At 41.7% G+C, this 288,358-nt stretch overlaps 5 protein-coding genes and 2 long non-coding RNA genes across 20 annotated transcripts; 4 read left to right on the plus strand and 3 right to left on the minus strand.

Annotated features, from left to right (window-relative positions):
* The first annotated feature begins 457 nt into the window (after positions 1-457).
* DIDO1 (death inducer-obliterator 1) lies at positions 458-96,560 on the plus strand. Of its 5 annotated transcripts, XM_037915842.2 has the most exons (23): positions 458-581; positions 1,459-1,646; positions 1,951-2,052; positions 2,948-3,090; positions 5,846-5,918; positions 7,221-7,900; positions 27,213-27,399; positions 29,598-29,796; positions 35,928-36,038; positions 43,483-44,365; positions 44,619-44,937; positions 50,928-51,134; positions 51,938-52,163; positions 69,216-69,681; positions 70,562-70,721; positions 71,463-71,579; positions 71,833-71,940; positions 72,612-72,747; positions 73,488-74,025; positions 74,942-75,095; positions 78,056-78,145; positions 79,664-79,859; positions 91,302-96,560. In XM_037915842.2, exons 7-23 carry the CDS (start codon positions 27,235-27,237, stop codon positions 94,760-94,762), a joined length of 7,536 nt encoding a protein of 2,511 aa, XP_037771770.1. In that variant the 5' UTR covers positions 458-581; positions 1,459-1,646; positions 1,951-2,052; positions 2,948-3,090; positions 5,846-5,918; positions 7,221-7,900; positions 27,213-27,234; the 3' UTR covers positions 94,763-96,560. The 5 variants fall into 5 exon arrangements, with proteins under 5 accessions (XP_037771770.1, XP_037771772.1, XP_043383421.1 ...); XM_037915844.2 differs by lacking the exon at positions 27,213-27,399; XM_043527486.1 differs by lacking the exons at positions 458-581; positions 1,459-1,646; positions 1,951-2,052; ... (1 more) ...; positions 5,846-5,918; positions 7,221-7,900 and adding an exon at positions 7,912-7,967.
* Positions 96,561-98,592: 2,032 nt separating this feature from the next.
* On the plus strand, positions 98,593-111,015 carry TCFL5 (transcription factor like 5). Of its 2 annotated transcripts, XM_043527507.1 has the most exons (7): positions 98,593-99,156; positions 99,585-100,322; positions 101,374-101,560; positions 102,260-102,422; positions 103,530-103,773; positions 106,698-106,839; positions 110,153-111,015. In XM_043527507.1, exons 2-7 carry the CDS (start codon positions 99,601-99,603, stop codon positions 110,273-110,275), a joined length of 1,581 nt encoding a protein of 526 aa, XP_043383442.1. In that variant the 5' UTR covers positions 98,593-99,156; positions 99,585-99,600; the 3' UTR covers positions 110,276-111,015. The 2 variants fall into 2 exon arrangements, with proteins under 2 accessions (XP_043383442.1, XP_037733102.1); XM_037877174.2 differs by lacking the exon at positions 98,593-99,156 and having other exon boundaries at positions 99,170-100,322; positions 103,533-103,773.
* Positions 111,016-111,328: 313 nt separating this feature from the next.
* COL9A3 (collagen type IX alpha 3 chain) lies at positions 111,329-183,375 on the minus strand. Its single transcript, XM_037877173.2, has 32 exons — positions 181,326-183,375; positions 179,874-179,942; positions 172,199-172,234; positions 170,983-171,054; positions 166,166-166,219; positions 156,841-156,876; positions 155,192-155,215; positions 154,561-154,614; positions 153,642-153,695; positions 151,692-151,733; positions 148,898-148,954; positions 146,418-146,471; positions 145,821-145,874; positions 144,615-144,668; positions 143,797-143,850; positions 142,387-142,440; positions 140,159-140,212; positions 139,014-139,067; positions 137,683-137,736; positions 136,512-136,556; positions 135,317-135,370; positions 134,553-134,606; positions 129,917-129,970; positions 128,486-128,557; positions 124,368-124,403; positions 122,539-122,583; positions 121,165-121,197; positions 120,071-120,217; positions 117,102-117,156; positions 116,051-116,233; positions 112,923-113,000; positions 111,329-112,234 (listed from the first exon to the last, which is right to left on the minus strand). Exons 1-32 carry the CDS (start codon positions 181,389-181,391, stop codon positions 112,041-112,043), a joined length of 2,046 nt encoding a protein of 681 aa, XP_037733101.1. The 5' UTR covers positions 181,392-183,375; the 3' UTR covers positions 111,329-112,040.
* Positions 183,376-184,892: 1,517 nt separating this feature from the next.
* Positions 184,893-199,446, minus strand: OGFR (opioid growth factor receptor). 6 transcript variants are annotated; one of them, XR_005222139.2, is made up of 10 exons: positions 199,014-199,297; positions 196,705-196,785; positions 193,863-193,910; positions 192,747-192,809; positions 192,320-192,407; positions 190,822-190,900; positions 190,205-190,271; positions 189,693-189,841; positions 186,767-188,440; positions 184,893-186,614 (listed from the first exon to the last, which is right to left on the minus strand). XR_005222139.2 is itself a non-coding variant. In XM_027822279.3 (9 exons), the coding sequence occupies exons 1-9, from the start codon at positions 199,215-199,217 to the stop codon at positions 187,006-187,008; spliced, it is 2,214 nt and encodes a 737-aa protein (XP_027678080.2). In that variant the 5' UTR covers positions 199,218-199,429; the 3' UTR covers positions 184,893-187,005. The 6 variants fall into 6 exon arrangements, 4 of the variants coding, with proteins under 4 accessions (XP_027678080.2, XP_043383445.1, XP_043383444.1 ...); XR_005222140.2 differs by lacking the exon at positions 196,705-196,785 and having other exon boundaries at positions 199,014-199,429; XM_027822279.3 differs by having other exon boundaries at positions 184,893-188,440; positions 199,014-199,429.
* LOC119567929 lies at positions 199,350-205,407 on the plus strand. 4 transcript variants are annotated; one of them, XR_006285601.1, is made up of 3 exons: positions 199,350-199,658; positions 200,007-200,429; positions 204,413-205,407. It is a non-coding gene; the product is annotated as an uncharacterized LOC119567929 (long non-coding RNA). The 4 variants fall into 4 exon arrangements; XR_006285599.1 differs by lacking the exon at positions 200,007-200,429; XR_006285600.1 differs by lacking the exon at positions 199,350-199,658 and having other exon boundaries at positions 199,665-200,429.
* Positions 202,674-208,681, minus strand: LOC102940955 (MRG domain binding protein). The gene is made up of 5 exons (XM_037915756.2): positions 208,500-208,681; positions 207,434-207,555; positions 206,817-206,898; positions 205,393-205,467; positions 202,674-204,130 (listed from the first exon to the last, which is right to left on the minus strand). Exons 1-5 carry the CDS (start codon positions 208,660-208,662, stop codon positions 203,940-203,942), a joined length of 633 nt encoding a protein of 210 aa, XP_037771684.1. The 5' UTR covers positions 208,663-208,681; the 3' UTR covers positions 202,674-203,939.
* Positions 208,111-217,279, plus strand: LOC119567930. Its single transcript, XR_005227860.1, has 3 exons — positions 208,111-208,172; positions 214,273-214,341; positions 215,638-217,279. It is a non-coding gene; the product is annotated as an uncharacterized LOC119567930 (long non-coding RNA).
* Positions 217,280-288,358: the final 71,079 nt, after the last annotated feature.

The raw sequence follows: 288,358 nt of genomic DNA on the forward strand, positions 1-288,358 counted from the left end.
AGTAATAAATACAACCAGTGTGAGATATAAGTAAAAAATAACATAAGCCCTGAGTCTGTAACTCCAGATATAGTGCAACACACATTAACTCTCTACACTTGTCCCTAATCACCTTATTCTTATCTTCTATGGTCCTCTCTGAAGGCATGATCTAAAGTCAATTTAATTCAATGGAAAGATTCCTATTTACTTTAGTGGGCTTTGCATCAGGCTTTTGGAATTAATCAGGAACAATGTAATGTGTAAACGAACCCTTAAAATGGAAACCCAGAAAGTTTCTGGCTCCCAACCAGTAAGTACATTTTAAGCATAGAACTCTATTTCCTACGCCTCTTTTGCTAATAAGATTGAAGAACATCTTTTATCCAAACACGCCCCAACACTTCAAATGATCTGTCTTTGCCAACTCCTCCCTAATAGGTGGAGTTTATCTGGAGACTTCTATATAGGTGGAGAGGATGGGGAGGTCCAGTCCCTATGACCACTTCCTGATTCTCCTATACAGAGAACCACACCTCAAACACAGGGAAAGGAGAGAAGGTTGTAGCACAGTGTAACTGATACCACAACTGCAACTACAGGTAAAAGGAACAAGAGTCACAAAAGCAGCTATAACAGCAGGAAAAATGAAAATTTCTTGATTAAAAAAAAACAAGGAAAAGTTTGACCGGGTGTGTGCAGAGCACCTGTCTACAGTATTGGTTCCTGGTTTTATTCATGGTTTCAGGCAAACAACAAATAGATTATTAATTTTCCCTTCATTGACTTATGTTTGCCAATATAAAAGGAAATTGAGACAAAAGTAGGTGCTGGACTACAGCTATTGCTGCCAGTGACACACTGCTGATCCACCCCACTATTTTGGGTTTGAAAATATAGAATGACATAAAATGAATATATAAATAATCATTTGGGGCACTAGTAATACACATGTTCAGAATTAATGTCTCCCCATATAGTTTTGGTAATGCCTAAAAGTTTCCTGTAGAGTTTAAGCTTTCATGGGGGGCGGGGGGAGTTTCTAGTAACTTTTGTTGCAAAGGAAATGTGTTGAAAGTTACCTGATCAAGTGTCTTTTTAATAAGTTTGCAAACAAAGAATACTTCTGAGAGGTGTTAATTTTCCTATTTGTTTTAATGGGGTGTTAATGCTGAACCCACATGTCTATATTAACTCTCACTTTCTTGGTAGAAATATCTAACTGTTGTATATAAGTTTTAAAGTAAGTTTTAAAGATGCACATAATTTATAAGTCTGTATTAGTCTTGATTTGTTTTTTCTGCATTGTCAACCCTTCTTCCCTCCTAACATCATAGTTTATGAAGAAAATCCTGGATATTTTAAAGGATCAGTGTCTGATTATAGTGACTCAAACTTTATCCTAGTTTCAATGTATTATAAATACATTATTGGATGGCCAGCCAACTAACTCATTTTCCTCTCTCTACCTTATACCAGGTGGAGTAAGTGTTGGATCATTCACTATGTAATGCCTGCTGGTCTGTCTAATTAACTGTGTGCACAGTGGGGCACTCAGACTCCTAGTACTGTGTGATCTGGAGCGCTAGAATTTAGAAGCACCAAGTCATATTGTACACAGGCTTCAAATGTGACGTGGGAAACAGGCCCTTAAATCCTTCATTAAGGTAGGTGCTCTCAATAGGGGAAGAGAGGAGTCTGGAAGTTAGGAAGCTGTGAGGGAAGGGTGTCTGGAAAGCAAATGGGAAACTTTCCCCACTGAATTTCTTTCTCCCCTCCCCAGATGCTAAGCCCCTTCCACTAACTTAGGACAAGTACCCCAGTGATGAACCCCTCATGTTTCCCCCACCCGACCTGCCAACACTTTGCTGAGCTGCATAGAAGTGGCAGCCTCCTAAAATGCCCTTCTGTGGCTTGAGGGCTGGATGAGATTGCTTAGAAACAAGCAGTTTTTAATGGTTATTATTTCAGAGTGACAATATCCTCCCAGCCTGGAAAGCAAGAGATTGGACCAAATAATAGTAGCAACATCTTCCATGTGCCAGTGTCCTGCAGAAACTAGAGAACAGCAAGGTCAGTCATTAATCTTTATTATTTTTTAATTTATATTTGAATTCCCCTCCCCCCCATAAGGGAAGAACAACAACAAAAAAAAAATAATGAAAAGTAAATGAATGGAAAGGGAGGAGAAAGAAAGAAAGGGGGGCACAGAGAGGAAAGGAGGAATGACATATCGGTTTCTGTTCACTAGGAACTAATCAAAGATTTATAGAAAGTCAGACCAAATCTTTTCAAAAATGTTTAAGGTCCCTCTTCTCAGGAATGTTACCAGGTATTTAGCAGCCAGGTCAGCCAATTCACTGTGCCAAGCTTCTATCTCTGGAGGCAGTCTGCTTTTCCATCTCAGCAGCATGACTTGTTTTGGCTACAACTAAGCAGGGCTCTAGAGAACCAAGCTTTCCATGAGTGGGAGAGTTTCCAAGATGATGGGATATATCTCAAAATACATTTCTGGGAAATCTTTATTAACTACAACTTTGTAAAGACTTTTAAAAGTAGGATAAAAGGGACTTCTACACTAGTTATAAAATGTTAGACTCATACAGGATGGCTTGGGAGAATTTTACTTTTTTTTTTTTTTTTTTTTGGTAAATTTGGTGCAGCAGCTGCAGTTAATTTTTAACTTTGTTAATAATTTTTGAAAAACCCTCCTTGGATATTACAATGATGACTGGTATTAAAAAGGTGGAATAGAATCCAGTAGAGCCAAAAACAAAGTGAGAAATCTCTGCAGAAATCCACCAGAATTTGGCTAAAATCTCAGTGAAAGACCAAACATGGGGAAAATTCTGCATAGATTTTCCAAAATTCCCCGTTGGTTGTAAACCATCTACTAAACATTTTGTTTTGCTTACATGAAAAGCATTTAAATAAGTGTTAAGTATTTTGTATCTCTGTGTGAATCAAGAGCTCAAGAGAGGTGGTGAATCAACACCCTTGGAGAATCTAGTGCTACAGAGACATGCCCGCGTGACAGCCCCATCTAGTGTTCGTGAGAGGTGCTGGATTGATTGCTTCTGGAAACAGAGAAGGCCTTTATCCGTAGAACAGGTATAGCATGAGCACAAGCAGCAGCAATGCAAGTTGCCTCATATTTAAAGTGTCTGGATTATCAGAATGAAGAAAGGCACTATCTGTCACTCCCCACTCCAGGGGAAGCTCATTCATGATTTATACTCCCTACCTTTGCCTTCTGAGGTAGTACCATCTTCAGCCTCTTTCTGGTTGCTGAAAATGGCTTTGAAGAGTCCGCTATAGTGCCCCTAGCGGAGAGGAGGAGTGTGCTGGGGTACAGAATGTAAAATTTTTTTCCAACTCTAGGGCTCCAAATTTTAAGGGCCATTGAAAAATGACTGTCTTGAAACAATGTGTATGTTGTTGTAGCCATGTCGGTCCTGGGATATTAGAAAGACGAGGTGGGTAAGATAATATCTTTTACTGGACCAACTTCTGTTTGTGAGAGAGACAAGCTTTCAAGAGCTCTTCAGTCCTGTCTCTTGAAAAAAATGAGTCATCTGATAACTTTACCATTTCCCTACAAATGCACCCAAACCCAGATTTGAAGGTACCATCTTTAAGGGGGATGAGAAGACAGTGAAGGTTCCATGCCTGTTGGGGGTAGTGGTAGTAGTAGTAGAGTAGCAGCGCGCCTAGATGCCAACATCCCATTGTGCTAAACCTTGCACAAAAATAATTAAGGGATGGTTCCTCCTCCCAAGAGTTTACAAGCTAACAAGTGGTTACAACAAACAAAGGAGCACAAGGAAGAAATGAGACAATCCTGATCAGCATAACCAGGGCTATCCAGAGGGGGGGGGCAAATGGAACAATAGGCCCCGGGCCTCCAGGAGAGTTTTCAGGGGCCCTCAGGAGAGTTTTCAGTGGCACTTCGGCGGCAGGGGGGTCCTTCCGCTCTGGGTCTTCGGCGAAGTGCGAAGGACTCCTGCCGCCGAAGACCCCAGGCCCCCTGAATCCTCTGGGCGGCCCTGAGCATAAGCAATGGTCACAATACACCAACTGCCTAACAATTGTTGTTTTTTGTAGGCATCACAGCAGAAGAGAGTTTTAAGGAGGGATATGAAGGAAGACAATGTGGTTTTGTGGATATTTATGGGAAGCTACTTCAGTGCATAAGGGGCAGCATAGGAGAAAGCATGAAGGTGTCTGTTGGAACATATTTTTAAATTGCCAGTCAGTCTTTAAGTCTCTTTGCTAGGACTTCCCAACAGTGTTCTCAATTAAGACAAATTGTGGTGGTGTTTTTTATCATATGAATCTGGGACTGAACGGAGACCAAACTCATTTCATGCAGACCACCAAACAAACAACTGTCAAATGGTTACTTTACTTCACTACCAATCTGGTCCGGAGTCACACTGTAACCTAGAAGAGGTCAGAGGCTCCATGGTCTGTTATCCAGTTTCCTGAGCTAGCCAGCCTACCATGATTTTCAGTTGTGCTGCCAAGCTGATACTAGTGCTGTGTGAAACTCCGCAGTTTAATTTTGTAAGAGTTTGTGGGAACCCTTTTCTTTGGTCATGGACTCGCATGCTATAACTTCTAGGTAAGAAGAAATTAAGTTCAAGCCCCACTCCCATCCAAAACACTCAACCCCCTAAGTCAGCCTAAGTTCATTCATAGAATCATAAGACTGGAAGGGACCTTGAGAAGTCATCTAGTCCAGTCCCCTGCATAATCAGCTTGGGCTCGCTCAAAAAGTTTGTGAGCCTCTACAAACTACTGGACTAGTTTAGAGTTTGTGACAAAACAGAAAAGCAAGCGTTTTTGTGTAGTTTCATAATGAATGTTCTGTAAAACTCTAGCTTACACATAGTTAAATGCCAAAAATTAAAAACAATTTCTCTCATGAAGAAAGATCCTTTAGAACGTGACTGTTGAAAAGGAAATCTATTTGTTTGCTGAGGGATGGTGCAGCAGTGGAAAAGGGAATTTCTGAGATACAAATTGAGCAGTTCTGAAATACAGATGAGATTATAGATTATTCCTAATAGGGTAAATAGGGTAGAAGAATCCCCTTTTTTGGACAACATATCTTGATAATACAGTATTGGAGATGCATCTCCAGTAAAGATGATGGTGGCAACTGATCACAGAAACTAGCTGGGCCAATTTTAGTGGTGGTGCAAGCATGGAATCCTCTAAGCCGAAAGAAGATATAAAGCATGAGGTATTTTTACATATTGGGCATAAATGTAACTTGCATCAGTTTAGCATTTGGGGGGATACAAAATTAATAACTTAATACATGGAGGGAACAATAGAGGGTGCATATAATAAAAAATACAACTGCAAGGACCTGTGTGGAAGATAGTGTGGTGCATGATTTTTTACACTTGTTTGGTAGTTACTTTCCTGGAACAGAGTAGCAGCCGTGTTAGTCTGTATACGCAAAAAGAAAAGGAGTACCTGTGGCACCTTAGAGACTAACAGATGCATCCGATGAAGTGAGCTGTAGCTCACGAAAGCTTATGCTCAAATAAATTTGTTAGTCTCTAAGGTGCCACAAGTACTCCTATTCTTTTTCCTGGAACACATTCACATTTTACTTGCGTGCTGTGTAAATTACTTGTTTTATCTATCCAACAAATGCCACAGTGCTAGCGTTTTCACTACATTCCCTATTATTCTAGAGATTATATCACAGCTGAATTTGGTCTGTTAAAACTTTGAAATATTTTTTTCAAAGAGGTCAAGGTATTCAGTTCACTGGAGCTCTGTAGTTGCAGAACAAAATTAAGGTGGTGGTGTCTACTTTTAATAATAATCATGTTTTGTATTTTTGTAGCACCTTTCATCAAGGGATCTCTGTGCTTTACAACCAATAATGAATTAAGCCTCACTACATCCTTACAAGTGAGGTAAGCATTACTACCCTCCTTTTATGGTTGAAGAAAAAGAGGCAAAGAGGCTGACTTAGCTAATGTCACAAAAGGAAGTTAATAGCACTGGGAATTGGAACCCAGATTATCTAACATCACATTCAATCCAGGGTTTTTACCGCTATACTCTCTCAATCATTTTTATATATTCAGCTTCAAAATATAAATTTATCAGAAATGAATAGTTTTACAGCATTAGTACTAAGCACATTTTTATTTTTACTATATTTTCTGATTATGTTCTTAGTCCTTATATTGCATGAAGTTCCACTGAAATCAATTAAATGAACGGGGCTCTGCGCAAGCACAAAGGTCCACCCCCAAAAGTAGCTTAGAGGATCACTGTTTTACAGAAAACAACTGCAAAAAATAGCACCTGTCTGGTTCTGTAATACATTGTATATTTACATGTGGCAAAGTACTTTTTTTGGAGAAAAATGGTCCTTGAGTGTCTATCAAACTTTAGAGTCATTGACACCAGCTCTCTACCCCCCAAGACAAATCCCAACTAGTCTGGTTTTGCAAACTCTATGATAACAGATTGAGTTTATCAGTATTTAGGGTTTTTTTTACAAAATATGTTAAATAGTAAATTATTTCAAAATAAAACAGAGTTTATTAGGCATCTTCAGTGTAGAGCAGTGGTTCTCAAAGCCGCTTGTTCAGGGAAAGCCCCTGGCAGGCCGGGCTGGTTTGTTTACCTTCTGCGTCCGCAAGTACGGCCAATCGCAGCTCCCATGGGCTCCCCAAAATTTAAATTTGTTAGTCTCTAAGGTGCCAAAAGGACTCCTTGTTGTTTTTGCTGATACAGACTAACATGGCTACCACTCTGAAACCTGAGTAGTGATTAAGTGATACTTCAAGTGCAATTACAGTTACAACAAAATGGAAAGGAGATAACAGTAAGGAAGATTAACATTGTCATTAAATAAACAGATACGAAAAATGTTGTTGGTATGGGCAGCTGGGTCTACCAAAGAGTGCTACTTCCTGATTTGCAATTTTAGTCATCCAACCAAATACAATAAATGCTTTTGAGGGAGGAGGGAATGGGGCCTGTCTTGGGTCTGGACAGTTGTTTCCAGGCAGATGCAGTTTCTCTGCCCTATTAAGTGTAAAATCACCATATGACAAAGCTATGTTTACTCCCCAGGATAAGTCACAGTAAAGATATTTAGTTTTGCTATAGTGCCTTTCAGCCTAGGATCTCAAAACACCTTGCCAACCATGAATTAAACTTCTTTAACTCCTGTGAGGTAAGAATTATCCCCCTTTTTACAGCTGGGAAAACTGAGGCACAGAGAGGTTAATTTGCCCCAAGTCACAGAGGAAGGCGGTGGAAGAGCTAAGAAGAGAACCCAGAAGTCCTGACTCCCACCACTGCATCAGAATAGGGCATGTGCCATAGTGGTGGTGCCAGCTGGTGTTTGCACTTCAGTAGGAAGAGAGGGGTTCCCCTAACTGCCCCCTGTGCATACGTCTCACTTCAGAGGTTACTGCGCTGGCTGTCTCCCCTACGAAACTGGCTGTCTCATCCCCCTTGGCAGCAGACCCCTGCCCTGCCGCCGTGGAGCCCTTTGCCCGCCCCTGCAGGGAGCTACCGACGTGATAGCTCGGCAGAGCGCGCTCCTGCCCCCGGGGAGTGCGCGCGGCACTTCCCCTCCTGCCCCCGAGCAGCGCAGTGCTGCGCAGGCGTCCCCCCTCCTCGCGCTCTATATTTGCCGAACAGTAGTTGCCCGCAACGCCCCAGAAGCCCTCACGGGAGCAGTGTGTAGAACAGAGAGGGGAGCGCCGGCCGGTTGACTCTCTGGGCCACGCCTCGCCGCCATGTCAGTCTCTATGGTAGCTGGGGAGGAGTGGTGCCCCGCGCCTAGCGCTGAGGAGCTGCTGCGAGGAGGAAATGGCGGCTCGACTCGGCTGAGGCGCCCGGCGGCGGCGAGATCTGTCCCCTCCTCCCGACGGTGAGTGAGAGAGGCGGCCTGAGGGGAATCCGGGACACCGGGCACACCGCCCGCACTGAGGCAGGGGGTGAGGAGAACGGGTGGCCGCCGCCTACGGCCTGGGGGCGCTGGGCCTGATTAGAAAATGGAGGAGGGCAGGCCCGGCAGGGCGGCGTCAGGGCCCCCGGAGGGTCAGCGAGCCCTGCTTTCAGGGGTAGTGTCGGCCCGACTCGGTTCTGCGGGCAAGTCGGCGGCCTGGCGCGGTACCAGAGGAGGCCGGCCGCTCGATGCAAGGCCCCTGAGGGAAGCGAAAGGAGCCTCCCTGTAAGCGGTGAGGGCTGTCGGGCCGGAGCGGAGGGGACGTCGCCCTCGCCGGACGGAGCAGGGTGTCGGGGGCGGGTTTCTCCGCTATGGAGGCGAAGTGACCGTTGAGATACAGGAGGATCGACATCATAATCGAGCTGAAGTCAGACCACTTCTCTGTGATGTCACGATCCGTTTGCCCCATTATTTCCCCCCGTCCCCGCATAGCGGATGAGAGGGGGCTCGGGTGGTGTGATGGCTGGGGGCCGGGGACCCGGAGTTGGGAGGTCGTTTGATGGGAGTGATGAAATGGGGGGAGACAGAGTCGTCCTGATGCGGGGGTCCTTTGGTGGGTGGGAATGAAATTCATCCGAGCTCGGGTGCTTTGTGTTTTTTTCCTGGGGGAGTTGGAAGTAAATTCAATCTCTGTTGGTGAGTTCCGTAGAAGAGGTGAATTTCACCTTGTTTTGGTGATTTAGTCTTAAGGTAGAAGCCAAGAAATTGAAACTCTTTTGGCTTCCTATAAAGTATTCAGTAACTTCCCAGCCTCTGCATTTTTCCTTTCTCCCGTTCTAATGGTGCTAGGTGCCATTTTTTGGATGCAATTACCGTTGTGATTACCTGGCACCGTTAAGGATCCTGTGCTACTTTTTGCAAGAATTTCCTTCCTAAATTGCCCCTGTAGATTCAATCCAATTAAAAAATAGCTAGAATAGGTTTCATGCTTCACCCCAGAGTTTGCTGCATTTCAGTGATGGGTGAAGTAATTCTTTTTTTGTAGTCTTTTAGTTTGAACTTGTGAAATGATTTGTGATCCTTTTGAGATGCAAATTGCCATATAAAATATGAAACAATATTTTAATTTTTCCTATAGTTTACATGATCACTTTTAAAACACAGTATAACACCCTGTTTACTTTGCTGTGTGGGTCTGGGATCTGCTTCCCTCTAGGAATTTCAGGAAAAAAATTGACCTATTTTATGTATCACATAAGGGTTTGATGTAATCCATAATTCTTCAGGGCTGTATTTTTCTTGATGGATAAACCTATCTTTCGTTTTTTCTCAGAACCAGTTATTTTTTAAATATTTAAACTTACACAATTCTATTGAATTTAGTGTTCATTTATAGGGCCCTACCAAATTCTCGGTCATGAAAAATGCATCACGGACCATGAAATCTGGGCTTCCAACATGAAATCTGGTCTTTTATCTGTTTTTACCGTATATTATAGAGAGCTGGGTGGCCAGAGAATGGCAGCTGCTGACTGAGGGCCCAGCTCTGAGGCAGCAGCGCAGAAAAAGGGGTGGAAATACCATACCATGCCATCCTTACTTCTGAGCTGGTGGTGGTGGTGGCGGCACTGCCTTCAAAGCTGGGCTCCCAGCCAGCAGCTGCCACCCTCCAGCTGCCCAGCTCTGAAGGCAGTGCCGCCACCAGCAGCAGCGCAAACAGTAAGAGTAGCACTACCACAACCTCCCCTACAAAACATTGTGACTCCCCCACCACTCCTTTTTGAGTCAGCACCCCTACAATTGCAACACTATGAAATTTCAGATTTAAATAGCTGAAATCATTAAATGTATGATTTTTAAAATCCTGTGACCATGAAATTGACCAAAATGAACGTGAATTTGGTAGGACCTTATTCGTTTAGCAGTTGGTCATCAGATGAACATTTTTTTTTTTTAAAGAATGTTTTCATTGTTGCTTATTTCAGTGACAGGTGGTATTTCTGTAAATGGTAATGTAAATTAATTTAGTCTCTAAGTATGTTTTTAGTTTCTAGCAATTTAATTAACCATGCAACCAACTGAATTGTTGGTTGAGGAGAAATAAATGAAATTCAGCTGAAAATGTGAAGTCTTATTTTATTAATTTAAAATTTCACAGTTGCAGGAAATGATGGCGGGGAGGGGGGCCACACAGTCATTTAATGACTGTAGATGTTGAGATTCCAAAAGTTTAAGCTTTATAACATTAAAACACAAATTGTGAACATCACAAGTCAAAATATTAAATGTAAATGTCTTTAAATCAAACTCTAATAGGTTCTCAAGCAGCATTTTTTTACTTTCCCTATCTGTAAATATCAATTATTATCAATGGAAATATTTTTTCCTGGCTTTGTATGTGTATGGTGAAATCTACATTTACTGACATTATTAATAAAAATAGAATCCTTCTGTGCCTAAATATGTATTCTAGATTGTGGTCAATTTTTTTAGCATATTAAAGACTGGAAATGGATAGCTGGCGTTTGGATCTTTCCATAAAAACAAATGTAGTAGTATCTTCCATGCACAAATTACCTTTTTAGAGTTAGCTAGGGGGTTTCAGAAACAGACTGCACTGAAAGTTTAGATCCACTCTACAGGAAGACCAAAGGATTATGTTAACTTTCAGCCTCCTTTGAAGCTGTGTGACTTCAGTCATTTGGGGCGCAATCCTGCAATTTGAAGTGAATGGGATATTTGCTGTTGATTTCTGTGAGAGCAGGATTAGAGTTTTGAATCATTAAAATAGTGTTTAAGGTTTTAAGATACAGTGAGACACTAAACTAGTTAAGTATTGTGTCTAGTTAAACAAACTTGTTTTGGATTATGGAGTTTAAATATTTCAGAATGTATGCAATGAGCTGTAGGTTTTTAAGGTGTTCAGTTAATATGCGAGGTCTGTTGACTAGAATACTACAATTAATAGTTTCTTCATACAGTGTTTTTAATCTTCAAAGTATTTTACGGACAGTTTAGCTGCAGTTGTGTGTTGTATTAGCAGTGTTGTATTTTTTTAAAAAAGTAATGCGAGTAGAACTAACTGATTTCAGAATATTACATAAAACTCTGAATTCCTAAGACCCAACTTTAATTAAATAACCAGGTGATAATGAGAGAGACTTACCCAGAAAAAAAAGTATTAGTCATTTTCAGAAAGTAAATTATATTTGGTTCTTCAACCAAAAAGCAGTCTGTGTTTTTTATGATTGTAAAACTGGATTCTGAACTTGTACTAACTCTTCAGTTCAGCCATGAACTTCAGCTAGGCTAGGTAGATGACTTCCCATTTTTACTGTGGTGCATTCTCACCCTCTTCTCCCCAGTTTTTTCCAGTTGAGCATTATAAGCTATTAGCCCAGCTTCTGCATTTCTCTTATTTTGGGACTTGCCTTCCTTTTGGTTGTCACTACTAGACTTTTTTCCCCCCTTCAAGTTTCCAACTGGTGCAACCAGTGCTGGCAAAACTAATGTAGATAGATCACTGGTGGCCTTTCTTAACTAAGGGTATGTCTATACTAGAGACCTTACAGCAGCGCAGGTGTACCGATGCAGCTGCATTGCTGTAAGATCTCTCGCGTAGCCTCTCTATGCCGACAGGAGAGTGCTGTCCTGTCGACATAATTAAACCACCCCGCAATGAGTGGCGGTAACTGTGTTGGCGGAAGAAGCTCTCCCACCGATGTAGCGCTGTGCACACTACCACTTATGCCGGCAAAACTTATTTCGCTCTGTGTTTTTTCACACCCCTGAGCAACATAAGTTTTGCTGACATAAGTGGTAGTGTAGATATGGCCTATGGCTATGTCTACACTACAGCCTGTGGGCAAAACTTTTGTTGCTTAGGGGGGTGAATATTTCACCCCCCTGCACGACATAAATTACATCGACATAAGCTTTCGTGTACGCAGCTCTATGTCCGCGGGAGAGCTTCTCCTGCTGACACAGCTTATGCCACTGGTGGAGGTGTTTTTTTTTAATGCTGAAAGAAGAGCTCTCTGCTGTTGTCATAAAATGTCTTCACCACACATGCTGCAGTGGTAGAGCTGCATGTACAGATAGACATGGCCTAATACTCCCAATGTTGCTAGGAATGCTGGTAGTAGCAATGGTGGGAAATTTAAAGAAAGGAATTTAGTGTAGACAAGGCCTGTCCCTCTCCCTATATAAGAATATCTGGGTAGCTACTTGAGTGTGCTTTGGAGGGTCTCTACTCTCACAAGTAGAGGCTGTAGTCTAGTACCAAATATGACATGAGGGGTACATATTTTACCTATCCAGGAACTTATGTAAACCCAGTCTCTGTAGTACTTGAATGCTTCACAGACATTAATGACTGTATTCTCATAAATACCATTATGAAATAGGGAAGCACTGTCCGCACTTTACTAATGGTGAACTGTCCAATGCCGCCCAGTAACACTGTGACAAAGCAGGACTTGAATCCAGAAATATAGCCAATATTCTGAGAGACAGATTTTGTTTGTGTACAGGTTATTTCACTCAATTGTGACTCCTAGCAGAGAGGTTAGTTTTTTGTTGTATTCAAATATTTCACTGTTTTCACTATTATATTTTTAAATAGCTAAGCACAGTGTGATGAGTCAAGAATGAAGTTGATAACTTTCATTTTGGACTTCCCTACTTTAGATAGTTTGTTACAAATACTACATTAATGCAGCTTTTTGTTTTTAAATGGTAACATAAAGGTTTAAAAATCAGCATTATTTCCATGCAAAACTTTGATGGGAACAGTATAATTCATATTAGTCTAAGACATTCCTGTAGAGCCAAGTATAATTTTATTAAAGACAGGAGCAAACTAAGTAAGATGTTCCACTTTAGAAACAATTGTAGTAGTGGGTGAAATCCTGGCTCCATTGAAGTCAATGGCCAAACTTCCATTGACTGTAATGAGGTCAGCATTTTCCCTTGTGTCTGTATATTTCATTATAAGATCAGAATAGCATCTCACGCTATAGTGATACTGTGTTGTGGAGATGGTTTTTTGTTTGTTTTTGTAACTGTTTTATATATTTGGAAAGTTTTAACAGGTTTACAAATCCTTGCCATGTATATTTCAGAGACAAAACAATAATTGCAGATTTTGTTTTGAGAAACATTGTACGTTGATATAATCAGAACTCTGTTTACCAGGCCAGGCTGTTGACACATTATAGAGATGTGCTCTGGAGGTTTAAAAATTAAAAATTAGTGTCTTATCAAAATGTTTCACACTAAGCATCCTGCCTGTTTTAAATACTTTAAATACACCTTTTTCTGGTTTCTTATGACAGCTGTGCTCCTGGACCCAGAAATTAAAAGTAGTGTTTAATGCACCTACCCTGAGGCCAGTTAGTTTTCTGGACATACTACAATTCTGCATATGTCAGTACCCAAACTTATCAGTTGGATGGTTATGGCACATGTCAATCTTTGAGCTATTAAGTTTTACGCTAACTATGCTGGCTTACCATTTTAGGACCCATTTCACTCGTTAATGATTTATACTGCCTTCTTTACTGTTTTTTTACAGTGTTGCTTAGTACATGAGTTGTAGGTAGGCAGAATTCAATTATCCAAATGGGAATTTGATCTAAATTCTGGGAATAAAACCCCTACCCTTGTGCAAAAAACGACAAAAACACCCATAGAGTCTTTAATGTCAGGACCACTGATTTGCCCCTATTCTAAAACAACCACTGTGCATTCAGTAGTGTAGTGTCCCCAAATGGCATAATGGAGAATTGGTTAATACTACTTCAAAGGGAAGAGTGCCAAGTTCTGTGAATCAGTATTGCTGAAACTCTTTGTTGACTGGGCACTTGCTGGAAATATATTTGGAACACTGCTAATGAGGAAGTTCAATAGCAGAACTCAACTATAGTGCAGGTAAGTAATTCAGATTTGAAAAATCGTGAACAAACTGTATTGCATAAGCAGTATACAAGCTCTCTTTTGCAGCATACTGGAGAAAGTATGCTAAACACTACAGTATATTAAAGAGACAAAATGGGTGAGGTAATATCTTTTATTGGACCAATTTCTGTTGGTGAAAGAGATAGCATTTTGAGTTTACACAGAGCTCTTCTTGAGGTCTGTAAGTTGTTCCAATAAAAGATATTACCTCACCCATCTTGTGTCTCTAATATTCTGAGACCAGCACGACTACAACAGGACTGCAAACTACAGTATTTTGACGATGTAATATTAATATCCAGTGACGGTTTGATATGAAGCTAGTAAATTATAGTTTTGTTTTACTATTCTTAAGGTCAGGACATGAAAAAGCTACTTGCCTGGGGCAAGTAGGACGTTTTCCTGGACAACTATCATTGACTTTTGCAGATTCAAAGGTTTTACCTAATGGGGAGAAAAATTTCACTTTTTTTCTTCTGTGTAAAGTGATGCAGTACTCTTTTCCAAAGTCTGCAGACAGATTATTCAGGAATGTCTGCTGCTGCTCAGGGTTTTACCAAATAGCAGACCAGTGAAAATTCTCTAGAGTCTTTATTAGTTTTACTTCTGCTGTTCAGAACCCTAGGAGCAGCAGCCAGACTAACGTAAATCAGGTCAGTTTCACCCTTCTGCTGCTTGGGAAATCTATGTGCCTCAGCGGAGGCAGACAGTAGAGCAGCTTTGGTAAAAGGGGTACTAGAATGGTGATAACCCAGTTTACCACAGCCAGGATTACCATTTAGATTGTCAAACAAAATTTAGGTTCTGATTCGGTAATCATTTACTGACAGTAACACTTAACATGAAAAACGCATTTGCTAATTTTATTTCTTTGCTTCTTTTTAATTAGCTTTTCATAAACATATTGTATCTATTAGAATAACATGTTTTTATTGGCAATTGAATCCATTTTTTCTGTTTATAATGATAATTTGTACATTAGTCCTTTCTTACTCACTGAGATTTAGACTGCTTTCCCACTCCTTTTCAGATGTTCATATTGTAAGGCAGGGATTGTCAACCTTTTTCTTTCTGAGCCCTTCTCCTGAGGGGGGCCCCCCCCCCCCCAATCTATAAAGACTCCATGGGCCACCTGTGCCACAACAACTGTTTTTCTCCATATCCAGTAGATTAAAAGCCAGGGCCGGCATTAGGCAGTAGCAGGCAGGGCAGTTGCCCGCGGGCCCGTGAAGTTAAGTTGCACGGGCTTCGGCTTCAGTCCCACACGGCGGGCCTCGGGCTTCAGCTTTCTGCCCTGGGCCCCAGTGAGTCTAATGCTGGCCCTGCTCGCTGGTTTATTTTGGCAGAGCCCCTGAAACCTGCTTGCAGCCACCCAGCGGCCCCGGACCCCTGGTTGAATCATAGAATATCAGGGTTGAAAGGGACCTCAGGAGGTCATCTTGTCCAACCTCCTGCTCAAAGTAGGACCAATCCCCAGTTTTTGGTTCAGATCCCTAAATGGCCCCCTCAAGGATTGAACTCACAACCCTGGGTTTAGCAGGCCAATGCTCAAACCACTGAGTTGAGAACTGCTGAGAACCTACTGAGTTGAGAACTGCTGTTGTGAGGAACATTTGATTGGAGCACATGAGGAAGAAACTTTCAGTTTGTGAGAAAAGCTTTAGAAAGAGCAAAGATGTATTTTATTATAATAAAAACCATTCCCCAGTACTGTATCACTTCGATCATGGAATTCCCAGTGCCAGAAGCAGTTTAATGTTTACCTCTATAACGGAAGTGGAGATATGGAAGACCTTGTCCTATCAAGGGTTCTGCTGAATATTTGTTAGCTCCAGCTAAGTCACTGGGGGGAGATCATGCTAAATGGTGCCATCATATACTTTTGAGTTATAAGAAGAGATGGTTTACAGTTCCTTAACTATGCTGTAACACATTCGCTCAGTCTGTATCGCTATTAATTATTTTTTGAGGGGCAACTTTTTTTAACTGCTAAAGGTTATTTCCTTTTTATCTAAATTATACTTTAAAGTAAACTACCACGTTGGCTTGGCTTTCATTTTGCTGTAAAATGTACTCATGTTTAATTTGACATGGAGTTAGCTGTTCGAAATAGAACACGAAAGCTTATGCTCAAATACATTTGTTAGTCTCTAAGGTGCCACAAGTACTCCTTTTCTTTTTGCAAATACAGACTAACATGGCTGCTGCTCTGAAACCTGAAATAGAACAGCTATTTAAATTTAAATAGACAGGCATTTTTAGTCCGAAATATTATTGATATCAGAATTGTACTGTTATATTTGATGCCTTATAAATGTATTTTAATCGGCTCCACTGTGCTAATACAGAACAGACTCTTGTAAATGTATTTGTGCATTTATTTGAAAAACTTTATCAGGTTGAAAAAATTCTTCATTGAAATGATACATCTCAATTTCCAGGGATATAAAGGATGTCCAGGAGTATGAAGATACTGATACACAGCCTAAAAACAATCACAGAGCACTATATTAGCATTCATGTGTGTCTCAGCTCTAACATGAAATAATTGGAAGTTGTTGGCACTTCTTTTTGGAAGAGAGGAAGTTTCAGAGAAAAATGGTTGTGTAACTCAGTTACGCATTGCCAAATCTACATTTATTCTTGCAAATTGTAAAGCATTTATTAGCATTTGAGAGTGTGACATTATTTCATGGGAAGTAGTTGTTGATTAGGTATAGTAGGACCTCAGAATTACCAACACCAGCGTTATGAGCTGACCAGTCAACCACACACCTCATTTGGAACTGAAAGTACGCAATCAGGCAGCAGCAGAGACCAAAAAGAAAAAAAAGAAAAAAGGCCAATACAGTAAGGTACTGTGTTAAATTAAACTACTAAAAAGATTAAGGGAAAGCAGCATTTTTTCTTCTACATAGTAAAGTTTCAAAGCTTGTATGAAGTCACTGTTCAGTTATAAACTTTTGAAAGAACAACCGTAACATTTTGTTCAGAGTTATGAGCACCCTGCATTCCCAAGGAGTTCGTAACTCTGAGGTTCTACTATATGGAAAATATGAAGGAATTTGACTGTGTGATTGATTGATTTATTTATTTTAAACCAGATAGTATTGCAAGTAAGTGATATGGTAGGCGTGTTTTCCTAAGTGTCCTAATGCTTAGAATTTATGTAGTATTTTCCATTTGTAGGTGTCAAAGCACTTTACAAAGGAAGTTACGGTATTACATTTTCTGTAGGAGCTTTCATGTTCGTCGACTTCACAATCCTTAGTTAATTACAAACATTGCAACATACTTTTATTATGTAAGTATTTATTTTAAGCATCAGATCTTTTAAAGATAACTACATGATGGACGAGCACACAAAATATCTTCATAGACCAAAATTACAAAGGAAGCCTTAGTGACTTAACATTGTGTGCATTTGTAATGACAGGTTTCAGAGTAACAGCCGTGTTAGTCTGTATTCGCAAAAAGAAAAGGAGTACTTGTGGCACCTTAGAGACTAACCAATTTATTTGAGCATAAGCTTTCGTGAAAGCTTATGCTCAAATAAATTGGTTAGTCTCTAAGGTGCCACAAGTACTCCTTTTCTTTTTGTAATGACATGCACTTTTTAGAATGATAAAGAACTGTTATTCTAACATGGAATATTTTTCACTACTTTATTCTTATTTGTGAATACAGTCACACTAATGCTGATAAGCATTAGCCCCATTTTACACTAAAACTAAGACACAGACAAGTTAGTTGACCAAGGACATTCAAGGTGTCAGTGGCAGACCTGAGGCTCCAACCCAGGTCTCCTGACTCCCAGTCAACGTCCCTATCGACTGGATGGTATGATTAAAATTTCAGGATATAAAATCCTATAACAGTAAAATGTAAAAGGTATGAAAAGAAAAAACAAAAAAGTCAGTCATGAAAAATATTTGTACAGCTATGTATTTCAATAAATATGAAGGCAATAGAGAAGAAGGAAGAGCAAGAAGAACAAAATAGAAAAAAGATATGGGTAAAAGAAGAAATGTAGGTCTGACTGCGGACACTGTTCTGTCTTAAGTTAATAAAGTATTTGTTTTCACACAGATTGTTCTTCATTAATTTGTAATCTATCTATTTCTTTTTCATCTAAAGCTGTTTCAATTAATGATGTGACCAGTTTCTGTTTGTGCAGGAATTCATGATATTTTTAATGCCTGGGTATTTATAGTAATCAATTCAGAGTACTACAGAATTATAGATAAATCTTAAAGTATTGCTAATTTGGGGTGAGGTCTGATATGAATTCAATTTTCTTGCCCTGAATTGAGATTGAAAATGATGAACCAGTCAGTATTTGTAATAAAGAGCGGTTATACTGGCTCCTTATCTTTTGATAATGGGATAAATGTATGGGGGTCTTTTTGTCATCACACTTTTGTCATTACTTAAATGCACGTTTAAACCTCCCCTCCCCCCCATGCATCTTACAAAAAGTTGTCTGTATTAGTGATAACTCAGCTTACCTTGATACTGATGTAGATGTCCCCATTTGAATATTTAGGTCTTAGTCCACTGTGTTGAAGGTGATTTGGAATAACTCTTTGAGACAGCCACATCAAACTGTATGAGTGGAAAATAAAAAAAAGCAAATGGTGTTGATTTATCATAGGGAAGTTGTAAAAGTGCCATTTAATGAGGCACCTGTGAGAAAGCTTGCTCCTGATACTACTTCCTCAGGTATGCTGCTTCTACAAGATAACTACTAGTAGCAGTTAAAGGAAAACTAAACTACACAATATGATATCAATAAGAGTAGTGAAACTTCTAGTTCTAACAAAGACTATATTACTACGTGTTTAAGTCTTATACATAAATCATTAGATCTTGGTGAAATTAAAGCCTTCTAACATAAACATCAAGAGAGGTAAACATTGATTACAGTGAGCTCCATGGCAGTATTTACATGTAGAGACAGTTATGAATGAAGATAATCATGGTGTTTATGTGTGTGTTAAATGCTGAAATTTCTCATCAGAGTATTTGAGTAGATTTTGTGTTTTCAGCAGCAAAAAGCTGCAGAAGCTTGTGGAAGAGTTCTACAGCCATCTCTGCAGGGCTTCAGGAGGGATTCCTTTTTCCAAGTTTGAAGCTGTTTTTTATGATACTCAACAACTGACAAAGTAATATTTTCAGGTATTTAAAATAGTTAAAACTTCCTTGAGATGGGGGAAGGATTGTTTGGAGTGGGAAGGGAGTGAAGACTTTTGCTTGCAGCTTCAGTGTCTTTCATGGACTATTTCAGTACAGTGACCTTCCAAATGCTGTTGACAAATAATGGAGTATAACAGTCATCCTTATGCTCAACAGATCAGGATTTCCTTGATCAACAGAGCCGTTTAGTGGGACCAAAAATGCAGGGTTTTTTGGCAGATCCAGATTTAACAGAAGCTGCATAAAAAAGCATCTAAGTATGTTTAGATAGTGGAAAGCGTCTGTAAAAAGTGCCATTTGGAGTTTTTATGTTCATTGTCTCCTACTCCAAATTTGTGAAGTTTGCAAGTAAGTGTATGTTTTTGTAACTTGTAAACTCCTTTTGGATTTGTAAGTCAAGCTGGGTTCTTTCTCTCTTTTAACATCACCACTCAATAATGATTCTACAGGTGGAATTCAGTTAGATTGCTGATAATGCATGAACCACAATAAAAGTCCATTTCACGGTTTGGAAGCTGTACTGACTGCAATACTAACAAAAATAAAATATTTTGTACTTACTATAAGATAATTTTCAGCACTTCTTACTTTGATTAATGAGTATTAGAATTTAAGAGCCTTTGGGGAAACAATGTGCTATATTTAATGTTCCTCCACAAGTTTTGGAAGAAAGGTTTCTAAATCTTCCATAGCAAGGCTGGTTAAATGCAGACTTCCAGAGGTAGGCAAGGCAAAAGGGATTGTCCCCTAATGATCAAGACACGGGTCCATTAGGGCCGTGCCTTCCACATACGTCTGTGCTTCATAGGATTACATATATACTACCATGACTTGGCCTAGGCCCTAAAATATCCATTTTGATTATACTAATAACTGCACCTCTTATTGTTGTCAAAAGTAGTAGACAATGGGAGACTGTAATAGGCTGCAGTAGAAATTTGACTTCTGCAAGAAAAGCCAATAAACGTATTACTCCATACATATTTTAAGGGATTTTTCTGTGTTCCACCCATCTTTAATCACTGACTGGACATACCGAAACAGTGACGAGTATTTCTAAAACTGTTGTGTTCTGAAAACTTAAACTTATTTTTTGGTAAATTTTTACTTCGCTGTTTGAACGTATTAGAATGAATTAATGGAATTTTCTTTTAAGCTCAGTATCATTATAGAAAGAACTGCACTCCGATTTTGAAATTTTTTCCCCAAGACTTACTGCCCAAGGAATAAGCCTACGAATGCTGCTATGTTCCCAAATAGCCACAGACTCTTAAAAAGTATGGTCTTGCAAATTAAAGGAATTGAAACAGTTTTGTACCATTTGTACTGTATCTAGCTGTAGCATTGGCAATCAATTTTTTATTGAATAAACTTAAAAATACCCAGAACAAACATAACTTTGTGCTTTTGTTATAATCACGTTTCCCCTTTTTGATTTAATTCCACTTTTTATTTTCTATTGTAGATTGTTCTGTATTTTCTGTATTGTTTTGAATATTCCCTCTTTCTTTTTCACCCCTTATATTCTTTTCCTATTTTTTACTATGTTCTCTCCTTTCACTTGTATGTTTTGACTCTTCCTTCTTTTCCTATAAACATCTTTGTTGTTCTTTAATTTATCCCATTTATTCTGTTTTTCACCTCCACAAGCCTGTTTATATTCACTGATGAATCTATACATATCAACTCACGCTCACATTTACACTTGCATGCGTCCGCATGCACCTACTTGTGAAAAGACCCACTTGCTCACATGCAGCCATCTGCTAACAGATTCACTCTTGACTCCTCCCATCTTCCAATGATTAAAAACAGTGGATCGCGGGGCTGCCTTTTTTTTGTTACTCCTAAAATCCTGGTAGTTGAAACACCTTTTTCTTCCTCTTAAGAGTCGTATAGTACCTCTTTAGGGCTAATAAATGGACTTTAATGGAATTACTCATGTTTAAAGTTAAATGCTTTGCAGGATCAGGGCCTTAGTGTAGCACTTCAAATTTAGCATTGAAAGTATGTAAATCCACCTATCCATAATGGTTACTTCATTCATGTAAGATGGTGACATTGCGAAGAGAAGTTTTACTAAGTCTTCACAAAGTTGGTATCCTGTGGATACAGAAATCTGCAGATTGACTTATTTGAATATTTGCCTGTGTGTGATGACGCCCCCCCCCCCCCCCCCCCCCCCCCCCCCCCCCAGGCACAAGACTGCGTCATTGGCATTTCAGTTACCGATTTTTTTGTCCATGTCTTGAGGATTGTAGCCCCAGACTTGATAGCTATATGTCTATGCTGTTTCACAGTTTAACATTTTTATATTGGAAGCTTTTCTGGGTTATTCCAAGTGATTGTCCTGAATATAGCAGCTTTTGTTGAAGAGATGTAACCTTATTGTGGTCTTAAAGAAGGCAGGCTATAATGGAATACTTAATGCACTTTGGTTTAAATATTATAGGAGCGTATTGTATATTTGCAGGAGGGAGCGTTGCTGTTAGATGGCTTCTTCGTTTCTTTGGAATCACTGATGTATAGGACTTGAAGATAGACCTGTCTATTTGTTTTTACCAAGGCAGAATTAAGAATGTTTATCTTAGATTAACTGTGTGGTCCCATACCTTTTAAGTGTAGTAATAATTTTGAAATTCCAAGCTTTAATGTGGGTTTTTTGACGTGTTTTTTAAAAAAAAAAAAAAGAAAGAAAGAAATTACAGCATTTTAAAGTGGTTTCCCCTTAAGTAATTGATAGCTATTCCAATTAGACATGATTTTTTTTTTTTTTGGCTTGTAAATATCCTTTGTTTTAAAGAATATTTTCAGAATTGCTCAGTGACAGGACTTTCTGTGGAGCTTGTCAGCTGTGCAAGAACTGTGTGAGAGGACCGTGCAGGGTATAGAAACTATCAGGCTCTATAACGTATATAGAAACATTAAAATGTTATTTTAAAATAACCACATAAAACTACCAATAGCTAATCATTGTCCAAAGAGCCAGTCTGACCTAACCCTTATGAATATGAAGATAATCATCCAAATGTGAACTGTGTACAAACTTGAGGTCATGATGTTTTCCTGAGCCTTTAGAGAAACCACTCCAGTGCTATGCTTTGCAGAGTGAAAAATGCCCAAATATTGTCCCTTTTCAGTGCTGTTTCTAAGTTCCCTGAGCAACTGTGAAACTGGTAAGAAGCAGGTCAATTTCATGCTGAAGCTATTTGGGAAATTTATTAGAGGTTCCCATTACAGCTGCTTGTGAATGTTTTCTTCTCCCTGTTAAAGCCAGAATGTTGAGAAGAGGAATCTTTGCTATCAACCTCTACTGGTTGAGATTCATTCCTAGTTGCATATTCGTGTGCATTGTAGCCTTGCCAGAGTTAATGAGTATGTCTTTGATTAGGTCAATAATAATATTAGTGATTCAAGATCTTCTGATTAGCAGAACAATCCATAATGAGGATCTGACAAGATTCTCTTTCAACCTTCTAGAAAACTAGAGAATTTGGAGGTCATTCTGTGATTGGCATGAGGAGGGAAAGATTGTCTTGCAATATTGCTGCCATTCTAGAATTTCTTCAAGCCAGGTAGACATGAGCCTGACTGCTACCAACATTAAAGTCCAGTTTGCAGCAGTTGTAGGCTAGTTTTCATGCTGTTGGGTGGACAGCTTAGATGTACTACGTGCCTCCATGATGCTCTGTCCTTAGCCAAATCTGGCGCACTACTGGGTAGAATGCCTATGAGGGACAGGTGTCTTACACCATCCAGCCATTGAAGCATTATATATTCTCAGCTTCATCTCTCTGCTTATCAGGGTGTTTGGTTGTGAAAGATGTTCTTAATGAGATGCATCATTACTGATGACAGTTTTGCTGTGAGGGCTTCAAGTTTTTCTTGATGCTGCCCATGTTATCGACAACAGAGCCAAGGTAGGTGATGTCACTAACAATATCAACTGAGTGGTCACCCACTAAGATGCTAGTACCCACAATATGTTCAAAATTGCTGACTGGAAGACTTTTGGTTTTACCGCAAATGGGAGAGTAGTTGTAGGGTTCAGAAGAATGGTTAAGTGGTTAACTCTGTTCCTGTGAGTAGGCACCCAGATGTTTCTGAAGGCTGTTGACAGCCTGAGATCAGTAAAGCAAGCTGTGATTCATGCTTGGAGCTTAAAATTGGTATGCTCTCACAACTCCCCTTTAGAGACCGTGAGGAGTGGGTTTCAGTATATTTATTGGTAAAGATTCTGTTTCTCATCACTGTAAACTGATTTGAAGGATAGGAGAGTGATATGTACTGTCTTGTAGAGAGTCTTCCATCATTTCTGCACCTGGCTACATTTGTTTTTAGACCCTTTCAGAATTCAGAACAAAGATTACATGTACCTTCCATTTGAAGCAGAAAATTGCTTTGCCCGCTTTCTGTCCAGAATTGCTAAAGCAGAGTAAAATTCAGTTGTTAGACATACATAGGGCACCACAGAATTACATAATGGATCTCAGCATGGAGTAAAGTGCCATTTAGAAAGTAGTATCTGAGCCAAGAAATTTTTAAGATGTTAAAGATTTGTAAGGCATGTAAAACTTCATCAGACATTATACATTAATGTACAGGTGCTTGCAGAAGTGGTTTTTGGCAGAAGGGTGCCTGTGAGATACTATGCTTCCCTAACTCAGGTGCTTGAAGTGTTTTGGGAGAAGTCAGGGGTCTGGACTGGTATAGAAGATCAAAAAGAAAAAAAAATTTTTTTCTTTCTTAGTGTGTACCAGTCCAGAAACCTTTTTGTTGTAGATTTTCTGTACTCTGTTTCCATTACAACGTACATGTTCATATTAAAGTTATTTTTTGTTGTTTGTCGGCAGAATTTGTGTGGTTCCAAGTATTGCTTTCAACTGAAGCATGAGGAACAACTAGACTTCTGATTTATAGAGATGTTCTAATGACATGGTAACCATGAGAATAAAACTAGAACACTTTGTGATGTAATAAGATAATCTAGAAATATTTATAATCTTATTTATGATATCCTGTGTTTTATATAGAAGTTTGTGATAAGAAAATACCTGCGCTATATACATTTTTTTATTTTTATTTTTTGGATATGATCACATTACCATTTTGAAAAAGCAAAACGAGGCATTGTAGGAGCAGTTATTTGTTGGAGGTACCTTCCAGTAAACTACAGATGTAGTGATACCATGCTTAATTGTTTAAAGGAGACTTTGTTCAGTGCATCAGTGTGAAATTGAGAAAGGATGAAAACCTTGTTAAGGCCCATTGCACTACTTAAACTTGCAGTGTGGTTGGTTAGGAGAAGCCAGGACAGGTCTGGAAGGGGATCCTTCTCCTGCATGTTACTGAGGGATGTCTCTGTATTAGTTCCTTCTATGCTGAGATGTAAATTGAGGTTCAGAAGTGGACCGGGGAAGGGCCGCAGACTTCATGGTTAAGTGGGTCTAGTGACTCTAAGAGCCCAAGTAACACAAAGGAGCTGTAATGTGCACTTCCCGACCATACACTGGAGTAGTGGCGGTGGAGGTGCTAAATTGCAGCTCTGTGTCTTTTGTCCCAATCCCTTCCATGCTCCACCTTCATATAGCCCAGTAATTTAGGATTTGTTTTGAAGTTATTTTCAACCCTGTGGAGAGATTTTTGCCTACATTTATTAAAACTGTGGCTTGTATTTCAAACACATTTTAATTACAGTTGGTCATTGAACTTTTTGACACTGTCACTTTTGTCATTGGTATCATGGGAGCTCTTTGCATTGAGCAAATCAGAAAAGCTTTTGAAGAAGCTTTTATACAGCTGTCTATCAATGAGATTCTGTACATTTATTTTTTTGTATATGTACTCAAAGAACCTCTAAAAGTGTTGTGACAATAAAGAGGAATAATGATGACGATAGGGGTTATCTAATATAGAAGGTGCTATAATTATAAGTGCCAATGGGAGCTTGACAATTCATTGGTTAGGGTAATGTATTGTTAAAAAGAGCAATTATAAAATGATTTAGTTTGATACTGCAAAAATATTCTTTAAGTTGCTGGTTTTTAATAAGTATTAATCTAAATAGGTCAGGGATGCAAGGATTTATGGCATCTACAAAAATGTTTTTTTACTCAGCTGAACTGCCGAGAGACCTATAGTAGACAAATCTTATAGCTGGACACGTTTTTATTACTGTGCTAATTCAGCTTGCTTTTTAGCAGGTTTAACTAACGTAAAAACGGGTCCAGTGCGGGAGCCTTGTTTACACTAGGTATGTCTACACTGGAAAAAAAAAAAACCCTCATGCAGTAATGAGTCTCAGAGTCCAGGTATACAGACTCAGGCTCACGCTACGGTGCTAAAAAGGGCCATGTAGAAGTTCTGGCTTGGGCTCTGAAGCCCGGGAAGGGAGATGGATTTCAGAGCTGGAGCTCCAGCCCAAGCCAGAACATCCTCTCATCTATTTTTCATGCTGTAGCATGAACCCCTTGAATCTGACTCTGTAGACCAGGGCTCTAAGGCTTGCTGCTGTAGGGATTTGTTTGCAGTATAGGTGTATATGCCAACACTCCCCGTAGGGTCAGCTACCAAATGATAGAACTGGTGGTAGGGTTTATTTTTGTAACACTGTCTAGTGTAGATGCAGCGTAGGTGACTTTGGTTTCCCATGACAGCTACATTTGGCTGATACAGTGGAATGGTTGATCTCGAAAGTGAGATTTACGTATGCAATAGACAGAGCTTTCTCTAACTAGTCCATGACTTTGGATCTCTCTTCTGGAAGAGATTTGATTGCCTATAATCTTCAGTGTATTCAAAATAAAATATAAAACTCACTTCTTCAACCTAGGTTTCCCACAAATCAAATATTTAAAAATAAATCAAAACCCAAATTCCTAACTATACAAACAAACAAATGCTACTCCCCTTCCCACCCTCTAACCCCCATATAGAATGGGAAGAGAAAAAGAGACATCATCTTGTGTTCACTTTAAAATGTATGTTGGTCAGGTATCATAGTGATTGGTACAGCATACAAATATATGTCCAGTAGAACCTCAGAGTTACGAACACTGGAGTTACAAACTGACCAGTCAACCACACACCTCATTTGGAACTGGAAGTATGCAATCAGGCAGCAGCAGAGACTGCCAAAAAAAAGAGGCAAATACAGTACAGTACTGTGTTAAATGTAAACTAAAAAAAATAAAGGGAAAGCAGCATTTTTCTTCTGCATAATAAAGTTTCAAAGCTGTATTAATTTAGTGTTCAGTTATAAACTTTTGAAAGAACAACCATAACATTTTGTTCAGAGTTATAAACAACCTCCCTTCCCAAGGTGTTTTGAAACTGTCACGTTAAATTAAAACTCCCTGTTCAAAATGCAGTTTGCAATCTTGCCACTGGGTTGAGTAAAATTATTAACAAATTGCAAAATATGATCTATTTCAGTGGTTCTCAACCAGGGGTCGGGGCCCCCTGAGGGGCCATGAGGAGGTTTCAGGGGGTCCTCCAAGCAGGGCCTGTGTTAGACTCGCTGGGGCCCAGGGCAGAAAGCCAAAGCCCCACTGCATGGGGCTGAAGCCCAGGACCCTGAGCCCCGCCACCTGGGGCTGAAGCCAAAGCCTGAGCAACTTAGCTTTGCAGTTTCCCCTTTGGCATGGCGCCCCAGATAATTGCCCTGCTTGTACCCCCTAATGCCGGCCCTGGCTTTTATATGCAGAAAACCAGTTGTTGTTTTTCTAGGCCATGGAGTTTTTATAGCATGGGGGGGGGCTCAGAAAGAGGTTGAGAACCCCATATCTATTCAACATCAGAATGTTCCCTAACCTGAGAAAATACTGACTGCAGTATTAGGTATGCATTAGTAATATCAGATCTGTGCCTCAAGATTAAATATATTGAAGATAATTTTCCATATATGGCCTTGACTCCGGTTGATGGCACAAAACTATTAAACTGGATTTATTTGCACAATCAGCAGAGGACATTCTGAAGTCAGTAGTATGTTACAAGCTGAAAGATTCAAATAAGATATGTTAGGGCACATATATTTAATTTTTAGTTTTCATTCAGTGGCATATGTTGTATAATAATAGTAGGGTATTTTATTAGAATTGAACAAGTAGTGATTAGCTGACTTTCCCTCTTCCTTCAGGTATATCTCTTAGAATTGCGTGATGTGTGATGAATTGGAGATTCTGAACAGGGAGATTGAGCGGTTATTACGGAGCAACATCGTGGAAGAAGGCACTTTAAATTCAGACTGTCTTCAGCCATCTACCACTAACTCCTTGGATATAGCCACTGATTCAGACAATGAAGCAAAGTACAAATTAGTGCAGGTACCCAATGCCTTTATAAACAGTAATAGGGTTCTTAAAATTAGGTTATACTACTATGGGTTTTTTATTTGTTTCTTTTTTGGAAGACTTGAAATGTACATAGGAAGTATTTAGAAAGGAGGGAACAACCTGAATTTGTCCACATGCAGCATTAGTTTATCTGTTGCTGTCAGTGATAGAACAATTGTTTGGATTGCTTTACTATTTCATGTACCAGCTGAGAAGAATGGCAAATTTCTGTTTTCATTTGGAAAATGTAATAGCACTGGAGATGATCATTTCCCAAGTAGTAATAAGTGGTTAAAAATAGCAAATATGCTGTAAGACTCTGGGGTTTGTGAACTTGGACAGTTTGATTTGAACAAATAAATTGTAGGGAGGTTGTGTTGGGGCCTGTAGGATTGTACATGTCCTTAATTTGTCCTTACATTTGCCTATCTCCACCTCTGGTACATTACAGTACCAGAATTCATCCTTTTCATCCTGAAATCCTTGTTACGTTTTAATCACTTTTTACCTTTACTGTTGCAGTTCCTCTTGCAATTGCTCCTAAATCATTGTTTGTTCTAAGAAATGGAATCATGTTATCTTTGTTCTCTGTCACTGGCTTATGTTCAAGTTCAATTCAAAACTGACTTTATTCGTTCTATCCTGCCTCCTGTTCCAAGCCTGATCGCTGTACTCCAATTGGGTTAGGCTTTTCTGTACTTTCCTCTGGACAACAGTTAGCTTTGTTCCTGTAGAAAAGTAAGTTCCTGATTCTGAAATAATCTTGAAAAAGTTTTTGCCAGCAGAATTAGCTCCTATGGTAGAGGGAGATCTCTTAACAAATGGTGGTTGTCAGCCCTTCTTTGGCCTAGTCTAGTTTTCATGAAACATTTTTAAAAAGTTTTGCCCCATTCACGCAGGCTGTACCTGCTGATAAAATCATATTTCTTGAAAAATATTCAAAGATAGATTTTGAAAACTGTTCCGGTTTGGGAGTCTTTGTAGTGTGGACATGAGCGTAGGGACAATTTCTCACTTGCGGAGCTTCATCTGGAACTCTTAATCTTCCCTACTTTTAAACCACTAATTAATTTCTAGTTTTTAAATCTTTGAAGCTATGGTCTTGTCCACACTTACAAATTTTGCCCCTCTAACTATGTTAGCATAGTTAAACTGTATAGCTTATTCTGGTTTGGCAAAGTGAAATAAATTATACCGGTAAAAAGTGACGTATATCAGTATAATTGCATCTGAACTAGGGTTTATAGGCGCATAACTGTGACCATGAAAAAAATCACACTCCTTGCCGATATAGTTATACTGGTAAAACTTTTTAAGTTTAGACCAAGCCTACTTTTTTGCTGTAAAATTGCATTTGACTTGTTTTAAAACACTTTATAGTGTAAAATATTTGATATAAATGACGGCACAAAAAAACACGGTCTTTTAGCAGTTAGGGTATGTTGGCTTGGTTCTTTAAACTCTGTCTTGAAAACACAGTACAAGACCAGGAGAAAGTGAAAGAATAGAGAATTTATCCTTCTGCTAACTGGGAACTCTCAATTAGATATCTGTATCTGGCTATAGGGAAAATTAGCTGGTGTTAATCAGATTTATCTAGGATTGTTAGCTTCAATTAGTGATGTTAAACTTGGCTAAAGTCTTTAAAATAGGATAATGGTTTTCTATATTTTCAGTACTGTTAGAAACATCTAAATATAGATTATATCTTTTAATTTCACTCTGGCTGAGCTATTAAATACTATTATTAGAGTTAACTTATTTTGTTAAATTCCTATTTAGGACGCTGTTGTGCTATGAAAATCTTAATGGCTTCCAAACAAATGTATCCGTATACAAGCTACATGCCTTATGGAGCTGAACAATCAGTCTTAACAGGGGAGTTTTGGTGGTAGTTTTTTCCCATTTACAATAATGCTACTTCCTGTTTCAGTCCATTTCCTGGGGAAAAACTGATGAAGAAACAAAATGTGAAGGTTGCTTTCAAGTGTTACAGATGCACGTTGCCTTTTATTTTATCTGTTTTCTTACCAAAACTATCTCAATTTACAGACTTATTTTTTAATAATGAGAACTTTGTAGCAATTTAAAGCAATACCAGGTTGTCTGACCTGTTGGAATTGTGTAATACAGAGTGGTAAATTAAATTAATAAAACTATATAAACTTTTAATTTTTTTTTCCTTTCAGGAGCCTACAACTGGAGGATTGATATCTGAGTCTTTGGATTGTCATCAAGATGAACCGTGCACTTCTGAATTATCAAATTCAGCATGTGCTTTAGGGATTATGCTGAATGACTCTGATCGACGACTGCTGCCCTCTTCTCGCTCTCCCTTTCATTTAGATCTACAGGGAGAAACCATCCCAACCTCTAATGCTGTGTCAGGTAAAGCATATAGAGGACATTGAAGAATCTTCCTATTTCTTTAAGTTTTATCTGGAATTTAAATCTCAGAATTTGGATTTCCTCTGCTGTACTCTTAACATTTCTTCATCTTCCAAGGTAAACAAATATATAAAATATTGTTTGATCTGTTGCATCAGAACAGCTTTAATTTTCAATTTCTTATTAATAGCCATTTAAAGTTTTCTAATATTTTAAAATTATAATCTTGTTGCTACATAAGATGCTTAAAACTAAAAAAGAAATATGTAATGTATTTTTAAACGTTATCTTCTAAAGAGCTTAACAAAATTCCATCAAGTTTAGAAATAATTTGTGAATGCTCCAATAGCTAGGCTAGAAAGGTGATTCATCATTTTTATTACCTTACTATTAGCTTAAAATTAATTATTCTTTTAATTCTACTGCAGCATTCTTATTAGCCATTTCCCACTTCAGTGATGCTCAAGCATGCACTAGCTTGATGGTTATATCAACAGTACAATCCCATTGAAGTTGTCTTATAGAGAATCTTGTAAGTGCTATGTTTACAAACACTGTTAAGTGGATTTGAAAAGTTCCCTATTTTAGCTTTATTAATTACTTTATAAATGGTAGCAAATTTTTTAAAAAAGAGAACTTCTCAGGCCATCAATTTTTAGTTTAAGTAGACAAATACATGGCACCATTTTGTCATGGGCTAACTCTAGAGGCGTTCGTGCCTGATATGTTACAAGTGTAGCATATGCTGGTACACTGCTTGAAACAGGAGCCATCTCATCAGGACTGCACATTGCAAGATGTAAAAATAGTGAGATTTAAAATAACATGCTAGCATGCTTAAGCCCCTCACATACTAGCTATTGGAATTGTGTGTATATATCTGAAGCTATTGGAAATTTGTTCAGTTTCTTCAGGAATCACCATAAAATGAAAATAGGATAAAGTGTATGATTCAGTTTTGTTATAATGCATTAGATACTTTTGAAAGAAATGCAAAATCGAATCATATGGAGCTGCTGCTCCCAGTGTAGAGACAATTGACTTAAGTTCCATGTATGGAACAGAGTTTGATAATGGTTTTAAAATTTAGTTGTGGCTCAGAGTGTTAATAGTGTAAAATTCATTAGTCAGACAGGATAAAATTCCATAATCTTTCCAAGGAAAGTGTATGAAAATAGTGTTTCATTTTACCAGTATGTGCAAGTAAATCCCTATTTATCCTGTGATGACGGTACAACAGTAACACACATACTACTGATCACAAAACTTATTTATTATTCCTTCTTAGCAAGGCACTTACATTGCATGAAACTTGTTTGAAATGCAGCAGCACATATGCTTACTGGCTTTAGTGATTGAGATAATCTTACGCCAAATTGTTCTTTATTTTGGATCCTCATAAAGTTGCCTCATGCTTGTATGTTGTTTCTGTCACTTGCTTCCTGCTGTTCTCTCAGACCTGGAGAGGGATTCTAAGAAGCTGTGTCCCTCACACCAACACTAGCTTTACCCTACAGTTCAGCTTGTACATTTCCAGGTTATTTGCCAGAACTCTTCTCTGGCACAACATACAATTTGGAAGCCTTGAGACAAAGACCACATCAAGGACCAGCCTTATTTGAGTTCCTTTCAATGTGTTGAGTTTTTTTTCAGAGAATTTCTTGATAAGGCTTTGAGAAATTCTTCTGACCTGAACAAGATTATACTTAACCAGTCCCGTTAGTGAGACTCCTCTAGAGGGAATGTGTAATACCTTTTGCTGAATTACTAACTACCAACATTACTAAAACAATCAGTCCTTTCAGTCCTTCACCCAGTCAGTTCCACTGGCGAATGAAAATACTTCCCAAACATCATCTAGAGAAGGCACCCCAGAAGTAACTAATCTAGTCCATTAGACCACTTTCTTCTCCTGGACTCTTAAAATTGTTCAGACTGATCTCCTCAGATTTTCAGAAATACCTTCCTCTTAACTTCTTTTCATTGCCTCCCTATTGGGATCACAAGACGTGACAGGCAGTTCTGGACAGCATGGTGAAACTTATCCAAGGGGCCATTGTTTTTTCCAGAAGAAAGATTACTTGCTTTTGATAGAGATTCTTCATGATGAAAAAGAAAATAGGATATTTCTGCCCCATCCTGGCCTTGTGTGGGCTGAATCCAGGTTCATGAAATCTCACTTTGTACAGAATCCTGGCATTCCTGATACAAGAGGCTTTCTATTAAGACTCCTTACATTTCATCTGATTTGGATCCAGAAGAATCCCAGGACCAGTAATAATAGTATGAAGTTACTTACGGACCTATGGTATTGAGGGAGATGTCCTAGCATCTGATAATGTCCTCAAATTATACCGGGGAGGGGAGGAAGAGAGTACAAATTGTCTGTTTTGAGGAATCTCTCGATAAAGGAATCTTAGAAACCGAGTACAAGGACAAGAAAATGTTGCTATTGGCCAAATGCCAGAAGATAATTAGATCTTCAGAGAGTAACTGTCCTCTCCAGGTTTCTTCTCATACAGATTCTGCAGATGAGACAGTGACTGAATTAGATGGCAGTTGAACAGATCATGAGGTGAAAGGTCTAGAAGCATCTTCTCTAGACAACCCTCTACCAACCACAATAATGTAGACTTGTCCTCTTCTTCCATCTGAGGAGATCGGACTCTTGAGCAGGCGTCTCTGATTCTCAGCCAGGAGGGATGACAAATGTTGGAAATATTCAGTCAGGCTCCCAGAGCTTAGTAAAGCATAGCCAGAAGATGGCAGATAATAAACTACTACAAAGCTATAGAGATGTATTCACCTTCCTACTCCCCGTATAAGGGGCTTAAAAATGATCCTTGTATTGAAGAATTTGCAGAAATCATTACAAGTATCAGAATTCAAAATAAAAACACTCAAGTCCATTTTGACAGCTGTTTTTCAGGTCAGTTTCCTAATCTCTATCAGTTTCAAGAAGATTTGCCTACATATCCTGATCAGACCATCACTCTGGCAAGACATGTTCTTATGTGGTCAGAAACATTTCCAATAGAGGGTCCTATGCTTTGACCTTAATTACTCTCTAACGTATTCACAGAAATGTACTACTTGTTTGAATGGAAACTCTTTAGGCCTGGACTTCACGCAGGTTTTGTACCAATATAACTATTTTGGGGGAGGGAGGGGCAATGTTGGTTGGTTTTACCTATCTGTATAAGCGCTAATGTGGATGAAGTCTTACTGGTAAAACGTATTGTCCTTCCCTTATGGGCATAATCTGTACTGGTATAAGACACCTTTACGCTGGTGTATCTGTGTCCATATTACAGGGGTTGTACAGTTTTAATTATGCTACTAGAATGTGTGTGTTTATACAAGCTGTTAGAAAAAGATTTGCATCCTGATAAGAGCATCCTTGAGACACAGGGCAGAACAGGACATCAGTTTTATGGTTCATTTCTACTAAGTAAGGGGACTCATGGTGAATTAAGAAAAAAAATCTGCTTAATCCAACTCAAACCGTTCAGAACTTTGAAGTCACTTTCAATACCAAACTTCAAAGGATGTTTCTTCCCAGGGGGAGAGAACAAAATAAAGGAAGTTATATGCCATGTCTGTGAACAGCCCCTAGCTTTCAAAATATTATTGAGTTTGCTAGGTAATCTGGTTTATTAGAACTGCTGAGCTGGCAACGTTTCTGATATATCCACTTCAAAGATTCGTGCTACCCTTTCCATCAGATGTTATTTACCCCCTTTGCAAATAGAATGCCCCTAAGGACATGTTCATCTAGCCTGGTGATTTGTGACTAGACCCCCAAATGATGAATTGGATAGAACTGTGTTTATTATGGATGGAAAGAACACTTTTTGCTGGGGGAGCACATCTTTCACATCACTTTGGGGAGATGGTCTCAGAAAGAAATGATGAGGAAGATCAACTGGCTAGAGATCTGAGACATTTGATTAGCTTTCCTTGTACTGCACAAATAAACGAAACTTCAACATGTCCTAATAATGACAGACAACACTATATGAGCAGAGGACCAGGTCAGCATATTTGCACCAAGAAGAAAGGCCCCTCTTGTTCTGGGGAATTAATAATATATAATTGATTTGGGCCCTGCATATCAAGTCGAATCTAAATACAGTATCTGATTGGCTAGGTAGGCAAGAAGCAGACCCAGCAGAATGGAGTCTCTACTGCTCTTTTTTTCTGTTGATAAGAAAGATTGGAGTCCAGGATGGGATCTCTCTGCAAACAAAATGCCAAGACAAGAAGATACTACTTCCAATTCTATGTCACCCAGCAATGCCCCTTGAAGCATTTCTCAGAATTGGCTATTAGGCCAATTCTGTGCTTCCTTGCCTGCTGCTTTGAGCAAAATTTTCCAGAAGAAAGCATCAGCCCCATTCTGAACTCTGAGACAATGTTTTTTCTACCTTTGAAATTGTCGTTCTCCCCTTTTCTATGACATGCCAAAAAGAACCACTAAGTTAAGGGTCAATAACTTACCCAGGGAAACTCCATTTGTCAACATGAGTTTCTGTTAGCCATGGTAATTTAAATTGGCTTTTAAAATAGCTAGTGGTAGCTGGTGACAGTTTCCCTTGTGGAGGGTTGCTCTCTGCTGGTAGAAAGATGTGAGGGAATATAATAGGGCATGTAATAGGCAAGGCAGGTGCATGGTGGAACTGAACTATGCCTGAGCCTTTTGCAGTGGCAGAAGTTAGAGAAACTAAGTAGCCCTTCTCTTGCTCTAATTCTGCTAAGAATGAACAACTGAGGGTCAGGGAGCCACAACTAGGTTGCAGCAGCCACCTCTCTCCTCTTTGTCAAAGTGGAGAATCTGTTCATGAATATTTTTTGTTTTCTGGTTTCTTGTTTTTTATTTTTTGTAATATGTTCCATATGTTGGCGTAGCTTGTAGGCAGTTCATCCTGATTTCAGAGTTCAAGAGAAAGTGATGGTTCTCTTGAGTAATAATTCATTTTAGAAAATAATGTTTTAAGTAAAACTTTTCATTTTGTGCGTATTTATGAACTCCATGAGGTATTGATAAAATTATAGGTGCTAGCCAGGGATGCTAGAAATAAATTACCATTCTGCATTTCCTCACCCCAAATCCGAATAATCTTCTGGGAGATGAATTTATTTTTCTTTTCAGCTGACATGGTTCCTACTTTTATATTTTAATTTAATAGGGTCTTCTAAAATATTCGTAGCTGCTTATGGACTAAGGTAGCTGGAGGCTTCTAGACAATCCACTTGCATTTTCACAACTCTGGATACTTATACGAGAGTCAGGTTTTGGTATGAAAAACAAGGAAATAAGTTTATAATTCAATATTCTGGTTCCACCGTTCACATATTTTTATACACAACTATTATTAGACAAGATTGTTGGAACAATAATTGGGATTTGATTGTAACTGGGGTAATAATTACATCCAGTGTATTGTCTTGCAAGGCCTACATGTCATCTTGTAAATTCTGCAGTCTTAACAACACTGAGAGTAACCATTCCATTATAACTTATTTGGTATGTATTTGTGGAAGTTTTCAAAGTGTCATGGTAATGATACTATAGTTAAAATGTACAGTGTCATTTAGTTTTACTCTTATTCTGGCACTTTTAACTTATTCAATAAATTACTTTTGCATTGAGACATATACTTTTCAAGTTCAGATCCATATATATATTTTTTAACTTTAAGTTCTAAAATCTTTAGTTTTGTAATATCTGAAGTTCAGGATTAAACACCATCAACTGTGTCCCTTTAAATGAAACATTTAAAATAGTTGATAGTATAGATTATTTTGAGTAGTTGAGTATATACCTCAGCTTTTATTATTCTTATTTTGTTGCTAAACAGTTTGCAAAAAGTCGGAACCAAGTTAGTAGTGAATGTGCGTGCTATATCCAAAAATGTGCAGTACAATTTAGCACTTTATGTTAGAGTAAATTTGAGATCTTTTAGTTTCCGGTATTCATTTACGGTCAAAAATTAGATTACTTACATGTTTGGATACCCATAATTTTACATTGTGATAGATTTTTCTACATTAAATCTCTTGTTATTAATAGGTGCAACAGAATCTCCAGGTCTAAGCAATTACATTCTGAGTCTTATGTTTATTTTTAGAGTTGCACTTGGGGAATGGTGGTGTTCCTATTATGGAACAAGTTGTAAATTCACGGTCTGTGGCATTTGAATCTGAATCCAGTCTTGGCAACATGGAAAACCGTTCTCCTGGTAAGTCCATTTTCTTTCTTTTCTTGAGCAGAAATCTTGCTAACACATCCAATTTGTGTGTTTCTTAACCAAAAGATAACTTGAGCAAATAGTGTAAAAACTATCTCTGAGGAGGAGTACAATATGTTAATGTGTAGATTCACTTTTAAGAATATAAAGAATATTTTTATTTAGGAGCCCCCTGTGATGGGTTCCCCCCCAGGGTGCCAGCTGCAACTGGGGTATCACTGAGCCCCCCTTACCCACCTACCTGGGCTCCCTCTCACACTGTGGTGCTGTGATAAGTTTCCAAGCTCTCCAAGCTTGCACTTTCACCAGCATACACACACCTAGCTGCAGAACTTACAGGCTGCTGTGATCAGTTCTGCATGGGGAGGCTTACAGCTAAGGAACTGCCCAGCTGCTCAAGACAACACCTCTGGAGTGTAAACCCAAAATTATACCGTCCTGCACTGCACAGTGATCTGTACAGTTTAAGCTCATGAAATTCGCCCCCTCCTTCAGTGTGAAGAGAGAATATACAACAGCTTTTCCCCCCAAGTTATAACTCCCACACACTGGTCTGTGATGAAGCAAAAGCAAATTTATTAAATACAAAAGATGGATTTTAAGTGATTATAAGTGATAGTAAACAAAGCAAATTACCGAGCAAAGATGAAAGCAAGTTACCGAGCAAATAAACAAAAACACAATCTAAGCTTAATATACTAAAGAGATTGGATATGAGTAGCAAACTCTCACCCTAAATGTTGATTTAAGCTGGCTGCAGGCTCTTATGGGGCAAGCTGCACTTGCTGGCAGCTTAAGAACCCCAGATATTCCTTTCACAGGCTAGAAACCCCTCTAGCCTGGGTCCAACACTTCTCCCTAGTTCAGTCATTGTTCCTCAGGTGTTTCCAAGAGTCTCCCCTTCATTGAAGAACCATGATGATGTTACTCCCCTGCCTTAAATAGCTTTTGTATATGGCGGGAACCCTTTGTCTCCAAGCTTGGTTCCCATGTCTTTCAGTGGAAAAACACTGGTATTCCAAGATGGAGTCCAGTACCAAGTGATCTGGTCACATGCCCCTGTAGTGTCATAGAAGCCATGACTCGAGGCTATTTGTACTATCCTCAGGAAGCCTTCCCAGGAAGGCTCTCTGGTGGGAGATTAGCTTCTTCTAAGACCTATTGTTCTTCTAATGGTCCATTGACTTGAATGGGCCATTTCCAGCCAGCCATCTAGACTGACAGTCTTTTGCCTAGTGGGTGTTCCCCAGGTATAAACACCTTTGTAATAGATACATAGACAATATTCCTAACTTCAGATACCAAAATGAAACATGCGTACAAATAGGATAATCATATTCAGTAAATTATAACCTCTACAATGATATCTCACATGACCTCTCTTGTATAAAATACATAATAGTTATACCATAATCCTATCATAATACTATCTCTAGGAAGGATATGGGATGCATCAAAGTGATGTTAACTATACAAAACAGAGAGAGAGAGAGACATGGTCACTGCCCTGAGGGATTTATAATGCTACTAGACAGACACATATAAGTACATCCAAATTGTAATTCACTGGTTGACTGGAGAGAGATTTGGTCATAACAGATGAGGTGTTTTGTTTTGTTTTTAAATGTTATTGACCTGTGGCTTGCATTTAATTGCTTGCGAAACTGCTTTTTTCCTCTGTAATACTGTAGCAATTGATTGGCTGACAGGCTTGAACCTAATAATCCCCTGGTTCAGACAGAGGATGGTTGGCAGCTGGGCCTTTGAGGAGTTCTTGACTTCAGCTTAATCATCTGTTGTTCTGCTAGACTCTGGATTTGGGGATCTGCAGAGCATTCTACTAGATGATACTGTTTTCTTAGGCTTGCCTAGATTTATAGCTTTTTTGTTTGTTTGTTTGTTTTGTTTCTTTAAGCTATTGTGTTTTGCTGGTTGTTTCTTGTAGAGTTCCCAGAACGTTAGTCGGGCACTTAAGAAAAAGTTGATGTTCTTTGGTGGATAGCCACTAAAAGGAATGATGCTATGTGAAGATAGGTGGGATGAAGAATTATCTGATCACTAGTTTCAGAGTAGCAGCCGTGTTAGTCTGTATCCGCAAAAAGAAAAGGAGGACTTGTGGCACTTTAGAGACTAACAAATTTATTTGAGCATAAGCTTTCGTGAGCTACAGCTCACTTCATCAGATGCATTCAGTGGAAAATACAGTGGGGAGATTTATATACACAGAGAACATGAAACAATGGGTGTTACCATACACACTGTAAGGAGAGTGATCAGGTAAGGTGAGCTATTACCAGCAAGGGTGGGGGAGGGAAGCTTTTGTAGTGACAATCAAGGTGGGCCATTTCCAGCAGTTGACAAGATCATGTGAGGAACAGCGGGGGAGGAAATGGGGAAATAGTTTTACTTTGCGTAATGACCCATCTACTTCCAGTCTTTATTCAAGCCTAAGTTAATTGTATCCAGTTTGCAAATTAATTCCAATTCAGCAGTCTCTTGTTGGAGTCTGTTTTTGAAGTTTTTTTGTTGAAGAATTGCCACTTTTAGGTCTGTAATCGAGTGACCAAAGAGACTGAAGTGTTCTCCGACTGGTTTTTGAATGTTTTAATTCTTGACGTCTGATTTGTGTCCATTTATTCTTTTACGTAGAGACTGTCCAGTTGGCCAATGTACATGGCAGAGGGGCAATTCTGGCGTATGATGGCGTATATCACATTGGTAGATGAGCAGGTGAACGAGCCTCTGATAGTGTGGCTGATGTGATTAGGCCCTATGATGGTGTCCCCTGAATAGATATGTGGACACAGTTGGCAACGGGCTTTGTTGCAAGGATAGGTTCCTGGGTTAGTGGTTCTGTTGTGTGGTGTGAGGTTGCTGGTGAGTATTTGCTTCAGGTTGGGGAGCTGTCTGTAAGCAAGGACTGGCCTGTCTCCCAAGATCTCTGAGAGTGATGGGTCGTTCTTCAGGATAGGTTGTAGATCCTTGATGATGCATTGGAGAGGTTTTAGTTGGGGGCTGAAGGTGATGGCTAGCGGCATTCTGTTATTTTCTTTGTTGGGCCTGTCCTGTAGTAGGTAACTTCTGGGTACTCTTCTGGCTCTGTAAATCTGTTTTTTCACTTCCGCAGGTGGGTATTGTAGTTGTAAGAACGCTTGATAGGGATCTTGGAGGTGTTTGTCTCTGTCTGAGGGGTTGGAGCAAATGCGGTTGTATTGTAGAGCTTGGCTGTAGACAGTGGATCGTGTGGTGTGGTCTGGATGAAAGCTGGAGGCATGTAGGTAGGCATAGCGGTCAGTAGGTTTCCGGTATAGGGTTGTATTTATGTGACCATCGCTTATTAGCACCGTAGTGTTCAGGAAGTGGATCTCTTGTGTGGACTGGTCCAGGCTGAGGTTGATGGTGGTATGGAAGTTGTTGAAATCATGGTGGAATTCCTCAAGGGCTTGTTTTCCATGGGTTCAGATGGTGAAGATGTCATCAATGTGGCACAAGTAGAGTAGGAGCATTAGGAGACGAGAGCTGAGTAAGCGTTGTTCTGAGTCAGCCATAAAAATCTTGGCACACTGTGGGGCCATGTGGGTACCCATAGCAGTGCCGCTGATTTGAAGGTATACATTGTCCCCAAATGTGAAATAGTTATGTGTGAGGACAAAGTCACAAAGTTCAGCCACCATGTTTGCCGTGACATTATCGGGGATACTGTTCCTGACGGCTTGTGTCCACATAACTATTCAGGGGACACCATCATAGGGCCTAATCACATCAGCCACACTATCAGAGGCTCGTTCACCTGCTCATCTACTAATGTGATATACGCCATCATATGCCAGCAATGCCCCTCTGCCATGTACACTGGCCAAACTGGGCAGTCTCTACGTAAAAGAATAAATGGACACAAATCAGACGTCAAGAATTATAACATTCAAAAACCAGTCGGAGAACACTTCCGTCTCTTTGGTCACTCGATTACAGACCTAAAAGTGGCAATTCTTCAAAAAAAAAAAAAAACTTCAAAAACAGACTCCAACAAGAGACTGCTGAATTGGAATTAATTTGCAAGCTGGATACAATTAACTTAGGCTTGAATAAAGACTGGGAGTAGGTGGGTCATTACGCAAAGTAAAACTATTTCCCCATTTCCCCCCCTCCCTCCCCCGCTGTTCCTCACATGATCTTTTTTATAAGATAAGCTGTTACCAGCAGGAGAGTGGGGTGGGAGGAAGTTTTGTTTCATGGTCTCTGTGTGTATATAATGTCTTCTGCAGTTTCCACGATATGCTATGCATCCGATGAAGTGAGCTGTAGCTCACGAAAGCTCATGCTCAAATAAACTGGTTAGTCTCTAAGGTGCCACAAGTACTCCTTTTCTTTTCACATGATCTTGTCAACTGCTGGAAATGGCCCATCTTGATTGTCACTACAAATTCCACCCCCCCCCCCCCCCCCCGCCCGCTCTCCCGCTGGTAATAGCTCACCTTACCTGATCACTCTCCTTACAGTGTGTATGGTAACACCCATTGTTTCATGTTCTCTGTGTATATAAATCTCCCCACTGTATTTTCCACTGAGTGCATCCGATGAAGTGAGCTGTAGCTCACGAAAGCTTATGCTCAAATAAATTTGTTAGTCTCTAAGGTGCCACAAGTCCTCCTTTTCTTTTTATCTGATCACTAGTTATTCATCTTTTATATTTAGGTTAATGGTGTTGTAAGTCTCCCTTCTGCGATGTCTTTAATTAATTTCACATGCACTAAAAAGCTAGATTGGAGCTGCTGTCACATTCATGAGTTTGGGTTTTTATCAAGGGTTTGGCTTTAGGTTTTCTGCTGCCTTAAGACATATTACTGTTTTTTTTATTATGGTAGCACCTAGAAGCCATAACCAAGATGGAGGTCTGTTGTGCTAGTCACTGTTCAAATGCATAGAAAGGGGGAGTTCCTGCTATGAAGAGCCGATACTGCCATCAAATGATTCCATGTATTTTACCTTTTCTAATTCATTTTAAAGTGTAATTTAAAAGTCTCAGAAACACCTGATATATTTTTCTCATTTTATTGTTGAAAATAAAAACGACTGATTCAAATTAAAATTAAATTAAAATGAAACCCTCTGTGTTTTAAAAGCAAAATGAATTAAAGTATTATTTTAGTCTTCTGGAGTGGCTTTAAGGCATGGTGGTGCAGCATCCTCCAGGCCTGTGGGAGACCTTTTGTGAAATCCTGACCCTATTGAAATCAATGGGAGTTTTTTCCCTTTACTTCAGTGGGGCCAGGACTTCACAAATTGTTTTTAAAAGATTTATGTTATAAAATCATAGAAATATAGGGCTGGTTTATTGAACAAGAAAATTGCTGCATTATAAATATTGCTAGACTAATAAATAATGGATTAATAAATAAATCGCTCCTTCTGGAAATGTATGCACATCCTTTAGCAAATGTTATTGTATGGGTTTGGGATAGAATAATTCTTTTCCCTCACCCGTGACACCCATTGCAAATATCCAGATTTTAACGCAAATCACCAACCAGAGAGCTTGAGAGATTGGGAGAGCCTTGCGACATACAGTTGGTCAGCTATTCAGAATTTTTCTAAGTTATTAGAGATCAAAACTAGCTTTAATTGGCCCACTCTCCCCTGGTACCAGCACTTAAAGTCAGAAATTATGTTTTTCATTTTTCTAGAAAACCTGTTTTATATAGAAAGCTAGCGTTAATATATGTGATGGCATGTGGTCAATTACAAAACTTTATAATTTATATCTATCTTTGCAGACAACTTTCCTAAGGAAAACATTTTTTGTATATGACACCCTGGGAAAAGGATCTGGGTTGACAAATTACGCCACAGTAAAAGAGGTCCAGCAACCTCAGTCTGTAGCACAATAGAAGAAAATTTCTGTAAGATACTGTTTCAGTAGTATCTGGCACCAGTTAGATTAGAAAATATATATAATACACATTGAGATGAAAGAGAACATTTTATGCATATATCATAGAAATATAGCACTGGAAGGGACCTTGGGAGGTCATCTAGTCCAGTCCCCTGCACTCAAGGCAGGACTAAGTAATAACTAGATCATTCCTGACTGGTGTTTGTCTAACCTGTACTTAAAAAAAACCTCAATGACTGAGATTCCACAACCTCCCTAGGCATATGTGGTGGTCATATCCAGTCAATAGAGAATATTGGGATGCAGTACGTAACTAAATACTATAGTTGGTTGGATATTTATGATCCCATTGTAATCCTGCTAGGGGGCTTCCTAGCAGAAATGGTCACGCAAGAAGAAATGAATTAATTTCTCATCTGCTAGTAGCTGCTCAAATATTGGTAGACTCTCACTGGAAAAAGAAAAATAGCCCAATCATAGAAGAATGGTTAAAAATAAATATGGAAGGTTGTGGTTATGAAAAAGTTAACACACCCATTACATGCCCAGGAAAGTAGAGGACAGATAAATATTTGCTTACCCTTTATTCATTACTCAGAGTACATTGACCTGCAAATAAACCAGCACACCTGTCCAGTTTTTTTTGAATATTAACATTTGATACACAAGCTTGGTGTGTTAAATGTGTGTATAGTGATTTCATTCAATTCTATAAAATCACTGGAAACAACAAATTATAGGTGGTGTAATGCTCTCTCTGTGATATGGTAACACTCTGTTAAATGGAAAGATCTGATAGCTATATTCCTGTATAATATCTCTCTAAACAAAAGCTAGCTTTTATAATAATTGGTTTTTTTTCCTGATACTTACATGGCACGGATTGGAAAGTTGTTAAAACAGCCTAAATAAATGGGGGGAGATGAGGAGAGAGTTCTTAAAGATAATTGCTAGCATTCCAAGCTTGCTACAGCTAGTTCCCGAAGTATTCTAGGACGAATTTCATCAGGTCCTGCCGACTTGAATACATCTAAATTATATTCTTTAACCTGTTCTTTCTCTATTTTGGCTTGTGTTATACCAGGCCAGCAAGAGCTTGGAATATTATAAGCATCTAGAAAAGAAGGAGATGCACTGCATGAGCAATTGCTAGCTCCTGGATTATGTTGACTTAGTGTTAGATGGGACAGTAAACTACCTCTGCTGTGAGGTGGAACACTGGAGTGCAGTTGTCATGTGAACAGGAAAGGTGGCTTAATATTCATCATGATCAAAAAATGAAGTGGGGAATCGCACATTGCTTAATTATACTGGCTATGACTTTAGTGATCCCTGTCAATAGGAACTTTGAGAAAAAGTGTGTTCTTTGTTGTGTTCAGAGCTATTAAGTAATCATCTAGCATACCACATTTAACATGTGTATATATCTACTTTCACAAAGAAAACGTGATGACATTTTGAAAGATTTGTTCCAAAAGAAAAGTGTCAGCTGTGATCCTAAATGAGGAAGTATCAGTTTCATAATTTTACTTTTATTTTTAGCATCAGTTTTGGATGATAAAGGTGAGCAAAGCAATGAGGAGGAACAAAAAGCTATTAAGCCCACAAGTAAGGAGTTCAAGAAAACATGGGGATTTCGAAGGACTACAATTGCCAAACGAGAAGGTGCCGGAGATGTTGATGTGGACACTAGTGAACAACAACCACAGCAGCAACAAAGCCTGTCTCTCCGGCGTAGCGGACGGCAACCCAAGCGTACTGAAAGAGTGGAAGAATTTCTTACAACAGTAAGACGTAGAGGTAGGAAGCATGTTCCTACTGCTCTTGAAGATTCAAGTGAACCAGCGTCCTGTCCAGTTACAGATGTGGAGACTGCTTCTGAAGGCAGTGTGGAGAGCACTCCAGATATAAAAACTGGCAATCGGAAGAGTGACTCTAAAGACAATAAGGATCAGCCAGTCTTAAAAAGCAAAGGTGCAAAAAATGATGATGATGATGATGATACCTCTGATAGTGATAGTGACGGATTGACGCTGAAAGAACTACAAAATCGTCTAAGAAACAAACGCATTGAACAAAAACCTGCAGAACTGACATTGAAAGAGATACAGAACCGCCTCAGGAAAAAACACCTAGAACAAAATCCTACAGAAACAGTTGATGTCCAGGCAGGAAATCAAGTTAAGACTGAACGGCCTGTCAAACAAGAACCTGAGTCTACCGATAGCACTGAGACTGGAAGTCAAGTAGTTGTGTCTGAGGAACATACTGAAGATCTTCAGGTTAAGAAGGAAATAAAGCCTGCCCTGGGAACAAAGGAGATCAAAGATGAAGAATCTGAAGAGTTCACAAAAAGCAAATCTGAGTCCGAGATTTATGACCCAAATACACTGTACTGTATCTGTCACCAGCCTCATAATAACAGGTGGGCTATATACATATGCAAAGTATTGTTTAAAGATTTCATTGCCAGGTGTATATAACTTTTTTTTTTTTCTGTTGCAACTTCATGGGGTTGTAAGTAATAGGGGTAAGCTAATAAATACTAAATTTGGATGCAGTTTGTAAAATTAATAAGTTATACAAAGCAACTGGCTTCCTGACAAAATTACAAGGACTTTTTTTGTTTTTGAATTTTTCAGTATTTTATTTTTTAACCACTTGTTCTTTATTTTCAGGTTTATGATTTGTTGTGATAGGTGTGAGGAATGGTTTCATGGTGACTGTGTGGGGATTTCTGAGGCTCGTGGGCGACTGTTGGAAAGGAATGGGGAGGACTATATCTGTCCAAATTGCACCATTCTGCAGGGGCAGGATGAGACAGTTTCGGAGACAGATTGGCAAGAAACTAAATCAAGACAACTAAACGTGGATGGCACAGAGCTCACAAGTGTAGGAACAGTCGAACAAAAGTCCAGTGAGGATCAAGGAATCAAGGGTAGGATTGAAAAAGCTGCAAATCCAAGTGGTAAGAAAAAACTGAAGATATTTCAACCTGTAAGTATTTTAGTTGTTGTCTGTTGTTCTATTGAATGTGTTGAGGCATTAGCTTATCTATGGGCTGCAACACACTTTTATATAAAACAAAGCTGCTAAATTTTTTTTTAGATATTTGCTGTTTGTATCTTTCTGATTTATAAGTAAAGATTTTGATCCAGAACTGAATGAGTGGAGTGTCACAATCATTAGCATATATTTTTTTAATTTTTGAAGGATTGCAATTTACAAAACATATACATCAGATAAGGAAAATACCCCAATAATGTATGTGCATCTGTTATTCTTTTATTTGGGTAATCAAGACACTGGCTGAATTCCTGTTCTTTCATAAAGATTCTTAAAATTCTGAAATTGGCATGTCTTTATTTTAAAATTGCCTTTCTAATAACTTATCAATTGTTTAATTTTCACTGTAGGTGTCCAGTTAGTATTGGCAAACTTGTGTGCCTGTACACATTCAAGCTGTGCTGTGCACTTCCAGCCAGTCTTTGACCTTGTGTTTTGACCTTACTTCTTGAAGCTCTTCATACACAGAAAAGGGGGATTGATAGACTTTATTTTTTAAAAATGGCTTTGAAAATATATTTAATTAAAAAAAAAATCCTTTCAAATTGTTGCCAGTTTCTACATACAATTATTACAGGAACTTTCTTTATATTAGCCAGTCTGTGTGCCATTCTAAATGCAGTCAAAAAGTCTCTTAACTTGAATTTAAACTAGAATCATAGAATATTAGGGTTGGAAGGGACCTCAGGAGGTCATCTAGTCCAACCCCTTGCTCAGAGCAGGACCAATCCCCAATTAAATCATCCCAGCCAGGGATTTGTCAAGCCTGACCTTAAAAACTTCTAAGGAAGGAGATTCTACCACCTCCCTAGGTAACGCATTCCAGTGTTTCACTCCTAGTGAAAAAGTTTTAAAACTAGTTTAAAACCTTTTAATGCCATAGTAATTGACCTTTCTGCTGCTGGTGCTATTTTAGTATTTGCAAGCACAGGCATCCTCCTTGACTGTTCTCTCTACTTTATTTCTCTTTAGCAGGTTTAAAAAAAAAAAATCCTACATACTTGCTGACAGCATACTGCAGTAATTTATTTTATGGGTTTGTGTGCATTTTAATGGTTGGACAGGAATACCATTTCCTAGCTAGCATCAGAGCTGTTGTATTGAAGCCTGCCATTGGCATGAGGCTTTTAGACTTGGGAATGAAATTTTTTAATCACGGACATTTTCAGCAGAATACTTGTAAATTTAAAAGAAAAACTTTTTCAGATATATTCTATAACTTTAAAACTACAGTTATCCTCAGTGTATGTATGCAGATTTAACATAAAAAACTAAAAAGTTTTTAATATATCCTTTCCCATATGTTGATGTTTAATTTTGTGTTGAGGATAAAAATTGGGAAACAGAGTGGCAGGTCCAACCAAATTTCGGCTTTAATCAATTTTTGCCTTTATTTGTACAATTCTAGATGGAATTATTGTCATTTATAGTGCCTGAACATACATTTATTCCAGACAAATAATAACAGACAAGAGGGAATTGTTTAATTGGCCCAAGTTACCACATTCCAGGGCACCAGGAAGTTCTTCCATGATACTTCTCTTCACCTTCTCTGATCTCCTGGTCTAGTCCTTCAGTCTCTTTTCCAGTGTGTCTCCTTTTTGGGGCCTGTGTTCACTTGGGTCTTCTATACATTTATACGTTACAGATTATTAAATCTTTATCCAATTTACTTTTTAACACACAAGCCCTTTGGGTTTTAGGTAGGGCTGTCAATTAATTGCAGTTAACACCTGCGATTAACTGAAAGCAAAATTAATGCTTTAATTTTTTTTAACATGTTAATTGTATACCTGTGGGCGGGTTAAGAGGCATCAGTAGTAGAGGGGCTGAAGCCTCAGTCCACAGCTTCCTAGGGGGAAGGTGCTGAAGCCCAGAGCAACAAGCCCTGACCCTATATTTGAAAATATAGAAACCCCCCAAAATATTTAAATAAATGGTATTCTGATATTGTTTAATGTGAAATTAAAACTGCGATTAATTGCAATTAATTTTTTTAATTTCAAGGTTAATCATGATTAATTTTTTTTAATCGCTTGACAGCCCCAGTTTTAGGTAACCTATACATTATGAATACACAGGCTTCAGTTACTCAACTTCTGCATTTTTTTCTGCTGGTTTTTCAGTTTCAATGTCATGATGGTTTTGTGTCACCTTGACTTGTCTCTTCCCAGAAAAATGGCTTGTTGTTGTGTATTTTCAGCCCAAAATCCTGTGTGACATGTTACTTTTGGTTCTGTCAGTAATAACATCACTTTAAGCAGATTAGCAAGTCTGTGTAAAAGAAGAATTAGCAAAACCACAAGTATGGCAGTAGGGCCTTGGTCTAAGTGTTACATCATTTGCACTCATTCACTATCCATAATTACAAATCATTAAAAATATAGCTAACACAGCTCTTAATCTTACCATTAAAAATTCTTCATTTTATATTTCATTGTTATAAATCAGTATATGTATGTTATCCTGTGCTGTCCTTTTAATCTATTAGAAAAATTGGGGTGAGTTATGGAAAACATGATGATTTTTTTAATGTCAGCATTTCGTATCTTCTTTAAACTTGGTTTTTTTAATTCAAAGTCTAGTTTTGTTTGTGAACCATGACAAAGAAAATTCAGTAGAAATTTTCCTGTGAATATATTTTGAGGGGTGCCTCAATTTTAGGACCATGATATTTAATTGCATTTAATGGCACCCCAACATTTTGTAAAATTTAGAAATCGTTTCACAGATAATTTTAGTGTAAATAGTGAACATAAGAACGGCCACACTGGGTCAGACCAAAGGTCCATATAGCCCAGTATTCTATCTTCTGACAGTGACCAATGCCAGGTGCCCCAGAGGGAATGAAGAGGTAATCATCAAGTGATTCATTCCCTGTCGCTCATTCCCAGCTTCTGGCAAACAGTAGAGCCAAGATTTCACCCACTAGCCTCTGAAGTAAATGGGAGTTTTGCCATTGACTTCAGTGGGGCCAGGATTTCACCCACCCACTAAGTTTTATATACTATTAAATGCTGGTTCTACACTTTCCCCAAACTTTCTTTAGGTTAGTCTCTACTCTAAAGGATAAGTATGCAAAAGTGGCACCTTCTTACTCAACAGACCTGATCCTTTTGTGCATTCAGTGTCAGATCTGTTAATTTTGATGACAAAATAAACCCTGTGTAATAAATTGCACAGGTTTCAGTGTGGGCATGATTTGAAAACAGTGGGGTTGTACTAAAAGTCTAATTTGGCATGTAAAGCTTTTAGTACTGTTGTTGATGCGTGAAGAGGAACGACTCCAATTTGACTTGAGTGAAGGTAGAGTTTATAAAACAAGCATTTGTCGGGGAGGAGGGGGAGGGAAATTTAATTGTATACTGAACACACTTGACACATAAATAATTGTAGGAAATAAACTTGGAACCTCACAATCACTTATAAGCACTCTTCAGAGTAGAATCATACTTTAAGGTTGAATTTTCAGAAAAACTGAAAAGATGTCAACAAGATGGTCATTACCACTTAAGAAGAGTAACATTCTATCAGTAGCATTTTTCATGCATGTATTTTGAGCTGTATTCTACAGATTGTTTATTTTAAATAATTCAAATTCTTGTAACAAACATCGCAGCTAATTAATACTTTAATCAGAATGTCATGGCATTCAGGAAAGTATGGTGCTTACACCCTGATCCTATACTATTGAAAAAATGGATTTTTTTACCACTGACTTCAGTGGTGCAGGATTGGGTCTTTAATAGTTATTTGTGACACACTACAACTGGACTTGTTAGATATTTAAAATGTAAGATGCTTTCTAGGAAACACTTATGTATTAATTCTTGTAATATTTTTCTCCTGCTGTTTGTGGAGATAATCAGATGTGAAAGTGGACATTTGTAAAGAATTATCCTGAAGAATAATATTTATTTCTACAAAATAAATTTTATGGTATTTGGGTTTTAGATAAGCAGCACTACTTGTGTCTCAGTAAATCTTAATTGAAAAATTAATTGAAATTGGCCTGTGTAGCAACACTGTCATTTGGATTGAAAATTGGTGAAATACTGTAAACAAATATTAATTATAAACTACAATATATTGAGTTGGGGAGAGCTGTCTAATGGAGAATTGCAATATTAGGTATTAGGCCAGTTCTTATTTATTATTCACTAATGACCAGGAAGAGGGAGCAACCATTTTGACAAACTGAGGAGAGGCAAGAAGAAACCAACAGAAATTAATAGTATAGTGTGTCAGCTCAGGGTAGCTGCACTGGTATTTTCCCTCTGGCCCAGCAAGGGCACCCATCTCAGGTTTCCAGCTCCCTAGCTGTTACCTCTCTTGAGGGGTGACTAGTCCCACTCCCTTCTGACCCCAGTGTATTTCCAGGTGCACAGTCCCCTGACTATACTGCGATATCCCAGCAAAAAGACTCTGCCTAAGCAGGCCTGCTTACTTTTCTTCAGAGACCAATAACTGAGTAATTGCCCACAGTTATAAGGCATCACACAGCACTTCCTATGCAAACCTATTGTATTCTTAAGGTAAAGACGCTACAGAAAAAATATTAAAAACAACAAATGAACCTATGGAGATAGTAGTAAGCTTATTCCAGAGATCTCCCCAACACTAATGTGGTCTCTGGCAGGAATAGTCCTTCAAAACCCCACTCAGGGTTTCCTTGTGGGTTCAAATTCATCACAGCTTCAGCTCAGAACAAGCACACAATCTTATGGGACTTCAGTAGATCCAGTTCTTCCAACCCTTACTTTGGGGCCCTCTGTGGACCAGGATCCTGTCTGTTTGCTGGATCAGGAAGGAGGCCCTGAGCCTGTTTAAACCCAGTCTGTTTAACAGACAAAGAAAGGATTTTTGGATAGTCACTGGAGAAACCATTTTGAACTAGTTTATGCAAAACCTATCTAGGGGATGTCTTCAAAAGGACCGATAACCAGAGGAATTATATTAGCATCTCCATCCCCCTAGAGGAGTTGCATACAATTTCATAATAACACATGCACAATTGCATTTTTAATATAGTGGATCCCAAAGATATTAAACCTAATTTAACAAGGTTTAATGTAATTTAGTAAAGTTTATATTAATTCCATGAGGTTTGTCCAGGATATTTCCATTTTGTCACATCATTTCTCATCTTTAGATACAAGACTGCTTTGCAAACATGGATAATTTATGTTATCCTAATTTTTACAAATGGGAAAACAGAGGAAGGAAAACTTAAATTCCTTGCCTCAGACCTCACAATGATCAAATATTTGTAGGCTTTTAAGGATGTTACTTGATCTGTCTATCATATTTCTGAGGCACCTGTTATTGGTATATGTTAACACTGAGGAGGAAGAGGATTTATTTACATGTAAGACACTATGGTGAAATGAAGAGAAAATTTAGACTAAGTATTGGGAAATTTCTGTCCTGACAGTGGGAAGTAAGTATTAGGCTGTGATGGAGTTTCCCTAGGGAAGTGGGAGTAGTCCTGTCACTTGGGATTTTTAAACGAGACTGGATAAAACTATGGAAAAATGTGCTGCAGAAAACAATTCTGCATTATCAGGGGAGACAGCCTGGTTAATGCAGTAGGTCTTTTCCATTTTAGATATCAATAACTCCAGGAGAAATAGGTGTTAAAGCCTGAGGTACTTTTCTGTTTAATAAATATAGATGAAATGGACCTTCTTATGGCTTATTTATATTTTAATGATTTTATAAATATTTTGGTTTTGTGTTGAATTTGCAAGCATGAACTCGTTAGGCCAGCAAAGTTGGATATGGGATAGCGTCAGTAAAGATTGAAAAATCATGTTATGCTTTTAAGACACACTAGTTATATTCAGTTACATAAGTCCTCACGACCGGTTATATACAGTTTTTTAGTTAAAAAATTGAACTTGCTGTGCTTCAATCTTTAGGTAATTGAAGCTCCTGGTGCATCAAAATGCATTGGTCCTGGCTGTTCTAATGTGGCTCAGCCTGATTCTGTGTACTGCAGTAACGACTGCATTCTCAAACATGCTGCAGCCACCATGAAATTTCTCAGTGCAGGAAAAGAACCAAAGCCAAAAGAGAAGATCAGATCAAAATCTGAGAGACCCACAATTCTAAAATCTCAACTACAGGTAAGATCATGTTCCTGAATAAAAAACGCAGCATTTTTCCTGAAGCACAATAGGTTGTTGCTGTACAGTTTTCAGACATAAATATATTTAGTTTGCAAGATTTAACGTTAGATATTCACTCTTTTGTTTGTTTTTGCCATTTTAGTGATCTAAAACTACATTTCAGAATAAGATAATTCATTTAAATCTTTATGATAAAAAAAGAAAACAGGAAAAGGTTGTTAAAATACAATATAGTCTCCTTTGCATAGGTGCTATTAAATTAAGTATCTGCACTTCAGTATATCTTTTCTGAAATTTCCCTAGTACTGAATATTTTAAAGCTAATTCATAAATTAAAATTATTAATATTTTCCTGGATTAAAAGTTTTTAGGTTTATTTTTTAATGGGGAGACAGGCTATGCAGATAAGGGGGATTTGTGTCACATGTAAGGAAATGAAAGAGAATTTCTTAAAAGCCCTTTTAAACCCATATTACCTAGCTCTCTGAAACCACTTTAATGTGGCAGGTACTGGATGTGCAGATTTACTTATATTTGATGATAAATACAACTGTGTTCAGTTTGCTGGCAGGGTCTGCTCATGAGTAGAGCACTCAACACTCTCTCCTGCTAGGCTAATGTATTTCTCCTAGCTTTATAGACTTGTCAGAAACCCATTTTGTATTGTAACTATGTAATTTGAAATGCATTTATAATTATTCACTATATATGAAGACACATTTTGTCACTAAATACATGCATCATGATAACTCTTTCTGTCATTACTATTATTAGTAATTAAGGATCTACTAATTATACAGGCAGGTACTAAGCCTTTGTCCACCCAGAAGAAACCAACTCCTGAGAAAAAAGAGATTAACATGAAGAAAAGTGTGGTGACAGCCCCTAAAACTGAAGCAAACACCCAACCAGTTGCTAAAGAGCCGGCATCAGACAACAGCACGCCATCCTGGGCAAGCGATCATAATTACAATGCAGTAAAGCCAGAAAAGACTGCTGCCATTTCATCTTCACTGTTATTCAAATGTATGTATCGCATAGGGATATTCCTGAGTAATCCATTTACATTTTATTTGAATACCCATCCATTCTTGGCTCTGTAAGATTAGGAAAATTGGTATCTTTTTCTTAATATGACACACAGTTTTTCTCTCCACCTTCAAAGATTCACACACACTCATATCAGGGAAATTTTATAAGGTTCATTTATAATTTTGATATCAGTCTGTACGCAACTGGTTTCTGAATGTAAACTTGCTGAGTAAGTTACCAAATGTTTTCCAAAGGCAATAACCATTTCTGTTCTCAGAGGAGGTAAGTATCAATATACACTTCTTAAATTCAAAATATTGTAAATTACACGAGGTGCCCCTGTTATCAACAATTCACTGTACTAACTTAAATTTTATTATAATACGTCTAGCCTTGGCACTTGCTTCTCAAGTTTTGCATTTGCATTGCTAGTGCCAAGACGGGATTTTTCAACAGGGTTTGTTACAGAGCTTTTATATTTTTGCAGACAGATATTAACTGTCAAATATATCGAAGTTCTCCTTCTTAGTCCTGCCATGAATGCAGGGGACTGGACTAGATGACTTCTTGAGGTCCCAGTCCTATGAGTCTGATTCCTGGTGTTTTATTTACTTAAGTTAAATATTTTAAGGATCATCTTTTACTTAAGTGAGGGGGTGGCCTTTGTTTCCTTGTTATCTCTGTGTTGTTCATATTTCACACATTATCCGCACACAAGGAAACATCTAAAGGGAAGTTAGGCAGAGATTTTGCCTTACATATTATAATTTTGCAGGTATTGAATAGCATCCATAACTTCTTGTTAGCTCATATAAAGGTAAGTAAATACTGATTTGTAATGTGAAATAGATTTTGTACTTTATCACATTTTTGATTGACTCCAGTGAAATAGTGTTATAATGAAATTGGAATTTAAGTGAAATCATAACATTCACATTTACAAAACACACGATAAATAGGTGTCTAGTGTCTGACATTTTCTCAATTTGAAATTTAATGAATGCAAATGTTACTTTTTCTCCCAGCTTTTATTAACCACCTTTTATCGGGGTTTAATTTTTATTTTCAGAAGTAGATCTGGTTATTAAAAACATTAATTATATATTAACTTGACAAATATACTTTTAGAACAAGTGAATACTTTTCATTTTGAAATTCCTCTCGAGACCTAGATTGTTCAGGTGAAAGAATTTTTGAACATAAAGGAAACAGAAGTATTTCCCCTGAAAAATTACTTTATTATTATACACAACTCTTTAGACTGTCTCAGGAATACTGTAGTATATTGCATTTAAATTTAAACTCCCCCTCTGTTTTACTGCACTTCTTTTAGAAATGCAGCCTTAGTACATGCTATTTATAGTGTTCTGGAGATTACTTTTTTCCCTACTTGATTTAAATTAATAGATTTTGGTACTTTATATCCCATAACAACTACAGAATTGCATTTTAAATTACCATTGTAGGTTTCAAAAAGCAGTATTTTTTTCTGTCTAAAATTAAAGGTAAAAAGGGGCCTGTTATGAACTCTTATGTCTTGTCTACACACAAAAATCTGCTTTAACGGTAATACAAATAATAATATACTACTATAATTGCGTGTGGTACAACTCCATTAATGCGGATGCAGTTACACTAGTATAAATTTGCTTGTATCAGTATAGCTTATTTCTGTAAGGCAAAAAAGCTGTATTGGTATAAGGTACCTTTATACATATATAACTGCATTCACACTAGGGGTTACACCGATTTAACTGTTTTGACAGAATAGCACACCCCTAACTGAAAGTTAAATCGGTAAAAAACGTGTATGTAGACCAGGCCTTATTAATGAATACAAAACAATTCAGTAAATACCAGATGAAGAGTTCTCTAATCAGCCAATAGGGATGGAATTTCAGATTGCTCTAATTAAGGTAAGTTCTACAAATGTCTTGGATTCTGTTTTTACCATTACTAAACTACCAAATATTTTTTTCTGTGGAAAAGATTCTTTCATTTTTGGTTGATAACTCTGGTAGTATAATTCGTGATTTAAGTGATCCATAGTGTCTCCTAAAAAACATCAATCACAACTTCTTTGCTTAGGGAACTTCTACAAATTGTTAAAATTTAAAAGTAAGGTAGTGTATTCTATTCAGTGTACATAGTTATATGTATATTTACATTGTACTGAACTGAAATGGAAATTGTCCTAAACAAGTGCTCTCTACCCTCAAGCTAAGGACCTAATCCTGCAAATCCTTATTCACGCAAAGAACCCTCAATTGCCCACATTGTCCCATAGGAGTCAAATGAGTAAATTTAGTGACTGAGGGTTGAAGGATCAGTCCCTGTTCAGACCCTAAATTAGTCTTTCCTCAGTCAATATAGCACATGCATAAAATGCAGCTATTCTGTATGCTAAATATTGTTGCACTAGCTGGTGGATGTAAGATTTCAGTACACTTTTACATGACAGTGATTTTATTGGGTGGCAGGACGGAGAGAGTCCAAACCCTTTTAGTCCTCTGTTAAATGTTGACAAATAATCTGGGTAGGAGTGCAATTCAGTACACTTGTATGATAAAAATGATCTCTTCCTTTGAAATTAGTCCATACACAGAAACGCTTGTAACATGGTTATTTGAAGCATGCAACACACCGTTCTAAAGATTTCTCCTCCTCCTTCCAATCCTCACTGCAATGGCTGCTTCAAGATTCCCTTGGATTTTCAGATTCATACTATTTTGTGGTGAGAAATTAGGCCCTACTTGCAAGTGGCTTTTTTTATTAAATCCATCAAAACATACAGGCTGAATATTGGTTTACACTGTCTAACATCTTAATAGTCTGAATGGAAATCATTGGCTTTATTGGTTCAGCTGTACTAATTAACTGGGAAGCATCATGCACATATGATGCCACATGAATAATAATACATTTTATTTATTTGTGTTGAAGATGTGGGCAGTATTTAGGCTGTACAGCTATGGGAAAGTAAATATACACATCATATTTTTTCTTTTTCAGAAATTAGGCCTGTTTATTTTAGTAGCTGATCTGCTTTTACTCATACAATCCAGTGCACCACATATATAGAAAATGTATTTCAAAAATAATTTTTAATTGCTACAAGGATAAGGGCAATTGAGATTGGGGAAGGTGAAACAAGGGCTTTCAAAGATGCAGGTTCGGAGTGGAGGAGAGAATCTGTAGTATTTTAATGCTTTTGCCAGGACATGTTTCTTGACTATACCTTTAACCTTCAGTTTATATCAAATGGGTGTTAAAGTCCTCAGGGCTTGTCAAAGTAGAAGTAAAATGAAATAGCAAAATAGACAGTATAAATGTCTATCCAGCAGATTATCTTTCAAGCAAGAAAAACACAGCCCCAACAAAATGATTTCTAAAATAACCTGATAAAGTTATGGCCTTTTAAAAATCATCTGCCATGTTTTATAATAACAGTGCATTTCTAAAAAGAGTTAATTTTTTAATGCATATGTTGAGGCAGGGAGTTTAGTCTACTAGCTTGATATTCATAAGGTTTTTATCAAAAATGTGGGACCGCAAAGGAAGATCATATTCATTGCTTACTTGGCTCTACAAAAGAGCTATTGTCCTTATTTTTTCTCATTTTTAATATGTCATGCATTGAGTTCATAAGAATTAATAGCGGGGCAAGGGGTGAGGCTCTTAGATATATGGAATAAGTCAATTGTCAGTGCACTTCATAAAAAAAACCTCTCCAGATGGAAGATGGAGCTCCGGATCATATGGCACTGATATATCTGGTTGTCATTCAACTTGAGTGAATTGTAAATTATATGTATATTTTTAAAGTGTGATCTGCCCCTTGTTTGCCCAGTGTATTTGAAAACTTGTACAAAATAGATGATCACAGTAAAATGAAAAATGACGGATCCCAGAAGAAACACATCTGAAAGATGTCTGGATCCAGATTTATATTTAATAAGGAAAGTCTGCATATTATGTTAAAGCTGTGGTCCTGTCAAATGTTCTAGACTACTTTTAAAGTCTACCACAAGGATTTAATACCGGTACTGAATTGATGGTTTTGTTTTTTTCTTTTAGTCATTTGAGCCTTTTGATATCCTCATATGTCAGGTGGGCTAGGAGTGCAGTTTTATTTTTCAGTTTTGCTTGTATAATATTTAGTCGAGCAACATTCTGAAAGGTTTATAAAGCCTTACTTTTTTTAGCTGAACAAGTTAATATCTACAACAAAAATTTCAGAGAAATACTGTCAAATGAAGATTTAAAGTAGAGAATGACTCAGAACGGATCTAAAGAATGTCAATGATAAATAGTAATTCTCTCATTATTGGTACTGTAGTAAATAAGAGGACAAATTATTCTGACAAATTAGCCAACTGTTATATTTTTAATTCAGTATATGAAGTGATAATTAACCCTTCCACTGGAGGGAAAAAAAATTAAATTGCTTCATTGGTATTTAACATCTTTTGTAAAGGTCACTAATTACAGAAGAAACCTCCTGTGTTTCTATGTGGGTAAAGGAAGACTTGAGGAAATATCAAATATTTTGGTTATAACAATGTGGGTAGTGGCTGGGCCACTTACTGATGCCAAAGTTCATTTAGTAGCATGTCAACATGCACATATCTAAAGACTTCAATGCAGATTCTTTGATAGTAGAAGAACATTTGGAAGAGAAAATGAATTTTTGCCATTTTTACTTAAGTGGAAATCGGCTGCAAATCTTTCGTCATTTTCAAGCTGGAAGATTGATCACAAGGAGGAGAAAATTGAAGGTAAAGGTCTGCCGTATCCTAATTTTAAAGTACCCAGACAGATCTAAATTGATATTCACAGACAGTTTTTTAATTTCTCATTTAAGCTTGTCAGGCTACTTTTATTAGGCATTAAAAGTTATTTGAGCTGATTAGTCACTTATCAACTGAGTCACAGCAAACATAAGTTATATAAAATCATAACTTATTTGGTAGTAAGAGGAGGAGAGCTTACAAGACATAGTAAATATATTTTATTAGATGAACCAGTGTGTGCACTAAACCTAAACTATTTTAAATTCATATGCTGGATCTTGCGATGTAAGTCACTGAGTTAAGTTTTCTATCACAAAGCCAATAAACTATTTATTGACTTAGCTTCAACTTAGCTATAACTACTAATTTAGTCTGAATTCATAGCCATTAATTGCAATACAGACGCTCCCCGGGTTACGCAAGACCAGACTTACACAAATTCACACTTTTGGAAAAAGTTCCATAAGCCAGAAATAGGATTTTTGAGTTGCTGAAATTTTTGCTTAACGTACGATATACATTTCCGACTTACGCAAAATTCAAGTTACGCAAGGCTTTCCAGAACGGAACGATTGTGTAAGTCGGGGGGGGAGGGGGCGGGTGCTTGTATTCTATTTGATAGTAGTATTTCTTATAAATTATTAATGAATTGGACTTTAAAGTGGAAATAGTTCATTGAAAGGGGCTCTGTCAGGCTAAAATTTGCCATACATCTCTCCTGCCATCCTACAACAGTGGATTAGGGGACAGACAACTTTATGGTGCCTCCTACCGGGAAGCAAGGGGACAACATTTGTGAAACTCTGCCCTTGCTTACATTAGCCTCCTTTTAACTACCTGCCTCCATTTTTCTTTGCCTCCTCTATGGCTTAGGTTAATCATTGCCTTTGTCTAGATCTGAGCCATATCCACGGGCTGAGTAGTGCTTACTCACATGAGTTGTCATCAAAGGATTCCAGATACAAAGGGCTTTTGGGTTGCTTCTGTTCCTACACAAAGTAACAAAGTGAAGAGACATTGTCAAAGGACAGCAGTGAGATGAGAGCCCAAAATCAAAAAGTCTGATGTGCATGTGATGATTGTTCTTCCGCAACATTCCCTTGTATTTTTATTTTATTATTTTTTAAATGTAGAAGGTAGCATGGGTATGGAGGGAAAGGAAAATATATCGTACAATGTAAAAAAGAGGGAAGGATGGAAGAGAGGAGCAATGTACACATAATGGGAGTGGAGGGTAATAAGGTGGAATGAAAGCCTGTAATACCCCTGCAGAGGGAAAAGAATAAGTCCTTATCTACACACAGACTTGTGCCATTTTAACTAAGAGCATGTCTACACACATAGTTGCACTAGTTCAACTTAAGATGTGATTTTTAAACAAATTTAGTTTAAACCAGTGCAGAAGGTTGTATGGACCCTTGTTTTGGCTTAGCTTAAACTATTAGGAACAGGTTTAAAGTAAACTGAAACAAGCTACTCTTAAACTGCTGTAGCAGTGTTCACAAAGGGATTTGCACCATGTAGTTAAACTAGCGTGAGTTTGTGTGTAGATGCTTATTTCAGTTTGAGTGGCTTAGTTTGGTTTAGCTTAATCTTGTTGTACAGGTTTAATTTAAACAAAAATAAGCCACAGTCAAACTGAAACAAGAATGTCTTTGTACAAACTTGCACTAGTTTAACTAAACCAGTTTTAAAACGTACCCTTCGTTAAATAAGTACAAGTTTGTATGTCACCAAGGCCTAAGAGCTAGTGGCAGAGGCATTTTGTCTAGGCAGATAGCGAAGATCCACCCTGTCATTATTTGTCCTCACAAGTGAATAATTCAGATTGTCCAGTCTCCTGATTCAGACCTATCTCATTCCATGGGATCTGTTATTACTTGTCCACCATGAGTCCCTAGCATTGTAGAATAGTGCCTAAGAAACAGAAGGTACAGTACAGGGCTATCACTGTGCAAATTGCCCATGATACATTATTGTTTGAGGACTAGGGCCCTTCATAAGTAAAAACCATTGAGGGAGGTTCAGAGGGCAAATCTTGCATCCAGAGTACCTGAGAGGACTCTGTCAGAACTTCGGGGAAATACATACTGGAGCTCTGCCATCTTTGGGGAGGAGGGTGCATGCATCCTACTCCCCCTTTCAAGCAGTTGTCACCCTGGGGGCTCTTGGAGGGCAGAAGGCCAGCGCTCCACAAACACACTGTGTGTCTGGCTCCTGCGTGAGGAGCCGCAAGAGTGAAGGAGGAGGCTTGACACAAGTGTTGGGCACAATCTGGCTCGTAGGGTGGTTCTTTTCTACTTGTTCGTCGATACCGATGGAAATTTGATTAAAAAACTCACCACCCTATATTGCTGTTTGCATTTTTTTTTTACTAATATTGTTCACTTGGTTGTATAACCAATGGGAAGTCCTCCCCCCCTTCCTCTCCTTCCCCTCCACCAAATAAAAGGGGCTCTTTGAGGTGGTCTCTTTTGTATTTCCACTGTTGGATTCTGATGATTGTGTTGATCTGGGTGCAGAAGGCTTTGGAGCTGAAGATGGCCTGTAAAGTCCTTTGAATACAGAAGTGGTTCTGAAAAACTAAGGCCTTGTCTACAGCAGGTATTGCCCTCATTTCAACTAGGGAGGCCAGTTGCACAGGTCTAATCCCCTAGTGTAAACAGGGTGAACTACTATAAGGTAATCTCAAGCAGGGAGCAAGTTGTAAGTGCACATGGTAGCTTTGCCTGTCTACAGTAGAGAATTGCATTCGTATAGCTGTGTTGGCTTGCAGCATGACAAATCATCAGTGTAGACACGGCCTAGCTCCAGTGTTTCCTCAATCAAGTGAGAATGGAGACTGTTACCTAGTCTTTCAGTACCTTGGTTGTAAAGGCCTGGCACACAGCACCAGTTTAGGCATTGACATCTTGCAGCAGACCAGACACCTGATACGGACATCCGACTTGAGAAAAATAGAGGGGCGAGAGGTGTACCTTTTAAATCTGGATTTATTAGGATCTGACTCAGTTTTGATAGTAGGAACTAGCCCAAATCCCCTAGTGCACAATGGCACATAAATACTAAAATTGCCTAAAAATGATAGCATATTGTACAATAAGTAAAAGCTAACTGTATACAACTATTTTTTGAGAGAAATGGCAAGAAGTCTGACAAAAGCTGACTTCAGGCATAGGAGTTGTTCCTCTGACCACGGAAAAGAAGGAATTGAGACGCTTGTTGGCTGCACCTTCTTTTATGGCCTTGGGCACTAAATGTTCAGTGCCCAGGAAGGTGGTTGAGTGGCACCTTACAGGCATGTCTCTTCTAGAAGTTTCTGAAGTTCTGAGGTGCCAGGTGTGCATCCTAACTGTGAGACTATGCACAGACAACACTTGAAGAACTACAGTTACTGGTAAGTAACTTCTCTTTGTGGAATGCTTTAGAACTGATCTCTAAAGCACCAGCTGAGCAACATATTTCAGTTTTCAGTTGTGTGTGAATGAATTGAAGGGTTTCACTTTTATTTTCTTTCTTTTTTTTTTTTTTTTAAAAAGCAAGCTTGCCTGAGAATTCAGTAGCCCTTGCTCTGCAAAGAGATGGCTTTTTAAAAAAGTATAATTTAGTTTGGACAGTTATTCCCATAATTAGTCATTCCTGCAAGAAGATGTGTGCACCACAGCTGCCTGAAACCTGGTTGGCTTACTGTCAGTCCAGATAAGATGTCGGTGATGCTGAGTGGCAAAGGAAAGTGGAAATGGCAAAATATAGGAACATTCAAAACTGAGGGAGCCTGCCCACCCATTGGTAAAGCAGTTAACAATCTCAGTTTTACTAGACTGATTGCTGCCCTGGATTCTCAGCTAAGTGGTCAGGGATGCCTTTTCCAACTCTGACTGAGAGAGCCTTTTCCTACCAGTTTAGGCTAGACTACTGCAGCACATAATAGTAAAGTTCATTTGGAAACTTATAATGCAGCTACCTGCCCCTGAGCAAGATGGATCAGCAAAAACACACTACACTTGTTCTCTGCATAGGATGCCAGTTAACCTTTGGGTGAAATCAAGGTACTGGGTACAATCTACATACCCCTATGTCGGCTTGGAGGTTGGTGCACCCTGTATGACCTGCCACGCTACTTGCACTCATCCAGAATCCTTAACCTACCGAGTCTAAGGGAGAGGCTAAAGGGAATTGGGCACATGGCATTTCCAATGTTAGGCCCTCTCCTTAGAAATTTACTTCTGCCAGAAATACATCTGCATTCCAGTCTGGCCATGTTCAAAAAGCACAGCTCCATCCAACCTGTTCACAAACTGCTGGCTGTGGTACCCAAAAGTAAACCTGCTGGCAAGGAATTTTCAATCTTTGTTCTTTAAAGTTGCTATGCGGCAATGGCATGCAGTGGTTTTACTTCCTATACTTGGGCAATGTCTAAATACAGAACCTATGCCGGCATAGTTTTTTGGGACAGCTAAGACAGCTTAAATTCCTACTGTAGTACATGCAGCTTGTGCTGCCAGAGAAGGTTTTCTGTCGGTGTAGGAATACCACCTTCCTGAACAACGTTAGCTATGTCGACAGCAGTACTCTTCCATTGATGTAGCTGTGTTAGTCAGGGGTGTGGATATTTTCATACCCCTGACCAATGTAGCTATGCTTATACAACTTTTAAGGGTAGACTATGCCTGGGACATTTCTTTTGCTTTTTAACTTGCTCCTGTAAAGTGATGACGTCCCTAAGTGTGATGGGTGTCATAACTAGTGAATAGATAAGATCAGCAGTAGAAAGTAATAGCGAGTTCTACATTCTGGGTTCTACATTCAGCAATATTACCCCATTCCAATGATTTTCCCCCAGCACTTCTCACAGTGAATAGTTACTAAACTTATCTTCCACAACCACAAAAAGATTATTTGTAAATATTCGTTCAAGTAATCTATTGTACTGTTATAGATCTGGGGGAGGGGTTAATACAAATTTTATGAAGACCTGCAAAAACCTCCCCATTTTCACAGAGATATATGCATGATAGACTCTTCACCACTGTATCTAAGTGTGTATTGTTATATGGCCACACAGTTTAAAACTGTCAGTGTGACCTATAGCAAGAAATTGAATATTTGATGGAACTATAATTCAGATAGCCCACCCCTCCGGTAAGCTGAAGTGAATTTTATTTTTTAGTGTTAAAATCTTGTAGTAACTAGATGGTTGCACACAGCTTACTAAACTAAAATCATAGGGATTATTAAATGAAAGACCATGAATGGTGATCACACAGACCTAAGTGACTAAACAGAAATGCAGAAAGATTTTCAGAAGATGTGGGTGTCTAAGGCCAGACTTCCATGGAAGGAAATGAAACAACAGTGGAAAAACTTGTCTGCAGTGTTGTGATAGCTGTGTTGGTCCCAGGATATTAGAGGCAAGGTGGGTGAGATAATATATTTGATGGGACCAGGCTCTGTTGGTGAGAGAGGCTTTCAAGCTCACACAAAGGTCTTTGTCAGGTCTGGGAATTGACTCAAGAGTGTAACAGATAAATACAAGGTGAAACAAACTGTTCCTTAAATAGTTAACACATTTCAAGGGACACAGTGGGTGAGGTAATATATTTTATTGTATCAGCTTTGTGTCTCTAATATCCTGGGATCAACACAGCTACAATTACACTGCATACAACATATTTCAAGGGCCTGTTCAAGGTGAAGTAGCCAGTCCTAGGAAGAAAAGGGAGGGAAGTAAGCGGGGGGGGGGGGGGGGGGGGGGGAGGAGGGGGCGGAGTTAGTGAGTGATTGTTGTAGTGAATCCCATTTTGATTAATATTTTTCTTTAAATGGTTTAGTGCAGTGTCCTTTAAATTAATAAGTATTTAAGGTAACATTCAGTAGGTATTTTTAAGTCACTGAGCGATCTATAAAATTGAATTAGAAAGTAAACACAAGTTTGTGCTTGAGAAATCCTGTTAACTTCCAAGTTCTATAATCAAGAAGTCCCCTTAGATAGAAATTTTTAGTTACCACAATTTAAGATGTAGACTGAATTGTTAAGTATTGTGAAATTTCTGAAGTTTATTTCCTCATTTTCTGGTGTCTGCTGATCTGGAGAATTATATCATTTGACTCAGGAAATTTTTATGACTTCAGTAGTAATGCCAGTGCCACAGAATAAAAGATGCTACAGCATCTTTTTCACAACAGTGCATCGGTTGAACAATTTCAGAAGCTGAAGTTTTATTTTTGACAATGTTTTACTTTAGGGTAGTTGGGGTTTGTTTTTGTTTTGTTTTGTTTTGTTTTTTGCATTGGCAGAATGCCAAGGCAGTCTGCAACGAACCACCCTAAGTAGCCTGATGTTAGACTAAATATGGGAAGCAAAGGATTGAGCACAGTATTAATTTTCAAGCTCTGTTTCCTTTTTTCTGTTAAAGTGCTGATGAACAAGTTTCAGAGTAGCAGCCGTGTTAGTCTGTATCCGCACAAGGAACAGGAGGACTTGTGACACCTTAGAGACTAACAAATTTATTAGAGCATAAGCTTTCCTGAGCTACAGCTCGCTTCATCGGCTGCATAGAATGAAACATATAGTAAGAAGATATATAGATGTACACACACACACACATACGTACACACACACACACACACACACATACATAGAGAAGGTGGAAGTTGCCATACAAACTGTCAGAGGCTAATTAAGATGAGCTATTATCAGCAGGAGAAAAAAACTTGTTTTTAGCTCCCTTCCTGTTAATATATAGGGTAGATGGAGATGCCTTCATTATCACTTCCACAATAATGGAGAAAGTCACCCATAGTGCAACACAGATGAGTGTGCGTGTGTGTAATTAATATATATATAATATTAATATATAATCTAGCCATACTGAATGCTGTTCAGAGAATAATTTTTAACATTAGTATGAAGTGTATTTTAAAAAGAATTTGATAGCATACTTACTTAAAATATGATAAACCATCACTGACTTCACTTATTATAACTTAAAACTGACTCCTTAATTCAGTTTGGCTCATTTTGAACCCGGTACATTTATAACACATCATGAATATTTTTTAGCTATAAGAGTAACCAACAAATGAATACTGCTAAATTTGCATATACATCTTATGTATGCATACAATCACTCCTAAATTTGCATAAATATTTTTGAGCTAAATGACAGTACTCGATGGAAAATTTGCAATAAGGTACATTTTTTTTCTGTTGAATGAACTGTCATAATTATTGCTGTGTAACTCTTTACAGTTTGATTATCTACCATTCAGTGTTAAATTCCTCCAGCACCAGCAGAAAAAAAATCCTTTGTTACTATCAGATACGAAATTCTTCCCAAACAAAGCAGCTGTCACTTAAATGGGAGAAATACAAAGTCATTGCAGCTTTACACCAGATCATGATTTTTATATCAAAATCATGATTCTTGATATCAGACTTGTAAAGTTTTCATAGTAGGGAAGGGGAAAACACTTCTAAGCTTCCAGAGATTAGTGTTTGAAATATTTACTTTGAAAAAAACAATTAAAACATTTCATTTAAAATTCTTCCATGAAAGCTAGGAAACATTTACTATTTATTAACCCTGAGTTTGATGTATAGATTGACAATATTTTGTGGGGGAGTGTGTGTGTTTAAATACCTGACTTTGATACACAAAAGCCAGGGAAGCTCAGATTTCTCAATCAGTTCTTTAATAGCGGTTGTGGCAAAATATTTGCGGTATATACATACACACACAATATCACATATTGCTTTCAGACCCCCCTGAAAATTCTAGTCAACATAGAGTTTTATATGGGATGATTAAATAGCTATGCTTTTGTGGATGTCGATTATAATAGGATTTTATTCAGTTTTGAGTCTGATCAGATATTTCAGTGGAATTACTATACTACGACCACTAGGTATCTGGACCGAAATAGGAATGTATGAGCCTACCTTATGGTGCACGTTGAGGCTTATCACATCTCACTTCGTTTGTCAAGCGCTATTACATAATTTAAAAAGTCTGTTGGGCAAAAGACTAACATTTTCAAAGCAGCTGCTGTGCTTAATTGTTGTGAATGTTATAACAACTAGGTCAAAAAGGCACTTCTTAAGGGAAATATGGATGGTTCTAGAATATCATCAATACCTAAAAATGTGTTATCTCCATTGTTCTGTGGAGGCAATATCTCCCTCAGCAAAAACAGATTTAAAAAAAAAAAAAAAAAAAGGTGAACCACAGAAAGGGCAAAATCTAGAAAAACAGCTAACCACGTCTGTCTTTGTAAGTAGAAGACAAAAATTTTAACACTTCTTAAGCTTTCAAAAATGTCCGAATGCTTGAACTGATGCAGTGGGGGATTTTGCCCTTTATTTTAATTGCTTTCTTTTACAACTAGAAGATTTCTCACCATTTTGAGCTAATTGCTGCAGTTACTTAATCTCTGCTTGGGCTGAAATTTGTAGGATTTCATTTCTGTGCAGATAGAGGCCATTTTTCTTTAAATGTAATGTCTTATTAATAAATACGTAATTTCCCATAAAATTGCCATTTTTCTGATACGATCAGGTTTTAGATTGTTCATTTTTTAAATGAAGTGTAAAAATAGGATCAACTGCAATATAAAATATTTTAAAGGGGGACGATAACTCTAGTTATACTACAGAATGATGATGCTTTCCTCCAGGTTTTCCCCTCGGATCCTAGAAAAACTGCAGTTGAAGATTTTGAGTTCAACTTCCTGCTTTGAGTTATGATTACGTGCATTTTTACCATGAATATCTAGGGCATTTCTATAAAATTAATCCCTTCAGCATTCATATGTCAGAATTGTTTCATTTGTTTTATAAAACTGGATAATTTGCATATCCCAATGTTTAGCCACATCACTTATCCCTACCTGAAGAAGTTTACAATCTAAGTTAGACATAAAGCAAAGCATGGTAAGCCAATGGTGCTAGAGGGGGTTGGGAGGATGATGGTGGCAAAAGTATTTGTGTATGTTTTATATTCATGAGGTCACGAGTATGTATTAAGCTACAACAGGATCAAAAGTCATATTTGAGATATAGAAGTATATAAAATCTTACATAATTTTCTGTTGGGTAAAATGCTTTTGGGCTGACACACGTAACTGAATTTCATATGTATTCTAAAAATCCTTACACAAATCAATGCGACCTTGGGAGACCTGCATAAAGTTGCTAAATATGAACCATTTATAACTGCATACAAAAGACTCCTGTTGGTAAATATGACTTCTTCCTTTTTTTAAATATTCTACACAACACTTACAAATATAACAAATACAAACAAACCTCTCTCCAGAATAGTCTTTTATTTTATTTCTACAACTCTAATATACTAGTCAGGAAGTGCTGAGTCATTCACTGTTACCACATGAGTAATATAGTAACACTGCTCAGATTTCCCAAAAGTCTTGGCACTGAGGAAGACTCAAGGTTTCACCCAGTTTGTTTTCAAATCCCAGATGTGCTCTGCCTTACTTTGTACTGACCAAAAAACCATGCTTCTGCCCCTTTTTACTGAAAGAAATAAGAAAAGATATGTACTCAAAATGAGTAGGAAATTCAATAAACCAAGAAAGAAGGGCTGGAAATGTTAGTTTCTGCAGCTACATCAATACATGGCTCTTGGGTATATTTGCCTCTCCTGTTCCCAACATTCCTGACCGTTGAATAAAGTATCTGGGCCTTCTGCCTCCAGTAATTCTGATGAACCTGTTTTGGCCAAACTGAAATGGTAGGAAACCCTTCTCTGTCTAGTTTCTAGGCTGGAGATATGTTTCGGTACTATTGAAGTGCTTATGTACCACAAAGAAGGTACTATGGAAACCTCTAAGATAGATAATCTTTACCAATGAAGGAACTAAATTTTGAGAGTTAGGCGCAAGCTTATTACATTGCAACATCAGTGAAGGCTCATCACATTAGACTGTTCGGCCCTTTTCCTCACCTCCCAGTCTATATAAGCATTATGTATTACTATTATTTCATAGTTCCTGTACATCCTCACTTTGGCTAATATTGTCCCAGTACACTGAAAGATGGGACAGCAATAGTTTCAGTGAATCATTTTCAGGACAAAAAATTACTCTAGTTCACTCAGTGAAGAAATTCACTCATTCATTCCACTTGATCACACTCAAGATGTCAAAAGGAAGTTGTTTCATCCTGGACTGGAAAGGGTTACATTTTGCCCCACAAGAGTCAGGAAGGAGTCACTTGGAATGTGAGTATTGACTGAGCAAGTGTAACTAATCTTCAAGATGCTTCAAGCGGATCTTCAAGATGCTTACATTCATGTGCCAATAGCTACTTCCAACTACAATATTGTGTCATCTGGTTCATTAGAACATCAGTTCCCTGAGTTCTGATGTTTTGTAATAACAGACCATCGAAAGAAGGTGTGGACCTGTCTCTGTGTCTCTAAAGATAATGGAACTTTTTCAACATAGTGTCAAACAAGTCCAAAAGTCTATCTCACCTAGGAGATTACACATCTCGGAGTCCATTTCAAAAGAGATGGAAACATATTTATCCTAAGAGTCTGAACTTCGCCACTGCTTTCTGATTCTATTGCGTTGGGTGTGAAGGGTGAAGAACAAAACGTGTTGGGTCTCCTGATAACTTGTCTTGAGGGCATTCTATGGGAGAGGTCCAGGAAGTGTACCAAATCCTCTATGGTAAACTTGACTTCTTTGATTAAATCTTATATTTAGAAGTCCTACTTGTTTAAAGTGTTCTGTGTCATTAAAAGGGTCTACGTTAACTAGTCTAGCTACTTCTAGTCTGAGAGGAGAAGCACAAAGCCACAACTTGGTCTTCCCAGCATTCCTTCAGAAGGAAGTAATAGAATGACATTTCAGGAGTTGTTCCTGAGTAATCTCCCACATCCTCAGTCCTTCACATAAGGGACTATTCAATGTATCATAAAAGATCCAGGATGGTGGTGTAGCTATTAGAATTGTTATCTGTAAATGTTTCTGTATGTAATACCCCAATGTGAAACCGTCCCTACCTGCTTTTGCTGATTTTACTGATCCTGCTATGCTGAATCATTCCCTAACAGGTCCAGGAATTATAGCATGGGCACCTTTCTCACCACCTTATGTTCCCAAGTGGAGTTGTAGCACAGTTGAGAATTGGGGCCTTCATTTGCATAATCTTATACCTTTTCCTGACATCAAGTTGCCTGTCTAATATCTTACAGCTTTGCAGTGGCAGAGGGAGAGGCTGGTAATTAGAAAAACTCAAAGTTAAATAAAAACTTACTAATAAATTCTTAGAGATGTCAGATTATTTCACTTACTTTCAACTGGAGCAATTAGAATGAGAGACTGTATGGAAGCTCAGTGCAGCAAACAGTGCACAACTCAGTCCTTAAATCATGTTCATGTAAAGGAAAAGTAATTGATTTTTTTAAAACAATGTTTAGTTTAGTAAAAGTCAGTCAAGCTCTTGGAAATGATTTCGCCACTGTGAATTCGTTCTCTCAAATTTACAAAATCTAGACAATAACTATATGTACTGGAATAAGCGTTAAGTAAATTGTTATAGCTTGATTATTTAATTCAAATAGTAATATGTGGTACATTAAATGTTCAGAAAACACCGGTGAAGTCTTTTCATTGTCATGCAAGTTGAATATTAATATCTGATTGTTAATGAAACCCATGTCTGGACTCTTTGAGGGTGGTGTAGCTTTTTAAATGTTTTGTATACATTGTGATGTGTCCTCATAATTTTTCTTTGAGAATCTTAAAGGAGTTTGTCTGAAATGAAGTAATCTCAATCTCCATATTAAGCCTCCTCTTTGTGTGGAATATATTCTGTCCAGTGTTTAAATACTCAATTTATTCCAAACCAAGCTAAGATATACCAATGCACATTTTTTCCTATTTTAATAAAGCCAGTGAAAGTTAAAGAAATTGTGAGCTTGTAATAGGTTGTATGACAAATTGAAGTTGATGCCTGTTTGAAAATTAGACTGGAGGCATTGTTTCCTGGAGACTGTTCTTTCTGAATGAATAACTGGTTTTCATTACTAGGAGGATGTCTCCCATCTAAATGAATGTCAAAAGTAATAATACAATTATCAAATCTGTTGCAGAATGAAGATACTAAGTGTAATATAATTTTTTTATATATATTTGTAAAGCTTCTTTGGTATAGTTAGGTATTACTGTACATAGCCATTATTTTATAGCCATATCTTTATTGTTTTTCTGTTTGTTTTAACAGCTCAGAAGGAAGAGAAGAAGAGTGAGGATAAACCAATAGAACCTACTACAGCATCAAAGAAAGGAGTTGCTTCAGCTTCTACAGTTGAGAAACAGATGTCTTCCGTGTCCAAAAACCTTGGTCCAAAGAAGTCCCCATCATTTACTAGCACTTCCCTAACTAAACACCCAACTAAATATTCTGCTGCGAGTTTCAAAGGTGTAATTCCTAAGAAATCTTGGCTTTCATCAGGCAACGTTTCCTCTTCAAAACAGTCACCTCTTTCCCACGGTTCACCATCAGTTTCCAAAAAATCAGTTGTGTCTTCCAGTTTACCTGGAGGGCTTAGAAAAACAGCAATGTCTTCCACTTCAGCTACGTCTACAATCACACAAGCAAAAGGAGCAGCTAACCCCACTCAATCACAACCCAACTCTCAAATTCGACAAAACATACGACGATCCCTCAAAGAAATTTTATGGAAAAGGTGGGAATTCAACACACTTACTTTGTAAAGGCATTAACAAACTTTGAAATAAATGTTTAGACTGCACTGCTCTTTAACAGTGATAAGGAGGCAGTGACTTCATTCTTCAAGTGAAACAGTTGACATAAGCTTAACATTAAAGTGAAGTAAAGAAAGTTTGGTAATATCTCACATTCAGAGGTAAAAATTCCAAATGCACAGAATCAGAGTTGAATGTTAATGTTCTTAAAGGGCAGGGAAAAAAACCTGAAGTATTATGATGGCAATTTTAATACGAAGTCTTAAATCACAACATAGAAACTTTTATAATGCAGTTGTTACTAAGTTAAAATCTAAAGAAAATATACAGAATATAGTATGGTTAATATACTTTTCTGTTGCCAAAGGATAGAAGTGCGTGATGGATAGGTTTACCCCTTTCCCTATCCCCCTCCAAGAAAAAAATATTCTGTGCCATAGTAGTAATCACATCATTTAAAAACAAATCAGTTATTGACAAACACTAAAGCACCACATAATTTCAAACGATTGCTAATTAGTTTTAAAGTAAAAAACAAAACGAAATCAGAGCAGGTTACACAAACAAGTACAATGTCATCTTAACTTTTCCTCTTTAGTGGTAGGGAAACTAACTTATTGTAGTTCCCTTCAAAAGTGAAAACAAAAATACTTGTGTGGAGAATATTGCCTCTAAGGCCTTGAACCAGCAAACATTTAAGTATGTGATTAACTTCATGCATGAGTAGCCTCACTGCATTCACAATTTTATTTATTTTATTTTTTTTTGAGATTTTACTCACAATTAAAATTGCCAAACTTATTTAATATCAATGCTGTTTTTAGAGGAAGTATAATAATTTATTTATTTTATTTTGTACAGAGTCAATGATAGTGATGATCTGGTCATGACAGAGAGTGAAGTGGGCAAGATAGCACTGAATATTGAAAAGGAAATGTTTAACTTGTTTCAAGTTACAGACAACCGATATAAGAGTAAATATCGCAGTATCATGTTCAATCTTAAGGACCCAAAAAATCAGGTTTGTGTTCTTAAACACTGGGTATATGCTAAAATATATGAAACCTCTTTGACACTAACAGTTTTAATTTCCATCTCCAAAACTCTACTAGCTCTAAATTTTGAGGCTGTAGAACTTACCCGAAGTTATTCCAAAATTATTCACATCTTGACTGAAAAGAAGTGATTTTATCATACAGTTATCCAAAATGTCTTTGTGTGTGGCTCATTAATTCCTAGAACACTTGGTTACTTTGATTCAGAATACAATATTGCTTATAATGATATACTGGGCAAAGGTGGCAAGAAATTCCAACTCTCTCTACCTTTCTGGCATTGTGTGACACGTTGGATGACTTCAGCCAGAGTGGATCCACAAATTCACTGGAGATGACCAGAGTGATGATTTTTTTAAAACATGAATTGAATGCTTGTGAAAATGTAGACTTGAGAGCAGAGTAAGCTGAGGTCCTTTTTATTCTCAGAACAGGTCTAGCATGGGCAGTGGTAGTGGAAATGCAGTTCACCTTACACTGGAGAACTACTTTTAGTGATCAGAAAATAGTTCATCTGTATGCCCATTCATCCTTAGTATCTGATCGTACTAAGCCTTTTCAATTTTGCTTATACCTAGTTAGTACCTTTTAATAGGGAGTTCATAAATTAAGGAATAAACTTCATTCTTCTGCAAGAATCTCCTTTACTAGTTATCTAACTCCATTAGTATTCTTCAACATGTCAGTAAAGTAGGTTTTTGTTTCAGGGACTTTTCCATCGTGTTCTTCGTGAAGAGATTTCTTTGTCAAAGCTAGTGAGAATGAAGCCAGAAGAACTTCTCTCCAAAGAGCTGTCTGTGTGGAAAGAGAAACCAATCAAATCAGTAAGTAATGTAATTCTGTTTACCATGTATTCACATAGGAATTATTGATGGGTTTGTGATGTTGTTAAACTACTTTCTAGAGTCATATGCACAAAAGTTTGTTTAACATTTGCTGAGGGTGAGAATTTTGGCAGACCAATACATTTTGTAGCCATCAGTGGTTACTGAAAGAATAGGTAATAGGGTATAAAGTAGTGATACAAGTACATATGTGGCTTTTTGATGTTAGAATATAATTTTATGCTTTTCTTAGATAACAGAGTCAAGAAGTAAATCTCATGAAAGCAAGAAGTCAGCCATAAAACAGGAAAATATACCAGATGTAAATATGGAAGATTCTCCACCAGTGTCTGACTCAGATGTAGGTATAAACAGTTGTTTAAGTGCTGAACCACTGAGGGAAATGTGTCAACTAGTTCTGCATACCATTCACCAAAAAATGAAAGTTTCTAAATATGTAAAATAACCATTTGTGTTTTACAAGGATTTGCGTTTTAATTTTAGGAGTGCACCAAGCTTAATGATGGGCATACTACTGCAGACGTTCTTTAAAATCAGACACTATATATTTATCTACCTTTTGATGCTCATTTTAAAAAGAGAGTAACTTTTAGAAGTGATCTTTGTTTTTGAAGGGTTAATCTATGCTTTCTGCTAACTTTCCATATGAAAACACAATCGATAATATCACAGTTTGGTTGCTGGGAAAACTTCTGATTTGATAGGACATATTTTTGATGTCAGATGGGGAACGAGAGCAGAATAACTCTTAAAAAAGAGAGCTCTTGATTTCCTGTGATATCTCCTTACTAAAGAGGGAGGGGGAAAAAAGAAACACAGGTAAAGTGATCATGTATGAAGAATGTTTTCAAAATACCATGCCTTTGCAAAGGTGCTAATGAGACCAAATGACTTTTTAAGGTTTTTGTTGTTAAAACAACTAAAATTCAAATTATGGATTCCAAAGGCTTTGATATATTTGAAATTAATGAACAACCAGTAATATTTGTTTTTACATTTGTTCATTTTTAGGAGCAGCAAGAATCAACCCGAGATGCACCAGAGAAAAGTAGTGCTCCCCTTCTGGATATTTTCAGTAGTATGTTAAAGGACACAACAAGTCAGCATCGAGCCCATCTTTTTGACCTGAACTGCAAAATCTGTACAGGTATACATAATGTTCAGTTTAGAGATAATGTCAAATTAGTTTCAGAGTAGCAGCCATGTTAGTCTGTATCCGCAAAAAGAAAAGGAGTACTTGTGGCACCTTAGAGACTAACAAATTTATTTGAGCATAAGCTTGCGTGAGTTACAGCTCACTTCATCGGATGCATTCAGTGGAAAATACAGTGGGGAGAGAACACATGTTCTCTGTGTATATAAATCTCCCCACTGTATTTTCTCTGTGTATATAAATCTCCCCACTGTATTTTCCACTGAATGCATCCAATGAAGTGAGCTGTAGCTCACGAAAGCTTATGCTCAAATAAATTTGTTAGTCTCTAAGGTGCCACAAGTACTTCTTTTCTTTTTGTCAAATTAGTGTTGCACATAAGATTTCTTATGTATAAAGGGCCAGTCCAACACTCACTGAAGTCAGTGGGAAGATGTCTATTGACTTCGGTAGGCTAGGACAAAGCCCACGTTGTTTGATAGTACTTGTTAATTGAATAAACTGGTCCTTTTTGTAGTTGTGTAGAGTTAATTGATATAATTATCTTTTTTTATTTAGACCACCTTAGCTCTATTTAGTTGTTTATTTAGTATAGGTAGTAAACTTTATTTTCTGTTTTGAGAGAGAGAAGAATGCTCCGCTGCAGATGTTATATAAATTATTTGGTGTTTCTTTCCAGCGTGATTTATTATATGAGTAACAATAAATAAAACTTTTATTTGTCTAATTTAAAGGTCAGATTTCAGCATCTGATGATGAACCAGCACCAAAGAAATCAAAATTGTCTATGACTTCTGCTAAAAAGATGGAGACACAATCAAAGCCAGAAGTAAAGCCAAAATATGAAAGTTCTACACCAACTGCAGCACCTGAAACAGAGGCAGTATCTGAAAACACAGCAGAAACTCTTGGCTCTGTAACAGAAACAGTCTCTCAGTCAGTCTTGGAAACAACATACTTTCCAACAGCACAGGGGCATAATGCAGAATCTACTTTGCCTGAAGAGGTCTCCATTTATCCTACCTCTTGCATTGCAGGAGTTGTCACAACAGTAACTGTATCTGGCAGGGACCCCAGAACGGCAATGAGCAGTTCATCTGGTACTGTGACCTCAGCATTGCATTCCAGCCCTGCACCTGACAAAGTTTCCATGGTGGAATCCAGACAGGAAACATCAAAATCTGTTTTAACAGCTCCTAAATCAATATTAACAAAACCATCATCCTCACCAGATCCAAGATATTTGACAGTTCCACCATCACCAAATATCAAGTGCGTACATTTTATAGTAAACCAATCTCCTGAGCCTTTGACATTACTATTTTCTACCAATAATATGTTTTTTTCTATATTAAGAAGAAAGGCAGTTCAGATTTTAAAATATGTCCTCACTCAGAAAATCTTTTGATTTATCATCCCCTCATTTTTCCTCTCCAAATGTCATACTCTGCCTACATTAAAAGTAAAGGGTGTTATGAATGTGGGATAATGGGTATATAAACTTTAGTATAAATAGAGAAAACCAGTGGAGTTACTCCAAATTTACATTGGTATAGCTAAGAGCAGAATTTCATCCTAAAATTAAAACGTTCTTAGACTTCATTTTGGGGGTGGTTTGAAATTGTCTCACTAATTGATCCATTTAGTAAAAGGACAAGGGTCACTTACATTCAATATGCATAACAGGGAAAACAAACATATCCTATAATTTGGATGAAATTGTTTTGTTTTTGTTTTTTTCAAAGTCAGTTATAATTTATAGTCATATTTAGTTCTTTACCATGAGGATGTTTTCATACATACAGTATCATTCACTCACTTAGTGGAAGATGCTTAAATTTACTATAGAGTCTGAGATAATATAATCACATTGCTAGCCTGACTCTACAAAATATGTCTCTCACAGTACCCTTCATTCCCTGTCTCTGCATATATGCTTTTATTTTCAGTAGCTCCTTGCATTCTTTCACCAGGATTCAGTTAATTTCCAAGCATAATTTAGATAATTTATAATACAGTCAATTTGTCACTTATTTGGATTCTGAGTAGCAATTAGATGTTTAAATTTTCTCAGAATATCTATTCACTTGTTTAAAATGCCTAAATATTTGAGGAGTGGGGGGAGGCAGAAGAAAGAAGGGAAAGTGTCATTTCTAACCTTCTTCTCTCCCCCGATTTTGTTTTGCAGCATCACAGAGTCACGATCCCCTCAGGATGGAGATACTTCCCTCTTTCTCTCTCGTCTCAGTACCATTTGGAAAGGATTTATTAACATGCAAAGTGTGGCCAAGTTTGTCACTAAAGCATATCCTGTCTCTGGGTGTTTTGAATATCTTAGTGAGGTTAGAACAGATGTTTGTATGTATAGAATATGTCTATATTTTTCGCTTGTTACAAAGGTTCAGGTCACTTGTTAAATATTGCTACACTGAAATTATAACAACACTAAATGGCATCACTTTACTCAAAGGAAAAACTATCTGTTGGCTCAGTATGCCAGTGTGAAAGTTTTGGAGGTAGGAAGCATTTTAACCACGAATAAAGTAGTTGATATTTTACAACACAACTGTCACTGCTGAGCATATGGTGGGTATCTATTTGGTATAAAACAAGCAGACAGTTCTGATACTGACTACAGATGGTCAAATAATATTTGCAAAAATTGTCAAAATTATTAAGCAATATTTTTGAACAGTTGATTCAACAATTTACTTTTAAATTATTCACCTCGCTCTAATACTGAACTTAACATTACAATATTGGCACTATGGGCACTTTGTGCAAAACCATTTCTGAGCTTTTTAAATACTGGTAGCAAGTATAAAAATAGCTTTATATTCGAATACATAAACAAAATACTTACATAATACTTTTAGAACAGCAATTATAATGTCAAGCAATGCATCTTTTACCTTTTAAAAATATTTCGTGTACTGCACTGAACAAAAACTAGCTGTTTTCTGTTAAGGAACCAATTTTTTTCCCCGCATTATAATCTCCCCTTTCTAGGGGACAACAAAAACTGTAAAGTTAAGACTGATGTCTTAAACCTGCTTTCTTTTGCACCTGTAATATCAAACCATATGGGTAGGATTTTCAAAAACACTTGGCATTGGCCTAACTCTGCTCCCATTGAAGTCAGTGGGAGTTTTACTATTGAATTCCTTGGGTCTTCTGCAGTTTCCACGATATGCTATGCATCCGATGAAGTGAGCTGTAGCTCACGAAAGCTCATGCTCAAATAAACTGGTTAGTCTCTAAGGTGCCACAAGTACTCCTTTTCTTTTTACGAATACAGACTAACACGGCTGTTACTCTGAAACTTGGGAACAGAGTTAGGCCAATTTTGGAAACTTTTGAAAATCCCACCCTGCACCTAGAAATCAGGCCACGGGGACTGGATCCAGTGCTCACTGAAGTCAACAGAAAGACACTCACTGACTTCAGTGAACATTGGGTTAAGTCTCAGCTGTCTATGTGGCTCCCACTAAAGTTGGAAAATTTCTGTTGTAGATCCAGTAAGTCTGTATTAAAAGTCCAGCTTTCAGTGTTGTTTTTTATCTTTCTGACTCTTGGCAGTCAAACTTTTAAATATATAATATATGTAGGGCTTCTGTTTTTCAGGGTTTAGAGATGTCATTTTGGGGAGTTATTTTTAACAATTCTTTAGTTTTATGTATCTGTCCAAAATCAGGGTTTTTTCCATGTTGTCTGTTGGATACACTGTATTGAGTAATGAATATATAAATTACTCATTACAATAACATATACTTTGGAATGTTTCCTAGTGTATTGTAAGGTAGTACTGTTTCAAATAGCACTATTTTAAAGTGCACGAGGGAAACTATAGTGCACATCCACAAGGTCTACATAGACCACTTAATGTGCAACACAGTGCACTTTAAAAATAATCCCCCCATAGTTCACATCACTGCTTTGAGTAGACAAGCCCTTAGTACTCAGTAATCCTATCCAGTGTTTTTCTGGTGTTTATTCGATAAACACTACTTTCATTTTTTTATTTATGTATAAGTTTGTTCTCTTTTGCATTGGATGCATTTTATTGGTTATCATCACCAAAAACCTCAAATCCGAAACCCTAAGTACATGGCAACGTGTGCATATGTTCAGACAAACTGTTGTTCCACTCAAAATAGAGACTTCACATTTAAAGAAAAATATAACATTTTTTTATGGTAATTCTTTTTGGAACAAGTTCTGTAGTTCTAAAACAAGAAGCCCATTTTAAAAACCTTAAGAATTACTTAGTTATTAAAAGGCTTCAGAATCCTTAGGGTCCTCCAAGAGCTAAAAATGGCCTTGTTTTGGCTTCAGTACCTGAATTGGGTATCTGTGACTGTCTTAAGACACTCTTGGCAAGAAAAAAGCAGCAGTTTAAAAAATGGACTCTGCTTAAAACTTTCTTAGAGACATAATTTAAAAAAAAATATTTTTCAGGCCAGGTTTGAGAAGTATGATCTTCTGGTGTGAGATTAGATGGACCACTGGGTCTGATCCTCTTTGGCAATTTATATGGGCCTCTGAGAAGTGGGATATTGCACTTTTTATTATTTTATATTGATTAAAAACAAATGGTAGAGGGATATTTTATTTCTGGGAGTATGCAGATTTGAGTGACCTGATGTTACAAAAAAGTGTGCATTTGTTAATATAAAAACAGATTGGAAACTTTCTCCCTTTTTAAAGCACATTTTATGAGGGTATTTATATTATATTTTATATATGAATATAAATGTGTGTTTTAGGTCATGACTTTATTATTTTTAGTTGTAATATGGAAGCCATAGTGGTAATCACTTACAGTATTTGTACTGATAAAATTTCCTGTAGCAGTCTGACTGAGAGAACCTAACTAGAACACACATGGCTCATATTCATGGGGCATAACATTCTGTTAAATTGCAAGTAAGGAAAATAATTTATACTGCTATACTGGGAATTAGGGTGTTAAAAAATTCACTTGTGTATAAAAATTGGTGCTTACCTGCCCAAAGCAAAGCAAATGAGCAGATTTAGCTAATGGTGCATATGGAAGTCCTTCAACTTTCACAGTCATTCTGGACTGCCTTTTTCCTTGTAATATACTGTCACCCTCCCAGTAATGTTCAATAACTACACTCACCTTGCAGTTAAGAAATAAATATTATAATGTTATAGCCTCCTCTTCCTGGAGTGTAGCCTCCAATAGGCTATTGGGATAGGGCAATCTGCATTGCTTTTTAACAACATATTGTGTGTTTATGATGCTTTCTCATATTACCGTGTAATACTTCTTGTTTAGGATTTACCAGATACAATTCATATTGGTGGGAGGATCTCACCGAAGACAGTCTGGGATTATGTTGGCAAACTCAAATCTTCCCTTTCTAAGGTACTCACTTAAAATCCTATGTATAGCAGTGAAGAAGAAAACTAATCTTATAAAACGTAATCCTAGAAATGTAGGTCTGGAAGAGACCTTAAGAAGTTATCAAGTCCATCCCCCTGTACTGAGGCAGAACCAAACTGATGTAGACCATACCTGACAGGTGTTTGCCCACCCTGTTTGTAAAAACCTCCAGTGATGGGGATTTTACAACCTCTCTTGGAAGCCTATTCTAGTGCTTAACTACCCTTATAAAGTTTTTTCTAATATCTAACCTAAATCTCCCATGCTGCAGATTAAGCCCATTACTTCTTACGTGGACCTGGAGAGTTGATCATCATCCTCTTTATAACAGCCAGTAACATATTTGAAGACCGTTATCAGGCCCCCCCCATGCCCATGTTTTTTAAGCTTTCACCATAGGTCCGGGGTTTCTAAACCTTTTATCATTTTTGTTGCTTTTCTCTGAAGTCTCTCCAATTTGTCCACATCTTTCCTAAAGAGTGGTGTCCAGAATTCAACACAGTACTCCAGCTGAGGCCTCAGCAGTGCTGACTAGAGCAGGACGGTTACCTCCCATGACGTGCTTCCGACAAGTCCTGTTAATACATGCCATAATTATAGTGGCCTTTTTCGCAACTGCATTACATTGTTGACTCCTATTCAATTTGTAATCCACTATATTCCCAGATCCTTTTTCAGCACTACTACCACCTAGTCAGTTATTCCCCATTGCATATTTGATTTTTCCTTCCTAAATGTAGTACTTTGCACTTGTCTTTATTGGCAATTCTGATATAGTTTTAATTGCTAAACCTCCAATATTATCTGAGATGATGCCCAGGAATCCAGTGGAAACATTTAAAAGTTAAAGTTTTTAAATTGGATTTATTGAAGAAAAATGTAAATTTGTGTATTTTGAGCATCTTAACCATTTTGATCCTCTACAATGTTAAATGGCTCAAATGCCTTACTTACTGCTCTTTTGTGAGTAAATGAGTGTACCAAGTGAACCAAGAGAATTTAATTCTTTAGTGTTAAATATTTATATACAATTTTAAAAGGGGACAAAGTGATTATGTAATGTAGGCAAGAGGCTTTACTATTAAAAACACTGATGGAAATGGAAAATCCATGCATTACAATATTAATATCTGTCATGATGCATCACAGTAAGAGTATTCCCTTCTTCAGTATTGCTGGAATGCTCAGACTACTGATTTGTTAAGAGGCAATATTTAGATGCAAGATACACAAGTAATGTTTGTTTTCAAAATTGTGTAGGGCTTAAAACTAATTCTATTTTTAATTTAAAATAATAGTTTTAGGCACAGTGATATTCCTTTCAATTATAGTATTGCCCTAATGTAGACAATTGGTGTTGATTATTGCCACAATTTATAGAATATTGGGTTTTTTAAATTAAAAGTGAAGAACTTTCCAATGTGGTAACATCCCATTTAGCACTTCATTTGCCAGTTTAGCACTAGATCAACAATTTCCCCTTGTACTTTTGTATTGTAGGAACTGTGCTTGATTCGTTTCCACCCTGCAACAGAAGAAGAGGAAGTTGCCTATATTTCTCTCTACTCCTATTTTAGCAGTCGTGGTCGTTTCGGTGTTGTAGCTAATAACAACAGACACGTCAAGGACCTCTACCTGATCCCGCTGAGTGCTAAGGACCCAATTCCATCCAAACTCTTGCCCTTTGAGGGACCAGGTAAGCACATACTTTGTGGGGGGCTAAATGGTACCCAAAATTAAATCATAATTTCAAACATTCTAACCAAGACAAATGATGTTACTGATTTTAGGTGTAATACATGCCCTCAAGTAAGTTCCAATGGAAAAATAGTTCATTATGTAAAAATAGTTGTAAAAATGAAACCTGTAATTTGGGAGTAGCAATAAGTAAACTCTTTGCCCCAAAGATTAAATAACCTGTAATCAATACAGTCCTTTCTGCAGTAGGGTTGGCTTACCCATTATTATGAGCATGAATTTATCCATAAAACTTGGTAGATAGATCAATCATTCTATAAAAACACCACTGCCAACACATCAGCACAAAGCCAGCAGGAAATTCCAACTTTGGAAAGCACAGGAATCAAGATATCTACTCAGATGAAAGGTAACGTTTGCTACAACTTCACAGCATCATCATCTCACTCTAACTATGACTTTTTTCCTGTGTGCTTGTGTTCTAATGGGTATAGGAAACTCCAGCTAAATCACAAAATGTCGAAGACTGGCTTGGTTTAAAAAAAAAAGCCATTTTCCCACTCCATAGGAATGTAGTCTAGCTGCACAATGGATAGCTATAATTGGGTGTAGGAAGATTACATTATCACAATCCTGATCATTTTCATATACATTTTCTTTCATTCCATTTTATAAAATAAAATGGGGGCGGAGGGGAGAGTAAAGTTCAGCTTCAGTTTGCTCCTCTGCCTGTGTGGTAGGCCTGATGACTGAGTGAAGAAGTAAGAATGAGGGGTGTGTGAATTCATCCTTCAGATAGCGCTTTTTATACTGACTTGAATTTGATGTCTTCTAAAACTGAGGATGAAGGAGGAGCATAAATTCAGTCTCTAAACAAAAATTTGTTTTTGACACAAGGTAGCAGATCAAGAGGCTAAAAGAGTGTGAGTTGAGATCCAGGCAACACTCAGTTGTTGTTCTGGTGTTTTTAAAAAATGCTTTAAAGAATGAGCATCAAGACCAGATCCTGCAGTGTGCTGAGCTCCTTTCTTGAGAAGCTGAATGTCCTCAACTTCCATATGCTCATAGGATTAGGACCCAACTAAACAATAAAATGTTCTCAGACAAACCTCATTAAACACAAATAATGGAGTATTTCATATTTGGGCGAGCTGTTTGTGCCAAGTGTAAAAAAAAAAAAAATTTTTTTTTGGTGTCACTCCCTTCCTGTCTCTCCCACACCATCTTAAGCCTGTTCTGAAGATTCCCAGCCTTAGAGAGTGGGGAAGAAATGCTAGCTGTGTAACCATCCATGAAGGGGACATACTGCTGGTCCCCATTCTTGGACTGCAACTGAAGGGGCACTGTCTGTTCCTACCTATCAGGTACTTATGTGGTTCCCGTTATTGTAGTATTTGAACACCGCACAACGTTTAATGTATTTATCCTCACTAGGCCTCTGTGAGGTAGGGGAAGCACTGTTGTCCCTATTTTACAGCTGGGGAACTGAGTAACAGAGGCACCAAGTCATGTGCCCAAGGTCACACACACAATCTCTGAATCAGGGAACTGAATCTGGATCTCTGGAGTCCCAGGCTGTCAACCTAACCATTTGACCATTCTTCTTAGCACAAAAAAAATTCCTACACTTCCATTGGGGACCATGATGAACAAGAGGAATAGGACTGGCCCATCAGTCAGCCCGAAGGAGCCCACAGTCTTTTGTAGTGCATTTAAACATATCTTAGGGGAGCACTTAAATAATCTACGCCTAGTACCTGCTTTGTTTGACTTTTGATTTTTGTCTAGCTTTGTAAGTTTCCTTTTTCAATTAATTTTAGTTAGTTGTCCCTGCTCTTGAGAATCTGGCAAATGTGGATAAATCAATGCTTTTAAATCTTCTTAGTAGGAACTTGCAGATATCACATATGGGCCTTGTGTTGGCCTTCTGCACTGGAGTGAATTATACCCAAGACAAGTTCACAAATTGATTAGGCTCTAGTCGGACAAAGGTTACATTTCTAAATTCTAAAATTAAATCTTTCTCAAATACTAGAATTAAGGGATACCGTGGATAAAATACATGGAAATTGCAACCAGCTATTGATTTTTAAAATCAACATTATTTTTCTAGAACATCTGTCCGTTCACAAATATTGTATTAAGAGGTTGGTTGGCTATTTTTTTTGTATGTGAGGGAGGGAAGAGTTGACCAAGATTTTCAAAAGTGATGAATGATTTGAGTACCTCAGTTTAGGTTTCTGAACTAGACACTCAAGGGGCCTAATTTTAACATCACTTTCTGAAAAGCAGGCCCCTTTAAGGTGTCTGATGTTGGGCATCCAAAATCACTAGTTACCTTTGAAAATCTGGGCCTTTTACTTTTGTTTATCATTTGAATTTTTTTATGGTACAGATGTGTCTGCTGATTTTTCCATGCCAGCAAAGGTTGGAGTGTTATAAAAAACAGTACACAGTTTCTTGAGGAAGGGGTGTACTTTTTGTGATTTCAAGTGTACGAATCTAACGTGATGGTGTTGGACTCCAGAGGGAATTGCATCTGCCACCAGCGCCTTCATTTGGTGGTGGTGAAGTAAAGGGTGAAATGAGGGAATCTTAGAATGACCTCTCTTCATTAAAAGAAATGTACTTGAAAATGGGCAAAGATAGTAACAGTAAGCAAAAGAATTCCATAGCCAATGATCCTGACTGCATATCACTACTGGCCAAAAGACTGTATCAGATTCTATACCGGGGAGCGTCCAAATGACCAGTATCAACTACTTTGAAAGGATTGGCTTTGTTTTCATAGCATACAACATATTACTGGTTAAAAGATTTTTTACTTGTATCTACGTATTTCTATTTCTTGCCCTGTATTTGCTTCTCTCTTGAAGTATATACAGTGACATGCATTTTCTTACTAATGGATGGTTATGCCTTAATTGGAAGTAATACAACAATTTTGCAAATGCAAACTATACTATTTCAGCCATTTTCCCTCTTTTAAATAGTCCATGATAACTGCATTGGAAGAGTTTTGACTTTCCCTTTTCTGCTTTAGTGGGCCAATATGCTTTGTGGCATCAGTTTATTAAAAAAGAAGTGTTAGGAAGGGAATTATATCAGTTTGACACTCACTAAGCTCTTACTCTACTAACCACCTAACTTCTGCAGGTCAGAAAGGATTTTCTAATTGTTTCTTTGAAGTATCATTGCTCTTCTACTTTATGTGTAAAATTAAAACTTTTTTGGGGGGTATCAGACTAAATTAATTGGCATTGCTAACTGTCAGTCCAACATTTTTAGCTAATTATTTACAGCATGGCTTTAAACCTAGAATTACCGTAATTAAAACTATAGATCGGGGTGGCTAAACTTACCCTCCAAGCCGCATACGACTATCTTCAGAAGTTCGAGAGCAAGGGTGCACCTGCTGGGGCTTGAGACTTCAGCTCTGAGGGAGGCACATGATGGGATCAGGGCGTCAGCCCTGCTCCTGCTAAAGCCCCGAGCCCCGGCAGGTGTTTCTCCTGGGCTGAAGTCCTGAGACCCCTCCCTCCGCACTGGGCAGAGGCCCCTACCCCACTGCCCCGCTGCAAGGTAAAGGTCCTGAGCTTCTCTCCTCCCCCAAGTCCGGTAGGTGGAGATTGGGTGTGGGGCAGGCCAGGGGCTCCGTGAGCAGCACTTTAATGGTAAAAGAGCCACAGGTGGCTCGCGAGCCACAGTTTGGCCACCTCTGCTATAGAGAATCTGAAAATATTATATGCTTTAGATGAAAAGAGATGTTAAGTGCAGATCCCACTTTTAGGTCTGAATGATGGGGAGGGCATATGGTTTAAATAAAAGACCCTCCAACTTAGACTTCTGCTACCAGACATCCCTAGCAAGTGTGATCTGATAGTTCAGTGTTTGTTTCATAACAGTGCTTAATTGCATTAATATTTTAAAACTAAAATACAGTAAAGGAATATTTAATTTTTTCAGGCAAGCACTTTTTCTCTGTTCTTCTATGTATGTGTATATGTATCAATACCACTGCATAAAACATTGTAATCCACATTTTCAAGTAATATCAGATGGAATTTACTGCTTTCTTTTTCTTCATAGTCAATAAAAGTATTTTATGGAAAGTGGTCATTGTCTCTTTAAATATAAGTGTTTTCGTAGATGTTGCGTAACAGTCTCACTGTACCTTCAATTACAGTTTAACAAGAAACCAGAACATATCAGAAATCTGTTAAGCAAAATACAAATATAAGTGAGCAAGCAATAAGTAGATGATATAGTAAACATAAAACCTTTTTCTGCCACCGTTTCAAAAATCCTAGCTAGAAGATATTAGAACTGTGCCGAAGAGTTTCATTATACAAGTAGAAATATACATTTCTCTTCTGTTTGTGGTGGACTGACAAAATGAAACTGATGACTTCTAAACTACAGTTGTACCTATTGCTTCATGAAAAACTTTCACATCCATTTTCTTGCATTTAATTGGGATTTAAAAATTGAGGGAAAATGGAGATATGTCCATTAGATATATTCATCAAAATACTATAGTATCTGAAGTATTATCAGCTGGCAGTTCCAGGTTATTCCAGTAGGAATTTACTGTCTTTCACTGTATCATCCCTAAATATAGTCTGAATGACTCTCGCACACAAATTAGCACTTTTCATCTGTAGATCTCAAAGCAGTTTTCCAAGTAGGGTAAGTACAATCATCCCTATTTTACAGATGGGAAAAGCACAAAGAAGATATGACTTATCTAAGGTCACACACTGAGTTTAGTGGCTGAGCTGGAATAGAGCCTAGGTCTCCTGACTCCTACACCCTATCTGCTGGACTATGCTGTCACATAACATGCTTCCTTTCCATTACATTTTAGTTCACCAGGTGCACAAATCTAAAGGAGGAAAACAAATCATCAATTAATAATGACATGTCAGAACACTGTGTTCAGTGGAGACACTTGCATTTTTTCTGTATGATTGTTCACTTTTTTGGTGACTTAGTCATGGATTTTTTTTGTTTGTTTTTTCTCTTTTTTGGAAAGAGGGACATCAGCTGGATCACTTAGTCCGTTCTGCTGCAGTGTGGCAGGATTGATTTAATTATCCTTGAATCATCCAAGACTGGTGACAAATTTGACCTGGAATCTGTAGTGACGGTGATTACACAATATTTTTAAAATTATTTTAGTGTCAAAGGGGCCCTACTCATGGACCAGGATCCCAGTGTGCTAGATGCTTATTTTATTGGTCTTTTTGAATTTATAAACATAAGTTTTGCTGCAACATAACCCCATTACTCCTTTTTTTTTTTTTGGTATCCTCAATTGATGGAGGGGAAAATTGCTCCTTGGCTTTGTCATATCACCCCTTTTACATACTTACGATACTATGTCTCCCTTCAGGTTTTTTTACATTTTACTGTGGACTGAATGTAGTTACTTTCTTCAAAAGTCTCACTTCAGTTGTTCTGTGTACTCTGTCCAATTTGTGGTTTTTTCTTAAAATCTAGTGTCTAAAGCTGACACAGGGCTCGTGCTGAGTTCTGAGTGGAACTGAAATGACTCTTCTGATTTTTTTTTTTTCCTATCTACATGCTAACGGCCACAATACAACCCTGTGTAGCAACTATGTTGTATTGACTTCATTATAATACTCCCCACAAATTCTTCTCTGTGCCCCTACGACTTGGCCTCAGTTTTCTCCCACCCTATATGTAATTTTGTTCTTGCCCCACTAAACTTGCTTCATTTTGATTTCTTTTGTAATATAGTATTTAACTCTCCTGTCTTTTTTTGTATTGTCTGTAAATATTAATGTATTCACACATCCATCTGTCATGTTGATAATGAAAACAGCAAATAGTAATGGAACCAGAATGAACATCAGTGGAACTCCACTCCGAACCTTCTCCAAACCTGACACTGAAACTCCTGCTATCAAAGGATGAATAATTGCTGATTGATACAGTTTTTATCCACTTCTACATCTCTGATTCAAAGTTCTATAGTTTTCCTGGGAGAATGTGACATGAAATCCTGTCAAATACCTTATTAATTTAAAGTAGATTCACTTTAATGAAAAAACAATGTATTCTGTCCCCGTAGAAAACACTGCATAAATGTTGGCATATCGATTTGATCAATTACAATGGTAAATATTTTTTCTGAAAATGTGGAAGAATACAGATAATTTCTCTGCTAAATCTTTCCACTTATAGTGCACTGAAATACCTGAATATCAGACTTCTAAAAAGATAAATCTTCACAATAGTTGGAATAATAACATTAGGTGTATCTTTATGTAGAAGTAGACTCTTTCATCCCAGCAGATATATTAAAGACAGTGGAGGAAGATGGCACAAATATTCATCATAGAAAAAGAAGACTATTCCATTCAGCAAGTATATTTTAACCTACTGCATCAGTGCGTACTTTAAAACCGAGAACAAAACTCCAGTAGCAGTTTTGAATTATCTAACGTGCTACAAGTGAGAGTTTAATTTGCAAGTAAGAGTAACATATCTTGTGGTCTATACAAATTTTAAAAAATGTGTTGTAAAAGATGTACGTAAGGAGTAGAAAGGCAAGCATATGGGGAAATGAGCATTTAGCATATCCTGTATTTCTGTGGCCACAGTTTAACAAAATCAGCAGCTGGGCTTCAAACATGTAGTGGGATAAACACCTTTTTATATATATATAAAACTAATTCATCATTAAAATATACCTACTAAATTCATTTTGTTACATTAGTTTACAGCACTTTTAAAATGCCTTACCACATGAAAACCAGTTGTTAGGGATTAGTTTAAGAATGGGGGGTCAACATTTTCAAAACTTGGTTCCTCAAATTAGACACTTAAAGCAATATTTGGACATCTACATAGAAGTTGTCTGATCTTTAGAAGTGCTGGTCACTCACAAATCCCTTTGAATTCAACAGTTGCTGTAAGTGCGTAGCACCTTTCAAAATCAGACCACTTCTGGATACAAGAGTAACTTTTTGGCCTGGGTTTATGAAAATTTATGTAAATGAGATGCTAGCATAGTTTTGATTACAAACTTTTAAAAAATTCCTATTTTGCTGAAATTTGGAATATATGATAATTGAAAGGCAAGGGTTATGTACAATTTGATATGAACTATTAAGTTACAATATCAAAGTAGATAATCATGGATTAGGACTATTATCAAGCTGTAGACAACTCTGATTTATTGAGGTAAATATTTTAAATACATTTTATGAAGTTTTTGAATGCTATTAGTTTTTTGACTAGAGCTGGTTGAAATATTTGTATCAAATATTTCATTACAATTTTTGACCCCTTTTTAGTTAATCACTAGTTTGCAAACAGATCTTAATTTCTGCTTCACCAAGAAGTTATACTGGATATTTTCAATCCTAGGAGGGTTTTTTTTTTTTTTTTTTTTTTTAAAAACGAGTAGATTATTCAGTGTTTTTAATTTGTGTTGTGACTGGTCACTTAAGTCACAAGGCATTGTCTCTGGTCCTGATTAGATAACTGAAACTTTAAAGACAAAAGAAGAGCAAACTCCTAATAAGGATTTTTGGACAAATAAAAGTTGGTGAAAGTTTCAGGATTTGTCAACATTTACATGACTACATAATGGTCATCCGAATACTTGCAAATAAGAAATTGACCCCTCAATTCATAGTGAACCAAACTCAACATTTATATCCACAGACATTCACAAATCAGGGGTATTTTCCTATTTCACTAGCTCTACTTTTGAATGATGCAGTTATAGGAGATAGTAAGATAGAGGGAATCCTTAACCAAGCAAATCCCTGAATTTATCTAATAAATTTTGTAATTAATTTTAAATGGGGCTAAAATGGTCTCTTGCTACATTCCTGATACCCAGACTCATCAGAACTGCTGCTGCTTAAAGTCAGCTGTTGAATGCAAGATAGGTTGTTTTTGGACAGACCAAAGATTTCTAAGATCTTTTCCCAAGAGAATGCTGTATGTTTAGTTTCTAACCTACCTGATCCCATCCCACCTCAATACCCATGTGATCTTTTTTTCAACTAGAAAATTCAGATTATCTGCAAGTCCCAGTGTCTTCCAGTGCAGCTTGCCTCTCCTTTCCTATGACTGATTTAAGTTTATTTTAAGTTTATCTCATTTAAAATAAATTTATGGAAGATGGGGAAGAAAACATAGTGTTTGTGAAACCCTAAATTTATGTCTGAGTAATATTCCTATGACACTGAATTCACATAAATGGAGCGCAGTATTTATTACAAAAATCAAAATAAAGGAATGTTTATAATAATATAATGGTTCAAACAAAATCCCCGGTTTAAAAAAAAAACAAAACATCTAAACTGTGGGACTTTAACTCTCCACATTTTACAAGCAATTGGGTTGATGTAGCTCATGCAAACTGGTATTGTGCCGAGCCATGTTCTCACAAAACAAGACGGGTTACATACCATACAAGCAGCAATACTTGAGAAAACTCGGTGAGTTCACGAATCAAGGCATGTAGGTTTGTCTGAATTCTATAAAACTTTCATTTAAATTCTATTAGAAGAGAACACTCTGTTTTTCAATACACTTAACCCTATGCTAAGAACCACTTCCAATAGCTAACCAATTCTTTTAAACAATCACTGTAGAGTAGCCTCAAGATTTTCATTACAATTTTTTTCTATAAAAACCACTTTTACTGCGCAACCAATTTTTGCAGGTTGCTTGGGTATTCACTTAAAACAGATTCACTGTATATTTACCAGTTGCCCTCAGAAGTATTCAGAGTTTTTAGATTAGTGCTGTTTCTCCCACAATTGACAGCAGACTCATGATAAGATTTTAAATTCTCTTGCTTTAATTTGTAAATTTTAGCAGTGATGTCCTTTTGAGGAATGCCTGCCTCCATACAGTTACGATAAGCACAAGAGCCTCAGTTGTTGCTGAAGGATGAATGTTTGACAAAATGGGTTGTTAGTCTGAAGCCTAGGAATATCACACAGGATAATTTTGAAAATACTGAAAGCAAAATATAAATTTTTCCATGTGTGGGTGTGATGTGGACAACAGTATCAGTTAACTGAAATATGCAACATCCACCTCAGTAGAAGACTTAAAGGAGACTCTCATCAGCCCAAGAAAAAGAGGCAAGAGTTTGAAGAAAACTGTTCCCCTGCTACATTTGAAGAACAAAATTAGAAATTTAAAACCGTAGTACCATCATAAAAAGCTGTTTTAAATATACTAGATTACATTAGTCCTCACAATGTGCTATTATACACGTTCACAAGTGTTCTAGAAAGACTTTAAATATTATCACAGAGCTTTCTAGATTTTTACGCCATTATGTTACTTAAGGAAGTACTTTTCAGTTTTACAGTACACACACAAAAATCTAAATGCTTGTATAGATTACATTTATAACCAGAGGCGTGTTAATGGGTTTTTTCATTGCCCTCTATCCTGTGTTCATTTGATTAACCTCCCCAAGTATCAATTGAAGTTGTGTGCATAGGGAGGGGAGAATAGAATTAAATAAGATAGTGTGAAGCAGAAGAAAAAGAAGTCTTTATATCATAAAATCTTGCTGTCAATTTAGCATGTGCTTTCCTAATGACCTGATCCTGAAGCCTTTACTTAGCTGAGTAATCCTATTAATTTAATGAGACTACTCACCTATGTAAGAGCTGGAGCACTGTGCCCTAAATGGTTAACGTTCAATTACGGAAGGGTTGTACATCACATTGTCCTCTGTTCTGCCAGACCCATACTCCTGTTTGTCCATTTATCTCACAAGCATCTTAAAGCTTTCTTCCATGTCACCCCATCTTGGAATGCCCTCTCCAAACTGATCCATATTGCCACTTATCCTCTCCTCAAGATCTGTTTTTACTATGAAGACTACAGGAAATTGCCCACAGGTAATGCTACAAAGAAGCCCATTGGAGTTTACTAATATTTACATATATTTATTAAAATTACTTGGAATCAAATTGTGCAATATCTAATTTATATACACACACAATTTTCTGATACTCTTTGTCCTGCCTCTCCTATCCCCTTTTTAGTGTGTTCTGCATTCACTTGTGTCTCTTAAATTAAATTGTAAACCCTTTGGGACAATGATTTTGTGTTGCGATGTGTTTGTACAACACCAGCATAATGGAATCCCAGTCCCAGTAGGTACTGTCATAATACAGCTAAAACAATAATAATCCAGACATTCATGACTGAAACACATATGTACAATGTATAGGCTCCAGATTATCCATACCTACCCTCTGTCTGAAAGTTTTCATCTAATAAACTGTGAACTTATGTTCCTGTCTAATTGTGTTCTAATTATTTAAACATATCTGGAGTTGGCTCAGTGATCCAGATAATTGGTGTCTTATTGTAAAATGTCCAAAGGGCTGTTCCACAGTACAGATCATATTTCTGGTAGAATTTTCAAATCAGTTTTTAAAGTATTTTCTTTTATACCTCCATGAATACCAAACTTCATCTCTACTTTACCCTTAACTTGCTTGGTAGGGCTTGGTATAATATACTAGTGAGCCTCCAGCTTCCTTGCTTTTATTACGCTTCTCTTTTTAAAAAATAGCTTCATCCTTAAAATGAGCTGATCTAATACCAGTACTCTGTTAACAAGAATAAACAGCTTTAAGCGTATGATTATCATTTAGAGTAAAAAAAAAAAAAGTGGACATATCTTAATATTTATATAGTCCCTCTTTCTCTTTGATAATTTACTATGCTAGTTATATGAGTCTTTTTATTAAGCATTTTCCTTTGAAGCTAAACACAATTTTGACCTCTTTTAAAAAATGTGCTGTTAAAGACAAAGTTACCATATTCTCAATGTACTATAGAAAACAGTTGGAAATATTCAAATGGCATGAGACTAATGTTTTAATAATAATTCTTTGCATTTTTTTATTGTTACTTAGATGTACTGAATGCATGTATTGTTGTAGCAGGCTTTCCCATTTTATCTCCATTAGTTACAGTATATTTACTGATAAATAATTTGATTTTTTTTATCAAAAGCATGTTAGCTTTGAGAAGTGAACAAGTGAAAAAAGAATATTTAATGAAGTATGTTTCCAATGCAGAGATCTGATCTGATTTTTTTATATTAATAAGGAAGTCACTATTTTAGTACCGCCACCTATTGCTAGTTTGTTCAGTTAAAAATATTTCACAAGAAAAGCATCAGAGAACATATTTTTAACTGAAATATCCTATAGTGTTGTTCCTTTTTTAAAAAAAAGGCTAGTGAAAAATCTGACATAATTACATATAGTGTAATTCAAACAGAAGGTGCACACTATCTGTATTGATCTTATGTATTTTCTCTGTTGTGTGCTTTCATTGCTGTTGCAGATCAATCGGTTACTGCTTTAAGGATAAATAACTGACTTATAACAAAGTCTTTTTTGTCTTCCAGGTCTTGAATCATCACGTCCAAATTTAATTCTTGGATTAGTGATTTGTCAAAAAGGTAAACGTCCTGCAACTGTTCTGGAGTCGGACAAGATGGAAGAAAAGCGAAGCAGAATTCAAATACAGGAAGAAACTGAGGTATCAGTGTACCCTAAAGGCCCTAATGCTTCCCAGCAAGAAAAGAAACCTTCAAAATACACACATTATTCTGGAGAAACAGCTGTAAGTACAACGCCACCTGTATCTCCTCCACCACCACCACCACCACCACCACCACTTCCCATTCAAGAACCATCTACAATAACACCATCAGTGTTAAAAATACTGTCATCGATTAAAACAGGAACCACAGCAACCATGACATTGCCAGTTCCAACTTCAGCAACAGCAACAGTCACTGGCACAACAAATTCATCTTCCACAACTTCGTGTTCTTCAAAAACAGCCACACCTCTTGAGCACATCCTGCAGACTCTTTTTGGAAAAAAGAAAGCTTTTGAGTCTGTTACTAAGGACTCTGAAACTGTTCAGTCTTCAAACCAGGAAGCTCAAGTAACAATAGATGGAGTGTCAGCTGCTCCTTTATTAGATCCAATTGTACAGCAGTTTGGGCAGATGTCCAAAGATAAAGTTATAGAAGAGGAGGAAGATGATAGACCATATGATCCTGAAGAAGAGTATGAGCCAGAGAGAGCTTTTGAAATACAGACTGGTGAAAGTGAAAAACTGTATGATCTTGAAAAGCCTTGTGAAACGTCTGAACTAGAGGATGAGGCCTATGATCCAGAAGATGAAACTATCTTAGAAGAAGCAAAAGTTACGGTTGATGATTTACCTAATAAAATGTATGTAGATGTGAAAAGCAATGCTGTGGAAACATCCGCCCCATATGTGCCTGATCTGTCTGCTCCCTCATCCTTGGTAGAACAGCAAAAAATGTTGGAAGAATTAAACAAACAAATAGAAGAACAGAAAAGACAACTGGAAGAACAAGAAGAAGCTCTCAGACAACAAAGAGCAGCTGTTGGCGTTTCAATGGCTCACTTTTCAGTGTCTGATGCTTTAATGTCACCGCCACCAAAGTCATCCATAACAAAGACTGACTTATTCCAGCAGGAACAACAAATTACAGAAAAATCTGATTTACCTTCATCCTCAAATCACCAAGCACAAGTGCTAAACCAGGGCTCTGATCTGAGGCAAAGTAGAGATCCTCGACAGGCTAGAAGAATGGTAACAGAGAATAATGATAGTGCTGATTCTCGGATAAAGCCACAAATAGTACACAATGAGATGCCTACAAAAGAAGTTTTTCCAGCCAATTATCCAGGTTCATTACAGACTTCACTTGACAAGGAAGATAAAACATTAATTTCTGCTACCTCGGCTGGGTATAGTGAGGAGAAGTGGGTTCCAGGTGAAAAAGTGGCTACACTATCTGAACAAGATGCACCTAATGTCAAGTTTGAAAACACTGCTAAACTTCATCCGGAAAGTGTGAATCAAACAGCTTCTGGAGAAACTTCCACATCCAAGCCTTTACGTAAAGTACTGCTTCCAACACCTCCCAGTACATCTTTTCAGCCCAATTTCCCTACACCAAATGATGGTCAGTCTTTGCAAGATTTGCATAAAGTACCTTGGTCAAATGAGTCACAGGATGCTAATTCTCCATCAGTAGGAAGGGATTCTTTTTCAAATCCAATCTTTACACCTCAGGAAAAGATAGCTGGTCACTTTGAACCAGAAAGAAATCTCTCTTCAGTACAGTATGAAGATCAAAGAAATTCTCAGTCCCGTCAGTTTGCAGAACAAACTGAATCTCCAGCTGTTCAAAGTGAGGGAGAAAAAGGACCTCTCCCTCAACACTTAGAAGAAAACCGAGGCGGGCCTCCATTTCCTTTGTCTGGGCAAAAAGGAGGGCTTCCACCACTGATGTTTGGTGCATCTGGGGGACCTCATGGACCCAATTTTCTTGGGCAGAGAGGACCAGCACCACAGTTTTCAGAAGAGCATGGTTCTTCTCCAAATAATGATGGAGAGAGAGGACCTCCACCTGGCAGATTTGGAGGACAAAAAGGACCTATTCCTTCATTATTTTCTACACAACATGGACCACCTCCTCTTTTTGGTGATAATAGGGGCCCTTCACCTTCCTATCTTGGTGGTCCAAGAGGAATGTCGCCATCTCAGTTTGAAGATCGTAGGGAACCTCACATGGAACAAAGAGACTTCCCAGATTCCCAATATAATGAAATGATTAGGCCTCCTGGACAATTTGAAGGACCAGAACCACCCCAGTTTATGGGAAATAGGGGGCCTTCACCTTTTCATTTTGGAGGTCAAAGAAGACCACCACCATCTCAGTTTAAAGGACAGAGAGGAGGCCCTCCACCACCTCAGTTTGGAGGGCCAAGATGTCCACCACCTTGTCATTTTGGAGGATCAAGAGGCCCTCATCCAAATCAATTTGAAGGGCAAAGAGGTCCAGCTCCAAGTCACATACCAGGGCCCAGGGGACTTTTGCCACCGCCTTTTGAAGAACGGAGAGGGAGTCCACCACCCAGATTTGCAAACCAGAGAGGGCCAGCACCACCTCATTTTGGAGGACCAAGAGGAACTACACCTGCATTATTTCCAGAACAAAATGAACCTCCCCCTTCTAGGTTTCATTTTCAAGGGCAACCTCCACAAGGTATGAAACCAAGCCCTAGACCACTCCTGGAACTTCCAAGTCATCCACCACCACACAGGAAGGAGATGTGGGATGAAGCAGGGCCATCTACCTCTCTTCCTAATCTTTCAGGGCAAGGACCTGAGTCAGAAGCGCAATGGCCGGTGTCTGATTTCCGAGAGGGCAAAAATATTGAATTTAGAGGTCAGACTTTTGAAGGGAGGCAGAGGGAGAGGTATGAAGGAGGAAATAAAGAAAAGGTACTAGATCAGCCAGAAGGTCAGCAGTCAGAGAATCGACAAGGCAGAGGGTTTGAAGAAAGACGAAGGGATCGGGAACATGGCAGACCTTGGGAAAGAGATCATGGCAGAAACTGGAATAGAGACAGGGAAAGGGACTGGGAGAGACACAGAGACAAAGACTGGGATAAAAACAGAGAGAGAAACCAAAACAAAGATAGGGAGAAAGATTTGGAGCGAGCAAAAGAATGGGAAAGAAACAGAGACCGAGAGAGAGCCAGAACCAGAGAGAGAGATTCCCACAGAAGACGTGATAGAGACAGATCAAGAAGCAGGGACAGGGATCGTGACAGAGATAAAGACAGAGATCGAAGCAGGGAGAAAGAAAGAGACCGAGAGAGGGACAGAGACCGGGACAGAGACAGAGGAAAAGATCGTAAAGCCCGAAGTAAAAGTAAGGAAAGTGGTAAAGATTTGAAGCCCGAACCACAGCAGGAAACTCAAAATCCAGCAGAAACAGAAGTTGCTTCATCTTCCACTAATCAGACATAGAAACAATTCATAATTAATTGTACCCAATAAATGATTAATTTTTCAAAAAAAAAAAGCAAGAACTCACTCAAGATCTCCTGTGTATATACTGTATATTCTCATCTTTACAAGAATGCCCTTGTAAAACAAGCCTTACAAAATGTGTTGACAAAACAGTTTTTTAACAACTGTGAATGAGAATATTCAAACAGATAAGAAGCAAGAACATACTGGACTTTAACTTGCAGAATTTTGTGCATAATGTTTTTCTTACAAAAATTCACAGCGTTAAGAGTTATGAGATTTTCTTTTTTTTCTACTTACACCTTTATCTTAAAATTTCCATTTACAATGAATACAGGAATGGAAAAAGTCTACAAAGAGCATATTGCTTTTTAAGATTACAAAGTTATGTTTTCCAGTAACTTGAATTGTAATTTTATAAGAGAATCTAATCAAGACCTTAGGAGCCATATCTTTACATCTCATTTATGTAGTATTTCGGTGTAAAAAGTTGTTTCTACAGCACATGCTTTACAAGAGGAGTCTGATATTGTTGTCTTGTGATCTTACAATGGATGGGTTGTGTGTATTTAAGAAATGGCTGCAAAAGAACAGTGTTATTCCTTATTTGTAACTGACAGAGTATTTGAATATGAAATGACAAGTTTAAAAGTGCACTATCTTCCTTTTTATATAAAGGTATTTTGAGTTATGGAATCTAGCTGCTGAGAGTTCAACCAAGAAACACAGGCTTCTACATAAATAACTTTTTTTTTCATGAGGCTGCAAGGTTTTAAATGTTGCATTTTTACAAAAATATAATTAAAGAAAATATAACACCTCTGTATCCAGCGGAACTCTGAAGTTTTAAAAATAACATACATTGGCAAATAATTAAAATTTATGAATGAATAAACTGGTAAACCAAAGGAATGGAAAATAAGCTGGTTAAATATACTACTAAAGCTATTTTTTTGGTTATGCTGATTCTTGCAAAGCATTTTGTTTGCAGAATGTTTCTATTTAGAGGTTTAAGGATTTTCTCCACTTTTTCTGTAATTTATTGACAAGAAGTATTTTGCTCCCAAACTAAAATGTCAGTGCTTTTTGGCAATCCATAATAATGCTGATGGTGTATTTAAATGTTGGCCACTGAAAATAAACATTTGCATAAAGCTTGAAATGGAAAAGGTGATATTAGTTTAATGCGGTAGCTTGAGGGAAAGTGTTTCACTGTGCAATACAGCATACTGCTACTTTTCATGTATTCTTCAAGTACATAATTCTGAAGTGTGAAACAGAGAAAACCCTGCTAATTTATTTGAACCTGTAAATTTACAGTTGGGTAAATATTTTGATATTTTTATCAAATAGTTTTGCAAATGTAAAATTAGATTCCTACTAACATTTGCATCTTGAAGTCTACATTATAAGTAGCACTATTCCATATACATCACTACAGATTTTACACTTTATATTGGTGCATCTTTGAACTCCTTAAATATCAAGGACTCGGCTGATTTAAATGATGGGCAGTATTCGAAACCGGTAGTCAAAATGATAAAATGCAGAAAGAGGTGGTATTAAATGCAAACGTCTACTATGATGTAAGATTTTTTTTCTTTTTCTTTTTACTGGGATGTTTCTAATTTAAAGACGTACATAAAAGTATGCAAAAATCAAGTGTGTTTGTTTAGGTTTACTTGATAGAAATTTCTGTAAATTGTATTTTATATTGCAAAATATATCACTGTACATTAAAATGTGGGACTTCACAGGTTTTTGTTACTGTAAGTAGAATAAACATCTACAGAGATTTGTTGTCTTTTTCTTAAATCCATGTACATATTTTAGTTATATCATTACTACTTTTTAACAAGACAAACAGTATTACAATTTGAGAGGCTTCAGAGGAGAAGAGTGGCATAAGAAACAGTTACTGAGCACTGGTGGATGTTTTGCCAATATGATTGCTCAGTTTCTCTACCATTCTGAACAAGGATGGTGCTTTCAAAACAAAACAAGTTATTTAACAACTGACATTAACTGTAACGGTTCTGAAAGGCAAGTGCTATCTTTGTTGGGCTTGTTTGATTTTTTTAAATTAGCCATTCAAAAACATTTTCTAGTATGTTCCAGATTTTTTATTTGAATTATGAGGTTGTCTTTTGCAGTGCATACATCAGCAGAACAAATGAGAAATTTCTTTGATGAACAGCTCAGCTGCTCTCAGCCTTTGCAAAGGTGGAAAGGGGAAAATTCATCCCATTGGTGAAGAACAAGGCCTTCTGTGATTTGGAAGCAGGTGGAGTGACTCTACAAGGGACTTGCGTGCTTCCCATGTGCTAGGATGATGGTCTCCATAGCAATGTCAAATAGGCTGCTGCAAATGTTCATGCTGGGATTTGGTGAAGCTAGGGTCTAGTAGGTCCGTACTTCCATAGAGCCAAGAGCTAGGAAACAGCATCAGTGGCATTGACATAATTGGTGGTGGTTCCATTTCATAAGCATGGCCTTGTTCACTCTGATGGTGAGCCAGACTTGAATTCTGCTGCAAGATATGTTGTCTAGATTTCAAAATCTGGGCCTGAAAGAATGACAATATTTAGCCTGTTTCAGATATACGATAAAAACTCAGTAGTGTTTTTAGAGTTTAACTGTAGGACTGGAAGCGACCTCAATAGGTACAATACTGAGGCAGAAAAGTATTATCTAGACCAGAGGTTCTCAAACTCTGGTCCATGGACCAGCAGTAGTCTGCAAGCTCCATTCAGGTAATCCATGGATAGTTCCCTCTAAGGTGCATTCCAGACCGGCTGCACCCAAGAGACTGAAGGGCTACCCACCTAATTAGTGGAACCTCACAGGCGTGGCTCCACTAATTAGGTGCTGGACCCTGAAGAAGGTGCACGTGGAAGGTGAGGTGATGGCCTTGGAGGGAATAGGGGGTAGGTGGGAGGCTGCAGTAGGGAGGAATTTGGGATGTACAGGGCTGCGGGGCGGGGGCCAGAGAAAGGTGACCTTCCCCAGTTCCAGGCCTCTGGCTGCTGGGGAGAGACGACCCTCTTTCCCAGCTTCAGCTCTGTGGCGGTGGAGAGGACCCCCCCACACACACTTCGGGGGCTATGGCGGGGGGGAGGGCTGAGGGAGAGAGACCCCCCCCCTTCCCAGCCCCAGGGCTACTGTGGGGGGGGGGGGGAGGAGAGGGCACATCCATCTCATTCCAAAGGTGAAACTACTGATATTGAAATGAGTTGTATGCTTTTATTTGTAGAACAAAAAAAGGTCTGTTTTCGAGGTAGTGTTTTTATCCAAAGCGCTAAGGGGCGGGAGGGGAGGTGGTCCCTGGCGGTGGGTGGGTGGCTCTGAGGGATCAGGGCCAAACTTCCAATCAGGCACGTGCCTAGGGCCGCCCGCGTCCTCAGGGCGCCCGGCACTTGGAAGTGGGTTAAAAGTTTCATGGTTTTAGGGAAAACACAAAGGGCAGCTGTAGGTGGGCGGAGGGGTGAAGACGCGGCGCACGGGGGCGCCTCCGGTGTAAATCCGGCGCTGGGAAGGGAGGTGGTCCCTGGTGGTGGTCCTGACGGGGGCGGGGAGACGGTTCGGGGCGCTGTGAGGTGGGTGTTCCTGGCCGGACTGGGGGAAGCCGATCGGGCGCTGTTGAGGGGTTCTGCGGGAGGGGGAACGGTAACGGTGTGTGGTGCGTTCCTGAGGAAACGTGTGTGTGTACTGGGAGGGGGGGGCGGTGTTGTGGGTACAGCGGAAGCGAAGCGGCTGGGCCGGTGGCGAAGGAAGGCGGCACACCCCAGCCTGCTGACGCGTGCGCAGCGCCCCTCTTTGCCCCCGCGCTAGTGCGCGCATGTCGGGGCGGACACGTGACCGTGCAGCCGCCTTCGGCGGGAATCACGGCCTGCCGCGTCTGCAGTTGCGGCGCGAGGCGAGGACACAGCGGGTGGCGTCCGCGCGCGAGCCGCCCTCGGCCACGGGGGGGAGGGGCGGGGAGAGGAAGGCTCGCGGCGGTTAAAAAGCGGCGGCGCACGCGCACGGGTAGGCCGTCCACCCTTCCCCCTAGGCGGAACTGTAGTTCGCAGACTCCCTCCCCACCCCCCATCTCCTGCCTGTTGCTAGGCAGACTTCGCACCTGGCCGATCCCTGTGGGGCAGGCTTTTGAGGGGTGGGGGCTACGGTTGCTCCTCACTGAGCACTAGGGAGGGGGCAGGCTGCTCTAGGGCCGAGTTTACCCCCTCCCCCACCCTATTTTGGGCTGTTAGTGGGATGGGCTGAACTTATTCCTTCCCCTGCTTGGTGTTATTGTCTTTTGGAGGTTCTGACCCCCCCTCCATTTTTTGTGGGGGTGGGATCCATTATCATCGGGCCGGGCCCTTCCCCCCTCTACTTGACAGCATCATTGGGTGGGTAGTGCCTTCTCTGGAGACATTATTGGGGGCTCCAGCCTCCATTCTGAGGGGGCCGGTGTTGGGGGATTACACCCTGTTTTGCAGGTGGTGTTTCTGGTGTGTTATTCCCTCTCTTTTTGGAGGGGACCATACTGGGGGTGGGGCGAGACACTCCTCTGTGGGGGCTCACCAGGTGGGGATGTGATGCCCTCTCTTTGGAAGAAATATTATTGACTGGAGTAGGGGTTGTACTCTCTCTCTTGGGTTGGATGTCTCATTTTTTTTACAGGGTGCTGTTCATTGCTCTCTTGGAGCTGTTGTTACAGGGGAGTACTACATTTACTTTTTTTTTTCTTTTCTTTTTTTTTTTTGAGGGAGTGGTTATGATAGCATTTGCTGGAAGCACACTTAGTTGTTGAAGGATTTATTAGTGATTGATTCAGTTTCTAGTTTGAAGTCATGTCAGGATCAACTCCAAAACAGACCTCCAGCCCGCAGACAGTTGCTGGTGTTCCGGAGCCTGCTCCTGCTGGACCTGAAGGCCCAACTGACAGCTCCTTTGGTGAGCAAAACCTTAGCTTCACCACCACAGACCTCAACCTGGTGGAAATGACGGAAATAGAGTACACCCAGCTTCAGCACATACTCTATTCACACATGGAGGCACAAGCAAACGAAGGCGAAATGGAAGCTAGGCTCAATTCTGCTTTCTTCTCAGCTAGTAATCCTGCAGATCAACCTCAGCAGCAGTCCTCAGTGAACACCAATCAAACTGGCTATTCATCGTACTCTGGGAACCAGTCAGTTTACCCAGTTATCTGTCAGTCAGGTCTGTCTTCTGACAGCAATTTAATGGTTTCAAACCAATGTCTGGGGCACATTGACTTTCAAGAGCTCAGAATGATGCTACTTAGTGAATCTAATCTCCCTTCTAATGAAGTAGATAAAACACCTAATAGTAACTCTGTAGAAGTCACAGGGCACAGTTTAGTAAGAGTTAAACATGGTGAAAATTTTGGTGGGACAAATAAAGAAACTGTACTTGTTGAAAATTCAGCACCAGCTCCTGAGCCTAGATCTAAATCTGCAGTTCGTGTTCGTTTGGAAGACAGATTCAACAGCATCCAGACAGAAAATCCCCGATGTCAAGAGCCCCAAGAATCTGGAGTGACTCTTAACAAGTGTGTTGTCATTAACTTTAGTTTAAAGTTTACTGTTAAATTATATATTTTCATGTAGTTCAGTGTTAATTTAGGCGGATTCAAATTTATGAACAGTGCTATGTTTTTTTTCAGAGTAACAGCCGTGTTAGTCTGTATTCGCAAAAAGAAAAGCAGTACTTGTGGCACCTTAGAGACTAACCAATTTATTTGAGCATAAGCTTTCGTGAGCTACAGCTGATGGATGCATCCGATGAAGTGAGCTGTAGCTCACGAAAGCTTATGCTCAAATAAATTGGTTAGTCTCTAAGGTGCCACAAGTACTCCTTTTCGTTTTGCTATGTTTTTAATACTCAAAATGACTAGCTGTGTGCTTTGGCACAAAATTAAGATCTTGAGGAAGTGAGGGCCCAATTACCATTAACTTCAAATTGTGCTTACTTACACTAGGTCTGAACTTCGTCAGTTATTAACACAATACACCATATAGTTGTGTAAATTTATTAATTTTCAACTTTATTTTGGACATCAACATCAAATGTAAGCAAAATATATAAACCAGAGCTTTATTTAGATGTTGCATCCTTCTTACTTCGCAAAAAGTAATGCAGATTTCACACCCTATTAACAGACTAATCAGAGGACTCTGTTTAATGTTGTAATGTGGAAGGAGCTCCATGATGGTGCAGGAGCTTGTCTACACAAATCCGCTTGCAGCAAGATATGAACCTAAGACTTGCACACGCTGCCATTTATCTGAATATTTTTGTTACTGAGCCTGTGGTTTTTATTATATATACTTTTTTAGTGACAAACTTAGCTGAAGGAAGTTACTTTTATGAAGTCCAACAGTGTAATTTCACTGTACAGAATAAAATAATGTATTAAACAGATCCTTTTTGCCATTGAAGTTAGTGAGGTAAATAGTTGGCCCGTAATGGCAATGTGTATTTAAAGTAAATGGACATGATTTTTTTTTAATGATTGTCACTAGAAGAGTAGATAGCTGAAAAGGTTTCTACAGTTGTCATTTTCAAGTAACTAGCCATGTTTTATTTTATGTTTTTTGTAGTTTAGTAACACTAATTCGTCAACCAGCAGAACTAATGGGTATGCCTCTTCACCAGCAGCAGAATAAATGTACTACATTAGTGAAAAATAAGACTGCTGCTGCAGCTACTGCTTTACAGTTCACATATCCATTATTTACGATGAATGCCTGTTCTGCTTCTGGAAGTGCTAACACTTCACAAACACAGGTAGATTTTTGGTTTTCTATTATTAGTTTTAGGCTTCTCCTTTGAAACTTTAACAATAGTCTAAATTTGTAAAAATGCTTCAAGATTTAACTGAAATACAATTTAACTTTAATTGATCACATTCAAAGTTATTTTATAGGGTTTTGTTTAAAATCAACTTACGTAGGCATGTTCAGAGGGATTTATAATTTATGTGTCTTTTTAATATTCTTAAAGATGAAATATAGTTCTCAGTCATTTTGATTAAGTCCTTATATCTCTTACATGAATATGTACCCAACGGCCAGGACCAACAGTCTATTAGATTTCTTTCCAGAAAGGTACTTTTGTTTAAGTCATTCAATTCACCGCTACATCAGTTTCATTCACAAAGACATAGCTAGCTGCAAGTAGATGTTTTCTCTTGGTTCCTTCTTTCCATTTTCTTTTGACAAAAACTCATGAAATTTCATTTTCTCACAGTTACTATAAGCCAAGAATAATAACCAAAACTGGCACGCAGAAACTGCCAGAGGTACAACAATAAAACTACACAAATGATCTGGATATTGAAATCACATGACTGTGGTACAGAAAAAAAATCACAATTGGCATTTGATTTATCAATACAACTCATTATAGGATGGGACTAACGTTAAAATACATATCAAAAGTATTATCCTCTTGTTTTCACTTAACACTCCCTAATTTCCTTTTCAGAACTCTGGCACATCATGTACTATTCTGGAAGCTGCCAAACATCAAGACCTTGGATTACCTAGAGCATTCTCTTTCTGTTATCATCAGGAAATTGAATCCACTAAACAAACAGTAGGCACTAGGAATAAAGCTTTACCTGAACAAGTTTGGATTAAAGTAGGAGGTAAATGATTTAGCTTCCGCTCACTTTGTTTTCTGTGCCACTCAACCTCAAATTATATTTCTTCTGACTTAGTTAGTCAGTTTGTTTGCAAGGATGAATGTGCTTTTACTGGTTCCATATATGCAATTTGAACTCTACAAATAATCTACAGAATCAGTAGGTATCTGACAGACTTTCAGAAATGATCAACATCCATGCTGGTTTCTGACGATAGTGTTTGCCCCTAAGTGCTGGTGTGGCAATCCACTTTATGAGGGAGCCAAAATAATCAGCACCCCAGCGCATCCATGGGAATTTCGAAACCTAAATTATCATTATTTCTTCAGGTTCCCCGCTTGTAGTAAGTCTCCACCTCAGGGGCATCAGGGGGATTTCAGAGCAGTGAGCACAGGGCAGGCCATGGCAGCAGGGCTCCTATAAAAATGTGTTGCTATAGTCAGTCTCATGTAGCAGTTTGTCAGGCACGGGCCTCCGTGTAGCTGCCCCTGCCCTCCCCAGCTGGACAGATCTGCAGGGCATCCTGGAAAATTGGTGCATGTGATGGTTCTCTCTCTCTTCCTCCTGCCCCACATAGCGACAATAGTTGTGCTACTGCAACAGGGAACAATTAGGAGGAAATATCACAAGCTGAAATTCACTGAGACCTATGATCCATATGCAGGACTTTCCCCTTTATGGGAGCATCTGATCCTTAATTATTAAATTGATATTGCTCATTTATTGATTGACATTTTTTCCTTTGAATAGTAGGGTGAAAAAGTTGATGGCGTCAACACTAGTTTACATTTAGTAGTGCAGCAGTAATTATCTTGAAAATGTGAATTTCATATGTATAATAAAAAAGTAATATATTTACAGCACTTTATATTTTCAAAGTGTTTTAGTGGAATTAACCACTTAATTTTCAGATGACAGAACGAAACTCATTTGAAAATAAGAAGAGTTACAATTACAAAGGTCTAACTTTTTTATATTAGTTACGGATTAGTCCATCAAAATGAAAACTTACAAAATCATAAAATTTCAGTGAAGCTTAATATTTATTAAATAATGATAGAGTGGGAGAATGAAAAATAAAGTACTGCTTTTTTCCCTTGTTTTGCAAAGAAGAAGCTTTATGTAAACAAGCAATAAACAAAAGAAGTCGCGGCAGAATACGCCAGTTGGATGCAAATGTAGACCGCAAACCTCTTAGTGAAATTCAAAATATATGTGATAGCCAAAATACTGCATCTGCACAAGGTACTTGGCAGTCAACACAGGTAAATTCAAGTATGCAGGCACAGATTGGAACTCAGGGAGGAATCTCTCAGCGCAGGGAGAGGCATAACCGCATGGAAAGAGACAGAAGGTAATTTCCATTGCTCTGTGAAGAGTTCCAGCAAAAAAACATTCTTAAAGCATAAATTAACTGCAGTATACTAATTATATAATTTAGAATAGATTATTGGACATGTTTTGCTTACTTTGTCAGCTGCAGAAAGCGGCGTTCTCATCAGGATAGATTTGATTTAAATCACTAGTCAGGAAGACTCGATTTAATCATGGATTTCTACATAAAAGTGCATTCTTGTTGGTTGTTATAATCTTAATACATAATTTTCACAGCTCAGAGATAGATGAGACCCAAACTGGGTCTCTCTTATGGCCTGCTGCCATTATAGGTTTTCCCTTCTAGTGAGAGAAGGGTATGGTAGATCTCAAATCAATGAAGGCTACACTTTGAAAGACCTCAAGACTTCTGGAATATGCTGCTCAAACAGTTTCACTTTTGTTTCTACTGCCTGTCCCTCCCTTCTCACATTTATCTCCAGACTTCTTCTCCTTGTCCAGATCTATTCCGCCCCCAATAATCTTCTAGTCATTAAACTTTTTGAAACTTTGCACTTTTAGAGAGAGATAAGGGATTAAATCTGTGTACACAAATTAACAGGGGGACCATAGGGTTGAGGTCTGTTATTTTTCACCTCTGTACAGGGGTGAAAGTAACTTAAAGGACTTACCAGTACGCTGGAATCCTGAGCAGTGGGGCAGGGCCTCAACCAGAAGAGGCGGGGCCTTTAAATCCCTGGGCCCTTTAAATCGCCGCCGGAGCTACCAGCTGCAGAGGTGGCCGGGAGCCCCAGGGATCCGATGGCAATTTAAAGGGCCTAGGGCTCTGGCCGCTGCTACTGCAGCGGAGCCCCAAGCCCTTTAAATTGCCTCTAGAGCCCCACTGCTTGAGCCTTGGGGTAGTGGCGGCAGCACAGGGCTCTGGAGGTGATTTAAAGGGCTCTTTAAATCGCTGGCCTGGGGAAGCTGGTACGGTCAGCAGTGTACCGGCTCTTGCCGGTATGCTGTACCGGCTTACTTTCACCTCTGCCTCTATATATTTATTTATTTTATTTTATTTTAAAACATTTTTGCGGGAGTCACAAATCCACAGTTTGAGAACTGCAAAAGTAAGCATCTCTGATGGTATTTTTCTAGACTTAGCACGGAGTCCCATTGGGTAGATAGAAAGATTAACCTAAATAATCTATACAGAATCCCCTGAAACTCCATAAAATCGGGACCCTAATCTATGAACTATTGGAACTCATTTACAAAACTTTTCGTAAACATTACATGAATATATTGTCTCATACTATAGAATTAGAATGTATAATCCCTATTCCATGATGAGATATCTTTGAGCTGTAATGTATATTAATTAAAACTATCTTTTTTTTCCCTCAAAAAGCATTTTATCCCTCAAAAAGCATTTTATCAAAAACTGATTTAAATTAAAAAAAATATTTTTTTAAAAATTTTTTTTTTTTTAAAAAAAATCAATGATTTTTTATCCACCCTGCTTCTCGTGTAGAAAAGGGAGTGGGAGTCTGCTGAAGGCAAATACAATTCTGGTTTAGGTGTTTAGGATTTTTTAAAATTATTATTGACTCTCTAAGATACACCAAAATGCTTTAACAGATTCTTTCAAAAAATAGTTATTTTATAATAACAGAGGAAGTATGCAAACTTTAGGTACATAGGTAACAAAAGATGAATAATCATGACTGACATATGACAGTGATTTCAAAGTAACTGTAACTGGCTCTTTCTCTTTTGCAGCTGATTAATGAAAATGAAAATACGATGTTTTCTAATTGTGATTGAAATATAGTTGGAATTATTCTAAGACTAGTACAACTATAAATAAATATACAATACTATAAATAAAGCTGACATAGTTGACTTGACTTCACCTACTCTCCCACCTCATTGGACATGAAGTGGCAGGTCCAGAACATAACGTGCTCTGGTGAACCTCAGCTAGCAGAGTGGTCGATTGAGAACCGCTCTGATCTAATTTAGCCTGTAGGCTGCTCCAAATTACAGTGGGGCCATTTCAGCTGTCAGCCATCTTCAGGATCAGGCAAGCAAAGAGGAGGCTTTAAGTCACCTTCCCACCACTCCCAAGGTTCTGTGCCAACTCACAGTGCTAACAGGGCACACTTGAACACCATGGAAAAAAATGTCATTTGCTTTTCACTCCTACGTTCACAGGTCTTTGCACAGGATATGACTGAGTATAGATCCTAATTTGATACAAGCTTTTTGTGTCTTAAAGGCAGTTTTAAGAAAGACTTACGCTAGTAGAAATGAATAATATTGAAATGAGTAATTGCTAATACTGTAGAGCAGCCATAAACTGAAAGGTCTTTGGGCAGGGATTGGCATTTATTATTATATATTCGTACAGTGCCAAGCACAATAGGGCTCAACCTGATGTGGTCTTTAGACACTATTGCACTGTAAATGTTAAAGAATGACCACGAAAGCAAAAATGCAACCAACTAAATAGAACTATTAAAATTTCTGTCTAAGGTTTAGCACCCATGTATTAGGCTGCAATGGATTCTCTCCATTGTGCAGTGATTCAGCACAGATCCTCAGAACTTGATGCCTCTGCTAGCAGTCAAGCCCCGGCTAAAAATTAAAGCTGGTGTCCTCTTCCCCGCCTCAATAAAAACTCGGAGGAAGGTTGCACTGGCAAAATTGTCTTAGGGTGACTGCAACTCTTTTGAATGGAGGCAAATTAGCTGGCACACAGCAATGTAATTTGCACTGATCTGGGCTAGCTTTGGTGCATGTTCCAAATATTTGTGTTTATTCCTATTCATATCTATCCAGTGTTGGTCCCCTCAAAATGCAAAACAAATATCAACATCTAAACAGCTATAAAACCATATATCTATGTCAGCTATCTGGGTTAATTGGCTGCTAAAAATTATTATTTTGCTTTGACTGTAGGCGCAGAATCCGGATTTGTTGTGATGAATTGAATCTTCTGGTTCCGTTCTGCACTGCTGATACTGATAAGGCAACAACATTACAGTGGACAACAGCATTCTTGAAATATATTCAGGAAAGGCACGGGGATTCCCTGAAAAAGGTTAATAAATTTCATACAATCCACTTTTTAAAATTTTTCTAATAATGATCTTAAAATGGTTAAACATTTGAACTAAATCTGTATTGCATCACGACAGACACATGAGACACCTGTGTTGAACATTTACTTTGTCTGTTAAAAGAACATCCAGTTCATTGGCTTTGTATCCTTCAGCCACATTTTTGATTAGAATGGTTTCAGTTGAGCTCATAGTCTGTGTTGCATCAGATCTCACAGGCTAAGTAAAGTTTAATTTGATCAATTAGAGCCACACTCAGGAATTAGGGGAACCAGAACAGGCTGTTGGTTTGAAGCCTTCTCTAAACATTCCACTTTTTATCCATACCTATCCTGCTCACTCATACACACGGAGCTGTTTTTCCCATTCCATCTTCTGCTTCCTATTCCAGTCTCCCTGGTTTTATAAGTGAATTTATTTGTCTTGTACTTTATTTTATTAGAGAGTTCAGTAACTATATATATATATATATATATATATATATATTAGGGCTGTTGATTAATCACAGTTAATTCAAATAATTAATCTCAAAATATTAATCGCAATTAATTGCAGTTTTAATTGTATTGTTAAACAATAGAATACCCATTGAAATTTACTAAATATTTTGGATTTTTTATATATATATAGTATTCTTTGTTGTGGTTGAAATCAAAGTGCATATTATTTTTTATGACAAATATTTGCACTGTAAAAATGATAAACTAAAGAAATAGTATTTTTCAATTCACCTCATACAAGTACTGTAGTGCAATCTCTTTATCCTGAAAGTGCAACTTACAAATGTAGATTTTTTTTGTTACATAACTGCACTCAAGAACAAAACAGTGTAAAACTTCAGAGCCTACAAGTCCACTCAGTCCTACTTCTTGTTCAGCCAATTGCTCAAACAAGTTTGTTTACATTTACAGGAGATAATGCTGCCTGCTTCTTGTTTGCAATGTCACCTGAAAGTGAGAACAGGTATTTGCATGGCACCTTTGTAGCCAGCATTGGAAGGTATTTACATGCCAGATATGCTAAACATTCGTATGCCCCTTCATGCTTTGGCCACCATTCCAGAGGACATGCTTCCATGCTGATGACACCCGTTAAAAAAAAAAAAGAGAGTTAATTAAATTTGTGATTGAACTTCTTGGGGGAGTATTGTATGTCCCATGCTCTGTTTTACCTGCCTTCTGCCATATATTTCATGTTATAGCAGTCTCGGATGATGATCCCAGCACATGTTGTTCATTTTAAGAACACTTTCACTGCAGATTTGACAAAATGCAAAGAAGGTACCAATGTGAGATTTCTAAGGATAGCTAGAGCACTCGATCCAAGATTTAAGAATCTGAAGTGCCTTCCAAAATCTGAGAAGGACAAGGTGTGGAGCATGCTTTCAGAAGTCTGAAAAGAGCAATACTCCAATGCAGAAACTACAGAACCCGAACCACCAAAAAAGAAAATCAGCCTTCTGCTGGTGGCATCTGACTCAGATAATGAAAATGAACATACGTCAGTCTGCACTGCTTTGGATAGTCATCGAGCAGAAACCATCATCAGCATGGACGCATGTCCCCTGGAATGGTGATTGAAGCATGAAGGGACATATCAATCTTTAGCGCATCTGGCACATAAATATCTTGCGACACTGACTACAACAGTGCCATGAGAACACCTGTTCTCACTTTCAGGTAACACTGTAAACCAGAAGCGGGCAGCATTATCTCCTGTAAATGTAAACAAACTTGTTTGTCTGAGCAATTGGCTGAACAAGAAGCAAGACTGAGTGGACTTGCAGAGTATAAAATTGTACATTGTTTAATTTTTGAATGCAGGGTTTGTTTGTTTTTATTAACATAATTCTACATTTTTAAGTTCAACTTTCATGATAAAGAGATTGCACTACATTACTTGTATTAGGTGAATTGAAAAAATACTATTTCTTTTGTTTTTTTTACAGGGCAAATACCAGTAATCAAAAATAAATATAAAGTGAGCACTGTACACTTTGTATTGTGTTGTAATTGAAATCAATATATTTGAAAATGTAGAAAACATCCAAAAATATTTAAAAATGGTATTCTATTATTAATTGTGTGATTAATCATGATTCATTTTTTTTAAGCATTTGACAGTCCATAATCTTTCTGTATGCATATTATTTTATCCTATGATGACTTCCAACTGAGGTGATTTTGACACCCATGCACAATGGCCATGTAGCAGTAGCCTTCAGTGGTGTCTTTTTTAGTATATGGTCCTTCCCTGGAGGTGGTGGCAGCATAAAGCCCTTCAAGAACTGATTTGTTCCTTAGTCTCTTTTCAAAATGACATCTTAGGGCAAGCACTATGAAAATTAGCATTGGTATGCAGAAGTCTTTGGGGTTGGAGCATTTGTGTCTCCAAAGTTAGCTGCCCAACTGGTCATAAAATTAAGTCTTACATTGCAGAAATGTAGTCAAAAATAAAAGTTCTGCCTTCAGATACATACAAGCAGTACCATTGACTAATGGTATGTATGTGACAAGTTGAAAGTAGATTTTCTCCTAAAATGTTAACTGATTTGACACACAAAAATTCATATAAATGGAGGAACAAATTCTGTCCTTCCCTAATAGTTGTGACAGGTTCTGATTGCAGCAAAACCAATAAGATTCCAAGCAGAAGGGAGTACTATGCTGGGAGCCAACTTAGAGATCCATGTTCATTTAATGCCACATTGCAGGGGTTCCTTATGTTCTACTATGAAGATGGGTTTTGGGGATGCAGTTGTGCTGGAGGCACAAGTGCAAACATTCATGATCAGAACTGTTGTGGGAGTTATAAAGGGTCACATTAGCTGGAAGGTGCTCCTACAGTATTTAGTCAGTAGTAACAGGCAAATTTTTTTTTCCTGCCCAGTTAAATTGTTTTCTAAACACTTCACAATTGTTAATGTATTTAGCCTCCCAGCATGCCTGTTAGGTAATGAAACATTATTATCCCAATTTTACCGATGGGGAACTGAGGCACAGAGTGGTTAAGGCCCAGATCCTTAAAGAATTTAGGCACTTAACTCTGCTTAGGTACCTTTGAGGAGTTGGGCCTAAGTGACTTGCCCAGGGTCAGTCAGGCAGTCTGAGGCAGAGCAGGACTTCGAAACCAGGTCTCTCATCGCCCAGGCTAGCATCCTAACCACTGGACCATCATTCCATCTAAGGTTTACCAGTTGCAGGATTTGCCCGCCCCTTAGTAGTTTAATAATATTTTACTTAAATATGTATTGCATTAAGCATGATGCTAATTACTTTGTATTTTTGATTTTAGGAATTTGAGACTGTGTTCTGTGGTAAAACAGGCAGGAGACTAAAACTAACAAGAGCCGACTCATTAGTAACATGTCCAATGCAGGAAAACATACAGAATAGCACACCAATGGAGATCAAGTAATTTGAACTAAATACCCAGCGTTTTATGGAAAGTACTGATACCTAATGATGCTCCATAGCAATTATTTTATGTCCACATACTGGACTTCATCTCCTGTGACTACTTTGAAATTGAAGGATCCAAGAGTGACTTGCAAAATATAATTTGTAAAAATACATAAATAGAATCGTAAAGAAAACATTCTTTATTCAAAATGAAAAGATAAATGAATTACCAACAATATTAATTGATCAGTGTCCTCTTAGAGAGCTTTGGGACCAGAGGCAACAAGAAAATGTCATGACAGCCACTAAATATCTCCCCCCCCCCCCCCCAACTCGCAATAGCTACCAAAATCCATTTTAACTTGATATAATATAGTTAGAAATTGTTATAGACAGTCAACCTGTCCTATTGTATTTAGTCAGTCATGAATGTACATTCCTATTAAATGTAAAATAAATAAATAAATAAAGATGCCATTATAGTGCCCATTTCGCAATTGGAACAGTGAGAAAATTAAATTGGTTAGTGCTTGTATAATAAGTACACATCTTACAAACAATATTATATGCATTGGAATTCAGATTTGAAGTTCATATTGAACCGTACATCCCCATAGGACTAAAGAATCATACAATGCTGTTGGCATTGCTTTTAAAATACAGTAGTATTTTAAATACTTTTTGCACAAACTGTCCAACAATTTTCCTGTATTGTTGCTTTAGTCCAAAAGTGGTATATTGTAAACAGTGAATTATTTAAATGCACAAAATATTTTCATATTAAAAGAGTAGTAATGTCTCTACTTATTAATAAGATGCAGTGTTCAGGACAGAAATAGTATATTTTATGAACTGAAAAAGTGGCTTTATTAATTTCTTAAAACAGATGATGCTGACAGGTTTTATAGTACAAAAAAGTCACCCCAAAATAAATACTGTTTTAAATCACGGATATTCACAATTTTGCAGCAGTTTATTTCGAAATAATTCTAATAAAAACAATTGGGGGAAGATGGAGTTTAGCAGAACAAGCTTTGATGTGTATAATGACAGTTACAACATCACAAAAAAAGGTTAAAAAAATCTCATTTTATTTTTACAATAGTTCATACAGTAATTTTGGCTGGTGTTGAGAAGAGCATCCTTTCTGACTTGGGATTTTTTTCACAAATTCTGTGCAAATAGCTGAAGTAGATGGCGTGAAGATGCTGTTATTGAATATCCTTTGTTATAACATGGAAATATACAAAAACTCTCCCCTGTAAATTATAATATATACATTACACCCTTTGCAGAGTTAGATTGCAAGAATGCAAAGGGTTTAACATTTACTAGCCATGGCAAATGTTTGAGGTACAGTCTGATAATTCACGGTGGACAACAAATATACATGGTCAATGATGTTCAATTAGTGCCTGAATCACTACTGAATTCAGTGAGCATAGAGTCAAGCCTTTATGCAAAATAGCCACAAGCTTTTGTACAGTTAGGGAGATGACAGTAAAAGGAGCAATTCCTCCTGTAGGTCTCTTCAACAAAGTGGGGAGGAAGGGAAAGTGAGACTGATTTGCAGTAAAAATTCTGGAAAATAAGAGGTGGGGAAACAATTTTAAGCATCTTTTTAGTAAAGGTTTTCGTCAGATGCTTTCCTGTGTCATGGAACTGAATTACTGTGTCAAAGTCTCCATTTTATTCATTTTAATTAAAGGAATATTTGTCCATTTATCACTAGGAGGATCCTGACTCTTTTCATACAATTCACTGTTTACTTAAATATTCAGTCACTTCTGCAGTTTCAGTGCTGATGATTTTTTGGATCCTCCTCCAACAGCACCCATGCAGGCTGACGTATCACAGATTCCTGGAGTTCCCTGAGCCCCTATTGCACCAGGTACACCAGGATCACCTGGCAGACCAGGTTCACCATGAGCACCATCTCGACCATCTTTACTAATTCCAGTTACACCTGGTGGACCTTAAAGAAGAGAAAAGAAAAATGGTTTAGGGTGAAATACTGGCTTTTATTTACATGTAAAATTTAAAATATTAGGTAGGTATTTGTAAGCTGTAAGAGGGTTATATATAGTGCTGTATTATGGCTCTCTGGAGTATAAGAGATCTGTAGTAAATATGGTAATGGTTTGAGCCACAAGCTAAAATCTGCTCTGTTATAATGGTCTAATCCTGGAATAACTGAACTGGATTTAGTGGAGTTACTTTGGATTTACACTGTTATAGCTGACAGCAGAAATTTGCCAATTCATAGTTGTTCCTACATATATGTCTGCTTGTTTTTGGGACTACCATACTTTGCTGTGGTTGCCCATTTCAAAACTGGCTTCTCAGTGAGAGTCATCTCTCTACTACCACATAACCCAGATCAGCATGGTAACTGTAGGGAGAAAGGAATTCAGTCATAGCACAAACCACATGCAGTGCAGGCCCTCTAACAGCCTTTATTCTAGCCTTGTGTCCCTCTACTGAATTTGTAGGTGCAGTAAAAATGTCCCCGTAAAATACATCGTCCCAATTATACTATGAAAAGGTCCATCTAAGAGGAGATTTATCATAAAAATAAAAGTATATTCCTGAACAAACAGTTATAGTCCATATTGCTGTCGTTTGGGTACTTTCCTATCATACTAAATACTGCATCAGCTTACCTTGAAGTCCTTGATCTCCATCAGGACCATCAATACCTATGCCAGTGGCTCCTTTGTCTCCCTTTTCACCTGTATCACCTGTAATGATGTAAAGACATTTAAATGTAAATAATAATTTACAGAGAACAGCCAAGTTAGCCCTTATATGTGGAGGGGAAAATCCTGTCAGCATAAAGGGAATGCAAAACTTAGAAGCTGCCTGCATGGATTCAGTTGCCAGATTGAGCCCCAGGTGTGCACATTTTGCAGTTTCTGCATTTCTTGGAATTTACTACTTTTATTTTTTTATTTAAAAGTTACATTTTTATTATAATTGGCTGCATATGAATATCACATACTCTCACTATTGGAACTTTTATTAGCCAATCAGATCTCTTTACTATTGTCCATCATTTTATATTAAGGATAAAGGGCCGGATTTTCAAAGGTGTTTAGGCACCTATATGGGATTTCCAAAAGCACCAAGATGTCTAACTTTAATTTAAATCAATGGGAGTTAGGGCCTAGACACATCTGAAAATCCCATTAGGCACTTACCTGCACCTTTGAAAATCTGGTCCAGAATCCATAAATTTGGCAGCACTAATCAACTACCCTAATTAGTATAGCTGAAACCGTGGGGCGTGGAGGAACATTTAGGGGGGCGTTGCTGCTAGCCCCGATGGGGAGGGAGTGCCACCCAGCTCTGCTCCCTGCCCCACGCCAGGGGCACTGCACCGTCCCTTGGGCTCCATGCCCAGTGCCCTGGCTGCCCCCAGGGCCCCAGCTGTGGCCCCAGCCTCGACCCCCTTACCCCTGTCCATGTCTCCCCCCCTCGGCCCTGGTTCGGGGGGCGGGGGAGCAGACGGGTTACGGGGGCATGAGGTAAAAAGTTTGGGGACTGCTGGTATAGCTGCTTGTATATGAAACCTTTCAAATTATAATGGTCATATCTGTGTACATTCCAAAATTACATCATAATGAGACTAGGGTTGTCAGGTGTCCAGTCGAAAAGGGATCCTGGTCGGTACCTCTGACCAGGCTGCTAAAAATCCGGTCGACAGCGCAGCAGGCTCCTGGCAGGCTCCCTGCCTGTCCTGGCTTGGCACGGCTCCTGGAAGGGGCTGGCTTGTTTGGCTGTTAGGTGCAGGGGCAGCCACAGGGGCTCTGTGTGCTACCCCTGCCCAGCACACTGGCGCCACAGCTCCCATTGGCCGGGAACCATGGCCAATGGGAGCTGTGGGGGCGGCGCCTGAAGGCAGTGCTTGCAGGCAGCGTGCAAAGCCCCCGGCCCCTCCTCCAAGAAGCTGGACATACCAGCCGCTTCCGGGAGCCACCTGAGGTAAGCCCGCACTGCAAATCCCCTCCTGCACCCCAACCCCTGCCCCAGGTCGGAACCCCCTCTTGCATACTAACTCCCTCCCAGAGCCTGCACTCTTCACCCTTTCCTGCACCACAACCCCCTGCTCCAGCCCTAAGCCCCTCCAGCACCCAAACTCCCTCCCAAAGCCCGCATCCCAACTCCAGCCCTGAGCCCCGCTGTACCCCAAACCCCTCATCCCCGGCCCCACCCCAGAACCTGCACCCACTCGCACTCCCCAACCCGCTGCCCCAGCTCTGAGCCCCCTCCCACGCTCCCAAAACCCTCATCCCCAGCCCCACCCCAGAGCCCACACCCCAACCCCCTGCCCCAGTCTGGTGAAAGTGAATGAGGGTAGGTGAGAGCGAGCAATGGAAGGAGGGGGAATGGAGTGAGTGGGGGCGGGGCCTCTGAGAATGGGTGGAACAAGAGCGTTTGGTTTTGTGAGATTGGAAAGCTGGCAACCCTAAATGAGACATTTACTAGTGGCTTCCCAAAAGCAAAAGTTAAATTTCTGCACAACCAAGTTCTTTAGTGTGCTGCCCCCTAGTGTTTTATCTCATGTATCACAGAGGATCTAAACTTTACATTTAGGAGTTTGAAAATCTTCAAATGCTGGATTTGCTTTCAGCAACTGTTACCAATTTGCAATGTTTGCACATTAATTGTAAGGTGTAAATAGCTAACAAAGTCCCAATCTTGCAGTATTTTCTCATGTGAGTAAGGTCTGTAGGCTCAAGTCTAAGTAGCCTTGAGATGCACCACACTCTGCCTTTGTCCGCCCCTCCCCAACTTTGTCTAAACTTGCCATCTTAATTAATTGTTTAAGGAAAACAACAAACACACTTGCTTCTAAGAAACACACAGTTATACTTAGTCTTAAAGGTATGTGTCACTTTGCAGTAGAAGTTAGGCTGGTGCTAAAGGTCTTTTGTCCTAAAAGTTTGCTATTTATGGGTAAAATTCAGGATTTCCCCTCAAACCCTAGGTGACTGGGTTTTTATGGATTTGAGAAACACGGGCAGACCTCAGTGCTGTAGTGAACCACCCTGCAGACTTGCACTGGCCATCATGGCTGGATGATTCTCACACTAGAGGCACAAGGAAAGTTTACGTTTAACACAGCACTGTACTGTATTTGCTTTTTTTTTTTAAAAAACTCTGCTGCTGCCTGACTGCGTACTTCCAGTTCCAAATGAGGGGTGGTTGACCTGTCAGTTCGTAACTCTGGTGTTCATAACTCTGAAGTTCTACTGTGTTACTGAGGAAGCTATTGCAGACAAATGCAATGGCATGGACGATGGCACAGGAACAGGAGGGGGAAATACTGGGAGGAGTTCAGGGGGACAGTGGTCATAAATCCCCAAGACAAGCCTCATTCCTCATTAGACCCCAATATATCACAGTGGTGAGGATTTACTTTGTTAATGGTGCGTATAACTGGGAGATAGCGGAATGGCTATCCAATTAATGGCTGGAGCTTCAGCAGCTGCACATGCTGCAGTGCATATCCATCCTGGATGATTTGATTCTTATAAGCAGTAGATTCTTACAAGTGGAGTATTTAGTATAGGAATGATTTTATCCCAGTGGCTTTGATCACTATATGCAGTTGATTCATATATCAGTGATTGTTATCAATGGAGTGCACTGTAATACAGAAAATCCTGACCCCTTCCTCTACTGTAACCTCCCAAGGGCCTGTTCTTGCACCACTGAAGTTTTCTCAGTGATTTCAAAGGGAGCAGGAACAGGTTCTTTAGGCTGCCTCTGATTTCATCTCACTCACCTCTGGGACCAGGGTCTCCAAGTTCTCCTGTTGGCCCTCTATATCCAGGTGGACCACGAGCACCGGGATGACCAACACTTCCCATTGCCCCAGGTGGACCTGGGGGACCCGCTGGGCCAGGTCGACCCGTCAGTCCAGGAGCCAAGGGCCTTCTCAAATTAGCAGCTAACTGTGCAATTTGTTCTGAGAAAAAAAATATAACAAAACCAAAACTAAGTTCTTTTAGCCTCTGCCTGTGTCTGAAGTTTGAAAACCTTTTTCTGATATGTGACACTTGCCATCAAGTGTATCCAATCAAAGGAGAAGATTATAGGCTCTGGATTTCCACCAATAAAAAAACTGATTGCACAGTGCAGATAGAATTATTTCAGATGCACATGCTCACAACACCAACTGGCCTCCGTGGAAGCTACATGCACATCTGAAGTTAGAATCTGTCCTGGTAACCCATAACCAGAGGGTGCCTTGAGCTGAACCAGGTGAATGCATTTTGATAAGATGACAAAAAATGGTTTTTCATTATAGTAAACCTCTGGACTTGTGTGGGGGTTTTTGCTCAGGAACTTCTAAACACTTTGCAAACTGATGAATTTTTTCTGCTTTCATGTTATTTCTAAACTAAATGAAAACACTTCAAATAATTTTGAAGCAAAGTTTAATGGAAATTAATACTCAAATAATTAAAACAGGTTTGCACGTTTTAGTTTCCACCACAAAAAATGAATGAAACACAATCTTCAAGATGCAAAACATACAAAAGACATAAAATAATTTATTTGAAGCAATACTTTATTGCTCTATCAGGACTGAAATCCCATGACCTTTGGCATCATAACACAGCAACTATATCAATGAGCCATTCAGTGAATGGAAACTGTACTTTGTAATTATTGGTTAGTAATACAAGTCCCATTGCAATGGAATTCCTAATGGCTCAGATTATTACATTCATAGTTAAACTAAATAGAAACAAGTGCTCTCTGACTATAAAGTGTAGCTATACTCTGATGTAGACAATAATTAAAGTTCAGTATCTCCCAGTTATACTCACCGTTTATCATTCCCCCACAGAGTTCTCTTATATGTTGTTCACTGGCCTCTTTGCCCTGCAATTAACAAAAGAACCCTGCTTTACATAAAATCATATTATTGATTGTCATCAAACTATTGATCCCTGAGAGGCACTTATTTCTAATGGACTGCAAAATAAAGCAGAAGAGATTTTATTAAGAAGAAACAGTAGTTTCTTCAGAAAATATTACCTTCAGCTTTAAAGGTCCTGGGGTGGTGGTAATATTAATGAAGTTGATTTTAAAGTTAGTGGGAATGTTGTGGTGCTAATGTTCCAAGTCATATATTTAATTTGTTGTTTATTTGGCCTTTATTGAAAGGTGAAACTCAAGCTTGGGGAAAATAATAAACCATAACCTAATGTGAGTAATACTATAATGACCCAACAGGAGACACGTTTGCATTTTAAAGTTATTGACTGCTATCAATTCACTTTCTTAGTGCTATCACAGTTATGGAGAACAAACATGACTTCACACATCACATCTAACCCCAATGAATGCAGGTAACTCCTAACACCACATCACATTGAGAGGAAACTAATCCTTAAAAGGTATACATTTTTGGAAATGGGTCTTAATTCTGTCCTCGCAAATTTTGTGTGTGCACCTGTTTGTACAAATAAACTGCTTCTGCAAATCTGCTCGTTAGATGTGCAGTTACCTGATTTGCATGCACAAATGCCAGTGGTGGAAGTGCAAAATTAGAAGCCGGTCTACTGCTGGTGACCTTTAATTTATTCATGTTTGTGCCCTCATTTGCAATTCTGGGCACAGTCATTTGCACCTGCAAAGCTGAAGTCCAGGTTAAAAGTCCCTTTAATCCTTGGCCCATAATGTTTAAATGTTAAAATCCACTGGACTAGGCCTTTTCTTTTCTGATCTGACCAAACAGTTGCCAACATTAACACACTGAAACCAATTGCCCTCTGAGAACACTTAGCAATTGAGACTTACAGAGTTTAGTGTTACCTTTAAGACAAATTATAGAAGGCATGCCAAGCTCCTATTATCCATTTACATTTTTTGTTACTTTAGTGCTGTATTGACAGCCTTGGAGATAGTCTATCTTTATTCACAGAACAGGAGTAACATAAGTAGTGTCAGTGCATTCTTCTTCAACACTATTTCAGTGTGACTCAACCCTACTCTGGAGGGACAAGCAGGTTGTTCAGTCTCCATACCCTATTAATTCTTTGGTCCTTCTGATGGGACTAGCCCAAGGAAACCCATTAATACCAGCTGTGATGTAGTTTTGGTGATGTGGACACTTGTCCATTGGAAACTGGCCTGAGAACACCAAACACATTGCACACAAGCCTCTGAGGGTATGTCAACACTGCAATGTAAGCCCAGGGTTAGCAGAACTCAAGTTAACAGACTCTGGGTTTGTTAATCTAGGACTTGAGGGTCTACACCAGGGGTGGTCAAACTTTTTGGCACAAGGGCCACATCTGGGTATGGAAATTGTATGGCGGGCCATGAATGCTCACAAAATTGGGGGTTGGGGTGCAGGAGGGCTCCGGCTGGGAGTGTGGGCTCTGGGGTGGGACTGGGGATGAGGAACTGGGAGTACAGGAGGGTGCTCCGGGCTGGAACCAAGGGGTTCGGAGGGCAGAAGGAGGATGGAGGTTGGGGCATGGGAGGGAGTTGGGGCAGGCTCCGGGCAGCGCTTACCTCAAGCAGCTCCCAGGAACAGCGGTATGTCCCCCCTTCGGCTCCTATGCAGAGGCACGGCCAGGCGGCTCTGTGTGCTGCCCTGTGTGCAAGAGCCTCCCCTACAGCTCCCATTGGCTGCAGTTCCCGGCTAATGGGAGCTGCGGGGGTGGCGCTTGGGGTGGGGGCAGCATGCAAAGCCACCTGGCTGCCCCTATGCATAGGAGCCGGAGTGGGGACATGCCATTGCTTCTGGGAGCCGTGCAGAGTGGGGCAAGACCCCAACCCTGCTCCCCGCCTGGAGCGTGGCAAGCCCCAGACCCCGCTTCCCGGCAGGAGCTTGAGGGCTGGATTAAAACATCTGGAGGGCGGATATGGTCCCCGGGCCGTAGTTTGCCCACTTCTGGTCTACACACATTTGTAATCCCAGGGTAGGAATTGTTGAACCTTGGATTTCATCTTGGGTCTGCTGCATTGGCGCTGCATTATCCGGGCTCACTTTCACCCATATCCCAGACTTCCTAGTGCCCTCCTAGAATGGGGCCACTCTCGCCATTTGTTCATGGTGTAGTGTGGGAAAACTGGACTGTCCACAAAACTTGACTACGTAGAGGACAAAGAAAATTGGCCTGTGGATTGTGGGATATTTTTGGCAGACTTCCAGAGCACAAGTCCAGCGGAGCTACATCACACTGCAAAGCAATAGGGCTTGAACCCTGGGTCCCAGCTTGACTCAAGTCAGACCCACTATCTCTGTGGGGTCCTGGGACCCTGGCTCTGAGCCCGGGGTTAATGTGATTTGTATGTAGACAGAATTGGGGTTAGGCTTAAGCCTGAGTTTGAACCCTGGGCTTATATTGCAGTGTAGACATACCTTGAATGTCCATGAGATGGTAATTTTCATTCACTTCTCTCCTGCACCAGATTTGAATAGCAACCTCGAGTTACAAAGTTACATATCCTATTACAAATTCCCTGACCATCCAGCCTCCCAGAGGCTGGCATTTTTATTTATTTCTGCCATTAAGGACCATTTCTTTACTGACTTATAGCAAAGGAGATCTTTCCTCTCAGCCCGTTAGCCTGATTTGCTTCATAATACCCATCACAGTTACCGATGCGGCAAGTACTGTAAGACTTGTCCATTAGTGAACAAAGGGGCAAAAACTTATTTTGTAAACTTATTCCAAACACAGTCAACCTTGCACCCAAAGTCCAGCGTAACTGGTACTGCCTATTACCCATTCATCCATGTCCAATGCAGGACGGTGCTCAAGGAACAGATGATACTTACTGGAGGGCCAGGTTTTCCAGTAATGCCAGGGATACCTTGCTCTCCCTGGTAGCCCATAGGTCCTGGATGACCTGGAATCCCTTGCACACCAGAAGTCCCGTTAGGTCCTTGTATACCTTTAGGACCCAGCTCGCCTCTTTTTCCGGACTAAGGAGGAAGAAAAAACAAACAGCTTAAAACTGGAGGCTCAGCATATTGTTATTCTTCCACAGTATTTCTTAGTTAAGCTTTTCTTCCAGCTTCCTTGTTTTCTCTCTTACTGACATAGCGGCTATGCTGACCATGTATGTTCCTCATCTCGCATTTACAGGTTCACATGTCGATCGTGATTAGTATGCGTGCTTTAGGCCATATCCATGCTGTAGTTCAAACAGTGCTAGCAGCAACAGTATCCAAGCCATTCTAGTGACATAAACAGGCCACACACTAGCAGATTTACAGCCTGGTTCTCAGAAGAGAAACCATGTCAGAACCAACAGCGCTGAGTCTCGCTTGCTTTCTACTGTAGCGTGGACAGGGCCTTTGATTTCAAGCGTGGAGACCTAACTGCTCCTGCCCTGTGGTATGTCAGCATTATAGCCAGAGCAATTAATACCTTCTCGAGGGTGCTGCTTATCTTAGCCTTCCCAGGGCCAAATTTCTGTCTCATCAAGAAGGGTTGGGAAACACAAAGTGACGTGCTAAGAATTCTGAATAAATGGTTTTCCACATTAGGCATTTTCAGCAATAATCAAGGGGACTACCCCTGTGGTTAAAGTTAAGCCTGTGCTTAAGTGCATTGCTGGACGGGGCTCATTACACACTCCCCCACTCTGCATTGCTGAGCTTGTACTCCCACTGACAGATGTGGGATTTACACACATAACTTCGGTACCCATCCTTGAAGACTGGCCCCAGAGTGTGCGTGAAAAATCAAAGGTCAACACCAAGGGTCACCTAATGGCTATATTAATGGACCAGAACCCCAAATAAAAGACAATGCCACCCTTGATGCTGCATAACCCAATGAGATCAGAAGCTACACAGGGATGTGACAAGCACATTTGTTTCCTTAACATTTCTGTGACTCTCAGTCTGAAATGGATGACACTTACCTCTCCCTTTTGTCCCGGGGGGCCAAAAGGACCCTACAAAAAAAAAAAAGGGGGAAGTTTGATTTTATTCTTCTCTAAAGAACAATAATCAGTTGCAAAGTAAACATCTAAAAAGAAGATCCTTAAGCTCTTGGAAGCAGGGACCACCGCTGTGTACCACACCTAATGTAACGGGATTCCTGAACAGGGTCCGTGGGTCCTACATCAATGCAAACAATACTGCAAACAGGGACATAGCCCAAGGAAGCCAAAGGGCACTGACAGGGGGTAGGATAACCCCATTGGTATCTTTCAACTTGGGGGGGTCGGGCCCCAAAATTGGTCACCAGAATGTTTCAAAGGGTCACGTGGCAGCTCCTGTCCCATGGGGCTGGCTGGGCTCACCTCCCTGCTCCGGGCACTGCAACCTCTGGGGTCCCAGTGCCACTCAGATTTGGCGCAGCTGTCATGACGACGGGAGTCCGAGTAGGCCAAATTTGAGTGAGTGACACGAGAACCCCGTGCGCCAGATCACAACTCCACTCGTACAACTGCAATGCTGAGAGCCAAGCGCAGCCAGCCCCACAGCACAGGAGCCGTCACTGCGGGGTGAGTGCCAGGCAGCACCCAACCCCCCCACACACTAGGGGGCAGGATCCGACTGAAACCACTCCAGCACCTCCACCCCCAGGTCACGGCAAGCCATAAACGTTTACAAATGGATCCTGAGCCCAGAAAGGTTGAGAAACACTGGACCCCTGAAGATCTGCAGAACAGTGGTGGGTTCATCTGCTCAGCAGTGCAATCCCTCTTACTGCTGGAGGGCAGGGTGCAGCAAGAGTGGTTGCAAGGGTAGGGCGGAGGGCTCAAGGTAAGGGGATAAAACAGGTTCAGGGGCGGACTGCACTTTAACGGATCGGTTTAGTTTTACTAGTAAAACTAGAGGATTCCTCACCTCTATAGACAGGGATTCATCGTTAGACCCACATATATCAGGGCTGAACTTAGCTCCCTGGCAGTGACAGCCTCCATTGAACCGAGGTGTGGAAAGCCTAAATACCCGAGAACAGAAGGGACTGTCGGCTTCTATGCACTGTGCAGTGCACCTGATCTCCCTGAGGGGCAGAAATAATGAATGATGAATCCCTGGCTATACACGTGAGAAATCCTCCTCTAGTTTTACTAGTAAAACTAAAATGGGCACAGTGCTGATGGTGAACGGAATACTTGGTTTGGTTTCACAGGACACAGTTTTCTTTTCACAGTCGATAGTGTAACTAGCCTTTGGAGCCCTCGTGTATTCGGCGCTGGCAGGTTTTAATAGTCACTGGTTCATTAATCTCTGGGCTCCCACTGTTTGATATGTTAATTTTGTTTTGTTTAAATGACACCTACCAGTTCTCCTTTGTCACCTGGCAGGCCATCTGCTCCAGCAGTGCCCTGAAAATGAGGCACAACACATGAGAACCTCACCAGTGGGTCTGCAATGGTTATTCACACACATGCGCTACGCTCTCCAAGTGGGATTTACTCTGTCAGGGCCCAGTCCTTTGAGCCCTGAGTTCCCTCGACTCCTACTGGGAGCAAAGAGAGAAAGACAAAGTCTCAAGTCCCATGTGGTATTTGGGATTTAGCTGGAGCCGGTGGAAGTGGCAGTGTTATTTGGGTTCCGTTTTTTGGCCTGGTTTGGTCAAGACAACTTTTAGGATTGGGATGAAGAAGGTCCAAGGTCCCAGGAGATGGTGGGGGTGGCAGCCAGGATGGTGAAGCTCACTCCAGTAGCCAATTTTTCTCTCCACATTCTCTTTCTTTAAAGACACCAAAAGGGAGTGATGGGTGGAACAGTCCACCCCCTCATTATTTTGCCCACCAATTAGGCCTAATTTCTGACACACCAATTTTGGTTCATTGACTTTTGGTCTCTCACTGTCCAATTTTCCAAGCATTATTTCAACACAATCCTTGAAGCTTTTTTGTTTGGACTAATTCAGTCTCTCTGTGCTTTTGTACCTTTCCCCATCAACATCTGTTATTAGGTTATTGTCACATCTTATGAACTTACACCTACTTTTCACAGTTAAGCTCACCATTTGGGTAAATTTGTAGGTCCAATTATCACAGCAAGCCTCTGAAATAAAGTGCATGCAAGGGAACTATTCACAAACCCTTACAAAAATAAAATCTAAACTTCAACAGTCAAACTTGGGGTCTATCCAAAATCGGGCCTGGGTGTTTCCGATGGTGTTTGAAACCAGGTGGCTAATTATTAAGTTACAGCTTTATTTCAGAGCTGGACTCATACAAGGACGAAAGTCTCCCAAGAGCCATTTCGGTGAATAGCCCTGTGTGGGCATGTTAAGCCACAATATATAATCCCTTTTCCTTTAAGCCAGCAGATGGCGCTTGTTATTCAGGTAGGAATAGAGACAATACAATACATACAGAGCTACCCGTTGGTATGTGCAGGGTTTACACGTTTCAGATGCCACTCAGAATAGCACTACAACATGGCTTGGGTATTGCACACAGTTACAGCCGATAATCATCATCATTGTGCTGATGGTACAGATTGGGACTAAAAGTCTTCCTTAGATTTAGGCTTCACAGACCCTGTTGAACTTAGACTGATCCCGCCCTTAGAAAGCAACAAAAGCGGATAGGAGGCATAACTGCAATTTATAAACCGTTGCTGGGAGTGCATTCCATTTTCTGCAGAGATAAATCACATTCCTCCACTGGTCTAAGTTATATATTTCAAGGAAGGTCATCAACTGCTTCAATTCAAACATGAACGTTTAGAAGCAAAAGTTTATTAAGGGCTAAATGTTCCTCGTCCCTACATAGTTAATCATTGGGAGCAAACCCTGCTTGACCACTCACGTGGGTAGCCCCCCTGAAGACTACAGGCCGACTTGTGTGAGTTAGGTGAGCAAGACGTGGCCCCAAGCAGTTTACTTGCCATGTCCTGTGACTGGAAGACGGACCCAAAGGATCTTGAGCATGGCATTTCAAGATACCTTTCTTGAAATAAAGTACATTGAGCACACACAAAAATGAAACAGAAGAAAAATGCATTGGCTGGGTCTGCTGCATAACCTGTTAATTCTAATTGGGAGGAAAGCTGGTAATGCTGTTGAATAGCTGTGATCAAGCTACAGTTAAATCATATTAGTTGAATAAAATGGGAAAATAACCAGAAAAGGAAAGACCAACCCTTGGCTCACCTGGTTACCTTTGGGGCCAGAAACTCCACCAGAACCCTGTTAACAAGAAAAAGGGAGAATGAGCAGGGAACTGTTCTTTCCCCATGCATTCCTAGCACAGTTGGATGCTCACTCGCACAGTGAGGGGTGGGAAAACTAATCCTGTAATTGCCAGCTAAGACAAAGAGGCTAGACAAGGATCAGAACTCATTTGTATTTCTTAGAATCAACAAGAGGTTTTAGCGTTCAGTTTGTTTTGCAGCAAGATTCTGCAGTCACTGTGGTCCGGATTTCTTTCTTGACAGCTACAGTACTCATAAGCCACAAGACGACACATCAGTCTCCTTCTCTGAATTGGCTCTCCCACCTCATCTCCCCCATAACTCATCCAACCTGCCAGCCATTAAAAATATGAAGCGGGTCTCAGTGTTTGAGGGCCCCTCCCCACCTGCCTTCTGTTCATTCCATGTGGCTGCTAACAGTAAATTGTGGTCATTGTAAGGCTTTTCTTTATGGGACACTCTGTTCATACTGTCCTTGTTAATTCACTGAACAAAACTAAAATGACGTGCATTTAATTCTGTCCATTTACATCAGACTCACCTTCCTCGCTCACCCCAGGGTAAGGTTCCTTTCCCTCCCTTCCCCCGGGCATGTAAAATATTCTTAGATTTTTTTTATCATCGTGGTATAGAGTAGGAGAGTGGATTTTTGTTCCAAGACTAGTTAATGTTCATAACAGTTTTGCAAGACCTCTATTACTATGTCAATTTTCACCAGGGTTTAGGGTTAGCTGTTCCTGACTTCAGCATCCACAGAGAAGCATGACTTGGGAACTTGCAGGTAAGGGACCCACCTTGTCTGGTATCCTGCTTTAAGTGGCAGGGTCAGATGTTCATAGGAATAAAAGGAGAATCAAACAGCTGTAATACTAAACCTAGGGGTAATTTAGCCAGTCTGAAGAAACATTCCAAGAACAACCATGCCTAGTTAGCATTCAAAAGGAGAATGAAGCAATACATTTGCAGCCCTGGCCTGTGACTTTGGATCCATCTAACACAGCCGGGAGCTAATTTGAGTTCTGAGGACCTTGGTCTTTTCTGCAATGCACTGTTGGATGGGTTCAATTATTGTAGTCTTAGAACAGCGGTTTTATGGCCCATTCATCAATTTGGCAATTGGGAAATGTGATTTTTTTTCATATCTGGCTCTAGAAACTTCCAGCAGAACAACGTGATAGAATTAGTGGGTGTCATTTCATTAAAGTCAAGCCCTGAAGATAAATTAAAAAACTGAAAGTTCTATAAAAAAAAATTTCCCTATTAAAATAATTCAGAGGTAACAAGCCAGAAGGTAGAAATGAATCTGGGTATTTATAACTTTCTTTTTAAATGAACCAGTGGCAAATGGAATATTATTCCCCAAACCCTGTGACAGGGCTGCTTCTTTTTTAACAGTTACTTGTTCTCGGTTCACTCATTTTTAACAGGGCCATGGTTTTAAAGGGATGCGTCCTCTCCAAAAATACATTTTTCATTGTGGAGATTCTCTGAACACGTGCAGCGATCCTTGTTTCTACTGTACACCTGCTGTTGTAGCATCCAGACTCCGAGCCCCTTGTGACTGAGAAGCATAAATCTCAACACACGAGTCTTCCAGGTCTAACACAGAGGTCCATTGTGAAATCCCTGGTGCCCAGGGGTGATTATTTACACAGAGACTTTACCTAAAAGCTGAAGTGAAGGAAGCCATGGAACACACGGCTACTGTTCTCCTGCAGTCCGTGGACAACTGACATTCATTTTTGCCCTCCTGGCTTCTTTTCAGTGAGGATAATTCTATTTAAATCCAACCGCTGAATATATTTTTAAGTTCTGGCCTTGCAGGACCCAGATATGTTTCCGTTTGTAAAGAAAAAAAAGATTTTTTTTAAAAAGTCCTAATTAAATATTCTAAATTACTAAAATGCAGCTCTTCTGTGAGCATGGAGATCTTGCACTTTGATGAAATCTGCATATAGAGCAGGTATAGTAAACCCACTTTGGCTCTGTGTCCATTGCAAACAAATAGTCCAATCTGGCTGGGATCTGGAAAATCTTGTTGAAATAAACTATTCAGTCTAAACATAATGGGACTTCGAGGAATGGAGATGCAGCACTGGAAATGCTGATTAGCTCATGATTTCCCTCCCTTTTCCAGCTCTAACTCCTATGATTGGGGGTAGTTTGTTTTTAACAATAGATTAGTAAAAGCCTGATTTGTCATGATCATCCTGCTGAGGCTGACATCAGGAAGCATAAAGGAATGGTTCAGTTTATTAATCAGTTGAACTTAAATATCAAGACGTAAGAACTTGGCCTATCCAGGTGGCTCTTTTATCTTTGATATTATGTGGCCCCTTATGCCATAGTATCTGTGTGCCTCACAATTTTTAATTTATCCTTATGAGGCAGTAAAGTGCTATTATCCCCATTTTACAGATGGGGAATGGAGGCACAGAGAGGGTAAGTGACTTGCCCAAGGTCACAGTCTGTGGTGGAGCAGGGAATTGAACCCAGGTCTCTGAAGCATTAGACCTTCTTATTCTCTTATTTATATGAGCTGAATGGCATTGTGTGCTTGATTTTCAGCTACAACGTCCCTAATTTTGCAGTAGAAGTTTTGCACTTGCAATGAACTGCAATTGCAAATGGTAAAATGTAGACATCCAATGACATTTACCCTTGCAAGCCAGCAAGTTAGGTATCTAACTGCTACCACTTGCAGTTTGTTGCAGGCCCAGTTATTTACCTGTATAAAACTGAAGTTTCAAAATGAGGCTCTAAAAATTGTAAGGGGCACTGCCAAGTCCACATGTGATGTTTGTTCGTTGTGTTCCACCAGCGGTCAGGCAGGGAGCACAAGCTAGTGCAGTTCTGCTGGGTTTACTTTTTGTCACTAGCATCATCCGATTTATGGGCAATAGTTGTACCTATTTGAAAGGTCTGTGGAAAATCTCAATGAGCAAACAGATTGCTTTCTTGCATAATCGACAATTAGGGAAAAAATTAATAAGTGCTAATACATTAAACCGAGCAGAGACAGGCAGACCCTGCGGACACAGACCCCGGTGGTGGGAAATCTTCTCTCTGTCAGACGGTCCCCATAAAGGGCCAATATATCACTCAAAGTGGAGGGAACTGGCCGGGAGGGGGTATAGTGAGGGCTGCTCTCATTCAGGCCATCCTCTCAGGAGGAAAGTAAAAAATGTTTTTCAACAAGAAAAAAAGGTCAAAATCGGAACAAAACTTTTCAATTGACTTGAACCAAAACAGTTTCCAGATTTTTGGTTCATGAACATTTTCAAGATTTTGACTTTTCACCATGTGTAGTGGGGTGAGCACCAGTTCCAGCCCTCAAGAGGTTGGAAAAGCCCTGTAGAGGGCTGGGGAGGGGAAGGGAGCAAAACCCCAGCTGATTGGGGGAAGTGGCGGCAGCTGGGGGCCATGGCCCAATCAGGGCCCAGCTGGCTCTATAAAGGCTTTGAGCCAGAAGTTCCAGCGGAGGCTCTCTTTAGCTAGAGAGAGAAGGGCCTGGCTGCAGGGACTTAACCAAGGACTTAGTCTGGAGCAGAGCTGGGGAAAGGCCAAGGGAGCCAGGGAACTCTGGCCTAGGAAAACCCCAGGCTACAGGCCTGGGAAGGCCTATTAGGTACGGGGGGTTGCAGGGACAGCCACGGGTAGGCAGAGGCAGCAGGTCCAAACCCCCTCCCCTGTGATGAGGGGCTTATACTGCAGTCTGCCCCAGGGAGCAGGGGCTAGCTGGTGACTAGCAGTAGCCTAAGACTGAGGCGAGGTGGGGATAGTGGGTGGGGGTTCCCCTGGGAGGAGGAGACCCAGAACTGTGCGGGTACTGCTAGGGGGCAGCACCCAAGATAAGGGCACCGGGGTCCGGGAGGGACCGGGCCCAGTGGTAAGGTGGATCACCAGACAGCAGAGGGCGCCCCAGAGGCTGACATGCTAATTCCCGTAGACGAGCAGCAGGAGGCGCCGCTAGGTGAGTCCTGCTCCATTACACCATGATTTGGTATGGGAACATTGTTTGAGACCCCAGAAGTTTTTGCAGGATGGTACAAATGTTTCCTGCCCAGCTCTGCTTACCCTGTCACCAAATTCACCACGAATCCCCGTAGGGCCAGGGAGTCCAGGTTCCCCACTGGCACCTTTGCGGCCCTGAAGGGAAAACAAAGGAAAGAAAAGTCCTTGCACCTGTTAACATCCCAAGAGTTCACCCGTCTCCATATTGATTTCCTGAACAAAGTAATTAATTCCAGATTCCCCTTTTCCTTCTTTACTCTCCCGAGTCCCAACCACTATCCCTGTCCTTCCAGACCCCAGTACCGCTCTTCTCCTTCCTCATGTCCTTGCTTGCTAGCCCTACCCTTCCCCTCTTACTGGGGGAAGGCATTTTGTGGTACACCAGCCCAATCTCTTGCAGATCATCAATGGTATTAGCATAGGTTGCTTAGCGGCCACGATAAGGCCATCTGAGTACACCAGCGGAACCAAATTTGGGAGTTAGGAAGCAATGAAGCTTCAGTACGACGAGTCTCCATGGGCCATGGATGATGGAGCCCTTACTGCTTTGTGTGATCAGTACACTGACAACTCTATGAAAACCTGCAGATCTTTTAATTCAAAGCAGCTTTATAAAAACACCCATGTAAAGCTGGCCTGTTGGCTTCTTCATGACATTTGCATAGCCATGTGAAAGGCTTGGGTCTGAGCTCTCCCTGACAACAGAGGCTGGATGCGCTGCAGATAAGGAAGCACTTAATGATGCTCCAGAGTGGGTCCTCTGGACAATTCAGGCGTTTTGCTGCTCAGGCTCTGTGCAGAATCCTTGGACAGGTCTACACTTGGAAGGCTTTGCTGACACAGCGATACCACTGTACTATATCAGCAAAGCTCTCCTACTGGGGATGCAGCTTACAGTGGCAAAAGTGCACTTTTGCCAGCATAGCTATCCAGCCCCACCCCGAGTGAAGTAAGTTATACTAGCAAAACCAGTATAACTGTGTCTCCACTTGCGCTTTGTTGGTTTGGGACCCCAGCTCATCACTGACATAACTATGCTGGCACAAGTTTGTAGTGTAGACCTGGCTCTAGCCACTTTGTGGCTGGAGAGGGGAAAGTAGCTGCAATGTAGTGTCTTGGGAGTGGGGGTGACGGGAGTAGAGGAGGGGTCTGCAGGACTAGCACAGAGGACACTCAAGACAAGTGGGTTGGGAATATCCACGTGAAGAAGGATATAAAATGATCAGATCTAAAAGACTTCCTCTGCATTTGTGAAATAAAGAGAGTGTTTGTTCTTGCAGTGGATATAGTAATATTTTGGCTACTACTCTTCCCTAGCTTCCCTTTTCACTGTGTTATGTTAATGAAGGCATTAAGTATGTTCTGATTAATTGATATCAGGTCCCTCCAATAATTTGTCACTATCACCCAATTTTCTTGGCCAGAAGTTTGCATGGACACCAAATGACTATAACCTGGTGTGTACTAAATTACCCAAATTTCTAGCTTACTGACCTGAAAGCCTCTTACACCTGGGGCTCCCAATGGGCCTTGAAGACCAAGTGCGCCCTGAGAAAGAGAAGAATAAGCATGATTAAGAAAGATCATTCACAACCCAATTGAGTCATGAACACAATTACATTGCCTTTGTTGTAACAACAAAAAGCAGCCAGTCCTGCGGTATAGAAGTCTTCCTAACAGCCATGCTGATGGATGGCCATTATAATGCAGCTCGCTGCTTATTGAACTTTATTCCCAGGATTACCATTAACAATCACGATTATTTCTATTTTACTTGATGCTTAGATTTATTTGGTTCTTATGAATGCCAGGGCCTAAGTGACCCTGGCTAGAGATAGGCACAGTGGGACACGTGCTGTGCAAATTTCTCCTAGACACACAGCCCTGAAAATAAGTCAGTACAGACTTGCCACTCCAGTTCAAAATGGATACAGTTAATTGGCCTGATTCAGCAAGGTAGGGAAGCAGGTGTGTAATTTTAAGCATGTGATTAATCCCACTGAAATCAATGGGTGCTTTCTGACCGTGACATGCTAAATGGTGCTTTTGTGAAGGATATAAATCCCCTTGCGATTTACGGGTTAATATGGGGGGCAGACCTTCAAATAAGTGGCCAAGGCTTTTTATACCCTAACAGGATCTTTATGAGATATAATTCTAAGTCACAGGAACTGAAAACACAAGACAATCCCTTTGCACCTTTTCCAATTCACAGATCATTTTGTTCTTAGTAGGTTGACACACATGCCTGCTGGGAAAGAGGTTGGGTTTTTTTTGTTTTTTTTTTGGGGGGGGGGCGCAACGGTAGATGGCGTTCCAAGCAACTGTAGCACTAACTATATATCACATATTTAATTGCATACAGGTTAAGCTAATTAATTCACTGAACCGGTTTTCAACTCTTACGGAACTGTCAGATGAAGTTAGGAAGAAGACTGGTAATTAAAGGAATAGACTGCGTGGGTTGGCAATTTAAAAACCTGGGGCCTGATTTCCAGACGAGTTGAGCGTCCACCACTACAAGTGAAGCAAATAGAAGCTGAAAGCATGCAGCCCCTCTGGAAGTCAGGAACTTGGGTGTCCAGCCTGCCCCCTTGAAATACACACATGCAAATACAAAAGCATGATCCAGTGCATGCCTTGGTCCATTCAAAACTGGCAATCACATCCATTGCAAAAACGTATGTTTGTGCAGGCGCATTTTGCACCAGCAACCTAGATCAGGAGTTTTGAAAATGCAGCCCTTTGTGTTTTCTGTTATTCCAGCTAAAAACATTTCTAATAGAAAATTAACAGCTGCATACAAGAGTCGACGCTGTATTCTACTGAGAAAATAAAACACACACAAATGATATTGGGTCAAATTTTGAAAGTGACTAAATGACTTAGGAGCCTAAAAAGACTAAGCAATAAGTCACTTTTGAAAATGGGATTTCGGCTCCAAGGTCACTGGGTACAACTTTCTCAACACCTAAGTTACTTAGGAGCCAAAATCCCATTGTAAAATTAAGGGGACTTACGCGAGTCTGAAGATGTTACCCCTTGTTTGCAGCTTTGGAAATATACAGAGAACTCGTTATGTTTGTTGTCAGACGCCAGCATGTTTTTTTGCCCCAAGCACATAAGATATTATACAAGTCATGATTGCACACTAGTGTTAAATCAATAAAAACTTAATTGATGTCACAGGCACTCTGGAGTAAAGCCACTATCAGTGAGATCAAAAATCAGACCCTTAGTTCAGTGAAGTACTTGGGCGCGTGCCCATCTTTAAGCATAGGAGCAGTTCCATGTAAAAATGGCACCATTTTATTTAGTAATATCTAAAGTCAATGGGACTCATGTGCATGCTTAAAGCTGGGCACATGCTTAGTACCTTCCTGAATCAGGGCCCCGAAGAATAGAATTTCACATATGCTATTAATTCTCTCTCATTTAAACAGTCTAACTTTTCTTTCTGAGTAATGATTTCCCAAGGTAGGTGCAGTGTATTTATCAGAAAAATACAAATCACAAGATAAACTGCTCCGAAAAGAAGCATTTGAATCACTGTTAACCCTCTCTTGCCATTATGCAATTGAAGCAAAGAGAGCAAAATTTATGTCGTAGGGGAAATTCTGCCATGAAAGTGACTGTTTGAAAATGGCATTGTGAGGGTCCTCACACATTATCTCTCAGTGACTCTCTATCAGATTTACTCAGTTTACAAGTTAAAGAAAAAGCCCGTTTTTCTAGCTGCCAGGCCTACACACTCACTCTGGAATCTAGATGCCCGGTTGGGGTCTTTCTGGTTTGTGCGTCATTAACAGAATCTCTATTACTGAGAGTCTGATTAAAATCTAGATCCATCTCCCATAGCTATGCTGGCTCTGCATGGCTCCCCAGCCTTAATCTTTTAAAGGAAGATGACACGATCTAGAATAAACCAATCAGTAGATCTAATTAAGTAAAATCGTGTCATTTTTATACAGCCACTCCACGGACTACAGTGACACTTTCATGGCTCATTTCTTCTTTCTGCTTTCATTTTCTCATTTAACTTTAGAACTGTGTTACTTACATCTCTACTAGAGTTTTCGGTAAGATGCTTTACAAAATGGTATGGTATTGAAAAGGACAACATGTTATGTGGCAACTCTTTTAAATAGTCTAAGCCAGATCCTGATCTCCACTGACGTGTGTGGAGTTATGCTGCAGTCACACAGGTATAAATAAATCCTTGTCTATATTTGAAAAGTGAACGGGTTTAACAAACCAATTTAGTTAAACCAGTACAAACTCCTAATGTAGACTCACTTACACCAGTTTAACCCTTTCTCATATAGATTTTGCATAAGTTACTTACTGACAAGTTCATAGAAATAAGCGTGGGTTAAGCTGATGTTAGTGTACCTGACTTAGAGGTTTGCACCAGTTTAACCTGATGTCATTAAACCAGGGGGCTTTTCTTGTATAGATGAGGCCTGAGATGAGAATCTGGCCCTTTCTCTTTCACAGTACATTCCTTCTTTTGGGTGCTTTTCCAACCAAATATCTATTTTTTTCCCTGCCCAATTTTACTTTGAAATTTTAGGACATAAATATTTTTTGTATCTCTAAGTTTATTTCCCTTTTCTTAGAAGTTTAAAGAGCAAGCTGTTCAGAACAATAACTTATTAAACTGCTCATTTTCTGTCCAAGTGGCACATACAAAAAAAAAAAAAATCTTAGACTTCCTGTAGGCTTCCTGATTTCAAAAATACTTAAAGAAGATCAAAACCCTCTGTAAGTTCAGGCCCAGCCACAAGAGAGCACTGGTTGGTGTAATAGGAAAATAAATGGTGTCCTGGAATTTTTAATATTGTGAACAAAGCCAGTTTTTTTTTAATCTTACACCATTCTGCAGGAACCCAATGGGCAGCAATGCAATTATTTGTAGACTTCCTTCATTACAGTGCTCATAGCTCTTTATTCCCTGTGCTCTGTGGCAATGCTGAGAATGGATATGAAGCATCCTGTTTTGGACCCAAGACTGGACGAGATGCTTCAAACCAGAAATTCTTTACAATTTACAGGTGAGGGGAAAAACCCAGGCGATTAGACCTGGGCAAAACCCCACTGATTCATTTCACACAAACATTAGCTTCCTTTTCAAAATCCCCACAGGTTTGTGCTGTCTCAGTGTCGGGATCTGAACGAACTCCCAAAATGAAATTTCGTCAAAAGCCTCAACAGTGACTTTCTTTTGCATCAAACTGTGCGGTCATGAGGTTTGTGCGATTTTAATGCTAACCATAAACGGGCAAAACTTTGCACAAAAGCGTGCAATGGGCTCCCTGCATGTTTGCAAACCTTTCGACACACCTCTTCCAAGTTTCAAGACTGTAACTAACCTAGGTGAGTTGTAGGATTTAAAATTTCATTGTAAACATTTTGTACAGCTATGAGATTTGATAATGGGCTCTTTAAATCTAGCAGACAACAGCCGGAAGTTGAAGGTAGACATAGAAACACAGCATACATTTTTAACAGTGAGGGTCATTAACCATGGGAAAAATTTACCAAGGGCTGTGGTGGATTCTCCATCACTGGCAATTTTAAAATCAAGATTGGATGTTTTTTCTAACAGATCTGCTCTAGTTCAAACAGGAATTATTTTGGGGCAGTTCTCTGGCCTGTGTTACGCAGGAGGTCAGACTAGATGATCACAGTGGTCCCTTCTGGCCCTAGAATCTCGGAATGACACCTAAAAGGGAAGGCTTTCCCGTTTAGAGTGCTGGAGGCCGGGCATTCCAGAATAACCCGTATTATTACCAAATCAAGGTGGTGCTGATTGTCCAAGCTGCTATCTTGTAAGGGCACCAGCCACATGAATCACATGGGACGAATTCTCCTCTCTGTTACCTCAATGTAAATGTGGAATAAGCACGGTGGCTTCAGTTTGGTTTCTCCACATTTACACTGGGGTAAAAGAGAGGAGACCTTGGCCCATTTACTTTGGGCTAAATTCTCTGCCGGTGTAAATCCACGGATGTTACGCCAGTAGAGGATGGAGCCTTTTATTTTAGCTTGATGGTGGCTCTGAAGATTGATAACGGAGCTGTGTTTTAACTGCAGAAAGGTTATACTTGAAGAGCAATGTTCTACTTACAGATGATCCTCGAGGTCCAGGCTCACCTCTCTCACCAGGGATACCAGCATCGCCCTACCAACAATATCAAAAAATCACCTGTGCTGTTCTTCAAGCGGGAACTCCACCCTTCCCAACCCACTGTAAAGCCATTACACAAATATATCGTTCATGTCTCACATCACTGTCAGTTCATGGGTAGCAGCTAGTTAATAAATTATAACAACAATACCTAGCTCTTATATAGCACTCATCATCCAGAGATCTCAAACTGCTTTAAAAAGGTCAGTATCATTAGCCCCATTTTACAGAATGGGAAACTGAGGGCCGTGAAGTGACTGCCCAGGTCACCCAGCAGACCAGTGGCAGAGCCAAGAATAGAACCTGCGTTTCCTGAGTCCCAGTCCAGTGTATTATCCACTAGGGCACACTGCCTCCCTAGACTGGCCTTTTTGACCCCACTGCAGCAGGGTAAGTAGTATTTGAGTTTCTAAAGAACTGACATGTGACTTACATCCAACTCCCCAGATAAAATCACACATAATGGTTCTACATCCTCAAGTGAAGGACTGTTTTGTCAGCCCTCATTACCACACTGTGTACACATACTTTTTAGATATCTTTGCATAAAAAACATGTGTGTGTGTGTGTGGTTCATATAATTTATTACCGATATGCCAAGCTCAGTTGTTCCAGAGAAGCAGCATATGAGCTCAAGCTTAGTGGTGGAATTTAAGAGACCCTGAATAGAGTTTGTGATATATGTAAAATGTGGAGATACCTACAGGGATACCAGGCTCTCCCGATGGACCTGCCTCTCCCATCTCTCCAGGACTACCCTGTAGTGGGAAAATAAACAGTCAACTGGGCGGAACTTTGCAGTCACTTCTGTAACTTCCCTACCAACCAGCTGGAAGGAAAAGGATGAAATTAAAGTCTTGCTGGGGAGATGAGATAACAAAACGTGCTAAAAGACAGCAATAAAACTCCAAGAAGAGAAGAATTCTTGTAGCATATAAAACTATAGAACAGTTATGCTAAAGTGCACATGCTGGGACTTCCAATATATTATGGAACACCATAAGTGGGAGGAATTTCCTCCTGACCTCAGCCCGTGATCAGTGTACATCCTGAAGCATGCGAATTAGTAGCCTTTGTATATAGTCAATAATAATGAGGCTGATGCTAGATAGAAGATTGAAAGGGAGGGAAAGTCAGAACAAATACACTTTAATGAGCAATTTTATGATGAGTTGCCTCAGTCTGTTTCAGATTTTCTTTCATCAAACATTGCTGAGAGCCAGCCTGGTGTCTCAAAGCGTAGGAATTAAATACATTGTTGTAAAGATTCCTTGTAACTTATCTTGAAGGGGACTGTTGATGCAGATTTACTGAGTGCGCCATTTTACACATATTGTGTGGCAGCCATGTCAAGTCTCGTGACTTCTGGGTGAAAGTTTGGCAGCAGAGAGGCAAATTCCAAAATTCTGCCACTGGTAGGATTATCAGAGGTCCGTTGGCGGTCTTTGGAACTGAAGCAGACTGTCTCAAGAAACTTGAGGGATCTTCCCATGATTAAACTCCCAGCACTGGATATTTACTCACTGGAGACTGAACTGTGTATTTTATACTTTTGCATTTCAATTTCCCGAAATACCAATCAAAGTGAGATCTTCAAAAGTCCTTTTGAGAAACACCTGGGAAGGTACAATGTGCACAGCGAGCAGAATATCCACATTGTGTCACCTCAACTGGTGACTCAAGCAGGTCAGTTTTTAAAAGAAATGCAGGCCCTGATCCCCAAAGACTCAATCCTGTAAATATTTATGCCCTTGTTTTCAGCCCTTTAAGTTCAGTGAGACCATTCTGGTGCTCAAAATTAAGCACGTGTGTAAGTGTTTGCCAGACTGGGCCTAAAACTGCAGTGCACTAAAATGACACACTTAATAGTTTCCCAGTGAAAACTCATCCTTCACTTACTAGTTCACCCTTTGGACCCTTGTGACCTGGTCTTCCAGGTAGCCCCTGGAAAAAAAAAAAAAAATCACAACAACAGAAATTTTGCAGTATGTAGAAAATAACATTTACCGTCTGATTACACATATATGGGCATTTAGAATCACAGGACATAAGTTTCTATTAGAGACATTTTTCCACGTGGAAACAATGGGAGAAATTACCCTCTAGTTCATTATCCAGCGTGCTACCCAGGCACCTCCCACTGACGATAATGGGAAAGAAAGACGAACATGAAAAACACAATAATAATAATAGCAGTTGAGACTGATCTAGCACCTTTCATTCAACAATACTCAACAAGCTTTACAAAGCACAGGAGGGGTAAGAATTTTGATCCCCATTTTACTGATGAAGAAATTAGAGACCAGAGATGTGAAATAATTTGGCCAACAACGTCTTAGAATAAGTCAGTGTTAGGAATACTGTAGCTATCTGGTCTCCCGACTTCCAATCCTTAGCCCTTAGGCTAAGGGATAAATGTCATTATGATGCTAAAATTTTTCCTCTGTGTTTTATTTCTGAAATATTAGACACTTGCTAACACCTTGCCGATTTGCCTAGGGGTTCAGCCACTCCACTGTGCTGGCAGTGGGGAAGGAGGTGTGCCATTTTCAATTGAGTCACATCACACTGACACAGCTGTGACTGACACTAGAATCTGGAGAGTTGCTAGTTGATTATCACCAACTGCAGGGGACAGAATCACTTTATCTTATCCTAAAGCCCCAACAAAGGTCTTTTGGCTGCAGCTGGATTGGATCAGATAATTTCTCTTTAACCATGTTTCTAGCTTTATTGCCATGGTTTACTGTGCAAATATCCCAGATTGTTTCCAGTCTGTATAATATACTGTGCACACACACCTGGCGTTCTCACATTGCACCATGGGGAGAAAGTCTTATTCATGGACTTAGAGGTTTGAGAGACACGGTGAGACAAGAGGCCAGATTTTGAAAGACATCTAGGAACCTCCCAGTGTGAGTTGGATGCCTCATAGCCTTCCAAAATCTGGCCCAAGGTGAGAAATAGCTGCTCGTGTGTCCTCCACCCCCATTAAATGACAGAGAAGTATCACTCCTACATTGGGCAAGATGTTCCGACTCTTTTATAGCAACGATACTGTGATACTCACAGGAAGTCCATTTGGCCCCTTCTCTCCCGGAGGACCGAAGCGAGCAGCGTCACCCTATAAACAGCAGTAGGTTAAGATGGACAATCAACTGATCCGATGCTATTCACATTAGTCAGGGGCAACTCTTCAGAAAACAGACATTTTACAGGTAGGGTTTATTTCCCATCCACCCAGTATTTGTAGAACCAAGACTCGCTTGTAATCTTGTGATTTTAGAAAAGCCCCTTGGAAAATCTGTGCTCATTTTTATTATTATACCACACAATGAGTCGCCTAAACCTTCCAGCATTTAAGTTCAATGTTCAAAGTTGGACTTTTTGGATCAGATTCTCTGTTCACTAGCCTGCTTCAAGCCAGTGCATCTCCACTGATTTCAGTGAATTACTCCTGATTTACATGGCTGTTAGCGAGATCAGAATCAGGCCTTAAACTTTTAGAGGGCCTACGAATGTTCTAAGTCATACTGGTGTAAATAAAGAAAAAAACTCCCCTGAAATCAATAAAGTTACATTGATGCAAAGTGAGTGTCAGCGAGATGAGAACCAGACCTTTGTGTTCATTCCTGAACAACACTAAGGGGAGTGCACCTGTCAAAATACGGGTACTCCTGTTGTGTCTGCAAAACCCACATGCAGGCACAAATTGGCATCTGACGGTGTAAAATGGGTAATTGCACAGAGTAATGCCTGTGTGCACACAAAGGATGAGATTCCAAAAGCACCTAGAGGAGGTAGGCACCCAACTCCCCATTGACTGTTTTAGGTGTTTTTGAAAACCCTACCCACAGCTGCTAATTTCTCACATGTGAAGGCTGTCTCTTTTCCCCAGGACCAATAGGTACAGTTCCATGAGATCACCTGCCAGGGTCTCCTTCAGAAATCTGAACTTCACAGTTACATGTCTAACTCTCTATCACTTAACAGCACTTTCCTTGTAAGTGATGAGAACAAAAGGATGTCTCCACCAACAGCTCTGAAAAGACATTAACCATTTATTGTAAGGAGACCCCTTATGCTGCAGGTTTCGCCACAAATAAGTGGCTTTAGAATTAGTCATTGTGTAATCAGGATCTGTCACTTAACCCTGGTAATATCAGTTAATTCTGTTCATTATGTCACACAATCTTTGGGTTTAATTTCTTGTTGGGATTTTCCCAGGGTGATCAGTGTGAACTATCTTCCGCTTCTGCCTCAGTGACACTACAGGAATTCTCTCTCTTGAGCCAAAGTCTTTCAAGCATTGCTTTTTCTCCAGGAAAGCCTATACCCGGGCACGGTGGATGACAGCAATTGAAATTTTTCTGTGTGGTGTTGAAATAGGATTTCACAAACCTTCTCACCATCGAGTCCAGGTGTTCCATCTCGTCCATCTTTGCCAGGCATGCCCTGAATAAGCACATGATGCAGAATAAGATTGTGACACAGGCACCATCGATTGCAAAGTCTCATGCAAAGGTTCAGAAACATATTAGGATTGGTCAGTCCTTTAGTGTTGAATTACAAAGTCCTCCAAAAGTATTAGGCTATGTCTACACTACCGCTGGATAGACCCTCTGGCAATCGATGCACCGGGGGTGGATTTAGCAGGTCTAATGAAGACCCGCTAAATCGATGGCAGAGCGCTCTCCGGTCGACCCCAGTACTCCACCCAGAACGAGAAGAGTAAGGTAAGTTGACGAGAGACAGTGCGGTACAGACACCGCAGTAAGTCGACCTAAGCTATGTCAACTGCGTAACTTAGGTTGATTTACCACAGTAATGTAGACATAGCCTTAATGAGCAATAAGTTCCACCATTGGTTATAGGTTTCACTAACTTTGGATATGATGTTGCAGGTCATCTATTCTTTACCACAATATAAATTCTAGATCATAAAAATACAGCCCAGAGATTCTAATTCCAGAGAACGCAGCACTAACAAATTTCACAAACACGTACACTTCAGTTACCCAATGTCATCATTACTGTCCATTATATTTTAAATTTTAAGCCGGAACCCGTAAGTGATTTGATTATATTAAATTTCAGGGTTACATTTTCAAATGCATCCTCTAAAATTTAGCCCTGTGAGGTTTTAAGTCTGCAGACCTTCCCATTTAGACAGCCGACTGTGGAAATGCTGCTTGGCCATTAAACTGTAACTGTACAGTCAGATTGTGCAGCCTTCACTCCTGTTAGGGAGCAGTCAGGCAAATAGTCCCACCAACTGCAATGGGCCAAATTAACCATTGGGCCAAACTTACTGAGGTCAAAGGGAAATTTGCCACTGAATTCAACAGAACCAGCTCTGGGCTTGAACATGAGTATGGGTTTCATAAACTGACCCTCAGTGATCAGATTCGGACGACTTTGAAAACGTAGCCCTTGATGTGGGGACTACATCAAACAGAAACAACATAAGCTCTTCTGACATTTGCTGTATTGTAAAGTCATGAACCAGGGAACAGAGAGACTTGTAATTTTAAAATCTGACTTACAGGTTCTCCTCTGGGTCCACCGGTCCCTGGCGATCCTTTTGGTCCAGGTCTACCCTAGAAACACACAAGTCATTTATCATCCAGTGCTGAAAATATCCAGAGAAACAGCCTTTAGGCAAAAGCGCTAAATAAATTCAACATTCAAATTTTAACAGTATAGGTTCATTTCATTCAGTTTGTGTTTGACCTTGAGCTATCCACAGATGGATAACTAGCTCATTTAGAGCACAAGACCAGCAGAAGGTGTGTGCTCATCACGTCTCAGCATCAGCAGCCTGACCCAAACGAGCCAACTCCCATTGACATCAATGGCTGCTGAATCAAGCCGCGAGCCCATAAGCCCACACTTTTACAGGTATTTATGTGTTACTTCACTTAGGGCTTGGCTACACTTGCGAGTTAGAGCTCATTAAAGCAGCCCTGGGCACACTAGCTCACTACCCGTCCACACTGGCAAGGCACAGAGCGCTGTGACTCCGCGGCTAGAGCGCTCCTGGTACTCCACCTCGGCGAGAAGATTAACACTTGTTGTGCCTTGGCTGAAATGCCAGGGTGCCAGTGTGAATGAAGCATTGCATTACTGCGCTCTGATCAGCCTCCGGAAATGTCCCATAATCCCCTTAAGTCAAGTGCCACTCTTCTCATTGTTTTGGAATCGCTGCAGGAAAACGGATATGCCTTTTGAAAGCTCCGTTTCTGACAGCCGGCTGCTTATCTGCTCCAAGACAAAGTAACCATTACTGTGGAATGCTGTGCATGAGAGAGAGAGGCGGGGGGGGGGTGTCTGCTGTTGTCTGAACTTACAAGACAGCATGCTGACATGCTCTCAGCACCCCCGAAAACCCACTCTCTCTCCCCCCACATACAATACCACACACTCCCTGTCACACTCCCTCCCCCCCGCGTTTGAAAAGCACGTTGCATCCACCTGCATGCTGGGATAGCTACCACAATTCACTGCTCTCTGTGGCTGTTGCAAGAGCTGCTAATGGGGCCATGCCGTGCGCTTGTAGCTGTCAGCGTGGACAGACTGCAGCGCTTTCCCTAGTGCGCTCTCCGAAGGCTGGTTTAACTCAAAGCGCTCTACATCTGCAAGTGTAGCCATGCCCTGAGTGTTCTAAGGCCTAAGTTTCTTAGATGGCTAGGCATTTAGGGGCCTACGTCCAATTGATTTTCAGTGAGATACGGGTTCCTTAATCACTTTTGAAAATGGGATGTAGCTGAGTAGGTCATTTAGACCTTGCAGTATTTGGCGGCAGAATGCCTAGACACCATCACAAATCTGAGCCTTAAAGCTCAGCTTTCCCAGAATGGCTGGGAAAATATCCCTGCTTTCCTCCCACTCACTTGAGCCCTGCTTGATGGGAAATATCAAGGATTAAATAACTAGTCTGACCAATGGAGCAGAGCAAGTAAAAGGATTAGGAGGAGTATAGAAATCTTGCTAAACTCTACTCTTCTTCCAACCTGAACTTCAGAAAAAAAAAGATATGACAAATGATTAAACTGTGTACGAGGAAACATCCTGTCGAAAGCTCTGACCTATGACTGGATATAATACATGCACAAGTGCACTATTTTCCATGAAGAAAAGTTTGTTTCTAAAGATCTTTTCTAGATTTGTTTTAGGAGCAGCAGTAATTTTTTAAACACTCTGATTCATAGAAATAATAGCTCCCACTACTTAGCATTTATCCAGCGATCTTCATTCACAGACCCGGAAGTGATTTATAAGGATTAATAGGGATCATCCTCCCCATTTTACATATTGGGAAACTGAGGCACAGAGCAATTCAGTAACTTGCCCAAGGCCACCCAGAGAATTGACAAAAGAACTGGAAACAGAACTATCTTCCATCTCCTGATCAGTAGCAGTTGCTACATAAAGACATTTCAGAAGGATTTCTTGCAATATTAAGTTGACATGGGACCTGAATCAGGGCCATAACATCTCACACTGGAAGGTAAATGCAGTACTTAGACCCCTTTGGAGCACAGGGTTGAGTTAAACAGATCCAAGGATTCTCCTTGAATCCATCTATCTGTCTCCCACCCAGAAGTGCCTCTCATCCAGAGGCATCAAGGTTGTCAGTTTCTAACCTACCTTGAGAATTTCTCCTTCTGCCAGCAAAGCAACACAAACAGAATGAAAGAGGCAAGCCTTAATACAAGTGTAAACTAGACTTCATGTGCAATGTTTTAGTAGGCAAGTGTTTTATTGTACTTACAGTATCACCTTTGGGCCCTCTGAACCCTTGAGGTCCTTTGTCTCCTCGGCCTCCCTGTAATGATAAAAGAAAACCCATTAACCATCTCCATTTTGATGACCAACACTCAGATGGTCTCCATGCTGTTCCCAGGAATTAGCCATGCCAGGCATGAGGGATGCCCACGTTTCCCTAGGAGTGCTGCTATGCTTTCACAGTTACAATCTCTAATACTGTGCACATGGATGGATTGCAATTGGGGCTCAGACTGTGATCCCACAGGGTAGGGATGCTCTTTCCCATGTTCATCTGAAGTGCCCTGTTTGTTAAATACGGTGGTGAGGCAGGAGGGAAACTTCAGCTGTTACGACTTGGATCCTGATTGCAGTAGTTCAATGCCTGCTGTGTGGGAAAGCAACAAGACCTGAATTTAGTTCACTTCGGGTGAATTTCCTCAGTGTAGTGGACCAGTGGACCTGCTGCAGTTCCACCATTAGAGGGGTGGGGGGTGGATCGTTGCAAAGCAAATGGGCTAAGGGACTCTGCATCCACCATACAACATAGAAGTGGGCTCCGTATAAACCACAGTGTAGGAGAGGCTTGGTGGCAGGGTGGATGGTGTGGTTACTGGGTCCACACTCCCATGGCTCAAGTGTCCCTAAGTCTTAAAACAGGGACCTATCATTGGGCGGTCTAGAGAGACTGGAGATCTGCCCACAGGTGGGTGTGTGGATTCTGTCTCCCCCCCAAGCCCATCACAGTTCTCCTGCACAAATCCCATTCACTTAGGATTTGTGCAAAAGGATGTGTAATTGCATCCTGGGCACAGAACAGAATATTTTACCTTGGGGAAAAATGGTCTTCTGGGCTGGGATCTAACCATGGATCTGTCCAAGAGGAGGGAACCGCAGGAGAGCAGATGTGGAGCTTGCTCAACCTCCTCTTACCAAGCGGAACATCTACCCATGTAGAAGGCGTGAACAAAGCACATAAAAGGGGAGCCCAAATCTGCTGAAGTGTGTGTGTGTGGGAAAGGTGGACAATGAAGAACTATGGGAGGTGTTGAACCTACGAGGGCCAGAATGAGAACTTGTAGGGGGTTGGGGGAGGAGAGCATGAAATCTGGGGCAGGGGAGATGATGTAGCTCTTAGTTGTGGGGATAAGGGGCTTAGGAAGATGGGAGAGGTACCAGTGGGAACCAGGAAGGTCTTTATGGAAATACAATTGTGTGTGCACATCTCACTCAGTGAGTACTGTGCTGATGCAACATGTGCATTACTTCTGGTGAGGGAACTGGGTGGGTTCTGTTGTTCACTGGCAATGGACGGTTTGGCCCTGTGAAAGCAAGCAGTAGGCATCAATAGTGACGTTAGAGGCCGTGGCCATGAGGATTCAAAGGAAACTCTACAAAAGTAAGAATGGATACATACTGCTTTCCCTGGAGGTCCTGGGAGTCCTGGTGGCCCTCTGAAACCAAAAGGTCCCTAAAAACCAATAAGACAGCATTAAAATGTGGACCCCACAGCCTAGCCACACCCCTAGCTGAATTATTATTACAAAGCAAGAAAGCACATACATGTCAATGGAAAGACAACATGTTCCTTAATAACTGTTAGGACCTTAATAGACTCCAGCAGAGGATCTTGGTCTAAAACAGCAGGGTTTTCACTCTGGGTCTCCTCGCTGTTATCTCCTCACCAGACTCATAACACTCACAGCTGTGAAGCCTTGGTAACATAATTGGCCCCTACAGAAGGGCACTGCATCCTCAAGCTCAGCTGTCAACCCCTGAGCTAATGTCCAGGCACACCTGAAGAAGACCATGCTGGTCAGTCACCATTGTTCAGTAAAGACTTGACCCTACTCTCACTGAAGTCAGTGGCACAGGATTGGACACTGTAGGACATCGGTGTTCATGATTTCCCCGCCCCCATGTTCTAAAAATCTTCACAGAACTCCCGCTGTCTTCAAGGTGAGTCCCCTGCATGGAGAGCTTGCAGGATTAGGCCAATAGTTTGCACCTTCATGGGGCTTCCCTTGTCCAGGGAATAGGGCAATGGGAAGTAATGCCACATGTAACTTTATTGACACAGTGTCTAATAGCTGCCAAGAGTGTTGCTCTTGCAGGACGTGGACAGGAAATTAACTAGAGGCAGTGATCTCTAACAGGGCCATTGGATTTTATTCTGCATGGGTTTAATGAGGGAAAAGTCCAGGGGAAAGTCTGGAGAAGATGATAGTTACTTACCCTGTCCCCGACTGAGCCCTCTGGCCCAATGAGGCCTCTTAACCCTCTTGGCCCCTAGATGAGAAAAACAACCCGTTAAAAGCCAATTGTTCACATATAAAACAGTGAAACAGAAAGAGATAAAGACGGGGAAGTGAAAACCTAAAAACCAAGGCAAAGAAGCCTTAAGAAACAGTGATGAACAGAGGGATTTGGCAGGAGGGAGGGGAGATGACAAACCCTGTCCCCAGGAACCTCTACCCAAAGCAGAGAGGTCTCAGACTGAGACAACAGAGTCTGGGTTCTTCTGTTTTGTTTTTGTTTTTTTTGGGGTGGGGGGGGGGGAATAGATTCAGAGAAGGGGTTTTAACGGGGAGCTGAGGGGCCCTTGGGCTGGGGAGCCTGAGACCAAGCCAACCCTGATTACAGAGGGGAACCAGGCAATTTTTTATTTATAGCAGACAGAGGCGGCAATATGGGGGATGCTCAGGAGGCTGTAGTGAGAGGCTCCTGCCAGGAAAACCCTGATACCAGGGGACTTCTTACAGCTAGGAAGTGCTGGGAGCAGCCTGCTAAGGCAGGAAGGACTCTGACCAGACCGGGGTGGGGTGGGGAGGGGGGTGTTGGGCTGTACCGAGCTGAAGGCTGGAGGGAAAACTTTTGTGTTTGGCTTTGAACTTTAAGTTAATAAATCAGACCCTAAGGAGAGCAGCTGTGATCACACTGGAAAAGCCCTGTGTGGGGTTCATTTGGGGATCCAAGGAGGGAAACTGAGCTGAGTGCTGTGTGCAGGGCTGCATTGAGGCCACCAGACAGCATTGTGAGGCAGCCATACTTTTACCATGGGGATCCATCCGACCTAGTGCAGAGCTCAGTCCCATTACCATTCAAACATGGCACGGGCTCTTCAGCCTCCACCTGGGCCCAGGAGATGGGTACTCACTGTAATGTTTCATCCACAGGATGGCCCCACTACCAGGCCCGTAGCAAGGCCCATGCAAGTCCAAGGGAGTCTTTTCATGGACGTCAGTGGCTTTGGATCAGGCCCTCAGTGCAGTCTGTTACCAGCAGCGCACTGCTGTGTCCACAATGGCTGAGAGGGGCTGGCATGGGGCTTAATCCCAGAGCCACATGGACAGACCCCAACCGTTCACATTTCACCCTGAAACGCTGCATGACTGGGGGGGAGCATCAGGGGACTGTTCTGGTTTGAGAGGCGGATTTTACCTGCAGGCCGACACTGCCTGGAATCCCCGGAGGACCTGGAGGGCCTGCGTCTCCCTGGGGATAGAAAACCAGAGTTAGACAAGATGCGATGATAAATCTCACCCTGGATCCTGGTAACCCTCTTCTCAAGAATCTTCTCCATGCTAGCCCTCTCCCCATTCTCCTCCCCGGACCCTCCCTCACCAAAACTATGGCCTCATGTTCTGCCTCTATGCAATTTCTTCCACACACAGATAGTGTCTGTGTCAATTAGTTAAAACAACTAACCAGCCAACTTGTGTGATCAATGCAGCTTTTGCATGAGCTGCAAAAGTAGGCACAGCAAAATTGAAGGTGCCAATTTAGAGTCCACTCTGGAAAAATTGCGATCATAACAAGGATTCTTTTTTTTTTAGATGAAATATTCTCTCTCACACACACAAAATGATGGAGGCTAATGATCTTCAGTCCACATGCCAAGTACAATCAAATAATGGGCTTCCCCTTGCTGTCCAACCAATTGTCTCATTCCGCCCTGGCATCATGCTGAGAGAAATCCCTTGGTCTTATGCTTTTTCAAAAAAAATCTAATTTTTTTTTCTTTAAACAGAGTTTTACCTTCTCACCATCTTTTCCTGTTTCCCCAGGTTCTCCTTTGTGGCCTGTGTGCCCCTAAAAATAAAACCAAGAATGATCTGAGAGCTTCATTATTGCCTTGTGGCAGGCTAAGCTATACAAGGGGTACACAGGATTTAAAGCAAGGTAGGTAATTGACTGAAGTTATTGGAGAGGAATTTACATATCTGCTGTGTAGCATCCTTCCTCATTTCCTGGATGGGCGTTGCATTTAGGATAGACAAGCAGCTGATCAAGACGTTTCCGTGTCTATTGGAATGTATTCTGAAGTTGTGAAGGATGGGTAACATTTTCAAAAATGCCCAAGTTCTATTTTCAAAGGCATCTTCCAATGAGACGTTAGGGTCCTGTAACAGGGTGACATACCCCAGGGGCTGGAGAGATAAGGGTTAAGCCAGCCCCGATTACAGCACTAGCCACACCTAGGTTTAATCAGGTGATCCTGGGATAAAAAATGGGCAGGAAGTTGCAATGGGGTGGGGAAGCCCAGGAGACTGCAGGGCCCTGAGTCAGCAGGGGAAATGCTGAAGAAGCAAGAGAGAGTGGGAGAAAGCTGTCAAGGCAGGGAGGTCTGGGAGAGACCTTGTGCATGCAGGGAAGAGACTGTAAAGGCCAGCTGGGATGAAGGCTGTGAGAGTGTGTGTTATTTGGGATTAGTCAGGCAAGACACACTGAACTGCTTGGTGCCAGTATGTACCAAAGGACTAAATAAATAGGAACGGCCTTTGAACTGTGAATTCTTAAAGGGCTCTGAAGAGGAGGAAACAGAGGCAGGGCACCACAGAGTGATCTCTGGCCATGAGGGGGCTGCCCATGTTACAGTTCCTAAATGCCTAAGGATAAAATTTTCAAAAGCATCTAAGTGACTGAGAACTAAAAGTCCTAGTCACGTTTGAAAAAGGGTCTTAAGTGCTTTTGAGAAGGTCACCCTCTGTCACTTTTGAAAATGGGACTTATTATTAATAAGCTGTAGCTTATTATTACAGCTACAGCAACCCCATCAGGCTGGCAATGAACCCATATACACTAGAATGATCTTGATATAAAATTCTGCCTTGCTTCATTCCCTTCCATCCCCACTACTATTGTGGCAAAAGACCACACGAATACTAGGTAGCAGGGGTGAAATTCCTCACTGTGCAGAGGATCAGCTCAGGACCTATCCGTTACTTAAACCCTATTCGGAGACTTTCTTATTTCACGGGCCTTGCATTTCACCCCTTACCAACAACAGTTGACTGTGTGGGTTTCTAATGATCTCTCAGTTCTCTGGGGAGCTGAGCATTTCCCACAGAGGGCTGAATTCAATGGGAGCTGAAGGACACCAGTATTTCCCCAGGCGACACTCAGCCTCCTGCAGGATTGGCCTGCTACATCTGCTAAATATTTCTGCAAGGATTAGAGAAACTGTGCTCCCCCAGCTCAGCACCAGAGCAGCTGGCCGAGAAGCTGAGCTGAGGTTTAGTCCCACCAGACAGATGAACTATATATTCGGTACCCAATCTGTGCAAGGTGCAGGATGGGAAGTGTGGGGTGTTGCCTTTCAGTGCGGCTGAACGCCCCCTGCAGCCTTGAATTTACATTGTAAACTGGGGAGCAGTTGGGTTCTACGGTAGGTGGGAAATAGGGTGAAATCGTATTTGGTCATGTGAGTTATGCCCTCCACAATACAATCCGTATCTCTGCATCACAGTGATAAGTGTACTTTAAAAACCCGGGATGTGTTTCTAAGGGCCTGTCTCCAGTGCAGCTGGGCACGGGTAGGCAGGCACGGGCAAGCTGTGCTCCAGCTAGCATGTTAAAAAGAGCAGGGTAGCAAGGGCAGCAGCTCGGGCTACTTGCCTGAGACATGCCCAGGGGGTCCGGGTGGGTTTGTTCTCAGGTAGCTACCCCGAGCCGCTGCCCTGGTTACCCCAGACACACGGCTATTCTTAGCACACTAATGGAACGGAGCAAGTACTTCTGTCTACGTGTGCTGGGGAGCACCCTCCCAGCTGCAGTGGAGACAGTCAAAATTACAGCTAACAAAGAGAGACTCTGGGCTCAATCCTGCAAGGAGCCAGAGCCCCGATTTAGCAAAGCACTTAACTTTAAGCACTGCAAATTCTCCCATTGCAATCAAGGACCGGGGGCAGGGGAGGGGGGGAGTTAAGGGCTTTGGTGGATCAGGGCACCTTACGGGATCATGCCCTGTGCATTTGGAACTCCCATGGATGTTCATGGGAATTCCATGTGCTGAGAGCGGGACGGGGCCTGTATCCTTCACCTGTCTCTTGAAAATAAAAGCTGGTGGCATTTTGTGTCTGGGTAACTTGGAATACCCAAGTCTCTCAGGCTCAGATAAAGGAGGACTGTTGTGTATTTTGTACAGCATGAACTTGAGTCCTGCTCTCAGCCACACGTCCTCCCGCCACACATTCTGGGACTCAACTCTTTGTGTTTACAGAGGATATTTTTCTTACCTTGAATCCTGGCATTCCTGGAGGACCCGGAGGGCCTGGGGGGCAGAGAGCTGGACACTGCACAAAACAAACGTTCGTGGGTTTAGCTAGCACAGACAATGGAGCAAGGTGGGTGTCACTATTACTGAAGGGGAAAATATGCTGGTCAATAATACTAACACTAATACCTAGCTCTTATTTATTGTTTGCAGGGTTGCTGTAGCCAGGTCGATTCCAGGACATGAGAGAGACAAGGAGGGGGAAGTAATATCTGTTATTGCACCAACTTCTCTTGGAGAGAGAGACAAGCTCTGGAGCTACAGAGCTCTTCTTCAGGTCTGGGAAAGGTACTTAGTGTGTTAACTGCCCAATTCATCTTGAATGTTCTGCTGTGTAACACTGAGGGCAAGTCTACACTTAAAACGCTGCGTGGGCACTCCTGTAATGCTTTCATGAAGACACTCTAAGATGAGGGGAGAGCGCTCTCCGGTCTGCATAGTTAATCCACCTCCCCGAGAAGATGAACTCTCCTGCTGACATAGTGCTGTCTACGTGGGGGGTTAGGTTGGTATGACTACATTGCTCAGGGGTGTGGATTTTTCACACCCCTGAGTGAAGTAGTTATACCGATATAGGTCTGTAGTGTAGACCAGACCCAAGTACCTTTCCCAGACTGGAAGAAGAGCTCTGTGTTGCCTGAAAGCTCATCTCTCTCTCACCAACAGAAGTTGGTCCCATAAAAGATATTAACGCCCCCACCTTGTAGCTCTTATAGCACTTTTCATCCATAGAACTCAAACACTTTACAGAGGAGGCCAGGATGACTATCCCATTTTACAGATGGGGCAACTGAGGCACAGGGAGTTGCCCTAGGTCACCCAGCAGGCCAGTGGCAGAGCTGGGAATAGAACCCAGATCTCCTGAGTCCCCGTCCAGTGCTCTATCCACTAGGCTACACTGCCTCCAAAAAAACTGAACATTTCATGAAAAAAAAAAATCTACATTTTCCAGCAAAATTTTAAAAATGTTCAGCCCAGTTCTAGTTGTTAACCTCCAGGTTTGCTTCCCGTGATGCTGGAATCTGTTCTGTGGCCTAATTAGCGGGTCTGATTAACACACGAAAGAGGTAACGGCTGTCACTTCATAGCTCTTTTCAACAACAGGAGAGTATTTTCTCAAGTCTAAACTTAGCAGGTGGCCTCGGGGGCTTGGGAGCAAAACATGAAACAAAACTGGGCACACGAATGGATTCTGTAATCCAGGCCGCAAAGCCCCAACTCAATTTTAGACATCTCCTATGAACATATAACTAGGAACTCAGGACTGGAAGGGACCTCCTGGGTCATGAGTCCAGCCTCCTGCTATCACAGGCAACTCCAGCACAGAATCCTGTTCATAAACTTACCAAGCTCCATCTCAAAACTAATTAGGTTATTTGACCTCACACCTCTGATGATTAGAAAACCTTCTTCTTTTGCATCACCCAAGCCAATCACCTACTGTACATGTCAATGGGAGTTGCATACCTGAATCTAGAGTAATATGGTCTCTTCTAGCTAGACTTCCTAATATTGTCTGTAACCCTGGCTGAGTCTGGAAAACATAGGGCCTATAGACATCAATACTCACTTCCATGGGCTTTGAATCAGGCCCCAAACCTCCTTATTCTAAACAGATCAAGGATATTTACTTACAGCAGACCATGGCCACTGATCTTGCTCTGCTGAAACCCTGGGGCTTAGTCATGCAAACAGTTAGGAATACACTTAGCTTTACACCCATTTGAAGTTGTATTGATCTCACCTGATCAAAGGAAAAGCTCACGCAGAAGAGTTTATAGGAATGGGAATTTCCTTAAAAACGAAGCAAACTATCAGATTCTCAAGCTGTGTCTGGCCCGCATAGGAGAGTCTTCTAGAATTTCACGGGGATTAAATCAAAAGCTGTATAAAAGTTTAAGGGGATTCTATAGCTAATACTTCAAAAATCTATAGAAAATAAAGAATAAGATCTTTCTATCGGGGTTTGTTTTTTTTTACCTTTGTATATAATTCTGTAGCAGGGAGATAATTTTCTATTAAATTCTATAGCATGGCCTAAAAAAATTACCAAAAAAACTTATTTTCTATTATATTCCATAAGTCTTTTCCATAAGGCAGTGTCAACAAGATAGAAGCTTTTTTGGTGTACTCTAATTAGGAAAGCAAAGAAGCTGTCATAACAACAGCTGTGAAATCTTGAAATGTCACTTATATTGCTCATTACCTTAATGTCTGTTTCATTCCTTTGAAATAAAGAAATCAAGACATTTGCTCAAAAAGGAAAGAACAAACAAGGCTTATGCCCATGGGAACAAGGTGCCGCTGCCCATGGAAATAAACAGCAAAACAAATTTGACCTTTTCTGTTTGAAACAGCTGCATGAAAAATTGTCTTCCCTTATGAAGTGCTAAAACTTGTTTTTATTAAACTGGCACGGGATCAAACATATGCAAAATCAACACTAGGGAAGCAAGGATCAAATTGAAGTAAAATGACAAGGAATATCCTGCAACAGCACTAAAATATCTGCATACTTGAAAGAGTCCAAGGCCCTGATACGGCAAATACTCATGCGCCTGGAAGACATTATCCACACAAACAGCCCCATTAATTTAATGGGATTACTCTCATAGATAAGACTACTCCCAGGCATGTTTGCACCATCTAGCCCTTGCATGTTAAAACAGACCTAAGTTTGCCCAGACCCATACATAAAAAAATTGTTTAAGGGGTTAAGTTAAAAAATTGTTTCTATGATATAAAGAAAAACTTACCTGAAGGTCCCCGCCGCCATCAGGAAGAACCCCAGGAAGACCCTATAACCCAGAACATTTGAACTTTTAAATATATCAACACAAAGCACCAAAAGAAATGTTATCTCCAGAAAACATATTTTATTGACACAGATATTTTCCACTTCTGTATTGCTCCTCAAAGCACTTCACAGACATTCATGAGTTAGCTAGGTCAATATATTTACACTCCTTTTACAGAGAGGTAAAATGGAAGCAGCACTAGGTTGAATGGCTTGCCTGAGTCACACAGGGGCAAGATGGCCAGGGCCAGGCCTATGAACCACTTACATCCTCCAGATAAGGATGAAGCAAGGTCACCCACCTCAAATCGGTGGCAGAGTTAGCAACAGAACTCCAGAATCCAAGAGCCCTGACAGCTAGTCGCGTGCTCTAACCACTAGACCATACAGCTGCCAACACAATAGCCGTGGCTTAAGCAGACCGACATAGAGATGTGGTTATATCTGCAGGATGTGGGGAGGAACCACGTTTTCCAAGGAGTAAATTTTCCAGAGGGAACCCCAATTCCATTTTCCCAAGATTGGTATCTTCATGAGAATTTCCCCTTATAGGGGTGGGACTTTCCACTCATTGTCCAATGCAGAAGTCTTTAAAAGGAGACCCATCTCCTCAGTTATATGTAATTACCAACAACCCTACCCGCACAATTACTCCACTATACACAAAAGCTAGTTTTAGGATATGTCTGATAGAAACATAACCCACGCTGACACAGCATGGCGTCCATCCTGCTCTTGGGGTGGCTGGTGGTGCACACAGTGGTGGGGAAGCCAGGTACAGCCATAGCTAACAGAGGTGGCTGTTTTAGCTCACACAGTAGAGGCTCATGCTTTTAGATGCACAAGTTAAATCCCAACAGCCAGCAACCCATACAAGGGCATGGCATTGCAGGAACACAGGGTCTGATATAGTGCATCAGACTGTCGCTCCATCTAATACAGGCTCTTGTCACTGTCAGGGTAAGCAATCCCTCCAGACAGGGAGCTAGACATCTTCACAGGATCATCTGAGGGTGTTCAGCACCTCACCCGATCAGGCCCCAAGACCAGCTGTTTTTGAGGAATGTGAAGAAAAATCCCGTAACAATATGGCCAATCACACCATGGTTACCCGGGAGGAAAAATCTTTCCATTGATCAGTGTATGCCCTGAAGCCACATGGCATTGTATCATGCCCCGTACCCTCAGCATCAGCAGGAATATTAAACACTCAAACACGGGAAACAAACAGTCATTGCTTTCCCTCCAATGCAGCACTTCTCAAACGAGGGTCCGGGAGGGTATCCCGGGGGGGTCTGCGGACCCTGCTGATCAACGCCTCCCCCTCCCTCCCATATCTCTCCCCCTCCCTCTCAGTGCCTCCTGCACGCTGGGGAACAGCTGTTCAGTGGCGTGTGGGAGGGAGGGGAAGGAGCAGGTGCGCTCGGGGCAGGGAGGCAGAATCATGTCCAGGGCCACTGGCCCCACTCAACTCAGAGGCCTGCAGGAGGTACTGGGAGGGAGAGGGAGAAGCGGGGATGGGGCGTGCTCGGGGGTGAAAAGAGGCGGGGAAGAGGAGGGGCAGGGGAGAAGCGGGACAGGAAGAGGTCGGGCGGGGGTGGGGCCTTGGGGGAAGGGGTGGAGTGGGGGCGGGGCCTGGGGCTGAGCAGCGGGTTTGGGGGTCTGCAAAATTTTTTAAATCAAAATAGGGGTCCTTGGATTCCTAAAGTTTGAGAACTGCTGCTCTAATGCATTGTTTTTAGCTTGCAGGGAACACTTCAACTTAAGGGGGGAGTTTGAACCTAAAACAGCAAAAAAAAAAATGCAACTGCCCTGTCAGCTGCTTCCATGGGCACAAGAAGATGATTCAAAAAACCACACCAAGTTTAGCTTTCTTTGTGTTTATTACATGGAAAAAATCGCAACTTACTGGAGGTCCTGGAGGTCCAGGCTGTCCTGGGAATCCTGGAAGACCTGATGGTCCCTAAAAGGAGTGAGAAATAATAAGAATTCCCATATAAACCCTCTATAGAATCTCTCAGGGGGGAGAGTTCACTGAAGGACCCAATCCTGTTCCCACTCAAAACAGACTTTTGCCGTTCAATCCAACGGGAGTGGGGCAGGCCCCAAATACTATATATGAGATGAATGAGGATAAGGTGGTTTTCTTGGGACAATTTCACCATATTAACAACCTGAATGAAAATCTGAAAAGAAATTAAAGTGATATCACGTTTATTAATGTGGCATAAGGGGACATGTCTAGAAGAGGACTGAGCCCCGGTGTCTCTTTCTGCAGATGCTTTTGTGCCCGCCAAAGGAATTGCAAGGACAAATCTGCGTATTTGCACCTGCATTCCTGCAGTCAGAGCATAAGTCCTCAGGACTTGCACTTCGAAATGTGAATGCAAATTTTGTGGGTGACTGCAAAAGGAAGATTTGACCCAATATATTAAATAGCTTCATGCCAGTGACACACTTGAGCTCCAAGTGTGAGAAATCCCCTGCCACAAAGAATGGACACCATTGTCACCAGCTAACCTGCACACATGTGGCATGAGAAACAAAGCCTTCATTTGCAGTTACAGCTTACACACTCTGTAGACTTCAGCCACTAGAGGGCAAGATGACTGAACACACTTGAGTAGCTCTGGCATGGCAGTTGACACGTACCCACTGCACTAGCCAGTGCAGGGAATGGCACCTCCTGCTGGCCTATTCACAGAGCAAGTGTGGTATCACACTCTCATTAACCTTCCCAAGTGCAGCAAGAGGCCAGAAATAGACCTTGTTCTTCTGTGGCTGCAGGATGGTCAATCAACGGGAATTAAACAGCAAAGGAAACTCACAGGTGGCCCCTGAAGTCCGTTTCCACCTGGGAGTCCACTGGCTCCTGGAGGCCCCTGTAAAATAGAGCCAGAACATTACACATGCTGCTACCCAGGAGACCTCTCACAGTACAAAAGCAAACGCTTTACACTCCTCACCCCTCCCACTCAGGGACTGGTCCAATCTTACACCCCGTTGGCCTGATGCTCCCTATACAAACACGGACACTGCCTGGCTACCTGTGCCAAGAAGGATCCCCTTTCAGGGGAAAGCAATGAAATGTTCTCACTAGTTACAAAGCTGCTGCACCCTGTGGCTGCTTTAATTCACATCAGTGGCCAAACCGGCCTCCAGCAGCGTAAAGGTCGCAGCAGGCCACCCTTAGCCATGGCTCCACACCCACTGGACTTAGCACAGCTCAGAGCACTCAAGGATCTGGGTCTGTGGGTGGGTTTTGGGGAAAATACCAAAGTAGAACACAAGCAATGTAATAATTTAGACCAGGCCTCAAAAAGGGGTTTTACTCTTAAAACTTAGGTCAACCTAGCTACGTTGCTCTGCAGTGTGAATTTTTCACACCCCTAAGCAATATAGCTAGGTTTTCCCAATGTTCTAGTGTAGACCAGCCATGGGAAAGAGGCTGCTACTTACCGGAGGGCCTGGCAGTCCCTTGCCCTGAAAACAAAATTTAAAACAAAGAAAGATCATTTGGAAACTGACCACACAAAGAGTGGATCATTGTATCAAAAAACCACTTCCCCCACCCCAACACTCCTCTAGCCCTTATTATTCTAATTTAGTCAGAAAGTGGAGCCAGAGACAGTTACTGAATCCTAGAGTTGTCGTCTGTATTTTCCGTTCACTTTTCCTCTTTGTTGCCCATGGGCTATTCTCTGCTCTAAGATTCAGCCAGGGACCCATCAACTGGTCATGGGCACATATGAGGGGAGAAGTATAGCCTCCCCACCATTTTTTCTAACCTAGTTTTCTCTACAAATCTTTTGCTGTTGAGAAGCCACTTCTCTTGGCACCTGGTAAAAGCTACATTAAAAGAAAACCACCTCTCTGGGGACATGAAGAAAAAAAAAATACCATCCCCGACAAAATAAGGACTATGACCGAGTTAATGTAATGTGACCGAGCTATGTGGCCGGCTGCTGGCCCGTAAACACAGAGTTTAAGATGATATTGAGACCTCATAGATTCCAAGGCCACAAGGGACAACTGTGATCACCTAGTCTGACCTGCAGTATAACATAGGCCATGTCACATGTGTGTGAGGTATGTTATCCCATCTCGACTGTTCTGACCTTGGGAGCGGACGGTCTATTGAAACTGACAAGCAACCGAAATGCTTGACTCTTGGTGCACATTAATATTCTGCCTCCTGGTCATAATAAGAGAGGACCAGCAGGACCAGCGGTGTCTGTAGCATGCACTAATAACGTTGCACACTGCAGTAGTCATGCCTGTTAGCTCCCTGGGCTGAGAAGCTGGATTTTTAATACCATAATAGTCACCACCTTGGAAAAGGCTATTTGATTTTTCAGCATGAAGGAGCCATGGTTTTTTAAATGCAATATTTCAGTGGAGAGGTTATATCCGGAATTAAACACACGTCCATCATTTAACTTCCTGGTAGGCTTTTTGCGGGGCTTTGTTACCAAGTCATCAGTACTGATCAATGTGGATTTAGCTCTAAATTTTTCCATACCATTTGTTCAAATAGCTACGGTTCAATGCGACTCCCTGGTAAATAAAGAGATCTTCTAACACAGCTGTGTGGATTTCAGAATTATTATAAAGTCTCTGAGGATGTTTAACCAGCCGGATGGTTCAACAGGCTGACTGTTCTGACAGCTCCTTTTTACAGGCTGGAAGAGACCTTATATTGCCCCGTGCAATGCTGATGAGTTAGCATATGTCCACTGTTGACAGGAACCACACTGGGTAATTTATAAATGTTGGGCCAAAGCCCACTGAAGCAATAGAAAGTCTCCCACTGACTTCAGTGGGCTTTGGATCAAGCCCTTGAAGGCTAAAAACTGGTTTTATGTATTTTAAATATATATATTTTATATAGCACCCTCCCCCGAACATCTCTACTTAGTACATTATCCCTTTTCATTTCTGAGCCCTTATGTTTGGTTCAAGACAAGACCCACATCTTTTCTTCCCCTGTGATCCGACCCTCACAATGAGATAGCTGTCATCAAAATGGGCTTTGCTGGTACTTTACTATGGGGAATTCTGCACCTTTATTACACTGCACAAGTCTGCGCATTCTCAGAGTTACTTACAGCTGGTCCAGACGGCCCTGCAGGTCCTAAAGCACCCTGTAGAATTAGAAACAACAGAATATGAGTTAGCAGGTCAGGCCTCTTCACAGAAGTAAAAAGGGAGTTTCCAATCCAGATGTCAGCCTCCTGGCTCATACCATCCAAAACTCACCAGATCATGGGATCACCTTCCCCTGGGGAAGTTCAATAGCATCTTACACCACACACATGGAAAAGTGAGACTCAGTTCACAGACCTGAGTAAAAGACCCTTTGACATGTCTGATTAGACATTCTTGATGCTCAAGACAGAGCCCCCAGGAACCTCTTCCCTACTCTCTTAGAAAATCTGTGAGCTGAGATTAAAACATGAGACTCCACTAAGTGAGACTAAATATGGGGAACCACAACAGGCCCCAGATTGGTCACTGGGAATCTTTAAAGTTTGCTACAGATATAGCAAATCTCACTGGCTCTCATTTGAAACATCCCGTTTCATACTTACTTCATGCTGTGGACGAGAGCTATATTTGAAATTGTTTACAGGATCGGGACCCAACTGTACTGCATTTTATTAATTCATACATTTCTCCTTCAAGCAAAGATGTTTAGATTTCATGTCCTGTCTGTTTTTGCCAGCTATTCTGGTGTTATTTCCTTCTTGCTTTTGCATTCCAAACCTTAAGCTTCATTTACAGTTTTCTGAGCATGTTTGCAATCTTAAATTTTACTCTAAAATCAAATCACTGAAGTTGCTAAATTCCTGCCTCATTACAGATAAGACAGACAGCTGGGCTTTTTAAATCCCTTTGTTGTGTTCTGAGGGTGCCAATTCTGGAAAAAGCATATGAAATTAGTCATTGGTTAATGCTCCGAAGCAGACTAAATGGAAATGGAAAATGAATGAAGAAAACACTGCTCCCTGCATGGTGATTCTACAGCCACTGAACACAACGAGTTACAGAATGGCAGGCCTCCTGTAACTTAATCCCTGCCCTTGTTGCCATGTGAAATGACAGGAAAGATTTGGGCTTATTCACATTGGTGTTGAGGGCAAACACATTCCCCTCCGAGTAAGGGACTGTGCTCAGTGGTGGGTGCTGAATCATACAATTCCCCAGACGTCTTCCCTACAAATATCTGGAGACTCAGAGGGCTTATCTATAAGCACAGTGCAGTACTGACTATAAATAAAACATCAGCCAGCAATACGATAAGTCTCATGGCATAGGTGATCATTCATACTAATGCCACGCCCAGCAGACTGTAATGTCAAACAGGGTTGTCATCCCCACCTTCTAAAAACTGGCAACAGGTTTGTATTTCTTTGAGAAGACTCCATGGCATCTTTAGTGACCCTGGAGTCTTCACTCCTGCAGGCCGGGTTTTGCAAAACTTTTTGGTGTGCCAATATGCCCAGGATCAGCCATTGGCCGGTGTAATTAACCTACCTTAAAATCTACACTGTACCCGAACAGTCAGCAACAAGCCTTAATGCAGTAACAGATCCTGGAGCTTGAGGGAATATTTGCACTGCACACTAAACCGAGGCTCCAAGTCAGGTTTGAGCCCAAGCCCCCCTTCCGTCCACACACACACACACCAATCTGACTCCAGTCCACAAGTATTCAGGACCCAGGTTGCAGGGGAAGGTGGGTCAGAGCCCAAATCACACTGTGACTCAGGTCCAAGTCCTGCCATTTTGCAGTGTGCACACAGGTCAAGCCACAGACCCAAGTCAGACGTTCTGCATAGTGCACTGTGGATGTTAGCATGGCTGTGAGACTCAAGTTCAGCAACTGCAAACCCAGGTTCACAATGCAGTGCGGAGGCTTAAGCGAGGGCTTGGAAACATCCAGCCTGGGTCCCATAGTCCCGGGCTTACAATGCAGTAAATGCACCCCTAGTTAGCTATTACCAGTCTATTATATCAAAAATGACCTTCACCAAGACATGCTTTTGACGACACCAGTAACAATGAAGAATTCCCAAGGAAATAGCATGGTATGCTCCTAGCAAATGAAGAATTCAGAGACATTTCTGCGTGGCATACTAATGCCTGAGTGGGACTTCTCCCATGCTTAGGCACGGATGTAAACCTTGCAAGATCGGGTCCTAAAATCCTAATTCAATTTCTAAAGGGCTAGATTGTGAGCCCCTAGTGTGGAGCAGCCATTGCTGTTGTAGAAGGAGGTAACTACAGGAACCAAAGGTTATCTTCCACCATGGAAGGTGGGGACAGATCAGGGAATCACATGCTTGATTGCGGCTGACAGCAGGTGCTGGTTACTACTGTGTCTGATGAGGTTTAAATACAACCTCTCTGTGCTTTAGATCACCCTGCCCCTGACAAGTAGCCCCACTGATATCAACACGGTTATTAATGTGAGCAAAGGGCCCGCAACCAGGCCCAAATGAACTGCCTAAGGGGTACTGCTGATCAGGACCAGTTAACAAAAATGGTATTAGCAATAACTGAATGTATAATCCGCCAACCCTGCCACCGGTGCTGAAGAAGCTGCACAGCAATGGAAGACCTCAACCCATTTCAGAACCATCATAAACCAACAATAATATTGAAAGGCAAACAACGTGTCACCATGAAAAAGGGGGTGGGTCCAATATACAATCCGATATACATTAAACCTGAAAAACACCCCAGTGGCAGCTTCTCCCTTGCCTTAAGGCTGCTTTGTGCCACTCTGTCTGCCCAAAGCAGCCCTACAGCGGCATCCTCCAGCAATACGGCTCCTACAAGACCCTCCTTGGAGACAGTGTAGGGGGCACGTTCAGGGAAACCAGAACTTGGCTGGGGCTTCCCTACATCTCAGCAATTCCCAGCTGCTGTATCAGCCCCGCAGGGTCATTGATGGCCACTCTAAGTTACACCCAAGGACCAGCCCTGTGCACAGCCAGACCAGGATCTGAGCAGCACAGAAGGGAGCTCAAAGCCTCAGTCAAAGATGTGGGTCAGTATTTTCAGGGGCCTTTGGGAAAATGGGAAGGGGAGAAGCTGAGGCAGACCTCCTGGGGGAGCGAGCTCCACTCCTTAAATGCGCCTGTATCTACCAGGGAAAATGGAACAGTTTACTTCTTATCTCAAATGACTGGCACACACAGGATCGATGTCTACAGAACATAATTTAGGAAACTGCGAGGTACCCAGGAACTAAGGGTTTATACAAATCCATGCATGGGAAATGCATGGGAGTTCCACAGAAACCTGCTTCAATGTGAATCTCTGGGTATTTGGGCAAAACCTCAGTAGCAGAGTCTTTTTAAAGTTTTCACCACGATTGTTAGTCTTAGAGAACAATTTATCGGTCCAAGTAACATGCCATCTGGCCTTCCCACGATATTGCTACCACCTGGGAAATGAAAGAGCATCAGGAGACCAGCTCTCGTGTTATTTCAGTGCCATCCATGGCTCCAGGAAGCTTGAAAAAGTCAATGAAATGTGTAAACACACAAATAGTAGACCCCACGCCCGACCCTCTTTTCTACTGAGAAGAGTTTCTGCTTGAGTTTAAGCTGACTGATGTTCTCAAAGTTCTTAGCCTATTCTTAACCAGAAAGGAAGGAGGTTTAGCTGTGACGGAGTGAGGAAAATACAGCCAGACAGCCGACAACAGCACGTTGACTTAATTATTCATTTTAACAAGCATGAGGGAGGAGGAGGAGGAGGAGGAGGAGGAGATGTGCCACTCTTATTCAACGTGAGTTATAGTGAGCTCATTTTTTGTTCAATGGCACCAACACAGGCCTCACACTGAATTTTTCTATGCTGCGTTGACGCTCACGACACGAGACAGAATGGCTTTGTTCTCCAGCGCCCACAGCTCTTTACCTGCGTCGCTACTATTGTTCTCAGTCGCTGCGATTCCAGGGAAAAGGCAGAACTCAGAACAGTAAACGGGGAGGTGACAGACTCAGACACACAACAAGCGACGTATTTATTTATAGGACATTTTAAACTTAATGCTCAGCCAGTAAAAATCACCATCCATTTACACAGAAAGCCCCATGTGAGTGGAGTGCTCGTCTGTTACATTCGTGGACCCTCACGATCTGATTGCCGCAGGTTCACAAAACGCTTGCCCAAAATCCATGCCCAATTTGCACGTGCAGTTCCCATGAGGGCATACACACACGGTCGATTCTGCCAGTGTGTATGTGTAATTGTGCATGGGGACTGCATGCACAAACTAGAACCACCGCACATGCCATTGTGAACTTAGCCCCCGGGTTTCCAGAATTTCATCCACATAATTGCATACGTAGGCCCAGATATTGAATCGGGCGGCATGCATAGAACCCCTGTGAAATTGTCAATAGAGCTCCCTTGACCTCCCAGCAACTCCCCAGGGAAAGAGCGTGAAGGTCAGGTTCCCACTTGAAGAGCAGTCTTCGCGGGATTTCCTCCTTGTCTTGGGGAGTGTGTCAGGCTGCCAGGGTGCCTTCGCACTCCAATTGCCTTGGCTGTTATGCTTTTTTGATTTGGGGGGGGTGGTATTTTTTTAAATGCACAGTTTAGAAATGGGTCGGGGGGAGGGAAGTGAAAGCAGAAGCATAGACAATAAATTGCAGATGTCTCTGAGACAACACTGGCACAAATGCACCCTAACAGCCCCATTACCTTCTACTGAGGAATTTTGTGTGTGTTTGGAGACCAGTCCGCCAAGAGATATAGCATCTTTCGGAGCCTGTCAAATTAGGTTGGGGTGAACCAGTTCTGATAAAACTCTCGCATGCCACCACCCAAAACTCATACTGAACCAGAAGTTATTTTTCTATGGGCTAGGATTTTTTAAGGGGCTTAAGGGTGCATAACTCCTCCTGGATCCTTTAAACATGCCAGTCTTACAGTTCAGAAGATTTATGATAACTTTCACTGCATGTTCTCTTTCATGCCTTCCACTCCTGACAGCAATCTGGACCAGGACATGGGAAGTACTTAAATGTTATGGCCACGTATTTGGGTTCCACAGAACATGCCTGGGAAATGGAAGGGACCTTTATTTTCAGAGGGATTTAAAAGGAAGCCAAAGGACCCTCACTCATGGTTAAAACTTGGCACCCAATCGCTCAGCCGGGAAGCCATTATTTTAATTCAGAACTATTTCGGGGGCATTTTCTGAGTTTGAAAAGAGTCTGAAATTGTATCCAATTCAGAGTGTGATAACAGGACAGATAGACAGAGCTGGAAAACAACTCAGTAACTGCTGGTCAGAATGTCTACTTGGTGATCCCAGGAAGCACTGCCATTCCACCCCAAGATCTCTGCATACCAACCCAGATTAGAAATGTTTTCCCTTATTAAATTTAAAGAGGATGGTTAAGCAAACAGATTTCTGAGGCACCAAGTGCCTCATTAAGAAGAGTCTTGCTAGGAACAGGCTGTAATCCGATAAAAATCAACTCTGTTGCAAATGTCAACTCCACCATTGTCCTACTGCATATTACTCAGGTTTTCTTCTGATCGCTTTCATCTTTAACCCTAAAACCTTTACAAGCACGGAGGACAAGGCTAGATACCTCTCCTGTAAAAAGAAAATGTTAAGTTCCTGACACCTACTGAGTTAAACCTGGATTCTGCTCCCACTGAAATCAATTGCATAACTCCCATTGACTTCAGCAAGGCAAGTTCAGGTCCTTAATACATAGCAATGAAGGTTCCTTCTACTTTTCAACGATTATAGGTCAATATGCAGTCCTGGAATCAGATGGTATGACACAGTTAAGTTCAGTGGAGGTGCATCAGTTAATAAAATGCATTTTCTGACTCAACTCATTCTCCTGATAACACTGTGCTTTCTTTTATGATTGGAAAATGATCTTACTGTAATTTTTTATAGTGGAGCAATATTATTTCTGAATATACATGGATACAGTATATAAAATGCATGCCTAATATGGCATTCTAAATTCAGACATAAATATGAATTATGAGTTCTAGAAAGTAGTTGAGTCTTGGTATTTGCTCAGAGATCCACTAATTTATTGATGCATTCTACATTGTAAAAAGAAAAGGAGTACTTGTGGCACCTTAGAGACGAACGAATTTATTTGAGCATAAGCTTTCGTGAGCTACAGCTCACTTCATCGGATGCATTCCACTGAATGCATCCGATGAAGTGAGCTGTAGCTCACGAAAGCTTATGCTCAAATAAATTCTCCTCACTGTATTTTCCACTGAATGCATCCGATGAAGTGAGCTGTAGCTCACGAAAGCTTATGCTCAAATAAATTCATTCGTCTCTAAGGTGCCACAAATACTCCTTTTCTTTTTGCGAATACAGACTAACACGGCTGCTACTCTGAAACCATTCTACATTGTGTACAGTATAAAACACTAAACTTCAAAACAGCCCTGTCATAAATATAAAGGGAAGGGTAAACACCTTTAAAATCCCTCCTGGCCAGAGGAAAAACCCTTTCACCTGTAAAGGGTTAAGAAGCTAGGATAACCTCGCTGGCACCTGACCAAAATGACCAATGAGGAGACAAGATACTTTCAAAAGCTGGGGGGAGGGAGCAACAAAGTCTCTCTCTCTCGCTCTGTGTGATGCTTTTGCTGTGGACAGAACAGGAATGGAGTCTTAGAACTTAGTAAGTAATCTAGCTAGTTATGCGTTAGATTCTGATTCTTTTAAATGGCTGAGAAAATAAGCTGTGCTGAATGGAATGTAGATTCCTGTTTTTGTGTCTTTTTGTAACTTAAGGTTTTGCCTAGAGGGATTCTCTATGTTTTGAATCTAATTACCCTGTAAGGTATTTACCATCCTGATTTTACAGAGGTGATTCTTTTTACTTTTTCTTCTATTAAAATTCTTCTTTTAAGAATCTGATTGCTTTTTCGTTGTTCTTAAGATCCAAGGGTTTGGGTCTGTGTTCACCTATGCAAATTGGTGAGGATTTTTATCAAGCCTTCCCCAGGAAAGGGGGTGTAAGGGTTGGGAGGATTTTGGGGGGAAAGACGTTTCCAAACGGGCTCTTTCCCAATTATATACTTGTTAGACGTTTGGTGGTGGCAGCGATAAAGTCCAAGGGCAAAAGGTAAAATAGTTTGTACCTTGGGGAAGTTTTAACCTAAGCTGGTAAAAGTAAGCTTAGGAGGTTTTCATACAAGTCCCCAAATCTGTACCCTAGAGTTCAGAGTGGGGAAGGAACCTTGACAAGCCCTTTTAAAATCTTCTGATCTTTTAAATCTTTAAAATCCTTTGGCATCAGCAATAAGGTGATAATCTCATAGCCAAAATTAATTGTTTTCTTGTTTAAAAACTTCTCAGGGATGACAATGCCATTGGTACAGGAACAGTCCTACTACTAAAGTCAATGGGAGTTGTGGACAGTGGGAGAACAGACCTAGAGTGTCAGAGTAACTGAACTATTTCATTAGGGTGCTTTAGAATCAATGTGCGAAACCAAGAGAGGCAGAGCCTTTATGGGAGAACAGAAACATTTATCAATAATATGGTAACAGAAGCTAAAAATCTCTTGTGAATACACTGCCATATGCCAAGCACACCTGTTCATAGTGACAGCCAGAAGAGCCTTTTTACACATAGAGGCCCAAGTTTAGGAAAACATCCTTATTCAGAAAAGTACTTAAGTATGTGCTTAACTTTAAGCACATGCTTACACCCATTGAAGACAGTATGCACATGCTTGTATTGCCTTGACTGCAACGGTTCTTATGTGCTTTCTTGAATAAGGGTCTGAGGAAACGAAGTTAGAGCTTTAGCACTGCAGCATTGCTATCCTGTTTTCAAATTCAACAATTTCTTCCCATGCTTTTATTACACTGACTATAAAAAGACTTCCTAGATGGATCGCTGACCTTAAAAAGATGCTTTAAATATCAACAGATCTAAAATTTGCACCCTGCTGACAAACCGGTTCTCAAGACGTGGGAACACGTCTCATCTGAGCTTACAGTTAGGTCGTTGTGTGTGCTAATCATGAATTTGCATGCTTCAGCTAAATGCTTAAAGTGTGAGTTACTTTGTGCATACATCAAATACTCAGGTACCCTGTTTGCACATGGATATCAGGTGTGTGTGCTCAAATGGGCACGTGCAAATATGGGTAACAGAACGTGCAAATGAGGCACAAACTCACTCCTGTTTGTGTGGCCCAGGCCTTCTGTGTATTGAAAATCAGGGCTAGATCCTAGGAGGTGCCAAGCATCCCCAACATTCCCCTTGAAGGGAAGTTGAGGGCACCCATAACTTCACAGGATCAGGCCCTTGGGCCCCGTGGGTGGGGATTTTCAAAAATGTTCAGCGTTGGCCTAGCTGTGCTCCCACTGAAGTCAAAGATAAAAACACTCACTGACTGCGATGGGAGTCCAGTTCAGCCAAAGGTGAGTGCATCAGAAAACCTCCCCCTAATCATCTCTTTGTGCACAACACCCTTTCACACCTTCTGTTTTTACTGAAGACGACTGCAACAGAGATGGCGTCTCAAGTGGAGAATGCCAACACAGATGGGAAGCAGCCAAGAGCACAGGTTTGCTCCATAACTGACCATGCTTGAGAACCTAACACAATGTAATACCTAAGGCAGACATCTCTCTTTCCCATAGTGCCCCTTGGCAGCGTTCCTATAAGCAGGTATTATATGAAATGGAAAAAAAGAAAATCAATCTTGCTTCTTGCTGTGAAGGCTGTGACACCCATGCTGATGCAACTAATGAGGTCACCATGTCAAGTGTGACCACGACCCAGGAATGAATGAAAGACACCAGTCCACACAACGGATAAAAAAAAAAGCAGCAGTAGAAAAAAAACAAAAAACAGGACCCTGTACTCAAACCAAAAATAAAGCCCTAATAACGGTATTTGGATAAACCTGGAAAGCCTGTTAATTAAATTTATGTTTTACACAGGCTCTCTGAATGCGTCAAGGAGCTAGTTATGCACCAAAAGCGTCACATGATCTGGTCTGCTAATGGTATTTCCTTATCCAGGACATCCAAGACCAGGTGCGTACAAGGCTCTCTGAGGCAATTAGAAACAAACCAGTGAAATATGTCAACACGCAAACACCTGAAATACAAACATTAGACCCAGTGCACAACCCTAGATCATAATTACATGGGGAAAAAAAAAAACAATTCTGGGAGATGAGAACAGCGGGTTGGTTTCAAGCATGCAAGGGGTGTACTGGGCCTAGCACAATGGAGAAATGATCCATGACTAGGGCTCCTAGGTACTCGGACTATACAAATAATAAATAATATCCTAAATGTCACCAAGTTACAAAAAGAGATTTGAAATCACCATTGAGCAGTACCGTGAGAATATAAACGTAAGCAGACTAAGGATTTAAGTTCTATTACTTACTCTTTCTCCTGGTGGCCCATTTGGGCCAGGCGGGCCATCAGGTCCTGTTAAACCCTGGGAGGGAAAGAAAGGCAGGGATAAGAGCAGAGAAGAAGACAGATCTAGAGCCTGTTGGAAACTCCAACCAATATCCCTATTACAGAAGAGCTAAGGGAGTTGGGTGCCCAAATCCCATGAAATCCTGACCACCATCCTCTTCATGAGAAACCAGGGACGGAGCTGAAAGTACATGCGTCTCTTCTGCTCGTTCAGCAAGTCTGGTGAAACATCCAAGTCAGTTACTGTTTAACCACAGTTAAAATTTGGGCCAAATTTCCAAAGGTAGGGCCAACGGGTGCCCATGCAGCCCAGGGTGTGCTCCTACAGTGGCCACAGAACCCTAGAGTTGTGCACGCAATTATCTGATGTGCCCATGCAAATGCCAGTTTTTGCTTACAGTGGGTGTATGTTGCACCTACTTTTGAACATTTTTGGCCCTTGAAGGTTTTGTCCTACTTTCATGGTTAGATCCCTAATTGGATATTAAAAATAAACGTCTTCATTTAATTTGCCCCTAAAGTAAATGTTCAAAACACATATGGCTGTTAAAAGAAAGTGTTATTCCATCAGTTATTCATTTTAAAATGGTTACAGTACTGATCATTTTAACTGTGATTTGGGGCCTACTGTTTAAAAACATGTCATGAATGTTAAGAAAAAAGAATCGATAGCCGTATGTTTCTGTGTCTTGAAACCTGTGAGGTTCCACATTCTGGGACTCCGTTTCAATGCTTAGCTTGGTTTAGGAACAGTGTTATAAGGCCTGATCCTGCAAAGACTCCAGTGGAACTGCTCACATGAACGAAGTTATTCAGGTGTGTAAGTCCTGGCAGGATCGGGCCAGCAAGCAATTAAAATCCCTTTTCTAGGATCACAATAAATGAGACAGCGCAATACCACCATACCTTTATACACAAACGTCTTCCATGTGCTGCAGTACCATGAAGGGATTCCCATACTCACTCTAAGTCAGGGGTGGGCAAACGTTTTGGCCTGAGGGCCGCATTGGGGTTGCAAAACCGTACGGAGGGCCGGGTAGGGAAGGCTGTGCCTCCCCAAACAGCCTGGCCCGCACCCCCTGTCCGCCCCCTCCCACTTCCCGCCCCTTGACTGCCCCCCCTCAGAACCCCCAACCCATCCAACTCCCCCTGCTCCTTGTCCCCTCACCACCCCCTCCCAGGACCCCTGCCCCTAACCGCCCCCTGGGACCCACCCCCATCCAACCCCGCCTTCTTCCTGTCCCCTGACTGCCCCACTCCCTATCCACACCCCCACCCCCGACAGCCCCCACTGGGATTCCCACCCCCTAGCCAACCCTCTGCTCTTCGTCCCCTGACCGCCCTCTCCCGGGACCCCCCCACCCCTAACTGCCCCCCAGGACTCCCACCCCCTATCCAACTGCCCTCTGCTCCCTGTCCCCTATCCACACCCCCGCCTCCTGACAGGCCCCCCCGGGACTAGGGACTCCCACTCCCAACACTCCCTGTTTCCAGTCCCCTGACTGCCTCCCAGATCCTCCGCCCCATCCAACCGCCCTCTGCTCCCTGACTGCCCCCCGGGACCCTCCGCCCCCTTACCATGCTGCTCAGAGCAGCAGGAGCGCCCCACCCGGCTGGAGCCAGCTGTGCTCCCGGCACTGCCCGGTAGGAGCGGCGGGCCAGAGCACGGCCCACGCGGTGGCGCCGCCGCCACTGCAGGGGAGGGTCCGGGGGCGAGCCTCCCCGGCTGGGAGCTCAGGGACTGGGCAGGATGGTCCTAAGGGCTGGATGTGGCCCGCGGGCCATAGTTTGCCCACCTCTACTCTAAGAGTACCCTACGCTTTGAGTGATCTATTTCTTGGAGTAAATTGCTCTTAATGGGCAGATGTGACTCAGTAGGACTCGAAATGCTTACGGTGTCCCTGTAAAAGCTACTAAAGAAAAGGAAAGTTTTAAGGTCAGAGTCAAATATAGGCAGGGGTTCAACATCTTAGAGGGAGGAAGGAAGTCACTGCCAGACAGATGAGGCAGTAGAAATGCAACATCGGGTCACAGATTGGGTCCACCATGGGGAATGGAAGGAAGAGCATGGCCGGAGCGGGAAGGGAGAGCATGGAGTGACTGAGCCGGAAGGGAAAGCATGGAGTGACTGAGCCGGAAGGGAGAGCATGGAGTGACTGAGCCGGAAGGGAGAGCATGGAGTGACTGAGCTTGGGACAAAGTTAGATGGAATGGAGTGAGTCCACAGAGATGTCAGGAAACCCGGAAGTCAAACATGAATTGGGTTTTGGAGACAGACCCAGGATTAAGTGGTGGAGGATGGGCTGCTACTGGTCACAATTCCTAGGCCAAGAGTGACCTGGCTGTAGCATTGACCTCTCTGAAGTATCAAGAATGGGAATTTAAGATCATAAAAGAGAACTGTAATGGACAGGGAGGAAAGTGATTAACACGTGAATAAGGGATTTCAGCAAAGTCAGGGTTGGTGTAAGGACCAATCCAGGGAGAGTTCCAGAGAGGGTGACAGACAGCATACAGAAACAGAAGAGGTGGTGTGAAGAAGACGGTTTGGGTTAAGGATGAATCCAGGTTTTCGGGCCTTGGAAGGAAAGTTAAGCAGAGTGCAGTGAAATCAGAGAGATGAGATAATGCAGGGTTTTGGTTGGTTTGTATTTTTACCTAGGAGAAGAACTTGAGTCTTTGAAAGATTTGGTACTAAGAAGTCACGGTCTAGCGAGGACATGATCGAGCCAGAGAGCAATGGGAGAGACGGGGCTCAGGCAGACGTCAACAGCTCTAGAGCTGGGCTGCCATCCCCCAGAAGCAATGTTTAAGCCAGCAACAAAACAACTCAGAGGAAGGAGACAAAAGGAAAACGGGAAGAGGCATGTGCTCCATAATGGAGGACAGCGAGCGTTAAACGTTTAGCCCAGCAAATATACAGAATAGTTAGGAAAACCATAAAAGGAGACTGACGAAGACACTGGGATAGATTCTCAGTGTGTATGAACAGTCATAGCTCTATGAAAATCAGTGAAGCTATGACAATTTATACCAGCTGAGGGACTACCCCACTGCCTTTTCTCAAAGCATTGGAAATTGTCTAGTGGAAAGATGGCTAGTATAACAAGCCTTATGAAGATCAGATATAGCGAGAGAGAGATGTGCTCAGAAGCAGGTGATTAACCACCCAGAAGGGCAAAGCTCACTAGTACATAAGGGTCAAAGATCAGAATGAAAGAGGTCGGCAGGTTGTGTAGGAGAGAAGACAATCTCCAGAACCTTGCTGAGGAAAGGGAATGTACAATAATTACAGAAGCAACTGTATAGATAAAGGGACACTGCCAGGGAGTTTAGAACCAAATTTAGGTTATCTTTAAAAAAAAAAATTACTAATAGTAACAAGACAAGTTTTTATAAGCCACTTCAAAAACAAATCAATTACATTTATGTTTAAAGATTTCCTCGTAGTGTTTGCAACCAAGCACCATAGCATTGCACTTGTCCAGATAATCTATTTTTAATTTTCCTTGTTTATGTAGTTTTTACCATCAGAATTTCACTCAGCTGGGAGAATGAAAGCAGACATGATGTATTTTGAGTCAGTTTCACTTCCAGGTTCTCATAATACAAAGCTACAGCATTTGGATCAAGTGATGGAGAGCTGTAAGTGATCTGGTTAGATGCTTGGTGGCAGGCAGTCGTAGTATGCTAGGCTCGGAGACCCACAATTCTCTGAATGCAGCTGCTGTGCTCTGAACAGGAAGGTAGATATGTGCTGATTTTAGGGCAGGACAATGCACAATGAGCTACAGGACAGCAAAGAATAATGCCGGGCTGCAAGAAGTCCATGGAAGACTGGCCAGTTATGGTTTCAGTGCTCTACCATTGCATTCAAACCACTAGATCTCATACTAGTAATTGGCTTTTGGTAGCACCTTTACAACCAGATCACAGCCTTCCCTCATTTGCACTTAAAGCCAGCTGTACATGGACTAATGAAGCACATTCATTAAGCCTTGAAGAGCCACTGAATCCAAAAATATTAATTGGTTTACATTCATGCATTTTCAAAGGATTTAACTGACCAAACTTTATTAGTTTGATGTTTTGCTTCCTCATTCCTGAATCAGAAATGTGTGTGTCTATTTTCATACTTGATTATACAGCAGCCGTATCAGTAATTTGGCATCTCAAGATGGAAAGGACCAAAAGACATCAAGCACCCATACAGGACTGAAGAGGTTTATTCTGAACCTACTGGGAACCTAGAATCCACTTGCAACAGAACCTGAAGAAAATCTGAACTCTTGTAGGTTTGTTTACTCTTGGCTCATGCCACTGATGCTTCAGGTGGGTGCAAACAGCCCAAATAAAAGGAAGATTTTGAGGCTTGCACAATAAACACCTGATGATTTAAAATGTTCTCTACACCTCAAATCTCCTGAACCTACAACAGCCAGAGGTGTTCTGGGCCACCAGGAGTAACCATGAAGAGAGACAGTGCTGATCATATACATCATCAAAACAGGTCACTGACAGCCAGTGCCTAGGACAGACCACCGATGCGCTACGTTTTGACTTCGCGCTGATCAAAACATGCTGCAAAACACAACTACTACTAAAATTTGCTGTTTCCATTGCTCTCTCATAAGATTTCCCCTGGTGCTTAAGACACAGATTCAGTTCAGCACCCACGTCTGCTGCTCCAGCAGAGTTAGTGCAAGTCGACAAGCTGCTTTGGGCTCATGCCAATGTAAAATATTTGATCAATCCAAGAGAATAAGCTGAAATACTCACATCCACTCCAGGAAGGCCAGGTAACCCTGCTTCACCTGCCTTTCCAGGCTTCCCTGGTGCACCTTTCGGCCCCTAAACCAGATTAATAGACAGTCACTCTTAATATAATTACAGAAGCATGCTAAGACCCAATACAAGCTAGATCATGATGAGCTCATTTCTTAAAGTGCTAATTTTATATCCCGCAATGCAGGAAAATGTCTTCAAAATAAATGGATTTGATAATTAATCTACAAGTATGTAAATCTCCAGACACTTATGTGCTTTGGTTCATTTTTCTATAAACCTGGTAATTGCTTGGCACATCTTTCTTCTCATGCAGTTCCATGTACATGTACTGATCCTCATTGCAGCCCTGAGAGCACAGTGGAGTCAGGGTGGGTTGCAGCTGGCACAGTTCTGAGGAGACCTAGGACGACTCTAAGATGCCTCGGGAGCTACAGAGGACCCTGGATGATCTCAGGAATGGGGGCGACCTAATGCTAGCATTGTCACACGCACCCTCTTCAGTTTTACAGAGCCAGAGTGGAGGACTGAGTCCCGCATGTTTTCCACCTATAGCAAAGTCTGTCACAATATTTCATTTTGTCACTGAAGCTGCTTTACTCCACATTTTTGTTTGCATATTTTTTCCACTATCGGCCAAATTTCCAAGCTTGATTTTACAGTCCACGTTTGCAGGTAAAACTAAAAGCAGTTGCAGAAGTGTCCTACGCTCATTTTCAAGGTGCAAAAGCTGCATTGGCGTGTGCAAACCAAGCAACCGGAAGGATGCACAAATGACTGTTTGGACACCCAGACAGTAGTGTGCAAACTGGAGGCTAGAGCCGAGCGTGCTGCGTAACAGTATAAAAACGCTGCATTTACCTAGCATTCTCCCTCATGTTGAAAGAGCTGTGAAAACAATGTCTGCAAAAAGTCAAACAACAGTACAAGCCCTTTAGCGCCACTATTCTCATGCTTTATCCCAGATCCTCGGCTCTCCTAACTATGAAACAGGAAAGCATGTTTCCTCTTAAGTCAGTGCGGACTCCATGCTGCCGGTTGCTCTCAGTTGGCATACCAAACATGCAAACAGGAGCTCTGCTGCAGACTGAGAGGAGAAAGGGCAGTTTGTGACCCTTGCTGCTGAAAAACTAGTGATTCCCATACATTATTCCTCATAGCAGATTTACAAGCGGGAGAGTAAATTAGTTGTTGATCAGTAAATACTTACTGGTGGGCCAGGTAAACCAGGTGGGCCAGGTTCTCCCTATAAGAATGAAAAAGACAATGAAACTGAAATCTCTGCCTGTCACAGTTTCTTTGCAGCAGCCACATAACACACTCATTAGAGGTCCATTTTTCTCCCCAGGCCCACTTGGAGAATTGCCATGACTTGGGATGACCTGCATGTTAAAGGGTCTGCCTGTGACTTTCTATAGGCTAAGCAATTGATCCTGCCATCCTCTAAAACAGTGGTTCCCAAACTTGGTTCGTGGCTTGTTCAGGGTAAGACCCTGGCGGGCCATGAGATGCTTTGTTTACCTGGAGTGTCTGCAGGTACGGCTGCTCGCAGCTCCCAGTGGCCGCGGTTCGCCATTCCCAGCCAATGCGAGCTGCGGGAAGCTCCCTGATCCAATCTTCCACGTCTATGAGGGTTGCCAATTTTGGTTTGACATAATCCTGGAGGTTTCATCACATGACATCTTTAATTAAAGATTAAGGAATGGTGTCCCTAGCCTCTGTTTGCCAGAAGATGGGTATGGGAGACAGAGGATGGATCACTTGATGATTACCTGTTCTGTTCATTCCCACTGAAGCACGTGGCACTGGCCACTGTCAGAAGACAGGATACTGGGCTAGATGGACCTTTGGTCTGACCCAGTGTGGCCGTTCTTATGTTCTGAAAGATTAATCTTTAATTCCTGGAGACTCCAGGACAATCCTGGAGGGTTGGCAATTCTATCTAGCAAAACCCACGTATTCTTCACCAGCAACCTCTGGAGAGAGAGGCGATTCAGTTAACAGTTTTAATTCATGATAAACAGTTTTCAAGTACATAGAAGGTTGTTATGAAGAGGAGGGAGGTAAATTATTCTCATTAACCTCTGAGGATAGGATAAGAAGCAATGGGCTTAAATTGCAGGAAGAGCAGTTTAGGTTGGACATTAGGAAAAACTCCCTAACTATCAGGGTGGTTAAGCACTGGAATAAATTGCCTAGGGAGGTTGTGGAATCTCCATCATTGGAGATTTTTAAGAGCAGGTTAGACAAACACCTGCCAGGGATGGTCTAGATAATGCTTAGTCCTGCCATGAGTGCAGAGGACTGAACTGGATGACTTGTTGAGGTCCCTTCCAGTCCTGTGAGTCTATGATTCCGAATTCTGCTCAAACAGCATAATTTATCCCAGACCCTTCCAGGAATAATTTACACTCTGAGCTTCCTCAGAGGTAAAGCAAAGAGGAAGCCGTCTGGCCACAGAAGCTTTTACACATCATTCTGTTGAGCTGGTGATCCAAATGCAAAACCGGACACAAGAGGACATCCTGAGGATTTGTGACACTCTCAGGGGAACATGTGACCATAAACCCGTGATGAGACAGACTACATGTGTCTGAATGGAATATATTCAAGGGCTCTGTTTTTAGGGTTAATCTTGGGAGGGAGCAGAAGGCACAAGCCAAAAACAACTGATTTCCATCCCTCCCAATTCAATTGCAAAAGTAAGGTAGCTGCCTACTGATAACATTGCACCGTGAGGCAATGCTGCTATTTTCAGTGTTGCTGGCGAGCCAGGTTAAAATTACGGCATTGACAACCAGGCACAAAGGTGACAAAAAATCTCCAAACTGGACTTTGAGTTACAGCCTGTACAAAAAAGGAGTCACCTCAACTCCTGTTGCTGGACCACGCCTCCCCACACCCAACAGTATGTTGCATATAAATATTGTTTAAAGATTAACGTAGGCCATGGACCAAGCAATATGAAGGAATGGGAACTGTCTGAGCTTTATTTCATTTCCTTGGGAGGAATGCTCATCTTCTCTACACACCATGAGGATACGATGGCCCAGTGGTTTGGGAATCCCAGGGCTCAATCCCCTGCTCTCCCACCATCTTCCTTGAGCAGACCCTTGGTCTTGCTGTGCCTCTGTCTGCAACATGGGGATAAAAGCACCTCCCTCTTATGAGGATAAATGCATTACAAATTGCGAGGTGCAATGGGGCCCATCTCAGTACCTAAAACAGAACGATCAACTGCTGCAGACAAGCCTAGCATTTAATTAATGTAGTTGAAATGAAGAGAAAAATAAGATTTTCTTTATCCTAAAAACCTGCTATTGCATTTCCTTCACCCCACTAGCTATTTTAACATAAAAAATTGCAAAGAAGATGGCCTAATTATAGTAATCTGTGCAGGAAGTGTTATGTATCTGTGACAGGAGATAATACAGTCTATATTGCAATGTTTCTTAATAATCTAAGAAAACGTGTTGCCTGTTATGCCCACGAGTTCAACGTGTCTCAGATCTCCTGAGCTGTGCTCTGGGGAGGGGGCATGGATGACTACCTGCCTCTTTTCTACTAGAAGAGCCAGCCATCCCGGCATAAAGTTAGAGCAGCCTTGTGGTCACTGGAGCACAGCATTTCTCGCGACAGTCCCACCTGCACCCACACTGGAGTGGGGGTCAGAAACGGGTGGCATAGAACCAGTTATGACACCACCCAGGAATTTTTCTTGTGGAAAGAGAATCCCCAGTCACCCGGAAGCAGCGAGAATATTAACCTTTTTCTCCCCCACTTTGCCTAGAAACCAGTGATGTCTACTTGGGAAAATTCTTCAGAAAACAATTTAAGGCAGGATTTACTTTTCCGACAAAGTTTCTGCTTCTATTTTTTAAACAACCTTTCAGTGACCATGATCAAAGAGACCTGTGGGTTATTCCCCTCCAGAAGGCTACCTAGAGATTGTTTCAGGATACTCCAGGTTTAAGAAGTACTAGGTGTATCCTGGGTAAAGTAAGTTCCAGGGCCAAGAGATGGCTGGGGAGGGGGCCTATGGCTGGAATGGAGCAGACATTAAATAAATAATAAACTTACATTGCCTTTTTAATTAATTTTTCTTGTTAATTACACTTGTGGGGGGAGGTGAGAGCTGCAATCTTCCTTAGGAAGAGATGTGGAGACACAGGAGTTGCTACTGAGTAGGGTTAGCGGTGGCCATCTTTACAGTGGGCATTTTGGGTGGGGGAAGTTGTGAAGACAGTAACCAAGGTGGAAGCATTTGAGAAACGACTCTATGTTTACTGTGTCTGCAACCATAAAGTTCCTATGCAAATCCCTATGCTTGGACCGGCTGCCCTGTGTCAGTCAGAGTGCAGGGATTTGCATGTTGCACGGTTGTTGCGAGAACACACAGCTTGGAGGGTCAGAAGATAGATGGAGTCATTGTGCTCTGACTTTCTGAGCAAAGGGCTGCAATGGAATGGCCTCAGCAATATGCCACAGATAGGGACCCTTAGCCAATCTGGGGAAGAGCTTTCATAATGAAAATGAGGGGGGAAGTTAAGTTGGGATGGCAGGTTTTGAATAACAGAATGAACAACGTTTTATACCCTCCCCTAGATTATCACCATCACCCTGCCCCCTTCCCTACAGGCCTCTGTGATAGTAATACGTGGCAGCAAGATAGATCATAGCATTAGAGAAAGCCACTCAGGAACAGTTCTCCTGTCTTATGACCTGATCACATGTTGGGATCTGCTACCGTGAACCCCTTTGGGGGTCCCCATTTGATTTCAGGGGGATTCTGCCTGAGCACTGAGGTCTGTGCTAGCACGACCCAGTCAGAATCAGAACCGTGATCAGCATTTATACCTCCGGGGGCAAATCGTGGTCATCCTTCTTAGTGAATTAGAATCAGTTGCTGTCAGTAACGGAATAGTTCTCCCCGGTTTTATAGGAGATGGAAGTCAGTTTACTTGGTCTCAGCCACTCTGTATTAAAGTCACACCAGAGGGGAAATGTCTGTTAGAGAACTGACAATGGCTTTGCAACAATTGCATGCTGGAAATAATTCAGAGCCACTCTTCGGTGACTGCTTCAATCACAACACACTCTTTGTATTCTTGGGAGCTAAGCAATTACCTTGTTACAGATCATGGAACATGCAGTGTTTTAAAGAAGATAATTATAGGAGACTTCGATGGGATTGAAAGTGAGAGGCAGAAGTGAAGCAAGGAGCTTTTGGAAAGGGTGCCAAGAGCGCAGGGTTCATTTGAGGTTTATACAGAGGTGGCCTGAATAATTTAGTTGCATGTTATGTACTGTTCATTGTTTGAGGCCTATATTAAGCAGTTGCTGCACACTTCTGCAGTGTACATCTGGCCACAAATGCTCTTTAGTAATTCTGCACAGTCATCTCTCTAAAGCCATCTATGCACTGAACGTGGCCAGGATGGTTTTAGAAAATAACAGGAAAAAAACAACATGAGGAAATCATAGTATCTTAAAATACTCAAGAAAAGTTCAGAGCATGCCTTTAAAAATGATCTCACTGGTATAAAAGAATAAGAAATTATTTCTTTACAGTATTGGCATTTACACAGCTACTCTTTCATGAAAGAAAAACCAGCCTAGATTTCGGACACACCTTCAATAGGTTCCTCTATATTCAAGGCTATAAAAAGGCACAGCCATGTGGGACTACACACCTCACAACGTCTTCTAAGAGAACCTTGGCAAGCGGTGCTCCTCCTTAAACCATGCTGGTGCACTCGATGCTAACCACAGAAATCTTGACCCTGATGCTCTGAGTCAATGGGATTCCTGGCAGATTCAATGGGTGGAATGGTATGAGGCTCTGACCCTGAATGACTGATGAGCATTTCTCATTTATTAATACATGACAGCTTGTTTCCCTTCTTTTTGCGCCTGCTGCATCCTTGTTTCATTCAGTTAAGGGCAGCCTATGAGGAAATCCTGCATTCCTTACATGGTCAAAACTCTCACCAACCTCCCTCTGCAAGCCATGAACTAGGACCGCAGGGTTTGGCTCCCCCTAGATTTAACTCAGTCTAATATTATGATCTATCAAGACTAATTACTCATTATTATTACCTGGCCTCATCCTGCAAGGTGCCAAGTGCCCTCCAAGTTTATTGCCTTCGACAAGCCCCTAAAAATGTGCAACCGGTGCTCAGAGCTTTGCCGGATCAGGCCCATGTTGGATAACGAGGGCCAAGTTTTCATGACTGGCCATTAGTTAGGGATGTCTCCATTTCTGGGTCTCCCACCTGAGACACACTGAGCCCGATGCCTCAGAAGTGCTGACCATCTGCAGCTCCCGCTGACTTTGGTCGGAGTTGTGAGCACTTGGGTCAGGGGCGTCTCAGGGTGGAGCCCAGAACAGAGGTTTCCTAGAATTACAGGCCACATTTGAAAGCATGGCCTTTGGTTCCTTGAAGGGAAACCCAGTCCATGTAGGGTGAGGAACGGCATTTTATTTCTTTCGTTTTAGAACAACTGACATCTTCAAAAACATCTATCTAAGCAGACTGCCGCACTTTGACGACACTGATTTGCCTGCATTGTGACATGATGTGGACAAATTGGAGAGCATCCAGAAAAGAGCCACAAAAATTACAAGACCTTAGAAAACAAAGGTTGAAAAAAATTGGGCATGTTTAGTCAAGAGAAAAGACGACGGAGGTCGGGGGACCTGATAACCCTCTTCAAATATGTAAAAGGCTGTTTTAAAGGTGGCTATCAGTTGTTCTCCACGTCAGCCAGCGGAAGGATAAGCAATAATTGGCTTAATCTTCAGCAAGGAAGATTTAGGTTAGCTATTAGAGAAAACTTTCTAATTATAATGACTTAAGCACTGAACAGGTTACCTAGGGAAGCTGGTTGTTTTTAAGAGCAGGTTGGAAACATATCTGTCAGGGATGGACTAGATCTACTGAATTCCTGCCTCAGCGTTGGGGGCCCAGACTAGATGACCTCCTGATGTTCCTTCCAGACCTATATTTCTATGATTCTGTGGTATCTTTGGATTATTAAAATCAAAGGACACTAACTTCTGTTTATGTGGGAAATTGTTTAGAGGGAACCCCCCTGTATTTGGAAAGTAGGAATTGCCATACTGGATCAGACCAGTCATCCATCTAGCCCAGTATCAGGTCTCTGACAGCAGCCAGTAACACCTGCTTCAGAGGAAGATGAAAGAAACCCAGCGGAAAGCAGTAACAGAACAGCCTGCTTCCAGGAAAAGTTTCTGTCTGAACCCCATTAGTTAGATGATGGTCTATGAACTGAAGCAGGAGGTTTATACCCCTCCTAAAATTCTTGGTCTTCTTTTAATCCTTATTATCGTCACTCTGGATTTTGTCATTACCCATAGAAATATCCAATCCTTTTCTGAATCCTGCTAAGCTCTGGCATGCAATGATAACTTGTGGCAATTGGTTCTGCAGGCTAATTGTGTGGAAAAGAACTTCCTTTGCTATCTTTCATTTTAAATTGCCTTGTTCTTCTATTACAAAACTTTAGATAGAAGTTCTACCGACCTACCTTCTCTAAACCATTCATTATTAAAAACTAGGATAAGATTATTTAGGAAAATGGTTTCCCTTAGTCTAGTGAACACTTGGAGGGAAATGGCTGCAAAACAATGAGGTTTTCACTGGGGCCAGCCTTGCAAAATGGTCATAAAAAATTACAATCATAGGCACAAAGTCTACTTGTTCACCCGTAACAGGATGCGAAGGAATAAACTTTTTTTTTAGCTCTCTCATCCAAAATAAACGGACTTGCACGGGGGGAATATAATTTTGAAAGGCTGCTTTTAAGGCCCCATGCTGACACTCTGACTCCAGTAGCAAAATTACACCACGAGTAGCTCAAAGAGTAAGATGCTAGTCAACATGAATGAAGGGATCAGAATCTGATCCTTAGTTTTTGAGATATTAATAGTCTCCTTGAGATCACCTGAAATGATTTTAATCCACTATGATAGGTGTGGAAGACAAGACTGTCTTTATCCAGTGGGTATAAATTTCATTTCATTTCAGCTAAAATTTCAACTAAAAGAAATAGGACAAGATTTTTTCCTTCACTAAATTCTGCAGTAGCTGAGATGCTGACCCTGCAGTCCTGGGGAAGGGTTAATAATAAGGAACCAACCACCACAGAAGTATTCCCATAGATTTAATTTGCCTCTTGCTACAAACTAGGGACATTTAAATTCCAAGTGGAATCAATAGGCCAGATTCTGATCTGCATCAGAGTGGTGTAAATCCGGGTTAATTCCATTGAAGACAGTGTAGCTATAGTGGTGTCAAGCCAGCGTGAGTGAGATCAGCATCCAGCATGATGTATTTAATTCAGCTTTCTAGGGCCTCTCCGGACAGCCAGGTGCTTGACACATTTTAAAACACAGAATTGTCTAACGGTATAAAATACACAGTATTGCACTGAGCGTGCAATAAGAACACCCGGTACAGTAACTGCTGCGCTAAACCCACCACTGTCCTCCACCCTTTAACCTGCATCCTATGCAGATCCCAGAGAGAAAGCGTTGCAGAATGCCCAGAAGATTAACAAATCCTTGTTGTACACACCAGCTTTGTCATAAACTCCCACTTGGCACTGAGGGCTTGATCCTGCAAGGCACTGAGCAAGTCCTAGGCACGCAGCACCTCCAGACATAACTCAGCCTCTGCAGTTTCCTTGCCTACGGCACATGGGCTGTTCGTTCGGTCCCTCTGAAGTGCTGCGCAAATGCCTGGAGCTTCTCTCTGGACAATAGGAGGACTAGAAGAATTCCTCTCTGAAATGTACCCTCCCCTTGCTCCACCCCATCTCCCTCCCCCAGCTCAGCCTGCCGCCTGCTGCTCAGCACTCACGTCTATGCCTTCCTTGCCAGGTGGTCCAGGGAGTCCTCGTGGTCCAGGAGGGCCTCGTGGTCCTGCTCTCTGGGAGGGATGGGGAGAGAGAACGGAAGAAAAAACACACAGTAAGTCACAGATCACAGCACGACTCCAGCTCCCTCTCGCTCTGCCACTTCTCTGTCCACGACAGGCTTAGAGGGAGCAAGGATCTTTCCAGGCTTATTTGCTAAGAATCTGAGCACATCCTTGGTGCTTACGTGAGACCCAATCCATCCCCGTTCAGAAGGAGCGGTTGATTGAATGGGAAGCTTACAGTGAATCATATCTGCCCATGCTTCACGAGTGGCTCTGAAACTGTTCCTAGTCACTTAGTTTAGAAACAGGCACAATCCCTCGGGGGAGTGAATTGAGTCATCTTAACAGGAGTTGGTCCCCCCCCAAACTCATCTTTCAGAGTAGACACAGAGAAAAGGAAAAGCTAAATTAGAATAATCTGTGCGTGCGGTTGCTATTAAAAGTGACATTCACATTCCGTATACTACCAGTCGGCAGAAGAGATGGAGGTACATAATGTCTTCAGGGGAAAGTATGAAGGAAGGCACAGCTAAAGGGGTGAGACTTGAGTAATTGCCCATCTGAGCTGCACAGTGTGTGGAGGTTTAGCTCTTAGGGGTGTGGGAGAAGTGGGGATCCTATAAAGGTCTGCTTTGTGGAAAGAGCTCCAGAGAGTACCTGCAATGCAGCTTCAGGGAACAAAGGTTTCATTGTGGAGCTAGTTCTGCTCACAGCAGTTGAGGGTCAGCTCAGAATTCCTGAGCCAAGCTGCAAAAATTCCTTCATTAATGCAATGAAAAATCCTCCCCCAGAGAACTTTCCAATGTGTATTGCTCAGGAAAATTAACACCACTACAGGGACATTTGCCACGAATACATGTAGCTTCACCTGAATGAATAAGGATTAAATGTGTTTGTTCCTAAACATGTCTCAAAAACAGATCAACTGGTGGGGGGAGGAGGAGGAAGAAAAACCCTGAATGGGATGAAGAGGTGGAGCATCGGGGATTTTTATTTAGTGGGCAACTTTGTCCTTTCTAGTAAAACAAAAATATTTTTTCCCAAATCACCGTTTTCTTCTCCTTTTCCTGAGGCTTTTCCAACATGGCTATAAACTAAACTATTAGGACAATTCTTTTACACAAAAGTTAGAGTGGCAATTTCCATAATCACAGGACGTGAACTAAACCCCTAACAGTAAACATTTCTGCTCTCACCGCTAGGCACCTAGCAAGGAATATACTCTCTCAGTTTTAGACATTAAACTTTCGATTTTAAATGAACAGCAATAATCTGGCCTGCTGTCATATGGTGCACATTTAATCCTGCTGCTATGAGACCCTCTGATCTTTATGTATTTTTTCCATCAGTAGCTGGGATTTTTGGCCATTACAAGTAAAGGCACAATCTTACCTGAGCTGAGGATGTGGCTAGTAGTTGAAAAAGAAAGAGCAGCCCAAGAGCTGAGAATCCAGCCATGGTCTCCACGCTCTGCCTCTCTTCAGCTCTTCAGTGAAACTAGCCCTTCTCTTCTCCTGGTTCCAATGGATCTCTCCTTCACCGCTCAGATCTCAGCTCCCAAATGAGCCCCTCCGTCTCCAGATAAACCTGAGTCTCCAGCTGGAGGGGGCAGAGCTCAGAAGCACAGGCAGGCGAGAGGGGCTGAGCTCAGAGAGAGACCAGGTTTCAGGGGGGGAAGGTGGGGAAAGGAGGAGGGGGGCCAAACTGCAGAGTGGCACATTCAGTTATGAAAGGAGGCACACATTCACCACACCGACAGACAGCTCAAGCCAACAGCAAACAGGGAGGGAACCTTTGTAAGAGAGGAAAGGCTGGACTTGCCTTAACTAAATTGCCACTCAGACAGAACCCTAAAGAGACAAAATTAAAATCCACCATCCCAAGACACAGACGTTACTTTGGTCTCGTCTAGGCCAGTGAAAAGTAGTTCACAATTCACTACCAACTTAGTACTTGATGGATGGAAGGTAACAAAAATGAAGACTTAGTTAATGTTTGTGGATTTTTATTTCTGTGGAATAAATGCAGAGATCCGTATAAAGGCACGAGGTCAGTGCAGAGAATAGGGCTAGTATCTTTGCTTCATGAAATGCTTTATCAGCTCCAGATTTGTGTTCACCACCTGTGCTTTTTCTTGGAGACTCAGAGCATCTGGTTGATTTTTGTGTGCGTGTGCACTGTATGTGACATTGAAGAGAGCCGGCATAGTGACGAGAAGAAGAGCAAAGAAGAGGAATGTAGGAGAAACCCTGAGAAAGCCACAGAAAGCTGAAAAGATTAAAATAAAACTTGCCTTTGAAATATTTTTACTACAGGCGCGTGACACTGAGAAGATGACAACAATCCAAAAGTAGATTATCTGAGATGTGAACACATTAGCAAGGCTTACAATTGGCTCCATGTTTCCCTTTATGTGTTAATTCAAGATGATTTCATCCAAAGAAGGGGACAGTCTGTGAAAGTCAGGAAGTAGAGATGCACTGGGGAAAGACACTCATTGCGATTGAGGGGTCAGGGTTGCTCATTATGATGCAACTGCACTCTAGCTCTTTCCCCTTTTGGAATGAGAAGAGTGTGTGTGTTCCTGGTGCAGAATGCAAGAGCCTGCCCACCTCTCCTTATTCCATCTGCCTACCAGAAAGTTGGTAGAAAGCACAGAGGAGGGAGCTGGGGACCTAGAGGTGGGGAAGGAGAAATGCAAACTTCTTCAAAAGCCGTGACCGTGCAGATCTCAGAAAGTGGATTCATGGCTTTTCTCTCTGCCCCTGCCCCCCACAAGAATGCACTAGTCTCCTAGAATGACTACTTGCTCTGTTACCCCAGAAAAGAAAGATACAAACATACAGTGACATTTGTCTCTAGTGCGGATGGTGGGGGGAAAAAAATCTGTGCTTATTATTACAAATAGAGATGGTGTCCCCCCCAACCCAACAAACTATAGAAAAAATGTTGTTTTCATTGTTCCATCAAACCATAATCTCCATTTGGGAACGAAGAGGCAGCAAGGGGCTGTGCTCCCAGTGAAATACACTGATTAGGTAAGCTGCCACGCTATACACCTGCTTCAGCATTTATTTAAGGTGTGGTTCATACACACCTTGCCATAACCCCATCTGGAGTTGTCAAGAGGCCACCTGGATGGTCACCTCTGTTGCACAGCTCCAAGGACTCTAACCTCTCCCCTTGCTCCATGGTGTTTGTGGGGGATAATGCTTAAGGTACAACTATGGGCTGAATGACCTTGTAGCTATGGAGGGAACCCACAGGGAGTTAATCCACCTCCAAGCTATACCAGCACCGATGCTGAACCACCTCCATAAGCAATTTATTCCAGGGCTTCACTACCTTGACAGGAAGTTTTTCCTAATGTCCAACCTAAACTGCCATTGCTGCAACTGAAGCCCATTGCTTCTTGTCCCAGCCTATGAAGTCAGAGAACAATTTTTCCCTCTTCCTTGTAACCTTTTATGTGCTTGAAAACACATGTCCCCCTCAGTCTTCTCTTCTCCAGACTAAACAAACCCCATTTTTTCATCCTTCCTTCATAGGAAGTTTTCTAGACCTTTAATAATTTTTGTTGCTCTTCTCTGGACTTCCACCAATTTGTCCACATCTTTCCTGAAATGTGGCACCCAGAATTGGACACAATACTCCAGTTGAGGTCCAATCAGCATGGGGTAAAGCGGAAGAATTACTTCTCATGTCTTGCTTACAATACTCCTGCTAATATATCCCAGAATGTCCCTTTTTTGCAGCAGTGTTACACTATTCACTTGTGTTTAGCTTGTGACAGTTTGCCATTCCCGACCACTGGGAGCTGCAGGTGGCCGGGCTTGCAGATGGTCAATGTAAACAAACTGTCTCACGGCCCACCAGTGGATTACCCTGATGGGCTGCAGCTTGCCCACCACCGATCTACGCTGTTATCTAAATCATTGATGAAGATATTGAACAGAACCAGAACTGATTTCTGCTTTTAAAATAGTTTCTCTGTGTGTGTGTGTGTGTGTGTGTGTGTGTGTGTGTGTGTAAAATATATATTCTATTATGCCCATTCCTGTAATAGCTGATGCTAATTACCATAAAGTCAATTGACAGGAATGGTACATTATAAAAATCTAGAGTGACACCCATAGAAAGTGGCATCTATCTAGGTATGGCTTCAGTTTCCACTATCATAAGTGAGCGCCTTCCAAACACAAACATTTATCTTCACAACAACCCAGGATGGAGGGAAGCATTATCCCCATTTTACAGGTGTGGAACGGAGGCACACAGAGAAAAGCAACCTGCCCCAAAAGCCTGTGATAGTCTGGGAAATGAAGCCAGGTCTTCCTGAACCAGAAGACAATCCTTCCTTTTCCCTTCCCATGTAGCAGTAAAGATTATTATGCAGCATCACAGTCAGCATCTGCATAAAAATTTTGTATACATTAATTACACACACTTATTTTGCAAGTTAAATTTACCATGCTACAAGTGAGAAGTAAAGAGATAATATTCCTGTCTTCATGGCAACTAGGAAAAAGAAATACTAATTTCAAGTCCATTAGAAAGAACACTTATAGAAGACAGGCATAGGTGCCAGGCTTCCTATCCTATAAACAGTTGCTTCTGGAGGATTCCTAGTTATGCACAGTTATGTTAGAGAGGACTGCTGATGCAGAAGTTGTATGCTTGGGAGAGCTGAATGAGAAATAGAGAGGGGTAAAGTTTGTGTGTGTTTATAAGGAAAGGAACTATGAAAAGGAATGAATTAGGACAGATCTCACTGGATCAGCGAGGCTAGAACCAAGTTTAAAATGCAGTAGATTACCCATAAAGAAGCTGCAGATCCCTCCCCATCAAGACTTTTTCAGATGTGCAACAGCCTGCAAGTTCCTCACAAGTGAGAACTTGGTAATACACTCTTCTTCCTCCTCCTCCTCTACATGTGAAAAACTAAACACCCACAACTGGTTTGCATTAAAATCATACTTTAATATACATTATACTGAGATCTCATTTAAAACTTGGTACATACATACAAGATACGCAAAGTGGGCCATGTATGAACACATCTAGTGAGAACTTTGTTACTTAAATAAAAAGACAGCTATAAAACTTTACAAAGACTTTCATAAAAAGCAACTTTTTCCCTGTGTTCTCTAAACACTGAAGGTCTTTAGTTAGTTTTACTGAATATTTAAACACAATTTGTTTTTCTTCTAGAGAAAAAATACTTTAACAAATGGGTTTTTAAGGCCTTTACTGTGTATTACTATAAGCATATAAGCCCTGACTTCAACAAGACTACATGCATGCTTAGAGTTACACATATGTGTAAATGCCAGGCTGGATCAGGGCATACAAGTTTTGAGCAGGCACAACACAGATTAAATTCCAGAACTGTTAAAGATTCTTTGCTTAACAGCTGGAGAGTGTTTTCCTCTACATGTTCTGATAGGATGGCTGACCTAACCTGCAGCAATGCTCTACAAAAACCAAATGGTATTTAAAAAACAAAAACAGAACCAGAGTTTAAGTGAACATCAAGTCCACTCTTTTCAGCAGCTGCCTTTCTTCCTTCTGCTTGGTGAAGCAGGCCCACTGCAGTAAATACCTTAATATTTTCTCCTACATATAGCATTACATTGTATGATGCTCCTTTATGCCAGCTGAATTCCGGCTGGTACAAGGCTGGTGTGCACATTATGAACATTAAGTGCAAGTTAGATGGTAGTAACAATAGATATTAAACACATTAGTGCTGGTCAGTAGGTGGCAGGGGCTGACCAGAGATTATGATGATGCCTCTGGTTAAAAAAATAAAATGAAACAAAAACCCTCAACAGTTTAACTGTTTCACAACTTAAAGACAGAGCTATGATCCCCGACAGTGCACATGACACGCTGCAGAACACACTTGGGACAGTCTGAGGCAGTCTGAGGCACACTTGCCCAAACTAGAAATTAAAATCATCAAGAGTGAAAATCCACACTAGGGACAAGGGAACAGTAGCCTGATGAAAAGTGCATTGACAGACCGTTAAAGGACTCAAAACCAATGAAAAAAGTAGCATCTGGAAAACCATCAGGGCTCCACAGAGCGAGGAAAAGGGACTCCCAGGAGGGCAGAATTCTCTTTAAGCAATGCCTGAGTTGTATTCCCTCCCCCCCCCCCCCCCACTTTTCTTTTAGAGACTGGTGGGTTTCCAGTCTCCCAGCAACCCTTGGAAGAAATGCATGAGTGGCTTGGACTAGGGCTAGATGGAATTAAGCCCTCAACAGCCCTGCACATAGATTGGAGAAAAGCCCCGTTAAGGTTAATATTTGTCAAACATTTTGACTGCGTAGTTTAATCAATGACTCTCATATTCCAAACTAAATGCTTAAAATTAAGCTTACCCATGGAAAGGCATTTGCATTTTCCCACACATGAAATTTCACTACCCTCACCCCTTTTGCAAGCAAATATCAGCAGAATGGGGGACCTTTGCCCTCAAGGAGCAGAAAAGCACCAGGCTTCAAGCAGAACAACCACTGCACAACCAAATTGGTGTCTCCTTACAAAACTGATTTCCACAGAGCCTCACCAAGATGAGCAACAGGGCCTCACACTGGCCTTTGCTAGGGAAACAGCAAATGTAAAAACTCCCCGTTGTTAGTGTGACAGTTTCCAAAGTGCCGAAGAGGAATTACCTGGTTAAAAAAAAAAAAAAAAAAAGAAAACTAGAAATCAGTTGGTTTATTCTACAAACATCTGTATTCCATGGATTAAAATCACTTATTAAATAAGAGCTTTACTCTTTCAAAGAGGAAAGCAGCTTTGTTTTCTTCTTTAATACACATACCAAAAAAGAGGTGAAGAGGGGAAATCCTTGCACATAGTCCAGCATGTCAGATACAAATGGGAACAGGAAGAGGTCAGGGGCTCTTCCCTACGCAGTTGACCGAGCAGATTTTTCCTAGTTAAGACAATCAGAGGGGAGGGGAGGGACTGAGTTTGTTCTGGATTGTTTTAAAAGAGACGTCTTTTTCCATCTGCCTTTGAAGTCTGAATCGCTGTTCCATGCTCTTTAAATTCAGGACGTCACTGTCCTTCCTCCTCCCCCAGCTCTGGTGCTATCGCAATGGTTTTTCCACGCTCTGCCATTGTCTGCTGATCATTCAGTTCTGCTGAATCCTCAAAGTGATCCATTTTTTGTGCTATGTCCCTAACACTGACTTTTTCAGGACAAGATGCCACCATGCTCTGCTGAAGACCCTCTTGGCTCTGGTTCTTGTCTGGGGTTTTTGTTTCCCCTCTTGCATTGACACCGTCTGCCCCTTCTTTCTGTTCTCTGTTATCTACCTGGCTTTCACTTACTGTTAGAGCTTCATTACATTGATGCCCCTCATTTTGTATTTCTGAATTTGCTTCACATAGGACTGAGCCACCACCTGCCAGAGAAGGCAAGCCAGACTCATTAGTCTCAGAACCAGGCAATGAATTCACATTTGCACCTTCAGCATCATTCTCAGTTTTAACATTAATTTCTTCCACAACCTTGTCTTCCTCACTAACTTCTCCTTTCTCAGCCCCACAGCCCATGGTCCCTGGCTTTGTTGCTTGGACGTTGCAGGTAGTGGTGTCAGTGTCCAGGTTTATTGCCACATTTACGGTACTGTTTTCTGGCATTGCCTCATCAACTTTCCTTCTTTTTACAGGTGCATCAGATGACTCAGACGCCTTTAAGTCTTCACTACTGACGTCGCCTTCTTCAGCTGTTACTTGGTCACCCTTTTCTGGCAATGCTGGATGAGTCTCCGTGGTCTCTTGATTGATAGCAAATTCCCCGAGGTTATAAGAGATCTTCTCAATATCAGTGGGACTTTTCAATAGCCCTGTGCACTTACCAGTTAATCTGCTCATCTCAAGCTTTCTTTTCTTGCTTTCCTTTAGGCATTCACTCTCTGCTCCACGCCCCATGCCCACAAGATCCTCACTCAGAACCTTCTCTTCTAGCTGGGGAAGTGAGGCTTCTTTCTCCTCTACGTTGTCTCCTCGCTCTGCAACGTACATGGCACCACACTTACTTTGCTCCTCTGAGGTACATTCATCAGTCACCTTGTTAGTTTTGGGGTATGCAGCATCTCCAACTTTCTCCTCCCTGTTTGGAGGATTGGTTTCATTCTTTACCACTGCTTCTTTATCTTGGATGGATTCCCTCTCTTCCTCAGCCTTTTGGCAGTGCTGAGACTTTAACGGAGGTTTATATTTCTGGAGTTTCTTATGAGGCCCCCATGCAAACCTATTCTGAGGTTTAAAGTGCATCCATGCATAGTGTATCAGTTCCCTTCGCTTCTGCTTGTTTCTGATGGTGAAGATGAAGTAATCCAAGGCACTTCTCTTAACGTTTGGGAGTGTTTGGTAAACAAGCGTCTCTGTTAGGAAAAACTTAACCAGGCATACTTGATAGCGTTCATACCCCATCTCTCCCAGACACTTCAAAATACGAGTTATCCGCAAATTGTTGTGACTAAACCTGAGACACAGAAAGGAAAAAAAAAAAAAAAAAAGAACTGAACTGAAGACAGTGAAACAGGAAAAGGACATGGTTACATGAAAGCAGTATAGTTCAGAGTCCCACCCGAACCCAGACAGATATCTTAAAAGTAGACATGCTGAATGCTGTTAACTACAAATAAGTCTTTACTGGAATCTTTAAGGGTAGATCACGTTTAAGCCAGCCTATTTTAAAAAGCACCTATTGCTGTAATATCTAGCCTATCTGTTCTGGCTTTCAATAGCATTATCCCATCCTTGTCTCGATGTTCCAGTTAACGCTGTAGCAGAGATTAAAGGATATCCGAATTCCAGAACAGGGGGTGGCTTCCCCACTGCCATCACTGATGTGTAGTTCAAACTACAAAGATACGGACTGGAAAAGGGATTTGATATCGCCAATCGATGTATGACAATAATACCTACAACCATACTTTGCTTTTAAGTAACACCTTTTATCCAAGGACCTGAAAGCATTTCGCAGGCATTGAGGCAGCCTTATAAACACTGTAGGAAGCATAGGAAATTATTCTTACTTTATAGCTATGTAAATGACAGAGGTTAAGTGGCTTGTCCAAGGTCACACATAGCAAGTCATGCTCACTGCCAACAACAGAACTTAGGAGTTCGGACTCCAAGTTCCCAGCTGTAACTAGGGATCTTCACTCTTCATTCCTGTGATCATTTTGTTTTCAAAACTGAACTTTAGACACTTCTCAGCATGTCTTAAAAGAAGTAATCCCTGCCGTATACTGAGCTATTGGTGAAAACTGTTCCAGTGGATTTCAGAGACTACAGCTGCTTGAGGCCTATTTCACTGAAGAGTAAACTTGGTGTGAGGCACAAACTCCAAGGCCGCAAATATCAGAGTCTCTAAGCCTGTATTACAGCCTTAGGGAGACTCAGATGGACACCCACCTTTTGGTTAGTAATGCCAAAGCAGTTAACACACAATACACACGTGGCTTACAGTGGGACAGCTGTGGCCTAAGCAGTCCAAGTAATTTAAAATATGAAAGATGCTGACAGGCCTCCCAAGCTATAGTCAGAGGCAAAGCCAAAATACGGACACCTAAACTCTTGGCTAGTTGGCTCCTAGTTCTGTGGTCAGATCACTACTTCTGTAACACAGAAAACCTTTGTATCTCAGTACGCAATTAATTCCTTTGGCTTCATTTGATTTTTCTTTCGCAAGAGTGAGGAATAAAAGCCAAAATGTAAATGGGACTCACCGATCAAGGTTGCGGAATCTCTGACACCAGTTTTCTGCTCTTTGCACTTCTCCTGTTCCTTGATCTATCAAGTTTATTCCATAAAAACCCAGCATGAGTTTGTAAGCTCTAATGAATCTTTGCATAACTTCCTCGGATTTCTTAAAGGCCTGAAATGCACAAAAGACTCCAAATTTGCACGTATGGCAACTCAAAAAGATTTTAAAACTATCTGCATCAGTTATTTAAGAGGTCTTTCAGTTACACCCAATGCATATAAATGGCTATTGTGTAAATTTGGGATTTTCACTGGTTATTTCTTGCTTATATCCACAAACCTATAATTTATTTCTGAGGACATTTGAGGAGCAAAAAGATCATCAAAAGCTGCATTTAACAGTCACTGGAGCTGGCTCCATTATGGTGGGGAAGGAAATGGAGCAACCTTACAAAGTATAGGACAAAAATTTACCTAGTTGAACCCCCAATGACTTTCAAGTATAAAAGGTTTGAAATAAAAAAAAAGGTCACACCTGAATTTCTTTACATGTGAGAGGCTTTGCACGCCAGTTCATCCCACGTTCACGCAAAGGAAACAACCTGAAGGGAAAGAAGATTTGACAATTAGATAAAGTAGAGATCACATTCAACCCAGCGCACATGTTCCTTAAAAATGTTAACAGAAAGGTCTCCAAGGCTGTAGATGCCAAATACAGCCCTCTTCAAGAGGACATAACATCATGGAACGCAGAAGGAGTTTAGTCTGTAACAGCCTAAGTCACACCGCGAAAAGTCACTATACATACTTGTACTATTAGCAGTCTTAATTGTTTATCTGTCTGGGTATTTCTAACTTAACCATCACCACAATATCTTTGCTCAGTACCTGGTTCCTAGACATAGTGCAGCTGGGGATTGAAAACTACTGACAGAGCTGCAAGGGAAATCTTTGCCTTCAATATACCCAACCCTCTTGTTACTTTCACAGGAAAGTAACTGACTAAAATAAATCTCACAAATTTAGAACACAAGAGGGGCTCAAGGTTTTCTGACAAGCCAGCCACAGCAGCTCTGAAGCAGCGAATTCTTCGAGACAGACATCAGAAGAGAATCATTCTAAGAGACATCTCCTTTTGTAATAATTATTTACCATTGTATATAAGAATGATTTTCTTCCAGAGTCTCGTAATCCTCCTGCCAAGCTTCAAGGAGCTCATCAATAAGTAAGCCTAGGTGAAAAAAGAGTGGGAGGTCAGAGAAGAAACTGTAGCAAATTAGCATGTGTAAAGTTAACCGATTGTCCAGGAGATGGGATATGGTTACAGAAAACAGGATCTGCCTCACTGTCTCCAAAAGAGGTCAGGGTAACCTACATAAAAAGAGCACTTTCAATAAAATGACAACCTACTGTCTTTTCCAAGGGGCCCTAACAGAGTTATGTTTTGAACAGCGTCGGTTTCTGCATACATTGGAGTGCAGGCTTTAAGGAAACGCTATTCCTGAGAAAGAGCCCAATCCTGCATTTCTTTGCATAGTCAAATACCTGCTTATTGACAGATTATTTTCTAACAAGCCAAGCACTGTAAAACCCAGAAAAAGTAAAAGCCAGGCTAGTGTTGTGATCTGCTATCACACAACAGATGAGGGACAGTCTCCCCAGAATGGATCTGCCACTACTTTAGGCCTGACCTTGCAATGACTCAAGTATGTCCTACAAGATAGTGAGCATCTTCAGCTTCTACTGAAGACACTGAAGCTCAGCACTTTTCAAGTTCAAGCCCTGTGAAGGGGACAGAAGCCCTCTAGTGCTGTTAGAGAGTCTCACAGTCTTGAACGAAGACCGATATCCCAGAGAGCACCATAGCTGGATCTGGAAGGACCCCAGAAAAACAGCATCCAGACTTTACAGATGCTTACGTCAGTTTAAACACTCATCTCATTTCCTAGTTTAAGATCAGTGATGGAATGTTACTTTTTCCCTTCGGATGGCAGCTCTCATCATTTCACTTTTGCATATGCCTTAAGTGAAGGCCCCTTGGAGTGAAAATTCAGCACACAGGGAATGGGCATGAGGGAGAGCTGGATGGCTAAACACTCATCTAGAGAGCTGAATGTTCACACCCACAGCTCAGCAACAGATTCTCATCCCAAGCTGTGAAGTTAGCATGAGTGTGGGTCTAAAGGCATTAATGTGCTGCAGTGGGAAAGTGCCAAGCGGAAAACATTTTTAACTGGGTTGCCAGAATGGCAAATATACTAAACTACTGCAGAGGGGCCCCACCAGGTATTCTGCCTGCCCCAATCAGTTAATCTTTTAAAAAGCAAAGAGCCTTTCAAACTGCAGTTACAAACTGAAAACTTTCAAGTGAATCAGGGTGAAGTACTACCACACATGCCACAGAGCGAAAGAAAGGAAAGAACAATGAGCCAGCAATCGGCCGCATTCTGCAATTTAAACGGGAAACCCTGATTTACATGTATTTGTGCATCATGGAGCTAAGACAGCACAAGGCAGAGCTCTGGCAGACTGAACACAGGACTGGAATCAGGAGAGCCGGATTCTGTTCCTTCCACTCACTCACCAGGACACCTTGCAAGCTCATGTGCATTACAACTGCACATACAGGAGGTCCAGGTCAGCTACGTACCGTGAGGCAAAAAGTGAATTTCGTTTTTGTAAAAACTTAAATTCCACATCTCCTCCTCTTCAGCATCAGGTTCCCTTTCTTTCAAACCCTTCAGAAGAGAAGCACATTAACAAGCAGCAATGAATTAAAACACGTACGTAATGATCTTCTCCATAGTTCTTAACTGTTGGTAGTAAGGCTACCGAGTCTGAGACCAGCAGTTGGGAGCTAACAGCTCGTTTCTGAGCCAGCAGGATGTAGTGAGTACATCCCAGTACCCACTACATTGGTTAGGAGAAGCGAATTACTTTATCATTATTTTAATATTCCTCATCAATCTACCAACTTAAGGGTGACCAAATGACATCAACCAAGCGCCCCTTGCGTCTAGCATGAAAAGAGGAAAAAACCACGAAAGACAGGAAGTTCATAAATCTCCAGCCTGTACCGGATAACAATGCCTGTATCTCTGCATATCTTTTGCGGCTGTCCAGTTGCGTCCAGTCGAGAACTGAAGGGAAGAGGAAAAAGACAAATCAGAGATCCAGAACAAAAGCTTCCCAACAGAAAACGCTGTTTTGCCACGTTTCTTCTTGAAGAGTTGGTGACTAATGATGCTGTAAATGCTGTTCTGACTAACGTGAGAAAGTCTGGCTAACCTCAGCCTCTCCTGCAAATATTTCCCCTTGCCCCCCATTAATATCATCCACAACGTTCTGAATTCTCATCTCCCCTGGCAGACCAGCTGAGGAGACACCTATGCTTCAGCACCCATTCTATTATTCTGATTGTTTCATTGCATCCCTGAAGGTACCTTCAGGCTAAGACAGCTTGACGTCATCTCCTTTATTAACTCAGCTTTTCCTTCCTTTGTGGCCTAATTAACCAGGGTCAGATGGTTTGATTGTATGAACTTCTGCAGAGTTTGTATTTGTCTTTTACCCTCGGGACTGGAATCTTCCTACCTGCCCTCGGGAGAGAAGTGATCAAACCCCAAAAATCTTACCCTTGGACAGTAGGAACGACAATGCTAACTGGAATGAGGCCCAAATATCAATTATCTTAGTCTACACTAAGATAAAAGGTGCGGGGTTTCTTAAAGACACGTTAGAGTCTGGTCTACACTAAGACTTTAAAAGGTATGTTGTATTTTTCCCCACATTAGATGGTCAAGGAAGCCCTACACAATAAAAAACAAATTTCCTTGTTAATGCTAATTTTTTAAAAGGCATAAGATCACTTTAAAAAAAAAAAAAGACACCTTTTATTGTACCCTAGACAGGGTCCACAACTGAAGTCCAGAACTCATCTCTGCACATTTTCCAGGAGCAAAAGGGATACTTAGACCCAACTGCAAAATATTTAGGTGGTCACTCCCTTAGATTACTACTAAACTGAACTCTTCCACAGCTTAGAGTGGAAGAGAAGAAGCCGTGCATCTAGCAAGCAGCAATGCTGGTTTATGTAAGATAACGTAGCCAGGAGTGAAGTGAGTTTTTTAAATATATTCCCCATCACGATCACCTATATCTTTCCAAACAGGCAAACATTGTTTTAATCCTACCTCAAAACCTCTATAACCAATCGATGAGGCAGCTGGTCTTCTTTGCTCCTAAAAAAATAAAATAAAATAAAATAATACTTTAACAAGACACTTAGGGCAACATTATTGAAACCAAACTTCAGTTATATTTTAAAAGAAAAATACCGTTCACTCATCATCATCAAGAACTAAGACACCCCAATAACGTTTTACTTCTTTCAAATCAGTCACTTCAGTGACAAGTTCTATTAGTTATGAAGTTACGTTATTTATACTTCACATCAGTATTAAAAAACCCACTGACAGTTGCCACCTGATTCTTTTCTCCGTTAAACTGATGCAAAATCAGGAGCAAATCTGCTGAAGTCAATGAAATTACACCCTGGGGTAAAGCAGCTGCAAGTGAAAGGAGAATCAGACCCTAGAAGTCTAAGATGTGTTTATGAATTTAATAGTGTTTAGACAGAAATCACTGGCTAAAGCTTCACTTTCTCCTTGCCAGCATCACATGGAAGTGGGAGTTAGGAGAGTGACATTAAATAACTGACTTTAAAAAAAAAAAAAAAAAAAAAAAAGGGGACAAATTATCCTTTATTTTTCAAACATGGATTGTGTTTATACAAACCTCATTGACAGAACTGCCATTAAAATATGTAAGAAGCAGAAAGATGCAGATAGGACTCATGCAGGGTGCTGGGCACTCTGGCCGCAATCCATCAAGACACTTCAGCACATGGTCTAACCTTAAGTGCCTGGAAAGTCCCACTGATTTCAACCAGACTACTTGTGCAGAAAGGGCCTGATCCAAAGATTTCTGAAGTTAATGGGAATCTTTTTCCACCAGCTTCAACAGATTTGGGACCAGGCCTCAAAGTGGGTGGGTGAGATTCTGTGGCCTGCATTGTGCAGGCGGTCAGACTAGAAGATCATAATGGTCCCTTCTGACCTTAATATCTATGAACCTATGCTTGGCTGGATCTGGCCCCTGGTGCTCAGCACTTTCAAGAAGCACAAACTCTCCCAATTTTTTTTGTAACTATCTGACCATTATAATTTCCTCCTCCTGTCTGGGAAACAGAGACTTTCCTGCGAATAGTTAAATATTGATCAGCATCCATTACATTATTTAGGGGGAATAAGACTATGTATCAAATGGTTTGTAGTCAAGAGATTTCTCTGTCCAGTCTCATTGATTTTTAATAATAAGAACAGTTAGCATCTATCTTCCAGGTGTTGTACACACTTCTGTCTTAGACACCTTTGGAGGAAGGGTTTTCCACAGAATAAAGCCATAAATAATTTAAAAAAAAAAATCTTGAACATTTACACAGCCTTCCCCATAATGCAAGGAGAAGGGGGCTAAATAAATATTTAAAATAAACAGATTGCAAATTAGATAAGCATTATTCCCATTTTACAGGCGATGAAACTGACAGACAAGTGAAGGGACTTGTCCAAGGCCAGTCAATGGAAGGATCAGGATAAGAACTCAAATTCCTGATGCTCACTCCAACTGGCCATCCTGGATAGCCAATACCAAGGTCTTAAGCCATGTAATGATGTATTGACTTATATACATACAATGATTTGGGTTTCATTTGTTTTTAAATCCTGTGAAGTTTTAATCTGAAGCATAAGTGGTTTTGCATATTGCAAGAGGCTCTGTTAGGAAGAGAAATGTGCATTTAGCTAGGGAGGTCAGTAAAGTTGTTTCTTAGGATGTAAACAGAGATTGGGATTTCGCCCTATGAAATCCATCTACAATCTTGACTATATGATGTTCGAAATCCAGGAGTGAAATCCTGACTCCTCTGAGGTCAATAGGAATTTTGCTATTGATTTCACTGCGACCAGGATTTCACCCCAACTGTCTTATTTGCGTTTCAGACTCTTCTGCTAGACCAATATCCCCTAACACAATCAGTTGCCATGAAATAAGAGAAGACCAGCTCCAATTATGGAAAAGGATTAGGTCTGCAAGAGACAAGATAGATATAATGCAAGTTTAAGGAAGCCAACTCATACAAAGCAGAAGTGCAGCAAGACTTGCTTAGAAAGCAGCTGGATCTGAGACAAGGGAGTCCTCGAACAGAGCATCATCAGACAGAGCAATGACAGGCAAGCAGGGCAGGCATATCCAATCCCCTGCCGTTGCGTTCCTGGAGTTTCCATTCAGATCACCAAGAAAAAAAAAAAGCGTCCATTTCCTTCCAGATTTAATTAAAAAAAGGGAGATGACAAAACTTTACAGGCGAAACAAAATCTGTATATTTTCATAACCTCCATTGGTAAGCAATTTTTGGCATGTGTGTCCATCCAACATCCCAACCCATTACACAATTGCATGAGGTGTGTGAGAAAAGCAGAGAACAAAGCTGGAGGAGGGTGGAGCGATGTGAACAAGAGCTAGCAACCAGTGGCAAGAAAGAAAGGAAGGTGCAGATAACAGCAAGACTCGTGTAAAGAGAATGTGGCCAGCATTCTAGGAAGAGCAGCCTAAGCAAACAGAGGTTTCATCCTCACAAAATTATCTGAGGATGGGACAATGCAAAGTCAGTTTTGTTGTTAGAGAGGGAAGTTGGTGCAACGGAACATGAAGCCTGCTATTCTACAGTAGAATAAGCAGGTGTTTAAAAAATTAGAACAAAACCCAAGATTTTTATTACAAAAAAATGCATATTATTTTATAGGGGAAGATAAATGTGATAAAAATTATCTGAAAACATGTCCACGGATATTTCCAGTTATGAACAAACAGCGTTTTTATAATGATGTACAAAAGACATATGCGATTTAGGATTTGGTTTCAGCCCGTTGTTCGAAAGTACTTATTTAAAATAAAATTAAAAAAAAAATCTCTAACCTGGGCATCTGAAAGATTAAGATGTGAAAGAACTTTCCTCAAAAACATATAGGTCGTCCTGATAAAACAATACCATCTAGACTGAAGAGAAAGGAATCTAAGTTAGTTTAATAGGAGCAAAAATAGGTACTTGTTTTGCAAACTGATCAGAGCTCTTTGCAGTTGTAGATGTGTGTAATAAATGAATGGTGAGAAAACTGGTTTCTTTTTTGTATAAGAGTTCTCCCACTCTCCTCAAAGACTATTGCAGACTTTACTTGAGAGCGATGGGAATACATTTATAAAGGAAGAGTTAACATTTTTAGAAGCAGGGTGCTGATATTTTGGGGGTAAGAAGCCTCAACATCCCTTTAAAGCAGGCCTTGAAAAATCCATTCATTGGTGCTGAAAACTGGTTGTCTTTGCCTCCGCTTCCATTTAAACTATATACTGTACAGCACCAGTTCAGCAAAGTTCTTCCATAAGGACACCCTTATCTCTGCACATGGCATTTCATGAAATACTACAGGCACCTGAGACTTAAAGTCCTGGAACTAGATTCTGCAAATGGATCTGCACAAGCAGAATCTCAGTGAAGTCAACAGAACTCCATTGTGCTGCTGGGGTAGGCATGGGCAGATTCATTTACAGGATCTAAATCTTAGTTTTGTTTGCAAACTTAGTAATAAGTCTGTGCCCTTGAAGAATCAAGCATTACTTTGTGCTTCAAAATAAATCAAAAAGCTGTTTTACTGAACATCCCCAATGAGCTTCTACACATAATTAAAAAATATAACCTCCCTTAAAAAAAGTGAACTAACTAAGTTGTGCAGCCTCCTAACCTTAAAATTGCGTTGTCCTGAGTCACCAAAGTGAAACTGAACCCAAGGATTAGTTTCCTTTTCCCCAAGATAGGAGGAGTTAGATTAAAAAAAACAAACTAATGAGCTTTAAAGATTTTCTCTTTCATAAAACAAAGACAAAAAGCAAAACAAAAGATCTGTTTAAGTAGTGTTCTGGGATTGTTATTAACACTCACTGATGAGGACAGTGAGAAACTTTACAAGAGACTTAAAGTACGGAGTTATCCAACACTAACATTTTACAGCGTCAGAGTTAAATAATCACATTTTGCAGCCCCATCAGGATTTTTTAAAGTGTTGTATGACATTCACAGGTGGTCTTTTTCAGGTTCACCGAGGAACCATAGCGCCGCTTCTTTAAGTAGCTTTGTAAAAAACCTAGTAAATTTTATTTCATTCTTAAAAGAGAAGAAACATTGCTTGATGGTACTTGATAATCTTAAGAGTAACATCCCTTAGGGATACCAATAAAAGGTCACCCCCCCAAAAAAGAAACTGGCTGGAGCATTTACAGCAACAGAAGATTCTCAGTGTCAACAATTCTGAGCTATGATGTTAAAAAACAGAATTCATCATCATAGACTCAGGGAATTGGAGTCAACTGAGTCTACAAGATGGAAAGTTGATTTATAACAAAATTATCCTGCTTACCAGGAATGCTGGGAAATATATTCAGAAACAGCACTTGGCAATTTCATGAAGCTTTAGTGGAACATAAAACCACAGATGTTTATTTTAATTTTTCCATTGAGCCGTAACCCCACCAGCACACCCCTGCCCCGAATACCCATCTATTGCAAAATGCATTAGCAGTGAGCTTGTGTCCCCTTTCTTTGAAGCATCTAGAAATATGGTTCATTAAGATCATGGCAAAATAATATGCTAGTGATCCCATTAGGCGGGGGACATGGAACTCTCTGAAGCTACTTCAAGCTGCTCCTGTCCTAGTTGCAAACAAAGAAACTCGACGGAAGAGGCTCCAAGACACTGTGGATCAGTCACCCATGTAACAACTTGTGTGTGACATTACACCATGTGGAAGCTGTAGCTTTGGAAGCAGCAGAATAAATTATGCAACCTCAGATCGTAACACATTTAACAAAACAGTAATGCAAAGTCGAGGAAAACTACTTAGCTGAAGAAAAACGTTTGCCTTGCAGTAGGGAGTTGGTGGAGATTTTGAAGTCAGAACATAGCTTGCTTAAAAGTGTGTGTGTGTGTGGGGGGGAGATTATTTACCACTAACCTTTCAGGGCCAGGAGAAAGGCAGTTTGGAAGGAGAGGCAAATTAATATTTCTCCCCCACATACACAGATCTTATACTGAGGGGCTCTCCCCTAACCCCAACTCCCCCGAGCACACTGGAGGAATAACACCTCTCCCACCGCCCTGCCGAAATAACCCCCAGCCTCCCAACCAGGTCCCCCCACCTCTTTCACATACAGAAAGCCCAGTCGGAGGAGTCACCTGTGCGCCGCTGGCCTGGTGGGAGACTCTCAACCACCCTGACAAGGACTCCTCCTCCTTTCTGTCGGCTCGGGCCTCCTGCGGCTCCTTCCCTTCTTCTTCCTCTTCCTCCTCCTCGCTTTCCCAGGTGGAGTCGTACTCCCAGGAGCACCACTCTTTCTTCTCGCCATCCTCCAGCCCCCCGAACCTCATCCACGCCGCCATCAGGGCCCCCCGGCTGACGGGAAAGGAAACCGAAAGAGGCGCGGCGTTAGCAGCGGGGAGGGGCAGGCTACAAAGCCAGCCACGTGAGTGGCCTTATCGACTTCCGGGAGGCGTGCGGCACAGCGGGCTCCGCCTCCCTGCTCTGCAGCCCGGCCCACCCCATTGGCCCAGGAGCGCCGCTGGAACGTCGGCGGTGTCTCAGCGTTCCATCCCTCGCGGGGCTCCCGGCGTGGGGCGCTTCTGCGGCGGGCCTTTTTCAGCGCGCAGCCCGGTCAGCCTGACCGCTCGGGGGGGGAGGGCGGGGGTCTCCCATAAAGATGCCTTGCAGGGGCCCTGGCAGAGAGCAGGCAGGCAGCCAGCCAGGAGGGCCCCAGCGCTCACCACCTTTTTGGGCCCCGCTGCCCGCGTCCATAGGAGGCTGTAAAATCCACTCCTGCAAAGGTTTGTTCGACTTTAATAGTGCGTAAGTGTAAGCACGTGAGTACCTCTCTGCGGGATCAGGGGTAAGGAGGTACCAGACCCCAGATTTGAATCTGATCAACTACTCATCGTCCTGTTTGGGGGGGGGGGGGGATAAAATTAAGGGACAATGTTGCAAAGAAGTCAGAGCTTCATGAAGATGGGGGGGAAGAATATTGCAGAATATTTTGGTATTTTTAAGGCAGATTTCCATTCTGAATTAACCTCAAAATGTGTAGTTTTCAGGATACTCTTAAATATCCATTCTACCAGCTCAAACAAGCAAAAATCAGAAAATCCAGCAAACCTTACACTTCCATCCACTCTTAGGTATTGCAGTGAAATGTTGCATCACCACGTGGTGATGTCCTGTCACAATCACGCAGCTTTGCAAAAACATAAGAGCTGGCAAACCCTGTGATCAACATAGCAAAAATACCTTTTTTTGGAAGGACAGGCTTGTGGTTAATGCACAGGACAACACCCCAAAGGGATTCTCCACAAGATTGCAAGATTTTGCCACCATCATCTTCCATCAGGGTTTTTGCGCTTCAGTGCATCCCCTGGTTGTCTTGACAACACCCACTCCCCTAAAAAGTAATGTAGACTTCTTTGGGCTGTGCATGCTACCTGGTGGAGGGGAAACCCTGCTTCTTTGTGCCATCACAATCTATGCACAGTTGAAGCCTGACCTTGAGGACTCTGCCATGTTCTGCATCAGGGCTGAAGCTGGTCTTGCGTGAGACACATCAGGTATTTCATTTAAATTGTGTTCCTGTTTCCCCACCTGAACAGTGACAATAATTATACTTTCCTACCTAACACTAATACATATTCATAGAGAGGTTTGAGATCCTCAGATGGAAAGCACTGTAGAAGTATGAATTATTATTCCTATTATACGACACTAGTGAGAGATCCCTCAAAGTTTGCATGGTTACCTGATCTATGAATACAGTAACTCCTCACTTAACATTGTAGTTATGTACCTGAAAAATGCAACTTTAAGTGAGATGATGTTAAATGAATCCAATTTTCCCATAAGATTTAATGTAAATGCGGGGGGTTAGGTTCCAAGGACATTTTTGGGGGGCAGACAAAAGGCATTATATACTATACAGTACTGTACTGTGGTTGGGAAGTGCCCCTGGCTTACCCCACACAGGCCCAGCCTGCTGCAGGCAAGGACATGAGGACGCACCTTTGCTGCAGCAGCAGCAGCTTCCCTGGAGAAGAACAGGCGCCAACTTTGCCAGGGGAATGCTTCAGGCCCACCTCTTCCCACCCCCACTCCACCTCCTCTCCGGAGCATGCCGCGTCCCCGCTCCTTCCCCTGCCCAGAAAGTCCTAAGCACCGCCAAACAGCTGTTTGGCAGCACTTAAGACTTTCTGGGAGGGAGGGTTAGGAGTGGAGACGCAGCGCTTCCCCGCTCCTCCCCATCCCTCCCAGAAAGTCCTAAGTGCCACCAAACAGCTGTTTGGCGGCGGGGGAAGTGCTGGGAAGGAGGTGGAGAAGAGGAACTTGTGCAATGCTCCCTTGTAGAGTCCCTGCTCTTCCACAAAATCTTACAAGCAGTGGACAGAGCAGCCAAACGACGTTATAAGGGAGCATTGCACTACTTTAAACGAGCATGTTCCCTAACTGAGCAACAGCGTAACTTTGAAACAACGTTAAGCAGGAGGACGTTAAGTGAGGAGTTACTGTACACCGACTAGGCCCTCTCCCACTCATCCCCCACCTTCCCTTAAATAGGTCCCAGTTTCCTGCAGCTTCTTTCTCATGGTGAAAACTAGCTGCCTGCTATATCTCATCTGGTTTGACTGGGGGCAACCAGTAGGCTTGTCAGGCATCATCCTGGGCCATATTTCCACTCTTCACCCCCGTCTCTATTGTCACTCCCTACTGTGGGAGTGCCCTTCCATTTTTTCTGTGCCAGATCCCTCTCCTGTCTCTTCAGGATGAGCTGAGGCTCTTCTTGCTGCGCTCTTGTCTGTGGAGGCCAGTGTGGGGAGTAGTGAAGGCCAGCAGAAGACAGGCCTCTAGCAAACCCTCTAGCACAGTGGTTCTTAACTGTGGTCCACTGCTTGTTCAGGGAAAGCCTCTGGTGTGCCAGGCTGGTTTGTTTACCTGCCACGTCTGCAGGTTCGGCCGATCGCGGCTCCCAGTGGCTGCGGTTCGCTGTTCCAGGCCAATGGGAGCTGCTGGAAGCAGCGGCCAGTACGTCCCTCAGCCCGCGCAGCTTCCAGCAGCTCCCATTGGCCTGGAGCAGCGAACTGCGGCCACTGGGAGCTGCGATCGGCCAAACCTGCGGACGCGGCAGGTAAACAAACCGGCGCGGCCCTCCAGGGGCTTTCTCTGAACAAGTGGTGGACCACAGTTGAGAACCACTGCTCTAGCAGGAAACTCTATTGACCTGGAGCAAGAAAAGCAGCAGGATTTGTTTTTTTCAGTCCAGCTGCCTGGGCTGGGCATAGGAATCTGAGACAGGAAGGCAGAAACTTGGGAGTAGAGATCTAGAAACTAAGAGATTAAAATAGCCTCATGAATAAGGCATGTGCTCTGGATTTTATATCTACCATGTAGTCACTTAAACACAAATGATGGGCAAAGCATGTGATGTGCTGTCTCTGCTGCCTGTTTAGCAGCAGTATACCAAATGAACACAGATTGCCAGAGCTCTGCAATTGGCTCATCCATGGATCTCAGTAAAGGCAAAGACGTTTTGATACAGGACCACATACCAGTTATTGGTGCCACTGTTTAACCAAAACAAGCCACTTCCATTTCTCCATTGTTTAAAACGGGAAAGGGAGGAGGATCCACAATTTCCAACATAAAGACACTTCTGAAAGTCCTCTAGGCACCTAAGTATATTTTAAATAAAGGTCCTAAGCTGTTTTTTTAATCTAGTTTTCACAATGATCAACTAATAAAACACGAGTCAAACTATGAGAGTCGCACTTCTTCAAGTAGATGACAATGCTGCATGACAAAAGTGTTGGGCTATTTTTTTATTTAACAGTAAAGTTCATACTGTGAAGATACAACCCAATAACATTTCAGACTGCTTCATTCAGCAGTTTAACATGCACTTGTTAAAATCAGTATGTCAGGAAGAGGGAAGGGAGAAAATGGGGGAATTGATCATTTTCTGACAATTCAAAAAATAGTAATTGCTACCAATTCTCAATACTCTAGCATATAAGACTGAAAATAAGTTTCAAAATACCAGTAGGAGTCTGAACTAAAACTACTCCAGGAAAGTATAACAACAGCACAAGATTAAGGTTTTACAATATTATGTCCATTTAACAGCTCTTTGTAAAAATAGCTTTTTAAAAAAAATCGACTTAAATAGTGAAATACAAAAACAACTGTTATGTACACTATTACAGTGCAACTGGATGAGGCAGTATCTCCAGGTTCTTGCATAGCGCAGTGGATCCCTTTCATACTGTGTGGCACTACTGGACATGTTAGTTTAAGCCACTTATGAGGACTTCTGTCTAGAAACATTTAACATCTTCCTTTATTTACAGTATGTACTTAAAGGCTGAAAAATAAATTATACCACACTAAGTCTCCAAGAGACAGGGGGTTTACTTTTCCTCTCAGTCAAACAGAACAGTAACAAAGAATGCTTCACTTTAGGGCGATATTTAATGTGCTAGCTTTTAGTTTTACTGGACCAACAAAGCCAGACATTTAATAGGAAAAGGTGTTCTTGCCATTACATGCTACCAGTAAAATGTCCTAAGAACAGTAACCCACCAAGGGGACATAACAGTCACCAAAGAAAGCAATACAAACAGGACAGGAAAGGGATCCAAACTTTAAATAAATGACCTAAGCTTTTCAAGAACTGAGGCTCCTTGTTCTGCCAAGAACTTATTTCACAAACTGTGTTAACACAGTGTGTGTGTGTGTGTGTGCACGCACATTACTAATATTTTACAATGCCACCACTTGACTTAAGTACACACATGCTGCTTGTAAAGCTGCCAACTCTCTCCTTCAGTATCCTGAGAATGTGGCCATCAATTAGCTATGCAATACTGACCAGCAAGCAACTCGTTATGAGAGAAGAGACGCAAACCCACGTCCACACACAATGACAATGTGCTGAAGCTTTTAATATCTGGGTCAAATACTTTTTTCTCCACCTAACAAATCTTTATAACAACTTTCTTTCTCTCCTATTCCATTCTACTGTTCCCTTCCCTGATTCTATAGTTAAAAGCACCTGTCTTTCACTATATTCTCTATGTTCTACGCCGTTTTGCAGCACTTGGACTGGAGGGATTGCTGTTTGCATTTAAGACCTTTTCAGTGACTCTGTTACGTTTCCTTTTATCAGCTCCTTCTTTGGACCCAGAATCTGATGAACTCCTTTCTTTCTCTTTGCTGCTTGGTTTTTCAGCTGCTTTTCCCAAGTTTCCTGAAGGTGCATAAACTGAAAAGGGATCAAAGGAATGACTCCAAATCGGGCTCATATGAACAATTTTTTTTATACTATATAGCAATTTTCAAACTGATTAAGCCTCACAACATCCTTGTAAGTATGCAAGTATTCTCTGCATTTTACGGAGAAAAAAGTTATGTAAAATGAATACCTTCCTTTCATGATTTGTCCTTAAAATGCTGCACACACTTTGATAAAAATAGTAGTATAATCCACTAACCTAGATTATATTGCAATAATTTTTGTTTATTCTGATGAACTTCTACTTTACAGGGCACCTGGTCAACCTATGAAATTCATTGTCATTGAAGGTCATTGAGGTAAATATTGTAGCTGGATTTTAAAATTAAACAATTATTTTATGATATAACTGCATAATTTCATGAGCACTAACAATGGGCTTGATCTTGCTCTTATTAACATGAACAGCAAAATCCTCAAAATCCTTGCAGTAATACAAAGTCCAATATAAAGTGATGAGAGAAATCACATCTCGGATGTCTGGGAGGAAGCTGGTCACCTTCAGAGATCAGAATGGAGTTCCCCTGCTTCAGCACTGTACGGCACTGCACAACTAAGGTGGGAGCAAAAAGTAATTCCTCTGAAATATCAGATACTGGCAACTGCTGCAAGCAGGATGCCAAAATAGGTGAACCAACTAATCTGGTACTGCAAGGATTCCTCCCATTGATGATGTAGTGCCTGCCATCTGTTTCAGTTTCACAAACTAGGGATACTGTTATATCCACAGCTACTGCTAGAGGATCATATAGCAGAAGACACAAGGAATATATTTTCCATCTGCACCTAGCCAGAAGATTGTGACCATTTCTTTTGAATGTGGACCTTGCAAGTGTGATCTATTTCTTTGTCATCTTGAGGCTGGATTACTGCAGTGGGAGTTTTACCTCTGGCTTCAATAGGAATCAGCTATGGCCCTTTATCCTCTCCCAGAGCTCAAATCAACTGTTTGCGGACTTTGGCACTGTTCAGTATAACTGCAGAACCAGTAGAGGAAATTCAAATTTGCTGATTTCCAGAAAGACAGTGGTTTCTGTGCATTTTAAAAGTATTTTAGTTCTTGGCAATGGACTGATGTTCTTTTGTTCTTTAATGATTCTGTACCATATCATGCCAATTTTAAGTTTAAGGTAAGTCAAATTTTGGGCCTACACCACTTGATGAAATCCATTCAGAACTGCTGTTGCCTTCCAGATAAGTGTAGCTGTGAAGTATAAAAATTACAGATGTACCTTCTTCTGGGCCTGCATGAGGTTCCAACTCTTCTTTTATTTCTTCTTTCACCTCTTCTTCAATCATTACTTTTCCTGTAAAAAGAGTTATTAAGCAGATGATGATTGTTGTTTGATAGAAGTATAATTGATCTTTTTCTGTGTTCGGCACCTCAGGATCAACTGTAAGTGCACAGTGTTCAAAACTGGTCACTGTAATAGTCAACACTGACTCAAGTAAAAATGTTGCTCATTGCCAAAAAACAGATGGATGGAAAGAACAATTGAGCCACAATCACTGCTGACATCAAATATAAGGTAGAGTTATGGAAACAATTAGCAGGGCAGATGTCACCAAAACACAGATTCCAATCAATTTTTTCTTAATAGGAACAAATATAATAGTAACTGGGCAAAATATGTTGCAATGGCTTGGACTGATGCTGCCTTTTATAAATACCGAGTGGAATATTTATTGCAGCTAGTAATTGAGAGGCATTCCGGTGTAGTTTAAAATCTCGTAAGCACTACTGTCCTTTTTCAGAGGTAGACATCTGAACTTCCAAGTTCCTATCTTGGATAACAGCACTGGGTACCTGATGACAAACTGGATTTTCCAAGTTTGACTGTCTTTTTTTGTCGGTGGGCTATGTATCAGTAGAGATTTCTGCTAGATCAGATTACACAGAGAGGAGCTCTAAGAATAAAGAAGTTTTGAAATTAGGCAGTCAAAGAATTATGGAGAAACATTAAATGAAGGATAGGATTAAAATTCAAAATGATCTGGACAAACTGGAGAAATGGTCTGAAGTAAATAGGATGAAATTCAATAAGGACAAATGCAAAGTACTCCACTTAGGAAGGAACAATCAGCTGCACACATACAAAATGGGAAATGACTGCCTAGGAAGGAATACTGCGGAAAGGGATCTGGGGGTCATAGTGGATCACAAGCTAAACATGTTTAACTGAGTGTAAACTCCATGACCATCATTTTAAACACAAAGGATCTATCCTGGCAAACACAGTCAGACATAGTGCTTACTACTAATGGTAGTCTTACTAAAGCATGCAACTTCGCCCCACCCCCAAAATGAATAAACCTTTAACCACCTGCATATGATTCCAAAGGGCCAAATTTTGACCTCCTTGCAACACACAGCAGCCCCCGCTCCCCTGCAGTAAGTGGGAGACCTGTGTACTCAATCAAAGGGAGAGTTGGATTTAAATAGTATTAATAGAATGTCTGTGTATCAAAGATCCCATCTATGTTAAACTTTCTACTGTTTTCCATGCCCCTGATTATTACCACAATCCAGTGATGTGAAACACTAGCATCAGGTCGGTACATCATTACTTCTTCCCTTCTTCTGGAGTTAAAGTTGGCTAATCATACCTACACTTGATTAGAGCATCCCAATGTAAAAGCTAGTATCAGATCTCACCTTCTTTCACTTCTTGGATAATTTCCTCAGGCAGGATGAAGTTTTTCTCTGAATTAGGGAAGGGCAGAATCTCAGATTCATGCTTTAAAAGAAAAGAAAAATTTATTTTGTACGATTTTGTTAGAACTATCAGCTCAGATTTTCTAAACAAACGCCTGAGTAATTTCATACACAGGAAAAGATCAAATAATTCATAATAGCATATCTGAGTCTGAGGTCAGGAGTTCCGTAAGGGTTATTGAAGGACAAGATACAGGATGTGAGGGTGACAATGCATTTCTCAGCCCTGATCTTGCAAACACTTGTGCATTCTTAACTTTATACATGTCAATAAGACTACTTGAATGTATAAAGTTAAGCATGTGCCTAAATATTTACTGGATCAGGGCCTACAGAACTAGAAATTTTATATCAAACCAAGAGCTTAGGATAGAAGAAATAATGGGCTTAATTTTCCTCTCTCCGATACTAGTTTTACACAGGTGAAACGCCACTGACCTCACAGGAGTCACCTAATTTACACCAATGTAAGAATCAGGCCCAACGAGTATGACATATCAAAGCTGCTGAAATCTACTGGAAATCAGGATTCCCCAATGCCAATCTTCTATACTCACTAGTGCTTGCATGTCGTACATGGTGCTCAAATGATCCCAAATCACTCTGGAGGAAATCTGACGTCCGATATTCTGACTGAATTTATCTCGGATACAGATCATGTGAAAGTGGCGATTCACACCTGAAGGAAGGCAGGAAAAAGTTAGCGCCATCAACAACATTCACTAGGATGTACGTGTATCATGCCACAGAATAAGTAACTGCGACAGATCTGTGCAGGTCTAGTTGTTAAAATCCAGGCTGTGTAGTATGGGTCTTCTCCCATGCTTAGGGCACAGACACAGGTAGGCCAGAGGCAAGGAACAGTGGAAGCTACAAACAAGTAATTTGGAAAGGACAGGTTGATAAACATAAGTAAACTTTTTTCTGGATTTTTCACTTGCACCTAACAACCCCCCCCCCAAGGCTACAGAGATGATGCCTCATTGCCTCTAGGTCCCCTTGACAAGGAACAACGAATGGGGAGAAGACCTGACCCCTTTCCCCCATGCTTCCTTGCACTCCCTTCTAGCCAAGGATAGGGAGGGAAAGGAAACCCCAGCAGTAGTCCCCTGCCTTGCTAAGTTTTCCCTGTGTTCATAATTCCTGCCCTACCCATGTTTTTGCATGTAAAAATCCCTACCCCCTGGGGGCAGGGCTTGTTTCAGGCCCCGCCTATGAAAGGACAAGGTTGGTACTTGTCCTCTGCTGCTGTAAGGGCAGATTTCCCTCCCCCCTGAAGACTGCTCATGGCTGGAGGTGGGTGCAGTGCCCCACGGGGCCAGCCGCAGGGGAGGCCCCCACCCCGTCCCCCCACCCACTTACAGGCCCCCCCCAAAGGAGGGGCGGTGGCCGGGGGAAAAGCGCCGTGGGGGGAGGATTGGGGCTCGGGGGCAGGCTCGGGAGTGGGAGCCGGGGGATGAACAGAACCATCCTCCCTTGGCGCTGCCCGCGGGAGGCCACTAGGGGCGGCACAGCAGCGCGGGGCCCTGAGCCTGGCCGGTCCCTGGCCTCCGCCAGCCCCGGTTCTCCTCCCCGGCCAGCGCCGCTACTCGAGGCCGGGGTCTGGCCGCGGCCTGCTCTCACCTACGGGCTTGTGGCCCAGCATGGCGTGGAAGAGGCAGACCTCCACCTCGGGACTCCACACCACCGCCTCCTCGGCCGGCGCGCCGGGCTCCGGGGCCGCCCCGCCCGCGGGCACGGGGGGCTTCTCCGCGCCGCCGGCCGAGCCGCCCTCCGCCTCGCCCATCGCCCCGCGCGGCCCCGGAAGCGCCGCCGCGGCCCGGCTGCACGGCGCCGCAGCGCCCCCTGGCGGCCGCCCCGATCCCTGCAATGGCGGGGCTGGGGGGGGTCAGCGGCTGCTCCCTGCCCTTCAGCCCTGGTGCCCCCTGGCGGCCGCCCCGAGCACTGCAATGGCGGGGCGGGGGGGGGTCAGCGGCTGCTCCCTGCCCTTCAGCCCTGGTGCCCCCTGGCGGCCACCTCGATCCCTGCAATGGGAGGGGGGTCAGCGGCTGCTCCGTGCTCTTCAGCCCTGGTGCCCCCTGGCGGCCGCCCTGAGCCCTGCAATGGGGGGGGGGGGGTCTGCGGCTGCTCCCTGCCCTTCAGCCCTGGTGGTCACCTCGAGCTCTGCAATGGGGGGGGGTCAGCAGCTGCTCTCTGCCCTTCAGCCCTGGTGCCCCCTGGCAGCCACCTCGAGCCCTGCAATGGGGTGGGGGTCTGCGGCTGCTCCCTGCCCTTCAGCCCTGGTGCCCCCTGGTGGCCACCTTGATCCCTGCAATGGGGGGGGGGGTCAGCGGTTGCTCCCTGCTCCTCAGATCTGGTGCCCCCTGGCAGCTGCCCCTATCCCTGCAATGGGGGGGCAGAGGTAGGGTCAGCAGCTGCTCCCTGCCCGTCAGCTCTGGTGCCCCCTGGCGGCCGCCTTGATCCCTGCAATGGGGGGGGGGGGTCAGCGGCTGCTCCCTGCTTCTCAGTCCTGGTGCCCCCAGGTGGCTGCCCCGATCCCTGCAATGGGGGCTCAGCGCTGCTTCCCCCTGGCATCTCTTCTTGCCCCTCATTTCTGGTGGCTGCCTTGGGCTCTCCACACCTGGGGTCTATAACTGGGCCTGAGTCCCAGCCAGGGAGCATAGATCCTCCAGGAGAGGGTGAGGGGGCCAGTCTGGCTGCCTTCTCAGAGCTAGTCCCCTCTTGGGGTGCAAGCCCTGGGGTTCCTGAGGCACTGGAGAGATTGGGGTGGGGGACATCCCTGTTCGATGCCCTCGGTGCACATCAGACCTATGGGATCTGGTTCAGGCCTGTCTTTTGAGCAAAGGTCTTGGGATTTCTGAAATCCAGCCCCAGGCTATGTCAAGTTGGGCACCAAAACCAAGCTCAGACCAGTGGGCACAGCTGACAATCTTGGTCTTTCGCCCTGTCTACAATACAGTAGCATGGCTGCACTCTGAATTCTTCCTCGACCTAGCTGCATCTACAGTGGGGGTTAGGTCGACCTAACTAGGTGCTCAGGAAGCAAAATTTTTCACAGCCCTAAGCAATGTAGCTAGGTCGATTTAATTTTACGCCTAGACCAGGCCTCAGTCTCTCTGTCTCTTTGCAAATCTTATTTTTTATTATTTTTTTTTATTTTTATCTTATTTTTATTGCAAATCTTATATCTAATTTTGCAAACTAAGATGGGGATAATTAATAGTTTAACTACCTCTGAGCCCACTTATGGGAAGTCCTAATGAATTTAATAGAAAATAACTTTCCTAGAGGTTTTTTGAACCAGCATAAAGATTTTACTATACAAAATTCTCTCTTCAATAGGCTGGTATAAAGATATCTATAGATGGGTTCTCATTCTCTATTAAATTCCACAATTTTTAGAGTAGTTTCTATAAAACCCTACAATGTTCATCCCTATTCATTTTTATCAGATGTTTCTATAAGGGGTACAATATTATCATTATTTGTATTCCAGTAGAACTGAGAGGCCCCAGTTGAAGGTGCTGGTGTCAGGTGCTGTGCACATACATAGTAAGAGACAGTCCCTTCACCAAAGAGCTTACATTTTAGATAGGCAAGACAGACAAAGGATGCAGGTGAAGCAGAGAACTGAAGTGACTACTCCAAGATCACAATGCAGGTTAGTGGCAGAGGTGGGAATAGATCCTAGTTCTCCAGAGTCACAGGTCGATGCTGTTTTAACTAGATCACACAGCTCCCCATATTGTGCAAGTTAATATTTCTAAAGCACTCAGATGTCTTTTGATACAAGATGCTAGTTAAATCCAAAGTTACACTAGGGATGGGTATAGTCTGTTAGCACTAGGTAAGGAATAAAGTATCAGAATAACAGTTCAAATAGAATTGAAGTGACACACCTGCAGCTGATACATTTTGAAATACACTTAAAATGAAGGAACTGCTTAGCTGCCGAGAATTCTGAAAGGGGAGGCCACTGTTGCCTCGTGAGACAGTTGTTACCCAAAACATTCCATTCAGGAAAATGTGATAATATATCATCCCTTCTGTGTTGTCTTTTCTCCTTTTTATTATTAGGTATACAGGCATGAAACAGCCTCTCTGTTGCTAAGGTGATCAGGTAGGTCTTCCTGCTGCTTATTTCTCTCTTGAAATCTTAATCCTCTTTGTGACATTAAAATAATTTCCACAGCAAATAACTGTGGTCACAAACACAGGATTACTATTTCATGTGAATAATAAACCGCAGGAGCAGATATTCACAAGCACAAAGGCCCTAGTAAATTACCCTAGTAATAAAAACTATGGAGAAAAAAACTTATGAGTTTATCACAAAAAGTATTCCACAATAGAAAGTTTCTGTTTCCATGAGTGCTCACTGTGTCTGATTGTCAAGAACTGTCCAGCTCAACTAACCTTTGTTATAATGGCGACTGATACTCTATACAAACCTAAAAAAGATTAAAGGATTAGATAAAACATTTAGAGGTGGGTCAAAACCAGAACCTCAAATCTACACTCTTTTGAATATTGGGTAGAAGGGATTTTTGGATTTGAACCCCTGGATCCAGTTCCTCATTTCAGTCTGGATTCTGGGTAGGATTTCAAGATGGAAGGGGCCTATTTTCCCAGTTGCAGATGCTATTGAAATCCCTCAAGAACACCTATTTCTGTGAGCTCTCAACCCAGAATGGCAGAAATCTTGCAAAAACAATTTTTCCCCATGAGATTTTCACTGTTTAATATGGTGAAAATCTCCTGAGATATCTAATCCGCCCATCACCCTCTCTGTATCAATATAGTTATTATAGTGCATCAACCACTGGAGAGCTGTGATTTCACAATGATTTCACCATTTTTATCTAAAATCATGCATCAACAGTTCACAAGATTTTGGTGTACTTGAACCCAACTTAGTACCCTTGTCCTGATCCAAACTCCACCCCTGATCTTGAGCCTTAAACTAATTTGGCTCCAGATCTGTTTTAATCTGTCGATTTGATCTTTGCTGCTGCCAAATCGTCGAGTGGAACTACAAAGAGGATTATGAATTCATGTGATGACTAAACAGCAGAAGCAAATAAGTTCCTGAGCAACAAAGTCTTGTTTTCACACATACGTTCCAAGGAGTAAAAAAATGAAGAAATAAAGGCAAATAAATTATAGAGTAACAGAATTGTTCCGCAACTGAATGTTTTTCAAAGTTTTCCAGGAGTTGGTTTGTTATTTTTAAAAATCTTCATGAAATACCTAGCTCAGTTAAGATACTATTCAGCTTTCTAAATGTGTCAAATTGTTCTTCTGCTTAAAGACTATTATGAAGCAGGAATCATTGTGTCAGTCTAGATAGCAATTTTTATGTCATTAAGTTCTGATGACATTTGAAACACAGAGCTGTGTGTACTTGAAAAATGTGTGGCTACCTCTGAAAGTATAACAACACAATTTTTTAAAAAAAATGTAATTTGAGAGAAAGGGTTTGTGTATTCAAGTCCTTACTTCTATTTTAATGGAAGATAATTCTATTTCTTTGTATTTGTATTTACACTTTCTGGGCTATTTCAAAGCTTCTGAGAAACATTTATGAGGCCATAACAACATTGTGCATAGCCATTTTATTGATTATGACCAGATTTAGAATTTCTAATTTTGGACAGTTTTTTTCCCTATTGACAGATGTGGCCCCCCTCCTTCCCCTGTGAGGTCTTGAATCTAATATTTTTAAACAGACATTGGCAATGTAGGACAACCATAATTCTCACAATTTCCCCCTACCTTTTTAGAGCCCAATCTTTCTCCTGATCAAATCGAAAGCAAAATTCCAATTGACTTTAGTGGGAGCTGAGGGTACTCCGCATTTTGCAGAAGTAGGTCAGATTCCTCAGGAGAAACAGGACAGTGCAGTTTGACATTTCATAAGAGTTCTCAGTTTGAACAACTCAGAAATATGCCTAGCATTTGGCATCCTCTTTAGAAGCATCAGCTTTCTGGGGTGAGCAATATGGCTACAACTATTTCTGTCACATGTTTAGAACACCATGTGCTTCATACTTTTAACAAAATAAGAGCTTCGTTTTTGAATACTGAAGAATTTTGTATGTGTTGCGAGAATGACTATTAAAGGCACGTCACATGCATCCTTTTGAACTAAAGCATGCCACTTGGGCCATATCTACGCTACAGGGACAATAGTGGGATAGCTATGGGTCCAGAGCTATGCTGGCATAACCCTGTAGTGTAGCTGCAGCCTACAGCAACAAGAAGGGGTTTTTCTGTCAGTGTAGGCACACAGCCACCCCAAGTGATGGTAGCTAGATCGACGGAAGCATTCTTCCATTGCCCTTGTTGCCTCTACACTGGAGGTTAGGTCAGTGTAGCTATGGTGCTCAGGGTGTGTGTTTTCACACCCCTCAGCAGTGTAGCTACGTCAACCTAAATTTTAAATGTAGATCAGCCTACAGCAACAAGAGGGTTTTTTCCATCAGTGGAGGAACACCATCTCCCCAAAATGCGGTAGCTAGATTGACAGACGCATTCTTTCATTGTCTACGCTGGGGGTTAGATCGGCATAGCTATGGCATTCAGGGTTCTGGATTTGTTACATCCCCTGAGCACAGTAGCTACACTGATCTACATTTTAAGTGTTGGCCTGGCCAGAGCAGTGTGGCTACAGCAAGGCCACTAGAGTACATACCCAGGGTCCCAGGTGGGCTTGATCAGTGTGTGTTGCTGACCCTGCTGCCGCAGGTTTGTAACTATTGTTCTTTGAGTTAGCTAGATCAAAGCTGCTCAGGTATGTATACACATGCTTCGGTCACACCTCTGATCTCAGTGTAGACATACCGTATGTCCACACTCTATCGCCCCCTTGTGTGGATGCAGCATATGCTGACAGAAGGAGTTCTGACAGTATCGGAACATCACCTCCCTGAATGACATTAGCTATGCGGACAGAAGGCCTTTTTTGCTGGCCTTGCTATGTTGCTAGCGTATGTGTTTCTTTCACTCACCTGACCAAGAGAGCTATGCTGGTGGTGTACGTTTTAAGTGTAGACCAGGCCATATCCTCAGTGTTTTAAAGAATCAGGCCATTTTAAGTGTGCAAAAAATGGAAGCTACTGCAAAGAGAAGCTTTCAGTTCTTCAAATTTTGCCACTGTATTTTTAAGTTCTGATCTCTCTAACTTGAAAACTACAACAGATGCCATTCAAAGGAGAATGTCTGGAAACCATTTTAGCATTTTCAGAAAATGAATGTATCCAAAGCTTGAAACCTGTTATTTCTCCCAATCCCCCAGCAGAAGCCTGACAGTCTGGGTACATCAGAGATGAGTGTGACTAAGAATGAATCAAATAAATGCTACTGAATTTTAATTGCGAATTGTGATATCTTGCAGCTGTCCTGATTATCTCACCATGGGGTCTCTTCAGAGGGAATTATGTCTCTGCAGGTGTTGGTCACACAGGTACTATAGCTCTGGTCAGTTTTCTCATATATTGTCTCTCCATTAACAAAAAAGCATAAAGAAAGGAGAAACATTATCTCACTCCGTTGGAAAGGCTCTCATAGGGCATTATTCAAAGCTCAGTGAAAGCGCTGGAAAAATTCCTCTTGACTACAATGGGATTTGGTTCAGGTTCATAGAGGAAGCAGCTAGATAATCAGTGTATGCCAGCTTTGTTAGCCAGGGAAGAACACTTGGCTGGGTGGAGAGCAAAGAGCAGGAGGGCCCAGATCCTCAAAGATTATTAATAAAGGATAGTTAGGCAACTAAATACTTTTGAACTTGGGGCCAAGAAGACTGTCTCAGTGAATTCAGAGCTCTGTTTGAAATCTACTGCTTTTGCCCACAAAAAAGAATAATGAAAAAAGGGTCAGAGCATTTGGGTTGATCTAGTTAAAGGAGGACAAGAGAAATGTGTTGTTTCACTACAGTAATTCCTGGGAGCGCCTAAATCAAGGCCCTGAGACTTGGTGGTTCTGAGCTTTATTGATGATCATCATTATTGATCAAATCTGCACTGCATGAATATCTGTATAGCCCAGTCTACCCAAGAGGCGCCACATAAAACTGGCAGTGGAATCTCTGGAGGCCAATCTTATTTGGTTGTTCCAACGTTCCGGTCAGGAATCTGGTGTGGATGTCCCCAGAACATTATCTTTATTACTCACCCTAAAAAACCAAACCAAAATCACAAACTACAGGAGAACAAGAAGCAGGCACTAAACCTGAAGTAGGTGACAGCAAAATGACAGCCAGCACCTCACACACTAACCCTCGTTGTAAAAAGTGGGGCAGATTTCTTACAAATGCATGAACCTCGTTTAGGCACTTGCAAACCTTGATACAGAGTGTGTGCAGATCAGGGTAGGTGTGAGCCTATGCTGGATGTGCTTAAAAGTGAATGCACACATTTGCATGGCTGCTTTTGAATAGCTGGCTACATAGGTACAGCAAAGCTGGTTACTTCCTGGGATGGAGTAGGGCCCTGCTTTGTCAAACGGTGATGCATCAGAGACAAACACCTGGAGCAGCAAGGCCAGTGTTGTTGTGGCTGCAGAAGGTTGTGGTGGTGATGCCAATAACAGTACTGAGAATCTGGCATTCTAAATATCATTTAGTGGGCAATGAAGATAATTCAGTAGACTCATTCATTTGGACCTGAGGAAGAGCTCTGTGTGGCTCAAAAGCTTGTCTCTCTCACCAACATTAGTTGGTCCAATAAAAGATATTACCTGCCCCACCTTGTGTCTCTTTCAGATAGAAGATGATGACTCATCTGTCACTTAACCATCAGATCATCCTAGTTAACAGACCAATGAAAAGCTTGATCCAGGCTGAAATGGAGCACCATGTCTGCAGCCTGAATGACTCTATAGAAGGGAAAACACCAATGAAGAGTATTGAGAATGTTTTGGGCTCTACTTCCTAGTGGTCATGGGGAATATTTCTGTCATGATGTCCATTTTCTTTTTCATATGCTTCTATTTTGGCTCCAGTCATCAGCCAGTGCTTGACTTGGAGAACCAAGCCAGAGCCACACATTTCTCGGCTTGCCCAACTGTATAACTATCATAATGCCCTATCACAGGTAAGACCTGATGAACTACAGATGGAATCCCATCACCTGAGTTCTTGGGTGTAAAGCCACTTGTCGCATTGGCCTTACAGTCACGTTTTGAGGTATCCCTATTTCAGGTGAACCAATCATCATGAAGAAGTTATACCAGGCTGTCACAGATCTAGCTGAGCTTCCCCTCTTGGACACTCAGTGTGCTGTGAGGAGATCCCCACGCTCAATCCCCATGTGCTTTAAGCCTCAGAGTCTGAACACAGTCCTGACACTGCCCCCGGCTTGGGGCCTCTAGGCAGCTCCTCTGTCTAGCACTCCCTCCTAAGAACTGAGACCTTGCAGTCCAACTGCTGAGCCCCCGTGACAAGTGATGAACCCCCTATCTTAAACCCATCCTCTCCCAGAACTCCAGTGTGTGGATGTTCTGCGTTTCTAGTCTACCTCTTCAGGGACATGTGATAGGTGAAACACATAAAGCACAGCCATACTTCGGACAGGATTCTAAAACGCCATTGCTCTTAGTAGCATGAGAAATATGCAGATCTAGACTAAAATACTAAACTCCACCCACATTTCCCTGCCTCAGTATACTCACCACTCTGGAGTATTCTTTGAATTGGGGACAGAGTCATCTGGCTTATCCAAGATCCTTGTCTTGCAGCACATGGCTTGTCTTCTGAACTATGGAGCCTCCTTCTCCCTCCAAGTTGGGTTGCTTTGACTTTGGTCCCACAGCTAAACCAGCCCCCACCCCACTGCTGCAAAAGTATGCTCACCCCTTCTCCTCTCCTGCCCAAAGTTTGCTGTCCCTCATAAAGCCTTCCTCCTGTGGGTCCCTTTTAAAGCTCTTGCTTTCTCACTTCTGTCTTTGCCCGTTTGGGACTTTTCCACTCTCTCCACTTCACCAGCCCCTTGCAGAGACACTTGGTCGACCTGGTTTCTCAACTTGGACACCCTCCTTAGCATACCCATTGTTCAGTGCAGAGCACAGTTGTTAAATTTCATGACTCTCCATTGTCCCTAGTCTAGTGAGTATGAGCTAGAGACTGTGTCACTTAGACACATTTCAGAACAACTTCATAAACATCATCCAGAATTCATAAGCTGTGCAGATTCTCTAAATCATCACAACCAATTATCATGCAGAAGCTATACAAGCCCAAACACCAATTCAGTTATAAGTCTCAAGTCATGGGAGCAGAAATATCCCCGAAAATTTTGCATTCGTTAAATGAAAATAATCAGCAAATGGGTTATAATTGAACTATTATGTTTAATGAGAGAGGTGAAGTAGTTGGAGCATGGCAGAGTGATAAAATAAACTATCAAAACGAGTGTGCTGTTTTTAGGTTCAAGCCAGTAAAATAAATTGCTTCCTAAGAAGTTATTAGCTTTGCCTAATCATTGTAGTATTGAGATATAATAGTTGTGAGAACCGATACATTCATCATCTATTACAGCACTATAATTAATGACTGCTGGGTAAATGCTGAAAACTGTTGTAAATAATTACTTTACTGTTCTAGTGTGCTTGGGAGTTGTGTGTGGAATACGGGTGTTAAGAGTTAGCATATCAGCAGTTTTACTGAAATGTGCCAGGGATAAGGATGCCACATTCATTATAGAAGAAAGCGGATAGATGGGAATATATAGGAATCAGCAGCTCATGGAAAATATGAAGAAGACATGTGTTTACTTCTTTTAATTATGTTTTTAATTTCCAGGGTTGAGTTCAGTTCACCAGACCAGATGAAAAACACAGCAGAGTACAATCCCCCAAACAAACCCAAATCACTGTTTCCTTAGTGAATTTTGATGCTCATGAAAATGAGAAGCTGAAAATATCACAACCCAGTAGTTCAGACTTAATGTAAATAATCTTTCGCAGAGCTCTTCAAAAGAATATCAACCCTGTCTTGTTGTGTCCATTGCTATGTCATCCCTGGGCTTCCCACATATGCAGTTTATCAGTTAGGCTGACTTTATAGGTTATTTTTAAAGGAAATATCTACTAAGGAAAAGCATGAAACCACAAAACATGTTTTCATTTGTAACCATAATGACATTAGAACTCATGTCTCTAAAGGTGAACATGGGGAAGAAGTAAACCATTGTGCCACCAAGCTCCTGGCTGGGATTGGAAAGTCATTGGTGCAAATCTTTTCAATGAGAGTGTTATTAAGATAAAATGCACCAGACAAAAAAACCGAACCAAACACAGAAAAAGAAAGAAGGCTACCCAAACTGATTTTAAAAGACATCATGATGGATAGCATCTTGAGCTGGGTGAATAATGGATTTTTTGGTTCACTGGCAATTCCAACAAATTGAAAAAAAATTCGTTTCAGGTTGAACAAAATGTTTCAGTTGACCTGAATTGAAGCATTTCATTTAGATTTTGACCTTTTAAACATTTTTTTAAAAAATTTAAAAATAAATGTAAAGAAAATTTTGAAACACAAAGTCATTTCACATCAAAAATTATAAATGTTTCATTTCAAAAATGTTGAAATGAAATTTTTTTTTTTTGGATTTTTTTTTCCTCCCAAAACAATTCAGCTAATCTGACACCAATCCATGAAATGTTTTGGTGTTGCCCAATCTGTTTTTTTCACCCCCCACAAAAAGGTTTCACCCAGCTCTAATGGTATCCAATACTGTACTGTTAGCTACAAGAACAAGATGTCTTCGAAAGAGAGAAAAGGTGTTCACCGAAGGTAAGTTATTTGTTCTCTCTGATGAGAAAACTGCCTTCCTTTTCTGTGACTGTGGAGGACCCCGAATGAAGTGGAATTGATATCACTCCACTGAATGAGAACTCAGTGAGTCATCATCACACATTCTGTGCACTGCAGAACACAACTCTGTACGGCGTATGCTGCACTCTGGCATACAGGAGGTTTTGGTGGTGAGCTGGTGGAGGAGCAAATTGGAGCTGGTGATCCTGCTGCTGCATGGCTGGAATGGCCTCTGCCTCCCTCCCTTCTGAGCTTTGCCACTCTGAATGTGAAGTTGGTCCTACTTCTGTGGAGAATTTTGGTAAGGCACTTAGGGCAAGATTTGCAAATGTGGACTGCAGTTCTACAAGGACTTATGCACGTGCTTAGCTTGACACACTATGAGTGAAATCCTAGCTCCACTGAAGTCAATAGCAAAACTCCCTTTGCCTACAATAGGGCCAGGATTTCTCCTTTTCAGTAGTCCTATTGAAGTGAAAGGAATGACGTACAGTGTGTAACATTAAGCATGTACATAAGTCTTTGCAGGATCAGGGCCCGGGGTGGCTAAAGATACGTAGCTAAATAAGGATGCCCTGATTTTGGACTGTGAAACACCTACAGTTCCCATTCACTACACTGGGAGTGGTGGATGCTCAGTATCTTTGAAAATCAGGCCACATTAATTTTAGGCTCCCAGATCTGAAAATAGTAGCCTATTTACTTGTGGGGGGAAATGGGCCAGTTTTTGAACAAAATGTCTCTCCTTTCCAAGCAAAAACAGATTTTTTTTTCCCCCGAGACAAAATGGCCTTTTGCATCCAAAACAATGAACAAAGTAGTCCTAAGAACTATTTATCAGTCAAAGGTCTGGTAGACAGAGAAAAATCTCATTAGGAGTAACTGAGCTAGACTATCTATGAATCTGCAGCCTTGAAACAAACAACTTCATTAGTTTCTTGTCTCACATAGTCTAAAAGATCAGCAATAAAGCAATCCCTTCCTTAGAATAGCCAAATACTCAGAGATCAGTGATTTTTAACTGAAAGTATCTCATCTATGCAAGTCAGGGAATACAAAACCAATAAACTGCTACAAGCTTTTTAGTAATAGGTGTCAAATGACATTGATTGTGATCTGAGATGAAATAAACAAGTCAATCAAGTGGTGATGAGACACATTAAAGATACTTGTACCTAGCAGGCAGAGAAAATGTTAATCACAAGTGTAGGTATAGAACAACAGAAAAACACAGGAGGAGAATTTCAAAATAACCCAAGGGTTTTAGGAGCACAAATCTCATTGGAAGTCTCCCCTATTATTTTAAAAAACCCTACTACGTTCCCAGCACTTTCACTATCCCTGGGTTTCTGGGGCCTGATTCTGATCTGGTCCAAACCAGCATAAATCAAAAGTCATTCCCACTGAAGCCAGTGGAGTCACACATGGGAGTAAATACCTTGTAAGACAGAGGAGAATCATGCTCTTGGACTCAGCAACTGATCATTTCTCTAGTTTTGGCTAGTGCCACACTAATTGTAGTGGAATGCTTATTCTTCATATTTCACTCATGTATCTCCTTTAAAGTACATATTTTGTTTTCTGTTTGTTTGAAGTATAAAAGAAATAGCATTAACAACATTAAATATGGACAAAGTCAGCCCTGGTTCATCTCCACTGAACTCAATGCAGTTACATCTGGGCTGAATTTAACACATAATTTCTATGAAAAACTAATCCCCTGATCCTGCAAACACCTATACACATGAGAAGTTCCTCTGAGTTCAGTGGGCCCACTCACATGCATAAGTCTTTACAGGATTGGAGACAAAAACACTTAGGCCTGATCTACACTAGAAAATTAGGTCTGTTTAACTACATAAGTCAGGGGTGTAAAAAAATCCACACCCCTGAGAGATGTAATTGAGCTGACCTAAGTCCCCATGTAGACAGTGTTATGTTGACAGAAGAAGTCTTCCATCAGCCGAGCTACCGCCTCTCAGGGAGAGGGATTACCAACCCCAAGTGGAGACTTCCTCCCTTTGGTGAAGGTAGCATCTACACTGAAGGGCTACAGTGGTGCAGCAGTGTCGCGGTAGCATTTTAAGTGTAGACAAGCCCTGAACATGTGGGGCCTTCACCTCTCACTTTGGCTGGTTTTACACTGATATAACTCCATGCAGTTACACCTAATTTACACCATTGTTAGTGAGAGAAGAATCAATGCTGTATTCTGGTTTTTGCTGTAGTTTAGAACCATAGAACAAGGAAATCATACCAGATACACTGAGTACAAATTTACTTCCTTGTAAAAAAACAAAAAACAGAAACAAACAAATAAAAAAAAATGGTTACTTACCATCAGTCAAGTCACTGAGCAGTTTCAGATTTAGCTCCATACAGAACAGTATACTAATAAATATGACCAAGATAGCAGTAAATAATAGCAGCTTCTTAGCAACCTCTCTAACGCTCATTTATTTATGATGATAGGATCCTACAATATCTTTTGGAGCATTTGTTGACCATTAATCTTGATTGCTCGGAGAGGACAGCTTCAAAAACATTTGGTGATGTCCCACTGACATTTATTTAATAGCATTTTTCAAGGTAGAAATATAGTCAGTCCCTGAGGCCCAAGGTCTGGGTGGAATGTGCATTGCTCTGCTTAATTGGGGATGGGTGAGAAACAAGATGTTGGAATCTTTCCCCCCACCTGTCTCTTCCAGACCATAGAGCAGTTCAGAGCTGCAGTTTTCAGAGCTCAATAGCTCCCATGTGCTGCTTCTGTGGGAAAAGGAAGGAAAACTGCATAGCAGTGGATGTCTACCTTCAGTCCACCTATGACCCACTCTATGACTCACTGCCGGCAAACAGACAGGTATGTGGCACCCATTGAGCTGAGCTCCACACAGCACAGGGAGCAAACAACGACACTCCTACAGTATCCCTGGGAATTATGCTCCCTCTGTGAACAGCACAACCACACTGATTCTGATGTCAAGAGAGCCACTGTAGCCGTGGGTCAGGATTTGCCCTTAAGGGTGAAATCCTACAGTCCTTAGTCAGGAATGGCTTCACTGGCAGTTCCGGCTAAGGGCTACATGATTTGCTCCCAAGTAATTTTTAATCCATTTCCTAAAATAATCCTAAATCAATCCTAAAACAGACAGGGTCTAGGGAATAATCTACTGATAATTAGGCCTAGACTATACTACCAGGGCCATCCCTAGCTATTCTGGAGCCCTATGCAGCCCCCCTGTGGGGGGGAGGGGCAGGCCTCTGCGGGGGCAGTGGGGGCTAGCTTGGGGGGCAGTGGGGAACCACCACCCCCCAGCGCTCACCGGCGGCAAGGCTGGGGCTAGGTCACTGCACTTCGCGCCACCAGTGAGTGCAAGCCTGGCCCTGCTGCAGTACTCAGGGGAGTGGGGGCGGGGCTGGGGTGGAGGCTTTGGGGAAGGGGTGGAATGGGGGCGGGGGCCATGGGGAAGAGGCAGGGCAGGGGCTGGAGCAGCATGCAGCTGCGCAGGGCACCGGGAAACGGGACCCTACGCAGCTGTGTACTTTGCGTATGGATCGGGGCGGCCCTGTACACTACAAAGGTAGGTCGATGTACACCGCCTTGTGTCAACATAGTTGTACATGTGTCTGCGTTAAAATTTGTTTCCCACAGATGTAAGCTCTTCATTACGCTGACATAGTAACACCACATCACCAAGCGGCACTGAGTCACGGTCGACGTACTGAGATTGACTCAGTGTGAGGGTAGATACTGAGTTGCCTATAAAATGAACAGGAGGACTTGTGGCACCTTAGAGACTAACAAATTTATTTGAGCATAAGCTTTCATGAGCTACAGCTCACTTCATATTGACCCTAACAGTCCTCCAGCCACTGTCCCACAATGCCCAGCACTGACTGCTCTGGTCTTAATTGTTAACTCCACTGTCCAGGGGTCACATACAGTTGAAACCTCTTCCCCCATGAATTTCTGAAATGCCTTTTCCTGATGGTGCATCTTGGTGAGGACACTGCTAGAGCTCTCCATTGCTGTGCATAACTGCCTAGCTGATCATGCTGGCTACACAATCCAGACACACTCCAGCCTAGAGTAGACAGGACATATTGGATCTCCTGGGCCTGTGGGTAGAAAAAGCGGTGCAGGCCACAGTTACAGACCAGCCGTAGAAATGGTGACATCTACGAGCAGATTGCATGGGGTGCAGGAGAAGGGGTATGACAGGGACCAGCATGTCCATGAAAGATTTAGAGAAGGTGCCACACCCATTGTGTTTATAATCTAAGACAGACTGGAACTGAGGACTTCGCAGACTCATTTTTCATACGCCCCTTTTCTCATCTCATCCTTTATTCTTAATACCTCTGCATTCATCAAGAATTTGCATCTAGAAGAATTGCTAGATTTGGTGGCAATGTGGGAAAGATGAATCTGAATGATCATAGAAGCAGGGATAGTAAACACATGGGCTTTAATTGCATCCGTAACATTAGACAATCACATAAAAACACCTTCATTGTGAATGGCTATAAACTTTGTTATTATCTGTTTTCTGATTCAGCACAACATGCCTTTGCACAGACAGAATATCTTATGTTCCATGACCCAGCCATATTACAAACTCTACAAAGGTGATATAAATTGTTTTCAAAGCTAGTGCTACTAATAACCAAGAAAGCAATCGCTTAAGAACCTGGCAAATGATGCACATTATCTTCATTAGGGACTTAATTGCATAAACCTGCATAGTGGATCAGTATCTCTTTGCTGCACTCTGAAGATTTTAATTATCTCATGCATTGCCTCCTGCTAGAAGCACTCCCTCAGTGTGCAGTTATAATGGTGAGGGAACAGCTTGGGCAGGATGTGTGCAGACTGCAGAAGGACTTGGCCAATACACTCCACTACTTTGCTAATACCAGTGCCCATCTTAAAATTATCAGGACATCTCACTCTGTTCAAGGTCCTTTATCCAAAAGTTGCTTATTTAAAAAAAAAACAAACTAACTATAAATGGGCTTTGAAGTTCACACCCAGATTGGTGCTGGGGTAGGTTTTTGCAGGATCAGGCTACTAAACAAAGTTATGTGCATCTTATAGTTCCCATGTAAGCACATAACATATAGCGTCCCAAGGTCAGCTGTGACTTACACACCTGTTCTTTTTGGATAGGCTCACTCTCGACTCTTCAATAATCTGCATTCTCTTTGCAGAACGCATGCCTCCCCTAACCCCTTCTGTAACTTCCCAATTTATCATTTACTTAGAAAAATAATTTAATTTTCACATGAAGTACATGGCAAGGCAGTATGATGTGCCTCAGTCCTATGGAAATTATGCACAATTGAAAGAACACAGAGGCCATTGTAAGAGATGGCAGGACAGAACTATTACTTTATTCCATTTTGCATAATCACATTAGCCACAATAGCCACTTAGCACATTTCATTTAATTTCCCAGCAAACTGTGACTCTATCAATGCTATATAGAAGGAGAAAGAGCTTTTTGTTCCATACAATATTTCTCAACTGCTGCAGTCATTCGTGCTGATTTTGTGCTTGCTGGCTTAGCAAGACTCTTTGCCACAATATCAGAGGTAAAGTATCAAATTCAAACAATTTTCTAAATGGTAGGAATGCCCCGATCTCTTTCATAATTTGGCTACAAAGGTAACTTTAAAAAAAGTATCCCCATGACTTTTAGAACATATTGTGTATAATAATATATATTAATATTACTATACTACAATAACAATAATTTACCATAATTATATAACGTATAAGTATCAACATTATATTAATATATAATACAGTATATATTTATTGAATATATTGCGTAGCCAGGTGTTTTTTAAAGCCCACTGGATAACTCTCTGTGGATCAGTACAAGAGATGAAAGAGACAAGGCCAGAACCTCACCTGTACTTTAGGCAGTTGATGGAATAGGTGGCTTTTCACCAGCTTTCAGCCCCAGAAACCTGGTGGTTCAACCCTCAACATAATATAGAACAGCCAGCAGTAATGGCCAGTGAGGGGACATGGTGCTAGTCCAGGGTCACTGGAGCACAGCACACTTTGCTCACCCCCACTGGCCCCCGACATGCGCTCAGAATCCTCGCTGTGCTGCTGGAGATGGCATAAAGCCAGCTCCACCGGCTTTACATATCCTGCGTAAAGAGAATCCTCATCTGATCATTAGGGATCCAGAGCCCAGTGATGTTACGAGGAGTCTTTTTATTGACTTCCAGGGGCTTTGGATTAGACCTTTGTGTGTGCGCGTGTTGGGAGGGGAGGGGGGACAGGTTTTCCTCAGATTGTTCTGTAGGAATGGGGAGGAACAACTTACGCTTTTCCCTCTGAATGGGCATGGATTCATTAGAGGCCTTGCACAGGCTCTCAGTCCCTATGCTCTCCTCTATGGCCCCCTGGCAATGGGGAGTCCTTAGTGCAGGGGGATGCCACTACTGGCTGCAGGGGCGGGTGGAGAGAGATGATATACCGCCTCTTCCATCCAATCTCTCCTCATGTGCTAGTCCCCAGATCTTCAGAGGCCTCCCTTCATGTTTGGGAGCTGGGGTGGGATGGTACCAGGGTGGCTGTTGACCCACTTTCCCTCTACACATTGATCTCAGGGACACAATTGGGCCCTGGATTCTTCCAAAGCTGATATTATTATCTGATATTTTCACTTCCTAAAAGATGTCTCTCTGCTGAGGGAGATGCTATATGACATTCCTTGAAAGTTATGGAGCCACACAGCTGTATTTCTAAAACAAAACTGTACTAAGGCCAGAATGTTGCATCTATTTAACACATATTTACGGTTTATTAGAATTGACTCTGGTTGCCCCACCTCAAAAAAAATATATTGGAATTAGAAAAGGTACAGAGAAGTGCAGCAAAAATGATTAGGGGTATGGAACAGCTTCTATATGAGGAGAGATTAAAAAGACGGGGACTGTTTAGCTTAGAAAAGAGACAACTAATTGGGGATATGATGGAGGTCTATGAAATCATGAAAGGTACAGAGAAAGTGACTAGGGAAGAGTTATTTGTCCCTTTATGTAACCCAAGAACTAGGGGTCACCCAAGGAAATCAATGGGCAGCATGTTTAAAATGCACAAGGAAGCATTTCTTCACACAACACACAGTCTACCTGTGGAGCTTGTTGCCAGGAAATGTTGTGAAGGCCAAAAGTATAACTGGGGTTCCAAAAAGAATTAGACAAGTTCCTGGAGGGTAGGTCCATCAATGGCTATTAGCTAAGGCAGTGATTCCCAAACTTGTTCCGCTGCTTGTGTTCCCTCGGCCCGGGCCGCTTCCAGCAGCAACCATTGGCCTGGAGCAGCGAACCGCGGCCGCTGGGAGCCGCGATTGGCCGAACGTGCGGACGCAGCAGGTAAACAAACCGGCCCGGCCCGCCAGGGGCTTTCCCTGCACAAGGGGCCGAACGAGTTTGGGAACCACTGAGCTAAGGTGATCAGGGACTCAACCCTATACTCTGGGTGTCCCTAAATCTCTGATTGCCAGAAGCTCGGACTGGATGACAGGGGATGGATCACTCAATAATTGCCCTGCTCTGTTCATTCCCTCTGAAACATCTGCACTGGCTACTGTCAGAAGAGAGGACCATTGGGCTAGATGGACCATTGGTCTGACCCAGTGTGGCTATTCTTATGTTATCTTCTTATTCCATAGTCTTCAACAGCACACATTCCTATTCCCAGCTGCCTGTGGTGCTGGAGCAATGCAAGGGATTGCAAAACCGATCTGTTGTTTTCAGTTCTTTGTACATAGACTCTCGAGTTAAAAAAATCAATAGCACAACCACAGCAGTCCCCGAGGCTGCCAGATCTAACCACAGAAAAGTGCCGCCAGATATTAGCAAAGCATATAAGTTGCATTCTGCTTGTTTACCTCTTCTTTCAAATGGTTACCATGGGCTTGATCCAATGCTCATTAAAGTCAATGGAAATTTTCCCTTGACTTCAGTGTTGAAGTGTTGAATCAGGCCCTAGGTTTGTCGACTATTCAGAGAGAAGAATTACTCTGCAACAATATGTCTCTGGCTTTCAGAATATTTTTCTGCTCAGTCACGTTCAGACACTGATGAAAGCTTATCAGCTTTCCCCTATGCAGCTTGCCATTTAATAAGGTATAATGCATTCCTAGATAAATAAAATGAAAAAAGGATTTCTCTGTTACTTCAACAGTTGGAAATGTTGGACTCTAGTAGAATATAATAGCTCTTATTAGAGTTGCACACCAGAATTCTGAGTTGCTCATCTAATGATAAATATTTAAGACATGAAAGGATGGCAGATTTTTGCTTTATTTCTTATCTCTTATTTACCTTAACTGGAAGCCATTATCTTGACTGTACTCATGTGTGTGCGTATATGTGTGTGCGAGAGAGATGTGAAACATAATTACTGCTATTTTCCAATTGAATGATTTAATCTCCATGAGAAAATATTTACAATCCGAGTAAGTTTAGAAAATAACATTCAACTTCATTTTTTAAGGGAACAGTCAGATGTTCTTCGAAAAGTCATGTGGCCCTTTCCTCATGAAACTGGTAAATAGTAGGCACTATAGCTAAGCTCCTGAGAAATATGAGCCTAGTTTCGCTGACAACCACCTTTCCTTTCACTATGGCCTGTTGGTTACCCTTAGAGAAATTTGCATGAGACAAATTGACATCGCTCCATGAAGGTTTTTAGAAAAACAAGAGAAGACAAAATAGTGCAGCTAACCTTGCCTTAGTAATCCTGAGAACCTTCCTCCACATCTAGTTAGTAGCTGCATCTTCTCTCAGAAATTCTGCTGCTCCCTCTGACACTGGTCACTCTGTGGCTGTCTGAGAGTTTTTCCTGTCGCTTGCCGCTCTTCTTCTCCCTTGTATAATAAAATGCTTCTCTCTCACCGCTCAAGCCTCCAAGGCACAAATGGGATAAGGACCCAAAATGAGGGGCACCAAAAATTATTCATGCGAGGAATGTAGAATGAAGTGGGATTTATTCCTTCAGTGTAAATAACTCTCTGTGAGCCTCAGTTCCATGATTACTTATTTTTGATAATAATTTCCAGGAATGAAAGCGATGGAGCAATAAATTTGGGTTGAATGTAGGTAGCATTGGACTAAAATGAGGGACATCCCTCTAAGGGAAGGGCATTTGGATGCCTCTAAGGGACGCATTTGGATGCCTCTAAGGAATGCATCATTCAGATAAGTTTCTCCCCTACTTAATTTTCGTCCCCACAAATGGTTTGGATTTAACGATCATCTCATGACCTCTAGCTCTGTGCCATCCAAGGCAAAGGCAATTCTCTTTCTGGGTTTATACCACTCGTGGACATTCATTCTTAGTTGTCTGTGATGGCTTTTCCGATATGGACACCTGCAAAAGCTGTGAGAGTCGCTCCCTGTCTTATGCATGTCACTTTTAACAGCTCCTTTCTACTGGATTTATGGCATGGTGTTGTATTGGGAGAAAGCCTACCTGACATCCTCTGAAGAATCTATTTGGTCCAAGGGCATGTCTGGCGGAATGATAGGGAGGCCTTCCCACTTTTATTATCAACTTGTTTCTAATGAAGTGTGTGTTGCTTTTTGCATATATTCACGTAGGAATGTGCATTATCTTCAATACAGACATGAAGGTGCCACTGCACTTAGGGACTCTGAACATCAAGTACATCCTCCTTAACATCTCAAGTTAAGTATGGAAGTGGAACCCAAGAACAGAAAGGTTTTATCTTCTATTTCTGCCACTTTGGATCTTTTATATCACTCTTCCTGGGTCATAAAAACTTAGCTGAATTGTTACAGAAAAGATCCTTAATCATTTTTCATTTTATTTTTTTATCATCTCCATTCTCTTTTACGTTTTACATTATCTTCTATTCCCTAATGGGAATGTGTTCCAATTTGCTCAATGAATTGAGAACATTGTCCCTTTGCTCTCTCCAGGATCAAGGTAGATTCATTCAAAGCAGGGATATTCTAATCAGCTTCATTAGTGACAGGCTTGCTTACTTACACTCTTTGTAGTTACCTTCTAAATGAGGATTTATAAAACTAACTCTGCCAATGACTGATTGAATTTCTTGATTGTTATATTATGCTCCTGGTAGACCTGAATTATTTCTTCAGTTTTTAGGTGTTTCTTTCACTCTCTTTAAAAGGCCCTTCAAGTTCATTATAACGAAGGCAATTGATACAAAAAAAATTCTAGTGAAGAAGAATTCAAAGTTAATGGAACACTGAGTATAATGTTGCCATTTCCTTTTGGTCTTTAAGTGGTAGGATCCAGTTCTATGAATAAAATACTGTGAGATAGCTTCTGATCTCACACTGTTTTTACATTGGTGTCATTGCATTAGCTTCACTGGGGTTACTCCTGATTTGTGCTGGTGTAAATGGCAACAGAATCAGTTACTATATCCATAGGCGCCTACAGCCCAACCTTCAACACCTAAAAAGTAAATACTTTTTTTATGTTACATTTCAGTGTATTTTTATTGTATACAATTAGAGATGGGTCTAATCCAAATCTCCAGACCTAAACACTCCTGTTCTTTAGGGCAGTTTGAAATCCTGATCCAATATGAATTTTGCAAAGGAACCCAACCTTTGTAAAAAGCAGAATGAAAAGCTCTCACTTGTACCAGTCTGACACCAGTGTTAAACTCCATTGATTTCAACAGAGATTTACATCAGCACAATAATCAGGCCTCACATGGCTATCTCTGAGACTTTGAAACTGCCCGCAGGCCATGTCACTAGGCTGAAGTCTTAGTTTTTCAGCTCCTTATAAATCAAAGGAGATCAGATAATAAAAAGGTTTGAATATGGAATCCTTTTAAAGATATGATATTAACAGCTGTGACTGGTGTTTGACATGTACTATTGTAAATGACTCCTTCTGTCACAAACCCCCAAATTAGCTTTTCATTTTAATTTTCAGTGCACAAAACAATTGCTGTACAATGCATAAAGTCACAGATTGCTATTTAAGGGAATATGATTTTTAAAGTTTTTGTGGCCTGTTATAACTAGATAGCAGCTGAAGGGGAAAGCTTTTCATTATGACTATTATTGCATTTTGTTCCTTGATTTTTTTTCAATTTGCTGGTGAATTCATGTCTTCTGCTGGGATCGCCTATTTTATAATTGCTTTTCTGCAGATGACTAATGAAAGGTTATAATTAAGACAAGTGAGATCAAGCATCAGATTGCTAACTGATATTGTTTGGAGGAAGCAACTGTCTTTTTGCTACTTCTTAAACTCAGTGGGTATCAACAATTGGAAACTCATGTGTTCTTCCAAATGACTGTTTGCCTTATGTGCATTTCAATGCAGCCTCTAAATGAACATTCTCAGAATAATCTCACATCCTGACCTGGCTATCAAATGTGGTTTTAGAGCCCAGGTGACCTAGAGCATTAACTCCTCTGGGTAACTGAATGAGCATGTCAGCATGTGAGACATCCATTCTGAGAGCCAAAGCAATTGGGACCATGTCCAAGCACCCTTCTCTTGCTGACTAGCAAATAACGACCAGAGGAGTTTCACTGGGATGCCCCATGGAGTAAGGTATTAGCCAGTGTGAGAGAGGATGGGAGAATTTGGGCCTTGAAGTTGAAATTCTGATATGTCTATTACAGTTCATTTTTTATTTTTAATCAATATTTCCCCCTCTTACCTCCCCTTTCCCTTTCATTTCCCCCCTTTAATTTCTTCTCTACTCTTTGTTTTACTGTTTATAAGTTGTTAAATGAAAGCAATCCCTGAAAATGGCTACTATTCTCTTGGCATAAAGACTGGGTGGCTTCCCTGAGGCGGGTGAAGACATTGGGGTGAAATCCTGGCCCCACTGAAGACACGGGGAGTTTTCCCGTTACCAGGTTCTAAGGATTTAGTGTCTAGCAGAAACTGCAGTCTTGGGCAGTGGCAACTGTAGGTGCTTTTTTAAAATATACATGGCGAGTGCTTGATGAATATCCAAAGGCACGTGTGGTAACTGCATGATGTGGAATGAGCAGAGGAAGTTTCATTTCCTCTGTAAGCAGCAACGTTAGCCCTGAGCAGCCTTTGTGCTTGATGAAAGTCTCATTAAAGTCCATGGACTGACCCCCAGTGATTTCAATGGGAGTTGGGCGAACCCTGTTCTTGACCCCAGTGGACCTGCAGAAGCGGGAAGCAGAGCTCCTTCTATGCTTCCTGCTTTGTGCATCCACACAGGGATGGGTACAATTGAGATCTTAATGTTAAAGGCTTATTTTGTTTCTTTACGTGCTCAGGCAAGGATATTCTTCTGCCAAAGCTGTAGATAACATTGGAAGGAATCAAATGTATGCTGATTTCAGTGATACAAGAATGGCTTCCCTCTAAAAGTAGTCAAGTGATGATAGAATGGGGCCCAGACTACTTTAGTAGATGATGGACATGCAGGAGCTGGCTTTCTGAAACTCCCAGTGCACGGTAAAGTTCCTACAATAGGTTTTGCTATAGCTTTGAATGCTTTGCTTTCCTCTCAGTCAATTTGTTCTGGTTTGGATGCGCCTCTAAATTTGATCATGTACATCTGAACTTATTTTTCTTTTGGCGCCTCATTCACTCTGCACTGACTTGGAGTCATTGGTTCAGAGTTAATGTTGTTTCTTGTTCTTTTTCTTTATTCTCTCTTCTGCCTCTCCCTCTCCCTATACTAATTATAAACTGAAAAGTTAATCCTTAGTGAAGATTTGTTCTTGGCATATTTTGATACATTGTAGTCATTTATCTCTATTATGTACCTTGCATGCTTTCTTTGCCATTAAATGTTGTTGTGCGTTGACTTGCAGATATAAGACTAAGATAGGAAATGTGGATCCAGAATCAGATCCAAACCCAGACCTCAAGTCAGTTCAGTTCCAGTTTGCTGCATCAGAGGTTGACAGGGATGGATTTCAGCTATGATTTTTGGATCTGTATCCAAACCTCTCTTAAAATCTGAAGGGATTTGGTTCCAGTGTTTCCATCTGAATTCATCTCTAATGACTAGCAAAATAAAAAAAGTGTCTGGCATGGGAATGCCCATACTGTATAACTGAACAGTATTTGGAATAAGTCATATGGACACCTGTATGTACCAATCAATACTCTGAAAATCATTCATCCGAATTTGTTTAAGATTAACCATTTTTAAAGGCACCTCCACACTGGGACTTGACTTGTAAACATTTTTATTCTTCTTCTTCTCAAACTAAAAGAGCCACAATGGCAAATTAGAGGCAATTTTTTTGGAAAGTGCAATAATGGTCACCTTAACATACAGTAGCGGGTGACCTATGAGAAGTTGTTCATGGGCCAGATAATATGTGCTACAGAGCATCTGGAGACAGAGGCTGTGGTGGTGGAGTTATAGTGACCTAATAATCGATGCAGTGCAGAAAAAAGTAATGAATACCTATGAAACATGACAACTGTGATTCATAATCCTTTGCCTGGTTGTCTGGGGATTTCTTTCTACCTTCAGGCCCTGTTCCTACAAACACTTATGCATATGCCTAACTCTTCATATATAAGTAGTCCCAATAATGCCAACGGGACTACCCATCTTCTTAAAGTTAAGCACAGGTGTAAGTTTTGCAGGATCTGGGCCTAAATACTCTTGTGTTATTCTGAACTATTTGGCAAGGAATACTGTAGGAGCAAGAAAAGAGGCAAAAAGAGACTCTAGTCTGATGCCTTGTTGCTACAGACCATTTGCAGAATTGTATCAAGCCAGAATACCAATCACTGGTCGTAGGGCAGCCTCCACTGTGACTTGTCCCACCCACTTCTAGTCTTTGTCATCAACTCCCAGTGAGAGCCATTAGGAAGTGTAATTATGGACTGAAAACCATAAGTGGAAATTATTCAGTTTCACAACACTTAACATGCACTGCCTTTAATTGCTGTTTTATATGGAATTGTTGCATTAGTGTTCATTTGAAAACAGAACCGGGTAGCACCATTGTTTACATTCCAGCAGATCTTTCATTCTCTCTGTCACACCTGCCACAGGAATTACTCTTCACAGCTGTTAGTGAGATATGCCCTGCTTTTCAGGGGCTGATTGCTAATTATGGCTTGGAAATTTGGAGGTGACGGTTCAGACCTCTGACAGGCGTCTTCCTACCTTCTCTGAAATATGCTGAACGGAACAGGGGAATGAGGGAGAGTTGCGGTGTTATTCCTAAAAGAGCTGCTATTATAGGACACTGCTTCCTAGATGGACGTCGTAGGGTCAGCTGACTGATGTCTCTCTGGGCTGCAAAGTCTTTCCCCAAATGCATGGCTTCATGTGCATTGCTTCCTGAACTGGTGACAAAATTCATGGTCGTTCCTATGCTATTGGGAAGAGTCATTGGTTTGAAAAATACCTGCGCTGGGGGGAAAGGCATAATTTTATCTACTGGAGCTGTTGGGCTGGGTGGACAACACCATGAATCCTGGCGGCAGAAAACCTCAATGCTGCCTGTTCTCATGCAGCTAGGCCAGCATATCCCATATCCACAGAACTAGTCCTTCTCACTAGGTTTCCGTACTTCTGGATATTAAACAAACATCACCCATTAACAAACAGCACTGGGCGCGTATCTGAGGAGCTTGAAGCATTTTACAAATATTAAGCCTCACAACTGTCCCTGAGGCAAATTTTATTATCCCAGTTTTACAGATGAGGAAAAAGATTAAATGACTTCCCTAAAGTCTCACAGAAAATCAGTGTCAAAGCCAGGAACACAAGCCAGAGCTCTCTACTCCCACCTTAATTCTTCTATCTTCTCTTACTCTGCTGAGAACATGGTCTCTCTATAAAAAGAAAAGGAGGACTTGTGGCACCTTAGAGACTAACAAATTTAGCTCACGAAAGCTTATGCTCAAATAAACGTGTTAGTCTCTAAGGTGCCACAAGTCCTCCTTTTCTTTTTGCGAATACAGACTACCACGGCTGCTACTCTGAAACCGGTCTCTCTATAGGCTCTAAAGCCTCAATAGACAGTAGTCTTGCATGTCCCATCCCATTGGATGGTGGATTATGGATAGGCATTAATCTGAATCAGACAGATCAAACCAGAGGAGAGCACTGAAATAACAATAGTTTAATATTCATAGAATGATTCATATATAGAGAAGATGCTTCAGGAAAATAAAAGATTTCAATAGAAATGCTTTCTACTGGATTCAGCCTAATAGACAAATCTAAAGGCATGTCATTGTCAATAGAAACTTGCTGTCATCCCACTGCATTTCTTCCAGAATGTCACATGCCTCCTCTATTATCTAAATACTGTATCTGTATGTTAATTCTGCAGCTTCCACCATCCCTAGGGATCCAAGGATGTAATAATCAGACCTCAGGTTTTTCAAGCACACAGTATAAAACTGCACGAGTGACACTTGCACTCCTATCCCCTCTACAAGTCACAGTTGTTCATTTATCCCATGAAACCATCTGTCCATTAACAAAGTCGTTTACAAAGGGTCTGAATAGGATTGCCCATAGGGTTCATGGGCCAGATCTTAAACGGGTGTAATTCAGTTTTTATATCCATTGTCTTCAGTGCACTTGATTTCCATCATTTGAGGACTAGGCCTAATGTTTCTAAATGGATCTTACTGAGGAGCGAGACTGATGAGCTGCAAGCTCATACAGTCTCCAGCACCCCTGCCTCGGTATAAATCTTCTGAAAGCAATTCATATAAGCAGCTCTGTATGCCTCACCCAATCTTCCCACCCAGCCTCTCTGCACAGCATGCTTCGAATGAATGCAGCCAGACAGAAACAATGGCAGTAAATCGGTGACAAGTGTGTGTGGGTGGGAGGGGAGCAGTAGGAAGGGATGCTTCCGATCCAAGGGATCAGAAATAAACATGAGCAGGAGGCTGCTTACAGACCTGGCACACTGGCCCTGAGAGCAGTAACAGTTGTTAAGCTCACATAAAAGGACTGCATTTGGCAGGAGACCTACACCAAGCTATCAAACCCAAACATAGTTAATTGTTGCCTTAATTAAGAAAGATGAGTGCCTCTCATCAAGCTTTTTGGGAAGTTAATGTCAATTAGGTTTATTTTCTAGCCTGATTTTCATCTGCGTTTACTCTCCCATCATGGCTGTGCACTAAAGCAGAGAAGGCAGCAAATGTTGCCTATTAAAGAGACACTCCAAGCGAATAAACAGCAAACAAATGTTTTAGAGTAGTTGGCAATAACTTGTTTTAGAGGAGCTGGCAGTCTCTAAATGATGCTCGTTGTCATGGGTAATAGCACAGCCTGCCTTAGGAAGAAGGCCAAGCTTTAGAGCAACGTACAACCTGATTCAAAACCCATTGAAGTCCATGAGAATCTTTCTACTGACTTCAGTGGGTTTTGGATCAGGCTCCTACAGAGGGAGCTGCAGAGCTGGTGATGTCAGTGGTCAGATGTCCTTATTCATTCTTACATACCCTTTAGAGAGCAGTCACGGAATAACATCCGCTGAGCCATAGGAAGGAGACACCACTAACAGCTTCCAAGAGGCAACAAGGCAGACCTCCTATTGGCTCATCCAGAGAGTCACAGATGTGGCATTAAGCAAGAAGCACCACAGCTAATCCAGACAATGGGCAGGTGGGTCTGTAAATCGGTGGAAGGCATCTTTTTGTCTGGCCCTCCAGCTGGCAGAAAGTTTCTAGGCTGCAGAGCAGGGCCCATTCAACCCACCTTGTTGAGTTGCTGCCTGATTTCTGGAGAGGAATGATTACTGACCAGACTGCTGGGGAGCATGTGTTTGTGTGGTGAAGGTCACACGTTCTGTAAATTCAATCCTGTCCATACTACTGCTATGTTTCTAAGGCACAGGCCCACAAACCCTCCTTCCAGATTAGATGGAATAAAGTGCTTTTAATAGTGTCAGAGGGGGAAATCCGTCACTGGCAGGGAGATTGCTTAGACACTCAAGGTCTTTTCGATCTCTGAAGTTTATGAAAAGCAAATTTGATTATATTGCTGCATCCTGCTAGATGGTTTGTGCTTAGCTGGGAAACCCAAAAGGTCTCTATTTGGGCAACCTTAGATCAACACTTTCTCCCCTCCCCCCCAATTCCAGAAGTAATATGTCACCTTCAAAGCGGGTACTTCCCACCACTGTAAATGCTGGAGTTGCACTCGCCTGCTTATCCCCAAGTCTGGATTTGTTCTAGAGGACAGATAGGTAGTAGTGGAGTATTATTATCAGTGATACTGACATGTAAGCTCTGGGAAATAAAAAAATAAGACGATTTTTAATATCACAAAAGAAGAAAATTTCTCAAAACAGACACCACTAATCACCATCAAAGTTCCAAACAGTGAAGCAAGGCCTGTCTGCTTTTGCAGTTGGTTTATAGTTACATATTCAAGTGAGCTCTTGAATCACTGTATACAGCAGAGGGAAGCAGAATATATGTTCAAAACTGAATTAAACAGACTAATAATATCTGGCAAGATGCTTTGGCTGGAGCAGGGAGGTTGGGTGTAGCATGTGACTATCTTCAGGAAATACTGCCAAACCTTCCTCTTCAGAAAAGTTTTTCCTCCAAAAGAATGACAATCACAATGCTGGCACGCCCTTCTACCAATAACCCCCCACAAACCAACCCCCCAAAAGGAGGATATTAATCAAAACCAAAAACCCTACTCATCCCTGAAAAGGAAGACGTGTCAGAGACTCCATGAAGTATGCTAAGGGCTTGGCTATTGCTAATGATTTTATGTGGAAGGTGCTCAGATACTATGGGGATGTGTGGCAGTATAAAACTCTAAGATAAAGTAAGATGATAAGGGTGTGCAAGGCTTAGTTCCCAATTCCTTCAAGAACAAGCAGTTACAATTACCCTCAGCTGTCCAGGGGATAATCTCGTGCCAGCATTTCCTCTTTTCCCATCTGCCTCCCATCGTGGATATATAAATCCAGTATTGCCAACTCCAGGAGTTCAAAACTAATGAGTCAGCATCCCAGAATCATGAGATTTACTATTTCTTTTAAATCTCATGATTTTTAAGCCAATCTGGGGTTCCTTTTCTTTGCCTTCTGGATTTTGAACTTTTAGGTTACACTCAAATCACATTTGCAAGCTTTTCTCTGCAACCAGAGGGGCGAGGAATTTACTTTAAAAATTATGAAAGCAAAGATTCTCATGTCATCGCCTGACTCTGTGAATGGAGGTTGGAGGACAAAACATCAAAAGACTCCCAATAAAAATTGCCAGATCTGGCAACAATGAAATCCGTATTGAAGCTCCTAAATAGAAGTGGACTGATTTTCCGAGGCATTGTTCGCCCAGAGCTCCAGTTGCATTCAGTGGGAACTGTGGGTGATCAGCACCTATGATAACCAGCCCAGTGAGCTAGGTGCTGGATCTCAGACACATTATTGGGACTGATTTTCAGAGGGCCATACCACCTGCAGTACCCATTGATTTCAGCACCTCTAAGGATATGTCCACACTGCAAAAAAGACCCATGGCACGGCGGCAGCTGGTCTGGATCAGCTTGAGGGGCTATAAAATTGCAGTGTAGACATTTGGGCTTGGGCTGGAGCCCGGGCTTTGAGATCCCGCCTGGGGCTTGGGATTCAGAGTGCAGCCCGAGCCTGAGCATCTGCGCTGCTATTTTTACCCCCACAGCCCGGGGCCCATGAGCCCAAGTCAGCTGATCCAGGCTCTGAAATTCAGTGCCGCTGGTTTGTTTTAATCATAGTGTAGACATATGCTAAGAAGCAGATTCCCAAGATTTGAAGCGGTGGCCTAAGCTCTCAAGACAACATCATATTTGCATAACACTGCAGCCCCATGGCTTTGTTTGTGATATGCAGAAAGGTATTGCTAATCAGCATATTTCATACAAAACCATTGCAGGCTGTGAGTTCATAATGTGAGCTAATTTCGTGGGGTGTTTTCAACCCTCCTCCCCCTCCATCTTGCTCCCAACCTTCCACTCAGTTGTCAGGAGGTTTAGTTCATGCAGAGAGATTAGTTTTTGTACAGGCACTTTAATCGGTGGTAATAAAAATTTCATAAAGGATTTTGTACCAGGTGTCTTTTGATGATATTTGCAGCTAGGTGAGCCGAACCTCCCTGTTTATGCGTGGAATTTCCCCACCGTTTTTTGCGTCTGCAGAATGAATTGTGAGTGCAAATATGAATAGTAGGACCTCTGACCATAGGCCTTTGTGCCTTTAGTCAGAGGCTCAGCAGTTGGATTGTGGATACAAATATACAGGTACAAATTTTGTAGGTGTAAATTTGGCTGGCAAACAGGCTCAGCCTGTCTGGTGACATAACCCTTGATCTTTCTCCGTGCATTGGGAATATGCCTCCCACATTGAAATCAAAGAGTTTTTCTTTATCTTCACAGGAAGCAGGATCAGGCATCTCTTTTTCTTCTGGCTTAGTGATTTAGACTGATTTGCAGCCCCAAGTGTTAGCCAGCCCCTGTTTGCCAGAAACACTGAGACTGTCTATGAGATATATGGTTCCCAGCCGCCTTTGTCAATACCCTGCCAGGACTTGCTACTCTCCTGGTTTGGAACTACAGTAAAAATAAATTAAAATCAACCTTTTCCTGGGGAGACAAAGATTCTATTTTAGCTCAGTGTCTGATTCCTACACTTGGGGTAGAGTCCGTAACATCCCTCGGTGCCTCGCATCACTCATGCCAATATTCCTTCCAGCTGTTCATTGTGTATTTCTACTCTGCCTGTTTCTGCCAGGCTGTCATTGATCTTTGCAATGAATTTTATGTAGTGCTAAAAATTCCCTTTTTGCAGCATGCTGCTTTTGTCCAACTCTGCAAAACACCCGAATGTTTCTTCCTTCTCTTTTGCCATTAACAATTGTGTTTCATGACAAGAGCTTTTGTATGTGTATTCAGCATGCAGAATTATGCTGTTATTTTAAATAACCATCTGCTGTCTCCGCTGTCTGCTAGCTCGTCCTTAATATTTTTGTAGATGTTTATTTTGATTGGCTTTGTCAAATGCTGTAATAAAGGAAAGCCCAGTTCTCTTCACACGTCAGACATGTGGCTGCCATGTCCGTAGAGCAAACTGGTTCTCAGCTGAAAGCCGTCATTTTTCCAACTCTTTTTTTTCCTCCTCAGAATAAATTTTATGTAAGGAAGAGTTGTGCATGTCTTAGAACAGCAGACAGCATATCAAGACTTCTGGGCTCTTTCAGATTCTGCCACTAACTCACTGTGTCATGTTGAGCAAGGCTCTTAGACTCAGATTTCCAAGTGTCCAGATTCTTATAGTTAGTAATATTAGTTAAATGTTGCCACTGAAGTCAATGGGGTTAATCCAGATTCACACCAGTGTAACTAAGATTAGAATATAACCCAGTGTGAACAGGTATTCAGCCCCCCACCCCTTATGTAGCCCTCAGGATCCATATGAGCCTATGAAAATCTGATGTGTTACTACTGTAGGACACCTTTGTTTTAAATCAGATTGTTACCTTCTAATACACTTGTACACATAGGCACAGAAATGAAGAAATGAGCTCACATTTGCATGCCTAACTGGCATGTACACTATAAAAAGGCATGCACAGCTATCATGTCAGAAGTGTGACTGGCCTCTTGGGCACAAGAGTATGTAACTGTGCATGCAAATTATGTGCAACCAATGTGGGCACAGTGTGGAAATCAGGGCCACTATAATACGTGCCTTTTTGGGGAACAGAAATGAGTATCAAGAAGCTTTTTGCAAAAGCACCTTGGACTAGTCTGGGCTGAATAAATAAATATAATTAGGCTCCCCTGTGGCAAATATTTTTGATGCAAGGAAATATAACAGCTCTCCCATGGAGTACTTTGCTTACAGCATGATCCTTGCATATCTGTAGGGAGAAGAACCAAAAGGTGGCAGTATTAGGACTTGTCCTGCACTGCATCTCTACAGGACTGAATCCCTGTAGATTCTTTGGGCCTGTTTCTGATATCATCTATACTGGTGTAAGTCTGAAGTACTTCACTGAAGCCAGTGGAGTTATACTGGTGTAAAACCAAGGGAGTGAGATCAGAATCAGGCCCTTTGTGATACACTGCAATCACCCTAGTGAGTCTTGGCTAGAGCTGCCACGCCAGCTATAATGATTAATTCTGATCTCATTCACTGGTGTAAACTGTTGGCAGTGCTACTGGAGTTAATGCAGTTACACCACTGAAAAGCTGGTATAGCCGAGAGGAGAATCAGGCCTCTTGAGTCTATACAGGATCTTGGTTGTTTAGTGGTGATTTTTAGTTTCCATGTAAGGGTCGGTCCTCGGGCCGGTTTTGTTCAATATCTTCATAAATGATCTGGAGGATGGTGTGGATTGGACCCTCAGCAAGTTTGCAGATGACACTAAACTGGGAGGAAAGGTAGATATGCTGGAGGGTAGGGATAGGAGACAGAGGGACCAAGACAAATTAGAGAATTGGGCCAAAAGAAATCTGATGAGGTTCAGCAAGGACAAGTGCAGAGTCCTGCACTTAGGACGGAAGAATCCCATGCACCGCTACAGACTAGGGACTGAATGGCTAGGCAGCAGTCCTGCAGAAAAGGACCTAGGGGTGACAGTGGACGAGAAGCTGGATATGAGTCAACAGTGTGCCATTGTTGCCAAGAAGGCCAATGGCATTTCGGGATGTATAAGTAGGGGCATTGCCAGCAGATCGAGGAACGTGATTGTTCCCCTCTATTCGACATTGGTGAGGCCTCATCTGGAGTATTGTGTCCAGTTTTGGGCCCCACAGTACAAGAAGGATGTGGAAAAATTGGAAAACGTCCAGCGGAGGGCAACAAAAATGATTAGGGGACTGGAACACATGACTTATGAGGAGAGGCTGAGGGAACTGGGATTGTTTAGTCTGCGGAAGAGAAGAATGCGGGGGGATTTGATAGCTGCTTTCAACTAGCTGAAAGGGAGTTCCAAAGAGGATGGATCTAGACTGTTCTCAGTGGTAGCAGATGACAGAACAAGGAGTAATGGTCTCAACTTGCAGTGGGGGAGGTTTAGGTTGGATATTAGGAAAAAAGTTTTTCACTAGGAGGGTGGTGAAGCACTGGAATAGATTACTTAGGGAGGTGGTGGAATCTCCTTCCTTAGAGGTTTTTAAGGTCAGGCTTGACAAAGCCCTGGCTGGGATGATTTAGTTGGGGATTGGTCCTGCTTTGAGCTAGATGAGCTCCTGAGGTCCCTTCCACCCTGATAGTCTATGATTCTATGAAACGCAAAGGATCCTTCCATAAACTTTAAAATACGCTTTGCTGCTGTTAATGCCACAAGCTGCTCTTCTACATGTCCACAGGATCTGATTTTCCTCTTACTTACACTGGTGTAAGTCAGAAGTAACTCCGCTAAAGGCAACGGCATTACGCCATGTAAAACTGTATGACAATGCCCGCTAGTCTTAGGTCTTTCAGTAAACTTTTTGGAACACTCTCCAAGTGTTAGCATTCAAAGTTGGAAAGTGGAGGTCAGGGTAGTTCCAGAATACTAGAGATGAATCTGTATAGTATATACCCAGCACTCTGCTCGGCCTTTACTTCATTCGATATTGGCTTAATCCAAAAGCATCCAGCTGTCATTTTGTCCACTCCTTTAGCCGCATTTTCATGGTACAGGTTTGAGCACGGCCGGGCTGTTGTAAGACTCTGGCTAGGTGAGTATGTACACCTCTCCACTACAGATATTGGCCTATGGAAAATTAAAGCTCCACCACTAGTGACAGCTAAATAAGTTAATGAGCATGTTGTCTGCACAGTAAAGCCATGGATTCAATACAGGGTGTATATGGGTGTCTATACAACGCTCCTTCCTCTGGACCTGTGTTGAATGTCCCTGGGTACTCATGGGGTTCATTGGATTTATGTGGTGAATGAACACCGTAGAGGACTAGGAAGTACATCATCTCTTATAGCACAAGGCTACACACTGAAGCTGCTCACGTTACTCAGCAAGCAGCTATACTAAATAATCAGAAGAGGCTCATCTGTCTGAGGCAAGTTAAATCTACATACATCATGTTGACATGGAGCTGCTCACTTGAACGATGAAATCACTAGTCCACAAAGTAGGAACAAGTGGGGTAAAAGTTCCTGGAACGCTTTGTCAGAAGTGGCTGTGATGGGCAGCTAATTACAAGTGGTTCCAAATAACTCGTGTGCCATCAGAAAATACCGACTTTCCAAAATCTTTTACTGATTTTGTTTTTTAAATACGAGAGGCTGGCAAACAAAATCTTTGTTTGGTTGTTTGGGGGGTGGGGCAGGAAATGGAAAGACTAAGGCCTTGTCTACATTACAAATGATTTGTCAGGATAACCATACCTCCTTGTATAGACGTATCATACACCAGCAGAAGGCATTTTTCTATCAGCATAGTAGCATCACCTCCCGGAATGACGTCAGCTTTGCCAACGGAAGCGTTCTTCTGTTGACATAGCTGCATCTACACTGGGATTTTTGCCACCATAGATATGCTGGTTGGAGATGTGTTTTTTTCACATCCCTCATTGACACAGCTATGCTGACAAATCTTTGTAGTGTACACCCGGCGTAATTATAACTCCTCACTTCATCCAAAACAACCTGTAGCCTTCCCCTTTGGGTGGAAGGCCATGGAGTTTGGCTCAGCAGCCAAATGATGTTAGGGATAGCCTTGAATAGAGGCCCCAGTCACGGCCCAGTAATGCCAGGCACTGTACACACATGTGGTAAAAGGCAGTCCCTGTCCCAAAGAGCTTATTCTGAATATATAATGAGACAAACACAGTGGGACTAAAATAAGTGTGGGGTAGGACAAGGTAAACAGTGCAGCAATCCCAATAAGCTTAATGTTTGGGGTTCTCAAAGGAGTCTAAGAGAGTTAGAGACCCATCTCTCACTCACTTTCAATGGGATTCAGGTGTCTAACTTCTTGTGGCTTTTTTGGAACATCCCAGCAAATAGGCACAAGTGCCCACAGACCAACTGACTAGCCATGGCCAAGTGATTTGTAGCATGGTAAGTTTAAGGAGGGATTTGGAGGACGGTAACACAGTGGCTTTTTATGGTGAGCTGCTCCCAGGAACAGTGGAGTCCAGGAGACAGACAGATGCTTTCTTTTGGTTTCTGGCTAGCTTTGTAGCATTGGTTGACACAAGAGAGAGCTGAGGAAGGCAGGGATGGCACAGACTTCATACAGATGAGCATTTCCACCCTCTTACAGGCTTTCCAATGGCAGTATACTGGACTGCTCCACTTTTTTACAGGCTGTTTGTAAAATCTGAAATGTAATGTTCCCTGCTGTGGAAGCATCTAATTTCCAGGCAGCTGCCAACATGGTGCCGGCAAAGTGCCAGTCCTTTTCATTTGGATCTTGTTAGCTAGGATCGTTCTGTCTGATCAAGAGCAATATAGAAATTCCCTTTTTCCTGAACTAGATAAATTCATGGAGGATAGGTCCATCAATGGCTATTAGCCAGGATGGGCAGGGATGGTGTCCCTGGCCTCTGTTTGCCAGAAGCTGAGAATGGGTGACGGGGGATGGATCCCTTGATGATTACCTGTTCTGTTCATTGCCTCTGGGGCACCTGGCATTGGCGGAAGACAGGATACTGGGCTAGGTGGACCTTTGGTCTGACCCAGTATGGTTGTTCTTATATTCTTATGTTTTTTATGTTCTCCCCCTTCTCCAGTGGCTTCTGGAGGCTAAGCTGAGCTCTGTGGATCTCCCCGTTGTCCTCACGCCACAGCTGTAACTACAAACTTTCTATCTCATTTAGCATTTTTTCAGGTCCAAGAGGGCTGGGTAGAACCATCCGCAGAGCCTCTCAGCACCACTTCTGAGTCAGAGAGGCAGCTGTTAAGTGATGTGAATTAAACCCTCGCTTCTGGGGTTGATCACATGTCCTTGAGCCCTCCCGGCACCTACTGGCCAAGACAGCAAGATGCTAGTACTGTCAATCGCAGCTAGGTCACCTGAATGGCAATGCAGAAAATTCTCACTGGACCAATTACAGGTGAGTATATGCCAAACTGCAAGTAATGTGGGAATGCTAACTAGTTCATGGGCTCTCCTTCTTTTCCATATCAGGGCACTTCCCGGCCGTTTGAGACCCCCCTCCGACTTAGAAATATATTAAGGGCAGGGTGCAGAACCCATGACCTAATAATCTAAGGCAAGACAAGACAGATTTTAAGAGTGACCATTGTACTAACTAGTGTATGACATTTTAGATCACAGCAGAAATTAATGTATAATGCAGACCAAAATAAAAGCCAATGGAAGTGAGATTAAAAGAATGAGAATCAGTGCACACCACCCTTGTCTTACTCAGAATGGGTTTAACCAGGAAATCCATTTAATTGGGAAACTTTCCAAATCATACTTTCCAAGCACTGCTGCTCAATTCTGTGTCTGTCTACATATCTGTCTCTCTTCTATCAGTGTATTTATAATTCCCAATCAGTGTACGATCTGGGCACCGAGCGAGACCATAATTCGGATTAACAGGACTGCCCGCAAGGACTGTCACTCCAACAGGGCTATCCAGCTTTAGTGGTTCAGGGTGTGTTTACATGGCTGTTGAAGGTTTGACTGCAATGCAAGTATGTACACCCACACTGGCTTTAATCTAGCTAATGCAGATAACAACAATGAAGACAGTGGCTGAGACCCCAGTGGAGGCTGGAAACCCGAATATATACTCCAGGTCCCCAGTGTGCTTGTATTAGGGGTGGCAAGCCCATGCTTAACCCTGAGCCACCTTGTCCTCATGACTAATGTTGCTCATGCCAGCTAGATGAAAGCTAGCATGGGCATGACTGCCTGCACTGCAATCACACCTTCTTTCATTTGTGGTGTAGATGTGCCCTCAGTCACAGGCTTAGTCTTCCCTCAAAATGAGCAAGAACCTCCCAGCCCTTTCAGACACTGTTTAAGTGAACTCTCGTCAGGCTGCCGATATCACAAAGTTTCTCAGGACATTGGAGGCACAGAGGTTCTCCAGATCAATGGCATTTCATTTCCAGGAAGGGAGGAATAAATCCCCTGTGAGGCATTTGTCAGTGGCCAACCTGCTGCAGCATTTATTTTATAGTGAGATGGCAAGTTGGATGCAAGGGAAGTAGTTTGCGAAAACCTTTTAGGGGCAAAACTGGCATCTATCCTCACTGGAAAATCCAACTAACAGGGAGGATGGGTCATTGGCTCGGTTTTCCCAGTTTGAAGGCTTTTAATAGACAGAAGCATACAAAGCCAGGATTTGCTACAACATTCCACAGCCTTGGAAATGCAAAACCATCATGTCAGTACAACAAGGGGAGAAAATACAATGAACCAGTGCTGGGTAGCTGTGATTTCATCCAATTCCGCAATCCACAGGGATGATAAAATATACAAAAATATTCAGGGGATCCTCAGGGCTGGCTGAGCTGAGCACAGCACTGGGGGCTGGGCGGGGCAAGGTGCCTTTATGGTCCCCTTGATACGGGGGTTGTGAAGGCTGCTGTAGCATATACCTGGCTGCCTACGTCTGGCAGATGGGGATTGCTGACCTGTAGAGATGCTCTGGCCACACTGACTTTTCTTTGACCACGTCCCTTTACTTGGAACAGCAAGAAAGGGATGGCCTTATGATCTGTTATGGGATGCTGACACCACTGGAGGATTCGCCTATGTCAGTGGTTCTCAACTGTGGTCCACCGCTTCTTCAGGGAAAGCCCCTGGTGGGCCGGGCTGGTTTGTTTACCTGACGCGTTCTCAGGTTTGGCCAGTCGCGGCTCCCACTGGCTGTGGTTCACTGCTCCAGGCCAATGGGGGCTGCGGGACACAGCGGACAGCACATCCCTTGACCCGCACCACGTCCCGCAGCCCCCATTGGCCTGGAGCGGCAAACTGCAGCCAGGGGGAGCCGCGACCGGCCGAACCTGCGGACACGGCAGGTAAACACACCGGCCCGGCCTGCCAGGGGCTTTCCCTGAAGAAGCGGTGGACCACAGTTGAAAACCACTGCCCTATGTAGAGGATAAGACAGCTTTTGAGGTGCTTTGCTCTGTCTGGAGTAGCACAAGGCAGTCAAGCTCCACCAGAGGATTTGACCCATTGCTTTCTCACTAGCAGCTTCATTTTAGAGGCCTCCCCCACCCCTTTTTGTTGTGCTGGAATAAGATTTTAAATAGGGGGCACTTGCAGTTCAGCCAGAGTATTCCACTTCCTCTAACAGCTTGATACATTTATCTGCTGCTGTTGTTTATGATCACATCACTTTAGCATTTAATACCATTAATCCTACACTGTTGTTTGACTGGATAGAAAAGGAAGATGTTTAGATGCATTGAGTTTACAACCTGGCTGGAATCTGTACTGGCTTCCCCCCTGTGCTTTAGTGGACTTACATAGGTTGTAAGTTAGCGCAGAAAGGGGTTAGCATCAGTCATGTTCCTTCCTGATTTCTGGTGAAAATTAGAAAAAAAAATTGGGAACTTCAGCAAGAAATGGGAATTTGAATGCCAACAGAATAAACATCTTCAGAACAAGCCCTTTTTCTTATGAACTATATCTACAGTGGTTGCCCTGGATAAATAGTTACGGTTATTTCAATATTTGTAAGTTTCCTTCTGCTTCCCTTACTACAGAGAACACTTAGCAAACACTGCAAATAATGGGGTAATATTATTTCATTACCTAAGGCAACTGGCAAGTTTTTAAGGCTGATCAATTTATAATAAGCATTTATAGGGGCATCATAAAACTGTGACAGTGTGAATCATTAGAGCTATTCTTTTGTCAGCGGCTAGCACATTTATAATATGATTGCCTTTTTGTAAAGAAAACAGCAAAAGTCATTTTGTTACTTTACCAGATTGTGAAACTGGACTCCATTTAATTCTGACAAATGAAAATATATCGCTTCACATGCATTTTAGGCTCAGTCCTGCAATGTACTGAGCAAAGCCTAATGGCATTGAGTGCCTTCAGATTCACTCATAGGAATCTTCCTATGTTTCGCACCTCCGGGAGTTGCTCAGGTCTGTGCAGGATTGAGCCCTCTGTGATAAAAGATGGAACAAATAACTAAACACATCAGTAAAAATGTGTAACCAAAGCATGTGGAAATGGACATCTCACCCTTAACATTTGTGCTAATAGTTTATTCTAATAGACCCAAAGCGTAGTTTTTCATTATCATTTAGGCAGGCTGCTATGCAATAATAATTTAATAAATTGGTTAGTGTGTATGTGGACCAGTGCTTTCTAATGGATGCATTCAGAACTGCTCACCAGTTTGTGATATATGCCATCATGTGCCAGCAATGCCCCTCTGCCACGTACATTGGCCAAATCGGACAGTCCCTACATAAAAGAATAAATGGACACAAATCAGACATCAGGAATGGTAACATACAAAAGCCAGTAGGAGAACACTTCAATCTCCCTGGACATTCTATAACAGATTTAAAAGTAGCCATCCTTCAACAAAAAAACTTCAAAAAGAAACTGCTGAGCTACAATTCATTTGCAAATTTAACACCATTAATTTGGGTTTGAATAGGGACTGGGAGTGGCGGGCTCACAACAAAAGCAATTTTCCCACTCTTGGTATTGACACCTCCTCATCAGTTATTGGGAGTGGACCACATCCACCTGGATTGAATTGGCCCTGTCAACACTGCTTCTCCACTTGTAAGGTAACTCCCTTCTCTTCCTGTGTCAGTATATTTATGCCTGCATCTGTAATTTTCACTCCATGCATCTGAAGAAGTGGGTTTTTTACCCACGAAAGCTTATGCCTAAATGAGTCTGTTAGTCTTTAAGGTGCCACCGGACTCCTCGTTGTTTTTGTGGATATAGAGTAACTCGGCTACCCCTCTGATACTTGACAGTTTGTTACAGGTTCTGTACTGCTGACAGCTAAGGAAGACCAGATAGTATGATGACAGGGCCCATGTAAGAACATAGGTATATTGATTGATTTTCCTTTAGCTCTGGCAGTACGGGTTTGATTTTGGAGTAAGAGGATCTGGGTTTTACCTTTCTGTTGATGTGAAATTCAAAGCTGCCCTGTTGTGGTATATACTGCAGTGACAAAGGGTTCATAACTCTGTTACACTCTAACTGTGCTATACTCTAAGAGTGTGTTTTGTGTCAAGGAACTCTATTACATGTGTAAAGAGCAAAATTCTAATCTCATTTGTCTGGTGCTCTTAAGTGGTACACTGTAAAAAAAATCCATTACAGAGCCTACCCCACACACTTGAAATTCACATCTGAATGGCAGAATTATACTGGAGTGTTTTGGCTATTGCTTTTGATTACAGCACAACTCGTTTGGGTTTTTTATTGGTTTGTTTGTTTTTAACAGAATGCTGACCAAGCTTCACTGGGAAGCTGTTATTCACCATTGTGAAATGATGTCCTAATCCATCGTGACATCAGAACTGCTCATGCATTTTCACTGAGGGAATAAAAAAGAGTCTTGAAATTGTGAAGAGGCCTAAGGCCTTCCAGTGAGGAAATGTGGCATCCGAGAAATAGTCTGGCTTCCTAGTTCTGTCAAATGAAGTTTCAGTATGTTTCTTTTATTCTCTGGGTTACATGTTTGCACTCACCAAAAGCTACATCTGTTATTTTTGATTTATCTAGAAGAAAATAAAAAATAAATAAATCACTGAACAGGAACAAACATATAACAGCTGAATTTCAAGCTGGAAGGACTAAAGCCTTTAGTACAGTACTGAAAAAAACAACTTTGGGCTCAGTTGTGGCATTAAACTAAAACCCTGGTCTAGGACTGGCGCAGAACTGCAATACCTAGATTCATAGAGTTTAAAGTCAGAAGTGACCATTAGATCATCTAGTCGGACCAACTGTATACCACAGGTCATTAATCTTCACCCCATGACCCATGTACTTAGTCCAGTAACTTGTGTTTGAGGAAAGCATTTCTTCCAGAAAGGCATCCTGTCTTGATCTGAAGACATCAAGAGATGGAGAATCTACCACTTCCCTTGGTAGCTTGTTCTAAGGGTTTAATCACCCTCACTTTTAAATATGCTTGCCTTGTCTTTAATTGGAATTTGTTGGGCTTCAGCTTCCAGCCATTGGTTCTTGTTATGCCTCTGGCAGGCAGTGTGCCTCGGGAACATACAATCTGTCTTGTAGAGGCCAGGGGACAGGATGGCTGGGCCATCCCCAAAGAACATTCCACTTTGCACCTGGTCAGAAACATGGATCTGACCCACTGTACATGTTTTCTGACTCAGACTTCCCCGTCCCTCCATACTAAATTGCAACTATCTGTCTATGGACCCCATCACTGTGGTATCTGAGTGCCTCACAAAATCATGTATTTATCCTCACAACACTTCTGTAAGGCAGGGCAGTGCTGTTATCCCCATTGTACAGATGGGAAACGGAGGCACAGAGTGGCTTAAGTGAGTTGTCCAAGATCTCAGATGCAAGAGCAGGAAATGATCCTAGATCTACTGGCTCTACCTCCTGACAGGTGGAGATGACCATAACATTTTAGCCACAAATCACTGGAATTTACAAAAAGTTTTGCATTGATCGGTGCAGGTTTTATAACACCCCCCACTCCCTGAAGTAGGAGTGAAAGGGCCCTGAGTTCCTGTCTGGACGAATAAGCATCCCTTCTGTCAGCTGCCAGCAAGAACAAAAAAGATCTGTTTTCTAGCCATCAGAAGTAAATGCACGAATCCAAGGATGGGACTGGTCATGCTTGAATCTTGTAGTTTGTCGTGCTCTGATTGTCAATCCAAAGTGGTCATAGCCTGTGTTTGAACGCCGAGTGTGCAGCCAGATATGAGCAGGCGCACTGCGAAGCCCTACGCAAATTAACATGTCCTCCCTGTTGCTGAGCACCCCTGTGTTTGCTAGGACGTCTGGAGGCATCTCCCATGGTTCTTTATATGGCAGTCAGATGAGTTGCTCTATGATTCTTTTGCAGTGAATTGTGAGAGAACATGTCATTTCTTCTGAGCATATGGGGGGGAATGTCGGAAGGTCTTTGAGGACTACCAGCACTTGAGCAGTTTAGCCTGTGTCCTCACTGCAAAGTGGCTAGGTTACTAGCCTGAGTAAAAGACTCACATAGATTTTAACCTATAGCCTTTAACCAGATGGGTCAGATAGTCTGGATTGAAAGCACCATTTAACACAGGTGAGAGGTTTTTATATGGGGCCAGGAGGGGGACTGGAGGCAACACGTGAGTAAGAGTCTGGGTTAACGCTGCAGGGAAGACATAGCCTAAGACACCCCATGTGTTTCAGTTTCTGCAGTTTCCACGATATGCTATGCATCCGATGAAGTGAGCTGTAGCTCACGAAAGCTCATGCTCAAATAAACTGGTTAGTCTCTAAGGTGCCACAAGTACTCCTTTTCTTTTTAGTGTGTGGAAAGAAACCGGTCATTAGTGGAAAAACTATGAGTTATTGTATCCCATCAGAGACTCCTTCCTCATCTTCTGAGAAAGAAATAACAGTAAATCTTGAGCAAAACTTACACACTGTGGTTAATGTCACTAATTGTTAATAGATCTTGGAAATTGCATTGCATATGGCCTTGCATTCGCACAAACTTGTACCGGGCAAATATGAATGTTGCCAGTGCAATCAATGGATTCATTTTACTATGATAACAGCCCTGTCTGTTGAGCAAATTTAAAAGGGGATAGGGTGGGGTGGACGAAGAGCTATTGGAGATTAAGCCCTAAATGTCAATGGGGTTCAAAATAGGTGAGCTCATTGCAGGATCAGGGCAATAGGAATCAGCAATATTAAAAAAAGGGTCTGAATTTAAGAAAAAAATATAAAATGTATAACCATTTTCCCCAACTAATAAGGTTAAAATTACAAATTACTATTATAGGGCTGGATTATGAGACCCATATTCATTTCCAGTACTTCCTTGTTTCTCTGGTAGGGTAAACAATTTCAATGGGGCTAGAAGTGTAGTAAGTTACTATTCCACATAAGTAAGGGTATCGAAATCTGGCCTGTAAGATACCAAGATCAAATACCATGGTGATAGGGATTACATAAGTTCCTAGCTAGCTGGCTGGCTAGCATAACACTTGCCCCTTGTTTTATTTATGCTTGCCCTCTGTGTTTTTCAGAGTGCCTTTGAAATGATGAGGGCATAAATCAAGTGAAAGCTGTGTTACATTATTCCTTCCTTTCCCCAGGGTTAAAGAAAGATTATAACTGCGAGCACTTATATGACACTTTGGCATATAAGAATAACTGCATTCTAAGGAAAAGTGACTTCTGAAGGGATTTTGACTGCTCTCTGTTGCAGGCTGCGGTAAATTCACCAATAATTAATACAGTGCAATTTAAGTACTAGCTTGAATAGGGAGAAAATCTCTAGACATTCAAACTTGTCAGTTTTCCATGTCAGAGCTGACAGATTATTCCATATGATTTTCTTTTCTTTCTTTATATATCCAAGAGAATGACTTTCCTGCCACTTTGAAATGTGGGATTGAGATATTAGGAATGAAATATAAAACTACGCAGAAACTGTGGTTTTTACTTTTCATTATGATCTGTCAAACAGGCACGGTTCTGGGGGGAAACCAGGTCAGGCACAGGTAACTTTTGAGTGTGAATAGACCTGTTTTCAAGGGAAAATGAGCACAGGCTGAAACAAAATTATGCCTCAGAATCATGTAGAAGTTTCTAGTTTTTGCACATGTTAAATGCTAAAATAGCCACGTCATCAACATTTTACATAACAAGAAATGGGAGACAGAGGGTGGGGAACTTGTGTATGAACAAACAACTATAATGTAGCAAAAAAGAAGGGTTTTGAATATCACTGTTCTACATGGAAATAGTTCCATGGTAGATCTAGTGTGAAAGGAGTTTGACAGAAACATAAATTGTTACAGCCATTTTATTCTGCTTTTTACTTTGGTGCATGGGAATAGAAGTTGATGATGGTTACGGTCCCTCACACATTATTTCATAACATAGCATGCAGCTTCTCAAGTGTCCAATATCAGCTTGGTTCTTCAAATGCCAAAAATTGTTCAGTTAAAACTTTCTTGTTGCCATCAGAGCAGTGAAATGTCAATGGGCTGGCACACACCATCCTGCAGAATATCCTGTGTGAGGGATTTTGGGGGATGGAAAGTCTATGAAGATTTCTTGGTTGATTTTCCTCCAAATCACTCCATTCCACACCCATGGAATGAGCCACAGTTCTACCTCCAGATGACCCCTACAATCTGATTAAGATATGTCTACACACATAGGGGTTCTCTACATGGGGACATCCAGGAAAATTAATCAGATTGGTGAATTAATTAAACCCCATTAAACCCTTATGTGAATGGCATCATTCAGAATTAAAGTTGGCCTTCATTCATTTTCATTTAATTCACTTCCAAAGTGAATTAAGCTAAACTGTAAGGCAACTTTAACTCTGAATAACAGCATTCACACAGGGATTTAATGGGGTTTGACTAATCCACTTTAAATTCACACCTTTAATTCAGATTAATTTTCCTGGATGTCTCCGTGTTGACAAGCCCAAAGCTGCACTACTTTAACTAAAAATGTGATTTTTAAATGGACTTAGGCCTGGTCTACACTAGGAATTTATTTTGGTATAGCTACATCTCTCAGGACTGTGAAAAATCCACAGCTGCTATATCCCCCTAACCCCAGCGTAGACCAGCGCTAGGCTGATGGAAGACTTCTTGGGGAGAAGCCCTCCCGTTGATGTAGGTGGTATCTACACTGAAGCCCTACAGTGGTGCACATGTGCTGCTGCAACATTTTAAGCGTAGACAAGCCCTTAGTTAAACAAGGGCAATTTTGCATGTGGACATTTGTACAAACCTGGCTTATTGGTTTGGTTTGTTCCTGTAATTTAAATTGATATAAACCAGAGTAAAAACAATCTAAATGTCTCCACACAGGGGTTTGCACTGATTTGACTAAAACAGTTTTTAAGGTGATTTAAGCCAAACTGGAGCAACTTCAGTGTGTAGACAAGACCTAAGGCACAGGGCCAGCTGCACTGATACCTTATGCCTCTGCACTGGGTTCAGGACACGCATACCGGCTCACTTCCTTATAGTTTGGCTCCAGGGGGTCATCATTGTTATCCGAGTCCCCCCTGGCTGTGTTTCTGCCCTGAGGACCTCCCTTGAATGGAAACTGCTTAGCATGGGTGGGTTCCACATATGATGTAATAGAGCATGGAGATGTATTACATTTTCCCAGGTTAATTTTCATATGGCTCTTGGTGGGAACAAAGTTAACTCTCCTCGTCCTGTTCCCTCACTCCCACCCCAGCCGTGCACATTCCCTTCTCCCACTCCCAATTCTCCACCCCCCTTTCTGCTGCAGAGTACTTAACCCCTCCAGAGAGCTCGGGGGGGGGGGTAGGGAGACTAACTTCTTTACCCACCTCCGCGTGAGACCTACCGTGAATGTAGGGCCCAACATTAGAAAATGGAAACTGACAGGCTTGTTTTTAACCATCTTTCAGAAGGTCACATTATGCTAATAATTTGTATTTCCTAATTAAATAGGATTGTTCCCTCAGTCCTTGGGAATGGTGCTGCTTATTCAAATTAAAAAAGTTAATGCACTGATATGTCATGGTAAAACAATCACTCGCTTCATAGAAGTGCACCATTTTTCTCTGCCAGCTCAGGCAATGTCTGTGTTTAAACCTGTGGTTTCTTTTTGCTTTCATCAGTTGGCTTTACTTCTTAACCATAGCATTTCATTCCAAACACAGTCTTGCACCAGCATCCTTCTTCACGTCCTTTCACAAACATCAATTTATGTACCAAGGTCCTGATGGTTTGCAGTTCTTGGAATCTCACTGCTTCCTTTGTCCCTTGCTATCTGAAGCAGGTTAGATGCAGAGCTACTCTGTGCGGGCAACTAGTGCATCGATCAAGTGGATTATCGTGTGGTTTCTGTGTTCCAAAAGCATTATGAAAAATACATGCCTTCTTTGGGAGACAAATTGTACTTTGAATGGGAGCCCCAGCAAAGATGAGTTTGTGGGGAGTTGGTGGTTTTATATAGTTTAATAAGTTTCTACCTAATTTTGCTGGCACCACAGACAACTTATAACTCTGATGAGGAGAAATTGTTTCCTTTTAACAATCTTAATTTCCCATGAATTAGAAAGAAGCACTAAACATCAAAAGGAGAGTCCATCTTCACTCATTATTATTCTATAAACCTTTCCATTCCAAGGGACTCTTTAAAATACTAATTAACGAAATAACAGTGGCTAATGCATTCACTCAGTACAATGCACATTGATACTCTATTTTCAACAACACCACCAAGATTCATTAACATTGTACATTAAGCCGATGAATTCAGTGTGGGATAATGCCATCTGATTAAATATTCCAACCCACTTACCTCGTGCCTTGGTGAGCATATGACAGACACTTTAAACTCCCTGGAGATTTTATTTTTCCATTTTTCATTCCATCCGCAGAAGGGCCAGATTCTGCCACTTTTCTCAGGTTAAGTAACAACTGAGTCTGGGAGAAGCCTGATTTAAATGGGACAGCTTGCAGAGTAAGGTGCACTTCAGGGTGGCTAAGGATGACAGAACTGGACTCAGTGATGAAGTTAGCAAGAACAGTCAGAATTTTTCTATCCTATTCCTGCCACCACAGTGAAGAACAGTGGTCGTGTAAGGCACTGGACAGGACTCAGGGGATCTGGGTTTAAACCTGGTCGCTGTCACAGATTTACAGAGTGATCTTGGACAAATTACTCAATCTCTATCTGTAGAATGGGGATAATTATTCTTCCTTCCTCCCAGCCTTTGCTGGTCTTGTGTCTTTAAACTATAAACACTTCTGAACTGGGACTCTCTCAGTGCCAATTGTACAGGGCTTAGCACAGTCAGGGTCCAATCTCAGTTGGAGCTTGTAGATGCTATTATAGTACAAATAATTAATAATAATAACCACCCCGGCTGCGAAAGGTTATGATCAGTTACTTTTGCTGCCTTTTCGATTATCACATATGCTCAAGTACCATTTATGCAATCTAAAAGTGGCCAAAGACACTTTGTTTTCATTGCCATTTTGATTCATCAATGGATCAGATTCTGATCCCCTTTGCACCAGTGGAATACCAGACTAATTCTGCAGAAGTGAATTAAGTTACTCTGGAAGCACAGTGATATAAACGGAATCAGAATCTAGCCCAGTCTTGTGTTCTAGTGCCTGGAAACATGTCACAGAAACACTGGCAAAGGGCATTTTCTTAAAAGTGTTACATTTGTTACAGAGGCAACTTGTCCTGTGGACAATGAAGAGGTTCTTCAAACAGTGATGGAAAAGAAGATTCAGCATCTATCAGAAGTGCTTATGGAGAGTTTCATCTAGGTTCAGTGTCCTTGACTCCCTTCCACAATCCATTACAAGCCAGAAGGTCAAGATGAATGCGGTGTGCAGAATCTTCAGACTTCTTTCTCTTATACTCAAAGAAATATTTCAGAACCTTTCACCAGGACATTGCTGCATATCAGGGATAATGGATGGAGTCCAGAATTGGAAAGATTTCAGTGGTATATCTACACACACTGTGGTGTTATGTATGAAGGGAGAGGTTAGTTAACTCGATTGATTCTCTTTGGTTAGCATCCAGAATGGCTCATAGAGTCTTTGTAAGAGAGGAACGTGTCAGAAATGTGCATGGAGCAAGGAAACTCACAAAGTTAGCCCCAAAACTGGCAGAAAGGTGAGAAATGAATACTAGGAACACTCCCTCAGGACAATGAGCAGTATTGAGTCTGAAGACCAGATCCTGGTGAGAAATATGTTAGAAAAGAAAAGGCCTGGAGAGATGTAAACAAATGGAATAAAACAAATCTCCACTGTCATGGTCCAATAAAAAAACATAACTTCACCCACCTGGTGTCTCTAATAAACAGAGTGGAGAGCTGAGTCTTGGAGTCCAAGTCAAATGGTAATGGCATGATGAGAAAGTCCTCATATCCTAGGGATCACAAACTATGAAAACTCAACCAAACCACAAGCTGAGACATCTGTAGATAAAGCTGCCATATCTATCAGCTGGTGGGTACAGAGAACACGGGCATAACAAATTAAGAGAGTCTCCCATTCTGCTAGATGGGCTCCCTATTCTGTGTATTACCACAGCAGAGACATAACCAGGGACCTTAATTGTTTGTGGGCAGCAGCTCTGCCAATTAAAAATGAGTCTCAATCAAATGTACAAACAGGACAGCGGTTGCCAGTACACTCTAGTGTTTACTGTGCTGCTGTATTTCCACTTTATCATGGTATTTTGCTACATTTCCAGAGAGTACAATAATGGAGGAAAAGCTGGTTTGTGTAATAGCATTTATTGCATCTGCTAATATTAGTTTTTTGGCCTGAGTGGTTAAGCCAATATTTGGGGCCTTGCAGAGTTGTTTCCATTAAGATGAGAAATTGATGATGTGGGGCTGGTATATTCTTTGGTGTTATCTTGTTTGTTTACAAAAATATGTATACAAAGTTCCCCTGAATACAGTAGAAACAAACGACAGGCAGTTTCCTTGCTGAGAAATCCCCAAATCTGCCACTGCACCAAGGTCTATGCCCAAGAAATCCTGCTCCTCTGTTTCCTCCTGCAGAGTCATGCTTATAACTGCTTCTCTAAGCTGTCTGCCTCCAACACACACAGCCTATAAGACAGTGTCCTAGCCCCTGCATTTGCAATCACAGAAACCCCTCAGGCCACAGAGCTGATCTCTGCCTTGCCATATGCCTTGGGCAGTCTCTCTTTTCTTTATAGCTGTCTCTACTATATAAAGGGGCTTAATTGCACCATCTATTAAAATGAAACAGTGCTTGGCACACCCATTGACTTTAATGAGGTGTATGATTGTCTTTGGATCACAGACTCACCTTACGGTACGCTCTAATTGTGTACCATCACCACGGTATCTGGGCACTAACAAAGGGCCTAAGCATGGAACAATGCATAAGTTGCACCAAACCAGCCAGAGTAGCCACTGGAAGAAGCAAAGAGACGGTTCTGCTATTGTTAAGGTTAAAATCACTTTTCTGTGTATTTTCTTCATTTTTCACTGCCCATGAATGGACTGAAATAAAAGTTTTCACTTTTCAGGTCTCCTTATTTTAGACTGAGTATTTTGCCCATAGATTAGTATCTGCTCTTTCTGGCTCAGAGGTAATGTAGTCATGGTTCTTCTGAGCTATGCATGCATGTGCTTGTGAATTCCTTTGGACAGAAGCAGCTCAGATGGCAAAAATCCTTGACTTATCATTGCTGGGAAACCTAAAATGTGCTGCTCTGGAGATCTGTCAACACGAGAGTAAAAGAGGGTTGCCCAGTCAACTAGAAGATGAGATTGTGCTTGTTATGACAACTGCTGGAAAATGCAATGTCAGTACAGAGCCTTATGAACCCTCGAGCTCCTTGAGAATTACATACTTCAAGATCATGTTTATTTTAAAGTACTGGCCTATCCAGGAATCTGCAGATAATGGAGCATTGCTTTGATACTGATAGGACTGACTGTACATAGCAGATAAGACATGTAGTCCTCTGCAAACGAAGTTTTGTCTCTGACAGCCTGACTTCCTGAGCCTTCGGCACACAAAGCTATACGTACAATTAGAAACAAAAATCATGAGAAAGGAGGAGAAGAAATATTGAGAGATGCATATACTGCAAACAAATGAACAAACAAAAACGTGTATAATGAAGTCATTGGGACTACTTATGTTCTTTAAATGAAGCATGTAATAGGTACGCTGTCCTGCCTCAGCACAGGGAGTAGAAGTAGGTGGCTTCTCCAGTTCAGTTCCTGCCCTACATTTCTGTGATTCTGTGTAAGCATTTGCAGGATCAGGGCTGCAGCACCCAATATATACTAGGTGCTTTACAAAATCCTTGCCCTGAGGAATTAAAATCTAATATTAACTGACTAGTATCTAGAAGTGGATCCACATTGCAAAATTTCAGTGGTGTTCCTCATCTGGATATTTTATTCAATGCTTCATAGGCCCATGTCTCACTGAATCCTGAACTTCCTCTAAGCATCACCAGTGTCCTGTCTTTGATCAAAAAGTGAATCCATGACTGCTTTCCCTTTTGGGATAATCTAGGTAACATTTTCTACATCATGCAAACAGTGTCACTTGTTAAAACCTACACCGTGTTTCCTTATTGATATTAATTAAGATCTCAAATTGCCTTTTAAAGGACTGAGTTATCATTGGTTTCAGAGTAACAGCCGTGTTAGTCTGTATTCGTAAAAAGAAAAGGAGTACTTGTGGCACCTTAGAGACTAACCAGTTTATTTGAGCATGAGCTTTCGTGAGCTACAGCTCACTTCATCGGATGCATAGCATATCGTGGAAACTGCAGAAGACATTATATACACACAGAGACCATGAAACAAAACTTCCTCCCACCCCACTCCCCCGCTGGCAACAGCTTATCTAAAGTGATCATCAAGTAGAGCCATTTCCAGCACAAATCCAGGTTTTCTCACCCTTCCCCCCCCCCCACACACATACAAATTCACTCTCCTGCTGGCAACAGCCCATCCCCCTTTGAAACCCCTCTTTATAATGCGCATGATAATCAAGGTGGGTCACCTCCAGCACTAATCCAGGTTTTCTCATCCCCCCCCACCTCCCCCGCTTTTTTCCAAAAACCACACACACAAACTCATTCTCCTGCTGGCAACAGCTCATCTTACAATGTGCACAGCAATAATCCAAGTTTAACCAGAACGTCTTGGGGGGGGGGTTTGCAGGAAAAAAACAAGGGGAGACAGGCTACCTTGCATAATGACTTAGCCACTCCCAGTCTCTATTCAAGCCCAAATTAATAGTATCCAATTTGCAAATGAATTCCAATTCAGCAGTTTCTCGCTGGAGTCTGGATTTGAAGTTTTTTTGCTTTAAGATAGCGACCCTCATGTCTGTGATTGCGTGACCAGAGAGATTGAAGTGTTCTCCGACTGGTTTATGAATGTTATAATTCTTGACATCTGATTTGTGTCCATTTATTCTTTTACGTAGAGACTGTCCAGTTTGCCCAATGTACATGGCAGAGGGGCATTGCTGGCACATGATGGCATATATCACATTGGTGGATGTGCAGGTGAACGAGCCTCTGATAGTGTGGCTGATGTTGTTAGGCCCTGTGATGGTGTCCCCTGAATAGATATGTGGGCACAGTTGGCAACGGGCTTTGTTGCAAGGATAGGTTCCTGGGCTAGTGGTTCTGTTGTGTGGTATGTGGTTGTTGGTGAGTATTCGCTTCAGGTTGGGGGGCTGTCTGTAGGCAAGGACTGGCCTTTCTCCCAAGATTTGTGAGAGTGTTGGGTCATCCTTCAGGATAGGTTGTAGATCCTTAATAATGCGTTGGAGGGGTTTTAGTTGGGGGCTGAAGGTGACGGCTAGTGGCGTTCTGTTATTTTCTTTGTTAGGCCTGTCCTGTAGTAGGTGACTTCTGGGAACTCTTCTGGCTCTATCAATCTGTTTCTTCACTTCCGCAGGTGGGTATTGTAGTTGTAAGAATGCTTGATAGAGATCTTGTAGGTGTTTGTCTCTGTCTGAGGGGTTGGAGCAAATGCGGTTGTATCGCAGAGCTTGGCTGTAGACGATGGATCGTGTGGTGTGGTCAGGGTGAAAGCTGGAGGCATGTAGGTAGGAATAGCGGTCAGTAGGTTTCCGGTATAGGGTGGTGTTGATGTGACCATCGTTTATTAGCACTGTAGTGTCCAGGAAGTGGATCTCTTGTGTGGACTGGACCAGGCTGAGGTTGATGGTGGGATGGAAATTGCTGAAATCATGGTGGAATTCCTCAAGGGCTTCTTTTCCATGGGTCCAGATGATGAAGATGTCATCAATATAGCGCAAGTAAAGTAGGGGCGTTAGGGGACGAGAGCTGAGGAAGCGTTGTTCTAAATCAGCCATAAAAATGTTGGCATACTGTGGGGCCATGCGGGTACCCATAGCAGTGCCGCTGATCTGAAGGTATACATTGTCCCCAAATGTAAAATAGTTATGGGTAAGGACAAAGTCACAAAGTTCAGCCACCAGGTTAGCCGTGACATTATCGGGGATAGTGTTCTTGATGGCTTGTAGTCCATCTTTGTGTGGAATGTTGGTGTAGAGGGCTTCTACATCCATAGTGGCCAGGATGGTGTTATCAGGAAGATCACCAATGGATTGTAGTTTCCTCAGGAAGTCAGTGGTGTCTCGAAGGTAGCTGGGAGTGCTGGTAGCGTAGGGCCTGAGGAGTGAGTCTACATAGCCGGACAATCCTGCTGTCAGGGTGCCAATGCCTGAGATGATGGGGCGCCCAGGATTTCCAGGTTTATGGATCTTGGGTAGTAGATAGAATATCCCAGGTCGGGGTTCCAGGGGTGTGTCTGTGCGGATTTGATCTTGTGCTTTTTCAGGAAGTTTGTTGGTCGGGGTTCCAGGGGTGTGTCTGTGCGGATTTGATCTTGTGCTTTTTCAGGAAGTTTGTTGAGCAAATGCTGTAGATGCTTTTGGTAACTCTCAGTGGGATCAGAGGGTAATGGCTTGTAGAAAGTGGTGTTGGAGAGCTGCCGAGCAGCCTCTTGTTCATATTCCGACCTATTCATGATGACAACAGCACCTCCTTTGTCAGCCTTTTTGATTATGATGTCAGAGTTGTTTCTGAGGCTGTGGATGGCATTGTGTTCTGCACGGCTGAGGTTATGGGGCAAGTGATGCTGCTTTTCCACAATTTCAGCCCGTGCACGTCGGCGGAAGCACTCTATGTAGAAGTCCAGTCTGCTGTTTCGACCTTCAGGAGGAGTCCACCTAGAATCCTTCTTTTTGTAATGTTGGTAGGCAGGCCTCTGTGGATCATTATGTTGTTCAGAGGTATTTTGGAAATATTCCTTGAGTCGGAGACGTCGAAAATAGGATTCTAGGTCACCACAGAACTGTATCATGTTCGAGGGGGTGGAGGGGCAGAAGGAGAGACCCCGAGATAGGACAGCAGCTTCTGCTGGGCTGAGAGTATAGTTGGATAGATTAACAATATTGCTGGGTGGGTTGAGGGAACCATTGCTGTGGCCCCTTGTAGCCTGTAGTAGTTTAGAAAGTTTAGTGTCCTTTTTCTTTTGTAGAGAAGTAAAGTGTGCGTTGTAAATGGCTTGTCTAGTTTTAGTAAAATCCAGCCACGAGGAAGTTTGTGTGGAAGGTTGGTTTTTTATGAGAGTATCCATTTTTGAGAGCTCATTCTTAATCTTCCCCTGTTTGCTGTAGAGGATGTTGATCAGGTGATTCCGCAGTTTCTTTGAGAGCGTGTGGCACAAGCTGTCAGCATAGTCTGTGTGATATGTAGATTGTAATGGATTTTTTACCTTCAGTCCTTTTGGTACGATGTCCATCTGTTTGCATTTGGAAAGGAAGATGATGTCTGTCTGTATCTGTACAAGTTTTTTCATGCAGTTGATAGATTTCCACTCCATGCGGCTAAATGCAGTGCCTTGCATAATGACAGGTTTCAGAGTAACAGCCGTGTTAGTCTGTATTCGTAAAAAGAAAAGGAGTACTTGTGGCACCTTAGAGACTAACCAGTTTATTTGAGCATGAGCTTTCGTGAGCTACAGCTCACTTCATCGGATGCATAGCATATCGTGGAAACTGCAGAAGACATTATATACACACAGAGACCATGAAACAAAACTTCCTCCCACCTCACTCCCCCGCTGGCAACAGCTTATCTAAAGTGATCCTCAAGTAGAGCCATTTCCAGCACAAATCCAGGTTTTCTCACCCTTCCCCCCCCCCCCCCCCCACACACATACAAATTCACTCTCCTGCTGGCAACAGCCCATCCCCCTTTGAAACCCCTCTTTATAATGCGCATGATAATCAAGGTGGGTCACCTCCAGCACTAATCCAGGTTTTCTCACCCCCCCCACACACCCCCCTTTTTTCCAAAAACCACACACACAAACTCATTCTCCTGCTGGCAACAGCTCATCTTACAATGTGCACAGCAATAATCCAAGTTTAACCAGAACGTCTTGGGGGGGGTTTTGCAGGAAAAAAACAAGGGAAGACAGGCTACCTTGCATAATGACTTAGCCACTCCCAGTCTCTATTCAAGCCCAAATTAATAGTATCCAATTTGCAAATGAATTCCAATTCAGCAGTTTCTCGCTGGAGTCTGGATTTGAAGTTTTTTTGCTTTAAGATAGCGACCCTCATGTCTGTGATTGCGTGACCAGAGAGATTGAAGTGTTCTCCGACTGGTTTATGAATGTTATAATTCTTGACATCTGATTTGTGTCCATTTATTCTTTTACGTAGAGACTGTCCAGTTTGCCCAATGTACATGGCAGAGGGGCATTGCTGGCACATGATGGCATATATCACATTGGTGGATGTGCAGGTGAACGAGCCTCTGATAGTGTGGCTGATGTTGTTAGGCCCTGTGTCTCTCTAATTATAATCCAAAATTCTATTTCCTGCGCAGTGCATAAGTGCTACAGCGTGCAAGGAAAATATTTAGCACAAAGTTTTCTTTCTTCTGTTTATGTCTCGCCTTGATTAATTAAGGACACCATAGATATTGACAGCACTGCCAAGGGTAGCATTGCGGACATGACGCTTGCTGCAAATGTCCGATGGCAGGGAGCGAGCCTAGGCAGGTTTTTGTGCTGTGTTCTTCCATTTGAATGAATGCCATTTCTTTCTAGAACTATTACATGTTCCCTACATGTATTGGTAATGTGTGGTAAGTTAGTCTCTGACATTGAAAATAAAATTGTTGCTAGGTGTAGAGTTTTAATTTTAATGTTCTTAGTCACAAACCAATAGCTCAGTGGTTCTCAAACTGTGGGTCGGGACCCCAAAGTGGGTCGCGACCCTGTTTTAATGATGTCGCCAGGGCTAGCTTAGATTTGCTGGGGTCTGGGGCCAAAGCCCAAGCCCAGGTGCTTCAGCCCTGGGTGGCGGGGCTCAGGTTACAGGCCCTCTGCTTGGGCTTTGGCCCCCTGGCCTGGGGAGGTGGGGCTTTGGCTTTCCTTTCCTCCCTCCCCCCACCCCCACCCCGGGGTGGCGGGGCTTGGGCGGGCTCAGGCTTCGGTCCCCCTCACCCACATCCCGGGGTCCTGTAGTAATTTTTGTTGTCAGAAGGGGGTCGCAGTATAATGAATTTTGAGAACCCCTGAAGATGGACTTAAATAAAAGAATGGAGATGCTTGCCCTCCCAGTATGTTCAGAGATATGACTCAAATCAAATCAGAACATTTTGTCAAACTTTCACAAAGCTGGTTCATAAATATTTCCTGTCAAAATTGAGATTCGGTTGTCAAAAGACAGCAAGTTGAGGCTACCCCGGGGTTTGGAATGATAGAATAGATGGATCAGTGACCAGAGGGCAGGTGAAGTAGTCAAAGGGACATAACCAACCCATTTATTCCAACAGGTCTGCAATTTACCACACGAATGTCACTTCCACTTTTGTGTGCCCTTATAGCATGGTAACATGTGTGTGGTTTTTGGAGAGGGGGCTGTGTGGGGGGGGGTGAGAAAACCTGGATTAGTGCTGGAGGTGACCCACCTTGATTATCATGCGCATTATAAAGAGGGGTTTCAAAGGGGGATGGGCTGTTGCCAGCAGGAGAGTGAGTTTGTATGTGTGTGTGTGGGGGGGGGGGGGAAGGGTGAGAAAACCTGGATTTGTGCTGGAAATGGCTCTACTTGATGATCACTTTAGATAAGCTGTTGCCAGCGGGGGAGTGGGGTGGGAGGAAGTTTTGTTTCATGGTCTCTGTGTGTATATAATGTCTTCTGCAGTTTCCACGATATGCTATGCATCCGATGAAGTGAGCTGTAGCTCACGAAAGCTCATGCTCAAATAAACTGGTTAGTCTCTAAGGTGCCACAAGTACTCCTTTTCTTTTTACGAATACAGACTAACACGGCTGTTACTCTGAAACCATGCATCTACCTAGCTGCCAGTGTGGCTTCCCCACTGCAGTATCTACGTGCCTCACAAACATTAATACATTTATCTTCACCACACCCCTGTGAGGTCAGGAAATATTATTATCCTGATTATTAGTATTATTTATGCTGATGGCGGATTGTATAGGATCCAGAAAGGGGAGGCCAAAACCAAACTAACAAAAAACTCCAAAAAACCCCTTTATGGCCTCCAAACCAACTCCGGCCAGCAGAGTTCCTAGTTCTCTTATTGTTCCAGGAGACGAGCAGGCTTTCTCCCTTTTACTGTAAGTAGCAGGTCACGTGAAGACATGCTTAATCCAGTTCATAAGGCTCTTACCTCAGAGCCTGAGTCAGAGCAACCAAAGTTAGAATCAGCAACACAGAGTCTCTAGGGGCCAGGCCAGTGACCTGGTGCACTGCAACCTGTGGCAGCCAGAATGACTCTGGCCCCCTTGCTTAGTTTCCTTTTCCTGTTTATATGGCTGAGCCCCAAGGGCAGGGCAGGGTGCTCCTTGATTGAATCCAGGCTGTCTTGGCTGTAAGCTGCAGACTGCCCCTTAAAGGGGTAGCACAGAGAGAATAAAAGATTTGCTAATGGTCACACTGAAAGTTTCTTGCAGAGCCGGGATCTGAAGCCTGCTCTTCTGACTCTCAGTCCAGTGTCTTAACCACAAGACCAGCCTTCCTCCCTACGTGTTGGATGCATGCCCTGCCTGGTGAGGTTTTAATGTATTCCGTGCTGTCTTTGCAATTCCTCCCTTGATCTTCCATAGTACTGACCACCTAGGTGACTGTTGATGCGGCTGTGTGTAGACTACGCACCTTTTAGGGACACAGGCATGCCACTACAGGCCTAAAAGGCGCGCAATGTAGCCGCTGTTTGTCGATGGGAGAGAGCTCTCCCGGCAACAAAAAGGTTCCATTCCTAACGAGTGGCAGTAGCTTTGTGAGCAGGAGAGCTCTCCTGCCGGCAAGCGCTGTTCATACCAGTGCTTTTTGTTGGCAAAACTTTTGTCGTTTGGGGTGTGTGTGTTTTTTCACACCCATTCAGGTTCCAGTGTAGACACAGCCTAAGTCAGCATTTTGTCTATGGTATATGGAGGTCATGCCTTGACCTACCTACCTCATCTTTGTCTAGTTTTCAAAGCTATAGAGCACACTGTGTGATAGGAAACTGTTGACTGTACCATGGCTGTCTGTTCTACTCAATCCATCTATGCTTTAACTCCTAAAATAGTGATGGGTAAATAGCAGATCATTCAGAGAATGGGATCCAGTGATCATCCAGATGTCTTTGTTCTGGAAGGAAGGTTGAGAAACACATTGACATTGGCTGAAACTTTAATTCCTTGCCCTAATAAATGGCATGTTCTTCCCTGTCATAAAATAAACCTGTTGTTACTGAGATAGAGCACCTAAATGAGGCTATTTCCAAAGTGTACCTCCATGAGTATTTATTTAGGGTATTTATAATTTAAGAGAGAAAATTGATCCATCCAGTCTAAAAAATGCAAAATGTTGCCCATAAAATCTGGAAATTTTTAGAGAGAATTCTCTTTCCCCCATTCTGAAATTCCTTTTTTGCTCCTTTTCTGCCATGCTTAGCAAGTGGAAGCCACTGCCTGAGCCCCAGTGGATCTGTAACGAAAACCAGGAAATTCAATTATTTCCACGTTCTCCTTTTTCATTATGTCTGGATTAATAGCCTTCCTCTTTCAAACAACCTTTGCTGACAGCAACCCATTATTGTAAGATGCACATACACTAAGTACAAATTCAAGTTAATAGGCTGTGATACTGTATAAATGCGTTCAACTTAATCTAATCTGATGTGATGTAGGTGGCACCAGGACACAACTCGATACTTTATAGTAGGATGCATTATATTGTACTCAGAGGATTCACTTAAAGAGCCAGATTCTCCAGTGAGTTAGGGCCCCTCTGTGCCTCCCAAACAGTATAAAGGGGACATAATCTGGCTGCAGATGGCCAGAAGAAAACTCGCCCAATGTGTATACCTGCTGGTGTAACTGTGCTCCTGCTGGATCCTGTGCTATCAGCTGGCACCCTCCAATGTAGAGGGTGTGTCAGGGGAAGGGAACAGAGCAGTGTTCCATTATTCCAATCTTCCACAGATGAGCTCCAGAGGTAGCTGCGTCTACCCCCTTCAAAGCAAAATAGGCCGCCCTCACTCGAGGCGACTTAAGAACAAGGAGGACATAAAAAGGAGATGAAGAAAAATGGGAGATCCTAGAGGACACTGGGCACTTGCAAAATATTACATTAGAGGTGGGCGTTGGGATGACCAAGGACAGTCAGAGCCCCAGAGCTACTGGGTACCTTGGAAATGCTGCATGAACTCCCCAGGCCCATGTCCACTGCATATGCTTTGCTAATGAAGAGGAACTCCATTGGCCTTCAGTTCTTTGTGAAAGTACAGGAAGGGGAATTATCACTCACAGCCCTTAAAAGAACCCCAGTGGCAGAGGATATTACAGAATGTTAAAAATGCTTTGGTGGCTCTCAGGCTACCCCGATACAGCAAACGATTTTATTCAAAATGTATTGGACACCACAGAGGTTGCGCGAGATGGTGGCCCTTGTCTTCTGATGTTGGTGCTGATGAAGAACAAGGAACCCTGATACATACGCTGTGGGACTCTCCAGCAGTCAGGCAGCTGTGGAAGGAGGTGGACACAAGACTGAAACTAGCACTTGACTTCAGCAACTGCACCTCAGCTGAAAATTGTATCCTAGGTTATGTACCTACCAGGCTGGGTTTAACGCCACCACCAAGGCTTTGGTTCCTGAGGCTGCAATGATCACCCAGTGCATGATTTTCCAAAAATGGAAGAGTAGGCTTACTCCCAGACTGGAGCAGCAGTGCTTGGACCTGTCTGAGTTCGCAGCGAAAGAAAGACTAGCTTATTGACGTAAAGAACCATTATATGAATTCAAAGACATTTGGAGCCTGTTTCTCGATACATTTGGATAAAGAATGCTGAGATAGCTCAGATAATGCCAGACTTCCATTGCACCTGACCTCTTTGCTTTTTCCTTCCCTCTGCCCATCACCCCAGTCCCCTTCCCCTTTTTGCCTATTTGTATAGGTCTTTTATTATTATTACTGTTACCCCCAGCCTAACGTGTTATATTGTCTGGTTTTGTATTGCCTGGTCTTGCAGCTGTGACACATTGTAAAGCTGTGTAACTGCATAATTCTATTGGATATCCTATAAAACGCGTGGTATTTGGTACAAGCTGTAGTCATTTACCTTGTTGTATTTTTTAGTGTTTCTTTATGAAAATTAATTTTAAAAAAATCACAGAAAAATCAAAGATGTGAGAACGGGGGAAAAAAAAAATCTCTAGCAAGCAACATCCTCACATTTGCCATGGTTGCAGCTGAGAACTTAATTAAAGCCATTTGCTGTTGAAGTGCGACCCACTTTCATCTCACAGCTATCACATCTGATGTGATGCTTTCTGAGCAATCAGAATGGGCCATAACAGCATTTTTCCCCCCAGAGGAAACAATAAATCCACATATCCAAGCACATATGGGAAAATACACTGTCCTTGTTCCAATCTTGTTAATAGCATTCATTATGTTTTCCCATTTTCCTTTGAAGGGGGTAGACATAGGCCCAGCCCCAGTGCTCTGTCCTTTGGATTCTGTCTCCCATTCTCAAATTCCTTTGAGAAGCCTCTGCTTTCCCTGACGATAGATTTTAGGCACTGGAGGGGACCATATGTGAAAAATATGGATGGCTACTATAGCCTCACCTCTGTCTCTAGTCCTTAAACAAACCATTTCAGTTAGAACACAAGAGACCAGATTCACAGCCACTGCTCCACCTCCTTTGTGGGGCTCTTGCATACTGAGTTAGATCTCGGACAGCAGTGATCCTGGCCTGGTGAAATGGCCCAGAGCGGGATATTCCAATGGGAACAATTCAGAGCTGCTCCAATCAGCTGCCCTCTGGATTGGGGTGTCAGGGGAAGCTGACAGGATGTCACCTATCCTCCCTCTCTTTTCTCAGTTGTGCCCCTGAGACTATGCTTAGGATTGAGATGGCCTGTCACTAAAATATTCTCGGATCCCCTCTGCAGTGCTATCTTGTTGAGAGTCCTGTGCTTCTGAGACCAATGCAGCAGCAAACTTGTTCTTCAAGCTGGAGCGGGTATAATTGAAATTGAGATCCTAAGCTCCCCTCGGAGTTCTAAATTAAATAATTTTTTTAGACACCTGGACCTTTATATTTACAATGGCACAAAGTCATCAGCATTTTCTCAGTTAAACTATCTCCATAAAGTCTCCCAACTTCTTCCTGCTTCAGAATCCAATTGAGGTTGACTAAAAATAATACATGTCTGAGGTTCACCTGATCTCATGCATACTTCTTCAAATAATTAAAAACGCTGTCCTACCCACGAGTGACTCCAGAGCAGGTTCAATGCACATGATCACCCATATGCTGCAGAGAAGAAGAATGGCCAACCTTCAGGACACAGATGGTAGAAAGAAACAGCTGTAGAATACTGCAGATCCAGTAAACAAACAAACGAAAATTTACATCCAGTGTCATATCTCAAATCCCACAAGTAATAAATCCTTTAAATTCATCTGATCAATCTAGTGATTTCATGCAGCAGGAGAACGCATCTAAAGGGCACTTTGCCCTTATATTTCTGCCACACTAGCTGTGTAACTTCCTTTTATGAAACCGGAAGCAATGGTTTTGGCACTGGGACCATGTCACAAATGGTTTGCAGGAAAGCTCGTTTTTCTCCTCATTAGCTTCTCATTTCACTTTAACCATCAGGCTAGTTTTCTGTGACTAATTGCCAAATTGTGCAATTACTTGCCCAAGTTTTAGCTTCCCGGAGACTCCAAAGTATTGCTCTTCCCTCAGGTGTGGAAGACCTTCTCCTCCAAGGCTTTCAAGTCGGTAATGAGACAGAAAAAATGTTTTTTAAATGGTAGCACTGAAGAAAGAAGTATTTAAAGAGCCCCAGGAACTTAATTACCCACCACAAACCAAATAATATCTCCCAAGTGTTTCCCTTTCAGTTAAACCTCTGATAAAGCTCAAGGAAATCGCACAGATTCATTTAATAAGGAAAAAAAGCAACAAAAGCATTTCTGCTGCTTCGGTGCAGCAGTGGCTGGTTTCTTGCACACAATAATGCCTGTATTATTATCCAGAAAGCTGAACAAAGCTTTCTGTTCCACTGAAAGGTTCCTGTCCTTTATGCATGTGTAATCCTAGATCAAGGTGCAGAAGCAGATATTGGATAGGGTGGGCGGGAATCCCCTGGTAAGTATCTATAAAGAAGGGTTAGCCTGCTAGCCCCAGCAAGAATCTTTTGAGAAATGAACCACTGCAACAGACAGGCTGGACTTCTAGTGTAGCTATTAACCTTTGGATGTACAGAACCTTCTTTTGATACCAGAATTCATTGCAATAACCCCCCTGCTCATAGATAAGGCATTATATTATATTATTATTATTTTATTATGATCAATTATTGATTTGACTCCAAATACCTATCTTCCCCAGAAGTCTGTTGGTCACCCCCTGTTTGGAGATATATGAATGTTTACTGGTGCCCATGAAACCATGAAGTGATGGGTCTTTAATATGGATGAAGTTTTGCTCCCCCAGTCATTCTTATTACTCTCCCTTCCTATTAACATGTTGCTGGTCACAGACCTTTATTAATTTTTTCTCTGTATCCAACTCTACATTCCTTACAGCTTCCCTTTTATCCTCTTGGGCCACTTATGGCTGATTAACAAAGCAGCTCTTCTTTATTACACAGACAAGACATGTAAATGTTGCAAGTGTGAACCATAGCGCATAAATCCAGAGGATGCGCAGACTGAAAGAAGACATTCTGTTGCACGGGCTTCAAAGCAAAGGGCAAGGTACCGATCACTGTTGATCACGGGCCAGATTTTCTGGTCTGGCTGAGCTCTGCTTGGCATAGGACTTGGGGATAGGCAAGCCAAGTAGCTGCTCTATGGTACATCCAGCTCCCTGTGGCCTAAGCATGCTGTTCTGACAGTGAAGGATAAGCAGGTCGCAGCAGCTTCCTGGATGCAGCTGTCTCCATAGCTTATCCACATCCGCTGCATTGTGTGTGTGGTGGGGGGCGGGGGTGTCTGAAAAAGCCATTATGTCACCAATGGATTCCCCTACATGAGGGGAATCTCTTGCTGCCTGGATCTGCTTGAGGGCAGACCAGTGAAAAATAGCTGCATCGTGGCCAGGAAATTGTGAGGAACTCATGCAGCCTGTGCAGGGCTTGTAAGTGAATTAGCATAGCTTACCCCCTATTGGTCATTGCCCACCAGAGGCTGCCCACGCCAGCTATATAAGAACTCAGTTGAGCGCCAGTCAGAGCCTGCTCAGTGCAATGGCCGCCTGTCTCCTTACCCACTAGGTGCTGTCTTGCGTTCTTGGAATAAAGCCTGACGTTGCTTCAACTGGACCTGAGTCCATTGTCTTGTTCCATACCACAATTGCTCTCCCCGAGTTTTGTGGTCCCCCCATCTCCCTATTTTTACCAGGGCATAGGGCAGAAGAAACAGTAAAGCAGACCTCTCAACTTGCTGTTTTTGGAACGCAAATAGAAGGCCTGGTTCCCCTCTCTCTTACACCGGTTTTAAAGTGGTGTAACGCCATTGATTTCAGTGCAGTCACTCTTGATTTCCACTGTTGTTGCGCCCAGACTCAGCTACAGTTGAATAGCAAACTCCTCCTTTAACAGGTCACTTTTGCAGAGAGAGGGATTGATGATAGCTGCTGCCATCCCTTCATTTTTAAAGCAGATTGTTAATTTAGACTATTCATTCCATTCAGAGCCAGACAGAATGGCAATGCGTAGCAGAGATGACAATCATTCCTCTTTTAGAGACAGACCATGAGGCTGACTAAACAATAGACACCTACTCATGAAGTTTCAATAAAAATTATGGTGACAGTTGCTAAGAAAACCTTCTATTGAGACAATGGAAAAAGGAAGCTCGCCTGCCTGTCACGACGCTCACCCAAAGTGAAGCTTCTGATCATGCTGGAATTTTGGTGGTTTGGGAAAAGTGGGACCCAAATATAAGCCACCCCTTGACTTTACTGAACCAGACTCCCCTAGTTTTTCCTCTTTCCATTGCACGGTGGCTGTTACCATTATCCACTACGGCAGCTGCTGAAAAAAGTGTCAAAGAATTGAAGGTGAAAGGCAGCATAGCCTAATGGACAGGTCATTCTCCTGGGGGTCAGGAGCTCAGGGTTCTGCTCCTGGTCCAGCTGTGTGACCAAGGCCACATCACTTTTCATCTCTACCTGTTTCCATTCCTTTGTCTGTCTTGTCTACTTAGACTGGAAGCTCTTGGGGCAGGAACTGCCTTTTATTATGGGTTAGTCCATCACCTGGTGCCCTAATCTTTGTGTGTGGGAGGATGTATCTAGGTGCTACTATAACATGAATAATAAAGTACGGAGCTATGGTCTCCCTGCCACCCAGCTGGTGGGGATCCTTAGCTCCCATTATATTTTCCCCTTTTCTTATTAGCCTGGCCTGAAAAGAGAGAGGAGCTCATTCTCCCCAGCTCATTCCATCCTTGGCGCCTCTGCTGGAACTGCCTCAAGAAGGATCAATTTGTGATGACTGTTGTGTGTATTTGTCATGTGGACACCTTTCCCCCGGGAACCGGATGGCTATGAACAGTAGAAGAACACCGAGAGGAGGAGCATCCTGTGATGGCGACACATTTGAAGTATTTTTGCTTTGCCAGTTCTGCTGCTTTGACTGAAAGACCTGGCTGCTTTGGATAGGGTTAAAAGAAAATACTTGCCAGAGAAACGCCAAGGCCCTGGCTAGATGCGGACTCAGATTATGGTGATGACGAGGGGAAGATGCTGAGACAGATAAGGAAGGGATACACTGTGTAGAGATTTTGTTTTTCCAGGTGATATATTGGATTCCCACACTCTCCCCATAGGGTGACCAGATAGCATGTGTGAAAAATCAGGACAGGGAGTGGGGGGTAATAGGCACCTATATGAGAAAAAGCCCCAAATATCAGGACTCTCCCTATAAAATCAGGACATCTGGTCACCCTACCCCATATTGATCCTGCGTGGTCTTGGGCTCATCTATGCAATATTTCGAGCAATCGCTGCTGCTGACTGAGAAAAGGAGGAGGGGGAAATGGAAGAAAAGATGGATGGAAGGAGGAGAGGAAAGCATCATCTCCCCCTTTGCTCCCCTCTATAAGCACTGTTCTGGTTAAGAACATAAAGCAGTGATCTCAGTCAACATAGTGTTAATTCCAACCACTTCCATTAAAGCTGCAAAACGGTAAAAGGCTTTATCATCTTGGAGAGTCAAATGCTAATGTTTTGTTTTCCTCCAGGGTTGCCTAATGTATCCAATTCATGTCGAATGAGCCAAGTGAATGGCAGAAAGCTCCAGGGTTCAGCGACTCTTGCTGAGAATGTCACTAGGAATCTGAGAAAGGCAACAATGCAGAAAGACAGGCTGATAGATGATAGAAATTTTAAAGGGCAACACATTCCACTAATGCAACCTGTCCATTCTGGACCCACCTTGATCTCTGTACTTGAATCCGGAGACTTCACATCATAAAGCCAGATGTTTTTATTATGCTTAGTGATTAACTTTGGTTGCTTTGTACTTGTGGTGTTTTAATCTGTGTAATTAGCACGTAAAGCTGCAGCAGAAACAGGCATTGTAGAAATAATAATAATCACACAGGCCAACCCCAAGATATATTTAGTGGAGTAAATAATTGTGAATTAGGTTGGATTTAATAGACATGGACTTGACATTTGCGTATCATATGAAACCTGATCTGAGGCCCATTGAAGTCAATGGGAGTATTGACTTCAAAGGATCTTGAAATAGCCCTTGGTGAATGGGTTTTAGACAGAGTTATATTAGCAGTACATGTTTTAAAAGGAGTTATTAATAATGCTAAGAGAGGTTTTAGTGCAGCAACATTACTGAATCGGTACATGGCAGAAACTATTTGGGACACCAAAGGTGAGGAGGCAGCTGGAGCCAAAGATATGCCCAGCAAACACTTTATATTGGGACAAAGTTTCAAAACTGGGGCATTTGTTTGTTTCCACACCCCTTTGCACATGGAATACTGTCCCTGTACAAATCCAAACCCAATGGAAATCAAGTGCCAACGGGTTTTGTGCATATATTTGCTGTCATTTGCATGAATGGAGTGTGCAAAAATTGTAGGTGGAAGTAAGTGATACTGAGTTGTGTAGTCACAGAAGCTGAGATAAGCCCCTTTGACAATTTGGTCTTGATCCCGCCTCCACATAAATCTGTGCAATTTTGGACCCGATAGCCTAATACAATGTCTGTAAATTGAGGAACTGTTAGAGCACATGATGTGCTGAAGGATTTAAATAATCAATCGCTGACCTTGTGTAGTGTAGGCATAGTATTGCCTAGCAGAGTAGAGCTTGGAGGACCTTGTCAGGATCATCACAGTGCTGATATGATGGCAATGTTGATTGTCAAATCAGTCAATAACACGTAAATTACAGCATATTGAACAATCTTCTCAATTTCTCTGTCCAGCTAGATGGACAACCTGTCTGTGTCACCAAGGTCATGGAAACCTGCTTGGTCTGTTTTTCAAGGACAGAACTGAAATCAGATCTCAACCAACTACAGACATAGATCATTAACAGGATATTTCTGTGAGTAAAATGCTACAAGCCATGTCATGCTCCTTTCCCTTTTTGGCCTCTAGAAGTAAGTCATGTTGACTAAAAATCAAGCATCTTCTTTTCTCGCTCCCCTTGACTTTTGATATTTCTAAATCTATCCAGCCTGATAGAAAATGAGCAGAAGCTTTTGCAAGAGACTAAAAAAACAGTAAGAGCCACAGTGACACACACAGAGAGAGTGTCTAAAATGCAATTTTTCCACAGGAGCACAGTTGAGAACAATAAATTTTCATCCTGAGAAAATGCTACAGACAGTGAAGAATATCAGGTGAGAACCCTCTCTAGATACAAAATATAATGATGGTCTGACTGGAAAAAGTTTTGGGCTGCTGTCCTAATTAGCAAGCAAATCCTAACTGAAACTACACACTGAGTAGCCATTTTGTTCTGTAATTTGCCAAATGCCAGATACCTGACTTAATGCAAAGTGGGCCTGATCTAAAGCCCACTGAAGTTAGTGGAAAGACTAACTAGCCAATTGACTCCAATGGGCTTTGGATCAAACCCTTCAGAAGAAGGTCTTTTGGAAGGATACGAATTGCACTATTTTGGAGAGCACCATTCAAGGCTATATGTTGTGTCCTGACATACTGGCTCCAAGTCTGATTCTGTACTTGCTAATATTTTTGAGAACACACAGAGGACTCATTATACATTTGGCCACAGTTAGGAATATGATCTAAATAATCACTGATATAACTATCATGAGGCTGCCACTTCAGGATTATTATGCTTGAAAAGATACAAGAAAGAGAGCCTCATCAGGCAATTCTGTATTAGAGTGCTATCAGTGGTTATGGGAGCTTCAGAAAGCAGGTTAAGTGGTTGGATGGAGAAAGTGAGCGAATCAGCTAGAAGATAGGCAGAAAGACACAGAGCCTGAGGAGAGGATATAATAATACCTAACTCTTATATAGCTCTTTTCATCAAAGTGCTTCACAATCTTTACTATATTTACCCCCGACACTACTGTGAGGTAGCACAGTGCTATAATCCCCTTTTTAGGGTGGAGAACTGAGGCTAAGGGTATGTTTACACAGTAAAAGAAGACCCACAGCCGGGAGTCTCAGAGCCTGGGTCAGATGACTCAGGCTAAAAATAGCAGGCTGGAGCCAGAGGTCTGAAACCCAGCCAGGGGGAAGGGTCTCAGAGCCCAGGCTCTGAATGTCTTCACTGCTAGTTTTAGTCCTGTAGCACGGACCCTGTGAGCTGGAGTCAGTCGACCTGGGCTCTGAGACTCGCTGCCGTAGGATTTGTTTTGCTGTGTAGACGCACCCTCAAAGTGACTCAGAGAGACCAAGAGAAGACTGTGGCAGAGCAGGGAACTGAATCCGGCCTCCAAGCCCTAACCTAATGCCCTGACCACTGGACCATCCTTCCTCTTCAATGAAACAGACTTAGAGAAATAAGCAAAACTGAATGTCTTTGGGTCAGACCGTCTAGCCACAGCGAGTGGTGGTTTTATGAGCAGAGCTTTCTACATCTCCAGTATACTGCATCCTGATGTACGGAAATATCATTTTTTCAACCGTGATAAAAGGTTATTTGAGTAAGATGCAGCTTGAATTTTTGACTGACTGGTAGAACCAATGTGGCATTTTAGTGGCCTCACCCCAGCGTTGCTCTGGCATTCCAGCATCCCTTTCAATGGCACTGGAAATAGCTACAATCTAAAGGATAGTCAAGGTAGCAGAGAAAATAAGATGGTGAGTTTGTGTGTGTGTGTGTGTGTGTGTATCTAGGATAGGACGGGGAGAGTGAACCAAGCTGATAAAGGATGCAGTTAATTAGATCCAGGGCATGTAATAAAATCAGGTAAAGAACAGACCTTGGCCCTGAAGCCTTCAGTCTTATTGGAAAAGAGAAGAGAGATTTGATGTAATTCAATGTACTGCTACATTTCACTGCTACATTTCACTTTTGCTACATAGTCACTTTTCTGCTCTTCACCAACAAATACACAAGTGCCAGCTGTTTCAGCTGAAATAGGAACATGCTAGCTGCATTTGTTATGCACACCAAAAGTCAAAATTCTAGCATTTGTGTAACGGAAAGAATCAAAAATGTCTGTTCCCCTTCTGCATAATTAAATTCTAAGTTTAGAAAGTTGACTTTTTCTCAGAATTTCCCCCAGGGTTGCCTCCAGTTGGTTGTTATGGCAGTGCATGCATCTCAGATAAATCCTATCACTGTGACAGAAGTTAATTAATTTCCCCCCACCTTGTCCATGAAAGAATAAAGCTACAAAGCAGTGGGCTTGTCACTCATACTGTATCTGATCCTGTGCCACTGGTATCCATGGGAATTTGGCCTCCTGGATCAGGTCTGTTAAAAGGTTGTTGCTTCAAACTGGGCCAAGAAAATCAGTGATTCTCTGTGGAAGGATAATGAACTATTTTGCTATCAGTTCATGAGCTCGTGTCTTGCTGACGGTCTGAGAAGTCACCACACAATCAATGCACCAATAGTAACAGAGCTTGCACTGCTTCAAAATAGATATACAGGCAGTCCTTGCCTTTACGACATTCGAGTTACGATGAGCGGCATTTGGAACGTTTATAAATTGACATCCTGTTTCGACTTTCTGACGTCGGTTCCGACTTTCGATCCAAGATGCCGCCATGCCAGAGAGTGCACAGTTCTGAGAATTTTCCATTTCATTTGCTGAGGTATATTCTATTGTCAGGGGAAAGCGGGAAGCCATAATAAGAATCTGCATGCTTTTGCAGATCAAGGTGAGATCACACCACCCTTAGCAAAGAATTATAAGTCAGGTAGCATAAAAAGGTTGTAATTAACGACCAAACCCATGGTAAAAACTATGCTCCACCCATCACGATGCAAAAACAATTTGCACGCATAAACTCTTCAGTGTCCACGTACATACACTGACATGTGCATGTAATCCCTCATTAGTGTGTGCATCTACAGTGCATATACAAACCACATTGGGTACATACAATGGAGTTTGCATCCAAACACTTTTGCATGCACATGTCTGATAATCTGCCCCTTAATTGGAAGCACACAGACGTAGGAATGATGTCTTTTCTTCTCTCACTTATGTAACAAATTTATTCTTTCAATTGTTGAGTATTGTCTGCACTAAGACAGTGAATTCAAAACCATTCAGTGGATTCCTTAATCATTTCTTGCTTTTTGAATGAAACCAACAAACATCCTATCAGTGGTGGATTAGCCGCTGGGCCAAAGGGGCCTGTGCCCAGGGACCCCCAGCCAATTGGGGGACGCTGGAATAATGGGCACGCCCCCACAACCTTGACCATCTCTGCCTGGTGCTCCTGCTGCGGAGTGGGGTCGGGGCACACGGGGTTGCCCCACTCTGCCCACCCAGCGCTCCTGCCAGGGAGCAGGGGGAAGTCCCCGCACTCCAACCCCACTCCCAGGCAGGAGCGCCGGGTGGGTGGGGGAAGCCTCTGCACCAGCTCCCCAGCAGCAGTGCTGGGCAAGGGGGTGGGGCGGAGCAAGCCCCCATGCTCCAACCCCAATTTCCAGACAGAAGCGCCGGGGGAGGGGGCAGAGGGGACTGCAGGTGGAAGGGGTGGGGAGGGGCCCCCACTTGCTCTGGTCCAGGGCCCCACAAACCCCTCATCTGCCTCTGCTTCCTATATAAGTCACCCCCAGGAATATTTAAAATATGCAGCAACATGCTGGGTGGAGCAAATCGCTTGTAATTAAGATTTTCATTTTTAGGGGAATCCATAATATTATTTCCATTATCCCTTTTCATGAACTGAGCCCAGATACTCATCAAAAGAGATTTGGGGATTTGGTGGGGAAGAGAGAATTTGGAGGGAAAAGGAGGGTTTGGGATAGTATATTAATGCTCCCACATCTAGAACACAACGTTTATATGACTGCTGCCCAGCTCACAACTGGCACTGCTTTTCATCTTGGGTATAATCTAGACAAGGGCGAATCGTCATGAGCTGGGCAAGAGAAATGATCACCTGCACAGGCAAAGGGCTGAGACGTGGCTTTTCTTTTTGTGGGTGCTATTTGCTCCTTACAACATTGGCACCCACCTTTTGGTGCCTGCCAAATGAATGATGGGTACAAATTGGAGCTCTTGTACGTCTAAGTGCTGGATTTCCTTATGCAATCTTGGTAACTGTAAACACAAATTAAGTGCATATGGAACTTATGTCCCTGCTACTGTGTCCCTAGATATTTTTCTCCCACACGCCCGCTCCTTCTTCTGGGCCTTTGAGTGTCTTATGACATCTGTCCACCACACAGGAGCAGTCTGAGTTAAGACACGCTCTTCATTGACCCACAGTTTCCTTGGAAAGCAGGCCGTTCTTTTCCTTGGCTATCCAGAGCAGACTCCCTGGGAAAGGTGTGAATAGCTGGCATGAGACACTAGTTCAGAGTCTGCCTTCAAGAATAACTTAGAGCAACCAGCAAGATTTGGCATCTCACTTCATGCTCTTCAACAGGACATACCCTGTACAGAGGAGTATTATGGTCCATATTCCTACTCTTTACCCTAAACCTCCTTCATTGTCTAAAAGGACTATAACTGGGGTTTAAGAAGCCTCGTGTTTGACTGATGATAACCTCCTAATTCATCCCCTTTACATAGGTTGTTATGCATGTCAGTAGATGGAAGGTTAGCTCCCGACTTCACAGCCTGTGACTTACATCTGAATCCCTTTCTTCATTGAGGCATTTCAAGGTTGATACATTATTATGTAGTTTACAAGATGGAAAAACAAATCAGTTGTTACGAGACATTTATCTGCTGTCACATTCAATATAATCAGACTGGCTTCCTGGAATCCCTGAGAGGAGGGGAATGGGATAAAAATTCATGAGTACAGGCTCTGAGACATTGATGAATAAGACCTCCTCCTGTCAGTCATTATTCAACAGATCCTTTTTCAGAAGGCGATGGGCAGGGTGGGCATGGGAGACCTGGCAGTGTGACTTGCAAAGAATCTGGAAACGTCAGTGGTGTGATGCAATGACAAGTGATAAATGGGAGCTGTATTAATGAGCTTTGTGCTCTAGCAAAGGACAGGAATGGCAACAATGAAATGTTGTTTGCCAAGATGACGGAGATAGATTCCATTCGACAAAGCACCTGTGCAGGCTCAAGTACTCAGAAGGCGCGAGTAGGGAATGTTCAGAGCTCTTCATTACAGAACAACTATAGGGTAATGGTTTCAGAATCAATAACTTGGCATCTCGAACGGACTTGTGAGTGAGCATGGATCGTCTGGTAGCATGCTCGAGTCTGGCGGGAACGCCTGAATCCTAAGTAAAACACAAAGGCTGGCAAACCGAGTGGGGAGAAAAGAATGTCTTTGGGTCTATGTATTTCTCCTGGGCGAGAGCTCCATTTTCCCCAGGAACTAGTTGCCAAAAGAACCAAGGGAGTGTTTTTCTTGTCACACGTATAGTAGGGCCTTCCATGCCAGGGGAGCAATCTGTTTTCCCTAATTAGTGAAGAGTAATGAATTATAGCCCCAGTACCATTCGCAGGTAGCTACGTCTCATCATCCTCATTTGATTGACGGAGAAACTAAACAAGTTAAGTGGATTGCCCAGATCTCAAAGGAAATCTGTGTTTGAGCCAGAAATAGACCTCCTAGGAGCAGACGTTTTAGAAATGAGTGGGCCCAGATCTCTTGACTCCCAGTCTTGTGCTTTAGCCACGTGACCCAGCCTGCCTATTCCACATAGCTGGGGTGAAAGTAATATTAATCTCTTACTAGTAGGGGGTCCGTCTCTGGGCCCCCGGAAGGGGTGGAGCCTTGGGCAGAAGGGATGGGGCTGGGAGTCAGCCTTCCCCAGCCAGCCCATCCGTGCTGCCTGGCCTGCGCCGCCCGGTGCTCCAGCGGTGATTTAAAAGAGCCCGGGGCTTCGGCCGCTGCCACGGTAACAGCGGTGGTGGCTGGGAGCCCCAGGCCCTTTTAAGTTGCTGGCCCTGCGGCAGCTTCCCCTTTTGCCCCCCCAAATAACAATATTTGGTTAAGGTTGCACGTGCCTTTGGCACACTCAACTGCATACTGAACTAGTTTAAAAACCAGGCCTATGATGGCTACCGTGTGTGATACTCTATAGCTCAGGGAGTGCCCTGCAGCCCCCATATTCATCATTTGTCTGTCATTATGATATTTCTTATAAAGCATGCCATGTCAGGTATCATGGGAAAGGTTATGAGCTGCTGAAAGCTAAATATCTCTATTATTAGTGCATATGCAGTTACGAGATTGTGCTGTATGGTTGTCACTAAAATATGCTGTGAATTGGGGAAATCGCGCAGATATTAGATCCCCAGAGACAAGAATAAGGACACTAACCAGCGCCCGGGCAGCTGTCACACAACCAGCAATAGCCATTGTCCAGCAAGGGAGTTACAATTCAATGACTCATTTGCATAAGGTCACATCAGGGGAATTGCTCAACCTGGTGACTCAGCAGCGCCCACCAGACATGCCTGGACTTATGTTCCAAGCACATGGAAAAGAGTATAAAACAGAGACCAGTGGCCCCATGCTTTGTTCTTTCTCTTCTCCCACACCTACGCTGAAGGCAATGAGAACGCTGGAGCTCAAGAGACTGGTCCCTGGGCTAAGAGGGAAAAGCCTGTGTATGAAAGACTGCAACCAACCTGCAATATCCAGTGGGGTGAGAAAAACTGTTTAATCTAGATGTTGCCCAATCTATAGATTGAGAGTTTAGACTGCATGCTTATATTTTATTTTATGTTGGTAACCACTCTGACTTTTTGCCTACCACTTATAATCACTTAAAATCTATTTTTTGTAATCAATAAGCTTATCTTTACCAGTGAGTTTGCCTGAAGGGTTTGGTAAATATGCTCAGGTCACAAAGGCTGGGGCATGCCCACTTTCCACTGATGAAGTGGTGAACCAATTAACAAACTTGCATTGCTCAAGAAAGGGTCTTGATCAGTGCAAGATAGTATATTCCTAAGGTACAAGGCTGGGAGCTGTGGGGATTTGGCTTGTGCCTTTCTCTGTCTGATTCATGAGTGGCTCTGAGAGCATTCATGCAATCTAGCTGGGTGTGGGGCTCCATATGCAGTTGTACTGAGTGGTAACAGCACCTGTAGGGATTTGCTGCTTGCCACCAGTAAGGAATTGTGAGAGACAACCCAAAATAGTGAGTAAAGAGGGCACAGTGGTCCCACAGTGCCAGGTTGCACCCCGGGGATCATGTCAGACCATGTTTACCTACACAGCCACTGCCCCAGAGCTAATTACTGAGAAAGTTCTATGGGAGGTCTTGCTATGAAGGGTGCTGTCTAAAATCCACACTATGTCCTGGATGATGAAGGAGCCGGCCCTCTCATCTTGTGGTCAGGCTGCTTTCTGATGCCCTCTCCAGAGGGTGGATTTGCTGACAGGCATTCGCTTTCCAGCACAGAACTTATAACTCAAATCCTTTACAGCTTCTGATATAAGTGTAGTTTTCTAAAGCAAAATCTGCCAGCTTATCATGCTCATCCTTTTCCTAGGTGTGTCCCCGGTACATACCATGATGAGCCAAAGAGAAACAGCCCACATCTTCCTGAGATATAGGAACTTCTCACTTAAAGTCGTCCCGGTTAATGTTGTTTCACTGTTACGTTGCTGATCAATTAGGGAACATGCCCATTTAAAGTTGCGTAATGCTCCCTTATAACATCATTTGGCAGCTGCCTGCTTTGTCCACTGCTTGGAGAAAGAACAGCCCACTGGAGCGCTAGTGGTGGGGGCTTGGAACCAGGGTGGACTGGCAGCCCCCCATCAGCTCCCCTAAATTCCCTGTGCGGTAGCCACCCAGCAGGCTATCATTGGCCACCAGTTCAGCTGTCCCTCCCCCCACTGCCCTGTGCTGCTCCTGCCCTCTGCCTTGGGGCTGCTCCCCAGAGCCTCCTGCTTGCTGTGCAGGGGGGAAAAGAGGGGCTAATATCAGGGTGTCCCCCTCCCCCCCACTCCTGTCCCCCACTTACCCCATCTCCATAGAGTGTGAGGAGGGACGGGACACGACAGGGCTCAGGACAGAGGGAGCTTGCTGTCAGCAGCTGCTGTCTCAACTTGCTGATCTACTTAAAAAGGCAATGTCCTTAGAGTGCGGTCAGTGTACTTAAAGGGGCAATGTGCATCTCTCTCTCTCTCACTCACACAGGGTGTGTGTCTCTGTTTCTGTCTGCCATGCTGTCTCCCCTCCCTCCATTCCTGCTGCCTTGTAGATTGTGAGGCTACATTAACAACAATGCGTTAACCCTTGAGGGCTCAGCCGAGTGCTAAGGTATTCCCTGGGAAATATCCCACCCTCTTCCACCCTCTAACTTCACCACCTCAACGAAGCTTCACAATCATCATTGCTGTGTTCTGTATTAAATTGTTTGTTTAAAACGTATACTGTGCATATATATATATAATATAGTCTTTTGTCTGGTGAAAAAATTTCCCTGGAACCTAAACCCCGCCCTCCATTTACATTAATTCTTATGTGGAAATTGAATTAGCTTAACATCATTTCGCTTAAAGTCGCATTTTTCAGGAACATAACTACAACGTTAAGCGAAGAGTTCCTGTACTTCAAGGCTCTGATTAGCTTTCCCCAGGAAAGACTTTACGGGAAGTGTTTGAAGCTAACCACTATAGTAAACATATTGATCTTAACACCTAACAGTTAACATGGGGGAAAGAAGTGAGCAAATTCTCTTCCCAGAGTGGCAGGGCAGGTACGTGCAGAAGTGTTTTAATTGGTCTCAATCTGTCAGAAATGTCAATGGCGAAAGTGGATATTTGAAAAGAGAAGAAATTCTCTCTCCACCCTTTCTACCAGCCCATCTCTGAGGGCTGGCTTGACATGTGAGCCTGTTTATTTCAGCATCCACTGTCAGAAGGAATGGAGGAGTGTGTGAGGACAGGCCTCCCACAGCTCGGCTTCCTGGGTTATGTTTTTTTCTCTGATTTCTGTTCGGGAGACATTTTGTTCTAATGTTTTAAAATATGTCATTATTCATTTTCAAAGACACACTCCCCTGTTGCTTCAAGCAGGACTGATGCTTTTACTAAAGCTCTGTCAATATTGCACAAATGAGACAGGATAATCCATCAGTCTTAAGAAAAGTCCCAAGCAGCATAGATTTTTGTACAGTGTCTTTAATACAGAAAGATCAGAGAACACCAAATACAGCAAATGTACTTACTGCAATATGCATAGCTACAGTATTTCTTACAGACAGCTTCCACGGATACAGTGATGGTACTAGCCAAGGGAAGTGGAATGGCTCATTCAATAGTAATTTTTTCGAACAGAGATAAGGTTATGAAGCAAAGGCTGTTGTGTATGTAGCTCTGATCTGATTTGCTTTTCCCTACTCTTAAGTGTAGGCGTTTGTCTGGCTATGTGCTGTGGAGCAGGGCTGTGAGGAGATTCAAGGGGGACATCTTAGAGTGAGAGATGCACCCTGCTTCTCACCTTCATGGAGACTTTATGTTTGTGCTTTCTTTATTTGCTGTTTTCCTTAATCTAAAACACAAGTAATCTAGTCTGAGAGTCCCATTATTAGAGGGAAGGTTATGAACCAAAGCCCAAAGATAAATGATGAGTCTTGAGATGGGATCTGAAAGGAAGGAGTAAGACAAAGGGAGCAGTTGTTTTAAATCAGCTTGTGCGGGATATCACCAACATTTGTAGCTTACAGCCTTCTTTGCACAGCAAGAGCGAGAGAGAGAGAGAATGAACCTTATTGAGAACCCTAACGTTTTGATGTAAAACATACAACAAAAAAGAACATTTTGTAAAAGAGGAGTTGCACAACCTAACAAACCAGCAACAGTAGCAAATCTAAGCAAAATAGAAAAGTAGTAACCCACAGCCGCTGCCCTAAAACTGTTTGTCATTCTCATGGTATGTCCATCTTCTTGGAGGAGAAAAACAAGTGGAAAACCTAGAACGGAATCAAGTCAAATCACACGGAGGACATCAGGAAAAAAGAGGGAGGTCTCCCTCTTCCTTAGGTAATGCATCTCATAGATACATTTAAAAGGATTAGATTTTTTTATTGATAAATGTTGGTAAATGTCAGTTTCACCATACTCACAGAAATTGATGAAAAAGTATTTCCATTGATAATGATCAGAATTTACAGATAGGAAAAGTAAGAAAAATGCTATTTGAGAACTTACTAGAGTTTGATTTAAAGATATTTACTTTGTATATTTTGACATGTGATATTGACAATTTGTGTTTTAATGGTTACAAAACTTGAACTTGAACTACAAAACCAAGATAATAAACAAGCACATTAAAAATTTAAACACAAGTGCTCGGCCCCACGTCAGGAAAGCATTTCTACTCAGAGCAGCACTTAAGCACGTGCATTGGGACTTAAGCAGATGCTTAAAGTGAAGCACCTGCTTAAGTGCTGTCTGAATGGACTTAAGTATTTAGAGCCAGATTTTTAAAGGTATTTAAGCACCTAGTGGGATTTTCAAAAGGTGCCTGTCTGCATCTTTAGGTGCCTAAATACATTTAAAAATCTGGCTGAAGTGTTTTCCTGAGTTGGGCCTCTAATTGCAGTTTGTAGGATTAAGAACTATCAGTATGTAACCTGGGTTCTGTTTTCCTAACTAGCCCATGTTGTGGAGCTTTAATGGGGGTCACAAGGTGGCACTTCTGTGCTTTCTGAAGGTGCATGCATATTGCACTGGGAGATCATGTTGGTGGGAATCCTCCCAACACGGTTCAAAGCAACAACTTTGAAGCAGAGCTTAATTTTCTCCATCATTCTGGTCACAGTCAGAGAAAATTTAAGAGAGCAAAAATTTATAAACAGTCCAGCAACCTTGGGCTTCCGGGACACTTCACCTTTTCTAAGAATAATTCATTCACCCCACTACTGCACGGAAGAAAGCTATAGTTTTGTGAATCAAGGCACTGCCGCTTGAGAAGTGAAAGGCCCCTGTAAGTGGAATGCCCGTGTAAAGTGAGCAATTGAGCTGAGGCAGGCATGGGGCTTTGGTGTTATTGGCTACAGTGGAATTGTCAATTAGATAATCTAGTATCCACTTGTGCCGTGTAACAGGCCACTTGCAAAGTGAAGGGTGGGATTCCTGATAGATTTCTTAAGGTCCTTGTTGCCTCGTAAGTTGCTTCCCTCATTGCCTTCTTAGCTTCAGACTCTACAGAAGGATCACAGATGTCAAACTGTCATGGAAATTAATCAATTGCATATTTGCCTCTACCCATTCACTTGGATATAATTTTTTGAATTTGTTTTATTATTTGTTTTATGGTAGCCCCGTAGAAGCCCTGGTCATGGACCAGGACCCCATTATGCTCTGTGCTGTACTGTCACAGAACAAAGGGGCAACAGATGAAGACAGACAGACAGATGGTCAGTGTGGTGGGCAGTTGTGTCAGCTCACCAGCTGCCTTGCTGTTGTCACATTTTTTGGTGGCATCACAGAAAATGAGATATTTAACGAGGGCTTCGATGGAGGATAATGTGATGGTTTCACGGCTGTTGATGGGGTGCTCCTTCCAAGCATAAGGGGAAGTATCAGAGAAAGCACAAAGTTGCTTGTTTGAAAATTTAAGACGTGGGCAATGGAAGCTAGCATCATGGGCTCTTTGGAGGCAGGAGTCAACTGCTCAGTACTGAATGCAACATGATAGGTAGGATGGGGATAGGTAAGGTGGGGACAGGCTGTGAAGAACCTTGGACGTGAAGACAAGTAGTTTATGTACGATGCACTAGAAAAGGGGAACCAGTGGATGGAGGGATGCAAAGAGAAGAGTGACATGGTCAAAGCGACTGGGTAGGAAAAATAGTCTGGGCTAGTAAAAATCTTGTCTCCTCTTCAAGTGGTTCAAGACTGATGCTTTCACATTTCATTTCACATCAGAGATTCACTGATTTTAAGACCAGAAGTCTTAAATAACAATCTAGGCCCCTCTCCTGCATAAGTCAGGCCATAGAATTTCACCCAGTGATTCCTGCAGCAGGTGAAATGTACCTTGTACCTCCTCCATCTCTCACCCCCCCACACACACACACACGAAGCAAAACTGAAGTCCCAGCATTCTCCTGGGCATGGAGACTCCTCCCTGCTAGGAATCCCAGGCTGCGCGGTTCCCAAAGCGAGAGCTCTATCGCCCACAATATTAGTGTGCCCGTCCTGCATGCAAGCTTGCATAGTGTGGCCCAGATTGTTTACAGCACTGGGCTCAGTAACAAGTAAGGAGCCGTGGCTACTGCTTGCAAGCTACATAATTCAAATACAGCTGAGAGAGCTCAGAAACCTACAATACACTGGAGCATCCAGCAGCTTGGGTGGTTATTATTATGATTGTTATTTTAAAATACCCTTCTGCTCGTGCTGCCATCTCTCTGATGAGAAATGAAGGAGAGGGGTGGTCACTAACATTTAAAGTAGCAGAACCATTGAGATGTGGGCACACAATACTGGGTAAGGATCCCATCCAGTGCCCACTGAAGACAGTGGTAGTCTTTCCATTGACTTCAATGGACAATAACGATACAATTTTATTATTGCCATCTCTCCCCCAGCCTCCTCTTTTTCCAACCCTCCCTTCTTGTGGCGTATTAAATTTAGACTGTGCTCTCTTCAGGGCAGAGATTGTGTCTTTATTTGCTTTGTGAAGTGCCTGGCACAGCTCTTGGTACTTGAAACTAATAATACTAATGGCTGTTCATCCTGCACCTTGCTCAAGCAAGTACTATACTTCCCCTACGTACATGCAAAGCTGAATAGGACAGTTTCTGCTTTTTCAGCATGTCTGTGGAATTATATTTTATAGGTGGGAAACAACATTTCAGCTCATATAGGCCAGATTCTCATTTGGTATAAATGAGCCTCGCTTTAACAATTTCAGTGGAATTACTCCAATTTACACCAGCTGAGAATCTGGGTCCTATGTTCAGAAGGATGTGGCTGCTGTCAGAAACTTTGTTTCTCCCTTGTCAACGCTTCTTTAGAATAACTAGAGTGGAATATGCAAAACAGACAGGTAGGTGAGTGAGAAACTGTTGGCTTGCGTGTGGCTCATGTGGCAATATGTGAAAACTGAGATTTCTGTGAGTTTCCACAAATAAACCTCAAATTTGGTCAAGATTCAAATTTTGGAATTTCTGTCAATGCAAGTGAGATTGTTCTCTGCTTTTCCTGGCAGTTCTGCAATTTCTCACAGCTCTGAACACGCTCTCATAGGTTTGTACTAATTACTGGAACCTTTAATGTGGAAAACAACATATTAAGTGAAACCAAAATGAAAGCAAATCACAACTTTTAGGTCAGAGGGAAAATGCGTTTGATAGCCTGTTGGTCTAGTTAAAAAGAAACCAAAATTACCTTGTATCGATTGACACCTGAGAGCAATGAAAATTGACCAAATTACTGAGAGACAGAATGCATCAGCCCAGCGTTGTGCCAAAATACAACCGAGAGGACGTTAGTAGTGTTCCTTGGTCAAAACTGTCATTTTGAATTAAAAGTTCATAAGGCCCAAGCAGTACTGCTCCCTGATGGGCATCAGGACTGAGACATCCCCTTCACAAATAATTGTCTTAGTTTTGAATCAGCAATGGAAATAAAGGATGCTCAATTACCTCCTTATACTCCTCATCCTTTTCAGTAACATGGCTGTGCAGAGCAACTGAATTATCTTTGTCTCGATGTTTGCACCAAGGTTTATTAGATATCTCCCCACCCCCAATAGAGTAGACAATTTTTACTCCCACATCTGTGTTTGGAGTTAAAGGTGTGCTGGGTTCAAGGTGGCTTCTTCTCGGCTGCCAAACACAGAATTGGCCCCTCCACTCCTTTTTGTCCATTAGCTGACTGTGCACAGAATATCACCTCTGAAAAGAGGAGTGTGCAGAGGCTGTATCATTCATTTTAATCACAAATCCCCATCGATTTCAATGGGATCATCTTCTTAAAAATAGATGGCATAATGTGGCCAAAGGGAAGTGGAGTAGGGTAGACCATAGAGGTGAATGCACCCAAATCTCAGATCTGTACACCTGTTCCCCCACCTCCCCCCCCAAAAAAGCTTTAGGGAATTTAGATACAGATCCAGGCATTACATTTTGAGCCTATTTCTAGTCAGCCACATGTATTTCAATCTATGCAGACATTAGGGAGAACATCTTAAAATCTGCAGGGCCAGGTTTCATAGCCAGCATCATTGACAATGAAGGACAACTAATTCATCCACAAGTTACCACTTCATTGTTTCATTGGTCTTTCCTGCTGGTAGAGTAGCTCTCTGGAAGCTAAGGGTCTGATCTTGAAAACACTTGCCCATTTGAATAACTTTACTTATGTGAGTAGTCCCATTGCCTTCACTGGAACTCCCCATGGTAGTAAAGTTACATGCCTAAGTATTTGCAGGATCCAGCGCTAAATACAGGGCCGGTTCTAGGGGTGGGTGAGCAGGGTGGATTCCTGGGGTGCCAACCTCCAGGGAGCACTGTACCTCTGTGTCACTGTTGGTTTTTCGGCTCAGTTGCTCAGGGGGCAGGGTGGGGTGGGGTGTGCGTGCGCATGTGGGCCATTTCTCCCTTGCTAAATAGATTTTTATTACCAGCTTTGAAAATCTTTAGGCGTGCTACAACTGGAGTGCTTTTTGGATGGAAAGTGGAAAGCATTAAAGTACTTCTGTAAAACTGGATGCACGGCTATTTTAAATGAAAGACAAATAAAGTAGCAGCTGAATACCAATCTCCTTTCACTGCTACAGAAGTAAGAGCAATTGCAGTTAAATTCCATTTCAATGAAAATAAGTTTTTATTTTATGGCAGATTTCTTTGCTTGGAGGAAATGTACTTTATAAAATAA

This window comes from Chelonia mydas, chromosome 13 (assembly GCF_015237465.2).
Source record: "Chelonia mydas isolate rCheMyd1 chromosome 13, rCheMyd1.pri.v2, whole genome shotgun sequence".
Classification (NCBI taxonomy): domain Eukaryota; kingdom Metazoa; phylum Chordata; order Testudines; family Cheloniidae; genus Chelonia; species Chelonia mydas.

Bases quoted from the DNA above. Each gene is read 5' to 3' on its own strand.
- TCFL5 (XM_043527507.1), top strand. From the start codon at position 99,601: ATGTCAGGATCAACTCCAAAACAGACCTCCAGCCCGCAGACAGTTGCT. The intron at 100,323-101,373 runs GTGTGTTGTCAT...TGTTTTTTGTAG, and splicing joins TCTGGAGTGACTCTTAACAA to TTTAGTAACACTAATTCGTC. The intron at 106,840-110,152 runs GTTAATAAATTT...TTTTGATTTTAG, and splicing joins ACGGGGATTCCCTGAAAAAG to GAATTTGAGACTGTGTTCTG.
- OGFR (XM_027822279.3), bottom strand. From the start codon at position 199,217: ATGGCGGCGTGGATGAGGTTCGGGGGGCTGGAGGATGGCGAGAAGAAA. The intron at 190,272-190,821 runs GTAAATAATTAT...CTTTCCCTTCAG, and splicing joins AATCATTCTTATATACAATG to GTTGTTTCCTTTGCGTGAAC. The intron at 189,842-190,204 runs GTGTGACCTTTT...TGTGCATTTCAG, and splicing joins TCACATGTAAAGAAATTCAG to GCCTTTAAGAAATCCGAGGA.
- COL9A3 (XM_037877173.2), bottom strand. From the start codon at position 181,391: ATGGCTGGATTCTCAGCTCTTGGGCTGCTCTTTCTTTTTCAACTACTA. The intron at 144,669-145,820 runs GTAAAATCCGCC...TTTCTCATCTAG, and splicing joins CAGGCAGTGTCGGCCTGCAG to GGGCCAAGAGGGTTAAGAGG. The intron at 128,558-129,916 runs GTCAGTAAGCTA...TTTTCCCTTCAG, and splicing joins CAGGTGTAAGAGGCTTTCAG to GGCCGCAAAGGTGCCAGTGG.
- LOC102940955 (XM_037915756.2), bottom strand. From the start codon at position 208,662: ATGGGCGAGGCGGAGGGCGGCTCGGCCGGCGGCGCGGAGAAGCCCCCC. The intron at 205,468-206,816 runs GTGAGATCTGAT...CTCTTTTTACAG, and splicing joins TATCCAAGAAGTGAAAGAAG to GAAAAGTAATGATTGAAGAA. The intron at 204,131-205,392 runs GTACATCTGTAA...ATCCCTTTTCAG, and splicing joins TCATGCAGGCCCAGAAGAAG to TTTATGCACCTTCAGGAAAC.
- DIDO1 (XM_037915842.2), top strand. From the start codon at position 27,235: ATGTGTGATGAATTGGAGATTCTGAACAGGGAGATTGAGCGGTTATTA. The intron at 29,797-35,927 runs GTAAAGCATATA...GTTTATTTTTAG, and splicing joins AACCTCTAATGCTGTGTCAG to AGTTGCACTTGGGGAATGGT. The intron at 70,722-71,462 runs GTTTGTGTTCTT...TTTTTGTTTCAG, and splicing joins TTAAGGACCCAAAAAATCAG to GGACTTTTCCATCGTGTTCT.